The sequence below is a fragment of the Talpa europaea genome, assembly GCF_964194135.1.
Source record: "Talpa europaea genome assembly, chromosome: 3".
NCBI lineage: Eukaryota > Metazoa > Chordata > Mammalia > Eulipotyphla > Talpidae > Talpa > Talpa europaea.
This window is the reverse complement of record NC_140069.1, coordinates 9251558-9539915: the sequence shown is the minus strand read 5'-3', so window position 1 is coordinate 9539915 and position 288358 is coordinate 9251558.

Here is a 288358-nt window from a genome sequence, read left to right as displayed (position 1 = left end):
GAATTGATGTTTCTGTGTTCTTTGGGTAAATACCTAGGAGTGGAATTGCTGGATCCTGTGGAAGCTCTATGTTTAGTAGGTCCAGAAATCTCCACACTCTCCATAGTGGTTGGACCAGTTTGCACTCCCACCAACAATGCAGAAGAGTTCCTTTTTCTCCACAACCTCGCCAACATTTGTTGTTGCTAGTTTTTTTAATATGTGCCATTCTCACTGGTGTAAGATGGTATCTCATGGTAGTTTTGATTTGCATTTCCCTGATTGCAAGTGATGTTGAACATTTTTTCATATGCCTGTCGGCCATTTGCATTTCCTCTTCAGAGAAGTTTCTTTTTAGCTCCTCTATCCATTTTTTGACTGGATTATTTTCTTTGTTGTTGTTGAGTCTCATCAGCTCTTTGCAGATTTTTGTGATCAGTCCTTTATCATTAGTGTTGTGTGCAAAAATTTTCTCCCAGTTGGTGGGGTTTCTCTTTGTTTTTGTTATTGTCTCTTTTGCTGTGCAGAAGCTCTTTAATTTGATGTAGTCCCAGCTGTTGATCTTTGCCTTCACTATCACTGCTTTGGGTGATGTGTCTGTAAAGATGTCTTTGATATGCAAATCACGTAGTGTTTCGCCTATATTTCCTTCTATGTATTTTATGGTTTCAGGTCTTATGTCTAGTTCTTTAATCCATTTTGAGTTGATTTTTGTATATGGTGTGAGGTAGTGGTCAAGCTTCATTCTTTTGCATGTAGCGACCCAGTTTTCCCAGCACCATTTATTGAACAAACTTTCTTTGCTCCAATGCATGGTCTTTGCTCCTTTGTCAAATATTAGTTGACCATAAATCTGTGGGTTTATTTCTGGATTTTCTATTCGATTCCATTGGTCTGTATGTCTGTTCTTGTTCCAATACCATGCAGTTTTGATGATTATGGCTTTGTAGTAGTTTGAAGTCTGGGAGTGTGATGCCTCCATTCCCTTCTTTTTTTTTTTCAGGAGAGCTTTGGCTATTCGGGGTTTTTTGTGATTCCATATGAATTTCATCAATAATTGTTCTATTTCTTTGAAGAATGACATTGAAATTTTGATTGGAATAGCATTGAATCTGTATATTGCTTTTGGAAGGATGGCCATTTTAATAATGTTTATTCTCCCAATCCATGAGCAGGGGATGTTTTTCCATTTCTTTGTGTCTTCTTCTATTTCTTTTAACAGTGTTTTATAGTTTTCTTTGTATAGGTCCTTTACCTCTTTTGTTAGATTTATTCCCAAATATTTGATTTTTTTAAAATAAGGGTCTGAAATACATAAAAAGGAGAACTCCCCAAAGTTTCAGAACACAAAGGAAAATAAGAATTTGGAAGGAAATATCTTAAAATATTTATAGAATGTAAAACTCTTTAGGACATGGGATATCAGTGAGTTTTGTTTCCTTCCTTTTAATATTTTTATGTCCTTTTCAAATTGCATAAGACAAATTGTAATTGCTATAACTAGATTAAAGGATTGGTAAGATTTATCATATGCAAAATCTGAGACTATTATAGTCATGCATTTGAGCTATATCCTCTCCGTTAACTATATAACATTGTCAGTGTAGATACCTGCAGGGTAAGGAAAAATGTCAGGCTTTTCTGCCCTCCCGCCATCAGGATAGATGATGGATCCCCACGGGCCTGAATGCATGCCTGATGGCGGGCACCTGGAGTAAGGTGTGGGCATAGGTAGATGGGATTCACCTGGGCTAAGACTGTGCTTTTAAGGGCGGTGTCACGGGGACGCCAGCAGCAGCAGAAGCCAAAAGAGAAGCTGAGAGAGAGAAGCAAGAGAAGCAGAAGCTGAGAGAAGGCTGGAGAGCTGAGATAGAATGAAGACTTGCTGGGGGCTGGGAGGCCTGCCAGCCTCCCGGCCCCCCAGCACCCCTGTCTGTTGTGTACATGGTAATCCCAATAAAACCCTGCAAATAAACCACTGAGGACTCTGACTCCTCCTTTACCTGGTCTGCATGGGATCAGAAAACCTGCACTGTGTCATTCCTGCCCTTACAGTGCCTTCATGCCATTACATGTATGAGAAAATGGGTGCTGATACTCTTCATTTTCCATGTCCTGTCTTAGGTACTGTTTCCTCCAGAAAGCCCTCCTTGACCTTCCAATAATTCTGGTCAAGTGATTTGTTTTCTAAATTCCCATTGTCTTTCTGTTTTTTTGTTTTTTTGGTACAGATAGTGCTTGGCAAGTGTATGACACACTGAATGGGGGCTGAATTAGTGGATAAGGAAATGAATAACTTATCAAAGCTGGTGAGTGGTAGGGTCGGCCAGGTCAATCTAACTTCAAAGTCAATGTCATCACTGAATGATCCAGATAGATTGTAGACAAGACCAAAGTTCATCTTTCGGCACTTTTCCCAAAGTGCAGGACTTGTTGGAAAAGAATGGAGCCTGGTCTGGAAGTTATATATTTATCCATCTCTGAAGGCCTGAATGCCTTCAAAGAACAGCATGGATTTTTCTCTGTGAATCGTGAGCATTTCCGCAATGCTTAACACGGCAGCTGGTAATGATTATTACTCCTGTTTCCCTTTGAAATTTCATGTTCCTTTACTTAAGAGGGCATTACTAATATGGAGGAAGGGAGTGGGTGAAGAACCCCATTTGTAAAGAGGATAACAGGTTAATGAAAAGAAGCACAAGTATGTGTAGGTGATAGTGTTTCTACAGGGCTCTGTTCAATTGGGATGATTTAAGGGCAAGCTGTGGCTGGCTGGTTATAATAAGGGCCACATTATGGAGGGGATTTACGTGGCAATTACTGTGGTCCTTGCTAGTGGGTTGCAATGTTTTAGGGCTCCCTGGATACTTAAGAGTAATGTCTGAATCAGTAGTGTTATTGTTGTAAGATCTTGATGTGATGGGGAGCCATTTGAGACTGGAATTTTTATCCCTTATCAGAACATAAAATATCTCGTGGTTGCAAGACTACCAACACCTATGGTTTCCAGCTGCCCCCAAGTAGGTTAAGAATCACATTGATTGGGTGTTTTCTTGGCAGTTAAGATGCATAAATCAGTCTAGAGCTAGTTTTCTCATCCAGATAATAAGATTAAAATGGGAATTAGGTTCAATCACTCAGAGATGAGGACTAAAATCATCAACCTGAACAAGGCAAATGATAATAGAGAACCCTGATGGTAGATAGGGGCTGCAAATTTTCATGAACACCAGAGCAGACACACATGGTTTTATGTAAGCTCACTGTGCTGTTTTAAGTGTATTAATTGACAAAGGTGACCCTGAACCCCAAGCAAATTTGGGGAATTGATGAGCTAACTACCAAGTATACTGCTAACCAAGATCAATTTGGAGAATCAGCAATTTCCAGGAGTTTTATCAGGAAACCGCTAAGAGGACTCATTTGTTTCTCTATTACTGTGTTTCTTCACACTTGGATATCTGTGGGGTAAAAATGTTTAGTGGAGAAGTGGTAAATACCAAGAAGTTTTCCTCCAAGAAAGTAGCCAAATGATTAACACTTGTTAATAAATCATTTTGAGACTCAAATCATCCAGCCAAAGTATCAATGCCTTAAGCCCTCCACAGATTACATCTTAGCACCATCTCAGCAGAAATTAGATGAGACTGGACATGGAGAATGTGATTGTCTCATGACTTCCAAGCAATCAAAGAGAACCTTGAGAAATACCATTGAAATAAGAAGTCACTCTTGAGGGATTGGTGAAATTGTGATGCCAGTGCAGAATGATAGAATGTTTTCCCAGGAACATACAATTGTCTGAATTCTGTCCTTGTCGATGACTCATCCTTACAATTCCCATGACATCTCTGAAAGCTAAGGAAAATATACATTAGCTGGATTATTTGCCCCACACCACAACGTAGAACTCCAATAAAAAAAAAAAAAAGAAATGATGTCGGTTTTGGAGTTAGTGCAGGGCGCTTGGGTTCACTCTGGGAAAGGTTTCGCCAGAGCTCCTGTTTCAGCGGCACCTGGCAAGTTCCCCAGGCGAATGTCTCCATGAGACAGAGACCTTAGTTATATTTAAAGAACAGGTTTACTAGGGAAAGGGAAAGGGACAGGTTTTGCTGAGAGAGGCCTGCATGGTACAGGCAGGCGGCCTTCAGGAGAGCGGCCTCTGCTGAGGGAGGTCAGTGAGAAGTCCTGGCAGGTACAGGTCACAGGCAGGCAGGAGGCTGCTGCCTTGCAGAGGGAGAGAGTTGGTGAAAAGAGGCACCTGCATAGTCACAGGTGGGCAGTTGGAGTGCTGCCCCGAGTCTGTGTAGAGACTGCACAGATATAGTCCGCTTCTGTTTGGGGTCACTCCTTGTGAGCCTTCAGTTTGTTGCTGATTTTGGATAACCATGCAGAATTCAAAAGGGACGGGAGACACCAGGATGGGGAGTGGAGATTCCAGGATGGGCCCATCTCTATATCTTTACCCTCAGGCCTGTGCTCCACTCCCTGTAGCATCTGATCCTGCTTGGGTCTCAGGCCTGTGATAAGGCCCTGGTGCCTGAGGGTCACGACCTCTACAGCTGGGTTAATGGTCATGTTATTTCCCTCGACCCCCACCTCCTTGTGTGTTAGGTTCTGGTCTTGGGGCGCCTCCTGTCCAGTCTTTCTATTCTTGTCCTCCATCAGAACTACATAGAAAGCTCCTTTTGTTGCTAAGCAAAGAATTGTAAACAAGCCTCAAGTTAAAATAGATCAAAGTCTTATTCTCATTCTTGATGGGTTTTGACCTTTTTTTTTTCTAGAACTGGGGTACAGGCCAGAGGTGTGGGAATTGGTAAGAGGATTCACCAGAGACAGAGTGGGGAAGAGAACAGGCAGATTGACTGAAACACACTGCTGAGGGGAGCAGCAAGGAGACAGGAGAGGTCTGCTGCTGCTGTGTCTGGGTAGCTCCCTGGCTGAGGATCAAACTTGCGCTGCAGAGATTGTGGATAGCTTCTCAGTGCTGTGTTTAACCCTTTGAACCAGCGGGAGGCCCCACCTTTCTGTTTTTTTAAGGTCATACCCATACCTACCCAAAAAGATCTAAATCAATCCCTATTTAACTACTTCTTAAAAACTGCCCTGTTATCCTGAAATGCCCTAGTTAACCTTCCTCCCCATCTTAAGTGGAGGGAGTAGATTAGAGGAGCAGAAGGACAAGAGAGGTTTTGAGCATCTCCTAGAAACCAACATCATAAATTTAGAAGAAGACAAAGGCTGAAATACAGAGACACGCTGCCAGTCACTCTCTGTCACTCTCATTTACTCATTGATTCATTTTTCTCAGACAAATACTTGCTGATGGTCTCAGGCACCATTTTGGTGGTCAGGCAAGTACACAGCAGGAGTCTAAGCAGATGACAAGACAGACCAGAAGCCCCTTGGGAAGGATTTGAAGAGTATTATCCAGTTATCAGAGCACAGAGGAAAACAGAGAAGGTTAGAGGATCCCAAAGCGTCTTCACTTTCATCAAGAGGTAAGAAGTGGTCTGTGGAAAAGATACACAATGGAATACCATCAGCTGTGTCTAATGATGAGTTAGTGCCCTTGGGAACAAAATGGACGGCTCTTGTGGTGATTATGCTAAATAAAATACCAACATTAAATAATAAAAAACACCTGGTTATTTCTGAGGTAAGCTCCATGTGATGTCAAATATAAGAAAAATGTGTTGACAAAGAAAGAAAAAAATGTCTCAGAGAAACATTTGATATTTCTCTTCTTCTCATTCAATCAATTAATAATATTGAGCAACTCCTCTACATCAATTTGCATATTCTATAGTGTTTTTGAGTGAAAAAAAATAATTATAATTTATCTTGCTTTGTTTATAGGTTTATAAGCTATTTTAAAATTATTTTCTGAGATAAAGCAGGGGAAATAAATAAAAATGAAATAAAGCAGATATAAAGTATTATAATACCATGGTTCTTCACAGATAGAAAGTATCATTTATGAAGATAACTTTTTAACCTACCATTGTCACCTAATACAAATAGAAATCAAAATTTTCCCTTTATTTGAAAAACTTCATTTATAAAACAATTTATAAAACTTATAAAAATTATAAAACTTATAAAATTTATAAAACAATTTATAAAACAATTTATAAAACTTCATTTATAAAACAAACTTCATTTATAAAACAATAGATTCTATTGTGACTGTAAATAAAGAATAAAACTGAATTTTCCATCTCTTTCTCACATTTTTTTTTAACAGGAATGGCCATGAAATTGAATGAATACCATGTGCCTGACATTAAGTTAAATATGTTAATCCTCATAGCCTGCTGGGAAGTGGATACAATTAGCCCCATTTTAGAGATGAGCAAACTGAGGTCACAGCGCCTAGTCTTATAACTAGAAAAAGTAGGGGCTGCATCTGAACCCATCTGCTGAGAGGCTGTTCTCTTATTACATTTTCTTGCCTTCCAAGGGTAAATATAGTCACAGGATTCCTGGGGAATGCAAATACTTTGCTCTTTCTAACCAGGTCTACCACTCAGTAGCCGCTCTTGGTCACGAAAATGACTGGACATCGCCCATCAAGAGTGAGTTGCATTCCTAACAAGGGCTCATTCAAAAGCACCTGTATTTCACAAGAGGAAATGATGAGGCATTTTTCTGAGCTGTTGAAATTGTTCTGTCAGTCACCACCACCAAGAAAATATCTGTGAAAATTCCTCAAAGGTAAAAGGTAGCCTTTCTTCTCCTGAGGTCTAATATGGTCCCAAGAGGAAATAGAAGCTTGCCTAATTCAGGCTCCAGTGCTTTCTTCTTTCACTCTTAGTAACTGCAATTCCTTGCCACATTTTTCTTTACTAATTAGTTACATGCTTAAGTTCCTGAGTCACCGGGCTGTCTACTGGTTATAGCTTGTTTGAGCTCTTCCACCCTCAAATGGAACTTGGTAGGAATTAGGCACTCCAAAGATCCTGCATTCATGCCGTGATAACAAGCCAACAATGGAATCAATCACCGCCAAGAGGGATGGACAAGCACGAGCACTAATTCCCACTATTGCTGAGTCAGTGCCTTCAGATATGCTGCCAGTAGGAAGAGGAGGCGAGGATTCTGTTTTTCTTCATTTTTAAATGTATGCATTCTTGCCCTCAAAGGTGGAGATTTCAGCCCAGCCTGATCGTCTCCTCCTTCTTTCATTCAGGAACGTAGTTGTATTTAACCTGATGCTTGAAGATTCAGCTGATTTCTCTTCCCCATTGGTGGAGTCAACCATGGGGCCAACCATCCTGCCCTGAGTGGCTCATGTAGGCCATGATTAGCTAGAAGTTTGTCAGAGATGTGTGGTCTGAGAAAATCAACTCTATGCTCCTTGAGGTTTCATGTGACTTTAGCCATAAGTATGTATGACAGGATGTGGAAATTTGGCCTCTAGAAAAGTCATATCTGCAGTGTAGGTTTTTTCAATCCATACTCCTCAGTGTCAAGGGGGGCTCCTAATAGATGCTGCTTTAATAAAGCTTATGATGGGGCCTCCCTGGTGGCACAAGGTGTGAAACGCAGCACTATGCAGCTATCCGCAGCCACTTCAGCAGGAGTTCAATCCCTGGCCAAGGAGCTGACACACATGGCACAGCAGACCTCTCCTGACTCACCCCCTACTCCCCTCAGAAGTGTATTTCAGTCAGTCTGCCTGTTCTGTTCCCCATTCTGTCTCTGGTGAAACCTCTCACCCCTGTATCTCTGGCCTGTACCCCAGCTCTTGTATGCATAAATAAATAAATAAATCTTTGTAAATAAATAAATAAAGCACATGATGGAGCTATGAATAGCATCCCCCAACTCTAGCTATGATCCAGTCTTTTCACTATAAATAAATGAATGACCTTCCACTCATGGGCTCCAAAACATTTTTCCAATGCTTGTGTCCTCTTTCCCTATCAGCACAGTAGCCATGAGAAAACTCAGTGCTCTCCAGAAGCTCAATTCTCTCATGGTCTTCTAATGGATATTCTCCACTCTTTCCTGGCCCGTTATCTTCCTTAAAAAATTCAATGCTGATTATGCGGTTTACACAGGCACACATCCTGATCTCCACCTCTCTGTATAGAATGGTGTAGGGTAAGGTGAAGTATCAGGCTTTTCTGCCCTTCTGCCATTAGGATTGATGATGGAATCTCCGTGGTCCTGAATGCATGCCTGATGACAGGCACCTGGGGTAGGGTGTGGGCATGCATAGATGGGATTCACCTGGGCTGAGACTGGGCTTATAAGGGTGGTGTTATGGGGAGGCCAGAAGAAGCCAAGAAAAAGCAGAACCACAAGAGCAGAAGAGAAGCAGAGACCACCAGAGAAGGCCAGAGAGCCCAGAAAGAGTGAAGACTTGCTGGGGGCTGGGAGGTCTGCCAGCCTCCCGGCACCCCTTGCCAGTCATGTACCTGGTAAATCCTAGTAAAAGCCTGAAAAGCCACTGAGGGCGCCAGGACTCACTACTCCTTCACCAGTCTGCTCAGATCATAGAGAACCTGCCCTGTGTCCTCCTGCCATTACAAATGGTGTCCAGGTCCACTGACATGGAATAAAAGACACTCTCACTACAACTCCAACCTCCAGCCTCTCCACGACTGTCCTCTTCACCTTTACCCTTCCATGACTTTACCAGAAAATTATCCACAAGATACCAGGCCCAAACTCAATACCCTTATGCATCTCTTCCTGATGTTATCATCTCACTACATCTACCGTGCAAGCTCCTCACCCTTCATGAACTAGTAGAGCTATCCTCCTCTGAGAAGAAGCCCTTTCTTATGCCCCCAGATGGAGTCTATGTCTTCTCCCATGAGTAGTCAAGAAAAAGCAGCTCTACTCAAGTGTATAGTTCATGGCATTGTACTCTCTTACCTGCCTATCTAGCCATTAGCCTGTGTGTTTCCAGAAGGCAGATCATTTTTGAATTTTTTTTCTGATTCTCTGGTGCCTAACACAATGCATATCACCTAAGAGTTGCTTAGCACATATTTATAGAATAAATAATAAGCTCATTGAGTGACTTGGCATTTGCTAGGCAATGTTGGCAGTTCTGACAAGGCCCCATGTGATCATGTGGTCAGGCTCCCTGAATTGCTGCAAGTCCTTCATCAGCTTTATAAAATGGCCTCATCTCCCTCTGCATGTACTTGTCCAGCAAAAATAGCAAAATCTTAGGGAGCAGAAAACAGGAGGCATTTGCTCTAAGAGTCACTGGTCCCTCCTACTTGTTCAGGACAGTAGACACTAATGGGATGCTAATAGGAAGGAAAATCATCCTCTAGTTTCCCATACATGGTAGATCTGAGTGAAGAACTTTGCAAACCACCTGAAGTTGTTAAAGCTTGAGAACTCACTCCATAAAACATAATCATAGAATGTCAAGACTGAAGGGACCCCAACATCAAGCTCTGTATTGTAGAGACAAGAAAATGGAGACCTCAAGAGGGACATAAATGAGAACATGAATAAAAACATTAAATTAGCAGATATGCCACAGGTGAAGATAGGAAATCTCCCTTTATAGAAGAAAGCAAGCATCTGTTGAAGGTGCTAATTTTCGACTTGCCCAGGAAATACTCAGGCACAACCCTGAGCTCCTCTGCTTTGAGCAGATCCCAGATGCCCTTGATGGGACGGGCAGAGCTGGCACATTGCCACGGGCCTTGGCAGCCCTCACCCAGCCTGTGGAACATTGACATTTTTGTTAGGGGTGACTAAGAGAGAAGACATGCTTGGGTTAGAAATTAGTCAGATGGCATTTCCTTAGGATTGGCTTTCCCTATTCAGTGAAAGGTTGAAATGTATGAAGCATTGGGTTTTCTTGTCAGATTATTTCATTAATGATCTGTTGATATTACACAGTTTCCAGAAACCTAGAGCAGGAGAATATGATAATGAAGGATCTCCCCAAACACCCAGAGCTATGGGAGGAATGGAGCAGGGACTGACTGAGGGGAGCCTCAGGGGAGCTCATTATGGCAATTCCTGGGTCTTGCTCTTTTTACTCCTAAGCAGAGGGGTTTAGACCAGGTAAGCTCTGGGTCTCTTTCCTATTCTGAGATCCTTAAGGCCTCTGAGGCCACCCATGAATCCCCATGCACTGGGTGCATCTCTCTCTTGTATTTTGTGTGTTGGGCTCTGTGGTTGGCCCTGAGGACTGAAGGATGCCAAGATGGGCTTCATTCTTGTCATCATAGAACTTTACTTCTAATGGAGACCACAGATGGAAAACCATTGGAAAACATACATGACACATGGTTACCAATTGTCACAACTCTGGTAAAAGAAATAATGAGGGTCTCAGGTATTCAATTCCACAATAGACAGAAGGACATGGAGGAAGCTTCTCATTCTAGATCAAGGATCAGGAGTATCTTCTCTGGGGATAAGGCTTCTAAGCTGAGACTCAAAGGATAACAAAAGTCAGCTCTTCAAACAAGAAGAAGCAGGTTCATACATTCCAGGTAGGGGGAACAGAAAGTACATGAGACTGAAGTGGGGAAAAATTTGGCCTGTTTGAGAAACTGAAAGGGGACAAATGTGACTCGAGAACAGTGATTGGGGAAAGATGGGGGAAGCTCAAAATGAGGCAAGAAGACGTGGTAAGCATGGAAAGGTCAACATTTAGGCTTTAGTCTCACTATAAGGGCATTCATTTAGCAACTTGATTATATTTTAACTCCATTGTCCCAGTGGGTGTTTGGGAAAATGAGATGACTGGAGACCAACATAAAAAGAGAGATAATTTAGGAAGTTACTGAAGTAGATCCAGTAAGAGATAATGGTGGTGAGGACAACGTGGAAAGAGATAGAAGCATTTGATCAATATTTTGGAAAAGACATTGATTGGATCTCTTGATGGATTGGTATTTGGGTAACCATTTAGGAATAAGGCACAGAGTTAGGTCCTGGGCAGGATGAGTGGGCAGAAAGGAAAAGGACATCACACTTAGGAGCTCAGCATTCACATCATGTCATGGACCACAAAAGTGCAAGAGCTACAGTAGCAATTAATGCGTTAATATACACAAAGCATCAGAACAGTGCCTGGCATGTGTATTTCAGCCCACACTGGATCCATGACAGAGGAGGAAGAAGAAAATATCTCACAAAGTAGTAGGGCCAAGAAAGATGGATTCTTGTTGAAGAAGCAGAGAAGGGGGGAAGTGTTTAAAAGAATGGGAGCAGATCCAGTGTGGGCTGAAATACACACGCTGTGATTCAGGAGGCTGGTGTGGTGTTAGCAGGGGTCCAAGCAGGGAGTGTGCTTGGAAGACAAGGTTGAAAAAGTAGATTGAGGCCAGATTTTGATGGGTTTAGGCCCTTTTGAAGGGTCTGTGCTCTTGAACAATTACAGAGTGACATTATTAGTTCTAAAATTGGGAAGATAATTCTAAGGATAAAGCCTATTATGGTATAGGATTAGCTTAATCACTGAGTGCTTTGAGATTGGAATCGGTTACAGGTTATTCCAAACACTGTGAGTGAAGTGTGAGCAGCGAGCCAGCACATGACACCATTTTCCATGTTGTGCTCCAAAACAACTGAACAAGGAAACCAAAGGTAACATCAATGCTCAACACACATAAAGCATCTCCATCATGCCAGGCACTGTTCTGATGCTTTGTGTATATAAACGCATTAAGTCCTGACAGCACCAATTGGGAAGATAATAGAGTAGGGACTTGAATCTCAGCTGTTTGAGGTTACCTCCAGGTGTTCAATTCCAGTGTCTTTCTACCTCTGGACAAATGTGATGAGAATATTACCTCATTATAGAAAACATCACTTTGGAGAATGGGCTTATATTTGCAGCTGTATGGGCTTCCTAATCTAAACCTCAGAAGCAGACAATGTAGTCACCAGACATAGATAATGCTGGAAAACCCCAGGCTTCTCTGGAACTATTTCATAAAATGACTTACATGGGCAGGAAAAATGGCAAATGTGTGTGCTGTGTGGGCAGACCAGTTCTGGGCAGTGAGGGTTGGGGCTGAAGGAACTAGCTTCCATGAACATGACTCTTCTCATAAGTTCTCTCCTCTTCTGGGAAGAAATGATAAAGAGGATAGCATGGTGGAGCGGCTTAACCCCAGGCACAAGGAAGGTATGCTCCCCAATATCTGCCATCTAGAAATGTTGGTTCCTCTAAAGACTGACATGTAGTCTGAAGTAACAGAACATAATATATTTAGCACTAAAATTGCTGTTGGAAGATAATCAACATTGTGATGTGCTGTATTCACTCAGTGGATTTCCTGTCCCATCTCCAACATTATAATTATAGCTGCCTTCAAAATATGCATGTTTATTTTTTCTTTTTTTAAGATTTATTTATTTTTATACAAGAACCGGGGTATAGGCCAGAGGCGTGGGAGGGTGAGAGGATTCACCAGAGACAGAGCAGGGAGCAGAACAGGCAGACGGACTGAAAGCACTGCTGAGGGGAGCGGCGGGTGTGACAGGAGAGGTCTGCTGTGCCTACATGATTATTTTTACTATTGAAGTATAAACTTCACATTGGTCAGGTGTCCTAGATAATTTTAACTTAAAATTTATTATATCTAGAGATAATTTTGTTTTCTTTCTGTGGGGGTGTTTTTATCAGAAAATAGAGGAAATTCTAAAAATCAGAACTTAAGTGCTACTGGCTTCTTGAATATTGAAATCAACACATTTCAAAGGTGTCTGCCCTGAGTCTTGATGTTGTACCTGGCAGGTGTCAACTACTTCCTGGTTTGAATCCTTTGTAACGGAAGAGATAAATCCCAAATGGAAACAGATTTTCACTAAAAGATAAAGATGCGGACTGAGTTAGGTCAAAATGTATTAACATAGGCTCACAATACTGTAAGATGATTCCCCAAATTTATTTAAAATGAAGAAAATGAGATTGAGCAATGTTGGATCACTGCCAGTCAGGCAGTGTCATACAATGTTAGCATAGTATTATGTGATCTTTCGTGATAGACCAAAAAAATTGTATCTATGAAAAAAATTATTAAAAAATGGCAAATCATTTGGAGAGAGCTCCTTGTCAAAACTTTCCCTATTGAGGGAAAAAAATAACCACAATCAGCAATAAGTAAAGCCAAGTTTCATTTGGGGAGAACAGCAGAGTCCTTTAAGCTTGGTTCATGTCAGTTTCCTCATCTGCAAACTGAGAAGTTGTTGCAAATCAACTCTGACTTGCTTCCAGCTGAACATATTTGCATCTTATGTGCAATTCTAGAAATTCAACTCACACCTGTCAACTTCCTGCATAATCTGATGTGAAAAACAACAACTGTGGTTTATGGCATAGGTAGATTCTCCTCATCTATATAGCATATGTTAGTATAAGTGACCAGTATTAGTAGCATCAGTTGTTAATATAATAAAGTTTTTCACATACACATAGACTATTATATACTTATCTTAACGATCCCTCAGTGTGAAGGGAACACTGGAAAAAACATTTGTTTCCTTTCTTGAACACTTCTTGACCACATTATACATTAATGAAATATAATTAAATCACAAATAATATATCTAAATTGACCACATCCATTTCAACTAGCCACAGGGCAAGTCAGACATTTTTAAAGCATGTATCTGACTTTTATATATATATAAATCTTTATAATATATATATCTTTATAATATTTATAATAAAATATCTTATATAATATATAAATATATTATAAAGATATATAATATCTTTATAATATATAATCTTTATATTATTTATATTATATATATTATATATATATAATATTTTCAACTAGGTATCTAACAAACTGGAAGGATCAAGATAGAAAGATTCAGTCAATAATCTAAAATGTGCTGGTCAACTATAATATAAAACTTCAGATATTAAGGAAGCTTTAGGGTTTATTTTATATAATACTACATAATTCTTTCACCTTTGTGGTTGAAATCCTAATGTACCATGTCCTGTTATGGTGATGAGGAATTTTCAAAGAAAGATATCAAAAAGGTAACCTACGTCTTCGCAATAAAGAATTGAAAAAAGTGAAATAATATACAGAGATAAAAAAATCTCATGGATAAATCCTGCCACTTTCACTGGAAGACTTGGTGATCCTGATAGACAGCCTAAAAACAGGCCCTTTATTGAAATTAACATTGATTACAAAGATTATAAATACAGCTAAATGGGAATTATCATGTTCTTACCCAAGCAGTCCTCAACAATGTAATATTTGGCACAGAGCAATTAACAAATATTCCATGTGCCCTTGCTGCTGATATGAGATATTTAATATCAATCAGAATGAATATTTTTCAACAAAAAAAGAATGAAAATAAGCCTACAGTGGTAGGGTAAAGAGTGTAAGTCCAGCCAACATGCAACAAACAGAAAACACAGGTCAAGCATGCATGAGAGAGACAGAGGGCTGCAACTAAGATGACACCCTGTTCTGTTTCACCAGGATTGTGCAAGCACTGAAAAGCCCTGTCTCCAGAAACCCCTTACTTCTAGACCAGCTGGACAAGATGGTCTGTCAGCTACAGCAACATGCTGCCATTCTGTAACAAGCAAAGAGAAAGACTTGGTCATCTGTACTGCAAGCCATAAGAGCTAGAAACTGCTGGTTGATACAAATCCTGTAAATCAAGAGAACTGGCAGACCCTGAAAATTCCAGGTCCCTTAGCCACCATCTCACCCTTGGTTAAGGATTTCAGCAATTGTTTGGTAAAGAAGAACCAGAGACAAAACTGAGAACCAGTAGCATATTTGCCGATGTCCGATATGTATGTCTGTGGAGCCAAAATGATACAGGCCTTGTTCATGCGGCATCCCCCGTACATTCATCCAAGGATCGTTTCTGTTGATCCCTTGTTCAAAGACAGCATAGAATGTGCTCCAGCCAGGGCTCCAGATCTGCATTTCTCACATCTTATTGTACATTGGAATCTCCTGGGGAGCCGTTGGAAAGCAGATTTTCCTTATGCACTGGGTATTGACAGAGACCTGAGTGTCTATATTTCTAACAAGTTCCCAGGAGACCACCACAGACCAGACTTGACTGTCAAATTTATCAATCAGATTTGGGGGAAGCAAGGTAAAATCAATTTGACATGCCTGATCCATAATGATAATTTCTACCTCATAGAGTTACCCTGTAGATGCACTGTAATAAACCACATAAAGCTCCTAGCACGTTGGCTGGCACCTGAACTAGATAGTGTCCCCATGCCAAGTGGTGGGTTCAATCATTCATAACCAATTATCAAATAAATTCAATCTATTTTAAAGCTCCACAACATAGCTTGTAGAAATCTGTGGGAAAAGTAGCCTATATATACACACTGAGTTCTGATTTGCATAGAAGGCAAGACTTCTGCACCATGTGGTTTAGAAGTGATCCAGTCCAAGAAGGGCTTCCTGATACTGGCTGATCAGTAGAATCATATGCACAAAGTGTTCTGGATACAAATGCCAGAATCTCACCCCCACCCCATCAATTGAATATAGATTTCTGGGGGTGAGGTATAAGATTCCCAGAGTATATATAACTCCTAGGTTATTCCAAAGTATAATAAATGAAGGCAAAATGGAACCAAATCTGCCTTGGTTGAATCTCAGTCCTTCTTTGGCAAACTTTCTGCACCTCCTTTTCTGATTTACAAAGTAAGTGTTGCGAAGAACACTTGTTTCAAGGGTTAAACATTAATTTATACAAGGCCTTTGTGAGAGTAATATTCTTTGACTCTATTACATAGTTTTGTATCTATCTGAATGTGTAGTTGGTACATAACTGTGACAATCAAGATATAAGAGCTACTGATAAATAATCCTCATAGAATTCAATCACATGATAATATCATATGGTTTGTTTCTATCTAGGATGCTACATCTTACATAATTGTTCTTTTAGACATGAATATGACCTGTGTCTCTAAGCATATATTATTTATCAGACACCATACTGTAGGGGAGGTAAAGAGGTCTAATAGGAAACAGATTCAAATATAAATTGTTGATCTGCCATTTACTAAATCTGTGACCTTGAGCTACTTACTTTACTCATCTCCAACCTGTCCCCCTATCCACCAATGGGGATGATGCCAATACTTACTACTTAGGATTATTTCAACAAACGAATGAGATAATCAACATGTAGAATCTGCAACAGCACCTGGTACTCGATAGGGGCTAAATAAGTGTTATTCCCTCACCCTTCCCAAATGGTGGGGGTTGCGAGAATTACTAAGACATGTATCCCAGATTCCACAGTCTTTTTCAGGAGATAGGAAACAGATGCATTGCTATCACATGCAGCTCCTTTAAAATATGTGTGTAAGAAGCACACCATGATAAAGAGCTGGCATCTATTTATAGGAAGTTCATTATGTTTATGTGCTCAGTTCCTGGAGAGTGTACATCTGGGGAACTTCAGATTTTTCTGTGCATGGTTGGTCACTGTTTTGATTTTTGGTTTGTGGGGTTTGGTTGGTTTCATATTTTTATAGCTTTATAAGCAGACATGATTTGGCAGATGTTTAGAGTAGTAGGTGTGTGTTGATGCCTTTGAGAACACAGCATCCTTAGGGGCTGGGAGGATGTCTTTCTCTAGGGTGTATTCTTCAACTCCTAGCAATGCAGTTCATGAGCGTTAAGCAGTGACACTCCAAATTACGTAAGAGGCCATTCTGCAGGGAGCAGAATACGAACATGAAGGAAAAAAGAAAAAAATATGGCACATTCCACATGGACCTTACTCAATCCCACTCCATAAGGGAAAAAAGTAGTTGGGAGTTAATAGTAAACTCTTAAATGGATCTCATAGTCTACCTAGAGCTCAAAGGGAGCCTTAAACCTGAGTGTTCCCAGATGAAATGATGATGGTGATTTGAGGTTAACAGAGATAATTTCATGGGAAACAGATCGTCAGAACCAAGACTCAGGAGACATGGGTGAATTGCCATTGGCATTCTTAACTATCTCTTTCATGGCATTTCAACATCATTTAACATGTAAGTAAAACTATAATTGACAAAGACTATTTCCACCACCATCTCATTGATCTTCACATCACTCTTGGTAATAATACTATCCCACTTCACCAATGAACCAGTTAAGGCTCAGAGTTTGTATGTAATCAAGGCATAAGTGGACTCAGCTAGAACACAGAGCACCATCTATAAATCCCATCTATGTCATATCCAAAGACTATATTATTTATATTTTTAAAGATTTATTTATTTTTATACAAGAGCTGGGGTACAGTGCAGAGGTGCAGGAGGGTGAGAGGATTCACCAGAGACAGAGGGGAACAGAACAGGTAGACTGATGAAATACACTGCTGAGGGGAGCAGCGGGTGCAACAGGAGACATCTGATGCGCCATGTGGGATTCTCGACTGCCAGCCGGGATTGAACTCGCACTGCAGAGGCTGCTGACAGCTTCACAGCACAGCACTCAACCCGCTGTGCCACCAGGGAGGCCCCCAAAGACTATATTCTAACCACAAAATATTTGGCATACTCAGTATCAGGCAAGTCACTTTACCTGCGTGAACCTCCAGCTATTCATCTCCTGGTCTTCTTTACCCCACAGTGACAAATACAATAAAATTATAAGTTAACAGTGGAAAGGAGCTTTGAAAGCATAAAATCCTATATAAGCCTAGAGTAGTAGTATGATGTTTCAGGAAATGTGGAAGTGAACCAGGATGAGGCATGTTTATAAGCAAACCCACCACTTTCATTGAAGTCTACAAACCAGGCACTCTTAAGTCTTAATTATTTTTGGGTTAGCACTGCCTTTCTATAAACCTCCTGGAACATTTTACTTTCACTGGCCAATTTTTTTAATCCCTCTTGGACTGAGTCCAAACTTAAAGAAACTCATCTGAAAATGGATTTTTTTTTTTTTACTTTCATAAAGTTCAGAGCATAAAGTACTCTTTCACTGAGAACAAAAACAAAGTTTATAGTGGAAATCATGTCATAGACAGGGCACGAGGTTCTTTGCACCCCAGCCAATCAACCAGAGCTGGGTGATTGGAGGATGGAGTCTGGCCTCAGAGAAAAGTCTCGTAGGGTAGACCTACATTACACACACATTACACAGCTGCTGCTGTTAAGGGCATTGTGAATGTCCTGGACTTGTAATGAACTCAGAATACTGTGGAGCTTGATTCCACTTGACCATATAGTTTGGGAGGAGAACTGATAACTTCTCCTGTCATCCAAAGGAAACATGGGCTATGGATCCAGATTGGTCTAAACCAGCTGGACTATTAAACCTGGAATCCAGGGTTGTTAACAAGGTAGAGCAAGTGGGTCCCCTGCCAACTGGTTTTCAGCCCCAGGTAGACTCTAGTTAAACATATCTATCATGCATTCTTGTAGTCACCTCAGCCTTAAATATTTCTTAGCGAACTTGAAGCAAGTGACCCCACACCACAGTGATGACTTGAGACCCACCACTACCAGGCACACTGAAGGGAAGATTCCTTCTAGTTGCCTCCCCCTCACCTATATGCCCTGAATGTGCTGTGGCACCTACAGTTGTCCAAACATGGGGGCAGTTGCTTCCATGTCTGTCATGCCTCTAGACCTAAGAGCCTCTCTCTGGATTCCCATCTTCACTGCTCCATTACCATCATAACCCCTTTTCTTGATTCAGGTCAAGAACTTTCCTCCAGAAAGTTCTTCCTGATTCCCCAGACTATTCTGGGGGTTTCTGATTTGTGCTCTCAATGCACTCCATGTTTTTTTCATCTCAGCTGTTATTACCCCATTTTCTGCCTGTATTCCCCTGCATTCAATCAGTTGTGAACTCTAAATATCCTGACATATTCTGCTTTACAAGATTTAGATAAAGAATTATGTGCAGGCAAGTCATTTGGTATCTTTAAGGTAGAAGAAAACTACCAAGTTACAAAGTGCCTTCAATATGCTGGGAATTCAAGTGTCTGTCATCACCAATTTCATCATTCCCTGATGCTCAGGGAAGCTATGGAATTTAGAGAAACTCCCAAGATCATACAAAGAGAAAAATAATAAGAATTAACTGACAAGTCTTCAGATTCCAAATCTCAAGTCATTTTCTGTCAACATGCTTCTCCCTTAACTTCTAGAGAAGAATAACATTTTCATTTTTTCAGATTTATTGTTTTATGGTTTGAGTCAAATGTCAAGTGCATTTCCAAATTTCCTATAACAGAGACCTGTAGATTCTGTGGTATGTCACCCATAATCAAGGCATTCATTTTCTAGTTGCTGGGAATGTTGGTTGCTTGTGCAAATTGTCCTCTTTAGAAGATAGCCACTGCACCATTTTGACAACATGGCATACACTCCCTCTCCGGTCAATGTGATCCAATAACTGATTGACATAGAGGTACAAATGAAAGGACTCCTAGCTTCCATTCAGGAAAAATCTGCCTGGTCATCCCAGCTCCAAATCCCTAACAGGATGGACTAAAGCTTCAGTTGCACTTGCCTTACAATTCATAATCTCCCTCTGCAGATCCTGCTTCCTTTACATCAAACAAATATTCCTGAGAACATGACCCAAACAACTTCCTGTGTGCAAGTCTCCATCTCAGAGTCTGTTTCTTGAGAAAGTTAACCACAAAGATCAATAGGAATACCCAACTATAAGTTACTAATCAAAGCAAGAATTTGCATGCAAACTTTTGGCAATGGTGCAGGGAGATGGTGCATGATACAGACAGAGTGCCTGTCCCTCCAAATATACTCTCTGGCCTTGAAAATACCATTATGGAAAAGAACCTCACCCTGAGGGTCACTACTCTGGGCTTCCCTCTGTGACTTTCTATAGGTCTCACAGCTTTTCTCATCATTGGTTTTGCCTGGGACTCAACCATCATAGCATTGGTCAAGTTTTCAATGCGCATTCCAGCATTAGGGAGGCAGAGGCCATGAGTGTGAGCACCTCTCCAAAGTCAAACTAGCCCCTTCACTGAGATCATATCTCCTGTGGCAATATCTGCTTTAAGAAAAATGAAGACAGGCCACCCTTGTGGCACAAGATTAAAGACAATGCTATCAAGCTATCGCCAGCCACCGCATCATGGGTTCAATCCCCTGCCAGCCAGGAGGAACCCACACAGTGCAGCAGACCTCTCCTGTCTCACCTGCTGCTCCCCTCAGCAGTGCATTTTGTCAGTCTGCCTGTTCTGCTCCCTGCTCTGTCTCTGGTGAATCCTTTTACTCCCCACACCTCTGGTCTGCACCCCAGTTCTTGTATGCATAAATAAATCTTTAAAAAAAAAAAGGAAAATGAAGACCATTTTCGCAGTGGAATAAGCCACTACTGTGAATGCCAGACAAAACTGTAAATAGATATATTTTAAGTAGATATATCTTTATTTATATCAGATCAGAGTATTGAATGATATAACTGGGAACCCGAAATCATGGCATATGCCTATTCAGATATAACACATACCTTATTAGTGCTGGTGGCATATGTAGATCAAATATCTGACTCCCTCATCACTGTGAGGTTATATTGGAAAAGAATAAAGAATGTATGCCTAGAAGAGACAGGATTTCCCCCAAGAGAAGAAAAGGCTGATGGTAAGTAAGGACCATTGTAGCTACCTGTATGAAATTCTTACTCTGTCAGGCAAATGCCTGTTGTTACCCTTAACAAACACAATTATTTTTAATTATGAAGTTCTTTTTTAATGACACCAAATGCATTGGCATTTATTTCTCGGAAATAATATTGCTATATAAATTCTGAGCTTTATCTCTCAAAGCTCCTGCAGCATATACAACCTCCTCTATTTTATGGATGATAAAAATAAGGCTTCGGATGCTTAAATCCTACTCTAGGACAGTGTTTAAATCCTTCTCTAGGCCACACAGCTAGCAAATGACTGAGCCAAGTTGCAAATCCAGGTCTGTCAGAATCCAAAACCCTTGTTTTTAATCACTACACACACACACACACGTACACACACTACCTATATTACATAACTCTTTTTATCTCTCTGCTGGGATAGCATTTAAAGAGAGAGGTGAACTAATCACCCCCATTTCCTATTTATTAGCCCTAGGACAAATTAGAACTTAAAGTCAGATAGAAACTTAAAATTCAAACTCAGGGACAGACGGCTGGATATAGATGTTCAAACCTTATAGACAGGACTATGATTTCTCCTGCTGGATTCCTTCCAAGGTTAGACAAAGAGGGCCACCATGATCTAGAAGTCTAACAGCCCCAACAGAGAGAATATTTTCCCATTCCTGATTCCTCTAGAAAAATCCCAGGATTGATTCTGAATAGAGTAGTTGTGATCACATACCCACCTTTCAACCCATCACAATGAGTATGAGATGCTTTATAGTCATTGGCCAAGACTTGGTAAGTTGTAGAGTGTGAAGCTAAAAGGTCAATTAGGAGAAGATAGGATCAGCAACTCCAAAATTACATGGACTGAGACAAGGAAAGGGAGAATGATTGTCCTGAGGAGGCAAAAATGGCAGATGTTTTTTATAGCAAAGAATAGATTTTTTTATACCTTACTTTGTCAGAGTTCTACTTATATTTTCATGGTCTTACAAAGTCTGTGCCCAGGAGCCCAATCTACTGCCAGCACCATGTTCCTTTACTCAAGGCTGAAGACTGTTCTGAAATTCCGACCTATCAATTACATAGGAATTAACTCCTGTCAATAACATATTCAACAAATAATGTACAATGTGGTGTATAGCTAACCCAGCAACCTTATCCCTAAGGTTAAATGATGCTGAGGTTCCTAGAAGTCCCCAGTGGAATTAAGTCCCAGGTATCTGAAGCAGAAACTTAATTAAAAATATACCCTATATTCATTTCCTTGTCAATCCCTTATGTCAATTCTTCATGTTCCTACTGTATATACTGGGATAACCTCCCAAATAAACTAATTGCACTTGAATTCTCATCCCACACTCAAAAATAATGAAATAAGCTGTTTCATGAGGTAGAAAAATCCTCAGCAGTAGAAATACTCAGTCATGACTGTAAGAAGCCATCTGGGGGGACTGAGAAATAATATAGGTGATTGGATTGAAGTACCTACATGTAGACCTTTGTGTCCTTTCCAATGTTAAGGCAAATCCTTACTTGTTTGGTGTGCGAAAATTGAACCCTTACTGAGAAAGAGGGGGAGTGGGCCATGAAATAGGTGCTTGGGATTCTGAAGTTTATGAATAAGAATTTTTGTCTAGAGGTGGTTTGAATGTATGATGTCCCTCCTCCTCTTTGTATCATATTCATATAAAAAACCACCTTATCTGAGTCCTCTGTTCTTACATCAAGAAGGACTCAAGGTTACAAGAACATGTCATTTCTTTGGTCCTGACCAGTTTTAACTGTTGACATCACCTGTCACCCCAGCAGAGAAAGCGCCTTCACCAGAGAAGTTCTAAAACAAAGGATGCCCACAGCTGCCAGAAAGAAGTAGGTGAGAGGGTGTTTTCATCTCAAGTCTTTTTGCCCATTTGGGTGTGTGCCCAGTACACAAAAGTGTAAAGGAAGTGATTTCTCTCAAAATAAACATATCAATCAAAAAAAGAGATAAAGAAAATAGCTATATCGCCTTTTTGATGTGTGAAAGAATCCATATCAGAAGGAACTGAGTCCCTAGTGATGTTTTTATTTCCCCAGCAGCACTTTGCTCTGGCGCACTCATGAAAATACTAATAATAGACAAAATTTGTTGAGTGTTAACTATGTGCTGGGCACTAGGAAAGTTTCTTGCTATAAATGATTATGTTAAATCCTCCCAAGAAAGAGACAAATACAGATGGTGTTAATGTTTTAAGTTCACACGACAGTGAGATGCAGGCCTCTCTGTGTTAGGTGATATATTAATTAGTAATGACCGCTGCAAAAGGTAATGTTTAAAAAAATAAACATTCACATTACTCACAAGTCTATGAGTTATCAGGGCCATTTTCTGGCCTCAGATGGGCTCCTGAATGCCTCGCTGGCCAGCCGTGGGTTGGTAGACAGCTTCGCCAATCTTGTTCGGACTCAGATGATTGGGGTCCAGTGGCAACTGCCTGGTCTAGGATGTTCTTACTTGAGACAACTGGACTCTCCTTCAGCTGATCTCTCATCCTCCAGGAGAATAGACCAGGTTTGTTTTCATGCCAGGGAATGGTTCCAAAAGAGTAAGAAAGATAGATCTATGCCCCAAACCAACACAGAATCATTTCCATGACATCCTGTAAAAGAAAAAAGTCCTAGGTGCAGCCCCAATTCAAGAGGCAGGGAAACAGACCTTGTTTCTTAAGGAGAGAAACTGAGAAGTCAGATGGCCAGGACCCTGGGTACAGGGAGGGATAAGGGATGACCGTCACGGTAATTCAATATTTGCACCAGTCACTCTCATTTCTGCTGCCTTGTCCTTCCTTGTATTCTGTCGCCTCTCTTGGGAAGCAAATCTTCATCCTCTCTTCCATCTATCTTTGTCTGAATAAAGATCTAGAAGAGCATGCCCCAAAACTGTAAGTTTTGTGAGGGACTTTCAAGTCCTGTAATTTATCTTTTACCCAAAGTTAAATCTCTTCCAAATCCCCTGGAGTAAGCATCCATCCCTGCCAGTGCACTGCCAGTGATGGAGCGCTGGGTTGTTTTTAAGGCAACTTGGTTCATTGTTCTTCCTGATGTTGGACTGAAATATCCATCCCAGCACCTTCACTCTCTTCTTTCCTCTGCTCCCAGGAGGATCCTAGAGCAGGTCTGTGACTTGTCCAGCTGATCAGGTAGTGCAGTCGCTCAGGTATGACTTTCTCTAGTTCAAAGTTGATCAAACATTAAAACTGGTGCTGCTTCCAACCCCAATGCAGAGTTGTTGATTTGGTAGTTCAAAGGTGTGTCCACCAAATTTGCATTTTTCCAAGTTCTTAGTTGATGTTGAGGCTGTTGCTACTAGTGCTACACCACAGTTTGAGAATAACCCTAGACACCCAGAAGTTTGCTTCCTCTTATATCCTCTAAGATAAGAGTTCATAGCTATGTCAATTACGCATGTCTTTGTTTGCTGTGTGTCGTGAATGACGAGGTACACAAAAAGAACTAATGGGTGCAGGACTGTTGCTGCTTATTCTACAACATAACTATCGCTCTTTGTATCCCACTGAATGTGCAAAGAGGGTGTTGCAGTCCCACATTACAGAAGAAAGTTTCCATTCAGATAGGTGAAGTACCTTGAGGAACATCATCACTAACTGGTCGTAGAAATTATTGGCTGTACAAATTCCAGCCTTTTCATTCTAGGGCCAGTGGAATCTCAGCGACTCGACAGCTCTTTTCTAGGTTTAGAAATTGAATTTTGGTGATATTCTGGAAGGTTCTCCATGGAAAATCACCCCAAATTGAGGCAACTGGCAGGTTTCTGTTGTATTTTCGCTACTGGCTCTGGGCGGAGTCTATTGTCTTTATTTCCTTTGTTCTCTTTCTCTTTTCCCTCAGAAGCTTTATCAGCCGGCCTCATCGGAGCCGTTTGTTTTCTGTTCTTCCAAGTGGCGTGTCTTATGCCTGCTCAGACACATTTCCTAACTCTAATTTTCTAGTTAATTGGTCCCTGATTCTTCCTTCCAAGGAACCAGGGCCAGTAAACATGATGTGAGTTGAGATCTGTTCATGTGCTTGGACCTTTCTCTTTTGTAATGTTCCTTCTTCTCAGCAATGTATAACTGGCAAGCAGCAGACCAGGATTTGAAGCTGTGTACTTTGTCTCCAGGACCTATGCTCTCACCATTCCACACACTGCCCTGCTCAGAGCCCTCAACGGTCCTCCTCCTCTCTCAGAATCTTGCTAAATTCCTGAACATGACCCTGAGGGTGCTCTGCATACTCTCCCCACATGTCTGCATCTCCCGTGGGTCCTGCAAGGCCCACTCTCCAGGTAGAGGAGTTCCGGGTCATCCCACACACCTGCCATCCTCAAAGATGGCGCCACACTGGTGCCAGGCATCCCAGGTGTTCAAAACACATGCTTTGGGCCCAGAACACTCCAGTTAGCATTTCTCACCTCTTCTCTTACTTTGCAAACTTGAGCAAATCACTGACTTCTCTGAGCCATTTCTTCATCTGTAAAATGGGGACAATAATAGCAACCTTGCATAATCACTGTGGAATTCAGTGGATGTCTGCTTTGAGTAATGGATCACCAATTGGAGTTATTATTATTATATTATTATTATTATTATTACTGGTATCAGGATATTGCCCCCAAACGAGGATCCTCAATAAGTTCCTTTCTGCCCAAATGTCCAGAAGAGCCTGCCTCAATTTTTCCTCACATGTGAACACCCCAATGAGTCACGTACCTAGTTTCTATTATATTTTTAGGTGTCTCAGAATCTCAATTCACTGAATAGCAAGACTCCTTCTAATGTCATCTCCCAACCTACTGTGCCTCTTCACACAAAATATGACTTCACAGAGGCTCTGTTAGTGCATGATTGAAGGGCAACCCGGAACCCCCAAACTTGGACACTCTAAAGGGGTCTGGCCAACCATGAGCATAAAGATAAACCATATTCTTATCGTAAAGGAACTTTGATAGAGTTAGTGTGCATAAAGGGAGAAGAGCGCATAATGATTAAAACACCCAATAAAACACCCAAACAGGGGGTTACTCACCCCCTGGAGGGTAAATATTCAGCCCAGAGTCAGCCTGAAGCAGGACTGCTGGGGGCCCAAATCTTGTCACTAGCTTAAGACACCTCTGGCAAAGAGCTATAGGAAAGTGATGAAAGAGACCAGGCAGGCCTGAGACAAAAGGAGCAAAATCAATGTACAAGTCAAGATAGTGGCTGCCATTGTCAGCCTCCCCACGGGTCTCTACCCACGTTTCTTCCAAGTGTCTCCATGTGGTTCTCCTCCACATGTTTCCTTCTCAGCAGTACTGGGATACTAGTCAGGTCACAGGACAAGAGTTCTCCCCTCTGCTCCCAGAACCCACCTGCTTTCTGTATTACACAGCTCCAGCCCTCAAGGTGGGGCAGGGAACATGGTACCTCCCCTTTTATGGAGATGCCTCTGTAACAACTCCAATTTCTCATTCAATAAAAATAACAGCCACCGTTTTGGAGCATCTGATGTGTCATATATAACAAATTATGTTATGTAAATATCAGATCATATCATGTATATATAAGACTATTTACCCCCTAGGAGGGTAAATACCCAATAAGGTATGTCTTCTTCAGCACCCAAACCCCTAGACCTGCCATAGAAAGTTTAATGCCTTGTCTCTTTCTTCTTTTCTTTCTGTCAATAACACCAAACAAACCTTGCCAAATACAAGATGGTTCCTCATCTAGGTAGTTTGTTCACATGTGATTAAAAATAAAATTCATCTGAATAAACTTAGAGGTCTTAGTGGTTTCATTAAAGGGCTTGTGAGTCAGGCGGCATCCCCTCCAGCCAGCTGTCAGTTTCTGCACGGGGCTTGCACAAGAGGGAAGGTTCTTACAGTCTGAAAGAGGATAGGACAAGATTATTTGCAAAATAGAAGGTTATTAGCAAAGCCATCTTCCAGTGTGGAAGCCAGCAGGGTCTTATGCAGATGACCGCATGAGGCCAGACCTGAAAACTCCAAAACTTTTGGTTTAGAATTCCACTTTGGGAGAAATTGCCATTAGATCAGATATTAAGTCTTATCATGCTGGACACCAACAATTCCATCTGGACCCCTTGTTTCTTGTGTTAATGAGTCTTTCCTTCTCCTGTATCCCTTCTTCATAACTGGACAACCTTTTCACCTGTACTACCAAGTTCAGAAATGCCACCTCCTCTGAGTGTCTTCCCTGATTCTCCACTGGGGCTGGGTGAGAAGCTCCCAGGCGGAGCAGTCACACTGTGGTGTAATCTGTTTACACCAGACTCGAGCCCCGGGAGATCAGAATCTGGGGCTTTGCTCACTGGCATGTCTCCTAGGTTCTACACAGTTCCTGGCACACAGTAGCGCTCAGTAAGTGCTTAATGAATTAGTGTGTTGGTGAATAGCACCAGAATGCCTAACATAAGGGGCAGGGGGCACAGGCTGTTCTGCTTGCTGACTTGGTCTCAGTTATATAAGTTCTTGGTAGATCTCAGATGGAAATGACTTGACCCCAACCAGAGGCTGTGAGAGCTGACCCCAACTGAGGCAGCTTCTGGAAATTCCTGGTTCTTTCTATGGCGTCTCCTCAATTCTACATCCAGAGCTTTCTTTCTTCCATTCACACACTTGAGGTCTTCTGGGTGGAGATGAATAGTGTGTGGGTAGACCTAGCTTCTAGGTTATCACCCAAGTATGGCAGTGGAGTTGCTACAAGTCAAAGTATTTTACCGGAAAGTTTCTATTAATTTACATGACTTCCCATAAGGTGCAAACACACACCCAACTTTATCACTTCCAGACATCGTCCTTCCTTTCCAGTCATGCTCTGGAACATCCCCATCACACGCTTTGCCATCCTCAGTGCTCTCAGCCACCTCCGCTAGGAGTTGCCGGATAAAGCTCCAATAAACTCACACCTTGCAACCCAGGGAACTGGTTAGATCCAGCTCCCCGCCAGACCCACGAACACTAAAGCCCCGGCTGGACTTGAAATCTCCTTCCTCAAGTTCACATTTGCAAGCTCGATGCAGTTCTCCGGTGTTTCAGGAGGTGGGAAATCACACTTCATTCATTTCCATTCCAGTCAGTGCAGCAGCAGGCTGGCGACCGGGCTCTGCTCACCAGGCTGCTGGCTGGCACTGCCAGCGAATGACTAATTCCAGCACAGTACTCAGTGTTAGTTCACGGCAGGAGAAAGAGAAAAGGAATAGAAGCATCAGCAATTGTTTCATTGGGGAAAAAATGCTGTCTAGGACAATAGAGCAAATCAGAAGATGTTAATTCAATGTGATCCGATACGGAGGCCCTGGGGAAATCACACAGCGGCAGTGGAGGAGAGAAGGCAGGTGCCTGCTCTGCATTCTGGCTGGCTAAGCCCGCCTGAGCTTCAAAGAGCGCACTCACCACCCTCCACACCCTGGGGAAAGTGGACTTGGACTTGGGGGGGGGCGGGTCCTGCACTTTTACACTAAGTAATATCTCTCCCACTGCTTTCTCCCCTCTCCCCCATCCAGTGTTTTCAAGGATTTGATGCAAAAATAAGTGATGGTCTTGTAATCAGGGAGATGCAAATCAAAACTACCATGAGATACCATCTTACACCAGTGAGAATGGAGCATATTAAAAAAACTAGCAACAACAAATGTTGGCGAGGGTGTGGAGAAAAAGGAACTCTCCTGCACTGTTGGTGGGAGTGCAAACTGGTCCAACCACTGTGGAGAGCTGTGTGGAGATTTCTGGACCTACTAAACATAGAGCTTCCATAGGATCCAGCAATTCCACTCCTAGGGATTTACCCAAAGGACACAGAAACATCAATTCCAAAGAACACCTGCACCCCTATGTTTATAGCAGCACTGTTTACAATAGCTAAGCTTTGGAAACAACCCAAATGCCCAAAAATAGATGACTGGATCAAGAAGATGTGGTACATATACACCATGGAATATTACTCAGCATTCAAAAAAGATAAACACATGCAATTTGCAGCAACATGGATGGCGCTGGAAGGGATCATGCTCAGCGAAATAAGCCAGAAAGAAAAAGAAAAATACCGGATGGTCTCACTCATAGCAGGAATCTAGAGAACTTAAATAAGGGACCAGGAAAATGAATAACTATAAGAAAGTGAAAATCAAATTCAACAAAAAACTATGAACCAGAGACACTCTATGGAGGGTGGGAGGCAGGGAGGGGAGGGATTAGGGTCAAAATAAGGGGGTTGCAATTGTATGGGGAATATAAAAATAAAATTTATTTAAAATAAATAAATAAACAAAAAAATAAGTGATGGTGCTTTTCAATTAGTACTTCATTCATTTCTCTGGTTTTTCCATGACTGAAGATATGCAAATAACCAATCAAAACTTCTGATCAACAGAAATCAGACAGTAATTCCAGTTTGAAGCACAGCTTATTTAATATTTTAGCCAATTTAGAAAGGATTAACACAATTTAATGTGGGATCTCTTTTAGGTTTTTTTTAAATCGTGAGAAGTGCCTGTGCCCTCCGCCTCCTTCCATCCCCCCTCCCCCGACCCCCACTGCCAATGCTTCCTTTCCTGGTCCCTCAGGGTGCAGTCTGAATGAGGAGTGGGGACCTGGCATTTGTTCAGCAATTCGAGAGGTCTCCCTGGCTCAAATGGGTAAATGACTTTCGATTTCATAAACTTAAATTTCTGCATTACTTTATTAGCTGATTATAGGAGTTCTTCAAGGGTTACTAAAATTGGAATTACTTATGAAAATACATCCTGTATTGCCAACAATCACTCCGGGCTCAGGCTCAGCACTGGCATAAGATAGCTGTCACACGGTGCTTAGAAATGTGACAAAGCTCCTACTGTGAATGGCTTATTCAAACAACTCAGCAGAGAAAAATATCTTTCATATTTTAAATTTTATTTTAAAATTTTAAGTTAATCTAAAGTTAAAAGTACTTCACCATCAAAAAAAAAATCTGTAGATTGGATTATACCACTAAACACAAGAAATAAAACCTATTCAAGTTTACAAATCGCCATTGTTAAATCCAATCTTACTCTGTTGGGGAGAGAGCGAGAAAGAACCCAGTTCCAAAGTTTGCTTTGGGTCCCTGGATTTGGCCATGTATGAGCCCTGAATTTCTCTCACTGGCAATTAAATGGACCTATTACTTCCCTTTTATTTTTCCAGAACCTGCTCACAGTAGCTTCTGAAAGCCTTAAAAAAGTTACTAATACCCTTCCTACATGGTTCCAGTTCTGTGCAGACTACATGTCCACAGTTTAGGGTTGTGGATTGAATAAGATGGCCTCTGAAAGTTTTCAACACACAGTAGGTGCTCAGTAGCTAAGTCGATTGGCAAATCAGTTTGGAGAGACAGGAATCTCTTAATTTATCACGAATGCTGTATTTGTTGTAAAAGAAATGAAATAATGTCTTACAATTCTTGATAGCACTTCAGAGTTTCAAGATTCCTGCACAGCTATTATTTTACTTTATAAATACCTTTCCACCTATCCTAGCTATTTCCCAGATGATTAACCAAGTAGCTAAGCTGAAAGAGAATGAATCTGAGAAGGAAGTGCCTATGTAAGGGGGGGGGATTTCATTCCAAAGCCAGAGAGAGATGTTTATCTACCCAAAAATATTTACTGGTCCCTTCCCTGTGAGGCCCTGGCGTTACAGGGGTGAATAAGACAGGCAAAGTCATTAGTTTCATGGATGGAAGATGACCAGAACCAAGAAGTCAAGTTCATTCCACCCAGGGCTAGAGAGTGGCTGGCAATTGCCCTTCATCCACCTGTAAATGAACACATCAAGATCAGGTGAAATTAACAGGGGCCCAAGTTTGGAACAAACACCTTAAAGCTACTATTTATAGGATTTGGGTCATGATGTCATCTCACCTTTCTAAGCTTCTAGTGGGACCTCCCTCACAGGGTTACTGAGAAGATCCAGGAAGATAACACACATCACATCGTATCCCTGGCCACAGAGGTGTTTGATGATGGTGAGGACTTATATTTGAGGGGGACTGAGGAGTCCAGTGGTGTTTTTCAATGATAGCCATTTTGTGTTACATAAGCATTGCTGATGCACCACATAGAAATCTGTGTCAGTTCATCCATAATCCCCACAGCCTCCCATTTGCTGAGATCTTTTTTTTTTTTTTCACCTCTGACATCAGAGGAGCTTTCATCAGGGTGGAGTTACGGTTTCTGAATTTATCATTTTTGTTTCTGAATACAGCACAGGAAGCTTCCATGTTTATAAACTTTGTGTGTTATAACTATAGAACATTCTTTGGACATTTTTTGGTAAATATTTAGAGATTATGTATTTCAATCCATGGGGATTGCTATGAAGTATGAAGTGGTTGTAGAGGTAGAATTTTACTGCGGAGTATGACGTGGTTGTATTTGGGGGTGGGGTGGTGGGAGATATTTGGTGCTTAATAAGGAATGTGAATTTGTTATGGAGATTTCCCAAGGAGTAAGAAGCGATCTGGGGAGGATAAGATTGTAGTTTATTGTAGAGTATGAAAGAGCAAAGTGCTCTTAGGTTGGAGAAATGGATTTCCTATGGAGAATGAAGTAGCTGAAAGGAGGGTCAATTTTTGCTTAATGTGAAATATGAGCTGGCCATGTCAGGTCGGATGCTGGTTGCTGGAGTGGCTGTGGAGGCAAGACCAAGCTTAAGGCAGGATGCAACGTGATGGTGTCAATGTGAGGGTGTAGCTTACACTGGAGTGTGACATGAATTTCTGAGTTAGTTGGGGCCTATTTTTTGCTATCACTCCACAAACTATCTCCCAAATATGACTTGGGAAATAACTAAGAATCAACACGTATCCACCCATTCACCCACCCACTCATCCATCCATCCACCCATCCATCCACCCACCTACCCATCTACCCATGCACCCACCCATCCATCCATCACCCATCCTACTTCCTCCCTCCCTCCTTTCTGTCCTTTCTGCCAGGGTAAAATTCAGGACCTACAATGTACTTGGACAAGTTGGAAAGGAAGAGAACACTGTATAAAGAAGACTGTTTCTTCTCTCATGGAGCTCTCAGTCTGAAAGCAAATGAGAGGCTTGAACATAAAGGAAGCAAGACATTGAGTCTCAAGTCAACTCTAAACTCCCAACTCCAGAGAACGGTAAAATATAGAACAAGGTTTCCACTTCAGGTAACTGTTCCAGTTCTTCAGGATTAAATGCCAGCTGGCATTCAAGACGGACTTGTTCTTCTGGATAATAAATGTAAATCTGGGGGGCAACATTTCAGAGCCTGTGAGATGTCAAAGATCCACTTATCCTGACAGTGGTGAGCCCTGGGTCAAGAGCCTCAGGATCAAGGTGTTGAAGGGCACCATGAAGCAGAGTAGTAAAGAAAACAGACTATGGAGTTGGCTAGATCTGGGCTCTTGCCTCAGATTTACAGCTATGGTGGTTTGCTGTCATTTAGTCCACTGAGCCTCTTTCCACATTTGAGTGTGTAAGTTTTTCCTTTCACCAGAGTCCACCTTCCATGTTAAGAGCCAGCATGCAGAATAGGCTCTGTTATAAGACGGGTCTTGGAGGACATTTTGGGGACAATAAAGTGTGTTCATAGAGAAGAAGGATGCAGGGGATCCATTCTGCTGACACCAAGGTGTCACACAGTTCTGGAGTCATCCTCAGGTCGGGAGCAGCTCCTGGTTCACATGTCATTCTTGATGAAGGATGTGTGTGTTGGTTCTCTAACTATACTGCTCAGTGGGGTTAGAATCCTGAGATTTCAAAGCTACACTCTGGATCAATGATTTTGAGCCAGGAGGGCCATGTCATATAGGGATGAGGGGAAAGCAGATGAATATCACTGTGAAGGGATGTTGAAGAGATTTGAAAGAGCATAGTTAATATTACAAGTCCATGTCTGTCAAATAAAAATCAAAACCTTTTTTATAACAGAAACAAAATAGAAAAAGGAAGCTAATATTGTGTTAGTCAATGACAATGGGCAGAACTTGATGCAATTGCACAGCCAGCATATTACCACGCAGAGGCGCAAGCTCCTGTTGTGAGGACAGCATTGGGGTTTCAGTGGCATGATATTATCATGTCAAAGGACTATCACTTTTTATTGGGATATGCCATTTTTGATTCACTAAAGTATCCCCTCTTCAGAAATATGTGCTTTGACCCCCAAACTTAAATCTACACTCTACCACTTATTCTCTACTTTACCTTCACAACCCTTACCACAGGTTATACATTTTTTAATTGTATGAATTTTTATTGAAGTAATGTTGGTTTCACATTTCACTAAATCCCAATATTGTGTGTGATTTAGGGGTACAGTGCACATCTGCAGAGGTATGTTACCACAGCACACCCATCACCAAAGCACACATAATCTTCCACCATAGTCCATTGGGCCCACAGAGCATCATTTCTTATTTTTGCCTGTTGTTGTTTACGTTCCCCAGTAGACTAAATGTTCCATGAGCACAAAGATCATGTCTGCTTCATTGTCCTAATACATCTATCCCCTGGTGTTGGGGGAGGAAGTCATTTAGTCAGGATAAGACAAATTCTGCTGTGGGTAATGGGTGAATCTCCACAACTTGGTGGTTTGAAAAATTAAAGGTTATTTCTCTGTCTCTTTTTTCTAAATGATGTTTATTGAGGTAAAGTAGGTTTACGTCCTTGTATCTGCTCTGGGGGCTATAGGCTGAAACCACTAGAAATGTATACTCTCAACCTGTGGTCCCTGCCAGTGCCCTAACAATCCTCCACTTTCATCCACTGGGCCCCTCCCTCAACCCTACCCCATGACCCTCCCCCTTTGGTTGCCTCAGTTTGGTGGTCAAATGTTAAGAGTTTTGTAGGTTTGGTTTAGACTGACTCTTTGGTTGTTTCTCAATCACAGAGTCCTGTTCAATTTGGGCAGCCTTCCCTGGTCTTGTAGTCAGCCTATCTAGAACATAGCGCCTTCGGGGCTGCCAAGACAGAGAAAGAGAGGGACAGAAGAAGGTTTGAACTGATTCAGCTCACAAATGATACTCATCACTTCCAGTCACCTCTATTGTTCTGTCAAAATCACGTGACCCCAATCTAATAGCAGGGGAGACTGGGGAGTGTGAGTGAATAATACATGTAAAGAGAGTGTGTACTGGCTCTACCACAGCAATTATGCCCAAGTTTTCTGGTTTCCCTGAGGGGGGATTTACCTGACGGTCTCTCTCTACTCTCTCCATTGGCCCCACCACCGCCAATGGAAGGAAGAGTAACTTAGCAACTAGGTATACTTGGGAGAAAGAGTTAAGCTCATTGTTACAGCCTCCCTTTCTTTAATTCTCTGGGGTGTACCTGGTGGGGGATAGCATGTATTCTGAACTGGTCTCCCATGCTGCAAGTTCTGCTGAAGAAGGTCCCCCACCACATGCATGGGTGGGAGATGCTATGATGGGCCAGCAGTGCAGGAGAACAGATGAATCCATTTTTTCTGAGATTTAGTGCTGGGAAAGGCATTCCTCTGTCCCATATAGCCTTCTACCCTTAGTAGCATTTAAACATAATTGTGTGATATTCTAATCTCCATCTGTCTAACTTCAGTATCTTCCTCTTAGCTCATTCTCCCTCAGGCAGGAAACAAGAGGGTCTGGATTCTATAGACCAACGCCTATTTGTTCTGTCCTAATAGATGCTCAATAAACATACCATGAAGAAATGAACCCAAAGGACCCACCATCTAGCATAACTAGCTCTTACAGCAACCCAGGAGGTGACCTGACAGCTCAGAATTACTTATCTTGACAGCTGATCTCCAAATCGCTTCTCCGGATACAAACACTGCTAATTCTATACCCAGAAAGAATGCAAAGGAGTATCTGTTACAGAGTACATTCTCTCCATAATTTGAGAGATGTTTCTCCCAGGGAAGAGGAAGACTTAGAAAAAGAAAAGGATTAAACTTCTTTGAGTACATTATATACGGTTCTTTTCTAGGAGGCAGGGGGTAAATTCCTTCCCCTCTCCACAGCTGCCTCCTAAACTATTGAATACTTTGGGGTGAATCATTCCCAATCTGAACTGATAATCCCCACAACAACCTTTTCTTCCTAGGCCATAAAAACACAGGGCCTTGTTAATCACATAACTATTTAACCCCAGTCCCTCCCTAGTCCCTCAACTGAGCTCCAAGCCCATAACGTACAATCTACCCACCCACACATATTGAAATGAAAGTATTGTTCCCACAGAAAAGAACCCTACAGTTGCACAAGTCCTAACTTTGTTCCAGAGAGTGATAAAAAGGAAAAGGAAAAGCCCCGGAGTTGTTTGATAGGCTTCTAAGAAAGGCCGAGAAAGGATGAAAGATTACTCTCGGGGCATGGTGTGAAACGCTCCTGCAAACACCCAGAGGCTCCCACACCCTCCTGCAGCTCCCTAGCTCTTTGATCTAGAAGCCTTCATGCATTACTGATAGGGCAAGTGATGGTCAGAGTGAACTCACTTATCTCTGCCCAAAACCTAATAGCAGCCAGGGAGGAAGGATATCCGTGAAAAGACCACCTTGGTGGGAGAGAGATCAGGTTGAGGAAAAACTCAACATACCAGAGAGAGAATAGGCTGTGGGTCATGTAGATATAGAATACAGCCTCCAGCCTGCCCCTGTCTAACTGTGAGAGTCAAAACCCACTGCCTAATGGGGTCCTTCCCTTGGTTCTTGGTCATGACTGGCCCATGCATGGCTGTCCAGCGTTGCCCTAATGTCCATCACTGAAGGGTTTATCTCCTCCTAAAAGGAACCCTCCAGTGCTAGGATTATGATGCATTTGTGGGTTCCAATTGCTTTACATACAGACATAAGGTATTTTTAGATACACAGCACACTTTGAAATTTTAAATATTGTAATCTATACAAAGTATGGTATACCTTCCTTTTCTTTCTTGCACTTCAGTTTTGTATCTCTAAGTTTTTAAAATTTGCAAGTCTTTCATCATACAGATACCTTAATTAAGTATTCCACAACTGATAGATATTTACCATTTTTCCTTTTCCCATTACGTTCTCACATAAACCACTAGAATCCTGAAAGTAATCATCACACTCTTGTGTATAGTAAGATAAAAGCTCTGGATGTAGACTGCATTGATTAGCTGCGTGACTTTGACTAAGATATTTAACTCCTCTCAATCTCAGTCTTTTTACTCAAGCTGAAACTGATAATAGTAACCAGCAGAGTTGTTACAAAGAGTAAATGAATTAGTGTAAATATCGCTCACCAGAAGAGGCCCTGGCACATAGTAAGTGCTCTCTGAAAGTTTGCTATTGTTATTTATATTTACAGAGCTGTGTCCATAGGACTGGGAGACTCTTGAGGGCAATGACTTTGCCTCATTCACCCATGAATTCCAAGCCTTCACAGCTTGGCACTGAGAAGAAACTCTGTGCATATTTGCTAAATAAATAAGGAACACAAATGTGGAAATCAACCACTGACCGGGTAGTTGCCCAATATTCCACAGTGAGTGGTTCATTAGTTTGGATTAAATCTCTATCCCCAGACATAAATTGAGTGTAACCAGTCCTTTGCACCTTAGCTAGAATGAGTTTATTGAATATTTTCTAGAAGTGTGGATTGATAGAAAGAAGGGGAAAGACACATGAGGACTCCAGGGGCCTAGAGAGGGCACAACAGACATTGTCAGGCAGCAGAGGGCAAATGTCAGTTGCCTCCCATCCTGTCCATTGAGAGCGTGGGCTCTCACTTGGGGAATCACAGTACACGTAGGCTCCCATCATTTAATGGTGGCTAATCGCTTGCCCTTCCATCCTTAACTGGGAATGGGGGAGCAAACAGGAAAGAAGGGAGAGATTATTGTGCCTACTGTGCAACCAACTTTTTTATTTTTCTTTAAAGATTTATTTATTTATTTATACAAGCACTGGATACAGTCAGAAGCGCAGGAGGGTGAGAGAATTCACCAGAGCCAGAGCGGGGAACAGAACAGGCAGACTGATGAAATACACTGCTGAGGGGAGCAGCGGGCGCGGCAGTAGAGGTCTGCACACCATGTGGAACCCTCGCAGCGGCCGGGGATCGAACCGGCACTGCTGAGGCCGCGGGCAGCTTTGCAGCCCGGCGCTCAACCGCTGTGCCACCAGGGGAGGCCCTGTGCAACCAAGTTTTAAATGAAGATCTTACTTAAATTTCACAGCTGTCTGGGGAAGTCTATATCATTAGCCCCTTTTACAGAAGAGAAAGCTCTGACCTTTTATGTCCCTATTCTAACCCTGCTCTCTTTGTTTAAGCAAGGTCCAACTCAGGCTCATTCCCAAGGAGCAAAGTATTGCAAGTTTAGCCTTCTGGCTTCCTACACTGGGCAGGAAAGGAGACAGTACATTAACTTTAAATCTCATCCATAAAACTGTCAGAAAGCAAGCACCGTCATCTGCCTTTGTTTCTGCTTAGGTACCATGGTTAGAGATGGGAAGAAGCAAAGGTGTTGAAACAAGTCAAGGTAAACCAGCCCGATCGACAAGTGGGAACTTGCATCATTAGGGAATAGATACTGTTGAAATGTCTGTAACTGGAGGGAATCCAGCACAGCTGACTATCAAAGTCAGCATTCAAATTTCTTTAAATCACCAGCTTCCATCTTAGTTGGAAATAGAAGGAGAAAGAAAAGAAACAGAATTGTAGTCATAGTTTTCAATCTGGACTGGGTTCAAACAGTGATCTTAGTTGAAAAAGACTATAAATGATTCAATGTAACACCTATGAGGGTTTGGTATTTTCTGGATAAAAGTACAAATCTATTTGTAATCTATGCATTGCTTAGGCATATGAATCATTCATATCCTAGAGTAAAATCTTAGCTTTATTTTCAAAGTTGCTTCCAAGGATTTCATAACACAAGTCTTCTGTTATTACCTTATGTGCTATCATCTCTTAAGAGGAAAATAAAATGGAGACTGGAATTTATTTACCCACCTAGTTAGGTGGGAAATATGAGAAGCTAGGATAAAGTAACTCATCTAAGTATAGAAAAATAAAAGACACTTCTTAAAAAGAGAGCAAGCAAAGCCACTCATCTAGGAGCCTAAAGTCACAAATCTCAATGAGACCTTAATGGATTTCACATCTAGAGTTGCCACAACTATGTCACCAACAAGTCTCATCCTTAGTAGATCCCTGGGTGAAGGTCACCCAAACCCTTCCCCAACACATACCAAGAAGAGACAATGTTTTCCTTCTCAGCGGGATCCCATATTTCTAAGAAAATAGTCCACAGACATGAGCAGGCCCGGGGGTGCTGGGATGGAGCTGAAAGGCAGAGCTAATCCCAGGTGGTCACTAGGCGGTGACATGGCTAAGCTGAGGGCTTATTGAAGTCCTCAGGAATGGAATGTGGTTACTTCAAAAGCTGAGTCTAGACTTCACCCTTGCTCATGTTACAAATTCTTGATCTTTAATTTTCATCTCTTTTATACGGTTGATATTTACAACCTGAATTCCAAAGCTTGTGCTCACATAACCTGATAGTTACTCTGATGAAGGATCATTATCTCTATTTTATTGGTGAAAAAATTGATAGTTAAAAATTTGTGCCAATGAAGGAAACAGAACAAAAAAGTCATTGGTAGGAAGTGTTGCACTGAGGAGTTACTTTAGGATCTTTAGGAAGAAAACAGTATTTGCAGTTGGTGGAGGGTAGCCCACTGGCCGGGGTGATTTCTGACATGGGCCTTGAGGACGAGTGAAGGAGAGGAAGGCATCACAGACAACCAGAAGTCTATGAAGAAAAAGCATGGCCCTTAGAGGTAACTCACCTGACCTTTTTTACCTAGCTCTGCAGCCTTATACAGAGCAGTTACTGATATGTATTGACTGATTGCCTTCTTTGTGGTTCAGATATTTGACTTCACAGCACTTGTCCCTGTAGATAGGTCTCTATGTTCCCAAGTGTGTGGGATTAGTTCTAAAACCCACTTGATGTCATGTTGATAGGGATGGCATCAGCTAATCCCCAAGTGAGCAAGGAAGGAGTTTATTTCAAGAGCCCAGCATGGATGGATGGAATGCTCAGTCCTTCCAGATCCCTTCATAATAAATGGAAGATTTTCTTTTCTTCAGTGATACCGCTAATAAATTTTGACTTAAGGCAATACTGACTCTAGTCACCAAATGGCAACTGGCTGAGTATCAGCCCTCAGGGAATCATTCCTCTTTTAAAAAGAAAATTCTCATTTAAATAATTACACAGTGGCCTCTGGGTTAATGCAAATTGTAGGATGCACTACCAAGACTTTTGCTGAGAACACATGAGACATCATTTGTAATACTTAACACTTTATGCTTTAAGCTATTAACCCATTTTGAACTTCAATTAGGTCACTGTGGATCTAGAACATTCTTGGGAATTTGACCCCGGGATCAAATGAAAGAGAGGTAGAAACAGAGAAAAGCAGAACTGAGAAGTTCTTAGAAATGATCTCTAGAGATTTCAAACTTGTTTTTAGCAATGGAACCCTTTTTCAGATATTTTTAATTACCCCTGAGGTAAGCATCTGTTACTACTATTATGTTTCCTTCATGAGAAAATATATCTAAATTTTCTTTGAGAAAATAATCTGGCTGCATGTGTACTATGCAGGAATGACTCCAGCCCAGGTTCATTAGCAATTCTATGCTGAGGTCTAAAATGAAACAGGAAGCAGATCTCTGAGACAAATAAACAAACAAACAAAAAAAAAATGAGCCCCAAGGTAAATATAATTAACCTGCTGGATCAAACTGTACCTGAAGCCGATTGCCTCTAGATGTCTCAGTTACATAACTAAATAGATTATCTTTTATGTTTATACCAGTTTGAATAGGATTTTCTGCTACTTGCAAATGAAAGGATTAGACCTCAAACCCCAACAATATAAAAATAAATAAATAAAGCTGGGCTCCTCTGGTTGAAGTGAGGGTAAAAATTTTGAAGCCTCAGTCATAATGCCCAATCTTGATTAGGGAAAAGAAAAAGAAAAAAACTCTGTGGATGAACTCTGCCATCTCTTATTCTCTACAATTCTGGTATTTTATATATGGACAAAAAATGGGTCTAAGGAAAAAGTGAAAAACAGAAACAGCACACTTGAACAAAGTAAAACATGGTACAAGCTTTTCTTAATGTTCACTTTTAAGCAAATTTCAGAAAATTAACTGGATGAGTAACTGCTACTTAAAAATTAGAAAATGTTTTATTGGGGGAAGTCAAATTATATAAAGTATAAAATACTAAGTAAGCTATCAACAGCTATAACAAAATAACCCATACAATATAAGCTTGCCTCATACAAAATGTCTCTGCAAAACATTCATAGTTATTGCTCTGTGGGCAGTCGGTCAGTCTTCAAAATTGCATTGTAGCTTATGAAGTCCTGTTTGCTACCCTCACTGTGCTGCTTCTAAACTTGCCAGAGAAATTTCTGGTATGTTCTGATAAAAAAAAAAATGCACTTTGCCTTGGAAGTTGGCTTCATGTTATGCAATTCATCTTACCTCTTACTTCAGCATATTGTACACAGCTTCATATCCTGAAACCTCAGTTTTGTCTCTGAAGGACATAATTGTTGCCATATATAGACTTACGACAAAATAAAAGAAATTTTATGCAGGGTAAAATTTGGTAACACAGCATGAGGGGCACAGGTAGTTCATGTACCATGACAGACTAAATTATGATCTATAAAGGTCATCAAATGTGACAAAGTTCACAAGTCAAAGAGAAGAGAAAGTCAAATTGGCTATGTATACATAATTAATAAGTGAGTCATCACTCCTTTAGTTCAAATAAAGTTATCTACTTAGAAGGACTAATTCCACAAACCACACTGCCTCAACTCTCTTTTCGGTGAGTGCAAAAACAATTTAGTGGTTAGAATCTAAACCAAAATTTGAAAGAACATCATTTCCTTCTCTCTTATCTAAAGATGAATCATTATATGACCCCTTTCTGAAGTTTAAGAAGCATTTTATAGAGATGTGTATGATTAAGAGCTTGGGACTCAATTCAATGGAAAAACCTCTTTTAGCTTTCTGTTGATGGAATGGAAGTAGTGCTAGTGGTAGCTCATAAATTCTGGTTAAAAGAAATTTATTTTTGGGACATGACACATGTGAACACTGTTATTTTTTGTTTCTCGTTTTCTCATATAATTGAATAAAGGAGAGTTTAAAATATTTCATTTGCTGTTTGTGGCAAAGTAGTAGTATTTGAAAAACACTCAAGACTGGCAGTATGTGTGTGTGTATAAATTATTCATGAAAATCTCAGGACATTATCTTTATCCCATAGACAGATAATTTTGTTACTCAAATATGTTCATCACATTTGGGCTATCTTCGGTCTGTGGAAATATCCGTAACCAGAGACCAGAATTAAGAGGTATCAGAAATGCCAATTTAGGTGGATTTTAATAAAACTGTGGTTTTTCTGAGTCCAGAGAGAGGTTCTGTGTGATCTAATATATCACAATATGCTGCAGGGCTAATTGGCTTCTAACCTGCTTCTGCCACTTACTGATAGTGTGAAATTGAGCAAATTACTTAATCTTTCCTCAGATGACTTTCTCAGTTTTTCTATCTGTAAAATGGAGATATGTATAGTAATTATTCCATTGGGTTGTGGTAAAGATTAGATGTGTTAACACATGTATATTTCAGGCTCTTAATATGATTCCTGGCTGATGGTAATCACTCAATGTTGATCTTCATTAGCATAGATGCCTAGTGAAACTTAAATGAGCTGCCAATTTGTTTAATCAATGGCTTCACCTTGAGAAATGCTGATATAATAAATGTGGCCTCGCCAGCCAGACACATCAGAGGCTAGTCTCTCAGGTCAGCATGATTAACCCTGGTTGTGGTGGGCACAATCCTAAGATGGTGCCCAGATCCCTGTGACATCATGCCCTGAATGACCCCCTCCCCTCGCTGCAGACAGCACCTTGTCTGTGATGGGGACTCACTCCTGTGATTAGGTTACTGATCAGCTCATGTTGAGCTAACCACAAGGAAGGTAATCCAGGTGGGTCTGAACTTACCAGTCAAGATTTTAGAAGGACCAGAGCCCCTCGTGAACTTAAGAGAGTTGAGGTGCAAGAGGCCCATGGACAGAGCTACACGGCAAACGACTGAAGTGGAGTTTAGGAACTGGGATGCCCCTAACCCACTGCCCCTGACCCACTGCCAGCCACAAAATGGGGCATTTGTTCCAACACACACCGGACTAAAATCTGTCGACAACTACTTGAGTTTGGAGGTACCCCTCACTCCAGAGATCACAGTCACAGCTGGATCCATAATTTCACTGTGTGCCGCTCTGAACTGTGTGGACTCAGCCTACAGAGCTGAGACATAATAATTTCATGTTAGTTTAAGTCACGGCATTTGTGGAAATTTGTTATAAAGCAAAGGATAACCACTGCTCTGTTGATGACTGAGTTGCACCACATCTGCTTGGCAGGTAAGAGGCTAAGAGGCTGGGCAGGGAGAGTGTGCAGTTACCATGTTGCTTCTAACCTGCCCTTGAGGCAAGTGCATCCTAGGGAACTGCGTGGACCTGCCTCCTGCAGGTGTGCTACAATCACCCCCAAAATGCCTCCAGTCCAGTACCCAGAAAATCCCTTCCCCAGCTTCCTTTCAACTTCTGCAAAAGAGACATACAAAAAATATTAGCCCAACCCCTCAATCTATGTTAGCCTGCTCTCTGAGATGCCCCTGACGTCACAACCTACTTCCTGCACAGCACTAGTCTGTGATTATCTGGCCTGCGGTGAGGAATTTGAAAGTAAACAACACAAAGACGGGGACTTTCTCTGTCTTGGTCACCTGAACATCTCCAGAGCCTGGACACATGGTGGGCACCTGAGGAAGGTTTGTTGCATGAAAGAATGATAGAGAATTGCAGCCAGTGCCACCACAGCTAACACACGATGCTTTACGCCAAGCGAGCACTTGCTCATAGTCTTCCAGGATTTTTGACGGGTATATGAGATCCTGGAAGACAAAGACCATGTCTTCCTATATTTGCATCCTTAGTGCTAAACATAGTCATCATTGTAGGGTAGATATTCAATAAATGTTTGTGGAGTATAATGGAGTTGAAAATCAAATTATCCTCAATATAGCCATATATATGTATAGGTAGTCATATATGTGCTATTAAAATATGTTATATGTAGTTACATATATATGACATATATTGTATATGTTCTGTATGTGTTAAGCCACTGTGATTTTTAGTGTGGCAATGGAGAGCTAATGCAGGAGGATGGGGGGCAGAGCTACTGAGATGAACATCTCCTCTTTATAAAGGTCAATTGCATCGTTGCATGGCTAGGTCTATTTGCCAATGGCGGTGGGTCTGCCAAGTAAGGGGACCACGGTTGTTCCCTCTGGGAAAGCTTTTCCCCTCCACTCCCCGGCCTTCTCTCCACCCCTAAGCTTCTTCTGTGATTGGTAAAGAAGAACAAATCAGAAGATCATGAATTCAAGTATCAGCCCCATCATTTCTTGGTGGCATGTGTTGGGACAAGTAACTCCACTTTTTGTGGTTCTGTTTTTGCATCTCACTTTCTGTACTGTGACAGGAGAATGAAAGCAAACAAAGAGATCCTAACAAAGAAAATGAGGTGATGGTGGATAACCAAGGTGGCCTTCCGAGCACACGATGATGTGCTCACACTGGAGTGTTTATGTTCTTGACTCCCACGAAAGGCTGGGAGGCATGTGGGGAGCTAACTTCTATATCATGAAGGGGAAAGGTGGGGTGCCATCAGACCCATCCTTGAGTGCAGGGAAGGAGCAACAGACATGGGCCAGAACAGAAGAGGCTAGTGAGTGGCAGAAAGCAACAAGTCCCATAATGCAGGCTTCCTGGCACTTCCAAATCTTTAGGGAAAAAAACTTAAAGCTTCTAAATGACAGGCCTCACTGGTGTCACAAGGGGTTAAGCACCATACTATGAAGCAAACCGCAGCCCCTGCAGCATGAGTTTGATCCCCAGCTGGCCAGGGAGCAACTCACATGGCACAGCAGACCTCTCCTGTCTCGCCCGCTGCTCCCCTCAGCAGTGTGTTTCAGTCAGTCTGCCTGTTCTGTTCCCCACTCTGTCTCTGGTGAATCCTCTCATCCACCACATCTCTGGCCTGTACCCCAGCTCTTGTATGCATAAATAAATAAATCTTTAAAAAAAACTTCTAAATGAATGTATTATAAATCAAAATATATATTGCTATGTGAATGCATTTTTTAAGGAAACATATAAAAGATAATTCCTAGAGTCACATTGAGAGAAGTCAGAGTGTGATCATGAGGGTGACCAAAGGAAGACTGTGGACTCCACAGACCATGGAACTGAGAGTCGAGCCAGGCTTTCCAGCTCCCCAAGGGCCAGAGACAGGGCCCTGCTCACAACTCAAGATAGGAATGCCTGACACGTGACGGGCACAGGCAATGAGCTTCCATGTGTGCATGTTCTATACACTTTCTCCTGCCATTTAAAGCGCATTGCCTTCCCAGTTTGCTTAGAAATATAGGAAGCAGCTGATGAGCTGGACTACCAAGAAAATGGTGGGATAGGCAGGTGGTAATAGCAATCAAAAGGTCCACTCCACCTCCAGGGCCCAGTATTTATCCCTTTTCTTCCCTATCACCTTTCTGCCTCCTGCTGCAATCCTATTTGCTGGGGAAGACTTAACACAAGAGAGCAGGTGGCCTCACAGGTCTGTAATTTGGGTAATGAGTTAGAACCCCTACCTACAGCCAAGCCCAGGGAGCCTTCCAGCTGCTACTCACTGGAAGTTGACAGTCAGCAACGTGTGAGTGCCTTGAGAGGGAGGCTGAAACATCTGTGTAGTAACCCCCACATTCACAGCTGATTATTCTTTTCGCCCCTTTTTTTTTTTTTTTTTTTTGTAAACCATAACATTTCATGGGTCCCTTCATTCTTTTATGAGGTGTTGGAAAAAAAAAAAATCAAGCCTATCTTTAGGCAATCATCTACCTGGTCAAACAATTGGCTTTATGAATATGCTTCAGGGAAATCCTCATTGCTTCTTCTGAACTGCTGTGGGAAAAGATTGGAAGGTGATAGCCCAAGGCCAACAATACAGGGCGAGGCCCCTCGGCACCTTTCTGCTCAGGGAAGGTTAATGAATTGCGTTCTGGGGACAAAGAGAACTTTGACAATGAGAGTCTGACAGTTTTCATTAGGCAGGAAATGTGGCCATTATCAGCCTAGAGCTGAGTGTGCAAACACCGTCTATATGTTTATAAACCCCCTCCCAGCTTATGGACATTGTTTAAAAGGGAGCCGGAGAAAGTACAAGAAGGAAATCCTCTTCCTTTTGGCAAGACACAGGCAGAACTTCACATGTCCCATCTGTGTCTTTTGTTTCAAGAAGCAAGTGCCACCTCCCCTGTGTTGGATGTCACCCATAAACATCACCCATAAACATCACTCGTTCTATTTGCTGAGCTGGTTATTTATTGGATGGCCACTACCCGAAGAGGCAGAATCAGAACGAGGAACAAAAGTCCGTGTTCCTCCCTAACAGGCCTAGAGCTCCCGGTCTGGTCATTGCTGTGACTGTGCTTGTCACTGTCATCTCTACCATCACTGCCTTGCCTATTCTCTATTTAAAGGGTGATGTTGAAAATGTCAGGATGTTGTGAAGCACCAAGGGATAAAAAATAAATAAATAAAAATAAAAATAAAATCTTAAAAAAAAACGAAAGAATGAAAAATGGTGCCCGGGGAGTTCATGAAATTGCAGATTTCCAGGTGTCTCAGGCATGCTGTGGATGATGAGTCTTGCTGTGCCTCTCAGGACTCGACATTGTCACAGCAATCCCAAGGACCCTGATAGAGACTTTTCAGCACCCATATTTTGCAAGTACAGTGTTAAGTTATAGCATTTTATATGCTATTGCCACATTCACTGTGCGTGGAATGTCAGAATAGTCTAAATAAGTAGAGAGAAGGTGAACCATTTCCAACATATGGATGAAGAAAATGAATGTATTAAAATGTCCATTCAGCTTAATTCAACATCACTGATATCTAATTTGTTCAAGTTCTAGGTTAGAAGTTACAGAGAAGAATCAAGTGCTTGATGTGTTTGCATTAGATGCATGCAGAAGACAAGAACATACCAGGTGATTTACATGCTATATGACCTTAATTTACATGAATATATATCAATGTATATATATGTGTATTATGTTAGGTTTATTCTATACTTGAAGGTGATAAGTTTATTCATTCACTAATTTGTTCATTCACCCAATATTTATTGAGCACTCACTATATGTTGGCATTGTTTTAGATATTGCGGGTAGAGTCATAAGTAAAATACATGAAAGCATCAGCCTTCATGGAACTGACATTCTAGTGGGGGAAAGAGAGATTAGGAAAACCAACTATGATGTGATTTGTTCATATTTGAAGGGCCCTGTCCAGGAGCAGGAGATATGGCTGTTTGGAGTCTCACTGGTGATAAATGTTTACACAGTGGCAGAATTCTTGCTTTCTTCAAAGCATTCCAGAAGTAAGATTGTTGAAGAGCAGTTTCAGTCAGGACCCCCACTGGCCTCTAATTGTCCTGGGCCAATGTTGACCAAAATAATCTGGCATTTGTGAGCAGCCAAATTAATATGTCAATTTGTAATAGATTGTCTCATTTAATCTTTAACCACACTGCTACAATATCGATAACATTGTTATCTCCATTTTACAGATTAGGTATTGAGGCTTAAAAAGATGAAATAATTTCCCGATACTGAGTTATCAGCTAAAGTAGCAGAGCCAGCATTTAAACTGGTTTGTTTCCAAAGGCCAGGCTGTTTCTGTTTCCCCATCCTGGTCTAAGAAGACCCTGGTGTCTGAATTTTACATCAGCCCCTATCTCAATACTTCCCAATGGGCTGGGGTTCTGGTTCCAGTCATCTCTTTTCATGCTGGCAACTTTCTTCATATCCCTCTGCCTCTCTCCAACCTTCTATCTATAGAGAGGTTCCCAAACCAAAGAATTTTCCAAGACAGTTCCAAAGACAATTGTCACTTCTTACAATAGTTGGTATTAAATTCTATCTCCCTCAAGTAACTAACTAAAAATTTCCTTGAGATTAGGAATATTTTTCCTATACTTTTCTAATACCCCATAGCATCTTACATGATTCAATGCATATAGAAGTCATTCAATCTTTTTTGCTTCAATGGGTACAATTTAACAGTGCCATGTAGAACAGTGCCTAGCACAGAATACATGCTCAGTCAGTATTTGCTTTTGTCAATAGACTTTTCACAGGAAACTGGATAATACAATAGATGTCTCTTTTCATTTAAATGATCAGAAATATCAAATCAATGAGAATTCAGTTTTTAATTTGATTCTGAACTGCAATTACTTATTCTTTTTACTATAAGGCTTAGAGATATTGGAACAAGATGTTCATTTTCAATGTATAATATATGTATCTAGAAATCTGAGTCAGCAATGAGGTTAGCTGAGGCCAACCTAAGGAACTATTTGTAGAGGGAGGTCCTGGGTAGAGGAGGCAGGACTGACATGGGATACAGAATGTGGCAAAGGGAAAACATGCATCAGGCCGAGTTTTTTACATGTTTGGTTTTTCCCCTTTATATTATAAACAAGTTAGAGAAAGACATGACAGATGACACATATATAAAGCTAAAGGGGCTTATTTAAACCATCATCTATGGACATTGGAAACAGAATATATTTCACATCCTGTCACTTCTCAACATTGGATGGCGATTGAAATAGATTTGGCAACTATTGTTTAATTGTAGACATGTGATAGAATCATAACATTTAATCTATACATGTATGTATAAAAGCAATACATCCTTGGTTCCCCCACCCAACATTAAGATAAATAGTTCCACGGTGAATTTGATTAATTCATGGATTTCTTTAGTGTCATCACAAATTCATCACATTTGACACACATTGTATTTGAAAAGAATGAAATTATCTGAAATTTGGAGTGTTATCAATATGGGAAATTTGTGCATTCTGCAAAAAAATATGTGCAATATAATCACGAAAAACAACCACGTAAGCTTTGTATCAACTCATAGGGTCAAAGAAAATTATACCAATAAAGACATAATAAGAAGGAAATGCTTCTGTGACTTACACCCATGTATGCACACACACAAATACACACATTTTGAACTTCTAGGACAAGTGATTTCATAATGACAGCCTTTCGGCTGAATTCATTTATGCCTCTGAACTTCAGTTTTCTCCCATCTAAACATAACAATAATCCTAATTAGTCCTTTCCCAAGGAGATGTCAGAATTAATGAGATGGTATATTTGAAAATACCTAGCTCATGCAGTAAAGGTTATTTACTTCCTGCCTGCCTTCTTTCTTCTATTCTTACTCATCATTATGCTATTCCCTTTGGAGGAGTCAGAGGAAGTAGACAAATCATACCGGCTTTCAAGGACAATTTCCTTGGAGAACCAAAATTGTTAGCAAACAGATTAGAGCACTTTAGAAGAAAGGACACAGCCAAACACTCACTGATGTGCTCCATGCTTTATGTGTAGAAAGTAAAGGGTGGCAATTTTGAAATGTACTTGAGGCTTCCCCAAGCTTATCCTACTACACTATGGTCAGCAAGAATTAGAGACAAGTTCTCCAACTTGCCAGACAAATCAGAATCCAGGTCATGGCTACATGGAGAAATGTCATGCATTTAGGAAGTCCCCGAGGAACAATGGCAGAACAAGGAGGCAGGATTACCCGGTCAGGCAATCCAGACTGAAACTGTCAGCTGAGAAGACCCAGAAAACTCCAGCAGCAGGTGAGGAATCTTCCCTTTGAACCCAAGTTCCATGACCTACCTAAATCCCTGAAGCTCAGAGATGCTATCACACACCTGCTTGCCACCTCCGGGTGCCAGTGCCAGGGGCGGGGAGGGACTATGCCTGCCTCCAGAACACGGGCAGCGAGAGTCTGACCCAGTGGAGGAGCCACTGAACCAGCTGCCAGTAGACTCAGAATGGAGACCCCCCCACCCGTCGCTTCTCAGCTCTAAAACATTGAACAAATAAACTCCTTCAGTGCCCTCACTTGCAAAATGGTGATAATATTTGCTGGCTTTCAAAGGTCCTGTGAGATCCAAAAGAAACAAACAAGAAGCAGCACTGGTTGGTGGTCAAGGGCACAGCTGCCTGGATCCAAATATCAGATCCACCACTTACCTCAGCACAAGATCTCGGTGACTGAGGCTCTTCTTCAGAGTCCTCATCTAGAAAATGGGAAGAGACTTGTGGTGAAGTTAATGTCACAGCATTCCATATGAGGTGTTTACAACAAAGCCAAACATACAGGAACATTCTATAAATATAATGTGAACTCTCGCCATTAAAAGAGAATATGGTATTTGAACAATCATGTAGGAAGCATTAAAAAATTAACTTCGGAATCAGACAGACTTAAGCTCAAATTCAATCCCCTTCACTATGAGATAAGTGATTTGAAAGAATAAAACTAACTTCTTTTAACATCAATTTTTTAATGCATATGCTGGTAATAATTTTCTGTTCAAGGTATTCTTGTAAGATTTAAAATAGCCTATATCAAGCAACTGGAATGTGGTATATTTCCAATGAATGATAAATATTGTTTGTAATTACAGTTGACCCTGGATGATATGGATTTCAACTGGGCAGGTCTATTTATAAGCAGATTTGGTTCTTCTTCTTGTGGGTTTTGCATTCATGGATCCAACCAAGGTGAAATCTGAAAAAGTGAAACCTACAGATCATGAGGATCAACTATAATGTGTATATGAAGATTTTCTTTTTTTTATAAAGATTTATTTATGCATACAAGAGCTGGGGTACAGGCCAGAGGTGTGGAAGGTGAGAGGATTCACCAGAGACGGAGCGGGGAACAGAACAGGCAGACTGACTGAAATGCACCACTGAGGGGAGCAGCGGGAGAGACAGGAGAGGTCTGCTGAGACATATGGGTAGCTCCCTGGCTGGCTGGGGATCGAACTGATACTGTAGAGGCTGTGGATAGCTTCATAGTACGGTGCTTAACCCCTTGCGCCATCAGGGAGGCCCAATATATGAAGATTTTCAATGGAAAGGACTCCCCTAATCCCCACATTGTTAAAGTGTCAATTTTATGGTGGTAGACACATCAAGAAGATGTTTGTGTTCGAACTGAAATTACTGTCAAGTTCTTTCCTAAGCAAGACACAACTTCTCAGAGAAGTTGCTTATTCTTTTACAGAAAAGCTGATCAGGCAATTCCTCTATCCCCAGGGAGCTCCCCCCAACACACACCCCCGCCTCTCTGGTCCTGCTTATCTGTGGGAACAAAGGGAACAGAGAACCCAGACTGTCCTGGGAAAGCAGTGCCCCAGGTGGCGTGAGGACATGGGCCCTTTGTCCTGCATCCTCAGACCTGAACAGTGTCGCCACTGCCCTTCCCAGCAAGGCTAGAATGTGGACAAGGGCCAGCTGGACCCAGCTGCCACAAAGCAGACCAAAGCATTGCAAATGAGCCAGGGGGAAGGCTGGAAGATGGGTCTTGGAGAATGTGGCTGGCATTCTCACACCGCTCTTCAAAGTGCTGGACTCTTCTCAGCCCCAAGTGTGCCAAACGCCTGAAGGATCAAGCAGCATGCTTTTAGCTCTCAGGAGGTACCTCTGGCTCAGAGGATCCACTAAGAAGAAAATAGTCCAACAATGATTAAGTTACTTATGTATGGTGGTGCCTGGGACATTGACCCATAGAGTCCCCACAACACCTTTGTCAAATTCCAATTGTTATCTCATGACACACAGCCTGTGGCATTGTGAGTTTTTAACAAGCATTAGGTGGTATCATTGGTGTTGTCATCATTCTTGTTACAAATTAAGAAAATGAAGCACTATGGAATGTTTACATGAATTTATTTTTCTTTAAAAAAGTGCATTCATACACTATTTATCATTTTGTCCACACACCCACTCTTGCACCCAGCCCCACCATGGTCCTGGAACTAAGGAATGCCTAAATGAAATAGGACAGAATTTTTGTTTCAGCCTTTAATTCCAATGGGAGAGTCACAAAGGGAGAGATATCCTGACTAACACTTCATGAGTGTTTATTAAGTGCTATTCTGTGTATTTTGCCTTTATCCATTTACCTAATCCTTCCAATAACAGTATAAGGTAGATATCACTTCAATTTCATATTTCAAAAAGAAAAGAAAGTACAGGCACAAAACAGTTGCAAAACTAGCTGAAGGTGACACAGGTCTAAGAGATGGAGTCTGATTCTGAACCCAGTCGGCCTGGCTCCAACACCTTTGCTCCAGTCACCCACTGGGAGTTGCTCAATGGAAGTGGGGGACTGTGGCTTTCAATTGAAAGAAACACCTGCTCAGCTGGAGCAAAAAAGTAAACACACTATTATGTCAACATAAAGCTTTAAACCTAGCTGTTGAAAAAAAAAAAACAAAAACAAAACCAAAAACAATTAATAATACTTTAAAATATTGAGTGTAATCTACCTCCAGATAATTTTCTTCTCCCAAAGGAATCATCTTTCCTCCCTGAGCCATATGCTTCTCATTTCCAAGATGGCTAATAGCAACTCTCTCTACAAATGTGTAAATTAATCAGAGGACTTCCTTGGGGGTGACAATGTGCTCCCAAATCGGCCCCTCTTCCGTAATAAGCAGTCACAGTGGATAAAAACCTACCACATGATGACCATGTCTCTTGCATATTCTATATTTATTCAACAAATATTTTTAAGCACAGCTTTTGGATCAATTTTGAATTCACAGTCTTATTTCTAAAAAATACAAAATATCCAAAAACAGAAGTCTATTTTACTCAGAATTTCTCGAAAGAGATACCTAAGGAGGAGCAGTGCTGATGGATGAAGCCATATCCTCAAATATAAAACTATATATAACTCACATCTGTATCATGCTTTATAGGTTACAAAGTGCTTAATTTAAAATATTCTAATTAAAGAAACCTAAAATGGTAAGCATTAGCAATTGATAAACTCTAATTGTTGCCCCACCAAGGAAGAGAGTTTGAAAAAAAAAAAAAAAGGCTATCCATAATGCTTTCCCTGATTAAGAAGGAAGATAAAATGCTTAAGCTCTGCCGCTAACCACTTGGGTGAAGTCAGGTTAAGTCATTAAACGCTGTGTTTCAGTTTCATTATCAATAAAGTAAGCATTCAATCACATGCCAGCTTATCTCAGAGTGTTTGGGGGATCAATGATGAGTCACTCAGGTAGAGAAATTGTTCATCTTTTCATCACAGCAGCCTCCAGGCCTAGCACAATTCCAGGCGTATGTAGGGCATCCAAGGTCTATGTTGCACAGATGTTTGGCTGGCTCGATGGATGGATGGAGGTTTGAATGGATAGATGGATGGGTGGATGGATGAATGGATGGATGGATAGATGGATAGATGGATGAATGAATGGGAGAGTGTGGGGGTGGATGGATGGATAGATGGAACAGACAGATAAATTATTAAATAATGGTTTTAAAAATGCTTTCAAGGCTTTATGGCCATTTTCAATAGTTAATTACTTGTGAATTTTCTCTTGTTTTCTCTATAAAGATTTCTCCCATGAAAAGAGAATTTCCATTCTCTTAGGACCCTAATGCTACATTTTTAATATAAAGAAGCCAATTGTGGTTTCAATCACTATATCACTATTCTGATAGTCTGTGATACACAGGCAAGTTAAGTTTCCTACCTTGAGTTTGGAAACTATTGACTCATTAAGACAAAAAGATTCAAAGCTGCATCTGAAAATCAAAACATCAGCATCATTACTAAAACAACCAGTTAGAGGATGTGACACAGATACATCCTAACAATGGTCTACATTCCAGTTATCAACCGCTGCATAGCACCACCTCAAAATTGATGACTTAAAACAACATCATTTACTTCTGAATTTCCAGCATGGACAGGGATTAGTCATGGCAACTTGTCTCTTGCATGTGGCTTCAGCTGGCTAGACTAGAGTTGGGAGATCCATTTCAGAATGATTCACACACATGACTGACAGGCGGTCTGCCTATTGCCTGAGAACTCAACTAGCTGTCAGCTAGGTGTCTTGGAACCTCTCCATATCAGCCTCTCCACAGACTGCTTATGCTTCCTTACCACCAAGGGTTTGATTCCAAGAGCAAACATTGCAAGACAATCAGAAAGAAGTGCATGACATTTTATGTCTTGGTCTGGGCAGTCACATGTATAACTTTCATGTCAAAGCAGACACATACTCTATTGACCAGAACCAAGAGAGGAGACAGAGGCTCCATTTCTTGATGGAGAAGTGATAAGATTCTGAAGCATCTGCAGAATGGGAGATAGCCTTGGGACCACATTGGAAAATAAAATGTGCCACAGAAACTTCCTAGCATTAAGCCCTAGATTTAGAGAGAATGCCCACCTGTCACACACAGTTCTAGTAAATGCACCACTGATTTCCACCCCCCTAGAATTCAGGGAATGTAGGAGTTAACCAGAGAGGAAAGGTGTGCTGAGTTGAATTTACAACCCTATCAGAGCCCATGAAACACAAAGAAGCTTTTACTGGATTTTCTAGGAGAGAGAACACTCTCCTCTGTGGGATTTGATCATTGAGGTTGTGTCATAGTAGCTTCAACTATTTGCTAGCATTAGAAGAAATAAACAAGACATAAAGCCAGGAATCAAAGACAAAAGATGATCTTCATGGCATTATTGAGCTGCAGCTGGATAGAACCTTGGACTTGTCATTTACATTGAGCCAATAAATTCCCTGTTATTTGCACATCCTGTGAGATTGGATGGCATTCATTCTCTACCTGATCTATCAGAAGTGTGTCTTACTATGCTCTACATATCAGTAAAAGAGTGTCTCATAATGAACACTACAAATGATAATGATATATAAATTCAGTTCTTGAAATTCTTTCCCACATGTCCCGCTTTCAGTAATATATGTTTTAGAAACATTTCCCTGACCACTGCAGTTGGCACCTCTTTGAAGACCTTACCCCAGTGTACTCCATCTGTCCCCACCACTCAGCACAGCTTCTCACCAATACCCACATCTTCTCTGACCTGCTCATGCCTGAACTCATATCTTTACACTTCCACATTTCTCACTCTATTAAGTACTAAGTTCTCTTGTGTACTAAGCCTCTCATTCACCTTCCCAGCTTTAACTACTATGTACTTTATAATCCATCCAAACTATATGACTCAGTTCTCTGAAAACATGCACCTCTTTTCCCTAATTCCCTGGCTTTGGTCCTGCCATTCCCTGTATGATGTATTAAAGATGGCCACATGTACGTAGCTACATCTCCCACCAAGAGAGACAGTCAAACTTCAACGTAGGCTGATTGGTGACTTGATAGACCTTTAGGATAAGCAGAAGTGAATTTCTGAAATGCCCTGCTGAGGGAAGAAGCGGGCAAGACAGGAGAGGTCTGCCATGCCATGTGGGTATCTCTCTGGCCAGCCGGATATTGAACCCGTGCTGCAGAGATTTCAGACAGCTTCATTTTCCAAGGAAAAATGACAAGAAACTTTGCGATTTCAGCCTGGGCTTCTTAGAGTATATAATCTCGGGGTGCTTTTTCTTAAAATGTTCTCTCTTGAATCCCAGCCACCATGCTGCCAGGAAGCCCAAGCTGACCTCGTGAGGTAGATGCAAGAAGAAACAAATGCCCAGTCAGCCTCCACCTGTTCCAGCTGCCCCTGCCAAGATCCAGATAAGCAAAGGAGGCATCTCAGACCTTCCAGACAGCCCAGCCTCAAGCTGAGCACCACAGAGTGACCTCAGCTGGCCAGAAGTGAACTTCCAGTATCCCCTGAATTCCAGATACATAAAAATAGATATCATAAAACAGCTCCTTTTTTAACCTATTGAATTTTGGAGGTAATTTTAACCTGGCAATGCAGCCAAAGTTGGGTCCATTTCACCAGAGAAATTAAATGAGAAAATCCCTCCTCCTTCTGAACCAGAGATTTCAAATGTATGGATCAAAAGTTTTTGTTGATAGTAAATAGTGCTGGCTTAAGGAATATTTGAAGCATGACATCCCTTTATGAGGCCTGTGATAATTGAATGTATAGATATGCAAGAAGTGGGCAATATTAGAGTGGTGGTAATATGAAGAAAGAATGTTATTATATTAAAAATCCAACTGTGGGGCCTCCCCTGGTGGCGCAGTGGTTGAGCGCTGGGCTGCGAAGCTGCCCGCAGCCTCTGCAGTGCTGGTTCAATCCCTGGCCACCAGGCGAGGGTCCCACATGGCACACAGACCTCTCCTGCCGCGCCCGCTGCTCCCCTCAGCAGTATATTTCGTCAGTCTGCCTGTTCTGTTTCCCACTCTGGCTCTGGTGAATTCTCTCACCCTCCTGCGCTTCTGACTGTACCTGGTGCTTGCATAAATAAATAATCTTTAGAAAGTTTCCCAACATTTAAAAAAAAAAAAAAAAAACAACCAAGTATGAATAATCAAGCCTTGTACAGAGAAATTGTCTGCTTTCAAATGACCCCCCCACCACCACCTAAAAGCCTGTTTCACAAAATGTAAATTAGAATCGGTGCGGGTTATTTTTCATGGCAAATATTTTTAAGTTGCTTCTTCTAATAAAGGTAATCTGGCTCTTCACCCTAAATATGGAAGAGTAAGTGACTGCATGTTATTCTAAGTTGTTCTTTGCCTGCTGCTTTTAATTTAAAATTGATTACAGAATTTGGGGCCTCCCTGGTGGTGCAAGGGGTTAAGACACAACATATGAAGCTGTCTGCAGCCTCTGCAACGCAGGTTTGATTTCCAGGCAGCCAGGGAGATACCCACATGGTGAGGCAGACCTCTTCTGTCTCTCCCGCTGCTCCCCTCAGCAGTGTATTTCAGTCAGTCTGCCTGTTCTGTTCCCTGGTGAATCTGTCTCTGTTCCCTGGACACTCTGTCTCTGGTGAATCCTTTCACCCCCTGCACTTCTGGCCTGTACCCCAGCTCTTGTATGCATAAACAAATAAATCTTTAAAAAAATTGATTACAGAATTTTAATCATTTAAACAAAGAATAATTTTGTCATATTTGAAAGAGGGCCACGGTTACATTATTTATTTCTGTTACTATCATAAAAAAATCAACCAAAAGACAAAAGAGAAAGAGAAGAAAGAAAGGGGGAGAGGGAAGATTTTTTTTTAATTAATTAATTTTATTTTTATATTCCCCATACAATTGCAATCCCCCCATTCTGACCCCAATCCCTCCCCTCCCGCCCCCCACCCCTCAAAAAGTTTCTCTGGTTCATAGTTTTTGTTGATTTTGATTTTCACTTTCTTATAGTTATTCATTTTCCTGGTCCCTTATTTAGGTTTTCTAGATTCCTGCTGTGAGTGAGACCATCCGGTATTTTTCTTTTTCTTTCTGGCTTATTTCGCTGAGCATGATCCCTTCCAGCACCATCCATGTTGCTGCAAATTGCATGTGTTTATCTTTTTTGAATGCTGAGTAATATTCCATGGTATATATGTACCACATCTTCTTGATCCAGTCATCTATTTTTGGGCATTTGGGTTGTTTCCAAAGCTTAGCTATTGTAAACAGTGCTGCTATAAACATAGGGGTGCAGGTGTTCTTTGGAATTGATGTTTCTGTGTTCTTTGGGTAAATACCTAGGAGTGGAATTGCTGGATCCTGTGGAAGCTCTATATTTAGTAGGTCCAGAAATCTCCACACAGCTCTCCATAGTGGTTGGACCAGTTTGCACTCCCACTAAGAGTGCAGAAGAGTTCCTTTTTCTCTGCAACCTCGCCAACATTTGTTGTTGCTAGTTTTTTTAATATGTGCCATTCTCACTGGTGTAAGATGGTATCTCATGGTAGTTTTGATTTGCATTTCCCTAAATGTTTGTTTACAAATGCCATAAAAGTTTTTGCAGTTTTTCAAAACCTTATCTAGCAAATTAACCTTAACCCACATTAGCTTTTTCACTCCCTACCTTCTTAAGTGCAATACTATTGAGGTAAAACATGTGACACAAAACTAATTTTTATATAGACTGAGTGCAAAACAAAAACTAACCATGGTTTGACTACCGTTGTAGGAACAAGATACCAGAATCTAATGTCGTAATCCCCCTTGTCGTAATCCACAGTTTTGCTTTCAGTTACCCACAGTGCTGAGATATTAAATAAGATATTTTGATAGAGGAGACCACATTTGCATAACTTTTATTATAGCTTATTGCTATTTCATTATTAGTTGTTGTTATTAATTTCTTACTGTGCCTCATTCAGAAATTAAACCTTATCATAGGTGTGTATACTATAGCAAAAACAGTACATGTAGGGCTCATTACTACCCTGTGGATGAGGGAAGATGACACTACATACTCTCATGGATCCATGCACACACATGCACATGCATCTCAATATTTAGCATTGTTAAAAAATTTACTCATTCATTTATTCAGTTTTTAAATTCACTGTATAAATGTTGATCATCCTCTACATGCCAAGCCCTATATTGAATGCTGAAAATACCACGATGAACAGGTTAAGGACTAATCTTCCAGATATAAAAATCTAACAGGCAGGCAGACATTAAATAAATACTTAAGCAAATGTTTGTCATAATGATTGCTTCTATTTGGGTGTGATGTATCAAACATGTCCTCTACCTAGACACAGGGTGTAATAGAAAGAACACAAGAACCTTGCAGTGAGTCACAGTGTTGGCTACACAACAACCATCCATTTCTTCCCTCTTTCCACTTTGTCGAGGAGGCTGCAATGCAAGGTCACTGGGTGTTGCATTTGCAAGGTCCCTGGTCTGGGGTAGGGACCTATGCATTTAGGGGTAGCCTACATGCATATGTCTCAATTCTAACTACAGACACATCGAAGGGCCTTTTGTTGGAGCCTTGAGGGAAATATTTTCCCTCTCTGGTTACAGTCGAGAGGTCTAAGAAGAAAGGCCTCTATTCTGGCCTCCTCTATTCTGGCCTCCCCTTACTTGCTGACTTTGAATTCCCTGGGTCACAGGTGATTGCCATTTGCTACCAGGAACAAAAGTGAAGCATTCGTGGTGGCCAGAAGTCCTGGCATTCTTGAGCCTAGGACTAGACATTTTGCTATGAGAAATACCTCTGTCTTAATTGTTCTAGCTTATGATGGTATTATTTGGAGCTTAAATCCTTCCTAGCTTCCAGCTTCCCAGAAAGGTGACATTTCAGCTTACCCTCCTGAATTACTCCTGCAAATCTCTACCCTATTCTTTAAGGAAACCCAGCATCTCATTTACATCTCTTCTACAGCATGTTTTTCTCCATATCTAGTATCATTGTTATTTACACAACTTTCTAATCTCCTCTAATAGATTATTGTCCTCCCAGGAAAGAATCAAGGTAAATTCTTCTGGTTCTTTCCAGGGTCTACCAGAGCGACATACTGTACTTGGCACACAACTCAGAAAACAACTGCTGACCATGATGGTGTGGTTATTACTGGTGGTGGACATGATGCTGGTGCAGCCATGGGGGTAGTTGGTGGTGTTGGTGTCCCTGACGGTGGTGGTGGTGGTGGTGATACCAATGGCCCAGGTGTTGACACTGATGGTGGGATGGTGACAGAAATGGATGGTGGACGTGTGGCCAGGAGGCTGGTGATGGGGTCTGTAGCAATGCTGGCCATCATGGTAATAAAGATGACAGTGCTACTGAGCCTGGAGCAGAGGGAGGATGCTAACTCATCCAGGTATGATACCATGAAGATAATGAGGGAGAACTTGGTGACAAGTCTGATTTTCAGCCTCTGCCACAATTTGTAGTGGAAAGAAGTCTTTCTCTGATAAATTTTTGGATCTCATGGATGAACAAGCAGAGGCTACTGAGAGAAATTTTGTCAACCAACTTTCTGGAAAGCCCCTTCCAGCTAATTCCAAACTGCCTCTTTGCTCTAGACCCTAAGTTTTTGAAGAAATTAAGCAATGAATATGAAAGAAGAGGGATAAACAGTCACACCCAAAGTGACTTCCAACTCCTCATTGTCTTATGCAAAGAAAAGAAATTCAAGGAAGAAGATAGCTTCCAAAGAAAACATCCCCTGCACCCAGGCAGCCTGCTCCTGGATCCCCAGTAGCCAGCAGGCTGACTCACTGACATTCAGGCAGCTCCCCTGAGCCAATGAATGATAATGAGAACATTCCAGCCCATCAAATTACTGGGGCTGGAGGGAGTGGGGAAATGAAGGTTGCCCACATAGGTCACTTTCTAGAAAGCAGGTTCTGAGAAGATCTCTTTGTGCCCTGAGAATTGGATTTCACTCCTCCAACTGCCTATGTTCTGCCCGTATCACCCCTCAGTGGAGGGAATTAAAATGCAATGGGTTTCTTTGGAAGCTTAATGTCCTTAAGTCCATGAAAATTAGGTACTTTTCAAGCTTATTTACCCTGCACTGTATTTAAACCACCTCCCTCCCGCCTTAGTTCTGTAAATAACTATTCCCAAATCCAGGCTGCCTATCAAACAACAAACCAATGATTCAGTTAATAATTATAAACCCGAACAATTCAGAGCCCACACCCACATACAAAAGAACTAGATATCACTTGCCTGAAATATTTGACAATCATACAAGAAAGCAAATGGGGCTACTTGAAGGAAATGGTCATGTCAGGAGCTGTTAGGAAGGTGTAGGAGAGGGGTGGATTGTGTTTTGAATGAAGCTTTGCCTCAGCAATTCCAGTTGATTCTTTCCCACACTAGCTCAAATCTACATCTCACACAAGTATTCCATCCATTCACTTCCTGGTGCTTTGCTCCAAGAATTAGTGAGTCATGTTTTAAGCACAAATTCTTAACATAGGTGCTACCAGGAAACAAAAGAAAACAAAACGCCTCATTCTTTTATTCATCCTTTGAAAGGAAACTCTTGGTTGAAACATTTGTGTACCATTCCATTTATGTAACAGGAGGAAGATCAGCTGAAGGAAAGAACAGGGCACTGAGGAAGGGGAACATGCGTGTTTTCTTTTTACACGCTGCACAGACCCAGTGGGATCCGTTCACAGTGCCCTGACACACATCCCGGGTCAGAGAGGAAACGTGAGGCCCGTCGTGGGCAAAGCAGTGGACAGCAAACAGCACAGAGCCAGTCACTCAGCTGGTTAGGACATGGCGCAGCGGACTGTTGGAAAGCACAGGCCCCAAAGTCAAGCACTGCTCCTTCCTGACCATGGACCTAGACAAGTGGCTGAGAGGCTCAGGGGCCTAGCATGGCCACTGGCAAAAATGGCCCTAAACCCTACCTCCTACACAGGCATGTGAAACTGTGATGCATCAACTGCATTCACTCATGTCCCTGAGCCTATTCTGACTTTTCCTCTTGGGTTGGCCATTGGTTTTTCTTGGTTTCAGTTTCCCAACTGTAATTTTCTTTCTTCCCATTGTTAGCCTTTGGCTTTGTTTGGTCAAGTGCCCTGTACCGCCAGTGCTGGGGGACATGACTTCTGATTTCTCTTGCTCGGGCATGGACGTGTCTGCCTAGTGTCTGAGCCGCTGTGGCTGGGTACACATCCGGACACTCTTCTATTATGGAAGGTGTTGTTCTGAGCTGTGCTTTGCTCCAGGAGCCCATCTCTCACTGGTTCTCATACATTGGACAGAGAGAAAAATGACAGGAATGCTCAGTGGAAAGTCACTAGCACCCAAGCTAGCTCAGACAGGGCTCCTTGGTGTTTATCGGGTGGCAGCTGATTACATCCTGGGCACACAAGAGAAAGGCAGGGGAATGCAAGCCCTTTGAACTGCTTCTAGCCCCTGTACTTGGAAATGCTGGAAACCCTTTATTTGCCATCTTCAAGTCAGGTTATTTGGGATCCTTTCCTAGGGAATGATATATAATGGGTGCAGATAGTCAGAGTTTTAATGACAAATTTTGCAGTACGTGCCTTAGACAAGTGATGCTCTTTCCCCGTCAGCAGACTTGCCAGGACCCATTTTGTCCACTGGTCTTTCAAAGAACTAACTTTTATTCCTCTTCATCTTTCCTCCTGTGTTTTCAATATTATGAATTTCACCTTTTGGATTTGTCAATTTCCATGTCCTCCTTTGTGATTTACTTTGTAGTTTTTTTTCTAGATTCTTAGCTGGACTCTTTCAGTTATTTCTCAAAATAAAGCATTTTAGGTTATACTTTTTTTTTCTGATTATAGATTTGTATCAAACAGGTTTTGTTAATAAGCAATCCTCTTTAAACTGACTCCTAGATATGATTTAATTTCTATCTTTATTTCTTTGTTCCCAGGTCTCTATTGAAGAATAGTCTATAATTTCCCGATTGTTAAACTTTTGTTAACCTATTTGTTTTATTTTTCTATTTGTTGAGTATATGAATTTTGGTTCTTGATTCCTTGAATTTACTGAGTTAGGTAAACTTAAGTTTACTAAGTTATGGTAGGAAAATTGGATCTTTAAAAATCAAGTCTTTTTTATTGCAACCAAATACTGGCTAGATATGTACAACTAATACTTGAAGATAAGAGAACAGTTACTATCTTCTACTTATAGAAGCTATATATTAAATCAATTCTCTTTGAATCATTCAACTTATCTATAGCTTCCTGAAATTTTTGTCACATTCTGAAACATTTTTAGCAACTTTATTTTCTAGGATTCTTTCTATTTGAGCAAGATGGTTTATGATACATCTTCTTAAATTTCTCATGTTAATATTACATCATAAATCTCTGAACACTTGACTTTGAATTCATCTTTACCTGATTGACCTGGTCTCGAAGCTTCAATTTACTCATTCATAAAGTCAACTGCCATTCATAATTCTGCCAACTTTGCAGAGCTGTTGTGAAAATATACAATGAGACAAACACAGTGAAGTCACTGTGCACACCATTTTAGCTCACTTTAGTTCTTTCCCTTCCCTATGAGTCACCTATCTCTTGTTCAAAGAATAAAATCTTGGAAATGGAAAAAGTTGTCCTAATTTTTATTGAAGGTCTGAGAGACCACATCATTGGGATTCTTTATTTCTGACTACTGAGCTATGGATTTGAAAGAAGAGTCTAATAACATCATTCTAGACAGAGAATGGAAAAGTGGTATTCTTGGTTGGATCAAAGGGTGTTCCATGAAATAATGTACCCAAATATATTTTTTTAATTTATTTTATTTTATTTTTTATAGAGGCATGTTTTATTTATTTATTTGTTTGTTTGTTTTGTTTATACATGCACTGGGTACAGTCAGAAGTGCGGGAGGGTGAGAGAATTCACCAGAGCCAGAGCGGGGAGCAGAGCAGGCAGAAGGACCGAAGTACACTGCTGAGGGGAGCAGCGGGCAGCAGGAGAGGTCTGCACGCCATGTGGGACCCTCCTCCGGTGGCCGGGGAGCAGCTGGGGATCGAACCGGCGCCTCAGAGGCCGCGGGCATCTTCGCAACCCAGCGCTCAACCGCTGCGCCACCGGGGAGGCCCCCAAATATTTTTTTTAAGATTTATTTATTTATGCATACAAGAACTGGGGTACAGGCCAGAGGTGTGGAGGGGGTGAGAGGATTCACCAGAGACAGAGTGGGGAACAGAACAGGCAGATTGACTGAAATACACTGCCAAGGGGAGCAGTGGGTGAGTCAGGAGAGGTCTGCTGCACCATGTGGGTAGCTCCCTGGCCTGGGGATCAAACTTGTGCTGTAGTGGCTGCGGATTGCTTCATAGGTTGTGCCTTAATCCCTTGCGCCACCAGGGAGGCCCTGCACCCAAATCTCCAGCAGGTCATGTACTACCATCTCTGGGGTAGATGGGATTTCCCCCTCCCCACAGAAGAGAAGACTTGGGTTGAAATTCCAGGACCTTGATGATTCTTCTTTCCTACTGGTTTCTTCGAATTCTACCTGTACAGCCACCTGGCTCAGAACCCCGATGTTTTCTCAAGGCCTCCCCCTTAAACTTCCCAGCAGTTATGACTGTTCCAATAGAGGTGGAATCATTGTTCTGGAAAGTGAACTAAAACTACACATGGTGCTTATCAATACCAGAGACATTCTTCTGGGTGACTCATCCAACAAAACCTCCACATCTTCAATTATATACCCTTGCTCAGAAAATAAACACTTAGCTGCTTATTCTCTCTCCCATAACTGTTTGACAAAATGTTTCCTTTACCTTGTGACTTTTGTGACCATGTGATTTCAAATGGCTCTACAAAGTAAGGTCTTTTAAGAAAGAGGACTTTGTTAGTATAATAGGTAGGACATCTGTTAAACAGATCAGCTGGTGCATCACCTTGAGTTTGTACAAAAAAAAAAAAAAAAAAAGCCTGTGAGGAGATATCACAAGTCATTTTTCTCTAGACAAAACTGAGGGTCAGAAAATTAACTCACCATCGGTCTCACCTGGAAGATACAAGCATCTGAACCCCTTCTATTAGGCTCAATTGTACTGCCCTCCCAGGAAGCTCCTTGGACTTGACAGAGCAGTGCAGAGTAGATGTAGAGTGTTTGCCTAAGTTTCTTTGAGTCAGAGTGGGTCAACAAAACACTTTTCTAGCAGTATTAGAGAGGGAGGAACCCCATAAATCCTCAAATACCTTTTTAGACAGCCCCTGATGGCTTCAAACACTCAGTTAGTCCAAATGGCCATTTTGTGCTGTTTGCTGTAATGATAGATAGTCTTTAGAGGTGCCTTGTTTCGGATTCCCATACTCTATCTAGCACATTGGTTGAGGAGATGTGGCAGATACTCTCCAAAGATGATACTATCAACTCCTTTTCTCCCTAGATACACATATTCCTTTGCCTATGAAAACATGTAATCTGTGTCCTCTCCCCTTAAGAACATGTTGGCATATAATGGAAATGAATCTATATCAGTTCCAGGTTTTAGCCTTTAAGAAGCCTGGAAGCTTCTGCTTTATTCTTGAAACAAGCTACCACATAAGAAAATTGATTATCTTGAGATCACCATGCTTTCATGCAGTGAGAAAGCCCAAATTATCCACATGAAGAGATTGAGTGGAAGAGAACAAGAACCTGCACAGGTGAGTGATTTCTCCGATCTTTCAGCTCATCCCAGATACCAGCTGAGCAAGCCTAAGCAATCTACATAATTGTAAGAAACATTAAATCAATTTTGTTTAATTCATTAGGTTTGGGATATTTTATTACACAGCAATGATGAATTGAATGGATGGTTAAGTAAAGAATAGACAAAAGAAAACCTTGTTCCAATATCCCAGAGTAATTCACCAATGGTGAGGAGTTTGCAGCTCTGAGTATGCATCAGAATCACCTGATTCCACAGTATAGATGCTCAGGTCTAATGAAGGTTTTCAGAATGCAAAACTCATAGGCTTGTGCATGTGTATGTTTTTCAATTCCCCAAATATGTATAACAAGCAGTCGTTGTAGTAACCCACAAAATTAAAGACACATTTCCTTTAAGAAGTTCCTCTATTAACATTCAAATTCCTTCTGGGAGTGATAAATCAAGCAGATGGCCACAGAACTGCATCCCTAATCAGACTGTCTTCCTAACTCCTGGCTAGGATTAGCAGATATTGAATAGAGGAGAGCTAAACAGGGAGCATGCACCCACCTGAACAAGGAATGGGTCCAGTGGATACCCCAAAACCAGAAGACAGGCACAGAGAGGATGATGGAAAATTGAAAGCTGATCAGACATAATATGTGGAAAAGCATTAAAAATCAGGGGGTTACATTTGAAGCTTGTTACTTAGGAGCCTCAGATACAATTACGGAGGTTCCTACAAGTGACTCTGGTAAAGATCACCCCAGGTAATAATAACTGTGCACATCTGATCTCCCAGGAGGCACCGATATGAAGTCATCCTCTCCATTTATTCTAATTATAGAAAGGTAATGTGTCTACCCATAAATCCAGCAGAGCACAGGGTTCAGGACTGAAATTGGAGCTTAGAGGGGAGAAGGCGTGAGTTGTAAGCAGGTTAAATCGTGGAAGCTGCCTTGTCTCTTTTTCACTCCCTCCTTCCCTCAAGCTCACCTCAGCATCTTCCCTACAAAGCCTCACAGGTCAGCTGTTTTCCCCCAAGGGGTTGTTGGGCATCTCCCTTTGAGAGCTTTTCACTTTTACTATTTCCTCCCTCAGATCCTTCACGGACACACACCTGGGAGTTTCATGCACCCCAAAGAAAGGAAGTGAAAGGTACTGCTTTTCCAACACTGATAACTTTTCTGTTCTCTATGTAAAGAGAAAAAGAAACCTACGTAATTCCTAAAAGCACTTTGCTTCCTGTGTTGCTGAGTCAGTAACACAGGGGAGACTCATCGTGCATTAAGTTCCTACTGCATACTAATTGCATTACCTACATCATCATATTGAATCCCATGGCCTTGGAGTCTTCCTTCTTGAGATAGGTTTTATTACCCCAACTTAGAGATGAAAGCACTAAGGCAGAGTTTTGAGGCAACTTGCCTAAAATCACAAGGCTGGGAAGTGATGGATTCAGGGTTAGAGTCCAGGTGTGGTTGCCCTCAATCCTATTTTTCCAGCCAACAGACTACCCTTGCTAACAACGACATAAGTAAATAAATCCATTATTTTGGGGTTTGGGGTAAAATTTTTCTGCAGGTCATATTAGACTTCATCTACATGGGAAGCCAACAACTTGCTGTTTTGAAAGTTCCTGTCCAGCAGGTTCAACCTCACTGGAGTATTAACCAGGGCCCCTGGAGGGTGGGCCACTGGCTGGCTTTATTGACAGCATTTGGGAGCTTGTGAAAAACATAGCATCTCAGCAGTGTTATGAAACTGTCCGTAGTCTCTGCAGCACGAGTTCGATCCCCGGCTGGCCAGGGAGCTACCCACATGGTGCAGCAAACCTCTCCTGACTCACCTACTGCTCGCCTCAACAGTGTATTTCAGTTGATCTGCCTGTTCAGTTCCCCGCTCTGTTTCTGGTGAATCCTCTCACCTCCCACACTTTTGGCCTGTACCCTAGTTCTTGCATGCATAAAATAAATAAATCTTTAATAAAAAATAGCATCTCAGGGCTCCTCCACCCCCACCCCCCAGCCCTACTGAATTAGAACCTGCACATGGACCAGATCCCCTGGAAACTTAATATGCACATTAAAGTTTGAGAAGCACTGACCTGAATTACCAGGTTATTATTTGGACCTCCTGAACTTCAACCTCTTTCTAGAAAATTACTACTGAAATTCTTGAATTCTTTGAGCCACTGTATCTCCAAACAGAAGAACTTGAAATCCAAAGAAGCAAAAAGGCAAGATAGCTGATCTTAGGCATCCCAGGAAATCAGTGGCACAGTCAAAGGTAAAACACTTGCCTGGTTAAGTTGAGAATTGTTGAGGATTCCGGGGCCAAAGGAGCAATTAGTGTCCTCAGGGACCTCATGGTCCATTGTGGGAGACAGACACGCACCCAGATTGCAGGTATCAAATACCCAATTATAAAGCAATGTGGTACTTCAGTGACAGAAACATACAAGGTGTTGTGATGTCTCCAAGGTGAGACTCCTAAATATAGTCCCAAGGGCTTCCGAGTGCAAGCACTACAGGACAGGAAGCGACTTCATGATGAATTGGCTTTCCAGCTCCCTCCCTCATTTTCCTTCACTCCATCCTTTTTACCATTTTCCCTAGGAATGTGTCCCTCCTACCATTCAAATTCCTGTTTTCCTTCCAGACTTTTCCTTTCTATCCATTCTACTCCTCACATTCTCCTTTCTCAATATCCACAGTTTTTATTTACTAGCAATTCCCAAACCTAACTGTGCATTAAAATCACCTGAGGAGTTAAAGCAAAGCACCCCATCACCTGCTCTACACCAGAGTGTGCAGATGCTGCCAGGGCATCAGTACACCCCACATCGGTCCTCGTAACCCAGTGCACACTCACAGTTGAGATGAACAGTCCACAGTGGAGCTGAGAGCCTGCTCATAGAGCCCAGTTAGCACTGATCCTGGTCACACTTGCATTGCAGAGAAAGGTAGAATTGACAGAATGCCTCCACACCCATGACCCCGTTGGATCCCATGTCAGCCCCATAAAATAACAAGTGAGACACAGATGGTTCGCCCATTCCACAGATGGGGAAGCTGAGTCATTGAGAGGTAGGTTTCGTGTCTCTAGTGCAAGCACACCCTGGCCTGGCAGGTTCACTGTTGATTCAGGTAGATGGACAGAGGAATCTTGGAGGCCTCAGTAGAATTTTACAGGCCTTTAATGTTGAACCTAGGGAACCAGATACAACAGGCAGAGCAGTGGACAGGAAGGCCGGGCAGGGGGCCTGGGAGGCAGGCAGGCACCAGAGTCTCCCAAACCCCCAGAAATCTTTGAGCATTTTCTCTGGCCTCCCTCTGGCATCCTCAGTCTCCTGTCACCTGTGGTCCCTCCTCAGAGTGGTCCTCCTGGCTGTGATGCCCCTGCTTATGTCCCTCGCCTCTCGGCACAGGTGCCCACTCTTACACATGCACACGCCCACGGTCTCTGGGCCCAGGTGTCCATAATCACAGTGCGTGTGCCCCACTCCTATGCCTCTTAGTCCCAGGCAGCCACACTAGCGGCCGGGGGGTGGAAAAAAACCCTGATTTTTCATTTTCCCCGCAATGTCCCAGTTGCATAGATGTTAGGTTCATCCTGACTTTCCCTGTGCTGTTTTGAAAACAGAGATGCACAGTGGCCAGGATGGAGATGAAGCCAAGACCAGGCCTTTCCCCGAACGTCCCCCACCAATGAATGTAAATTGCTTAGCACAGGGCTGACTTGAGGGTTCCAATGACCATCAGTCGTTTCGGTCCATGATGTACCACACATAGAACCGTGGGGCGGTGGTCCCCTCGGGCTGGGCCATGGTGCCAAGGAGGGGCACGGGCTGAGCCACCTACGCAGGTGTGACTGCTCTATGACATTCATGCGGACACAAGATCACCTAAAGGTGCCTTTGTCACAGATCCCACCCATAGGTGACACACCTCTGTCCTCCTCAGGCCGTGTATCATGAAGGTTTCCATCTGAGAAAGAGGAACTGGGAGCCACTGTAAATCAGAAGCCCTATGTGCAGACACACTCGAGCAAACTGTGTGAGAAAAGGGAAGGATGCAAATAACCTGTGGTGTGGAACTTTCCTCAAAATCAATCAGGAGTCACGTTCTGATCAGAAAGGCTGATAACAGGATGATGAGGACTGAAACTTTCTCTGGCTTCCCACCTTCCCGCCCACCCAGCCACCACCTGCTCCTCTGGCTCCCCACAGCCCTTGTGAATGGGCCCTTCTTACCTGTCCTGCTTCAAAAGCAAACACGGAAATATTTGTTAAGCTCCTCTCTCTTTCTAAAAGCAGCCCAGGAAGTAGGGCTGACTGAAAGAGGCCTCAGCAAACAAGAACTTGGGCAGGAAGGGGTTTGGGAAATTTCTTTTCTTTCTTCTTCTTCTTTTTTTTTTTTTTTTTTCAATTTCTTCACTAGGTTTCCTCTGCTCTGCTCTGCTCTGGAGATGGACCAGCTGCTTGGGAATGTGCACCATGTGTATTCCTTTCCCCTCTTCTCAGGAATAATCTTCAGTTCTCAGAAAAGAGCAAGACAGGCACTGGGAAGGGGGCACTGGCTGCCCCCTGCTGTGACGAATGGGCTCCCTACAGGGGGCACAGGCGGCTGACATTACACAATCCCTTGGATCAGCATTTCTGGGGCAGCCAGAAGGTTATTCCTAAGAGGAGCATGTTTTTAAACCAGCAGAAAATAAATGCTGCTTCGAAAATAAGCAGCTCAGGCTGTGACTTTCCTGGGTCAAAAAAGCCTTGTTGTTATTTTTCCCAGCAAATGTAGACTGCGGCACTAACACACTTATTCCAGAAGGTGCTGGGGCCTCATTTCCATAAATAAATAAATCCTCATAGGTCTCTGGAATCTGATTATATTTGGAACAAAACTCCTAAATATAGGGCCATTATCTGAAACCATGTGACCAACCCCAGTCTTTTAACCTAATTTTGTCTAATGGGTAATGGCCTGCTGCCAGGGCTGCGATTAGGGCTGTGAGCTGGCTCTCCACAAATACTCTGGGTTCTTTTTGTGGGTTGGAGGGGAGAGTGCAGATAAATGACTTTCTCTTGATTAGACAAACCAATACTTCAACTTGCACCTTGAAATAATCCCTCTTCATTGCTGTTTCTCATTTTTCATGACGAGGACAATGGGCTGCTCTTGGAGAAATCCTAACACACATCGATCCTCTGCGTCACCTGCTGGTGGGAGCTTGGTTCTGAGGCTAAGAAACTAACCCACCCCCAGATCGACTATTTGAAATTGAGAAGTGAAGTCAGCTCTATTCTTGCACCAGATACTGATCTCGGAGCATGACCTAGTCCGACAAAGAACTTGGGCAATAGGATCGGTGTCTTGTTTGCCGTCAGATGTGTCTTCCGTAAGACAGATGTCTCATGAAGCTGTCAGCCTAATGGTTTGGGAGAGGTCGGTAAAAACACCCACTCTGTGTAAGCACCATTGTGTTGGGGTGAGTGCCTTGGAAAGGACTATGAGGACAGAGGTGGAGGTTCACGGTATAGTGTGGCCACGAGGGAGCAAATGATATTGCAAATGAGCATCAAAGGGGAAGAGCTTGTGAAGAGCAGCTCGGGGTGAGTGCTGTAGGCCCATGGGGATTATCAAGGCGAATCCCTGGATGAAGGCAGCCCTCTCCACTGTGTCCTACCAGACGCCAGAGGGGCCAGTGGTAATGCAAAGGGAATGCATGTGACATGTGAGGGGAGCACCAGGGAGAAGTACTGAGTCAACAAAATGTTCTGATGGAGCCACACCTGAGCCAGGGAAATGTAGGCAGGACGGAGCTTTATCCTGAAGAAGGAGAATGGGCAAGATCAGAGGGGACAGGCCGTGGGATATGAGAAAAACCATAAACAGCCCCTTGTTGCAGGAATGAAACAGGGAGCCTGAGAGCAGGGGTGTGTGACCGCCATGTGGAGAGGAGGAGGGTGCGGGGACCACCGAGACATCCGTGGGAAGGATGAGGACAAATGGGCATGTCCCAAGGATTTGAGGGGCAAAACTAGGGACAGCAAGTCCTGGTCAAAGGTTACCTTTGGGCCCCATCTCAGAGTTCTCTAGTTTTGAAAACAATACTTTCAAGGAAAGCTTTCTTTTCCTTTGAGATTTTTTTGGGTCCATATTTATCTGCATCATATTATAGCCTTAGGTCTTTTTTTTATTTTCGTTGAGGTAACACTGGTTTACATCATTGTTTGTGCAGGAAGTATAGGATGGCTCCACCCCAAGTGTTGATACCACATGGTACCCACCAAGACCCATAATTTAGCACCACAGTCTGCTTTAACTTTACATTTCTGCAAGCCCCTTTGCCCTCCTGCCAGTGGCATGTCCCAATGACAGAAAAGCTCTTTATTCCTCGTTGCTTGGTGGCTAACCTGCAAAGCGGTCGGGAGAAAGATGGACCCCAAGAGCTTTCTAGGAAACACCTGCAAATGCTAAGATACGAGAAAGGGAATTAAAGGGAAGAAGGGTCTGTCTTTTCAAATCCCAGCCCACCCCTGCCCTTGTGCCCAGCAGCTGAACACTTTTGGACAAAATCCAGAAGCCCAGCTGCCCAGCTCTGACACCTTCCCAGTCATGAAGCCAGCAGTGTGTCATCTTATCTCCGAGCGTTTCTCCCCATCCCAGTGTTTCTGTTGACAAGATTACCAGGAACTTTCCAGATTTCCCCAAGGTTCTTTCCAATGAATAGGCAGAAACACATTTTCAGACAATATTCTCAACAGGTCCTCACCACAAGCCTAGATCCAATCTCCCAGCCAAGTCTTTCAGACCTGACCCCAACTGCTTCCACATTCTCATCGTGCACTCAAATAAATCCCTGACTTTCCCACCTACCCTCCTTCTCTTGGGATACCGGTGCTTCTGCCATCAGATCCTGCCTCTATGTTCTCATCTCTGAACACTCCACCTGCTGCTGCTCATCTTGCCTGGAACCAACCCCCCCCCCCAATCCTTTCCTCCCCAGGTGTCTCTTTTTATGTAGAGAAGTCCTGCTCTCATGCAGTCACCTTCCTCGAATTCCTCCTGTCACCTTTAGGGGCTTCCTTCCCTGTGCTTTGTATGAACCTCCATGAGCGCGAAGTCACGTTGTAAGGGAATCAGGGGAAGACACACAGGGCATGGGATACAATTACAATTTTAGATGTCCTCTTTAAGGCAAAGAGCACACAGTTAGAATTACAAAATTGGGTGTATCTATTGACGTTAAACTACCTTACACTTGCAAATTTTACAAGAACATATAGACAGTGTGTACCTCTTAGTAGTAGGACTTTGAAAGGAGTGATGCAGGGGATGGGCTCACTGTCCATCTGCCCCTGGCAGTAAGTGCAGGTTATAAGGTCTGGCGCCCCAGGGATTGTGAGCACCCCAAGGTTAGGGGTCATGGCTTCTATCCTGGTGTTAATTACTTCTAAGAGGACAGCTTTATTCCAAGTTATATTTCATAACCTCCTATGTCCATTCTTTCTCTGAATTCTACATCAACTGAGAATTATATCTGATTAGGGCTAAATTTCAATTTTTCCTGAAAGTAAAACCTTCACAGGAGGGGCATGATGATTTTTCAGAGATTAACATATGATAGTGGGAAGAATGTGGAGGGCCTGGGGGAGAATCTAGAATGCCCATGGAAGAAAAAGGGAAAGGGAAACTGAGAAACTGTTGATGCTCTCAAGAAGAGAGCACATTACAGCCTGTCCCATCATAATGAGGCTCTAAGATATGACACCAGGCAGTCTGTACTTACTGTACTTCATGCCGAGTAAGACTCGCAAATATTCTGCACTCGTTCTGAGCTTAGGGCCCAGCAGCAGTTCACAGGGGGTATCACTCTCTTGAGTTATAATGACCGGTTTTCTCTAACAAGAGTCAGCAGACTTTCCCTAGAAAGGGCAAGAGAATAAACATTTTCTTTCTAACAATACACGAACAACTCAGCACAACTGTGTTCCAATAAAACTTTATTTACAAAAGCAGATCGCAATGGACTGGATTTGGCCTGCACGATGGAGCTTGCAGATCCCCTGCCCCCGATCACAAACTGGAAAGTCAGGAAAAGCATGTCCTGTGTAGCCATCCTGGTGCCATTCCCCTCTGGAGAGGATGCATTGGTGAAACCACATTGTTGACACCCCTGTCGATGAGGGTTGGTTTCCTGTGGTTAGGAAACACCATAAATCAGTCAACAACTATTTCGTGAGAGCCTCCTAAATGCCAGGTCCCACGCAGGGCCCTGCAGAATCTGAGAGAACAAGGGAGTTGGGCATCTTTCTGTTCACTCCAGAGGCAGTACATATTGACTGCACACCATGCACTGGACTCTGTGCGATGGGCTCCAGATTGAGTTCTGAACAAGACTGATGGCACATCTATCCCTCTCTCTACCCTCTAGAGACTGAACAAGACTTTGAGGAAGACATGACAAGAGATGTTGGCATTATTCATGTTGCATAATGTATCGGTCACCAGGCCATGGCTCTTTGCTGCAATTTGCTGACCTTCTAGGAAGGAGATATGACCTACAGGTCTTTATATCCAGGACCTGGGTGGGGAGAGAAATGTGCTGCAAGTAAAGTATACACAGAGGCTGTGGATGCTTGGGTAGAACAAGAACATTTCCAGCTGGAAGCCATCAGAATAGCCGACAAGCTGACATCTAGTTTCCTGTTAACCCTTGAAAGTTACATATGAGCCTATGCAAAGATTACAAGCAGATTCTGAGAAGACAATGCTCCCTTGTACATTTTACCAGCCCCCAGGTGCTGTCAGACAAGCCATACACACATTTTGTGAATTCTGAGTTCCTTGGATTGACTCTTTTCCCCTCCCATCAAAATTTCCTTACCATCTAGTTTGCCTATTTGCAAGGAATTTCCATATTGTCAACTCCCGAGCAGTGCGACAAACAAAATTGTTATTATGCAAGAGTAGAAAACAATCCTCACACTCTGTGCAGAGCGTTGTCGTAGCACTTGTGCAGATGGGAAAACTGAGGCCAAGTGGATTAAATAGCTAACCCAGCATTACAGAGGAGCAGGAAGCAAGGCTAGAATCCGGGGCTTTCGACTCTCATTTGGCTCTTTCATAAACTTGTTGGTTGTGAGTCTTCTGGTCAATAAGCAGCAGATCACTGTCACTCCTCTTGTGATCTTCTGTTCAGGTCCTCTCCCTGTTGATATTTCTGTCTCCACTACCATCTCCCAGCGGTGTCTTCTTCTGCTTCTTTCCCACAGCCACCGCCCCCAGCAGGCTCCACGACATCATTCATAGGGTCAACAAACATTTATTCCCTGACCGAAGGAAGCTCACATTCTGTTATTCAAGCCTTTAAATTGACCACCCCCTCTTTCTTACCACTTTCAAATCCAACACCCAGATGGCATTAATAAGCTACCTCCTTAGGTAACTTAAGATGCATTCACTAAATACCTACCTGTGCCAGGCACTGTTCTGGGTCCTAAAGAAGAAAAATGACAAATCAACAGATCTCATAATTTACAAGGTGTTTTACTTCGATTTCCTTAGATCACAAAGACTTCAGGACAAACAGCAAATATCAGTTGAATTGACCGAGGGAGTCCATTCCAGAGACAGGAAAAAAGAAAATGTGGGTTTTCTGCAGGACACCATTCACTGATCATTGAAGTAACTTCAATCAGCATTCATCACCTCCAGAACATGCTCCATCTGCCAGGCAACAGCAGGAAAGGAAAGAGAGAAGGAGCATCTCATTCCTAATTCCAGGGTGAGGAGAGAGATAACACAGTGACAGAAAGCCTTGAGTAGCTAAGGGGACAGAGCTGGCCTATGCTGGGGCCAGGAATTTCACCCCCTTGAGCAAGCTTTGTATACAGAGGCCAGTCAGCAAGGTGGTTAGTTAGGACAATTAAACTGTTTTTCAAAATAGGAGCAATTCCAAGAGGGCAGGTTGACCTTTGGGAAAATTTCTAGTAGCAATCACATGATGATTGATTAGAAATATCCACAAATATGCGTGTCCTGGGAGGTAAATGAGAACTGTGTGTTGTTGAGTTTTCCCTAATGAGTCTATTTGTCCTTGTGGAGCAGTGTAGGGGAGAATGGCCTTGAAGAGACATGACCTGGGGATCTTGGAAGCTCCATCTGCATAGGGATCTCATGGATCTAGGATTTGGGGCAGTGATGGGGGCGGGGAGTTGTTGCTGTGGGGTGGAATAGACAGAGCACAGAAAGAAAAGAATGAATAAATGCAAGAAATGATTTTAGGTCACTGAACTGATTTTTGGCAGAAAGACCGTCATGAAAAACAGAAACCAATGTTACCAAGTTTGAACTTTATCTTCCTAACAGCAGTGCCTCTGTGGGCAGAGTTCATGCGCTGGGGTGATGAATCATTATGACACCCCTTGGTGTTACCCCAGGGAAATTATCTGTTCTTTCATGGAGGTTTCAGCAGATTCGCTTTTGACATTCAGAGAGAAAACAAGAGGAGAGGGGAATACCCTTCCTTCCCTGTGACACTGTCAGACCAGAAACCCACCTTAGGGGCTGCAGTCTATGACAAATTCTTTCATGCAAATTCTGTGCTTGCTTTCGCGCTCCATTTCTTTGCCAACTATGTAGCTAAGCAAAAAGGAAAAAGAAATAGTGTCTTGGGAGAAATAAAATTGTTGGATTAGACAGAGGCCACCTTTATGTAAAGAAAAAGAAAGTTAAACTCTGGTGCTGCTGAAGAATCTCTGGTTATTTTAGAATTTGATGGGAGACTGATATTGCTGATTAAGGTGATGCTTCAGTATTATCATCTTGGCAATAAATATTTCTAGAGTTACAGGGAATGAGACAGTGTCGTGTGGAGGTCAGTAGATGGCTGGCTGGCAGGTTGTTTTTGTTTTCTTGTGTTTTTATGGCCCTTGAGCTAAGAATGGTTTGTACATTTTTAAATGGTTACATATTAATGGTTATATAAACACATACATAATGGCCTTGATTTTGCTTGCTGGCTCACAAAGTCTAAAATATCCACTGTCTGGCCCTTTAAAAGTTTGCTGAGCCCTGGCATATTCAATAAGATAAACAAGATCTTGGGTCAAAGAGATATGGATTTGAATTATGCCTAGACATAATTTAACAAATGCTTATTAAGCAGTTACTCTCCTTTCACTTGCCTTCTGAGATGCCTTCCTCTCTTAGTTCTCCTTTTACCTCACTCACCATTTCTTGAAATCTCCTTGGCCAGTTTTTCCTAATTTTCCTGAACTCCTAAGACCAGACTCAGAGATCAGGCCTTGGGTGCCTTTTTCTCCTGTACACTTATTGCACACTCGGAGTTCATTCTTCCCTACTGCAGGAACCCGCATGCTGATCACATCCCAGCTTAAAGTTCATCTAGATCTCTCCCCTAAATTCCATAGTCATAATGCAAACATTTTCCTTAACATTGCCACTTGACACTACAGATGTTTCAAACTCATCATGTACAAAATCAAGCACCAGATCATCCCCAAACCTGCTCTTCCTAGAATCTTCCTCATATTAGTTGTAAATGGTGATCCACTTCTCCAGTTATGTCAGGTCAGTCAAGTCACTTAACCTTTATGAATCTAAGGGTCTTAATTTGTAAAATGCCGTCACACAGATCTCAAAGCTGGTGTGACAATCAAATGAGATAGGGTGAAGTGAGTGCTTCTCACAGTACCTGCCACAGTTGACAGGCAATGAAAAGTGTGTGATTAAAATTTAATCTTTCAATTCCTCCCATCCTTCTTTCTCTCAGGTCCATCTTTTCTTTCTTCCCTCTTCCAGACCCTATTATCTTATCCCTACACCATGCTAAACTCTCTTAGCTGGTAACCTTGAATTAGCAGTAAAGTAGTAATCACAGATAATGCTATTCTCCCCATTTAAAGATGAGAGAATGACAAGCAGCCAGGTGTGACCTAGGCCCCACAGCTTAGCAAGCCCAAGTTAGGATCTAAACAAACCCAGCCCAAGTGAAAGGCCTGTGCCTTGTGTTCTCCAGGCTCATGCTCGCTGCCTTCATCCAGCCAACTCAAGGTGAAGAGCAGAAATGAAGGCACTTAAATGGCAATAACGAGGGCAGGTGAAGTGTGGACCCAGTGTGGACCCAGAGCGGGGTCCCTAAATCAAGCTGATACATCAGACTCCTCAGGACTTCTTTTTATTTTTTTTTAAGATTTATTTTATTTATTTATTATACAAGCACTGGGTACAGTCAGAAGCATGGGAGGGTGAGAGAATTCACCAGAGCCAGAGCGGGAGCAGAGCAGGCAGAAGGACCGAAGTACACTGCTGAGGGGAGCAGTGGGCGGCAGGAGAGGTCTGCGCGCCATGTGGGACTCTCCTCCGGTGGCCGGTGAGCAGCCGGGGATCCGAACCGGTGCTGCAGAGGCTGCGGACAGCTTCGCAACCCAGCGCTCAACCGCTGCGCCACCAGGGAGGCCCTCCTCAGGACTTCTTACATAGATTTCTGAGTCTTTCCCTAGAGTGACCAAATCAAACTTCCCATGGAGAGAACTCAAGAATATATATCTTTTTGAAATCTCCAAAAGCAGTTTTGAGCATTCAGATGTGAGTACTGTTCTCTTGATTCTGAAAGGCAGATTTCACAATATTAGGAGCCAATAAAATGATACCATGACCTAAACCTCCAAAGGAGAAGCCAAAAATCAGACACTCCTATATATATAAATGCACAAAGGGCATGAAAGGATCGTTCACAAGAGAGGAAGCAAAGCAGGTAATAGCAACATTTTAAGTTATCCATGTAGACTTTCAAAAATCAATGGCATGCCATGGTTTTGTACCTATCTAATTAGTTGAGTTTTTCTTTTACTGCAAATGCATAATGCCTGTAAGGATGTGATGAGATGAACACTTTCATAAAAATGGGAAAATAAATATTGGTATTATCACTTTGATCAGCAATTCAGCAGCATATATCAAAACCTTGGAAATCTTTAGTTGTCAGTGATCTTTAATTCAGACATCCCCCATATGTGAATATATATCTTTTAGACTAATTCATTCATGTGTGCAACTTGCCAAGATTTTAGGAAAGAGCCTATATTAAGATAATAGTCTTTAAAAGGCATCCTGAGTGACTGAGCACTCCCAATAGGCACCACGTGCTCACTCTCCTATCTAGGGAAATTTAAATATGTTCTTTCTACTTGTCACTCCCTACCTCACCTGTCCCGGATGGTGAACTCCTCACATTGCTCAATCCTTGAAGTCAAGCATCAGTTTTCTGCAAAGAATTTCCTTCTTCATATCTGCTGGTGACATCTCTGGATGGCCTTGTCTATGGCTACTGTGGTAAGCAGGATAATATTCTTTCAATGACGCCTTGTCCTGAGCCAGAGAACCTGCAAATCTGTTCCCTTATATGGCAAAAAGAGTTTGCAGGTGTGATTAATTAAGGATCTTGAGAAAGGGAGGTTATTCTAGATTATCCAAATGGACTGAATGCAATTACAGAGGTCTTTAAAGGGAAAGAGGGAGGCAAGAGAGAAAATTGGGAAGTAGAGCTGAGTGATCCTCTGAATACAGAGGAAGGAGATATACCGCAAGATGAGGAGCACAGCTGGTGTCCAGAAAGAAAAGGAAGAGAAGCTGATCACACCCTAGAGTCTCCAAAAGAAACACAGTTGAGCTCACACCTCAATTTTAGTCTAGTGAGATGACTTTCCATTCAGATTTCTGATCTCCAGGGCTATAAGATAATAAATTTATGTTATCTTAAACCAAATTCATGATAATTTGTTAAAGCAACATTAGAAAACTAACACAACCTCTAAAGGACCACTGTATGAATTTTTTCCATTACTACACTGTCAACTTGCCTGTAACTATCAAAATTGAGTAAAATAAGGGCTTAATAAATTAATGATGATAAGTAAATCAATTGCTAATTCATCAGCCAACCCTTGGGAGCACTTAAAGAAGGGTAGCTTGGCACAGTGACACAATCTGGTAGACAATCAGGGTCAGAATCCTGAATGACAGGTTTAGCTCCTCCACCAGCAGGGAGATAGATCACTGTATTACCTCTTCACACCTCAGCTTCTTTATCTCCTGAGAAAACCAAGACATTTTTTGGTCCCCAAAGTGACCATATGACAGGGAATTTTTGGAAGACATGACTGAACTAGGTCAGGGGTTGAACCGATGACCTTAGAAGTCTCTTTCAGCTGAAAGATTCCATGACACAGACACAGCAGGACACATCTTGTGTAGAAAGCAACTCCAAGACAACTGATTTTTCAGAGCCCCCTGTGGGAGGGGAAGTCCTCTGAGAGCAAACAAAGGCACCAGTAGCTTAGGGTCAAGCCCTGCTTCTGATTCAAGCCAAAGGCAGAGGGAACACCAGGAGAACATCAAAGGGCAGAATCTGGCCCTGGAACAAGAAGACGGATGGAGGGGAAGTCATGATCTGCAGTAAAACAAATAAATAACCTTTAAAATCACATCTGCAGGCAGCCTAACATCCTTAAATGCTTTCCAATAAGCTTCCCTGGTCACTGGCCACAAAGCCTGTCCAAGAGGATTTACAACAGATGGCCGGAGCAGTAGACCCATGCCCTACTAACCTTTTGGATGACCTTGGACACATCATTTCACCTCCCTGGCCTGTAAGTGTCTCATTTCAAGTGAAGTGACTGATTTAGATGACTTCTGACCTCCCCTTTGGCCTCAAAATCTTATCACTTCCGCCCAAGCTCTGAGCAAGGATCCTCAAAAGCAGTATGGTTCATTTTATACTAAATAAGCAGACATCACAGGATTCTGCAAGGAATTCCAATTTGCATTTAAATCCTAACCTGGGGGAGAGGGAAAGAGAGAGAAAGAACACAAGGAGGGCACAAAAAATGGGTTTTTTCTTCTCAAACAATTCCCTCCTTGTTTCCGTACCCTGTTGATACAACTGCTCAAATTCAGCTACCACCAGTGTCCTTTGAAATGACCCTGTTCTAACTAATGATGTGGAGGTCAGGCATAGAGCTGCTGCTATCTGTCCTTGCTCAGGCAGGGATGCAGTCTGGGGCCTCCCGGACACAAAACCCAAAGCCCAAGATAATGCTTAGGACACTTAATCCTATTTTGTCCTCAGTGTTCCAGTGTAGGAATCCAGCAGGAAGGAGCCCTGAGCTATCTCCCAGATTTCCCAATTTAGGGCAGGTCTAAAAATAGTTTATAATGTAACTGTTTCCACTGCATTTATTTCAAACCTTCTCCTTTCAAAGCCATGTTGTGGGAACAAGGACTTTTAGTAGATTAAGAAACGTCTAAATGAAAATCAAAAGGGGGAAGTGTTTACATAATGCAGTTGTTAACAGGTATTTTGAGGGCCTCCCCGGTGGTGCAGCAAGTTGAACACAGTGCTGTGAAGCTGTCTGCAGCCTCTGCAGCGCCTGTTCGATTCCTGGCCGGCCAGGGAGAATCCTACATGGCACAGCAGACCTCTCCTGTCTTGCCCGCTGCTCCCCTCAGCAGTGCTTTCAGTCCGTCTGCCTGTTCTGCTCACTGCTCTGTCTCTGGTGAATCCTCTCACACTCCCGCGACTCTGGCCTGTACCCCAGCTCTTGTATAAATAAAATAAATCTTTAAAAAAAAAAGGTGTTCTGAGTTTGAACTTCAATAAATTTATCATTTCGCCAAGACCTATTTTCCTCTGCTTCCCAATCACCCTACAGATACATAGCCAACTGAGTCCATAAGGCTGAGTTCCTAGACACCCAGATGTATTTCCTAGGGAAGAATGGAGGGAATTGTAAAGGAAAAGTATGTTCAAAGAGTTAATTATAAATAATTCTCTATTTTTGTGGGACATTTACAAACTGTTTTCTAAAGCAGAACATGGGTGATATGTTCACACTTCCTTGACTACTACTTGCTCTAAGAATCTAGTACCAGGGGGAAAACCAACGAAACTTACCATGCTGAAGGCATATTCCGTTGCCACCTCGCCTCAAAAATCTGCTCACTTCCAGGCCTCCTCGGTGGTGCAGCGGTTGAGCGCTGGGCTGCAAAGCTGCCTGCAGCCTCTGCAGCGCCGGTTCGATCCCTGGCCGCCAGGTGAGGGTCCCACATGGCGCGCAGACCTCTCCTGCCGCCCACTGCTCCCCTCAGCAGTGTATTTCGTAGGTCTGCCTGTTCTGCTCCCCGCTCTGGCTCTGGTGGATTCTCTCACCCTCCCGCGCTTCTGACTGTACCCAGTGCTTGTATAAATAAATAAATAAATCTTAAAAGAAAAAAATCTGCTCACTTCCAAACTGGTACCCTGGCCTACTCTGCTGAGCATCATCATAGCAACATCCATCCCTCAAAATCCATGACCACCTTTTATCAGCACCACTTTCCTTAATTCTTTCAACAACCCCTCACTTCCAAATTGACCTTATGTCTCCTCAATTTAATCAGCACTTCAGCCTTGACCCTTACATGACTTCCTTAAGTTAAACCTTCCTCTGAACACTTAGTTTATCTTCCAAAGTCTTAGCCTCTTCTTACCCATAATGCCTCATTCGGTCACTGAGTCATAAACCACAGACATCCCACCTCTCAGTTCTATCCCTTCCTTCCTGAATTGTCCCTTTTAAGTTGGGGGTTTTAGGTTGACCCTCCACCTGAGGTCTTTCTATCCCTTACTCTAAATCTTTTTTTCTTGAGAAGTACCCTTTCCTAAGGTCTTTATTTTGCATTTACATCTTGAATTAAGACATATCCCATATCTATTTTTTGATCCAATATGTTGAAAAACTGGTTCCCACACCCAACACACCCCTGTCTGCTCTTCCCTGGCATATACATTGAACAACTCTTTCTCCCTGGGCCACAAACCTTACATTTCTACGTTTTTCTATTTCCTTTCCATTATATCTCTATATAATTGAATCTGTTCAGAAAAACCAAGTAAGTTGACTTAAAGAAAAGCTATTTACTAGACACTAAATGATAGTTCAGTGATACGTGGGTGTGTATTATTACAATAAATGAATGACAATTTGACAAAGACTACCATAGAAATACAGGATTTTTTCCCCATGTTGTTTTCATTTGTCCTTGTGGCATCCCCAAACAGCAGGGAGAGTGAGAGTGATTAGCCTGCTGTTGAGATGAGGAAGCTAAGACTCAAGTTAGATGAATTATCCAAGGTCAGCAGCAAACAGTTGGTAGATTCAGGATTAAAAGAAGGATCTTCTGCCTTCAGGTTCTATGTTTTTTGTACATTCTGATGGTGACACTTTATCCTTCTACATGTTCTCAGTTATGATTCCTTCTTAATTCAAGATGTAAATGCAAAATAAAGACTTTAAGAAAGGCTACTTTCCAAGTAAAAAAAAATAAAAGAAATTAAAAGCAAAGAAAAAATATAACCTCCAAAGTTTTCTGGAATTGTGTCCTTTATGTTTATAATTTTTCTTAAATTACATCTGTTCAAAGTTATCTATGAGTTACATATAAGTTCTGTCAGTTCATTTGTATGTTTTTTTTAAAGATGTATTTATTTGTTTATTTGTTTGTTTGTTTGTTTGTTTGTTTGTTTATAAAAGCACTGGGTACAGTCAGAAGCACGGGAGGGCGAGAGAACTCATCAGAGCCAGAGCCAGGAACAGAACAGGCAGAAGGACCGAAGTACACTGCTGAGGGGAGCAGCGGACGGCAGGAGAGTTCTGCATGCCATGTGGGACCCTCGCTGGTGGCTGGGTATCAAACCGGCACTGCAGAGGCTGCCGGCAGCTGCCGGCAGCCCAGCGCTCAACAGCTGCGCCACCAGGGGAGGCCGTATGGGGTTTTGTTGTTATTGTTTGTTTTCTCTATAGTCCACATATGAGTGAAATCATCACTATATTTGTCTTTCTCCTTCTGATTTTTGCACTTAGTGTAATCCCCTCCAGCTTCTCTGTGTTGTCACAGATGGCAAGAGTTTATCCTTTTTTATAGCTGAGTAATATGCCATGGTGTATGTGTATAGATATACCACATCTTCTTAATCTACTACTTTGCCAATGGACATTTAGGTTGTTTCCATAACTTGACTATTATAAATAGTGCTGCAATGAACATAGAAGTACAAATATCCCTTTGCATTAGTGATCCATATTTTGGAATATGGGATATGTTTTAATATTTTGTATTCTGCAAGTAGATACCTAGGAGTAGAATTTTGGATCATATGGCAGCCCTATTTTTAGTATTTTGATGATCCTCTGTATTGTTTTCCATTCTACATTCCCACCAACAGTACATAAAGGCTGCTTTATCCCCATGCCCTCACCAACATTTCTTGTTTCTAGGTTTTTTTATAGAGGAGTGTAGTGTATCTCATTGTGGTTTTGGCTTGCATTTCCCTGATAATCCATGATACTGAACATCTTTCATGTCTCTGTTGATCCTTTGTGTATGTTCTTTAAAGAAGCATCTATTTAGCTTCTCTGTCTATTTTTTGATTGGGTTCTTTATTTTCTTTTTGTTGAATTGTATGGATCCTTTGTACATGTTGGATGCTAGCCTCTTGTAAGATGTCTGATGTGCAAATATCTTCTCCCATTCAGTCAGGTGTTTTTTGTTTTACTGGTAGTTTCTTTAACAAAGAGAAATTTTTAAAAATCAGATAGTTTGAACATGTGTCAAATTAAGAATCAGTCTTATCTATAACCAAGGGAAAGACTACACATCACTGAAATATAAATGAGTTTCCTTGTAGAATGTGGCAAAAATATAGAACACAAATATAACTCAAAGACAAAAACTTCCATGTTTTCTAGTATTTGATGTTGAAAAGCTACCAAGTGGTAGAAAATGCAAATCTCAAATGGAGACAATCCCTCAGGGTCTCCACACAATGAAACCAGTTTACTGTGTGAAACCAACATTGAGATATTGATTGCAGAGGAGGGGAGAAAGGAGATGAGCCAGATATTGGCTGGACTAGAAGAACTTCCCCAGCATTTGATTTGGATCCAGAGAAGGGTAAGTCATGAGAGGACATGACTTAGACAAAGCATGTATTAAACCTGAACTCCACAGAGTCTTCAGGGAATCATGATGAAGAGTAACATCAGAATTTTACATCTTTGAAGTTCAAGTTTACATCTCAGCCCTCTTACTTGCTTGCTGGGTGACATTAGAACATGACCAACATCTTTGTATCCCTTTTTTCAGCATTTAGGAAGATGACAACAATACCTGACTCGTGAACTGGTGTGAGGAAGATTTGGTATATACAGTCTTATGGTACACAATGGAATACTATTCAGCAATCAAAAAAGATAAACTCTTGCCATTCGCAGCAACATGGATGGAGCTAGAAGGAATTATGCTCAGTGAAATAAGCCGGAAGGAAAAAGAAAAATATTGCATGGTTTCACTTATAGCAGGAATATAGGAGAACCAAATAAGACATCAGTGTAAAAAAATAGTAACAGTAGAAAACACAATAAAGCAAAAACAGACAATTACAAATCAGAGACACACTGCAGGGGAGGAGGCGGGAGAGGGATCAGAGGGAGGGAGGGAGGAAGGAGCACAGGGGACTGAGGTGATGGTGCACGGGTGCCTTGGGGAAGGAAACTCTATGGGGACTACACCTGAGGGGTGGGGGGAAGCAAATAATTTTAAAAAAAAGAAAAATTAGCTACCAAAGGAAAAAAATAAAGAAAATATCCAGCTAGACGTTCCAGTGTGAATCTAAGTTTTTACTCTTTTTATACAACCCCAAAAAATTACAGTCAAGGAGTAAAAAAGTATATAAGCTTAGATGGATGAAGAGAACCAGAAAGGCAATGATATCAGATGAGAAATATCAGCGAATTTTATAAATATGGGAAGCAGGGGGATATTGATGAGCAACTAAGCGGAGCAGAGCAAGCTGAAACTGAAGACCATAATGGGGTTTGCTTGCCCAGGAAGTAAGCTACTTCATGTCAGAGAAGCTCAGGGCTTACTGGCACTCTATGTATTTGAAAGGAGGAAACAATGGGCCTCCCCTGTGGCGCAGCGGTTGAGCGCTGGGTTGCGAAGCTGCCCGCGGCCTCTTCAGCGCCGGTTCGATCCCCGGCTGCTCCCCGGCCACCGGAGGAGGGTCCCGCATGGCGCGCAGACCTCTCCTGCCGCCCGCTGCTCCCCTCAGCAGTGTACTTCGGTCCTTCTGCCTGCTCTGCTCCCCACTCTGGCTCTGGTGAATTCTCCCACCCTCCCGTGCTTCTGACTGTACCCAGTGCATGTATAGACAAAACAAACAAACAAATAAATAAATAAAAGCATGCCTCTATTAAAAAAAATTAAAAAAAAAAAAAGAAAGGAGGAAACAAGAGAGTTGGTTGAAAATATTTACAAGGAGTCCGAGCCATAGATTCACTGTCCAGTACCAATAGTCAAACAATTACTTCTTCCCAACCTGACCAAGCACAGAACATTTACTATCTATAGATGCTGTGTAAGAGGAGACTAGGAATTGAAGCCAACTGTCCCGGCTGAGGATGTGTCTGAAAAGCCAGACAGCTGTCTCAACCTGTAAAATCAAGAAATTAATATCAATGTGCTATTAGGCAATATGAAAGTAAATAGTATAAGAAATTTCCAAGGTATTTTAAAAAGAGTGGCCTCTATACCATCTTACACCAGTGAGAATGGCACATATTAAAAAAACTAGCAACAACAAATGCTGGCGAGGGTGTGGAGAAAAAGGAACTCTTCTGCACTGTTGGTGGGAGTGCAAACTGGTCCAACCACTATGGAGAGCTGTGTGGAGATTTCTGGACCTACTAAACATAGAGCTTCCACAGGATCCAGCAATTCCACTCCTAGGTATTTCCCCAAAGGACACAGAAACATCCATTCCAAAGAACACCTGCACCCCTATGTTTATAGCAGCACTGTTTACAATAGCTAAGCTTTGGAAACAGCCCAAATGCCCAAAAATAGATGACTGGATCAAGAAGATGTGGTACATATATACCATGGAATATCACTCAGCATTCAAAAAAGATAAACACATGCAATTTGCAGCAACATGGATGGCGCTGGAAGGGATCATGCTCAGTGAAATAAGCCAGAAAGAAAAAGAAAAATACCGGATGGTCTCACTCATAGCAGGAATCTAGAAAACTTAAATAAGGGACCAGGAAAATGAATAACTATAAGAAAGTGAAAATCAAAATCAACAAAAAACTATGAACCAGAGACACTTTTTGGGGGGTGGGGGGCGGGAGGGGAGGGATTGGGGTCAGAATGGGGGGCTGCAATTGTATGGGGAATATAACAATAAAATTTATAAAAAAAAAAAAAAAAAAAAAGAGTGGCCTCTAAGTTTTGTAATCAGTCTTAGAGCACCATGTAAATTTCTAAACTATAAGCATGCATTGATTAAATTATAAAAAGTAAGAAAATGGAAAATAGTGATTTAATAGAGTGGCACAGAGAAAATGCTCACTGAATATTAGCTGTTATTATAGTTACTTTTCCAAAGTCCCAGAACTAGCTGTGCACTGTAAGGTAAAATAGTAATCCAGAATCTAGCACCTAACAGGTCTTAGTAAATTATGAGAGGACAGGGGCTATGTCTCTCATACGGTTAACCACTGTCCACCCCTGCCCAATGTAGCAGAGAACCAGCACAACATAGGTATTCCATAGTCATCAAATGAAAGAATAAATGAATGCAAAATAGAATATTCAATTACTAATCTGGGATTCATTCAATGTACGGGCAAAGAAAATAAAGTTGGACATACTTAAAGGGATTCTGAGTGTTAATTGTGAACCTCAGCTCACTCGCTTAGAGACGAGAGTCAATCAATTTTAATTCTCATTCTATATCCCACCAGCTTATCTTCCACATCTCTCAAACAGAATCTTGAATTTCTAAAAGTTATGTTATGGAGACTTAGAATGGAACAATGACAAGGAGAGCGGGCAGGAAAAATATATATACACACATACACTATATATACACACACACACTATATGATATGATATGATATGGTATGCTATCATATTATATATAGAATATATTATATATAATGGTACAATAATATATTATGATATAATATATTATAATATATCATAATATATTATTGTACCATTATATATAATAGTATATATAATACAATCTATATATAATATGATATGATATGATATCATATATATCATATAGTGTGTGTATATTATATAATATAATATGTTATAATATATTATATAATATATACTATGATATATTATATATACTGCATACACTATTATAGATGCACACTACATTATATATATACACACTCACACTATGAGTATGTGTCTGTGTGTTCTCTAAAACTCACCAAAAAAGTGAAACACAACTTTAACTCTGAGGAATGCGTTGAACAGGGTCTGTCAGAGATTCCTAGGAATATCTCCCAAGGGAAAAGGACATGTGGACACTCTCAGTTCAACATGGACCGTTCTCTGTGTCAACAGCCGACAAACACAACTTCTAGAACTTTAATTGTCTAAAGAAATCATGACGAGACCAGGTAGGAGGTTTGGCAAAAACTAGCTGACTGAGGCACCTATTTTATAAAATTGGTATTTTCACCTATCCGGTTTTTCTGGCTTCCCCTTCAGTCATCCTTTCCACTTTTCCATCCTGCTCACCTGGCCAATATGGATGCAAGCTCCTCCCCACTTGGCTTCTGGTTGTGAGTCCCCGGGAAGAGTTAAAGGCAAGTAGAAGTGAGTTCAGGCTATTGATCCCAGCCTCCAGCGCCCCCACACTCACAGCACTGTCCTTCCACTGAGGCAAACTTCTCTATTCACATCCCCCTTCTGGCTCAGGTAACTGCATCTTCACTTTGCTTGCAGACCTAGGATTATTGATGGCTCCCTGTTTCTGCCAACCCATAGGATACTGTGCCCTTCTATGTCTCATCTCCAATTCTTTGTAGAAAGTCGTTTTTCAAAACTCTCCATTACCCAGGGTAAGTGTGGTGTCTGTCTCCTGTGTGATGGATGCACATTTAGTTGTCTCATGATTACGTATTTAGCAGAGGCTACCACGACTTAGCTGACTGAGGGGTAGTCAGTGATAGTCAGCAAGTACAGCTTTCTATGAATCCCCATTACTCTGGGAAGACTCGAGTTTGGAGTAGTAACATTCCATCAGTCCATAGCAAAGCCCTTTGGTACCAGCAAGCACCCTGTGAGATTCTCTTATGTCCCTAATTACTCCAAAGCTCCAGGGAGACAAACACTGTATATGATTTCCTATATTGTTGCATCACAAATGAACATGATATTATCAGTTTAGAACAACAACTATCTCTTAGCTCCCAGTGAATGTATGTCTGTAGATGACCTCCGTTCTGTGGGTCAGAGTTCTGTGGGTCAGGATCCACTAAGTAAAATCACAGTGTTGGCCAAGCTCACGCCTGCTTCACATGGAACTACAGCTTGGCTTCCAAGCTCACTTTGGTTTTGGAATAATTCTGTTCCTTGCTTCTGTTTTCAGGACTGAAGTTTCAATTTCTTTGTTGGCTGTTGCTGAGGGCCACTCTCAGCCACTAGACAACTCACTCCTTGCATGTGGCCCCTCTTTCTTAGAAAACAGCAACAGTCTCCATTGTTTTCAAATAAACTACATGCTGTGAATCTCTGACTTCCTCTGTCTCTGACCTCTACACTCAGATTGAATGGGCTCTTGTAATTAGGTCAAACCCACCTGAATTAATCTCTTTTGACTAATTCAATTGGTTACGGATCTTGATTGCATCAGTAAAATTCCTTTACGCTATGTTCCATTATATTCGTGGGTTCAGCTCATGTTCAACAGGCAGGGCTTATCAAAAGGTGTGTTCACCTTAGAATTCTCTCCATCACACATGGCTTTTAGCAAACCCTGACCCTTGCTTCCAACACCTACGAGGTGGGTCCCACACCATTAGTGCCATCTTGCCTTGTACGGAGGTTGAGTGTGCAGCACACATAAGCAGTCATGTGGCAACAAGTGTGTGATGATGGCCAGGCTGTGGACATTGACAATAGCTGAGTTTCCAGAGGGGCTGAGAAGGGCAGAAGAGGTTACAGCCCTCACTTCTGTTTTTCTTTATGGAGAATTTAGAGCAATGGTTTTCATGTATAGCCTCATCCTCAGGACAAACTTATTTAGTACTCAATATTACTACAGCCTTACGGATAAGGAACTGGAGCTCTAAATGATTGTTCCAAAGTCTATAATCTTCCAGAAGGAATTGCCAAACTAGGGTTCAAGTCTAAATATGGATCATTTCAAAGGCCCAGCTTTCATCAACTAAGTTGTAAGATCATTCAGATATTTCTGAGTTCTTGCACCCCCTTATGTATTGGCCTGCCTGCACCTGAGTTCTTTGAATTTCTCCTTAGGATGAACTATTTCCCAGAAATAGCTAGTGACTGATATTTTAAAAGTTGTTTTTTTTTTTTTTTTAAGATTTATTTATTTATGCATATACAGCTGGGTACAGGCCAGAGATGCAAGGGATGAGAGGATCCACCAGAGACAGAGTGGGGAACAGAACAGGCAGACTGACTGAAATACACTGCTGAGGGGAGCAGCGGGTGAGACAGGAGAGGTCTGCTTCACCATCTGGGTTCCTCCCTGGTGGGCTGGGATTGAACTCGTGTTGCAGAGGCTGTGGACTGCTTCACAGTGCGGTGCTTAACCCCTTGTGCCACCAGGGAGGCCCGTGACTAGTATTTTATGCAAATTCACCTCATGTTCTCCACTGATTGGGGAGGTGTGCATTCAAACACACGGACATTGCCTAGCAGAGTGGTTATCATAAATGAAACTTCTGGTTTTGCTCATCATTGCTGCCACACCAGAATGGAGTAATTTTACCTAATACTAAAAAACGGAAATGTAATTGGTATGTACAGCCTAATCATTGGTAAGTGTGTTGGGCTTTTGAACTATTGAAAATAATTCAAACCTCCCATTACTGCATTGACAAATGCTTAAAGACCAAAAGAACCATTTCTAGGAAACAACATTCTATTAAAGTTGATCATTTTTAATTCCAAATTGTCCCAATGGGAAACTTTGCTTGGAATTGAACTCCAAGGCCAAACCCCAGACTAGAGAAGCTTAATGATTTCTGGAAAATTACCACAAGGCCATAGATTCATGATAACATTATTTTTGATGAATTGTGAATATGTGAATTAAGTAGTAGACTAATGATAAGTCTGTCTTAAAAATAATAAGTGAGATACTCTTTACAACTGTGTGAGAAAAACCTAGGTGAACTGATTTTCAATCTCATCAGGTCAATTCCTCCCCAAAAGACTTCTTCATTACTCTTTCTTTTTTCATAAGTACATCATGATAAAAATATAATTTAAGGCATATGTTTTTCATAGTGTAATTGTTTAATGTAACAAAAATCATTTTTTTTCTGTTTATGGCATTTGCTTATTTTTTCTTTTACATTTTTACTGAGGAGTAATTGGCATACATCACTCATGCATTTAAGGCATGTAATATCAGGATTTAACGTATATACATTGAGAAATAATTTACTGCTTTTTCACTAGATAAAACTATATCCTTAGCAAGGACATAAAGTTACTCATAACCTAGCCCCTTCCTTGTTCTCCAATTTTGTCTGTTGTATTTTTTTTTGCATTCCATATTTTCATTCATTTGCTCCACAAATATTTATTAACTGCCTACCACAGGCTGGAGAGATAACAGTGAACAAGACGGCACAAGTGTTTCCTCCAGTGCCTTTCTGGAATACCATACTGCAATATCTAGAACATGCCTCCTTCTTCACACCTGTTTGCCTTCATATGCCTCCCTGAAAGGATCACCCCATTTCATTTCTACATTCACATCCTTCAGAAGAACATCTACATGTTCTTTCTGCCTCCACCTCCGCTTTGCTCTTTCTATAAAGCTTTCTTAAAGTCCACTCCTCCAGCTCCAGCAGCTGCCTCTTCATCAGTACTTCCTCCTCTTTCCATGCCTGTACTTAAGCATTTACCACATTTCTCTAGACTTTAGCACAAACTGACTGGGAGATTGCTTCATCAGAGAAAGAATTGTAACTAGAGAATGTTATGATCAGGAAGGATCCCAACACAAAGATGGCACAGTCCAATTAGGATAATTCTGGCAGTTTATTTTATAAAAGTAAGTTATAAAGAGGAAACTTCAAGGATGGTCTGATAACCCTCTGCTGTAATTGCAGTTTCTAAGATAGTAAGTACCATGACCCAACTCTCTTCCTCCAGTCTCTCACAGAGGTTGTACACTCACCAAATCCATCTAGAAGTCCAAGTGCACCAAACCCATAGATGCAGGGCCCAGGATGGAGAACCATCTAGAGGTGATTCAGAGAACCCAGAAGAAGACATCTAGTAGGGTAGCCTAAGCTCAAGTTAAGATCTTGATTTTGATTCATAAGAAAAATTATATTAAAGGATGCTTCTGTGCTAGTGGAATTGACCCCACAGAGAGGGGGAGGTTGACAGTGTTGGAAAGAAAGGGAATCATTGGAAGAATGAAGTACTTGAAATGTTAGAGAAGTGAATCTAAACAGCAAGAGCAATGGCTAGTCTTAGATACAGACATTCAATGGGTGGAGGAGGGTTTGGAGTCAATGAGGTTTCAGTAAAGTATAAAACTAAGACATTGACTAACGGGGGTAGATGTTGGAGACTAAAAGAGAAGATGTGCAATAGGCATGTCAGGGAATGAAAGTGAATTTACCAGGGAGTGCAGGATGATACTTATGTACAGCTGAACTCTATGATCACAAATTTGAAATAAGTCTTCCAAGCAGTGGAGCAACATTTCAATGTCTCAGAAGCTAGCTTAGACGGAGTGATTTTGTGAGCTTCTCCAGTGTTTTTCTAAGCAAGAATGACAAAAGGAAAGAAAAGAAAGGAAGATGAGGTTTTTTTTGGAAAGGAGTAATTCTAATGATGAACCTTAACATCTCAGCCAGATGATGATAGAAGTGAGAATGACAGGGGGTGGGAGGTAGGTAGCGAATGGATTTAAGATCAATGATGTCAGTCTCTGGAGGAAAAATGCTAGAGAAAATAAGTTAACAGGAGAGGAATGACGATACATAGTGGGATGTGTGAAATCAAGATTTTCAAAAGATGCAATTGCTGGAGATGACAAAGTCTAGAATATGGCCATGTAAGTAGGTGGCTGAGGTGGAGTCAAGGAGAAAATAATCAGTGCTAAGGAGGACAAAATTTGAAAGATAAGAGCCATATATGGTCCACCTTCACAGAAGCTGAAGCTGCCAAGAAGGACATTGAGAAGAGGAGTAGAAGAGCTACTCCAGATACACAGGCATTGATCAACAAATAGTACCATCAGCAAAGTAATAACAAACCTTATGGCCCTCTAGCATGGCGGTACCAAAGTACTTCAGATATATTGCCCTATTGAATCCTCACATCTACCCTATACCCACTTTAAAGATGAAGACATTGAGTTCCAAAGCCATTAATTAACCTACTCTAATCCCATAACTAGGAAATGGCAGATCCTGGATTTCACCCAGGCAATTTGATTCCAAAGTCTATGCTCTTAACTATGTGCTTCCCTGTCTGTTCTAAAAATAAATAAATATAACAAAACATATAATTAAAGCTTGAAAACATCTCCCCCTGTGCCAAGAACTTTTGCGTAATAAAATCTAGTGGGGTCTCTCAAAGAAGCTGTAAAGATACCATAGGGAAAAGGGAAAAACTCCCTTATCTTCCGACCCTAAGTTATCTGGAGTGTCAGAGATGAAACAGCAAGCAATGGCAGGCTTGAAGGGAAGCTGTTTCAGCTGGGGACAGCAGGACTTCATTTAGATCAAGGAGGTGATAGAACATTTCCGAGAGCACATTTGGAATACAGGGACCTTATTCATGGCTCACTGTAATTCCAGGGAAAAACAGAGACTTGGGGTATCTGGAAGGGATGGGGGTAGATTCAGATTTGAGATTTCTCTGTACTAGAATGCCTGTAAAGTCAGGAGTATAATTTATCTGCTTTGCCTTTATGCCCTAACAACTAAAACAGACAATGCAGTAAATATTAATTTTTTAAGTGAATTAATGACTTCAATAATATTTTTATTAAAATGCATTCAAAACTTTTGAGCACAAGAACCATGGTTTATCAGAAAAGCCCCTAAGTCATCCACTACCCTCTACAGCACAACAAGATCAAAATGACTTGGTGTCCCCACGCCTGTTCATCACACTGTATCTGCAGCTAAGTGTGTAGGTTCAGTGGCCGAAGCTGAATAGCTCTTGTGGGAAGTAAGCAAATATTTGGCAGGTTTATTTGCCAGTGATTAAAAAGCAATTAATTAATGGAATTAGGGGAAGAGAATGGTTTGCAGGTCCCTGGGATACCTTTTTGTGAATGGCTCGTGTGGTCCAGGGCAAGTCAGGACATAAAAGTAACAATAAACCGTGTGCACTGAAGTCCCATTGAGGCTTTGACAATGAAACAGATGACATGGCAGGTGATAAGGTGATCTGTCTGCAGAAGATTTTAAAGAGCGTGCCTTTGAACTTCAGAATGACCAGAGGAAGAGAAGGATTCTTAGAATTAAAAGAAAAAATAATACTAATTTTAAAAAATCCTTGCATTGGTTTAAAAAAAGAAAAGATTTATTGCATTAGGAAAACCAAAGAAAATCCATGCAAAGTACTGCCCTGGGATGAAGCAATTGAGATAAGCCCTTTCCAGCTCCGAATAGAGGGTATTAGTTTGAAAGCAAAGGGGGTTTTGCCTCTTCCATTTGGTACATTTGATATTTTATTTTCTAATCAACTGACTTTTCAGTCTTACTCAGCGATTTTTGACCTACTTGTGGCATAGGGGCCTGAAACTGTATCAAACAGAACTCATTTATCACATTGCTTAGCCACTGTGAAATGCCTTCACTTTTCCCCTATTTTGAATGTTTTTCCACTTCAAATAAACTGCACAAGTCTTTTCAGTTCATGTACAAACATTAGCTTATATTGTCTCGCTACCTTCCAAAATTAAAAAATGAGTTTAACAATCATCCAGATAGTTCCCAACTCTCCACCCATTCTATGGAAGAGCAAACTAAGTCTCAGGATGGTGAAGGGACTGATGCAAGAGCACAGTTCCCTAGTGACAACTTGCAGCAGAGTAGCTAAATGTCGAGTCCATTTGACTTCATCTCACTGTTCACCAAATTCTTAACAATGACCCTAGTTCTGTGTCTACAAAGACTATTTCTTCCTGGCTGCAGTATTCCTCATCTATCCTATGGTGAACAGCCCATAAAAATCACCAACCTCTATCATACACAAGAACTGTACTAGGACCTAGGGATTCGGTACAGAAACAATGCCGAATAGACTCATGGAGATTTTCACTCTCTCTCAACAAATGTGCAACTATGAGTATCTAATTTAGTTCAGATTCAGATATTCTGAGAAAGGAATTTGAAGGAGAAACAAAAGTGATTTCTTCCACCCACTGCTAAGCTCATAAAGGCTACGCCAAAAGGAGCAGTAGATTTGTCTGGATCGTGATCTGAGGCCTGCTGGAAAGGCCTTTAGCGCTCTCTCACCCATAATGTAACATTCCACCTATAGACTACTCTCTTGGGCCTTGGCATGTGATATTCTAGAACAGTGGCTTTTACTTAGTAGGGGTTTAACATAGATCTTCCAAGCTTTGTTCATGCCGTGGCACACAAAGGAAAATTCTTAGCACCGCATGGCCTAACACAGGAGTTGGCAAGCCCCTCTATGAAGGGTCAAAGTAGTAAACATGTTTGGTGTGTGGGGTGGTCATCTCTGTTGCAAATACTCAGCTCCTCCATGGTAGCTGAAAGGAACCATCGACACTGTAGAACTGGATGGATGTGGGGTATTCCAACAGAGATGGATTTGCAAAATCAGATCCTAATATGAACTTGGCTCACTGACTATAGTTTACCAACTCTGGGCCTAATCTCAATGAACACTCTAATTAATCATCCATTACATCTGCACGCATTTACTGAGCATTTTCTCTGAGCAAGGTTGCATCTAAGGTAAAGTGTTGAGTAAAACAACAGAGTTCTTATCATCATGGAGCTTACAGTCTTCTTTATAAAATATAATCCACAGGAAAGAAACAAATGTGAGATAAAGTTTTGAGATAAAGAATAGCCAGAATCCCAGGTTTCTGACATCAAAATTCAAGTAATCATGTTACTTTCAGCTACTTGGGAATGAGACGCAAACCTATTCCGTATTAAATCTCATTTCCAGGCACAGTCTGGGCACCCATGAATTACTTCTGGTAATGTGCTGATTTTAATATCACAATAAGGAATTTGGTTTGTCGTGGAGATGATAAAATAGCCCTACCTTTTCTCATTTCTATGACCTTTTTTCTCTTTGCAGATGTAGTAAGAATTGGCAGGATAATTGACATGACTAATTTTGCCTTTGGGCCCAAAGCCACCAGCAATAAATACTAAAACAACTTGTTCAAATCCCAAATCCCAAATGACCTTGAGAAAATTTGTGGATTAAAAGCAGAAAATCATCCCAAAGCCTTAACCTAAATGCCCCCTCTCCCTCCCCCACCACCACCATCAAGAAATGCAGACCAAGAACTGTAGAACCTGTACAAGGACTTGCAGGGAGTTTACTTTGGAGAAGTGATCCCAAGGAGCAGAAAAGGGGGAGAAGAGTGAAGGAGATAAAGAAAAATCTATGTAGGAGTGTCAGGCTGATCACCATTGTGAGCAGCTGGGGCACAATCCCATAGGTGACCTTCTGTGAAGTCTTCTAGAATGCACCACAGGACAAAGGAGGAGGTGTTTATGGACTGGTTTTCTTCTCCATGGGTCAAGGTCATTCCAGAAGAAATAACCTCCTCTCTCACATACCCACAGCACTAGATATGGCCCAAAGGTCTGAGCAGATTCCTGGAGGCACCTCACATCGGCCACAGCATAGGAGTCCCAGGGCAGAAAGCAAGAGTATGCATCTGAAGCCAGATGCTGTTAAAATTGACCTGCATGGTAGCTGGTCACAGAAGGACTGAGTAGAGTAGAAAATATGGGCCAGGAAGATAGAAAGTGGGGGAAAGAGATGTCCTGTCCAGCACATAAATGCACACACAATATAGCTGGCACACCAAGGAAGGTCTGTGCCTGCTACATGCCAACCTCACAGTCTCACTCCCAACGTTCCACCTGGTTACGGTATTGATAATAATTCACCTTCGTGTGTAACATTTATGGACATTTGATTCTCACAGAAATCTTGGGAAGTAGTTAAGGACTAAATCATGATTTTTCCCTTTCCTCCAAAAAAAAAAAACTAATCTCTGAGCTGAGGGAAACAGCCCATGCAGTGTCCACTGCAGGGCCGGGTAGTCACAGGCAGCTGCTGAGCCCTTGAAATAGCATCCACCTGGGAAAAGAACCAAATTTTTAGTTTTATTTCATTTTAATTAATTCTCATGTAAATTCCAATGGCTGCATGTGGTTAGTGCAGCCTTATTGGACAAAGCAACAATGGATAACTACAACCTATCTTTTTTATATGTAGCCAAAATCTTTTTCCCTGCTAAAGTGCAATGAAAGGGATGTCTTGACTTTTTGCATATTTCATCCTTGTTTACTTTTATATTTAGTTCTAAACTCTTTCACATGCATTCTTGCTCTTGCCTCATTGTTTTTCCAGTCTTTGCTGCAATCCAAAAAGGAGGAACACCCCAGAAATAGCCCTGGAGAGCTAATCCAAGTTGAAGCAGCAAGAATCAGGAACAGAACAAACACAAAAGGCAGCTCTCCCACCCCTTCTGCCTGCCCTGCATTCTTGCTTTCTCTGTGCATCTGGACACAAGACTGTTTTGGGCTTCTAGGCATAGAGAAAAAAATTCTGCACACCTAAAATAGAGTATCTGCCTTCAGGAACAATGCACCTAAAAGGTTATTTGTATAAGATGAGATTTGCATAAATTGGGGGCTCCTGTGACTACTAAGTAGGTCCTCTGAGCAACTCTCATTCACACATTCCAAGTTTTAGGTCCCAGACTTTTTCATTTCGTGTAGTACCTCTTCCTAATTCAAGTATGATAAGTATGTCAAACCCAAGTACATTCAATAAATGATTCATGAGCGACTAAGTTACAGTACAATTGTTATTTAAATATTTATGCGTTGTTTGGAGGGAAAGAGGCATTTTATATCTAAAGATAGTAGCAGATCATCCATCCTGAATTGTTGGAGAATGAGGAAACTCTCCTTCATGTATTTTTCAGAAAACCGAAGTTTACTATAACCTTTAATGACTAAGAATTTTAAAATCCTATCCACTTTTGCTGGAAATATTTCTGAATTTTCTCCTGCTTTTTTATACAGAATACTTCAAACATTTTCACTCTTTTATCCACTTACTTACGCATTCATTCTTTGAACAAATAGAAATATTTGCCATGGGCGAGCACAGCCGGGTTTTTCCATAGAAATAGAAATGTGAGATACTTCTCTAGAAGCCATGCTTCAAAAAAGTTAAGAAAAAGTGTTGAAACTGTTGGGTCCTCCCCGGTGGCGCAGGGGTTAAGTTTCAGCGCAGTGAAGCTATTGGCAGCCACTGCAGCAGGAGTTCGATCCCCAGCCTGGCCCAGAGAGAGAACTCACATGGCACAGCAAACCTCTCCTGTCTTGCTGTGCTCCCCTCAGCAATGTGTTTCAGCAGATCCCCCTGTTCTTCTCCCCACTCTGTCTCTGGTGAATCCTCTCACCGTGTCCCCAATCCCGGCCCCCCACCCGCTCCTCCGCACCTTTGGCCTACACCCCAGCTCTGATGCATAAATAAATACATCTTTTTTAAAAAAGAGTTGGAATTGTTTTTAACAACATATTTAACTTAATACATCCCATTAACATTTCAACATATTTCAATACTTAAAAGCCATTCGTGAAATGTTTGCAATCTTCTCCGTGCTTGTTCGTCAACGGGCCAGATACTCCTCTTGTAGACAGCTTGTCTCCATTCAGACTTTCCAGGCCCGGCTCGGCGACGCTAGGTGGCCATGTGGAGCCAGTGGCTTTTGTACTGGACAACAAAATTCTAGAGCTAATAAAGTCTTGCCCCTTCCTGAAAAGGAAGCGGGTATTTAAATACTGTCACTTCCTGTGTCTGCTTTTCTTGGTTCCCGTCTGTCCCCCTCAGTTTCAAACTGTCCATTTCCCTCCATTGTAAATATCCTTATCTCTAGCAAATGCTAGTGTCCTCCACTCCCCTCCCCAATATTCATTTATTTCTAATAATCTGACACAAGCTAGGAAAATTGATAGCAAACAGGGCTCTCTTAGTGATGGCTCTGAGAAAGCGCTGAAGAGTTAAAGTTTTGTTGAATAAAGCCTGTAAGTATAAGCGGATGAAATTTCCCACAAGTTTGACTTCCCAAGCGACATTTCACTTCCCTCTTTCCTCTTTTTTCTTGATCAGTGTTTCCCAAAGTGATTTCCTTGTGTTTCAGCATCACAGGCAGAGCTGCTAGAAAAGCAGAGCTGCTAGAAAGGCAGAGCCTTAGTCTGCACCCCAGACCTATTGTACCAGAAACTCTGGGAATAAGATCTCGCAACCTCTGCTTTAACACTCCTTGTAGGTGATTCTGATGCCTGCTGTAGTTCAAGAGCAGAAGTCCCCAGTGGGTCTCAGTGGGGGAGAAATCCCCACTGGAGATTTCAGGGGAACCCATTTCCTTGTTTTCCAGCTTCTAAAGGACACCCACATTCCCTGACTTGAGCCTCCACCTCACCTTTAGTGTCAAGGACATGGAGTTGACTCCCTGTGGGGTCACATTCTCTGTGGTTCTCCTTATTTTGCCTTCATCTTCCACTTTAAAGAGCCTTTGTGATTAAACACAGGGGCCACTTGGATAATCCAAGAGCATCTTCCCTAGCAAGTTCAGTTTATTTACAACATGCATTCCATTTGCAATGTTAATCCCCCCTTGACTTTAACCTAAAATATTCACAAATTCCCCGGATTAGGACATGGACATCTTTGAGGGTCATTATTCTGCCCAACACTCTGTGTGATTAATGAATTCTTGACATGCACTAATGCAATATTTTAAAAAATTATTTACCCCCTGAATATTTTTAAGTTGACATCTAGCATTTTTCATTAAGGTTGCAAAAGATGTAATTTCTTGCACTTGGCAAATCTCAATATTTACATCACTTTTAAAAGTACCTAAATGAATTTAAATGTGATAGTGATTTAATATAGCCATCATCCATTTAAAATTATTTTTAATATGTGTGTAACCTTCTTTCTGACAGTTGAAATTGTATCTCATTTGCTTCTCCTGGCAAGCATATTCCCATTCCCTTCGCCAAGAGTTAAGAAAGTTACATTAACCTAATTTCATACTTTACACTCTTTCTTTGATAGTCCCAACAAACATGTCTATAACAAAATTTTATAGTTAGATAGATAGATATGTATCTTTGTGTGCATTCAATTTCCAATGACCACCTAGACTTCATGAGTTTAAATTCTTCCTCTATATTGAGTTATCAAGCAACTAATATGCATATGCAATAGAGCTAAAACAAGTCTTCATTTTACAAACATTTTTAAACTGTGTTCGCTGGAGGGGCAAATAAATAAAGCTACCCACATTCTTTATGCCCTATGCAAGATTAAAATTTAGCATCTGGGCCTTCCTGGTGGCACAAGGGGTTAAACACCACACTATGAAGCAATCCACAGCCTCTGCAGCACAAGTTCAGTCCCCTGGCCCGCCAGGGAGCAACTCACATGGCGCAGCAGACCTCTCTTGTCTCACCCGCTGCTCCCTTCAGCAGTGGACTTCAGTCAGTCTGCCTGTAACCCACTCTGTCTCTGGTGAATCCTCTCACCACCCCCCACATCTCTGAACTGTACCCCAGCTGTTGTATGCATAAATAATCTTTATAAATATATATAAAAAATAAAATTAAATTAAATTAACATCTTTTCCTTTTGTCCATGAGAAAACTCTTTAAGCTGAAGCAAGGTGAATGCTGTAGGCAGAGCTCTACTGAAGAAAACCAGAGCAAACACCCCCTCTACCAATGTAGATAAGGTGGAAGATAGGCAGACTTGGGTTCCAATGCCAGTCTCCCCACTCCTTCCCACACTGTGAATCTGTACAAATACCCATTTTGTCTCCCGGGAAACTCTTTGCTATCTTGAGATGCTGGAATATAATTTTGTTCCTTAAGGATGAGACAAATTATGTAACTAAAATTATTTTCCTCTTTGCCCTGGCCATGAGGAAGCTCACAGTTCTGTCTAGAACTTAATGTAAATGATATAGGAGCCAATGATATCTACCTCAATTGCAACTTACCTTCTGGTTTCATCTCCCTACTCATATTTTGCATGATTCTGACTTTTTATATTTATGTTCAGAATTTCTCCTTTCATTAAATCAACATGCAAATATGTTTTAGTGCATCTTCATAAATCAAATATTAATCACTCTGCACTTTCATTTTCAGAGCCATGAGTGTGGGCATAAGCACCTACCAGATAGTATGATTTTTGAGGATGAAATGAGATAAATCACTAAAGTTTTGCGTATAGCCTTACATGTGGAAGTTCCTATCCAACTTGTGTATTCTTCCCTTGCTGAGATAGGCAGTTGGATGCCACATGTGGCCCTTAAAAATACTTTCCATGAGACATGTCAGCTCTGAGGAGTAAGTACATATAGCCAAGGTTGAAATACTCTAAGGGAAGAGGAGCAACCCCTAACCTATCCCAAATTTGGGTAAAGCATCTCAGAATTCCCTCACGTTGCAAAGTCACAAAGCTTAGAGCAGCATCGGAACTCAACAGGCCAATATCTGGGACAAGGTCTTCATTTCTCTGAGTCTCAGCGTACTCGGCAAGGAAATAAAAATAAGAATATTGCCTCTGTCTTTAGGCTCTAGGGATTATGTGAAAAGAAAAACACAGATTGTATAGATTCATGCTAAGTGCTCAATTAGACTTGGGTGTTCACTTTAAGTCCAATAATTAGTACTCTTGCTAGCCCTTGTATTTTGCATTATCCTATCTCCTCTCATCTCCCCAACTTAGCGAAGAAGCTGTCATTATCTCCATTTTGCAGATAGGGAAATTGAGGCTCAGAAATATTTCATAACATCCTCATCTTTAACGGTGATGGAGACAGGAAAGAGATTTTTGCATGTGAAGATTGTACAGTCACCTAAAGGTGTAGGATAAACATGGGAAATACCATTGGGGCCCATCCACACCAAATTTAAATTTTAATTCGTGTAGGTCCAGGATGGAATCTCCATCACTTACCATAATGCCAATCTCCTTGCAGGAATTCTACAACTGATTCTTTTTTTAAACAGCCTTACTAAAGAATAATGGTTCTTTTTTAAAAACTGCACTCATACAGTGTGTACAATTCGATGAGTTTGAGAATGTGCAAACAGGCATGATGCCACCACCACAACCAAGAGGACGGGTCCTCTCAGCGCCTCCCAGCTTTCTCATGTCCCTTTACTGTTGCCTCTCTTGTTGCTGCTGCTGTTGTTATGTGCTGTTGTTCTGTTCATACTTAGCATGAGATCTACTCTCTTACCAGATTGTGAGGTAGACAATACCTATTGTTCCCCACAGGCACCCTGCTGTACAGCAGATCTCTAGAACGTTTCAATCTACGTAACTGAAAACTTAGGCTCATTGAACTAGTCCCCGTCTCTGTTCTCCTTCCTGGGCAACCGCTATTCCTTTCTCTGCTTCTGTGAATTTGACAGCTAGCCACAGCTCATGTAAGTCGAATCCCGAGGTAGTCATCCTTCTGTGGCTGGCTTATTTCTTTAGCATTGTCTCCTCTGGGCTCATCCACGTTGTCACCAGTGGCAGACTTTCCTCCTATTTTAAAGCTGAATTATATACCATTGTGTACACACACCACATCTTATCTACCCATCTGTCACGGGCACTTTAATTGTTTCCATAACTTGGCTCTTGTGAATAACGTTGCGATGGATATGGGAGGACAGATATAAATGAAAGTTTCGATGCAAACGTGGAAACCATGAGTAAATGGAGAGTCACACTTGGGAAACAAACTAACCCATTTCAAGCTAAGGAGGACATTACACCCCCATCAGCTCCCTCCCGCCTCCCTGTCTGTTGTTCTTTGAAAGGTAAAGCATTGAGTATTTTTGGGATCGCTCCCCCTTGGAGGCTTGAAAGCCAAGATAGATCTGGGCTCAAATCCCAGATTCTGGCATTGTTAACATATTAAATATTTGTTATCCTAATGATCACCTACCACTAAGCTTAAAAAGGAGGTGAGCCAGCTACTCTAGTCGTAGACTTGAAGCTAAGTGAAATTCTGGGTCAAATAAAAAGATTTAGTCCTCAAAGAATCCAAGACATTTTTCTTTTTAACTCAAGATAATTTTTAAGTTAGGTACCATAGGATTAATTTTATTTATAGGGAGCAACGTGTAAGTGGGGGAAAGTTTATTGTTTCTGGACAAGAAAGGACTAGCTTGTTTTGTATCTATCATACTCATTTATATCATCCATTTGTATCAAACCACCATGTTTTTCCTTCTTAAAAACTATTCCACTTATTCCATGCAAAATGGGTTCTAATATGAGCTACCTTGTCACATCAGGGAGATATGGTAAGTGGTATATAAACTTCCCTTTCTGCACATTTTTCATAGGGATTCTCATATTTCCTACTCCTTGGAGATTTAGAAGATTTGCATTGCCTTCATGCACCCCCAAAACTCAGCATGATTTGTTCAAAATTTTACTAGTCAGCATTGAAATAAAAAAATGGTACATCATGCACAATGATAAACTACCCCATGTGGTTTGGATAAATTAAATACTTTAAGCTTTCACTCTCCCTAATGATTTGGAAATGAAACGGCTGTGATTTATGACTCTAGCTGATAGGCTAGATCTGAAGTTTACACTTTGAAAAATGCTGTATTTAAATTCCCCTATAAATAAAAAATCATATTGCTCTAAAAATTCAGGCTAAGATATGTATGTAATAAATTAGAGATCCTCGTGTTGGGTGGGGAAATCTCTAGGATAGATTTTTTTCTTCTTTTCCTGTCTTAAAAAAAAAGGGGTTGCACAAAGCAGACCCAGGTGTGTGTCTATTTACTGCTTCTCCCCACTATGGGTCACTGATATCAGTTATTATTACTGTTACTGCTGTTACTGTGATCATTTTTTCATTGAAGTAGCATTGCATGATAACATTAAGTAAGTTTCAGGTCTATATGGTTGAGATGCAGCATGGGTTTATAGTAAGTTAAGTTCACTGCTGAGAGATCCGTTCTATTATTTAGAGACCACTGCAATCATTGCTGACATTCTGGCATTGCTTCCCATCCCCTGCTAAACCCAAGGGCACTCAGCTCCGGTGTCTGAGATGCCCTCTGGTGCTCCAGCACCTCCTTTTGGCTTTTATTCAATGGTCCCACTTGACAGGTCCTGCTCACTTAGCCTTTCTTCCATTTTTTCCTACTTGGTTAGTGCAGAAATCCTCAGCTTCCTGAGAAGCGTTCTTGTCTCATTTATGATTCATAAGGTACTGAGTAGTATACAGATGGCATTATATAAATGTTTAATAATCACCATATGGTTTCCCCGGAAATTCTGTCACTCAACAAGGAATACAGACTGATGGCTCTTCTCATATGTGAAATAGATGAAAAGGCAGATCACTCCTCTCTTGCCTCCTCCTTCCCTATCACTGTTCCATAAAACTGAGGCAAACACTCAGGCACACACAGGCCTGGGAGGTGTCGAGAGACCTCCAAATTTAGGGGGGCTATAAAAAGTAAGTGCCTCCTATACTAGATATTACTGATATTACCCTTCTGTATCAGGGATAGCTCTATAGTTAGTTCTGTAAATTCCCAATGCCTACTTTAATTTTTCTTGAATCGGGCATTATTTTAAGTGCCAGGTAACCACGGTGCTTTCAAAGGGGTCCTCTTTCATCATGATCTCGTTTCTCCAGCTATTTTCTTAAAGGGGCTGGTGACAGCCACTTATTTGTGAGAGTCTGCAATTGTGGATGGAGTTGCATATGTAATGGGGGAGACAGCATATTTGACAAATGGGAATGTTGCTTGTCTGGTCTCCTGACAGTTGTTGATGTGTTCTCCTGACCTGTAAATGTTGCAGCTGACTGATTACAGTAATTGATTGAGAAAACATTTGTCAATAGCTTTCTAATGAAACAGAGAGGTGAGGAGGAGATATTGCTGGAGCAACGAGTTGCTGAATTTCACTTAACAGAAGGTGCATCGAACCATGTTATGGATAATCACTGAAGCCCTCATCCTCCCCTATAAAATGGAAGACAAATCATTTGGTCAACCTTTGTGGTGCACCTACTGTGTGTGAGGTCAGAGGTCAAAACTGGATGAGTTCCGAGAGGACTAGGACCTCAGACTTGGCATGTATGTCTTGCTTAGTTGATCTCTACCACCCTTTTGTGATGCTTAGAAACAAAGTTGTTAATACTTAAAATCAGGGATTCCACATTGAAATCTAGATTTCTAGTATCTCTTAGAAAAACATTTGGCAGCCTTGGGTCAGCACTTCTGCAAGTTGACATTTGTCTCGATTTGTATAGCTGCTGCCTCTTGGAAGTTAGGCCATGTGCTCCCCAGTTAGCCCCTGTCCCCATCACTTTCTCATTTCATCATTAATGTTAACTATCTGGACCTGGGCTGTGCCTAGTTTGAAATTCCTATTTTAGGTTCTAAAGAAGTAAATACAAAAGAAAAATGATTCTGGGTTCTTCCTTTAGAAGCACTCATTGTAGCATAATTGTTAACTACAGTAAAGAATAAATTTCTAGGAAAGGAAAATCAGGTTTTCTGATTAATTAGATATTCTAAAAACATCTCAAATCTATCATAATGGCTACCATGCAATAAATTATTTTTAAAGTATTTGCAATCCCCTGCCTCTGGTGGTAGCTGGGATTGGGCTCAGCAGAACTTTTAGGGTTGGTTTACAGTTGTAGCACCAGATTGCTGGGGACTTCAAGTGAGTTTTTCACTTCCCTAGGAATCCTGTTCCTTGAGATCCAACAGGGTAAGAGATTGGAAAATGTGCTGTAAAATGGAAGGCCCTTACTGCGGGCAGTACATTATGACCATCTGTTGTGGTAAATTAAGTTTTATTGAAAAATAGCCACATCCATTCCTGTGTGGCACGGCTATAGTTGTTTTCATCTTATGAGGGGCTAGAACAGAGACCATGTAGTCCACAAAACCTAAAATGTTTATGGTCTAGCACGTAAATTTTGCATATCCCTGATCAACATAGACATTATCTATAATAAAAATAATGCTATCATTCAACATGCTTTCCTCTGCCTTAAGAAGGAATTTCAGTTTTGCACAGCCTACAAATCCTTGCTCTGACCATCACTTCTCATCAGATTCCAGATACACTGAGATGTTTACTAAGCTTTAGGCTTTGATAAGGCCACATTTTCTTTCATTGGGAGAGTAAACACACCTAGGTCTCCAACAGTTGGACCGCAAAGCATGCACAACCTTAAAATGAAGCTTGTCTCTAGTCCCACTTCTGTTCCTGGAAATATTTTTAGGAGAGCTAGATTCTCATGGCACCCTCTGAGACACGAGGGAGTAGGAGACGAAAGAGGCCTTTTAAAAGAGAGATAGGACCTGTGCTTGTATGGAACGCTTCTGTAGAAGAGTAGAAATGGCAAAAAGTGAGGCCTTGTTGCTTCATGCTTAAGGGTGTAGATGTGGACAGCAGACCACAGAGTTCAAAGCATCTGCTACTTACTAGTTTTTGACATTGGACAAGTATTCAACCTTTTTGTGTCTCATTTTCCTTATCTGCTGAATGGGAAGAACATAAGGCCATTTCACAGAGTGCTATGCGTGTCCTACTGGGCAATGATCATAACTCAGCTAGCAGAGTTCATGGAGCAGATGTCCTGTGTGCACGTCAGTGCTGTCGGAGCTGGCATGATGTGGTCTGAGCCATTGCTGCAGAATACAAACCCCAGAGCAGCAATTTTCAAAGTAAGTCAACAGCCCCCTGGTTCAGAATCACTTGGACTTTGTTACAATATAGGTTTCAAAGGACCCCCTCACTTGCTAAAACAGAATTTGATACTGGGAGAAGGGCCCCACCTCTTGAACCCTAAAATTTAATAACTACTGCTCTGGGGAGAGCTGTCCCAGCTGTCCACACATTACACCACACTCAGATTCTGAAGGGGACAAGTACTATGAGACCAACACACTTTGTGACAGGCCTGACCAGAGCCAGGGCATAGATTATGGATCTCCTCTTGCCGGAGAAAGCCCTTCAGGCGAGAAAGACTTACTCTGGCTTTTAATGGGGTTGAGATAAACTAGGTAACCCAGAGAGTTCCTCCTCTGGACAGTTGCCTCATGAGATAGCTCTCAGGATCATGTCCTGCTTCAGTGCCTAGACCCACACTTCAGCTAATCGAGTCCAGATGGATTCCCACCCACTGTTCATTTCACAGAGGCATTCCAGTGGGTGTTCCCAGTGCAACTAGCTCCTACAGGTTCTCTTTGACTGGATGAGAACACATGTAATGTGAATACTGAACACACAGAACTTAATAGGATTTAGTCATAAAATTAATTTTGCTTTGTGGCTGTTGCTGTCCCTGATTGCCATCTTCAACTACTCTGTGGGGATAAGACTTCCCCTGCCTCCAAGAGAAGATTCAGGTCATACCATGGCTGGCTCATTCTTACAGGTCTCAAATGTAGTCTCCATTAAGAAATTAAAATATGTAGCCCAATACATTCACCAAAACTCCTATCTATATTCAAGGATAAGACTCTCCTTCCACCTGGTCCAGTACTACCTGTGACCTGCCATGGGGAAGGAGCTTTTCCCATCTTCTCATTTGCTGCTGGCTAAGTGTTGATGTTTATTGTCCCTTCCTTTACAAGGAGAGTAAAAGGCAAAGCGGGAGTAAGAAAGTCCTTCCTTAGCTGATATTGTTGTAAAACGGCTGTGCACTCGCTTGGCCTGACAGAGAAACCCTACTCTTCACAAGGCCAGTTCCAAAATGGCCTCAGACCTTTCTGAGACACCCCCCCCCCATAGCAACCTCAGTTTTATGGGACATGGATTCACCCAAACCCAGTGATAGAGCTCTGTACCTACTCCCACTCAACATATACAAAGCCAGGTTGCCCCATTGTACGTGGCAAAGGAACTTGAGGTCAACTCTCTCTTTCCTTCTGCCCACATGAGGTCCAGAGGACACTCATGCATTGTCTACTCTTGAAATATTGACTATCCAGAGATTTGGGGTCACCTGTCCATGCCAGCACCCCTGGAAAGAGTCAATCTTCAAGCCACTGCTCACCCCAAACCCAGGTAAATACTTTTAGCCATCTGGGGGGTCTCATGAGAGCCCACCTGTTGAAGTGCCCTGTAGAGAGGGACAGGCACTACCCACCTATCACCTAAGACTCAGTATTTTAACAGCTCTCAAATTCTCTCTCTCTGTTTTCTCCTTACAACTTCTATTCCACTTGGAGGAAAAAGGCTTTTAAAATTGATAAAATGGATTTGAATTCTCAGATATCTCTTTTGAAATTCTTCTGTGTTGAGATCTGGTATCTGCTGAATCATAATCTCATTAGTTGAAACTTCTAATACACTAATCTGTCGTTCTATCTCATTCCATCATGATGTCATTTTCAGGATAATTTTTCAGAAAAACATTTCCTCAAATAAAACATAGCTAGACAAATACCACACAAAAAACTGCTACTAACTACAAAATACTGTCATATAAAATATTGCTATTAAAAAAATATTGCTAGAGGATCTCATATTACACTCAAGCTCAGCAAAGTCTAGAAAGATTCCAGCATGTAAAAACAAATGGGTCACTCCATTATTTTCAACAGGCCAGCCCAATGGTGCGTGAAATGATGCCATGTCACCTCTAGCTTGCCTTTTACCATCTTACACTATGCTTACTGTCATTTCCCTATTGGACTGGGACTCCCTGAATACATACTGGTATCTTACTCCTCTTGACATCTCCAAATACAAGCAAAGATCCATTACTTAGAAGACACTAAATAAATGTTAATTCAGTGGAATAAAAATGTATTTCCCTTTCCAAAACTCACCTCTGACCAGCCCCCTCAGCCACACAAAGATTGATCAGAGCTGAAAGCACTGTATCTTCCAGGCACCCCTGTGAATATATCAAAACACAAAGAAAAGCTATACAGTTAATAGTTGAATATGAAAAGTCAGCCTTTCTTCTCTAAAATCATATCATATGTGGGTATATTAAAAAAGAATGTTACATCTTGCTGTACATGTAGTCTAGTCCATGCAGATATACCCTTAAAACACATTTATTACATGACCTGGCCAAAGATGTAGTTAAGACACATATTTCTTGTTATTTTAAGAGTGCCTCTTTCAGGTAACTTTTGTCTCTAATTCACATTGGTTGCTGTGCAGTGTAGATACAAGTCAAAGTAAGTGAGATAAGGAAAGGCTATCATTCTCCTATGAAAGATTTTATGGAAATTTCTAGAAGCTCCAGAAAGTAGCATCTACTTGTGAATACAGCTTCTCTTATCCTGAGTATCAAATTGCTTTATTGCACTATTCACCAAGACCTCCCCTTGCTCTGTGTTCTCATACTATTTTATGTATCCCTTTAGCAAAGCATTTATCATGCTCTGTCACACATAAGTAACAAATGTCTGTCCCTTCGAGACTCAGAACTCCTTCAGGGGGAGGAGTTTTGTGTTATTTGTCTCAGAAAGTTGAGTACTTAAAACACATGTTTTTTGTTAAATGGGTGGACATTGGTGTTTGTTAGATGGATGGAAATATGGATGGATGGGTAGGTGGGTGGGTGGGCGGATGGATGGATGGATGGATGGAGAGTAGATGAGTGGGTGGATGGATGGGTGGGTGGATGGATGTCGTGTGAATGAATGGGTGGCTAGATGGATGAATTAATTTGTCTCTTGCTTATTTACTATGGAAAAAATTAGAGTCACAGAGCATCTCTGGCTCTCCTCAAAGACAAGTGATGAGGTAATATCTGGATATGATACTATTCTACATCAGTATAGCTCACAGTCACATACCATTTTGATATATGCAATGTTGATGTGAATAGCTTTCCTACTATATTTCCTTTAAGTTTGGGATACTAATTATATAGGAAGTTATTTATCCACATGATAAAATATCTTTTAATTTTTGATAAAAAAAGTCCTTTAAATTTTTATTTAAAACTTTTATTTAGAAATCAGAGACATTCAGCAGGGGGGAGAGAAAGGAGAGGAATCAAAACAGGGAATGGATGAGTACAAGAGACTATGGCAACAATTCACGGGTGTCTTGGTGGTGGGAATTTTATGGGGATTACACCTGAGAAGAGAAATCAAGCTTGTAAAAAAATGAACAACAATGTAAAAACATGAATAAATTAAAATAAATAAATAAATAAAACCTTTATGTAGGTGATTTGACTGATGCAATTTGATTAGAGTGACTGTAGGTTTTGCTACCAAGCATTTAATTGACATTCTTCAGATAACCATGCTGTGACTATTCTGCAGGAAGGAAACCATGGCCCTACCGGTCTCTGCCCAGGTCTGTCAGGTGAGGTATACACATCAACCAAGTCAATCACAATATTTCTTTCCTTTGGTCCTAGAGATATATTCAAAGATGGATGCCTGATCCATTCAGAACCACTGCAATATAATGAGATTTTTGCTTAGACTTCTAGGAGATTCTAGCTCATTCTACTAAACTTGAGCCTGAGAGAATATAAAATCTGATTATTCAGCAATAACCTTGCTATGATGTGGAAAACAATACTTATCTGAGAATGATTTTAACATAAATGAAATGGTAAAAAGAAAGAATGACTAGATCATGGTAAACATTTGAGTCTCCAAATAATGCTCTATCTTAAGTCAGCTGTTCTTCCAGACTATATATACACATATATGTGTAGATGGATGAATGGATAGATAGATGGATGAATGGATGGAGGGATGGATAGATAGATAGATAGATAGATAGATAGATAGATAGATAGATAGATAGACACAAGTGTACAAAACTCATCTGATTCACTTATATTAAGGAAAAAAATTATGTGTGCACCCATACAGAAATGATTCATTGGTTCTAATGGATTCACTGATCTTTTCAGAAAATAAATCCTAGTATAAACTCAGATGTTTGCAACTCCAGTCAAACATATGGATGTCTATGATATTTTGAGAAGACAGTGCCTGGACTCAGATCTTTCGCAAACAATAATGCATGCCTATTCATCCAGGAACTGTGCCAGACCTTTGAAAGACAAATATCACATTCCTTTTCTCAAGAAGCACTCACTAGTAATACGGGTTTACAAAAAAATAACTATAATATATGTGAATGAACTATATAGGAGAATAGTTCAGAGAGAAAAGGAGCAGTTACTTCTGATTTGCAAATAATCTTCCTCATTTATAGTCACAAGATGAATTAGTAGAGTAAATGGATAGATGGGTAAGAAGGGTTTTATTTTCTCCATCATGGCTGTCTATTAGAATCATCTGGGATTTTTGTTTTGTTTTGTTTTGTTTAACTGATGCAGAAAGCCCCTTTCCACTCCAGAGCAAACTCTCTGGGAGGCAGGCCCCAAGCATTGCTGTTTTTCTGGAAAATCCAAGGGTGGTTCTTCTGTGCAGTCATGGTTCCAATCACATGTAGGACTGAAGCTCAACCTCTGTGGGTACCCAAATTTCCATGAGGAGCATGTGAAAGGTACTATGTTAGTGCTCCAGCCTTACATATTTTGATTCAACTAGCTTAGAGTGTAACTCAGCATGTTTTATTTATTTTTTTTTTTAATTTTTTTTTTTTTTTTTTTAATAGAGGCATGCTTTATTTATTTGTTTGCTGGTTTGTTTGTTTGTTTTTGTTTATACATGCACTAGGTACAGTCAGAAGCGCGGGAGGGTGAGAGAATTCACCAGAGCCAGAGCGGGGAGCAGAGCAGGCAGAAGGACCGAAGTACACTGCTGAGGGGAGCAGCGGGCGGCAGGAGAGGTCTGCACGCCATGTGGGACCCTCCTCTGGTGGCCGGGGAGCAGCCGGGGATCGAACCGGCGCCGCAGAGGCCGCGCGCAGTTTCGCAACCCAGCGCTCAACCGCTGCGCCACCGGGGAGGCCCAACTCAGCATGTTTTAAACCTTCCTGATAATTCTAATGTGCATCAAGGCTGAAAATCATTAATCTGGGGAACCCACCATTTTGGAGGTGACTACCAAGCACTAAGCATCATGATAGTCACGTCAATAAGGTTGATTTCCTTTGTTATTTACAAAAAGCTTCCAGTCTCTCAAGTCCAATAAGATTCACATTTTACAGATAAGGAAATAGACATTCTGAAAAATTAACTTGCCCAATGCTGCTTATATAAGTGTCAGAGGTAGAATCTTAACCCAGTTTTGTCTGCCTCCTAAGTCCAGTTGTTTCTTACCACAGCGTTCGTTCAATCATTTAGTCATTATCACTTGATCTTTTATCCTTTCAATAAATGTTTAGAAAAAGTGTAGGGATTAGCTGCTGAAACACAATGTGTTTGCAGCCTGAATAATATCACAGAGAGCACAGCCCTGAGGATCTGTGTAAATGACAAATCCCTGTGGGAGAAGCCACTGATTTGTACCTTAACCTGCAAATATAATAGTGGGTAGCAAACCTCTGTTCTGGACACTCCAATGTCCCTGGGGTTTCAATAAAGGAAAAGGCCCATCCCTCTGCTGTGAGAATTCAGTTCCAGCTCTCTGGCCCAGAGGGTGAGCTTTAAGCAAATGTACTCATCCCACTCCAGTCAAGGACATGGGATAAAGGGAAGCCTGCCTGAGAGACACTAGGGCACAGGCAGTCTTGGTGTGAGGAGGAAGATTTGCCTCTGGGACACCATGAAAGTGGTGTCTTTGTCTTGTTTTCTTAAGAACAACTCGCCCTTTGTGATGGAGCCTGCCAACCAGCAGTTCTTGTGAAGGCCTGGAGGAGCCTGTCAGCTCTCCTGGCCTGAGGTGATGCAGTCAGTGAAGGGCAAGAGAACAGCCTACTTCCCTTCCCCTCACGTAAATGGCCTCCCATTACAGGTGCCTCCCTGACACTCAGCATCACATGCTGTCCCACCATCTGGCCTCCGAATGTTCAGATTCAGGGATTTTACGTTCATCTAGCTGTCCACACACCAGACCCTTTGCCCAGCTTGGACATATTTGGTTCCAACCTACTTTTTCAACTCCATCACTTGCCTCTCTGTGCAGCTGATAACCCTTCCATGTAATCACAGCAGGCCCTCATCTGCCTGGAACGCTCGTCTCGCTCCTTTCTCTTAGAAAAGTTCTACAAGTTGTCAGCCTGATAAAAGATATCTCACTGCACCAGTCACTTTACGTGACTTTTAATGAAACGATTCTCTCCTTTTATGATTCTACTGAGATTGCCCTCATCTCAGGGCCTTAGAATTACATGCTTGTCTCAATGGGTACCTCCTCCAAGATGTCTTCCTGGTGTCCTCATTTTTCATCCTTAGCCTGAGTCAAGGTGGCATATCTTCCTCATGCTCCTATAATGCTACACCACTAGCTCTCCAATGTTAGCATGCATCGAAATAATATGCAGGGTTTCTTAAAATGAAATTTTCTGAGTCATCCCCAGATTTATTGCTATGGTAGGTCTCATGTGGGGCCCAAGATTTTCATCATATTAGGTATCCAATGATGCTGATTCAGCTGGCCTGAGGATCACACTTTGAGAGTCATCGGCCTATACTTTCCTCAAAAATTCTCTCATGGCATAGACAACACCTATTGTAATTTACGTGTGGATGATTCCATCTTCCCCACTCACTTAACCAGTCAATAGACAATATCAGATAGTGAAAAGCATCACAAAGTAAATAAATCACAGTACATTAGTTATCTTTTGTTGTATAAAAAATTACCTCAAAACTGAAGACAACAAACATCATCTCATAGCTTTGCAGGTCAGGCATCTGAAATAGCTTAACTAAATTATCCCAGCTGGATATCTCTCTCTTAAAGCTGCAGTCAAGCATCTGGGACTACAGCCTCATCTGAAAGCTCAACTGGGAGAGGATCCTATTCCAAGCTTACACATGAGGTTGGTGGCCGGTCTCAACTTCTCACTGGCTATTGCCAGATACTCCAGTTTCTCTCTACAGGATTCATTAATATCATCAGTACATGACAGCTGATGTCCCCCAGCAAAAAAAGATCCAAGAGATAGCATACATTCAAGGTTAAATCCATGGTCATCTAGAACCTAATCTTAAAAGTAAAAGTCCATCACTTTTACTAGATGCCATTGGTCACACAGCAATCACAGCTCATTATGGGGTGGGTGTGGTTCATTGGATGCTGGCTGCTCTTCAGGGAAATGGGAAGGAAAGGAGGTAATCCTGTTTAGGTAACATGTCTAAGGAAAAACTTTCTGTAGGGATTCTAAGAAAACTGAAGGCCAAATGGAAAGACACAATCAGCTGTGTAAAGACTTAGGGGTAAAGAGTTCCAGACAGAAAAAGATCAAAGGCACTGTGGGAGAGCTGAGCTTATTATATTGGAAGAAAAGAAAGTAAGCTAATATGGTCATAAGCAGAAACAGTGAGCAAAAACAGGGTAACCATTATTTTTAATATCAACGCCTATAACACATTATGAACATCTGCTATGCTCAGGGTCTTGTTGGCAATGGCAAAGGAGAGCATGCACCATCCTTAACCTCAAAGACCTAACCTTCCAACTAGAAACACTCAACATTTTTCAATTAGAAGAACAAGCAAGAGAGCCCAGATAATTCAGCATCAATACATCCCCATTATCACACCCACATTTCTTCCTATTTGACTTCCAATTATTTTAATCAACCTAGGGACAAGGATTTGAGAAAAAGATGTCAATAAATTGAGTGGTGCCAAAAACATGGATTATACCCATCAAATTGGAGAGTTTACAACCTACAGTCAAGACCAAGTTGGAAGAGACGTCACCTCAGACATCATTCCATCCTTATCTGTTCACCTCTGGCTGAATTTTTAAGGAAGAAGAAACTGAAACCATTGAGCTATGGAAACCAGCCTAGAGCTCACAGCTTGTCCAGTCCTCCACCCACTCATGGAATTAATGGACACAATGGAATCCCTTTCATGAGCAATGAGCTCAGAGAAGGAGCAGGGACAGAAATCTGGTGTCAGATTTTCTAGGTCTGGTTTCCAGGCGGGAAGAGGTCACCCAGGTGTGGGAGGAAACAAAAAGCGAAAGAGGCTTAGAAGCAGCTTTCAGGCTTCCCTCTGCTCCACCAGAGCAGTGACACTTCCTCTGCTACATGTGTAGGATTTATAGGTCTCCTGCTAAAGGAAGTTAGTACACCACTCCGTAGCTCATCCTTCCTTCTCTGACTCAACAGCCCAGAGGTCAGCAAACTCCTCTTTGGCCAGAACCATCCCACTGTCTGTTTTTGTGTGACCAGTGAGCCAAGAATGGTGTATGCTTTTTCAGATGATCAAAGTTAAAACATGGAAGGAAAAGTAACATTTTGTTATGGATGAAATTCAAATTTCAGTGTCCATTAATCAAATGTGAACACAATCACACCCATTCATTTAGATGTGGACTCTAGTGGGCATCATGCTAAAATGTGACTGAAACAAACCACGTAGCCCACACCCTTCAACACAAGCTCATCCTTTACTTAATTGCCCACTGAAGCCTGGAAGAGCCATGTGTCCCAGATATGGTTTCGTCTTCCTCTCCTTCCTTCCTTCTTTCTCTGTGTCTTCCCTCTCCTGCCAGCAAAACTTACTATCGGTTCGCATTCAGAATAGAGCGAGCTGGGCCTCATTGGTCTGCTTTTTGATGCGGGTGGATTTTGATTTCTGACTTCGGGACTCTTAATACTACGGTGTCAGGTTCTCGATTCAAACCACCTGTGCTCCCGTCTGCTTTTCTAATAACATCCTGTAGTCAGTGGAGCAGAAGAACTTGAGTGAATAACCCACTGCTCCCAATGAAAGCACATGCTAAATGATACGAGTTCCTCATTTCCTGTCCCTTGGGCCATGAAAGTCTGGGTTACAGAAAGAGCAGAGCTGAAGAGTAGAGACAGCTCGGTTGCCCACAGCTCCTTGGGCTCCCACAGAGCTCACTAGAAGGGCAGAGACAGCAAGAGGAGACAGAAGTGATGTGGGTAATTCTCCTTGTTGCAAGGACCAACCGCTAGTAAGGGTTCCTAGCTCGAAGGAACCCAGGACTGAGGCATCGACCCTCTAAGCAAATACAGCAAGAAGCAGTATTTGAAAGGTGTTTATTCTTACTACTAACTGAAGATAGGCAAACCGAGACTGTATTACTAAGGTATCAATTTTATACTCACTAAAAACATTGTAGAGAAAATTTTAAATTATACAAGTTTGGAGTGTATAAGACCATCGAGGGAGGAATAGAAGTATACTGTAAAAACCAGTTTAGAGATTCCATCGGTAAAACAAATTGAGCCAACAGTCATGGCTTTTGACAAAGGAATTCTGACAATTCCCCTGAAGGCACAACTGAAAAAAAGAAAGAAAAAAACTTCTACAAAGAAACTCATTGCAGCATATTTACAGTTTGTTATTTAAAGTAACAACAACAACAAAAAAAAAAAACCCAGGTTCTATAGCCTTAAACATCTGCTACGACATTTTGATTAATTAAATGATAGTACACTAACCCGCTGGACATCATTTTGCAGTTTTTAAAATGCAAAATGTAAAAATCTCCTTGAACAATAATATCGAAGTAGAAAAAAAAAAGTGGTTTATCTGTGCTTTAATTAATGTAAAAATATGCATGCATCTGACTCAAAGTTGGATTATGAAATTTCTGACAGTTCTTTACTTTCGGCATGAGGAAAATGAACGTGGGTGAATGTTGTTCTGTTTTAATTTCCAAGGAAGTTGTCTTAGGAAACCCTTTGTTTTAGTTTTGAGCCCACGTTGTAGAAGAAAAGACAAGGAAGATGAAGACCGAGGAATGACGTCTGTGACTTCTCCCACCACGACACTGAGTGACAGCAGGCCCTTGAGGAGAGCCGGATCATGGACCCCCGGGGTAATTCTCAAACCTGCGATACACTGACCGGGGTCTGCAGGGACACAAGCTGGGCTGTACCCACGAACTCTGGTTCCGTGGCACCAGCAGACAGAGAAGGATGCCCCTGATGGGAAGCAGCCCTGGGGGCCACTTGAGAAAGCGCCTCAGCGGGGCCAGATGGTATTTATTCGAGAGCTCATTTATTTGGATCAACTAATGTACAAAATAGCAGGGGTTCTGACAAGGACATGTGATACCTCATTTTCTTGAAGATTAAGAAGCTGCAAACATACTCCCTGTCCTCCAAAGAGAGCCTGAGGAAGGCAGAGGGAGGCTCAGAGGCGGCCAAGCCCTGAGCGGGGCCCAGTGCAGCGGCTCGGACAAGACAGAACAGTGTGTCTTGTGTTGTGGGGTGACTTCCATCCTACCCTCAACTTCCAGCAAAAGGAAAAGAAATGTTGAAGTTCTAAACCCCAGGACCTCAGAACGCCACTTTTTTTTGGCTATGGGGTGATGATAGATGCCATTAGTTAAGGTGAGGCCATGCTCCAGTACCTGGACCCTCATCCTGTGGGCTGGTGTCTTCAGAAGAGGTGACCTACTCAGAGAGAAGGCGCTTGGGAGGGAGGCGGAGAGAGCAATGCAGCTACAAGTCTAGCAAGGCCCCCGCCACCTGCTGCCCTGGACACTGGGGAGAGAGAAAGGATTCCCCTTCAGGATTCAGAACGAGCTTGACCCAGCAAACAACTTGATTTTGGAGTTTGAGCCTCCAGAACGATGAGACAATAAAATGCCTGTTGTTTAATTTGTGAGACTTTTTTTTTTTTTATTTTATTTATTTTCTTATAGAGGCATGTTTTATTTATTTATTTATTTATTTGTTTGTTTGTTTGTTTATACAAGCACTGGGTACAGTCAGAAGCGCGGGAGGGTGAGAGAATTCACCAGAGCCAGAGCGGGGAGCAGAACAGGCAGATTCACGAAATACACTGCTGAGGGGAGCAGCGGGCGGCAGGAGAGGTCTGCGCGCCATGTGGGACCCTCCTCCGGTGGCCGGGGAGCAGCCGGGGATCGAACCAGCACCGCAGAGGCCGCGGGCAGCTTCTCAAGCCAGCGCTCAACCGCTGCGCCACCGGGGAGGCCCTAATTTGTGAGACTGTTACAGCAGCCCCAGGTAGAAGAAATGCACCCGGAAACTACCTGGGGCTCTCTGAGTAGGTCTGAGCAGTCATCTTCCCATGGTTGTCCTCTGGATAGTTATGACTGGTCATCACTTGGGTCTCACGGGTACAGAGACACAGCAAAAATAACCTGGAGCTTATGGGCTGAGGGTAAAGCAGGTGGACGGAGGAGAAAGGTCAGCCACAAGCAGGCACCTTCCGCGCAGGGGAACGGAATGCTACGGTGGGAGCTGGGAGAGCACCATGCCCAGACAATATGGAGTGTGCAGTGTGCATACAGCTAAGCCAGTGGATTCAGCGTCCCAATGCCAAGCACCGCACTTAAAGAGTGGGGACACTTCGATACGTTACTTAACCCCCCGGGTCCTCACTTGCCTTATCTATAAGTGGAGCCAATAATAGTTGCTGCCCCACAGGGCTACCGTGAAAGGTAAGTGACCTAACACCTAAGAAGTGTTTGGAACTGCACCCAGCACGTAGTAAATAGCACCTCTGCATGCAAACTGTGCGTTTACTCTCTCTCAGCTATTCTACGACATAGATTTCACTAGGTTTATGAATAAACGAACCAAGGCTGAAGGTTAAAGAACATACTCAGTGTCACAGATGAAACAATATCAGCATGGTGGCTCGCAATACAACTGAGGCAAGAAGGGGCAAGGAAGGACAAAGCAGGGAAGAGAGACGTGGCAGGAACTTTCTGGAAAGTTAGCCAACCTGGGCACTGGGTCACCTGGGCACATGATCCTTCGCAGTACTGATGTCTGAAGTTCTGGTTGATCTGTTGCAAAGGTGCTACACAGCCTTCAGAAAATTACTTGAGTTTCTTAACCTACCCCACAGTTTATCACCCACAGCACTGGTGACTTTTCAGGCCAGATAATTCTTATGTGGGAAGCTGTCCCGTGCACTGTAGACTACTTGGTACCTTTCCTGGTCTCAACTCTCAACATGCCAGTAGGACTTGTCCCATCGAGATCACAAATGTCCTCAGCCATACCAAGTGTTCCCACGAGGCAAAATTGTCCTCAGTTGAGAAGAAGTGACATACACAACAGGGTTAAAGTACTTGTGAAGCTCTCCACTCAACCATTCTGAGGAGCAAATTTGATAAACGTGTTAAATCTTCATAAAGAAATCAAATGCAGGGGCTCCCTGGTGGCGCAAGGGGTTAAGTGCAGTGCTGTGAGGCTGTCCACAGCCTCTGCAGCAGGAGTTCGATCTCAGCCAGCCAGGGAGCTACCCACATGGTGCAGCAGACCTCTCCTGCCTCGCCCGCTACTCCCCTCAGCAGTGTATTTCAGTCACTCTACCTGTTCTGCTCCCCGCTCTGTCTCTGGTGAATCCTCTCACCTGCCCAAACCTCTGACCCATACCCCAGCACTTGTATGCATAAATAAATAAATCTTTAAAAAAAAAAGGAAATCAAATGCATTTGCTAATATTGGATATTATGAGGCAAATTTAATCATGGTCACTGGTTGTCACAGGGGCAAAAAAGAAGCATAGAATATTTCTTCCCTTCAAAAAAATTATGACCAAATCCAGGCACAGAAAGGTGAAAGGCGTTGAGGGTCATTCAGGTCAAAATGCCTCAGTCGAAAGCACCCGCAACTGAGGCAGTAAGTGGATTTCATAAAGGAAACAGGATAAAGCCATTTGTTAAAGGGTGGAAACAACTTCTGCAGACCAGGATGGAGTCTCCTGGTGAGGGATGGATGTGCCCAAATTCAGCGCAGAGAATCACATGAGGAAAAGCCCGGAGCTGAGCAGACTCCCATCCCCTAAAATAAGTTGTTTGCATATTTCCCTCTGCCTAGAAGGCCTCCCCAACACTTTGGTTCACAAAGCAGATCTCCATTCTCCCAGGCTCAGCTCAGATGCCACATCTTCTAAAAAGAATTACCCTCACTCCCAGATTTGGCATGATGCCCCTTCTCCTGTTCCTCTTTGCCCCCTAAATACCCCCCCACCATGAGGCCTATGAGGCTGCTGTTGGCATTTGAGATGTGTCTGCTCTTCACTGAGCAATCCGGCAGGACAGAGACCCGCACTTCCAGAAATTTAGCATCGCTGACTCCCACTCCTCGATATCCTAAAAGATTCTGTAATCGTTGCAACAATAAAACTCTCCACTGACTTTTCCCGAATACCTAAATGGGCAATACCTTAGTTAAAAACCACATCTTAGGACTCGTGTTTGGCCTGAAACCATGTGTCTGTTTCCTCCTGTCAAGCCCCTTTAGGGGAGGGGCCATTGATTTCATATCTGACCTGCAACGCTGCAGTCCAGCCCAATGCTTCGTTTTCAACTGGCCCTTAGCAAACTTTTGCTGAATTAATGAGAGCAGAAGGTTCATTCAGGGAAAAACTAGAAATTCAGAGTTGAGAGATAAAGTAGGATTCAATAGCAAAGGACTTTGCATACATCGAGGACTGTGGGCTTTATTATATTAGGTAAAATCATGTGACGTTGCCATTTCTGTGAGTCAATAATGGCCAATTATCAGCCATTTCACATGCTTCACACAGTGTAACTACTTTTTCTTTATGTTGAAATAGTTTCAGTTTAAATGATCTCATCTTGAGCACTAATATCAATCAAATAATGGGGTCAATGTACAGAATTTTCCTTAAAGCATTAAAACGACGATTCTGAACAGCTAACAGTCATCCATGGGTCACCCAACATCACCTCATGTGCCACAAGTAGACTCAGATCTTGCCGTCAAAACTGTACTCCAAGCAGTGGGAGGGCTGGGGAAGAGGTGAAGGTGGCTGTAGAGAAATGAGGAAGGGGATGGTTAAAGAAGGACCTACGTAGGAAGAAGAGGGGGGCAAGAGTTATCAAAAAGAAGGAACACATGGGAAAAATTAGTATTAAAAAGAGGAGAAGGGGGCCTCCCTGGTGGTGCAAGGGGTTAAGACCCAGCACTGTGATGCTATCCGCAGCAACCACAGCACGAGTTCTATCCCCGGCCAGGCAGCTACCCTCATGGCGCAGCAACCTCTTCTGACTCACCCGCTGCTCCCCTCAGCACTGTATTTCAGTCAGTCTGTCTCTTCTGCTCCCCACTCTGTCTCTGGTGAGTTCTCTGACCCCCTGTGCCTCTAGCCTGTACCCCAGTTCTTGTATGCATAAATAAATAAATCTTAAAAAAAAAAAAAAGAGGAGAAGGAGAAACAGAATGAAGAAGGAAGACAAAGAGCTTGGAGAAAGAAGAGGAAATGAGCATAAGAAGCTGAGGATTGTGGAAACAGCTGAGCCCAGAGCCATCACCCCCCCTCCAGCTTTTGTTCCCAGGCTCCACCCCCACGCTGCAGTACAATTAGTTCAGAGGCTGATTATCATGGCTGACACAGCGTAGCACCTGCCTATTTTTAGATGAAATTAATCATTTTCCTGGGTTATTTTTGGTGCAGATAATGGCTCCAGTACACAGCAGCATCTTCGTTAGCTGCCAGCAAGAATGTAAACAAGGTTGGATCTCAGCTTGGCAGGTTCCATATTCAGCTGTGCCATCGTGGAGCCCAGTTCCCCGGGAACGCTGGCTCTCACAGCCTGAGAGGGGCTGCCAAGGAGGCTCAACCAGTCCTCACAGTGACTGGATCCATGGAGATTGGAACCACTTGGACCCCAATACTTTCTTTGTTCAATCTCTCTTAAATCAGCGCGGCTGACACTGAGACCGGATCATTCTTTGTGGCGGGAGGCTGTCCTGTGCATTGTGGGGTGTTTAGCCCATGTCTGGCCCCCACCCACTAGATTCCAGTAGCACACTCTCCTCATCCCCACTGTGACAACCCAGATTATTTCAAACTTGGCCAAACATCCCTGGGGGCAAATTCACCCCCAGGCAAAAACCACTGGTTTAAATCAATGAATTGAAGCCATAGTGTCATAGTGTCATCGTGCTGGCGTAGACGCCCAGCCACCTTAAAGCCCACCGTTAGACTCTCCAAGCTGCGTGCTGTATGTGGAAGAGCAGCCTGCTCTTGTTTCTTTGTCCTTGTCCCCAGCTTGGTCCTCATGACCCATGTGGTCCAGCTGCTGCCCCAGGCATGGGCTCCACGGTCCCCAGTGTTGACCACTGCTGCCCTCCCTTCCTGAGAGACACTCCACTTAAAGTCCTTTGAATCGCAATGAAATTTGTGAAACTTGAAAAATTAAAAATCTGTTTCTCCACCCCTTTGGGGAAGCAAATCTGTCCTCCCTCTGATTTCTTTATCATTTCATCTATAACCCCCTCATGTTGACAAACACCTTCACAGCTGATTTGATCTCACGTAAAAACCATTATACCTGGAGATCCAATTACATAACTACTGATTCTTCTCATGAATCTAGATTTTAGCTCACCTGTTTCTGTCCCTGTTCACTTTGCCTAAACCCTGTCTGTTTGCCTATTTGAACATTTCCTTCTCCTCTCACCCAGCCTGATCATTTCTGCTTTGGACTCCATCCCTTTGTTACACTGCTATTTTCCATCTTAAAAAATTTCTCTCCTTTAACCAAACGCTGCCTCTCAACAACTGTTCCACCTTTTTCTCTTCACAAACTATTTAAGACTATCAAGTGTGCTGTCTCCACTTCTTCGCCTCCCTTCCCTTGTTAACTACTTTGATCAGGATGTTGTCTCCACGACCGCACTGAAACTGCTTTTGAAAAGCTCACCAAAATTCTCCACCTTACCCAATCCAATGGGTAATTCCCCACCTTCAGGTTACTAACTTCTAAGTGTCATTTGATACTAAATTATGCATACCTCCTATCTGAAACCCATTCTCACTTGGTTAGGTGAAAACACATTCTGCTGATTCTGCTCTTACCTACCTGGCTGCTCTTTCTGAATCTCCTTTTCTGCATCCTCCTTTGTTGGCAACTTTTAAAGACAGCGCATTGCTTGGCACTCCTCTCATCCTGTGCTCTCCCTGGGGAAACTCACCTATGGCTTTTTTTTTTTTAAGACTTATTTATTTATACAAGCACTGGGGTACAGGCCAGAGGCGCGGGAGGGTGAGAAGATTCACCAGAGACAGAGCAGGGAGCAGAACAGGCAGATTGACCGAAGTACACTGCTGAAGGGAGCAGCGGGCGAGACAGGAGAGGTCTGCCTCACCGTGTGGGAATCTTCCTGGCCAGCTGGGAATCGAATCGGCACCGCAGAGGCTGCGGACAGCTTCACAGCGCTGTGCTCAACCCGCTGCACTACTTACGGCTTGAAATAGAATGTGTACACTGACTACTCAAGTTCAGAGTTCTCTCTTGACCTTGGGCTTGTGTTTCCCACTATGCATCAACACCTTCATTAGCATGCCTACCAAGCTGGATGTTACCAGGGCCGAAACAGAACTTTCCCACCCCCTCTTCACACCTGCTTCTCTCTAATCTACCCCATCTCATTTAACAACACCACTATTCATCTAGTGCCTCCTGCGATCCTTTATTCATCTCTTTTTCTAACACACCACAAGTAAACCATCAGCAGTTCTGTTGATTCTTTCTCCAAGACGTGTCGTGAGTCGGACCATCTCCTTGCCACGCCCACTGCTACCGATCACTACCAACTCACTTCACGGCACCGCCAGATCTCACCTGGACCATTGCAAGAGCATCGTAATGGTCTGCCTGCTGCCACTCTCTCTCTTCTATCCATTCTCCAGACAGCAGTAAGAGTAGGTCTAGGTAGGGCCTCCCCGGTGGCACGCCAGTTGAGCGCTGGGTTGTGCGAAACTGCCCGCGGCCTCTGCAGCGCCGGTTCGATCCCCGGCTGCTCCCCGGCCACCGGAGTAGGGTCCCACATGGCGCGCAGACCTCTCCTGCCGCCCGCTGCTCCCCTCAGCAGTGTACTTCGGTCCTTCTGCCTGCTCTGCTCCCTGCTCTGGCTCTGGTGAATTCTCTCACCCTCCCGCGCTTCTGGCTGTACCCAGTGCATGTACAAATATAAATAAATAAACAAATAAAAAAAATAAAAAGAGTAGGTCTAGGTAAAACACATTCAGACCATTCCCCCTCCCCTGTTTTACGCCCCATGAGAACACCCCAGTATACTGTAAATTACACTCAAAATCCCCAGTACGGCACACATATCTTGCTTCCTCCTCCTTCTTCATCCTCGCTTCCCCCATTTTCTCTGTCATTGAAATGTCCTCAGCACACTTCTTGGTGTCCCTCCTCCACATCAACCTTACTCCCGTTTAGGGCCAATATTCTGAATGCCCCCCTCCCCCGCAACTAGTTCCTCACAAAGCTGTTTCCTTGTCATCCAAGTCTCCATTCAAATGTCATTTCTTAGGAACTGTTTCTAACAACCCTCCTCACAACAGCCACATTTATCTGGTCTCTGAGGCAACTCCTTTAACACACCCGGTAACTCTCCTGTACCTATGTTTTATTTCCTTTATAGAACTCTCCTGTAAATGATACCATTTGTTTATTTAAGTGTCTATTTCTTATCTCTCGTCACTTGAGTGTGAGCAGGTACCACATCTTTCTTTCTTTCTTTTTTTTTTTTTAAGATTTATTTATTTATTTAATTGTTTGTTTATTTATTTATTTATTATTTATTTATACAAGCACTGGGTACAGTCAGAAGTGCGGGAGGGTGAGAGAATCCACCAGAGCCAGAGTGGGGAGCAGAGCAGGCAAAAGGACCGAAGCACACTGCTGAGGGGAGCAGCGGGCGGCAGGAGAGGTCTGTGCGCCATGTGGGACCCTCCTCTGGTGGCCAGGGAGTGGCCGGGGAGCAGCCAGGGATGGAACAGGTGCTGCAGAGGCTGCGGGCAGCTTCGCAACCCAGCACTCAGCCGCTGCGCCACCAGGGAGGCCCTACCACATCTTTCTTATTCCCTTGATTTTGCCTCACTTGCTTTTTGAAAATTCTTGAACAATATCTGACAATAGTAAACCCTAAATAAACACTTATTGAATGCAAAAATAAACTTTTTTCTCACTTTTTTTTTGCAGTAGATGTTCAATAAGTGTAAGAGACATGTGTGAAATAGTGGCTAGAAGAGTGGATGGATGGATGAATATATAAAACAAACAATTTAATATCTCCTATTACTGGCAAATAGAAGGTAGCAACCATGTTCTATCAGTTATCTATTTCCTCATTCAAAAGCCCCACCCTTAAAACAAGAGTTAATTATCTCAAAATTCATGGAGTTACTTGGGTGGTTCTTCTGTTCACCTGCTACTGGTTAGAACTCTGGGGCAGTTGTCTGAGGGCTTGGAACATTCAAGATGGCTGGATCATGCGGCTGGTATCAGCTGAGAGTTCCTTTAGCACCTTTACTTGTCATTTCTATGCTACTTGGGTTTCTCCCAGCATGGCAACTGGGTCCTGAAGCATCCCAGGAGAGCATGTTTTTTTTTTTATTTTATTTTTATATTCCACATACAATTACCACCCCCTTATTTTGACCCCAAGCCCTCCTTTCCCCGCCCCCCCAACCCCCATAGAGTGTCTCTGGTTCATAGTTGTTTGTTGATTTTGATATTTTCTTTCTTATAGTTATTCATTTTCCTGGTCCCTTATTAAAGTTTTCCAGATTCCTGCTATGAGTGAGACCATCCGGTATTTTTCTTTTTCTTTCTGGCTTATTTCACTGAGCATGATCCCTTCCAGCACCATCCATGTTGCTGCAAATTGCATGTGTTTATCTTTTTTGAATGCTGAGTAATATTCCATGGTGTATATGTACCAGGAGAGAGTGTTTTAACAGATTTTTTTTTTTCAGGAGAAAGGGGTAAGCTTTCTTTGACATACCCTTAAAAGCCCTAGAATATTCTATTAGTTAAGTGCTGAGATCTAAGGTTAACCTCTTGAAGTTAGGAGCAGTATTGATGTCAACCACAGGGAGACGATCTATCATGCCTGTAAATAGGCAGCGTGTTGGGATCCACAGGGAAAACACATTGATTCTATCTGGATCCTTTTTCTTACATAAACCACTTTGGGCACATGCATCTGTGCTTTATTTTACATAGATCAGATCTTATGAATCATCGAGTAAAGTAAAAACTTTCACAAGTCAAGTCGTCATAATTCAGTGGCCACATAATTTTATCTAAATACTCTTGAGAATTCCTTGCCTCTCTTTTGTTTCACCAATCAAATCTTGTTTCACTTTCTTTAACCTCTTCTGTGGATTCTAACTAAGGCGCTCCTTTTTGTCTGTCTCTGTGTTCCTATCACCTGCGCTCCTTCCCCACGGCCCATCTCCTTGTCCTTAGCTCAGATAGACTCATATAGGAAGAAAACAGTTCTAAACTAAGCTAGAAAACTGGATCTGAAAAATCAAATTTGAATTACTAAATTAGTGATTATGTTCTGTTCAGTTTGGATGCCATAGCTTTCCTTCTAGTGGTTTTTAGTAACAACACATAAAAACCATACACACAGCTCAAACAAACCAAAAGGAATAAAGCCTTGAGCTTCACTCAGACTATGAATCAGAAGTCAAAGAAACATGGCTGACTGCCTACATTTTTCTAAAGATCCACGGGTGACTGATATTCTGTCAGCATGAACTACCCCCCTTAGGTCACAAGCCATCACGTTGAAAGGAAAACCTAGTTCTTTGCAATTAAGGTTTACCATATTATCACACACATTATTTTCCCATTGAAAAAGTGACTGAAAATATCAGCCAAGTTTCCCTGTGTGGTTTTATGTCCCAATTTCTGGATGAACATACCTGCAAATTTATAAGGAAACTTAATAAGAAGATAGCTTTCAATAGACTGAGATTCACTTTCCAGTCATCTTTTCAACATTGATCTTATTCTGTAAAAGACATTGACCTCACAAGAAACAGTTTCAGCCAGGTTCTCACTGTGCTGAATTTCCTCAAGTGCACCCAGTAAGTGGGCCACAGCTGCAGCCAGCAGATTTTGCATTTCTCTGGTTCCTGCTGAGGCTGAAATGTGCTGAAGCCAATAACCTGGTGAATAATTCATTCTCCCGAAGAACAATTTGTAAGTCTTAGAATTGCATCTTGCCCAAATGAAAAGCAAATTTAAAAGATAGTGATTCTTTCTACATGTTCATAAGCTTATAATTTTCTAATCATTCCCCTAACCATGAGGATGCTGACCATCGCTAATAAATCTGTGAAGGGGTTAGAGTCTGTCCAGTTTTGTGCTTAGCACGTCAACATACATCATCTCATTTCATTCCCCTAACACTCTTAGGTAGGTATTGTCATTTTTATTCCTCTTTTCCAGAAGAAGAAACAGACTTAAACAGTTAAGGAATTTTCAACAGGTCATCCAGCATTTGAATTTACATCATGGTCATCACGCTAGATTTCCTCTCATTGCCCTTTGACCCTGCACAGCCACAGATCTATCTATCCACTATAGTTCAACGGAAAGACTAACCAGTTGAGCTAGAGGTGAAGACAGGGACACCTGACAACCACAAAAACCCTTGCTGATCTACAGAATACAGTATGATGGTCTCCACTTTTCAATGAGAAAAAATTAGCTGCATAACTAAGACAACCTACCAAGGAAACACGGCTGGGAGGCAAGATCAGGTTCCTGACCCAGTCGTGAGGCAACACCAACAGGGTCAAAGGGATTTCTCTAAACGTTGCCTTGCAGCATTCAAAGGGGCTTGACAGGGTGGGATACAGCAGTGAGCTGAGTGGTATGCTAAAATGCTGACGTTTGCAGCCAAGAAGAGAGCTTTATCAAATCCCCATCAGCCCAAGACTAGATCGTACCAAGATTTTGCAATATGAACATACTGTTCCCTACTGTCCAGGATCTAATCATTTTCCATTGGGGAGCACACTTGCACACAATGGCTCCTAACTAATGGGGAACGAGATCCAACTCTTACCCCACACACCAGGACCTTTACTCCACGTTGGAGGCAACAGCCCTGAGGTTAAAGGGCAGTTCTATGTCTAACCACTGAAGTGCTTGCTTGAAGAAAGGTTTCCCAAAATGAACCCCCCAAGAAACTGAAAATGGCATGAATGTACATCCTGTTACTCAACACTCCCTGGGTTTCATAACATGAAGTCAGGAAGAAAAGGTGCCAACATTCCTGAATGTTATAATCATTAAGGAGCAAACCCTAATGTTCCCACACTTGAAAGTTAAAGAGATGGGATAATTCTCTCTCCTCACTTACGGAATCACTGCAAAACCATATGGGCTGAATTAGGCACCCGACGTGAATACTTCCTACCATTCCCTCTGGGGGGCTCATCTCAGGCAATAGGCTTTCAAGACAAGGATATCCTATTTGGAAACCTAATCATGAGGTCTGATATTAATGAGCACTTTCTAACTTCAAAGCCTTTTTTCTAACCATTACCCTAATTAAATTGCATCACCTTACAGAGAAGAGGCAGGCTCATCATGTCTACCTTCAAATGGAGAAACTGAGGCAAAGCCTTAGGGAATACAAGACCATGCTCTACCCCATCGCAGAACTACTGGAATATTTAAAGTGTTTTAAGGCGAACTTAAAATGTTAAATTTGGAATTTTTCTGTTACCATCTGCTGAGAACAGAAAAGGTATTTAAGACCATGCACGATGATGCAAAGCCCTGGACTCGGGTGTGTGGTCCTTGCTTAGGGATTTAACTTCTCTAAGCTGGAGGTGCCACATCTCAGAAATGGAAATAATAATTGAGCCTACCATAAACGTGTGTCGTTTAGATTAAATAAGGTAATGTCTGTGAAGGTGCTGGCGCAGAAATAAGCGTTCAATATATTTTAACAGTACTTGTTTAGCTGGCTCCTTCTCCTGTGGACACCCATTGATTCCTTCAGTGATTCACAAGTATTTCTTGAAGGTCTGTTGAGTATCAAGGACTTTGCCGTCCAGGCATAAACAGGACAGACAAGGTCATTCCGTACCAACGAGATGTACTTTATCTCTTACTATAAGTTAATTCACAACACGTGGGTCATTCTCTATTGCTGATCTTGGTCTGATTATACCATTCACGTGGCTAACAGGTCTCATTGCTTCTTCTCCCAACTGACTCACCACAGTTGCGCAGACAGGAAGTTTTGATTCAGCTCTGCTAGCAAAGGCTGGAGAATTTAAAGACAGTGGTCTGATCTTGACCTTTTAACCAAGGTGGCCAAACAGTCTAAGTCTCTTAGAACTTGACATTTACTTATTTTTTATTCCATATATGCAGTAGAGGAAATCTGTGTTGAGTTCCTGTTGTTTACAGGCACTGTCTTGGGCACTGAGATGGGACTGAGCAGGAAGGTGGTTCAGGCAATGCCTCGGGGTTGGTTATGCCCTGCAGCATCAGTCGTAATTTTTGAAAGGGCAGTGTCTGCAAGTAAGGGGGGTTGGTGCATAACAAACACATGGAGTTTCTGTTCTCTGGAGCTTCTTGCTTGAAAGCTTCAGTGGTATCTGCACTCACAATACTTCAATCCTTTTCTTTAAAAAAAATATATTTATTTATGCATTCAAGAACTGGGGCATAAGCCAGAGATGCAGGGGGTGAGAAGATTCACCAGAGAGAGTGAGGAGCAGAACAAACAGATCAACAGAAATACACTGCTGAGGGTCGCAGCGGGCGAGGCAGGAGAGGTATACTGTGCCATGTGGATTGTTCCCTGGCATGCCTGGGGAATCAAACTCATGCTAGAGTGGCTGGCGATAGCTTGATAGTGCTGTCTTTAACCCTTGCACCACCAGGGATTCCCTACTTCAATCCTTTTCTAACTACATTGATACATGTATATAACGTATGCATGTGTGTATATGTGCGCACACACACACACGACACATTTGTTTTCCAAAACAAGTGCCTGCTTAATAATAACTAAAGGAGATAGTACTGAGCTTTTATTCTTTTAGTCAAGGCCAGAGTGCTAATGGATGTTCTCATAGCTATTAACGCCAACTATTTATCCTGAGATTTCTATGAGACAAGTTTAATTAATTTTCTCATTTTAAAGAGTACAAAACTAATGTTTGGAGACATAAAAACTTGCTCATGTCTTATAAGTGACAGAGATGGAATTCAAAGGCAAGTGTGGCTCATCATATTCAAAAGCTCACTGGACCGCGAAGGGTGAAAGACCAGGAGGAAGGACAGGATATATAGGGAGGGAGGGACAGCAAAGGGGAGGAAAGAGGGAGAAAGAAGAGAGGAATAACTTAGGCACATTCCACAACTCTAGGGTGTGGCCAAAAGAAAGTGGACAACTCAGAGAGAAAACAGGGAGAAACCAACTGGAAGAAGGTGTGTGATGGAAGAAGTAGTGGAGGGGAGGAGAGAACCACAGCCCAGCCTTCCTGAGACTCATTGCAGGAGCTCAGCAGCCCAAGCTGCAGGGTGGTGACAGCGGAAATCATTTCCAGGCAAGGATGGCCCTGCCCTTGGTGCCCCTGAGCACACACACACTGCCTGAGCCCTCGCTCCAGGAGGAGGTTTAAGGTGTCAGTCCTAGCCACAGAGACATCTCTGCCAAATCTTGTCATCCTTCAAGACCTTGATTAAATTCCTCTTTCTCCAAGAAAGCATATGTGCTCTCCCTTGTCTGAAACCCTGTTGATTACCATGGATGGTAGCCAATGTTTACTGAGCATTTTCTGTGTGCCAGGCACTCTGCTAATCCATCTCTGTATTTTTATTATGTAGCCACCACATTTTGAATCATCACAAAGATCTTTGGAGGAAGTGGATTTTTATTCCCATTCGATGGGGGCCATCTTGGTTATTAAGTAATTTTTCAACAGCTGAATTCTTAAGTGACAGAACATGGTTACAAACCCAAAGCCCAGATTCTTTTCCCTATAATGCAGCCTTTCTAATAGTTGCATGCTAGAAGATTTAGCTGAGGTGTTCAAGAAGCATTGATGGGAGGTGCTGGTGAGCAGTCTGAGCCTAATCCAAAAGTGCATGAGAGTCTCTAAGAGAGGAAAGGTTGACAAACTCCATGAATAGAAGCTTGACCTGCTCTGGAAAGGACTCAGCTCTGTGTGACAAAAGGAATCAGAGATGCATATCCATGGGCAGAATCTAATCTCAATTCCAGGACATTGCATGTAATAGAGGGTTAGGCAACAATTATTCACTAATAGAAAATTAAAGGCATAAATTAATTCAAAGTTTAAACCAGTGAGGCAAAAATCACATGGACTTCAATTTCCTTCTGCTGCTTATTGCTGCCAATTTGAAAAGGAAAAATCACGAGATAGTAAAATATCAGCTCAATGGACCATGGTTGATGGACATCGATGCCTCTGATCCCACACATCCCCCTACACTTACATGAGCTCTTCCCCACCCAAAACCCAGGAGGGTTGCATGGATATTGAGAAAGAGGCCCCAGTCTTCGCCATAGGAATCTTTCCTGTGAATGAACTCCAACACTGAGTAAGTTCTGGTAAAAATGTCTCCATTTCCCTATACTCCTTATCCATCTACTTCTGCCAAAATACATTTCCTAAGTTTTCCAACTTTAAACTCTCCTTATCTCTCTCTCTATCTCTCTCTCTGCATTTTGAAAATATTAACTTTGCCCCTTTTCCAAAACTTGGTCTCCAATTAAGTCTTCCTTTTTGATAAGTAAGTGGTGACACAAGTCAGGTGAACATTGGTCTAAATTGGCTTTCTTGGGCACTTGTAAAACACTGGGTCAGATGTCAAATGCCATGGCTCATTACTTACACACCACTGTATAATGAGATCAATACTTCTTGTGACTTGCACCTCTGTATTCACTTGTCTCCTGTGAATTCTCCCCAACAAGTGTCTCTCAAATCTTTCTCCTCCTCTTCCTCTCTGCTGCCCCTCTTGACTGAATCATGGCAAAGCTGATCGTCTTTATTCCACACTTCATACAGTTGCAAGAATGTGTTTCCAATGGTTTTGAATCCATATATGTGATGATATTCTATCTTTGTTCAAGAAAATTAATGGGCTACCCATTGCCCACAAGAGAAACTCACCCTCCCTGGCCAGGCGTAGCTGCACCCTCATAAACTTTAACCTCCATAACCACTGACACCATTCATTCCTCTTTTTACTCATTCATTTAAGATCATGAAGTGCTTACTATGTACCAGCCACAGTTCTGGATGCTTAGTCATATTAAACTTCTTGCTCCCAAACACTGCATCACATCCATAGCTCCACTTTCTCACCACATTCTCTTTGCCTAGAAATCCTCCATCAAACCCTTATTCATCCTGCAGAGTCAGGTTTCCACAGTGTCTCCTCTGTGAAGCCTTACCTCAGAAACTTCTCTGCATGCAAATACATCCAGGCAGTTTCTTAGCTCTCTACCCTACTCCCTATCCCCCAGCGTTTGTTCACGGATTTAACCAAGATGTTCATCATGCTGGGGACTCAGCCTGTGCCCTTTACAAGATAGGTGCTACCAAAAATCAAGAGCAAGCAAACATTAAATTCTTTTCTGTATCCCTAATTCTTTGCCTGTCACATAGGAGTATCTACAAATGTTTGTTGATTGACACATACCTACATCAGCTCCCAAAGGAGCCACTTTGCCATTCCAAACTGCTTTGAGGAATGGGCAACATAAGAGGCAACCTGCACAATCACATTGAGAGGGTCTTACCAAGACAAAAGTTTACTGCCATCACCATGGGTTGCAATATTGATGTGCAGTCCTTACTGCACACCACTTTTTTCGTAATCTCTACAGCCCCATTTATTTTCTGAGCCTGTATCTTGTCATCCTTATAAGAATAGACTCAGGATATCACTCACCAGCTTCCACATAGTACTTGGGTGAAAGAACTTAGCTTCCAACTTGCCTTCATAAAATAAAGATCCTAATAAAATTTACCAGACAAGGTTGAGTGGAGTAAGGACGTTAATGTATAATGTGTTTAGAATAGTGACGGGCACACAGTAAGTATGCTATGGCTACAGTATTTGTTATCATTGTTGTTGTTGTTTTCTACTCAATCCCAAGGTCACCTTCTATACCACGATTTTCAAAGCCCTTGAATTCATCCTTCCTGTTCAGGCATCCCTGCTATTCTTCTGCCCTGAGAGCCCTTCTCTTGTGTTTATTCATTTTCCAATGTGGAGCTCATCGCCCTCATGTACCATCCCTTAGGACTCCTTACCCTGGCAGAGTGGACCCTGCTTATCTCACACTGAAGCCTGTGCAAGCCCTGATGCCAGTCTTTCCAACTCCAGTTCCTGTTCATTTCCCTATTAATCCAGAGTGATGTGACCCCAGGGACTGTGGCCGTGCAGCCAGCACAGCTTACTGAGGTCCTTCTGTGGACCAGGCATGAGGCAATTGCTTGGGATACCATGTAGCTCAAACACAGCCTTGCCCTCAAGATGTACATAAGAAAATTGCCTTAGTGTCTCTGGTAATCACCTGACACCTGTAAAAATGACCCCTATCAAAAAGACCAGAAACAACAAGTGTTGGTGAGAGAATGGAGAAACTCACACACTGTTGGTGGAATGTAGACTGGTCCAGCCCTTACGGAAAACAGTAGAGAGGTTTCTCAAAATAATAAAAGTAGATCTACCACGTGATCCAGGATTTCCGCTCTTAGGTATCTACAAAGAAAATACAAAACCATTAATTTGAAAGGATATCTACACTGCTATGTTCACTGCAGTACTGTTTACAAGAGACAAGTCAGAGCAACAACCTAAGTGCCCAAGGACAGAGGAGCGGAGTAGGAAGATGTGCTCTATATATACACAGTGGAATGCGACTCATACTCAGCTGTAAAATGGATGAAATCTTATCATCTGCAACAACATGGGGGAACCCGGATGGGGACTATACTAAACAAAATAAGTGGGAAAGAGAACTACTGCATGGTTCCATTTATATGTGGAATAGAGAGACGGTAAAAAGGCATTTCCAGACTAACCCAAAACTAGCCCTGCAAATCTGACAGTTGATCTGAATTCCCAGAGTGGGAAGGAGGAAGAGGGAGTCAAAAGTTTCCAGAGTGGTCGCTGTGCCATGGGGGGTGATTTTCACAGTGTGTAGATGTGGATCAATATCTTAAATTCATTTTATTACATATTTTAACATGTGTCATTAGTAAGTCTCCAGCCTGTCAAAACTGTCCTTCCATAGATTGTGTTACTTTGCTTAGAGTGAGCATAAGCTAAGCATGAGTGAGTGAAACTGGGGTGCCCTGATTTCAGGGTTCACCAAGGAAGGAGTTCCTGAAGACGAAATGTTTCATGCCAGCACCAATGAAAGGGAACAGCTAAAATCCAAGATGGCAGAAGCATAAGACCCATCTGGCCATCAACCTACCAGACCACTCCCTCCAATCCACCTGTCACTACACTGACAGTTAGAAAGGGCCTCTCCCCCAGACCTCAATGTCCTTACCCCAGTTCTCAACCCAATTCCTGGATGGAGAGATGGAGACCCACAGGACTGACATCATTGTTAATAATTGACAGGTATAAACTGACTGCAAAAAAGGCAGCCTGATCCAATGTGCCTATGAAATAAACTTTGTCATTCTCACCACAGTACATGTGTCAGAAAATAACTTATATGGGTAATTCTCTTCCAGCCCAAATCTCAAACCCCCAAAGAAACTCATTTGGACCCAGCATTTCCACATAAGCTACAGGAAGAGAAATGGTGCAATACCTTATTAATATCCTTCTTGGCAGGACATACTTTTAAAATATATATATCAAGTTATAGTTGTGATGGGATCACACCTCATTTCAAATTATACCCAGGGCTCTGCTACCTGTGGGGTGTTAGCCCTGGGAAACCAGCAGTTTCCAAAACGAAAAATGTCCAACCTGCTCATTATCTGACAAATAAATGACTTTGTTCTTCTCCCTCTTTTTCTCAGGCTTATTTTTCCCTCGGATTGTGCCAGACTTCCTGTACCCTGTTATTGTAGGATGTCGTCCTGACATGCTACGACAAAACGGAGCACAGTTCAGTGACTATTGACACAACCAGAGTGCCATCAGCGTGGTAAAACATGCTCAAGAAGAGCAAACTGAAAGCTCTCGATATTAATTGAGGTAGCAGAACAGCCCGAGGCCAGGCGGTGACGTATTTAATTAAGCATCAGCGGATCCGCGAATCCTGACCATCCATCCCAGCTGAGCCCTACAGCGGGGCGGAAACAGGACCACCTGTGAGCTCCAGGGGTCCCTGAGCAGCGTGCCCAGGTGGAATGTCAGCGAGATGGCTCACCTATTCCCGGCTCTCGCTAGGTGTCCCTGGACCTCGAGGCGCTGCCCAAACCATTACTGCAGTGAAGACAGGCAAGAGATATTTGTTGCTTGACTGAATTAACCTGTGAGTTTGTAACATGGCTCTCTTGGTCTTGAGTATAGAAATTGCTTTGTGCATCAATGAAGTTTCCTTTGGGACTAGCAGTGAAATTTTCTGCTCTGGATCTCACCCTTCAAATGCTTAGTTAACTCCTACTCTCGGTTCAAAAACACATCTTCAAGGAAGTCCTCCCTGACCACCTGGGCTAAGTCATGAGCTTGTCACCAGCTCTCATAAGCATCTCATCCCTTTCCTTCAAAACGAGCAATAATCAGAAGTGTAAGTATGTCCTGATTTGAGTGGACTGTGAATTATGTCCATTTGCTGGGTCCATCTGAAGCAGGATTTTTGTCAGCTTAGAATACACAGTGGTCCTCAAGTCATCATTTTAAAGTTTATGGGTGAATGAATGAATGAACCAAAGAAGAACCCCCAACATAGGCATCAGTGGTATCAGTGATCTGAGTTCAAAATAAAACTTCCCCTCTGCTCCTGGACGTGGAGCTGAATTGTGCTTCTCAGGTTTGCAGGCAAAATGTGACCACAGGACTTCCAGGCCATCATTTCCAGGTCTGGTCCAAAACAACCTTCAACACATGCTTCCCCAGATTCTTCCCCTGTGGCTGGCTAGGATGAAGCTCACCATGGCCACCGTAGAAGCTAGCATTCAGGGAAGTGTGTGTGGGAACCTGTGTCCTCCAGTAACCACATGACTGTATGTTCACCCACCTCCAAAACCGTTAAAACAAATAAGCTTCTGTGAACGTGAGCATTTATATATGTGGAGACAATTGGTTACAACTGGTCCACTCTCTCAAGTGATTTTTGACTGCAGAAGTCTTTAGAGGCCATTCTATTATTTTGTAGGAGAAAGGATAGTTGGAAAAATTTTCCCAAATGACTCCATCTCCATTCCCCCATTGTAATCCATGGTCTTCCCCCAAAATCAGGATTTTGAAGATAGGTGTGACTAGGTAAGAAGCTTTGCAGATGTGTGAAACACATACATTCACCCCTGTGTGTAGACATGGGAAGCAGTGATATTCACAATTACGGTTCATCACCAGCAGTATCAGCTGACATATTTGGACCCATTTCCATTCAAGATGACCAGATTGTAGTCCGTGGTCATCATCATACTTGGCTCTGTGGAGAAGAGATGTAGAAACCATGGCCATGCCCTCACAAGAGGCAGCACTGTGACGTAGAAAGAGCACAGAATTGTAGGGCAAAGGTTTGGCTTCCACATGACTCACCAAACAGTGAGATCCTGGCAAATAAACTTCACCTCTACCTTTCATTTGTTAAAAAGGAGTTCAAATGTGCCGCTCAACTCTATTGTAAAATCTGACCCAACGTAGATGGAAGGCCTAGTAAGGGAAGAGCGACAAGTTCATCGTGGATCATGGCCAGTGTCTTAGAAGCTGTGGTACAAGAACCATAGTCTGTGGAAGGTGAAGAATCAAAGGGGAAGGATACAGGGACCGTTCAGTAGGAAATGACTCCTAATTGCAGGAAAAATGTGGCATTTGAATTAGTAGACTCGAGTTGTTTTGAGATGAGTAGGTAGAATTTTCTGGATGCTCTAGGTCTTGAACTGAAAGGTGAAAGATGAACAAAATGCATAGAAAAGGGGAAAGTATGAGGCTATCAAATAATCATCAAACATTTGTACAACTAAATTGCTAGGTACTATAAACTTTGGAAAGCTGATATAGACATGAAGAGACTATCGCAGGGAAGTGGAAATCACCTTGGACTGAAAATCAAAAGACAAGATTCTAGATTCTCTGTAATTAACTACATATTTGACCTTGGAAAATCACATCAAATTACCAAGTCTCATCTCATCTGGGAAGTGAGGACATCAGCCAAATGATTTCAAATTTCTTTTCCTGATTTTTTTTGTTAATTGTATAAATTTTCAAATTGTATTAATTTTTATTGAGGTACCATTGGTTGATAACACTGTATATTATTTAGGGACACTGTTCACACCTCTGCAGCTATGTTATCACACCACACCCGTCACCAAAGATGATCTTAAGGTCTGATTTTATTCCCATGTTCCACCTTCATATTTTAATTAACTGCACCTCCTACTATTGCCTGCAGGGGCATGAGACTAGGAATTAAAAAAATCTCAGTTCCTGTTCTCTGCTCCACCCTTGACCAATTGGGTGACCCTAGTCAAATTGCTTAACCTCTCTATATCTCAGGTCTCCATACATAAAACAGAGGAACGAACAAACTCTCCACCTACCACTAAGGGGTGTAGCCAGAGTTAATGCCCTCACTGTCCTTTGAGCTCCTCAGATGAAAGGCACTGAAAAAAGTACAAAGAATTTTTATGTGCTATTGACTTTATTTTATTTTCTGTGGGGGAGGGAGTCTGCCCCAGCTAGGAGGCTGCTTTCTCTGAATCAAAGGCAGGAACCCAGCAAGTTTCTCAGGATCAGGACCTTAGACTGGGCTGTGTATACCAACAGTGCCAGCCAATACCCTCGTTCAGTTTCCTTTAACCTGGTGCTCCAGGCAATAACTGTGCAACGCTGCAATTTAACAATGCGTTCTTTGTCCCACAACTTCTCATTTCGCAACTGCCGGGTACTGTGTTTGAGCCTGTAGGAAGAGTCAAATAGTTAATGAGGGAAGGGTTTGGCATGCCCTACATAGGTGCTACCAGCAAGTCCCAACAGGAAGGCATTCTCTCTCTCCTGGCTTCCCACCTACCCCCAAAATGTGCAAGTGTCACTACCAGGAATGAGCACTCTTTCCCAGCAGGTTGTAATACCAGTTTGGCCTTTATCAATGCATCGGTGAGCTGTGTTTTGTTTATGGTTTTATGCCATTTATTTTCCCAGGGATATTAGGTTTTCTACAGAACCTTCGAGTTTGCATCAGCTTTAAAAGGCACCAGCACCTTTTCAGTTCTTATTAAGCCCATAATATGGTATGAATGGAGGAGCTATTAGACTAAAGAGCCATAATCACCCCCAAGGAAAACATCCATCACCAACCTTTATGTGGTCCCTGAACCTCTAAAAGGTGTCGTCTCTCTGGGGTGTATCTAGTGAGAGCGTTCTCTGGGAGATGCCAAGAAGTCAATGCATTAGCTGGGGCTTAGAAAGACATTTTCTAACCATTACAAATTGCCTAGTCTAGCATCTCAATTTCACCGACGTGATGAGCCTTAATTAAATTTGTTGGGGTTTGATCCTTTCTCCCCAGATGTGGCTCTGACAGAGATTGCTGCCGTAAATAATGTGTACCGCGGGGGCTTGCTGGGCTCCAGACTCAGCTGGGACAGCTGTGGCTTTTTAAATGTCATTCCCAAGATATCCTGGAGGTGTTCACCTTCTTTATATCTAACCTGGGGAGGGAGCTGTGGGCATCATCAGCCCAGATGACACTAATGCGTCCTGACAGTGTATTTCTGCGGGACAGGTGCGTTACCTGAAGGCGCCTCAGCGAGAAGGCAGACACTGTCCACAAGGCTGATCTCAACAAGCTCAGGGTTTTTTTTCTTTTTTTGCAGAAGTCTTGACAGTGATGATCTTGAAGAGAATTCCTTTAAAACTGCATGTGCTTGTGCATGTGCGCACAACACACACACACACACACACACACACACACACACACCCCAGAAAAAAACCACTATCTGGGTTTGGCTGATTTGACTATAATATTCCAGGAAAAGATCCAAGTAGCAAAATCTTCTCTTGTGGCTTCCTGGTTCCTCATTCCTGAGTTGCTCTCAGGAGCCAAGAGGAAGGCATTCTCACAGGAAGTTGTTAGCTCATTATGTTGCAGACTGATTTCAACTGGGTCTAGATGGGTTTTTACTCTGAGGATTGACTGGTTAAAGCCACAGTAAAGGCCCCGGCGAAGCACTCAGCACCCCTTGCTGGCTTCTGCCTCAACCCTGCCTGGAAACTAACTGACAACCCTACCTATTTGCTCAAAGAAACTTTCACTGCAGGCAACATCAATTCATGAAAACACAGACACTGGAGCGCCGCAGACCCCAGGCTGGCTTCTGGCTCTGGGACTTACCAGCCATGTGGCCTGGGACCTGCCGCTTATCTCTGAGCCTTGGATCCGTGTCCCTGCTCAGTGTGGGCCTGCTCACACCTCCCTCACAGGGCAGGGGAGGCTTGTGCAAATTCATAGTCTCTCTCTATCTCAAGTGACTCATTCTACAAAGACCAAAATGACTCCTGGCTGGTCTTTTTTGAAAGAAGATACCAGGAAATCTGAGTTTCCTGAGGAGCAAAAGAGAATTTTTTCAAGACAGTTTCCAAAATAAAAGATGAAATTCAAAAGGCATTATCATTTATTTTCTGGTAGAAATTCAGTTAAGGACAACTTGCCTTTCACCCCATAGGGTACTATTAAGTCCAAACCGGGACATGAACACTGGCCCAACGCTCTGTAGTTTGAAGGCCCATCACTGTGTGTGGTGTTCTCTGAAACCTTGGCTCTAAGCATAGGCCTGGAGGCAGCTCCACTCACCTCCAAGGCAACTGGAGCTCAAAGGGGTTAAACATTCATTCAGAGCTGACAGAGGTCTAAGTGGCTGATCAACAAATAATTGCATTCTGTGTCTGAGGACACAGGGCAGGACTGGAAACCATGAAAGGAGACAAGAGGAGTTAGACCAACCATCATCTGGAGCCTGTCCCCACCAGGGAACTTTCCACCGATGTTGGCTGGGAGTTGGGTTCCCAACACCAGAATTATAAGACTAAGAAGCAGCAACACGTGACAGTCATCGCCATGGATGGGGCGGTCAGTGTGAATGAGGAGGCACAGGTCCTGGAGACCACACTGGCCGAGAGAGAACGGAATAGTCTCCTATTCCATAGCAAGTTCCAAAATCAAGGAGTCTGGAGAACCACTCCACACCCCTGCTCCACAAGAGGTTCCCGGGGTGCTCTGCCTTGCTACCTGCCTCCCAGTTGCTCCTGGGGATCTGAGCAGCCTGGTCTGCTGCAGTCCAGAAGCACAGGTCCTCACCCAGGAAAAGGACAAGGTCTCAGGAACAAGAGGAAGCCTATAGGCTGACCATCGATCCACAGCTTGCAGAGAAGGGGGAGCTGGAGTGATGGACGCAGGATAGGGAGACATGGGGGGAGAATAGTGGAGAGGGGTCCGCATCTAAGGAGAACAATAGCTGTACAAAGCTTATCAACAATGTAACAAAATAAAAAAGAAAGAAAGAAGCACACCCTATGTCTCCAAATCTGCATTTCTCACATCCCTGGTCTATGGGCATTCAGGATATCCTTTACTTTGTTAAACGTTAAAAGGAAGTTTGACAAGTTAACAACTAACACAAAACAAACAACAATCCCAATACTAGAGTCTTCTAGTGCCAGGGTCCCATAGGAGATGCAAAGCCCTATGCAAACTGGCCCCGCCTGCTCTGTTAGTTCTTTCTCTTCCTTTTCACTTCCCTACCATGCTCCCCCCTCCAATGGACTCCAGCCTCTGGACACAGAGAGAGACAGGTCATTTTCCAGAGAGTCTGTGCTCCCTGGCTTCTCTGATTTCTCACACATGGGATTGCTCTGCCTGAATCACCCATCAGCCCTCTCGAGCTGACAGATCCCCATTCAGACTTCAGAGCAGAGCAGACATGAGATCAGGGTGGACCCAGATCCTCTGGCAAGGCTGGACAGGACAGTCAACAATTTTGAACCAAAAAATCCAGCTTGGCTAAGAACTCTTAATCTTGGCTGTGTGACTCAGGTAAGATTGCTTTACCTCTCTGAGAATGAGGGGGAAATCACACTGTCCCTCTGGCAGAGCTATGAAGATTGAACGAGAACATCTACAATGCAAGCAACATAGGATTTGCTACTCTGTAGAGATTCTCTGAGAAATACTACTCGTTTCCCCCTCCTTCCGGAGTCTTTTCTATTCCAGAGAATCCTAGTTGCCAATCACACTGTACTGCAAGAACTTGTATCTTTACCACTGAACAACTAGTAACCTCCTCAGAGACCTGAATGGTCATTTTTATCCCTTTCCCCAGCAATCAAGCATACAACAGGTGTGCAATATATAATGAAAGGAAGCGTACATGAATAGGAATTTACAAAGAAAATGTTTTTCTTTCTTTGTCCTGGAGAAAAGTATGTTATCTTTGCTTTCTCCGCTTCTTTAAACCAGTTTTCTCTGAATTATCTGAACTCCAGATATCATCAAAGATTAGTTCTGAACTGGATAGTTCAGGCCAGCATGGATATCTCCATCAAGATTTCCTTTCTGGGTTCTAAAACCTGCACCTGTATACATAAGACAGGCATCTGAAGAGTGTTCACCCTTCCTGCATCTTGCAACCTGGCACACATGGGTAGACCTGCTCTTCAACCTGGCTGGGACCATGCATTATAAAACTGACATGAAAATGGCGCTTGTCAGCTGGAGGAGAAATCAAGCCACAGGCCTCAGAGAAGCAGGAAATCGGAACCAAGAGACTACTCTCTGCCTCCCTTGCCCCTTCTTTTCCAACTTGTGAAAATTAATGTTCACGTGAGTTGATTATCTCCTTTCACTTCACATCTGTTTTCTCCTTGATTAAATGGGAGAATAATACATTCCACAATATAGGGGCGTTGGGTCGGAATGACCTCATACTACCGCATATCTCTTTGGATCGGGTTTCCTCTGTGCAAACCCAGCCTTGAGTTACAGCCACATTAACTGCAGAATAGTTCTAAGAACAATTCACAGGAAGATGGGGCAGAAGAGTTGATGTACCCCTTGTGTGCCGCCTTGAACAGAGCCGCTGCCAGCTGGACGTGTCTGATTTAAGGTTCCTACCCCACCATGCATGTTACATTCTGCCCAATCTCCCTTGTTAAGGGGGTCACAGAATTAAGACGGGCCCACCTTTTTGGTGACTGAATAGTACTGGAATTATGTCTAGGATTGCTGTCCCTTTCCAGGAACGTCCATCTGAGCTCTGGAAAACAGAGACTTGGGAACCCATGAGTTAATCCACTCAGGTCAATTTGGCAGGGGGGAGGATAACTCAGGGTGGAGGGAGTAGGGCTGACATCCAGAGAGAGACAGGTGCATGGAAGATAGCAATTCAATGGCTTTCTGAGGAGTCACCCATTTTTTAATGGGCTCCATGTTCCTCCCACTATCCAAAAGTAGAACATTCTTATTTGGTATGATCGGTGGGTATCTGGGGAGCTTGGGAGTGCTATTACCACCTATTTATATGGGCAAACATTGAGCATTCCCATACCCCCCCCCAAACTCCAAATCATGCCAAATGAGAACATTCTCCTTTCAGATAGTGAGGGAAACCTGCACTTAGTGACCATGGAAGCTCTGAGCGTTGCACCTACCAGGCAGCAGTTTCCAAACTGATGTGTCTCCACACCAGTAGAGTGATGTGATTCACTAAATATGTCAAAAAAGTATTTTGGGAAATGCTGCTGTAGTGGAATATTTGAGGATTTGTTCTATTACACTAACAGATTACAAAGGTCCACTGTGACTTAGAAAAAATTATAGCTTTAATATTCACGACTCTATAAACATCTGTGGTTTGGGGTTGACCTGGTTATACTATCCTTGTTCTGCCAGATAAGAAACCAGAAGAATCTCTTTGTTTATCCTACCTCACAAAGCTCCATGAAATGCATGTCCCTCACCATGAATGCCAGTAGCCTAGATAATTAGCTAGTCTCGGTGAAAAACAGATTTGAAAAATAAGATGATCTCTGCTATCAAACGAATGCTTATGTACCCCAAATTCATATGTGATGGTCTCAGGACGTGGGGAGTTGGGGAGATGATTAAGTCAGGAGGATAGAGCTCTCATGAATGGGGTTAGTGCCCTAGAAAAGAGACCCCAGAGAGCATCCTTGCTATTTCTTCCTACAAGGACACAGAGGATGGCCATCTGTGAGCCAGGAAGTGGGCCCACACCAGGCTCCAAAACTTTCCACACCTTGATCATAGACTTGTACACCCTCAATCTATAGCTCCAGACTCCAAATCTTTCCACACCTTGATCTTAGACTTGCCCACCCTCAATCTATAGCTCATATGCCATCTAGTCTATGGCATTACATATGGCACCCCAGACAGATTAGGCCAGTCTCTTTGCAGTATATTTAAGTTACATGTAGAAGCTCATAAACTTTCATTTCAGATATTTTTATAAGACTCTACATTCTTACTCAGCAAGTCCATCCATCATAAACATTTTCAAAACCCTCCCCTCTGGTCTCACACTGTGCTAACAACTGGTAAAGAGTGTTAGCCTTTGGGCTAGAGTGAACACAATATCAGGTAAGAGTGGAATTTAGAACCTAATGTAGAAACAATATAAACACCCAACAACAGGCTAATAGGAACCAATTGTGATGGATCGATTTGTATAAATACAGTAGAATATCATGCAGCCATAAAAGGGAAGAACCGGCTAGCACATGCTAGAACATGGGTGTTTTTCAAAAATAAATCAAGCGAAAGGAACCAGACACTAAAGTGCATGCTCTATGATTCAAGTTACACGGAGTTTAACCAGCAAAACTAATCTGTGTCGCTAGAAATCATAACATTAGTTGCATCCTTTGCGAAGACGGACCACGAAGGAATGGTGAAACTTCTGCGATGATGGAAATGCTCTAAAACGTGAACAGAGTTGTGGCCACAGGCTGCCCTGTGCCAACCCCTCTCCCCTCCCCTGCATAGGTGTATACAGCTGCGAAAAAATTATTTAAGTGGTATCTTGAAAAATTGTGCACAGTGTTTATAAAGTACAACCAAATTTTTTTAAATATACAGGGAATGTTCAGTGACATGTGCGTTTACAATATCCGGCCATTTCCCCTCCACATGGACTCCCTGAGAGCCTTCACACTTGTACTGGGAGCCCGACGCCAGGGTCATGAAGAGTATGGCCTTTGCTGGGTTACATGTCTATGTCCAAACCCCACTTCCTAGAAGTGTGACTTGGAGCAAGTCACATAACCTCTCTGATCCTGAGTTTTCTCATCTGCCAAATCAAGCTCCAACTCAGAGTGTTTTTGTGAAAAATAAGTGAGGAAATGAATTACAGACTTCTTGACATGTTGCAAATTCTTGGTAAATAAAGGTCATTGTCACCATCACTTGCTGGAGACGGCGCCCACCACTCCCCCTGGAGGGAGGTAAACTCAGCGGAGAGGAGAGGAAGGGGGGCAGGGGAGAGGAGAGAGGTTGGGACAGGGCAGCCTGTGAATTCTCTGTCTTTTAATTATTTATTTTTTGCCTCCCCACAGTCTCGTGGTCAGGTTTTAGGCTGTTGCAGTGGGGGGTCGTGCTGACTGGACATGCTAGACAGGCTGCAGGCAGGCTACAGGCATGCTCGGTGTGCAAGGCAGAGGCTGCACTGCTGTGCCCTTGTGCACGGACCTGCTGCCTTGGAGGTTTAGGGCTCTGGTGGGCTCATTAGAGCCTCCCTTACCACAGCCCCCTCAGCTCTGACCTGAGTTCTTCTCAGAGCCAGTGCGCCTAAAGGCAGGAGGTGAGGCCCCACGGTGGCCGCTGGCCTACTGCTTCCGTAATAGAATATTGATCTCCACCAGCAGTCGCAAGCCCTGCACGGCAGCGTTGTCTGTTAAAGGAAAGACCCTGCAGGTAGCAAATCCATCAGCCATCCTTTTGACATTAACAAGCCATTATAATGCAGTCCCTGCGTTACCCTCACTTAGGGATATCAGGGTGATTGTTTCGAGAAAGAAAAAACAAGAGAACAGAAAATGACAAACAAACAAAACCCCTTGAGTTTTCCAGAAGGTCCTCTGGAATCCTGTCTGATGACGGTGAGGCTCCAGGAGGTAGCAGAATGAGCTCTGGATCTGGAGTCGGGGAATAGGTGAGCCTGTGCCTAGTCTGGAGCCTTCTTTCCGGCCTCATCTCTGGAAGCAGAGGTTCCCGATCCTTCATGCGCACGAGAGTCACTTGGGGAGCTTTGCAAAGCCTAGAGCCAAGACCACACTCCGGAACAATTCCATCGGCAGCTTCAGGGATGGCTATAGATTTTAGGGTTCCCCAGGCTTCCCACAGAAAGCCAAAGTCAAAAATCTCAAGAAGATACAAGAGGTGACTGCAATTAGTGAGCTTTGGGGCAGTGATTCTCAGCCTTCCATTTGCAGGCAGATCCCCTGGGATCCTGTGAAATGTACATTCTGGTTCAGTGGCTGTCAGTTCACTTGAGAGACTGGATTTTCTTTTAATGAAATATCATTGTTTTACACCTTATTAATTTTCTGACAGTATAGGATTCCCCTCCTCGGATGTGGCCACCATAGTTCTCCCCCTACTGAAGCACCCCTAGTCCTCCACTACAGTCCATTGTGCTCTTCCCGCCACTCTGCATCCTCACATCTCCCCTCTCCCTCATGCTTCCCTCCTGGATGCATCAGATCTGTGATCAGCTTTCAAGGGCTGATTTTAAAGTTTGGCTTTATCTAAGTTTGGTTTTCCTATATTCAGGATATGAGTGAAATCATCTGGTATTTACCTTCCTCCTAGCTTATTTCACTTAGCATAATCCCTTCCGGCTCCATCCATATTCTTCAAATGGAAACATGAATGTTTATCTTTTTGATTGTTGAGTAGTATTCCATTGCACATATATCACATCATCTTGATCTATTCATCTGTATTTGGGCCTTTAATTTATTTCTGCATCTATGCTATTGTACATGGTGCTTTCACAAACATATTTTTAACAAGCAACCTGGTAATGTAGCTGTTGCTGGTCTTGGGATCATATTTTGAGTAAAGGACTATAAGATACTTTTTCTCTCAACCCTTTGCAAAGTTGATAGCAGCTCAGTTGCGTAGCACTTTCAGCAATGAGGGTCAAGTCTCTATGTGCCGCCCTCTGTGGCAAGGCGGCCAAGAGTGACTTTTAAGCATTTAAAATGTGACCAGTGCAACTGAGGAGCTCAATTTTTAATTTTATTTAATTTTAAATACAGTTTAAGTAGCTAATTTGTACTGTGAAATGAGAGGTTTTGAAATGTGGGCATATGGCAGGGCTAAGGGCGCTCACACCTCACGCTCATGGGCAGGAGCACACATACTCCCTGGAACAGATCCCCGTCCTGGTGAGACCTTCTCCTGACTCAAGCTGCACACATACCCTAAGTCAACATGGAGAGAATGTGCTGATTCTGGATATACCCTGGGAGGGAAACGACTAGAGGTGCAGATGAAGAGGTGATCATAGTCCGGCCTCCAAGGACAGGTGGGAGAGCTGGGCTTTATCCCAAGAGAAATGAAAAAAGTGAGACCAAGCTGTCATAGTGGCACAGCAGAGGGAACCACTGATCTCCCTGGAGCTAGTCTGGAAGGCAATAGAAAAGGGAACATTTGAGCTGAGCCTTTAAGGATGAGTAGGGGGGGGCCTCCCTGGTGGCGCAGGTGGTTGAGTGCTGCACTGTGAAGCTGTCCACAGCCTCTGCAGTGCGGGTTCAATCCGGCCAGCCAGCAAGAATCCCACATGGCTCAGCAGACCTCTCCTGTCTTGCCCGCTGCTCCCCTCAGCAGTGTATTTTGTCAGTCTGCCTGTTCTGTGCCCCGCTCTGTCTCTGGTGAATCCTCTCACCCTCCCACACATCCGGCCTGTACCCCGGTTCTTGTATAAACGAATAAAAAAAAAAATTTTTTTAAAGATGAGTAGAGGTTCACCAAGAAGCCAAATAGGGGAAGGAGAATTCCAGGAACAGGAAACATGTGCAAGAGAAGGCAAAAGTGAGAAAGGGAATTGCACTAAGAGAATGGCAGAGAGTAGGGACAGTGAGCCTCAAAGAGGCCTTGAGAAATCCAACCTCAATAAAGGACAACGGAAGACAAAATACGAGAGTGATTTTGCCTCTTTGATTTCAAAAGATAATCAGAATTAATACTGAGAAGACATTTTAAAAGGTGGTTCCCAAATAGGGCCATTGTACAGAGTTGGAGAAGTTGCACACTCTTTAACTTCAGGAGTAGCTGTTTACATAAATACAGCATGAATGGAATCATGAGTGTAGCATCTCTGCCCTTATTTCTTTCTTTTTCTAATATTTTCATTACAGTACTTTGGCCTCTGGGCAAGAAAACCCTATGAGCATTGAGCCTCAGACTGGCAGCATCAATAAAATGAGCCCAGAGTTATAGGGTCTTCCAGGGTGTTCAGTTTCCAGATACCAAAGGAGATGAAGAAGAATTGTTCTCCTAGAAGTGAGGTGCTAGTCTCATGCTTTAAGTTCATCATATCATCTCCTTCCCAGTGTTGCTAGGAGGAGGAGACTACTCCTGCATTTTCCCACAAAGACATGAAGCTGGGATAGGAAAATAGTTGGGTACAAACTGTTGGCAGCATACTCATAGTGGACATAAATCTTATGGCCATGCTCCGCCCACCACTTGATGATTCCTTAAAGGTGTTCAGGGAAGCGTTGGTTTGTTTCATGATTTACAGCCCTACAGAAAATTACTAATTTAGGTCACTACATTCAGATATCACAAGGCTTTGATGTGGTTGAAATGATATCAACTTACTATAGCAAACTAGCTATCTCGTCCTGATTAGAACCTCTAATCAGCAGTGACTGCCTGATATTCATTAGAAACAAAAAAAAAAAACAATTCTGAAAAATTTGTCTTTATTTGGCACCTTTTCAAAAATATAACCACCTATGAGCCACTGTGTTACCTGTAGAGTAACAAAGTGAATCCTTGGTGCCTAAAATCCCAATAATATGGTTGCACATTTGTTTACTGGCCTCAGGTGTCCCGCAGAATGCTTACCCAGCTTCTCTATGTCAATTCTCAATATCACCTTGGTCTCTCTGGACAATCTGACCCACCCCAATGGTTTTACACACCACATACATGATAGTTATGGCCAAGTCTTTATCTCCTTCCTTACTATCACGAGTTAGGACTGAACACATTTATCCAGCTGCCTACCAGACTCCTATACCATAACATCCCATCATCCCTGCTGATTAACATGCCCAAGACCAACTATATCCCCTCTTCTTACAAATCAGTGCTTTTACTGGCAAGTGTAAGAGCCTAGACTTGAACCATGGAAGTTATTTGGGACAAACTCAGCTTTATTGTATCTGCAAAATGGGTTCACAGGGTGACATACTGAACTCTGTAACTCACATGGCTGCCCTTTTCACTGTGTAAGAATTAGTCATCCACTGAATCAGCACTGTGTTTAATTTAGCCTAGAGCAATGATAATTTCTGGTGATACTATAGGATACTGTGTTAGATACTGGGATGCAGAGAAGTAAAAGGGGCTCTCTGGGTATAACTAAAGTAGAGAAAAATAAAACTCATTATAACATTTCATTTTGTCTCTGGTTAATGACTGACAGATAGCACTGGTCAGCTGGATGATAGACAGAGTCAAACATGTTAGTCAGCACACACTGTCGACAACACTGCAGAATGGCAGCCCTGGGGCTGTGACATTGATGAAATTCCTGATCAAACTATGGGATCATTATAGAGTCAATCTGCTTGAAATAAAACTATCATGGTAGAACAATTTTCTTGGTTCTGCTGTTTCATTAATCACCACTGTTTGGCTTCATTGTTGATATTAACATCAATTATTTATCATAATGCACATTTTCCTTCCTAGCCCTCTTTCCTGTCTGACATGTAGAATCTCTTGCTTTTACATTGAGGAGCAGGTGGAATCATTAGCCTTCTTACATGTTCTTTCTGAACTAAGATCTTTTTCAAGGGAGGCAGGCATATTGGAAAAAGCCATTCCAAGTTAGGTAAAGACAAATTTTCTTGCTCTGTACAAAATTTTCCAGGTGTTTAAGTTACACTGGGGTTGGGCCTAAGCTGGAACTTTGATAGTGGTAGTAGGCATGTGAAATTGAAAGCACACAGAAGCAACAACACTTAGGATGGCAGATATAATAATTTGTTGCTTCCCAAGACCTGTTTCCTTTCTACCGTGGCAACATGACCCCATTCCAATGGCTCCCAGAGGAAAGGCCGTATGTGCTAGTCTCCCACAGCACTAAAGCATGGCCAAGGAGAATTATTACGAATGTAATGTGAAATATGGGGAATACTAATTAAAGGAAGCTAAATTAGCTGAAAACCCCCTCTCACCCCACCCTGATGTCCACTTTCTTCTACAACACAGATATTATGGTAACACACCAGAAGCCTTTCACACTATGAGATGATGGTAGACGTTGCACCCCAAAGCTATGATACATAACTAATGCACCCATCTAACAGTCGAAACAGTCAAACTCAGTGATTAAAGAGAGGTGCAAACAGCACTCTTAAATCTTCATGTAGTGTTCTTTCTCCTCACTGTATCACAATGACCATCAATAGTAAAGAATCAGGCCAGGGAACTCTTTTGTATCAACCTTCTCTGCCTTGTGGTTGTCAATGGTAGAAGCATTTCCCCTCAATCTGCTAGAATCATTATTGGAAAGAAATAACCACCATTCTGTAGCATAAACCAGAAGAACACATATCTTGCAGGAAGAATCTTCTCTAAATCTTGATGTTCTCAAGATATGCAAAGTGAGAATAATTTCCAATTCACACAGTGATTTTAATGATCTTAAAACATCATTTACAAAGAGTGCCTAAAGCCATTCAACAAACATTTAATAATGCTTTAGGTCTGATGTTAATTACAGATGAGAATAGGACACAGAGAGACACCTTCCAGATCTTTCAGAGGAAATAAATAATACATATTTGAGTATGATAAAGAATATAGTAGGTACTCGGTACATATTTGACATTTCCTTCCTTTTATCTTCTCTTAGAGTCCCACTTAGTGGGTGATTGTGGTAATTTTTCCTTCAAGATTTTCCATTTTGTGGCGGGGGGGGGGGGTGGGTGCAGAACCTCATGACCACTGAAAGCATAGCCAACAGTCTCCCTTTATTTCTTGGCATGTTCCACAAAAATTTGAGCATTAAGCACTTTCCATGATCTTGATAATTTATTTTTGAAAGAATGTAATATTTAGCATCAAAATCACATGTAAGATTTATCATTAGAAACATCATTCAGGGCCTCCTGGGTGGCACAGCGGGTTGAGCGCCACGCTGTGAAGTTGTCTGCAGCCTCTTGCAGCGTGGGTTCAATTCCCAGCTGGCCAGGGAGAAACCCACATGATATGGCAGACCTCTCCTGCCTCGCCCCCTGCTCCCCTCAGCAGTGACTTGGGTCCATCTGCCTGTTCTGCTCCCGTTCTGTCTCTGGTGAATTCTCTCACCCTCCTGCACCTCTGACTGTACCCCAGTTCTTGTATAAATAAATAAATCTTTAAAAAAAGAAACATCATTCACAATGACTGATAAATCTAAGTCTGTAAAGTAATATTGGGCCTGAACCTAATATCCTGGATTGAAGGGCGTGTATTCATTCACTGCAGGCCTGCTACCTGGAAGGACATGGAAGGGACAGTGAAAAGCACTTCTTTCTAAATTCTCTCTCAAAAACCGAGACTCATTTTCCGAATGATGACTTACATGGCAACAGAATCCTCAAGCCATCCTGAAATCCAAAGGAGACGAATGAATAGGAACCCAGGGGCAATGAGGAGACTTGTTCCATTGTACAGGGCTCTGCAGATGGCATTTAAGTTAGAAGACCTGCATGCATTTCCTGCTCTCTTGCCTTTCTGCTCAGTAGCTCTTGGTATGGTCACAAAGTGAAGAGAAAAAATTCAATAAGACTTTTTTTTGTTTGTCTCTTCAGTAATTATTGTAGCACTCTTCCTTATGTACTCCTTGGTACTTTCTGTGCATTGTTTTTGTGATCTCTAAACAAATCCTGACGTAAGTGGCATGAGGATGTCCATTGCAAAGGCACAAAAGATTTGTTGAGTAACTGCCCCAAAGAGGCTGGGCTGGAGTTTGGACTCAGGTCTGTCTTGCTTTGATCTAAGTAGTTCTGGATTTCAGACCAACCAAATGGCAAGTTATTCCAGAAACACTCAGAAAAAGACTAATGTTGTCCCTCTGCTCAGCAGCACCAAATGGGAAGGAGGAAAGATTATGGGACTCAGCCATAGACGTCATACTCATTTCATGCAGGACCAGAAAATTGCACATGGAAAAAGATAAAAAGTACAAATATGCACTCAAAGGTATATTTCATTATTTTGTTTTCACCTCCCATCTTGCCACTGCAGAATCTTTGGGACTAGACTTGATAATTGTAGATTTCATTTTTCCTAGAGAAAAACATCATAATGCATAAAATTAAAGGGGCCTTTGAATATTTTAGAATCAGGCACCTTGTAAGCCCCATTTTTAACTTCAGTATAATCACAAGGTCAGGAACTCCACAGCATCTTAGAGATTTTAACTTTCCTACAAAAATTGACAAATATTTGATATGTGGCAAGCAAAATGTCCAGATTTCTGTACATGTAAATGTAATAGTCTACCTACTACCGAACAGTGAGACTGGTGCAATGAATCCCACTCTAGATGGGAAGGTAAGGTTCAGGGAAAGGAAAGGACTTTCTCAAGGGTACCCTGCAAGTAGGGGGCAGAGTAGGAATGAGAAACTAAGACGAGTAGATTTGCATTATTTCACCAAGCCTGTCTCACAAGGGTGCTAATCTCACATAGCCCACTCCTACTCCATTCATGAAAAGGTAACTTTAGCCACTAAAGCCAGAAGCAGATATGAGACATGAAGTGACAGAATGCAGGCAGCAACAGAGCACCTCAGCCATGGTTGTTGTCTGGGGTGGGGAGCAGAAAGTTCCTGGCAACATGACTCTGAAAATAATAATGTGTGTCTGACACTGAGAAGGAAGAATCTTCCAAGGACCCTGAAACCAGATATTTTCTCAAGCCCCACCTAGAACCAAAAGTAAATCATGAAAAAGACAAGTCGCCAACCTCCAGGAAACACCAGAGTTCTTGGAAAAATCTCCTGGTATTAGGGAGAACATCAATGTGTCTAGGAGATTAAAATGAACCAAACAGTGAAGATAATAACCCAAACAAAATCACTGAACACAATTTTTAAAAAACATGTCTGTGGACAGTAGCAAAGAGAAATATCAACAGTTGCATTGCATTTTATCCAGATTTTATATATATATATACCCCTTATATATATATACCTCTTATATATATATATATACCCCTTATATATATATATACCCCTTATATATATATATACCCCTTATATATATATATACCCCATATATATGTATATATATACCCCTTAAGTGTGTGTGTGTGTGTGTATATATATATATATATATATACCCCTTACATTTAGTACAGCCTCCACAAAGGAAAGGTTTAAGGTTCCCGATCCATAGATAAGGAAACCATGCTTGAAGTTCTTCTTTGCCCTTCCAGGTCTTTTCTCTACCCTTTGCACCTGGCCCACTCTATAGGAAACTGATCTATATGGATTACATGAATGAGTTCTCTGTCTTTTGGCTTCCAGTTGGGTGAGTCAGTGGGATTTGTCAGCAGGAGACTGGAAAGTAGGAGAATGACATCTGGATTATTATTACTCCAGCTCCTGGCTGCAATCTTCCACCGAACATTACAGTGCCCTCCCGGCAGCTCTTTCCCACAGCTGTAGCAAGTCTCTAGATCCTGAGGGCTTCCTCTCCTTGTCCTCAATCCCAGGCTCAGAACGACAGTGGCTCTCTGCTCTCCCTAACTCTGAGATGCTTCAACATCCCATGTGAGTGTCTATTAACTCTGCCTTCATCTTTGTAAATAGTTTTATCATTGAATTTCCTTCACTTTCCTTTTTTAAGTGTATAGGCTGGTTACTTTGGGAGGGGCCTGCCTAATACTAAACCTAAGATGTGGGATTAAATAGCAGACACAGATCACACAAATAGGATATTAGTTAAAGCAGTGCTCATTGCTATAACAAATAAGCCCTTAAATCTCAGTGACTTAAAGCAAGATGTATTAATTTCTCACTCATTCAACTCTAACTCAGAAGTTCCTGAGTAGCTGGTGGCTGTTCTGTAAGTGGTTCAAAAATCCAGATTACTTTGACCTTCTGACTTAACCATATTCAATATTTGATTCACAAGCTCACCCTGTATGTTGGTGCCAATCTGGAAGAAAGAAAGAGTAGGAGGCTTCAAACATGGAGAGTTGTGTGCCAAGCCCGGAAGTGACAGGTTTCTCTACCACTCATATTCTTGCATTTGTGCAAATGCAGGAGAGGTCCAGAAAAGACATGTCCAGAAAGATAAATAAAATAGTTTGGGGAAGAAATTGTCATTAATACTTCAAGGAGTGGGTGTGACAGTACAAGCTCCAATCCAGAGCTTCCCATTCAGGACAGACCATATTTAATAACAAGAACAATTATTAGGAGTTCAGGGTGGAGGGAAGAGAAAGTGAGAACAATTTGAATAATGTGGTAAATTCAACCCATGATTCCACCAAGACAGTATCTTCTCTGGAAATACCTCAAGATGAGAAATGCCAGCTTCTGCTGCCTGAGTCGGTCTCAGTGAGCATTTGTCCTTCATAATAGAAGCATCTCACTGCACACAATTCAATGCCAAAATAGAATTATTTGAACAAAAATGTGCACTTTATGATTCACAATCTGAAAAATTTCAAGAGCCACTTCTATTGCACACCCCGTTTGCCACTGATTTGGAATTGCCCTCCAGTATCATCAGTGTCCACTCTTCTGAAAAGCTTTCTTTCCACTTGCACCTCTGTGGATTTCTCTCTAATACATGTGAGTTTTATAGTATTAGCACACACCCTCTAAGAATACAGACAGTGGGACTTTTTGCATTGCTATGTAAATCTGCAGATTCACTGCTCAATAAGTATTGACCTGTTGACTTTGCCTTTTTTCCACCTTGTAAGCATTTCCAATGATCCAGGAATTCGGAGAAAGAACACGCTTCATGAAGGAACTGTTCCCTAAACTAGCAACCTGGGGACTCATGCAAAAATAGGCTGACGCAAATGTTCTTTCAAGATTTAAGAACAAGATTTTGAATCCTGCTTCAGTAAGTAAAAAGCTCATGCATTCTCAGCTTGCTGATCATCTCCACAGCACACTTTCTTATTATTGTGTGGCCCAGATGAAAATATGAGTGGATTAAAAAAAAAGAATCTCAAATGTTAGGGCATTGTCAGTTATGACTCCCCTGAGCTCATCCTTCACTCAGTATAAGACACTAGCCATAGTAGTGAAGTCCCATCTCTGACTTCAAGGATCATAACTGGTGTGGATAGGTGATGCATGCATTATCAAACAAAATAAACAAGAGGATTATTTACAACAATTTATGATGTAAGGACTCAATTCAGTTAGTATGTTGGAATGAATCTTGGGATGGAAGAGGGACAGTCAATCAGAAAAGGCCTCAATAGTGAAGAGTGGGTCAGATGAGGAGTGAGGGAATAGTATGCCAGACATGGAGATTAACCAGTCCAGAGCTTTGAGATCAGGATGATTTTGGAAAACCCAAACAATAACAGGAGCCTGCGGGCTGCAGTGGAGACGCTGTACTTGAGGTGGGAAGGTAGTCATATAGGCCATGGGTGTTTCCGTGGCTTGCCCTGGAGAATCTTTTGAGCAGGACATGGAGAGTTGGGGTTGTGTTCTAGAGTAACAGGAAAAAATGGGTGTGTTTTGAAGGGGTGGGGAAGGAACAAAGGAAATTGCTGATCTGTTTGGGGATTTTCTATTTGTTTAAGGTTGTGATAAGGATGCCCTACCAGTTTTATTCAGAATAGACTTTCTCTGGGTGGAGGGAGAGTGATAAAAGTAGAAACTAGGAGATACCAACTAGGAGATAAGAAATGAAGACTCCGGGGCCTCCTTGGTGGCATAATGGGTTAAGCACATCACTCTGAATTTATTAGCAGCCTCGGTAGCACAAGCTTGATCCCCGGCCAGCCAGGGAGCTACCCACAAGGCACAGCAGACCTCTCCTATCTTGCCCGCTGCTCCCCTCAGCAGTATATTTCAGTCAGTCTGCCTGTTCTGGTCCCCACTCTGTCTCTGGTGAATCCTCTTCCTCGCATATTTCTGGCCTGTACCCCAGTTCTTGTATGCATAAATAAATAAATCTTAAAAAAAAAAAAGAAATGATGACTTGGACTACAGAGGTAGACCAAGAGCAGTGGTCAGATTGAGGGCATATTTATAAATGAAGCTGTCAAGATGTGCTGATGGTTACAGCCCAGTCTACCAAAGAAAGTTAGGATTCAGGGATGACGCCCAGGTTTAGAGCTTTGGAAGGTCACTCTAGCTGAAATGGAGATGACTAGGAAATCAACCAGTAGTAGAAAATCCATGTATGGCACACCTGTCACTTTTAAAGTGTTGTGCTCTAGTCAACAGGCATTTAAGGAGTGCTTGTTGAAAAAAAAAAAATGGACCCTATCCTCAAAGAGTCTCTGGCTTCAGAAAGAAGTGTACATACAGACAGATCATCATCTGAGAGGAAGAAGACCCATAAGTCATCCTGGGAATAAAGGGAGAGACAAGTAACCTAGATTTCTGACTGGGAGGGCCTTTTGGAGATGCCATCTAACACTTGCAAGAGACAAATAAGTGTCAAGGAAGTTGGGAGGGGCAATCTGGCAGAACAAACACTATGAGCAAAGCACAGAGCTGGAACAGCATGACAACAAAGTTCTTAACTTTTCACCAGAACAAACTGTAAAAGCAAAAGCAGAGGGAGGCCAGGATGGAGCTAGAGATGTCAACAAGTCCCAATCATGAGTGGTGTCATACTGCCCCTTGTTCATCCTGGAAGCCTAAAAAGAGAGTCATTTAAGAGTTTAAGAAAGAAGTTCCTGCCAGGCCTAAAGGATTACAAACTCAATTTCTATGCATTCCAAATGTTCAAAAATGGTAAATGTCTATGTCAGTCAGTCAGACTGACTAAAACACACTGCTGAAGGGAGCAGCTGGTGAGACAGGCGAGGTCTGCTGTGCCATGTGGGTAGCTCCCTGGCCAGCTGGGGATCAAACTCATTTTGCCTTCAACTTCATTTCCCAGGGTTATCTCCATCATTGCATGTCTGCCATTTCTTGGTCTAGCAGGTGTGAAGTCTTATTCTTTATGAAATGCCTGCATTCTACAGAGACAAGATTGAGCATGGAATGTGGAATCTATAGTGTTCTCAGCTAGAATTTCAACATAGTATTCTCAGGATAAAAAGATCCACCCCCAAGCCCACCACCATGGTATACCCCAATGGTTATTTAGTATCAACTGTGTTTTCATCAATGGGAATGACTTACTAAGAAATCCAGTGATTGTTCAGTTATGAATGACTGGACATTAAATCAAGCACAATATTTAAAACTCTCCAAAATTCTAGTAGCCAGAATTGGTTGAGTTTTTATCTTTATCCCAGTTACACAACTAAGCAATTTTCTTGTTCTAACTCAGGATGTTCTCCAAACAATCCCAAGAGATATTTCATTGGATAAATGAGGAACTTTGTCATCATTAATTAACTTGCCCAGGATCATACAACTAACAAATACAAGAGCTAAGATTTAACTACAGGCAATTTTACCTTAGTGCTTACATACTTAATAAGTTTACCTTTTTGATCCTCCAATCTAGAACCTGCTTCCATCAGATTTAAGTCACCACTAAATTAAAAAAAAAATACTAACAAGAACCCCCTTTGTGTTCAGAGCTCCACTGATCTGCTGAGGACACTAGCTAAATTTTGTCCTTAACTCTAGTTCAAAAGGTCTCCATCTGCTGTTGACCATATGTTACATATTCTGCCTGTGCCTTTACTTGGGGATCCTTTTCCAAAAGAAATCTGTGAGCCCCATGAAGTTACATACAAATATTGAAACTATGCGTTCTTCTCTTCTGGAAATAATCCGTAACTTACTCTGAAGATCCATAAAAGATTTGAAGTATTCTTAAACAAACTCTTCTCTTACTGAAAACTTTCTAAATCCCAACATTTAAGTTCAATTATTCTGCCATAAATCTCTCCTGCCTATGGTCATCTTCCCAAACTGATCTCTGGGGCTTATGTATTCTACCCCAGATATTTCAATAATTCCAATGTGTGTGTTGATAGAAGCTAGAACTTATCCCTGAAGATGAAAATGAGTTTGTTTTATTTATTAACACTTTGCAAAAGCTATAGGGGTTCTCTTCTTTTGCAGTTTGTTAAGCATTCTGTCAGTGCAGCCACCACATGCATACATGCAAGCCCAGCACACATTACCATGCACACACGACACTACATACATATGTAAGCACACAAACAAGTCAGGCCAAAATAAATAGTAATTTTAAAAATCCCAGTAATTTATAATCCAAGGAAAATATGAATAAGTCATGTGGTACAATATTAGTTACAGCCAGGTGTGCATACACCAGGGTCAAGCCACATGCAATGTTGCCACCTGTGTGACCCAGGGAAAGTTAGTCAGCTGTGCCTCAGTTTGCCACATTTGTCATTACCTCAATTTACGTATAATGTTCTTGAGTAAAAGTCACACTTGAAGAAGATTCATTAGACCCTTGTACATTCATTCTGTACCCTATTTAATGCTTAAGTTCATCTTTTGCTCACTCTGACTTATAATTCATGTATTCTGCATGGTTTTGAGAATAAAGTATCTTGACCTGAAAAAAATATGTGACTCTATATCTCTAGAGCTAAGAATCTAAAACATACTGCCATCCCCCATTAGTTATAATCATAGAATTAGGCTGATATAACCCAAGCTCTTTTTACCCTGGAAAAACTAAGTAAAGCCCAGAGGAGTAATGTGCCTTGTCCAACATCACACTGTAAGTTCATGATAAAGCTAGGACGAGAACTCCAAACTTCCAATACCCAGCCCAGTCTTCTTAGCAAACACTAAGTGCCTATTATTGCTTCAGGGTCAGGTGGCTACAGAGATGATTAAAGCACAGCCACCACCCACACATATAACACAGTCTGACACATGGCATGGAAGCCAGCAGAGAGCCCATGGCAATGGCCCCTGTCTTGTTTGAGCCTAGGTCTGAATGGAAAGTAAATGATGTTGTTTTCCCAACCTGAGCTTTTGGCGAGTTGATTCCCAGTTACTCAGTACCCATAATCTAGAGAGCTTCTAATCCTTCACCAGTGCCAGTTCCCGGGGGAAATTTGCACATTCAAAGATGAGGATGCTTCTGAGGAGGAAAATGGTTGAAGAGAAACCAGACCAATGATTTAAATCTAAAGGAAAGATATTATGTATTTAGTAAAACGTCTGGAGGTGAGGGTTCCAGGACTTGCTCAATAGTCTTGTAATTTCAAACCATTTAGATCGATGTCTCTCACCTTCACTTTCATCTTTCCTTCATGTTCTCAGATCGGCTGCCCTATTTAAGTGTCACAATTTCACAAAACCATAGTTAAAGGCAAGAAGTAGGAAATGAAGATGGTATAAGGATAGGGGGTGAGGAGGCAATTCTGGAGGAGATGGTGGGGAGAGAGCTTGTGCCCATGTACTCTCCATTCTTGAAGAAGGAGAAATGTGCCCCAGGTATCGAGAAAACATCTCAGATGTCACTGGGCAGAAACAGGTCATATGACTGCCCTGTTGCCCTGAAGGATGACAGAATGTGAATTTGGTTCTGACTCTTTTAACATAATGATTAGGGGCAAGCAAGGAGAGACCAGCTTTGAGATGACTCTTGGTAGCCAGTCAAAAATGTCTGCCCCACCCAAATCATGTAAGTCTGTTCAGAAGACACACTGTCCTCTCCAGGAATTGAAACAGCTCTACTTACAGTCAACATCCAGGGATTTGCAAAATCTCTGGTCTCCAACCTAAGAACACTTCCCCAAACAAATCAACAGGGGAAAGCAACAAATCAGTTGGATTTCAGGGACACCTGCCAGTCTTCCAGGCATCACACTATCGGATTTCACATAGGTCCTCAGTGGCCTATAATCATGAAACCCTGTAACTCGCTGGGTTGTGGGATTTTGCCACATATTAGGGCTCAGAATTCTACCAACCAGGATGATGTATTTCCAGCTCTAGAAAATCTTTGATTTGGTCATCAGCCAGGCAGCAGAATCTTGTCATTCTCAGAATCTCAGTCCTATCCCCGTTATTTCTCAGAAATCAAGTGTTGGAAGAAACTTTCAAACACCCAAAAGAAGGGTCAAGCCAGTACATCAGTGTAGTCAGTTCCTATTAAATTGTCAGCTGCCAATCAGCCTCTCAGAATACCTATGACTGCAAAACTAAGCTCTCAAAGCCAAGTTTGGGTCCACCCATTGCTGACTCGGCCCCTCCTCCCCCAGTCCTCACTTGGGAATATTCCAAGAGTCTGTGCCATGCAACTCATCTTCCCTGGTATGAGTAATCGAGGGGAGAGAGAGGGGAGAGTCAGAAATGCCCTGACAGGAAAGCTTGGCTAACTGCCAGAGGAACCTTACACTCCTTTCCTCTCACTCGCCTCCTGTTTTTCCCTTTTCCTCCTAAAGGAATAAAATCCGAGGGTAGGTGTTCAGTGTAGTCACCCAGGTGAGCCGTTTTGACTTGTCGACAGTAACTACTGCTCCAGCCCAACTCCCCGTGACTGACACACAAGCGTGTTATTTCAACATCTCTCTCGGAAAGCGCCCTCCAGAAACCGCACCGCAGTATATTTGTCAATGTCCCTCTCGGCCCAGATGACACATTGTTGAGAAGTGAAAGTCCATAGCTCCAGAGTCCTTTAAACCCAGTTACATGCTTGACCTCTCTACTGGCCAAGTCAGTCACTGAGCTGCTCCTTCTTCTCTGTAAAATGAAAGGAAGGAGGCTAAAATCAGAATCACAGTACATTGTCCTATTGTCATGAGCATTTAAAAATATCAGGTCAACTATGGATGCTTTGGGGATGGGAGAGCTACAATGACTACACCCAAAGGGAGAATCCTCTATGATGAAAATACTAATAAGGCTGTAAAACAATGATACTTCATTAATAAAAAATTAATAATACATAGCAATATCAAGTCAGTAAAAGACTTAACTTACGGTGGTTCCTGGAACATGAGTAATTTAAAACAACCACTGACAATGAGGTCCGTATGTATGCTTACACATGTGCGTGTTTACATAATGGATGTGTGTGTACATACAAACGTGTGTACATGTACACACATGTATTTTCACTCCTTCATTCATTTATATATTCAACAAATACATCCTGCCTACCGAATGCCCAGATGTGACTTACGTGCTGGGTATGTAAACAGTAAACAAAATCGATGGAATTGTAACTCCTACATTGTAGAATGGAGACAGACAATAAATAAAGACTTAAGCTGTCACATGCCTATATAAGATTTAAAGAAAAATAAAACTGTAAGGGAGTAAGGAGAGTGGAGGGGTGAAGGTGCTAGTTTAGATAGAGGTAGTCTCTGGTGAGGGGGGATTTGAATGGAGACCTGAAAGACAGGAAGGAGGAAGCCAGGTGATGTCTGTGAAGGAGCCTTCCAAATGGAGGGAATAGCCCTTGTGTAGGCTGAGGGGAGGGGAACCACCTGGCCTGCTGAGGTTAGGGGAGAGGCCAGGAGAGCAGCAGAGAGAGCAAGAAGGACCTGATAGAAGGTGAGAGTCGTAACTGAAGAAAACTTCCATGGACATTGTAGGCCAGATAAGGAAACTTGTTAGGAAGATGGTGACCACTGGAGATAGTAGACAGAGTTGTGATGTTCTCTGAATTGTTTTTTCAAAGAATTACCCTGGCCAGCCTGTAAAGAAGAGGACCAGCTAGAAGTCTACAGTGACAATTCAGCTGGGAAATTATGGTGCTTGAACTAAAGTGGTAGTAAAAGAAGTCTTGAGAGGGTATTGATTAATGATTTTGATAAATGTTGAAGTGAGAGCTGACTTTGACATTGCTGATGGAAAAGATGTGGATGTAAAAGAAGTCAAGGATGACAGGTTTTTGAACTGAAAAACTTCTGGAATAGAATTAACACTCACTGTGACTGGAAGACTTTTGGGAGTGACCCTCACTCCTGGGCTCTCTCCAAACCCACCTGGTGCATTCCAGTCTTTCATCTCATCTTCTTTTGTGTGATTCTAAAATTTATTTTAGGTATTAGTGCTCATTTCCAAGCAAAACTACAAACTCCTTGAAGACAGGGATAAAGCCTTATTCTGCTTTTGTTTCCCCAACTAGACATATCACAATTCAAACTGTAACAGGGTGGTCCCCAGGAAAGGGGGAGGTTCCCTGCCCCACCCAAGGGAGGGTGGAGCTGAGCAGGAAGAGGAGAAGCTGCAGAAGGGACTGAGGAAGGAAGGAAGCAGGATGGAGCTAGGAGACCTGGAAGAGGCGCATGGAGCCTCGAGACACGTGAAGAAACTGCGCTTGTTTTTGGTCGTAGACTGGGTGACACAGATGTGGGTGAGACCCGTGGGGAGGTGACAATGGCAGCTTTTATCTGGATGTTGATTTTGCTCTTTTCCTTCCGGGCTTGTCCGGTTGTTTGTGACCCTTTTCTGTGGGTCCCCACTGGGAGATGCTTTAGACTTGTGGCAGGCTTTGGGGCCTTGCTCTGGGCCAATCCCATTTGGATGGACTTTTACCCACGAGGGGACGGGTAACTTTGGGTGCTTCATTTAGAAACTAGACTCTTTGCCTAACCTGTATTGTTTCCTAGTTTTATTAAAGATCCTTCCCATTAAAGTCTCATATGTTTTGTGTTGATGCGGCGGATGGCAGAACCCATTTAGAATAGGCAGGTTTGCGGGGTTTGGGCTGCCCCTCTCCCTGTCCTATGACAGATTATTGTAACAGGGTGGTCCCCAGGAAAGGGGGAGGTTCCCTGCCCCACCCAAGGGAGGGTGGAGCTGAGCAGGAAGAGGAGAAGCTGCAGAAGGGACTGAGGAAGGAAGGAAGCAGGATGGAGCTAGGAGACCTGGAAGAGGCGCATGGAGCCTAGAGACACGTGAAGAAACTGTGCTTGTCTTTTGGTCGTGGACTGGGTGACACAGATGTGGGTGAGACCCGTGGGGAGGTGACAATGGCAGCTTTTATCTGGATGTTGATTTTGCTCTTTTCCTTCCGGGCTTGTCCGGTTGTTTGTGACCCTTTTCTGTGGGTCCCCACTGGAAGATGCTTTAGACTTGTGGCAGGCTTTGGGGCCTTGTTCTGGGCCGATCCCATATGGATGGAGTTTTACCCACGAGGGGACGGGTAACTTTGGGTGCTTCATTTAGAAACTAGACTCTTTGCCTTTCCTGTATTGTTTCCTAGTTTTATTAAAGTTCCTTCCCATTAAAGTCTCCTATGTTTTGTGTTGATGCGGTGGATGGCCAAACCCATTTAGAATAGGCAGGTTTGCGGGGTTTGGGCTGCCCCTCTCCCTGTCCTATAACAAAACTGCTCAGAGCTTATGATGATTATGAGATTTGGGAGACTGAATTGAAAGCTTGGACATCATCTAAGGGAGAATGTTTGGAAAGAAATGCAACTTGTCAGTATCCAGAGCTCAGCCTGAACTCAGGCTACCCAATGTGCCCATGAAACCAAGAGGCATACCAGAAAGCACATTTATCCTGTTCTTGTGGGAAAAAGAAATAGACTGAAAAGTTCACGTTGTCATGTGGATTTGCTATGATTCTTTCCCTGGAACCAAAGCACGACAAGATGAGTCATGATTAGAAACCATTTGATTTGATTTTATTGCTGGGAGAAGTCATTTTTTTCAGGAACTAGACAATAATTGAGCTCCTCAGAACATAGTATAGTTTCTGGAAGAGGGATCATGGCAATACAAATTACCATTTATAAGTGTTGGAGTTATTTCTCCAACCTACATAACCTTATGACATTTCCCATGTATTTTATTGGGGCCAGATCTCTGCTTAAGTAGAATTGTTGTACCACCCACTAGAGCTTCTCAGGTTAGCCTTTCGGGGCTGAAAGATGCCCAGTTACCAGTGATGAACAGACACAGGGGGTTACTCCTGCATTATGCAGAGCCCAGAGGGGCAATTTAGGTTTTTCTTTTCTCTTAGGCATATTTTGGTAGAAAATCTGCCATTATGTGGATTTCTGACTGACGGAGAAATTGAGGATCCAAATATTCTAAGAACACCTAAGAAGAGAAAGCAAACATTGTACCAAAATGAACAATGATATAAAATATACATAAATAAATTATATTAAAATAAAAAAAACTTTTATATATAGATTACTATGTTTTGGATATCAGCTTCAGAGGCTACTAAAAATACCTATCACCAGTTTCATCTAGAAACACCAGAAGTATTTAGAAGACATGATGATTTCAAAAATGGTCACAAGAAATCTTGCAAAAATTCAACCCAAAAGGTATGTGTTGATTGTTTGGAATTGCTTGGTGTAAAAGAAAGAAATCAAGGATGACAGTGAGGTTTTCGAACTGAGAAACTCCTAACTGAAATTAACACTTACTGTGCCTGGAAGACTTTTGGGAGTGACCCTCACTCCTGGGCTCCTCTCCAAACCCATCCGGGTACATTCCAGTCATTCATCTTGTCTTCTTTTGTGTGATTCTAAAATTTATTTTAGGTATTAGTGCTCATTTCTGAGCAAAGCTGCAAACTCCTTGAAGACAGGGATAAAGCCTTGTTCTGCTTTTGTTTCCCCAACTAGACATATCACATAATTCTGCATTGTTCTTCACAGTTGAGAAGCACTTCCACAAAGACTTGGGAGGAAAAGAAAACTCGCCTTCCGGGGCCAATTCTACACTTAGGCTTTTACACATATTATGCTCCTTGCGATGACCTCTTATCTTTGTGCTTTGTGCCACAGATGAAGACACCAACACTCAGGAAGGCTACTGTCAACTGAGTCAGCAGTGGATGTCATAGTCAGGGCCTCTCTGACCACACTTCCCCCACAACCCCATTCTGCATCACGTCATGGGGACTGCCACTCAGGGATCTGGGTCCTTTGCTGTTGACATGGCTTCCAAATTGGTTGTACATCAAAATCACTTGTGAAGCTTCTCAGATGTCTAAGCCTCATCGCAGAGGTTCTGATTCCAAGGGTCCAGGGGTCTGAATTTTTGCTTCCTGCCAAGACCAGACCCAGGCCAGCTTCAGGGAGCTCTGGATATCAAAGAGCTTCATATGAAGCAACAGGTATGAAGTGCTCTGGGCCTTAGACCTACAGTGTGTATTTCAAAAGACTAGCACTTCGAGTGTTTGGCATACCCAGCCTTTTTTGACAGGTAGTCCATGAAATTGGGGTAATGGAAAACTCACTGACCTTGTCATTCACGTTAAGACTTGGACCTAGCTGCTAAACCTCCCAGAGCTTAGCAGTCTCCATCAGTTAAAGTGGGATTCTAGAAACCACTTTCTGGCATGGGTTTCTAGAGGGGATGTTATTATTGTTGGTAGCCAATGCTAATCAGATCCGGAGTTCAGAGGACATGTTCTGTAATCAGACTGCCTGTATTCATCTCCATTTTCTCTCACTGACTGTGATTTACTTCTAAGGGGAGTTACTTACATCTCTGTGCTTTAGTGCCATCTATAAAAGGGGAGTCAATAATACTAGTATCAACTCAGAGATGATTAAAAGAATCTAATGAATAAACATACAAAATTCAGGTCTAGGCTTAATATTAATAAAGGCTAACTAGTATGTAGTTAGGGTCTATATATTCTCATTGGTACACATCTTAATACTCACCAGCACCTTTGAGATAAGTACCATTAGTTTCCCCATTTTACTAATGACACAACTGAATCATACTACCTTGCTCCAGATCTTACAGCTAGCAAATGATAGAAATGAATCCAGATCTTGGAAACTCCCAGAATTGTTGCTCTTCAATAGGTCTCATGCTCTTGTTGGGATAGTAACTGTCAGTACACAGTCCTGTACCTCCCTCTGATTCTAGGAGAGGTCTCATTGAAATACCTCATCAAACCCCTTGCTTTTCCTATAGAGTATCACTCAGGTTGGCAGGCGAGCCCAAAACAGCTTGAAAGAGAGGGGGAACTTTGGCTTATAACATCATATAGGTTTCAGGTGTGCCCTCATATATCAACTTATGTTAGGTTTGCCACCATCGGCTAGTTACCTGATTTGCCCACCTCCCCTCCTCCTGCACTCTGGTAATCACTATTTAGATCTTACAGTCTGAAAGTTTGTTTTTGCTTTGTTTGTGTGTGCATTTGTTTTGTGATTTTTTTCCCTTATCTACCATCCATGAGTGAAATTATATAGTATTTGTCTTTTTCCATCTAACTTATTTCACTAAGCACCACTAGTACACATTTTTAAAATTCTGGAGACCTGGAGGAACTTTGACCAATCAGGACCCTGCATGTGCTCATTTCCTTGATTTTTGTTTTCTTTTCATCTCCAGCGTGAGCCTAAAAATACTTCCACTGTCCTCTGGCTTACACTCTGCTGCTGTAGGCTAGTAATTAATGCTACTCTCTCCAAAAGCAAGATCTTAATTCATACAAATGAGTCCCCAGGGCAGGAATGGTGATGCTTTGGTCCATTCTATAAGGTTCTTTTAGACTCAGAACATGCCACTTGCAGAAGGGACCTTATAGCAATAGAGGTCACAGAGTCCAACCCACTTTCGAGAAAGTGAAGCTCAGAGAGACTCCAAGATGACATAGGGGTCAACCCAACACTCCCCCGTCTCTGGACCTCCATCTCCAGGCTGCTGAATCTCAGGGAGTGTTGTTTCTCACACTGCCCTTTCACATCGTAGCACCTTTGCTGGCGCCATCAAAACTAGCTCTCCCATCGTCAGCCTTTACATTCTGATGTCCCCAGTGCAGAGAGATTTCTTGGAAATAGAGCCAACCCTTCCCGTAAGCATATTAACAGAACAGTGATTGCAGAGCGGGGCCTGGTGGAAACAAATCCCAGACATGTAAAATCTGACACCTTCACCGCCGTAAGTACCCACACTCCCTCTCAATTCCCACTCACTGCTCTTTCCAACCTTCAACATGTCCATAATTTTATTTGGGGGGAAACCACAACCAGCACTTACCACTAGGAGCCAAATACCCTGGCAGCAACTACGCTTTTAAAAAAGAGATGAAAAAATTGTCAAGACCTGTGGGGATTTCTAACACTTCCAGCGGGCCCCCCAAACTGGGTTACACCAAGCATAATATTTTATTTTTCTTTAAGAGCTTTCTTAATTGATTCCATATAAAAGACTTTGCAGGTAATGAGTTTTAAATAAATAATAATTATATTCCACCATCCTGTCTGGCCAAAAAACCAAGTGCCTTTTACCTTCCCCAGGTAAGCACGGGGATAGGAAAAAGGCTTGTGTGAAAATGTGGATCTCACTGCAAAAGGCAGGCCCTAGATTCTTACACTCAAACACACTCAACTCTAATGCAGACAGTCAATTTTGACTCAGTGGTTTGATGCCAACCATAGTGCTTGGTCTTGGTGGGATGGGGATGATGGGTTAAGAATGCTAAGAATAATTTAGATGACAAGTTCATCTGGGTCACTGCACTCCCCAGAATGAGGCTTTCTAGTTCTCCAGGTTTTCCACATGCAGGAGCACCCATCCATTCCCCCTATCCTAGAAATGGTCTTTTGGGCTTTTTGTCAGTTCTCTGATTCCCTTCCTCTGAGGAATATGGTAATAGCTCACCTCCCATTCACTTAAATTTAGTTTATATCCGTGGATTTTGATTTGGTCAATGAAATGCAGGTGAAAGCATTGTTTCTCCATTCAGGCAAATGTCAATGTTTACTTTCAGTTCACTCTTCTCGTTAATTTCCAGTTGGTAGAGGCGCCATCAGCTTGGATTCTGGGGTAAAAGAGGTACAAAATAAAATCCTTAAATTACTGGTGAGAGACATAGCATGAGAAAAAAATAACCTTAATCGACCTTAATAAACCTTCCAAGATCTGACAGTTGCTTGTTGTACAGCATAGCCTAGCCTAAGCTGTCTGATCAAGCCCCTTCCACCAATTTACTTGGCCAACTCAAATCATCCTTTGGACCTTTACTTCATGGTTACTTTTCAAGAGAAGACTTTAATGGCTACCCTCTCTCCCAAGCGAGTTCCCCCAGACACCAAAGCCTCCCAACATAACACTTACCACATTATCAAGACTGTTGGTTTATTGGCAGGCTGTGAACTTCCTTTTTTACATTTATTTATTTATGTATATTTTACATCATTGTTTATTTTTAAACAATGTTTGCTTTCTTTTCTCAAGTGTAGTCCCCATAGCATTTCCATCACCAATTCACCTGTGCTTCTCCCTCCCCCTCCCCTGCAGGATGTCTCTGGTTTATAATTGTCTGTTTTTGTTTTGTTGTGTTTTTTTTATTATTATTATTTTTCCCTGATGTCTTATTTGGCCCCCCTATATTCCTCCTATAAGTGAAACAATCTGATATTTTTCTTTTTCCTTCTGACTTATTTCACTGAGCATAATTCCTTCTAGCTCCATCCATGTTGCTGCAAATGGCACGAGTTTATCTTTTTTTTGATTGCTGAATAGTATTCCATTGTGCATAAATACCACATTGTCTTGATCCAGTCATCTATTTTGGGGCATTTGGGTTGTTTCCAGGTTTTACCTATTATAAATAGTGCTTCAATAAAATATTATTGCAGGTATTCTTTTGAATCAATGCTTTTGTGAACTTCTTAACAGAAAAGGCTATACCTCATCCACCATTTTATCCCTAGTGTCTAGTGTAATATCTGATATAAGGTAACTATATCTACACACCCATATATAACTAGATCCATAGCTATTTGCTTACTTCATCTTCTAACCACTTGTCAAGTCACTTGCTAATACCATTTACTTAATGCATATCAGAAGATCTAAAGCATACACGTGTACATTCTTACTTGTGTAAGCTATAAACAATAAAATGGATGCACTATTATTTCATAACTAAATGATAGAATAGTAGTTGATCTTAAGAGAAAATCTAGATAAAATTAGTTGGTCTTAATGTCATTTATAAATTTGGCTATTGAAAGAAAAGATCATCGGCTTTGATATCAAATGAGTCTCTGTTAAAGTCCCTGCTCCACCTACCTCTTATGGTTATTCCCAAAGGTTAAATAAGATGATGTGTATAATATGTGATGTGGACATCACTGGAATGAAAGAGATTATCAGCGTGATTATTATATTACTTATATGTTCACAGATTTTACTCTCTTGCTGCTAGATAAGAGGTAGCTAAGGGCACAGACTTTGACTTATTTACCTTGCCTCTCAGTTTCTAGACAGTACTTGGATTAGGCATGTGGAATGAGTAGATAAATGAATATGAGACTTGGAGTAAAAAAGAAAAAGGCGGTTCTCCTAGGTATCCATGACTTTACCAAGGCCAACGTAGTATAGAGAAATAAGATTTATACCATAAAAGTATGAATCGTAAGGGATTATTCCTTCATTTAGTCATATAACTATTTATTAAAGGGTTCAATATGCAATGCCTAATAACCAAAGCTATGCTTATAAGTGACAGACAACATTAGAAGTCCCGATGAAGAGATGTCATGACCAGCATATCATCTTCAGCTATTAGGTACTCTGTAAACATCAGTCACCTTTGCTTCCCCAAATCAGCACCTACTTTTTCTGCCTGTCAAACCTCTCTTGCTCCCTTCTTTTCTGTCTCTATCATTTCTATTTTGTAAAGATTGAGCAATCTGAGTTCAGATTCCTCATTCGCACTAAAATGTAAATGATTGATAGCAAAGAGGCCATTTGCAGAGATGTTTGAGATCAAAGAGATGAAGTTCTGATTATGAACTTATCACACCGGGAACATCAGAGTAAAAGGGAAAGATGGAATCTAAGAACAACCCACAAAGAATTATCCGGCCCCATGTCAATAGTTTCAAGACTGAGAAATCCTGCGAGTTTAAGTATGCTCCCAGCATGAATCATCAGGTAACCACCTCAAGAGCAATATGCCATCTCCATAACCTGCATGTCTACTTTTCTCCAGAAAGGGGGTTTGTGTAGCCATTCTCATCAGCCTCTCATCAGCAGACACCTTAACCACTGCGTCCCCCATGGGTGTGTGGTGCTTGCCACACACTCACTGAAAAATTCTCACCTTCGTGATACCCCTGGGGGTGAGAGGTCAGTCATTGTTACTTATACTCCACAGACTAGAAAAGAAGGAAGCAATCCACCAAGGTTATTCAGAGGAAGAATCATAATTCCCATTCAGATTTGCCCCAACTCCAGAAACTAAGTTCTACCTACTGCTTTCCATTTCAGTCAGGAGTGCAAGCTCCAAAGGTTTGAATTTTTTTTCTTTTTTTTTAAATAATAAATTTTATTTTTATATTCCCCCATACAACTGCACATGCCCCATTCTGACCCCAATCCCTCCCCTCCCGGCCCCCACCCCCCAAAAAGTGTCTCTGGTTCATAGTTTTTTGTTGATTTTGATTTTCACTTTCTTATAGTTATTCATTTTCCTGATCCCTTATTTAAGTTTTCTAGATTCCTGCTATGAGTGAGACCATCCGGTATTTTTCTTTTTCTTTTTGGCTTATTTCGCTGAGCATGATCCCTTCCAGCGCCATCCATGTTGCTGCAAATTGCATGTGTTTATCTTTTTTGAATGCTGAGTAATATTCCATGCTGTATATGTACCAGTCTTGATCCAGTCATCTATTTTGGGGCATTTGGGCTGTTTCCAAAGCTTAGCTATTGTAAATAGTGCTGCTATAAACATAGGGGTGCAGGTGTTCTTTGGAATTGATGTTTCTGTGTCCTTTGGGTAAATACCTAGGAGTGGAATTGCTGGATCCTATGGAAGCTCTATGTTTAGTAGGTCCAGAAATCTCCACACAGCTCTCCATAGTGGTTGGACCAGTTTGCATTCCCACCAACAGTGCAAAAGAGTTCCTTTTTCTCCACAACCTCGCCAACATTTGTTGTTGCTAGTTTTTTTTTTTAGTATTAATACATTACTAAGTTTTTTTTAAATAATAAATTTTATTTTTATATTCCCCCATACAATTGCAAACGCCCCATTCTGACCCCAATCCTTCCCCTCCCGCCCCCCACTCCCCAAAAAGTGTCTCTGGTTCATAGTTTTTTGTTGATTTTGATTTTCACTTTCTTATATTCATTTTCCTGGTCCCTTATTTAAGTTTTCTAGATTTTTAATATGTGCCATTCTCACTGGTGTAAGATGGTATCTCAAGGTAGTTTTGATTTGCATTTCCCTGATTACAAGTGATGTTGAACATTTTTTCATATGTCTGTTGGCCATTTGCATTTCCTCTTCAGAGAAGTTTCTTTTTAGCTCTTCTGCCCATTTTTTGACTGGATTATTTTCTTTGTTGTTGTTGAGTCTCATCAGCTCTTTGCAGATTTTTGTGATCAGTCCTTTATCATTAGTGTTGGGTGCAAAAATGTTCTCCCAGTTGGTGGGGTTTCTCTTTGTTTTTGTTATTGTCTCTTTTGCTGTGCAGAAGCTCTTTAATCTGATGTAGTCCCAGCTGTTTATCTTTGCCTTCACTATCACTGCTTTGGGTGATGTGTCTGTAAAGATGTCTTTGATGTGCAGATCACGTAGTGTTTCGCCTATATTTCCTTCTATATATTTTATGGTTTCAGGTCTTATGTCTAGTTCTTTAATCCATTTTGAGTTGATTTTTGTGTATGGTGTGAGGTAGTGGTCAAGCTTCATTCTTTTGCATGTAGCGACCCAGTTTTCCCAGCACCATTTATTGAACAAACTTTCTTTGCTCCAATGCATAGTCTTTGCTCCTTTGTCAAAGATTAGTTGACCATAAATCTGTGGGTTTATTTCTGGATTTTCTATTCTATTCCATTGGTCTGTATGTCTGTTCTTGTTCCAATACCATGCAGTTTTGATGATTATGGCTTTGTAGTATAGTTTGAAGTCTGGGAGTGTGATGCCTCCAAATTTTTAAGAAATATTCAGGGGCAGAGCAACAGTACAAATGCCACCAGTGTTGTTTGCAAAATGTCTGCATCCTGATGCCACATTTTAGGAACTAAAAAATTTCTACCTAGGCCAGGCTGGGTGGAAGGTAGAGTAACACATCCAAAGATGCCACTGTCTTATTCTTTTATTCTTTGTAAATATGTTACCTTAGATAGAAAAACCTGTATTGCTGGTGTGATTAAATTAAGCATCCTAGGGAGATGGAGCATAATTATCTGGGGGATTGGTGGTCAGGGAGGCAATCTATTTACACAGGTCTCCATAAGAAGGAGGGAGCAGGGTCAGGATCAGAGGATGTGATGATAGAAAGGCCATAGGAATATTGGACTGAAGTCAAGGAATGCAAATGGCCTCTGGAAGCTGGCAAGAGAAAGGAAAGAGATTTTCTCCTAGAGCCTTTAGAAGGAATATAGTCCCACAGAAACCTTGATTTTAGCCCAGTTTAACTGATTTCAGACATCAGACCTCCAGAGGTATAAAAGTAATAAATTATGTTGTTTTAAGCTACAGAGTTTATGGTAATTTGTGAAAAAAAATAGTAGGAAATTAATATGTAGAGTTTCTGTATAAAATATAGGGCACACAGTTAAATTTAAATTTCAGGCAAACAACAAATGATTTTTAACATAAATATGTCGATTCAGTGTTTTCTTGTCCTATGTCTTCACTGGCTAAATCTGGTAGCCTGGAGCAGTTTCTTCCCTTCCCACCTTGTCCCTGAGTCTCCATCATCCTCTTTTCCAACATGCTCAGTCAAATGGCATTATACCTGCCATTTTGGTGTTAGTCTATGTATGATTCAACAGAGAAAATTTGTTAAGACCTCAGACAAATAGCTCTGAGGGAAAGTTATTATTCTATATCATTGCCTATCAATTATTTATGGTTTATAATGCAATGCCATTTGTAATGGGTAATATGTTTTTCTATTCCATCATAATATCATCCAACTCATCAGAACAACCATTGGAGAGATGGATTGGTCTAGTGCAAACAGCAGAGTCTTTTTTAAAAATCTGTGTGCATTTTTGAACCTGAAAATTGTTGCTATTTTAGATAAGACACAAAATTTTTCTTGGAATCCAAAGGGGAGATTTACTCTCCCTGACAAATATCTCCTATGACACATGCTGGTGGTAGCTTGAAGGAAGTCTAATGCTTGAGGTACAAAATTTAAGAGACTTTCATGAATAGGTGCTGACCTGGCACTGGCATGACCTGGGGAATGAGTGCTGTCTTTAATTTTGCAATCTCTGTGTCTCATGTGCATCTCTATAGTGCTGGTCCTTCTAAGAAGACTCATGTCATAGCTAATCTGCACACAATCATGCCCTACAGGAACAGGCCCAAAAAGCTGCAAAATCATCAAGACCCACTTAGCTGAGTGACTGCAGTAGACCTTTATTTGCCATCTAGCAACTTCTGCACCTGTCCCTTAACAGGCTGCACCTCACTTCCAGTTCCAGGATCAGGCCACTAACCCTGGCTAGACTAAACAAATCAGTGACCACAGTGACTGGCCACTTAATTCAGGCCTTAGCCAGTCATCAGATGAGGTGGTCCTGGCTACCAGGTACAGACACACAGTAAAGTGAAGTTCATGCCTTTTGACCCAGGAGTAGGGAAAAAGAATTCCTTTAATCCAGAAGATGTTAAATACAAAATGAAAAGACTGGAGCCTCTGCAGCCATTTTATTACCGTGGGGAAAGCTAACCCGAGAATGAAGTTATCACATACACAAAGGTAAAGGTGACAGAATCATAAAAAGGAAGCCACAATCTTCATGAAATGTCACCTAAGAACTTCTGGACTATTCCACTATACACACAAAAATGAATTCAGATTAGTACTTTGGTTGTATCCAAGCAGGGAAAAGAGCTAGTGCAAATGCCCTGTGGTGGGTACGTGTTTGGTGTCTTCCAGGAGTGGCTGCAAGTAAAAGTAACAGACAATGATGTCCTAGGGCAGACATCAGATCGTGTGGACCTTGATGCCCGTAGTAGGTTGAACACAATCCCACCAAAATTCATATTCACACAGAACCTATAAAGGTAACCATATTTGGAAGCAGGGTCCTTGAAGATGTAATCAGGATAGGATGAAAGTCATATTGAATTAGGCCTGAGTCCAATATGACTGGTATAAGTAGAAGGAAATGTTCACACAGAGAGACAGACAAACAGCTAAGAAACACATGTGAAAACCAAGGTATAGTTTGGAGTGATGCAGCTGTAAGCCAAGGAATTCTCAGGATTGCCAGAAACTACCAAAAGCTAGGGAGACATGAAGAAGCATCCTCCACTAGAGCCTTTAACAAGAGCATGACCCGCCAGATTTCCAACCTCTAGAATTGAGGCGGGGGAATGAGCTTTCAAATCATCGAGTTTGTGTTACTCTGTCACTTTAGCCCTATGACTATGCTGCCATTTCCTTGAGGTTTTGTTCCTTGGGGTTTAGTAGTCTTAAGCAGGCAGTGATATGATTTACATTTTAAATGGACCAAGCTGGTTGCAGCATGGAGAGTAATCAGGATTTCAGAGGGGGCTTCAAGAAGACCAGTTTAACATGTTACTGAGGTGACCCAAGTCAAAATTAATAGTGGTGACAAAATCTGGGCTGTAGCAGTTGAGAGAGAGGAACATTATCAGATTGGGGAGAATTCTCTCAAAAGTCATTTGCTTTGGGCCTCCCCTGGTAGCGCAGGCGGTTGAGCATTGCACTGTGCAGCTGTCCACAGCCTCTGCAGTGCCGGTTCGATCCCGGCCAGCCAGCGAGGGTCCCAAATGGCACAGCCGACCTCTCCTGTCTCGCCCGCTGCTCCCCTCAGCAGTGTATTTCGTCAGTCTGCCTGTTCTGTTCCCCGCTCTGTCTCTGGCGAATCCTCTCAACCTCCCACGCATTTGGACTGTACCCCAGTTCTTGTCTAAATAAATAAATCTTAAAAAAAAAAGTAATTTGCTTCCCTTTGTTGTGTGTGTGTCTATGTGTGTGCCTCACATGCATATTTACTGTTTCATTGTTGCTTGTCTCACTTCTTGACTCATTTGAGCCCTGCCTAGATCAGATCCTGGGCTTCCTCCCCACACTACCCAACCAGCGCCCTACCCCACATCTTCAGATATCTTCCTTAAAGGATAAATATCCTTTGGACTGTCTAAGGAAGAACATGAATGCACTGTCCAGCAGTCTCTGTTCTTTCCCTCTGAATAAAGTTTCCTCCTAGCTGAGCCCACCGTCAGCATGGGATCAGACACGATCTAACAGACGCAAGCGCCTTCCCTCTCTGGGTCTGTCACTCATGTTTCATTGAAAGATCGTGCAGAATCATCTTTGGTGGCCCTTCCAATTCAAAACTTGATTACTGTAGCCTAAGATTTTGTAGAATAATAAGGAGAAGAAGCAGCAGGAGGAGGAGAAATGGAGGAGGAAGGGGTGAGAGGCAGAAGGAGGGAAAGAGAAGGGAGAGAAGAGGAGACAGCAGCTGGAGCAGCAGCAGCCACCTATTTATGAAGCCAAGATGAAAATTCTTCACCACCATAAACTCCAGTGTGTGAGGCTTTAGAAAGTGGGCGATGAAGAAATACCTCCATGGAAGCCCCCCAGAGAGTCCCAAGCTCAGAGCCGTGTTCTCTATGTCCCTGGCTTCTGATCCCCAGAACTGTCCCTAAAAGGGCAGCAAAGATGCTGCCTCACAAGCTGCAGTCTGAAGCCAGCTGTCTGTTCTGTTCTTGGCTAATCTGAGCATAGGCGAGCCCTCCAGGCCCTGTGGCCCAGTGTTCCTGTTTGCTGTCTCTTGAGGCACACTGGGAAGTAACCTCAGCTGTCCCCTTGGCCATCAGTGGAACCTCATGCATTTTAAGGAGCAGACCTGCGGCGGCCCAGGGCAGCCTGCCCTGCACCGGTGTCTTCACTCCCGGGGCCCAGCCTGAATAGCAATGAGCCACATCCCATTAGTGGCTTTCTGTTTCACTCATTACCATGAGTTTTTCATCTCTCCTGGTGTTCAGAAAAATATCATTTCCATTTTCAGGAGAAACAACCGACTCTGCCTTATACTTGAGAATTTGCGAGGCATTGATTTTTATCATTGCCGCAGTTTCTTTATTGTGCTACATTTTATTTAGACTTTTAAAAACTCTTTACTTATGCAACTTTTATTGGGGTTATTTTCTAGCTAAGGGGTGGGTAGAGAATCACAGAATATTCTAAATATCAAAAGGGGGTGTGCCATCTATTCCAATATGGGTATAGTTCTTAAAAGAAAGAGAGTTACCCAAAGAAAGAGTGGATGGAGAAGTGACTACAAATGAACAAACTCACCAAGAAGGAGAAATGATACCATGCAGATCTTTCTGGTTGAGCCCAAGGAATAAGGACATGGGCAGTAAGCAGACGGTCTCTCCCCCGGGCCACCAGCCTGGCTGCCTCTTAATCCACAGGAGATCCCCAATGAAGTCATGGGGAGATGGGAAATTAAATTCTGAACAAGCCTCAGGACAGGGCAGTGTAGATTGTAAAGAGAGAGACAACAGACCCACTGTCAGCCTCCCACGCACTATCCCAGGGAGCCTCCCATTTGCCCTCCAGGGTAAAGTTAGCAGCCTCATTTAGAATGTGGAAAGGGGCTGAGTACCAGCCCAGCCCCAAACTCAAAACTGTCAAGAAGACGACTCCATAATTTTCCCAGGGCTACTGTCTGATTAGGAAGTTTCCAAAGCCAAGTTCTCCATGCAGTCCATATATCTTCATAACAGGGATGATCACATTTTCCATGGGAGGAAATGAGTTGATGCCTTACAAACACTTGCACACTGATCTCATTTGATTGTCCCAACCTACTCACAAGGTAAATATTTCACCCCTGCCTTATTAATAAGGAAATTGAGATGGACATCCCAGGCATCATGTCTGGTGGCCCAGGACACACTGTTCTGTGGCCACTGTGGGGTTAAACCGCTTGAATTCAAGTATGGATGCTGTCACTTTCCAACCTGGTTACCTCAGGCAAGATGCATGTTCTTTCTACATCTCAGTTTCTACATCTGGGGATTGGATGAAAACAGCGCAGAGAAGCCTATTCATTCATTCTGTAAGTATTTATTCAATATCTACTATGCAGCAAGCTCTGAGCAAGAATCCCTGCCCAGGATACATGCTAGTGGAGTCAGGAGTGGAGGGACATAAAACTGACTATGGTTTGAAGGTAGTGAGTGCTCAGAGGAATAGAACAGGGAATCAGGAATATCAAGGGAAGGGATTCCATTCAAGGAAGATGTCTCTATGAAGCCACATATAGGGAAGACCTCAGAGGGAGTGAGCTTTGTAGATATCTGGAAGAACTGCTTTGCAGGCAGAGGAAACAGCAAGTGTGGAGGTCCAGTGGGGGGATGGGCCATGATCTAGGCTCAGAGAGGCCATGTGACTGCACTGAAGACAGGAGAGGAGAGGGAAAGAAGAGGAGAGATGAAAGATGTTACCAAGAGGTGCAAGGTGAGGCGTAAATTATATAATGTTCTGTGGGGTCATTACAAGGCGTAAATTATATAATGTTCTTGTGGGGTCATTACAAGCACCTTTTCTATGAGAACATTTGGGAGTCTTTGAGGGTTGCACAGAGAGGAGCCCTGTCGGGGATGACCCTACTTGGGCCTGTTGGGACTAGATTGATTTGGGATGGCCCTTTAGGCAGCTCCCTGTGTTATCCAAGACAAGAGGATGGAGGCTTGGACCATGTGATAGTAACAGAGATGCCAAAAATGATGGAACTCACAATTCAATTTGAGAAAGAGCCACAGCAATTTGCAGACAGATTGCTGTCTATAGTGTGTGAGAAAAGAGTCAAAGACGAGACTACGAGTTTTCCAGCCTGGGTATCTTAAAAGAAGGGGGGCCTCTCACTGAGAAGAGGGAGCTCTGGCAGGTAATTTGCAGGATGAATTGAGAAATGAACATACAGCGTCTCCAGGCATGGTTCCTGGCACAGAACTTGTGCTCCACAACAGCTGGATAGTACTATCAATAGTAGTGTATCTTGGCTACTTGGTTAAATATTTCTCCTCATTGTTGCTCTCCCTATGAGCTTTCTCAGAAGTAGGTTGTTTTTATTTTTCATCCTATAGAATTTTGATATCCCAGTGCTTTACACTGACCACCTAAGTCCCCCCAACCCATCAAGTGAGCCATGAGCTAACCACTGGTGCCTCTACACATTCTGCCCTCTCTCCACAACACCTGTCCTTCCTCCCAGTTTCTCCATTGAAGCTAAGAGATGGAGTATGGACAAAGATGTGAACCAGAAGTAAGTGCTGATTCAGGCTTTAGTTTTGTTCAGAGAACATCCATTAATGCTCAAAGAAAATCCAGCTCATGTTACAAAAGAGGAAACCAAGGCCTTTAATATACCAGGCTGCTTCCTATCTGTTGTAGCCACACTTTGAAGATGGCTCCAAATTCACACCGTTGTGTAATCCTTTCTGTGTGTAGGCTGAACCTAATGCCCTTCTTCCAAAGAACAGACAAGGCAAAGGTAATGTGAGGGACATCCAAGTTTAGTGTACAAAAGTCTATAACCTCTCTCTCTCTTTGTCTCTCTTGCATCTTCTCACTAGTTCATTCTAAAGAAACAAGCTACTATGTTGTGAGCTGCCAAGGTTAGGAGCTAAAATGCCCTCCCAATGGCTAATAAGGAACTGAGGCCCTCAGTCCAACAGCCTGGAACATGTGCCAACAACCATGTGCATGGACGCCAATCCATTCTCAATCCAGCCACAGATGGCTGCAACCTGGCCAAAAACCTTCACTGGAGCTGGGTACAAAGCCCTGAGCCAGAGGATCAGATAAGCCATGCCCAGATTCCTGACCTACATAAACCCTGAGAGAACAAACATGGATTGCTTTAAGCTGTGAAATTATGGAGTAATAAATAGCTGTGACGACAGCTCAGAGCATTGACTCTCATTGCCCCCTCACCTAGGAACTCTCTTTTCACCCAGATCCTTCTGTGACTTGTTCCATCATTCAGCCTCTCAAATCACACCACCCTTCTCAGAATTCCCACCTTGGTCTACCCCATACTTAGCCCATTACTCTATTGTTCTGCATTTATTTACATTTCACTGGTTGAAAAGATTTATGTGTCTATCTTTTCCATCAAAATGAAAATTCATGAGAAGAGAGACACACCTGATGTGTCCATAGTAGAATGTCAGTTCCTAAAGCAGAGTTTGGCATAAAGTACCCACTCGATAATTCAGTGCCCAGTAAAAGAATGAATGAGTGAGTGAATGAATGAATGAAAATGAGTTAGCAATGAAAGGAATGAAGCAGCTCGAAAACATAATTTTTAAAAAGCTGTTGGCCAACATGCCAACATTTGTTCTCATGATTCACCCCATCTGTCTGCTTGAGACATTTAAATTTTGAAGGACACCAGAGTTGTTTGCTTTTTTTCAAAGATCACACCATAATTTCAATTTCCCTGCTTGAGTTTTCTGCAGATTTCAGCTCAATTTCAAGGTGTCAAAAACCCACATCCTCTTCCTTCTGGCTTCTTCTCTCTCTTTTCCTGCTCTATAACCCACCAACCAGTTTCAACTCATCTACCCTTTTAAGCAAAGAGTACTTAAAAGATTGTAAAGCTTATTGAACTCTTACGACACCACATTTATATTCGTTAAGTGCCAATGACTCAAAAACAGATTAGTCTCTCCCGAAATTCATGTGGTTTTACAAATAAGGGAGAAAGTTCTAACTCATAGTAGATGGCCAAGTTGTAAAAACTTGTGATGCACTTCTTTAAGGCGGTTGTTTTTTTTTCATTCTACTCCCTTTTAGTTTGTAGCTTCAGCAGAGAAATGAACTACATTCCTACTGAAAATAGAGAATAAAAGATCTTCCCCTTTTTAAGGGGAATTTCAGAAAAAAATAAAAAGAAATCTTAGTCTTGAATGCAAATTATAAAGGAATATATACTTTAGTTAGACAGTAAAACATCCAAGCATGATCAGCAAAAGGTAAAGATGATCAATATGGGACGACAAAGCAAAATCTTTCCTCTGCTATTTTTAAATTGCATGCCTACAGCAAAATACAATCAAGGATTTTATGAAATAGTATTCATAGTAACAAAAAATGGATCAAAATGGCCAAAAGAGAATTAAATGCATTATATGTCTACAGAATAAATATAATAAATATGTCTACAGAATTAAATATTATGTCAACAGAATATTATATATCTAATAAAAATTATATTCTCAAAGAGTTAGAAAAGTACTAATACTTTAGTAAATTGAATTCATTCAAAGTAGCTCACATGAACAGTCTTATTTGATATACTTAACACCTTCTGGAGCGACTCTGCCTTCCCTTGCTCTCTTCACCATGAGCTCCTCTTTCTGTCTTCTCTGCTTCCTTGCTCCCCACTGTCTCCAGGAGTAACTCTATTCTTGCCAACCAGGATGTCTGGCATTTTAGTGAAACATGAACCTCTTTATAAGGCAGCAGAAGGATCTGACTTTGCTGTAGTTTGATTAAAAGGCCATGATTAGGGTTGGAAGTTCAGACATCCAGAGATGATGGGACTGCCTAGGGCGTACTTCCATGGCTTCTGTCCAGGGAGGCAGCATACACCCTGGAAAAGTCGTAGACTTGGGCATTGAAGTGAGGCAAGCCTGGATTTGAATCTCAGTCCAGCCACTTATTGACACTATGACCTTAGTCACATTCCTTAATCTTTTTGTGTGTTTCCTTGCTTCTACGTCAGTAATAAAATGTCCATCTCAACCAAGCAGCTATGAACAGCAATTGAGAAGTAATGTGGAGTCCTTTAAAGCACCTAGCAGAACTCTGAGAAGCACTAAGTGCTAAATAAGGTTTATCCACATCCCTGCCCTCGTCACTCCCACTTGCAGCACCCACCACACCCCACATCACTCTTTCACCCTTGTCCCTACCCCAACATTCTCAAGGCATGGGGCTGCGTGGAGGGGGGTGTCAGGAAGGGAACTGACTGAAAAGATCACTTTTTCATGGAAGAACTCACTTACCCCCAGATTTTCCCTTTTGTACATAGACAAAATCTAAGGGAAGGATCTGGAATCCAATCCATGTTCATGTGTCATTTTCTGAATTTAGTGTTTTTTTTAAGTTATCCAGTGCCTTGTTACTTTAGTTCTCACCTTGCATGTTCCAACAAGGATTCCAAAGCACAGATATGTCTTGGGATATACCCTTTATCAAAGAATCAAGGAATAATAATAAACAATGTGATACAATCTTTATAAGGTACCAGAAATGCCTCTAAGATTCTTACATATATTAACTTTTTAATCCTTCCAGCAATTCTTCTAAGTTGGTGCCATAATTATCCTCATTTTGCATATGAGAAAATCAAAGCACATAACCTGGCCAAGGTTATCCATCCAACCAATATCAGGACGAGATCGGAGTTCAGGTAAGCTATTCTAGACAGAGTGGCCAAGACAGACTTCAGGCCAAAGCTGACCTTCTGTAGTGTATGATTCACAGGTGGAAATATTTTTTTACATTTTAAATGAATATTTGTTAAATAATTATATAAATCTTTACATAAAGTCCTCAGTGTTGTCCCTTGTTCCAAACCCCACCCTCCCCACCATAGTAGTCCTAAAAGGACTACTACTATACAGTCTTTACAGAGAGCTTGCTGCTCTCTGCTCTAAAGAGTCTTAACTAGACCCCCCTGGTGGTGCAAGGGGTTAAGTTTCAGCACTATGAAGCTATTGGCAGCTACTGCAGCATGAGTTCAATCCCAAGCCAGGAAGCTGACCCACAAGGAGCAGCAGACCTCTCCTGTCTCGCCTGCTGCTCCTGTCAGCAGTGCATTTTAGTCAGTCCACCTGTTCTGCTCCCCACTCTGTCTCTAGTGAATCCTCTCATCACCACCCCCCTACACACACATACCTCTGGCCTACACCCTAGCTCTTGTATAATTATAAATAAATCTTTTAAAAAGAAGTCTTAACCACTGTCAATTATTCCCTCTGTAACTTTAAAATCATCACAGGTGATTGCAAAATTAATCTGCAACCTACAAAATTAAGATCATGTACTATCAAAACAACATCCCTAAGGTACTCTTCCATTGTTGCCTTAGTTCTAGGTGACACCGTACACACACACGGTTCATGCTACCCACTGAGTTGTAAAGGCCCTGGGCACTCAGAGGGAACCAACAACCAGGACATGGGCTGAGGCAAATGCAATGGCAGAAGCACCATCTTTACCATGGAGATTTACCTTCAAAATGTCCTGAAAGAGTACATTACAGCCTATGCAAGTTGTAAATGGACCAAGTCTTCAAGAAAAATATTTTCTGGTATATTATAAAGCCAACTCTATGGAAAAAGTCAGATCGACTCCTACTCTCTGTGTGATACGGAATAAGTTTTCACCTGCTCTCTGCCTCCATTTCTTCATCCATACAGTAGTGCTGGTGAGGGAATCGAGGTCATTGGATCATTGTAGGGTCTCACCGGCATCACGCCTGTAGAGGAGTTAGTCCCTGGCACATACTATGCTCCAGGAAATGGCGATATTAATGCTCTCATCTCCCCACAAATTCTTAACTTCAAAACAAAGGAACCCCTCTCTAGATGTGCATCTAAAAGTTCCTGAAACCCCTAAAAATGTGTGAAAATTTTGCTTGAAGATGCATTTTTTCTAGGGACAGTTTCTCTGGCTTATTTCAGATTTTCTAAGTGATCTGGGACTTAAAAATGTTCAGGACCACAGTTCCAAACTCTAAGAACATTTGCAAGATCCTGAAAACCTTCAGGGGACATTTGTAATCTCAGAAAACATTTTTGGTGTCATACCTGGGTTGCAACTGGCATTCAGTGGGTAGAGGCCACAGATGCTGCTGCCATACAGGACAGTCCCCACAGCAAAGAATTATCTGTTCCCAAATATCAACAGTGTTTAGGTTGAGAAGATTTGATTGACTATCTTGGTCAGATGCAACATTATCAACTGCTCCAATTTCCCCAGGTGTTCTTTCACATTATCCAGCATTAAAAAAAAAAAAAAAAAAACATAGTAGAAGATTGGAGTTTCCCATGTCTGTGAAATTTCTCACATCTTCCACATCCTCCCTTGCAACACTTGACCTTAGCCTCCCAATCCCATGCCCGCATGAGAGCTCCCTTGAAAAGCAAGTAAGATGAGAAAGCAGAGTCTTAATGGAAACCATCTTTTGGCTAGAGACAGCAGTGCTGGCTTGTTTTGAGTTGCTGAAGTGAGACTTCTGGCATCCTGAGTGCGGGGTGAGCTGTGGTCTCTAATGCATTCTCATGATCCACTCTGGATGTGGTCCTTGTCCATAGTGCCTCCAGGTTTGATGCTCTAACATCTTAGACACCCAGACAATTAAGTAATATTCCTTAAGAAGGTCTTGTCTCTCCCTGAGCCCATTAAAATGATTCTGTAGTCTGTTTGCTCTGTTCATCATGAACTGAGAAATGCTCATGGTCAATCTGTGCCATGAAGGGGGTGTATTTACACTAAGTTTGATCTCTATTGCCTTACATTAGTCATTTGAGGGGGTAAAAACCACCTTGGCTGCTAACATAGTGACACCCTATCATGCTCTGCTTAGAGAATAAAGGAAAAACATGTTGATTTAATAACATCTGAACAGAAAAAAAAAAAAAAGAAACCTTGTTCTCAGCCTATAAAGTAGCCAATGTATCCAACCAGCCAGGACTTTTCCCTGACTGTAAAAACAACCCATATTCTTGTGTGTCTTTTTGGCAAGCACAGACATAGAAAGAGTAAGCCCTCAACACAACATTTCATATCAAATTTAAAAAGAAGGGAGGGAAAGATAATGAAAGTATGTGTGAGGGAAAGAAAAGACCTTTGGAAAGATTTTAAAAGGCTGACTGCTTTTGAGTTACCTTGAAGTTTAGTTCAAATAGCCCATAACTCAGTCTTGCTGAGGCTCTGCCCTACCACAGGAAAGGTCGGTTTCCACTCAAGGAGGATGCACCACTTTCATTTCATTTTTGCTACTTTGAGGGAGAGCTGATATTCAAAACCTTCTGCTCACCAGTTGATCATTTACTGGGAGAGAATAAGAGTGGAATTCTGCTCACTGTCCATGCAGTAAATATCCACTAGTAAAATTGCAAGGAGGTGGTTGGTATCTGTAGAGTTACTCTAACAACAACAATCCAATCACCCCAGCAGCAGGCTCTAAAATCACAGTCATACTCAAAGCAATGGCTGCGACTGATTTTATGCCTTATATGTGCCAGATACTTGCCTTATATCACCTCTAATAATGAGTGGTAATTCTACAAGGCAGAAGGAGGCTGGGGTTCTCGAAGATATATGTGACTTGCCCAAGACCCCATAGCAATATCTCTGTAGAGTCTGTCTGAACTTAAAGCCAATTTATTATATTTTGCTATATGTCTACTACCCTCTCACCTCATCTTCCACACCATCTCCCTCACCCCCTGTGAGGGCCACACCACCTTTTCATTCAAAAGATCTAGACAGTCACCACTTCCCTTCATGCCCACAGTCACCGAAATGCTTTGAATAAAATGGAAGATCAGTAGAGCTCCTGTCAACTGAGACCTGGTTTATTGTCTTTGCCCAATACTATACAGACAACCAAATCAATGTATTGCTTATACATTCACTTCACCTTCTATGCCTTAATTTTCTCAGCCATAAGACAAAAATGTTGGAATAAACATTGTGAAGGGCTTTATCAAACAGTTTAACATTTGTCAGACAAAATGTTTTTAACTGATGCTGTTGATACATATTCCAAACACACACCTAAAGTAGCACATGCATGTTCATACACATAAACTTTACCTAATGGTTTTCCTGCCTCTGAAGAATTGGTATGAATATTCTGTAAACAACTGCACATAATGTCCTTTGCTTAATCATAAGCCAACTGTAGGAATTTAAAAGAAAAGGGAACTGTGATAAATCGCATTTGTATTTTTTCCCAAATTTTTATTCTCCCTTTCCTTTACTGTATATAAGAGGATTATCCATCCCCACCCATTGACATGTACCTGCATCGCTTCCCTGGGAGGCATAGACTTCCCTGTCCCACTGACAATGATCGGGTCATATGTCTTGCTTTGGCCAATAGAATGTGAACAGGCATAATTTTCCGTTCCTGAGCAAAAGGCATGAAATAGATTCCTAGTTCAAATCTATCTCTAAAATACATGCTCTGGATAGAAACTGAAATTGGTCCCAACCCCACAATGGGAAGACACTTGACGCAAGCTATAGTTGACCTGTAGTTGACATGGAATATGAATAAGAATAATTCTTATAAATACCAGCCATTGAAATTTGGGAGATGCTTGTTACTGCATCATAACCTCTCTGAAATAGACTGTATATTCCACCTACAGTCAATTCTTATTCATAGTAGTTATCTATCAAGGGATTCGTCCTTAAATCTGGTTAGGAACTTGAAGCTCACCCAGTCCAAACCTGCTATTTTCAGATTAGACCCAGAGAAGCTCATCCACTGGGCTCGTGCTAATGAGAGCTGGAGTCAAACTTGAACCCAGATCTACTGCTCATAGGACAATTATCCCTGGGATCGATTCCCTTTCCCTCCTACACCAAAAGCAATTACCTTCAACTTCAGAGCAAGCAAATGAAGTAGGGGAGGGACAGGAGGGCGACAAAGCCAAGCAATACTTCTTAACTGTGCTTTCAAATGATTTCAAAGGGATTGTAGGAAGGAGACAGAGCTGATGACTGTGTCTGCAGGTCAGGCAGCCTCCAACTTTCTAAAAGAATTTGACAAGCCACTGGAGAATAATAGCACACAGCTTCTGGTCTTTGAATTTATATCCCGCCTTTCATCTCTGAAGCTCAAGGCTCCTTCCAGACATTATCTCATTCTTCTTCTCAGAGCACCAGCAAAGAGGAGTTGCAAGCAGTATGCCCATTTTGCTGTCAGAAAAATTAAACCTCAAAGACAGTAAGGGGTTTTCTCAGAACCAGGTAAAGGAGGAGCATCACTTTGTAGAGCCAGAATCAAATCTTGGAAACAGAGCCCAAATTTAGTCCTTTCAAGTCACATGATGAGGCACATAAAGAATTCTAGAAATGAGACAGAAGTAACAGAAACTGAGGACATTTGTTGAAGACTCGGTATGTGTCAAGAGTCTTATATTAAAACTATCACTCATACATCATATCCTATGAAAAAGGAATTGCTATTCTCATTCCATAAAACAGGAAATTCAAACTAAGGAAGATAAAGTAAGAAGATGCTCAGCTTGGTAGGTAGCAGAGGCAGGAACTCAAAATCAGCATCATTTATGAGAACGCAGCACCTGATATTTGCAGAGCACTGCCTTAAGCGCAGAGGCTCTCCTTGAAGCCTGGGGTAAACACAGCAAGAACTTCTACGAACCAGGCCCCAGAGACACAAAGGTAACTAGGACACATCCTTCAGGAGCTCACACTCTATGTGAAGAGAGAAGTACATGAAGAATAACTCAGAAAACACTCTTTCACTCACTCAACAGCTTCACCTTGAGTGCCTCCCGTGTGCCAGGCACTGTACTCAATGCAGGGATTCTTGAAGAGTAAAAACCGCTCTTACCTTCTCAGGACTGCCACATGGAATTGCCAACAAAATTCAAAGAGCTGCACACTGCATGCCCACCAATTCAGGGCAGGCATGGGAGGAAGAAGAGGATTTTGACTTTGTGTGCTTTGTCATAAAATTGATGCAAATTTGAGGTCCTGCTCTGAAATGTATAGAGTTGCATTTTTATATTTTATAATTCAACAGTTAACTCTCTTGCCTTCCCCACCCCCCAAAAGCAGGGATTTGGGGGATGCTGTCCAGGTTGATCTAGAGTGTAGAAGAACTCAAGCACAGCACTGGCACAGCTGAGATGCCAGCCTTGTTTGAAAGTTCCTGGTCCACAGTCTTAGTCCAGTTCTGTCAAGACGACTGTGGTTGAGTCTTCCGTGTCTGTTATGTGCTAAGCTCTGTGCAAGTGCTGTAGGCACGCACACAAAAAAATGATATAGCGGAGAAGACAAATTCAAATTCTTTTCTTCAAAACTGTAAAAGTAGTGCCTCAAAACCCACAGGGGCCCAGGTTCATAAGCTCCAGGCTTCTTTCGTATTTGCACATTATAATCACAATAAAGATTTTGGCTGCTAGAGTCACGTCACTTTTGCCATAAGCTTGCAGAATATTTGTTCCTTGAAAAGCACATGAAGGCAGCCAGCCTCGCAGCTCCATGTGAAGACACAGACAGAGAACGTCTGTTCTCTGGATTCGGGCCTCTGACTAATTGTTTCTCTGCAGGCCAGCCCAATCTGCCGCCCCCCGCCCCCATCCTGGACCTGCCCTGAAGCAGCATCTTCAGGAGCGGGCTTCCTCCTGCTCCCTGGTGGGTGATGGATTTCTCTGTTCTTGAATTCTCTGGAAGTTAATCCTATTACCTTCTGTGCTGGACTGACAGCTGCCAAAGAAGGATTTCCTCACACACCCCACCCCCCGGGAAACAGATCCACTAGCTAGGGTTTCTTTCTCTGCTGCCATAGCCTGAACAATTTAAACACAACAAATGAATCATCATCACATTCTAGCTACATCCAAGTCCTTTATTTTTCCTTCCTGGTAATGAACTGTCCCAGAAACTTTGGGTCTCCCTGCAAGTTTTACTGTCTTGTATATTTGAGTTCAACTAACATTTTCTGAGAACCTGAGGTATGTCTCTCACATTACAAATATCATTTAATTATCCCCCTCACAGCGACTGGAAGTAGACTACTGTTGTCATTTCACAGATGAATTCCCTGGGACTTAAAGAAATTAAGTAACTATCCCAATTTCTAATCAAAAGTACACATTCCATCATTTCAATCTGTCTCAAAACTCCAAACTAGCACTTTTCTTTTTCAACGGTGTTGTCCAAAGTTTGGGATGACCTGGGAATATGGGTGGGTAGGTGGGTGGATGGATGGATGGATGCATGGATGCATGGATGCATGGATGGATGGATAAGACAGACAGAACAAACAGATAGGTAAGTGAATGGATAAATAGACATACAGAGATGGGTGGATGGATGGACGGATGGGAAAAAAGGAAGGAAGACAAAATAATTGTTTTTCCTTCCAGGACCCACCTGAAACTAATGAGTCAGAATCTCTAGGGATTCCTAGCCTGCTCGCCCAGCTATTTCTGCCAACTAAAAGTTATAAGCCACCACAGGACCACCACATGCAGGTCTGTCTGAAGCAAATTCTTTTTAAGCACACAGAATGATATGAGAAGGCACAGGAGGGAGGCCTTGGTAAATTTCTCTTTTCCTGGTTTCCAAGAGTGCCCTTTGCAAAGACATGCCACAGCAGGCAGAATGCCAGCCACCTCCACTGACAATTCAGTTTATTCAGCAGCCGCTCATCTATTCAGGCACACACCACACCTTGTTTTAGATAATGGGACGACTAAAGAAATAAGTTACAGTGCTATCATAAAAAAAATGTAAAAAAAAATAATAATAGCACTGCTATTAGAGAAGTGTCTCTGGTAAGATTTGTGAGTTACTGTTAGAGAGCAGGAGGCCTTGATAGAAAGAAATAGTGAGGTAGGTTCTGTCTTTGTTCTTCAGGCTGGGCCATAGAGGCACAAAGAGAAAATTTGAGTGGAAAGAAATTCAAGTGACACACCCATGAGTATGGCACATATTGAAAAGCCCCCCGACAATTAGTGCTGGAAAGGGTATGGAGATAAAGGAACCCCATTACTGTTGGTGGGAATGTGAACTGGTGAAACCATTATGCAAAGAAATGTGGATTTATCTTTAAAAATTAAAAATGGAAATACTGTTAGACCCAGCAATCCCACTCTAGGTTATATATCCAAAGACTATGAAACCATCAACAAAACAACCACAAAGAAAACAAAAACATATGTCCTACACTATTCATAGTGGCATTATTTCCAACAGACAGAGTTGGCACTTCACACTCATCCGATGGAGCATCAGTTCTGCTAGTCACAGTGATGAGCCCAGTCATTGTGCAGTTAAGATCTGTCTCTTCCCCATATTCAAGCTTCCTCGACTTTTGCTATGGGACTCACACCCTCCTCCAGCCACCACCAAGTGCCTGGTGCTTTCACCTTAAGCCCTAAATGTAGGCAGAACTCTGCTTCTAGAAACATCTTTTCACTTTGCCATCTGATCCTGCAGTTCCCCTTGCCACCCCACTCCACTCCCACCCCTGCCCTGGATGTTCACTCTTTCAGTCATTTCTCTAAAGAGCCATCTTGCTCCCCTTCAACCCATTCACCACCAGAGTTCTCATTCTAAAATGGAATCTTCCATTGACAGTCTTCCATTGACTTCCATGATATATTGTGTCAGCCTCCACCCCCCAAATGACACTTGGGCCATGCATCCGTCTCATCATTCTCATCAGGATACTTGGGGAACCCCTGGGCTTTATTTTCAGTTCTCCACGCTTTTTTCTGCCGTTCTCCTACCTGGAATGTCCTCCCCACCCACCCCATCCATTCCTACTGAACTCTAAGCTCCAGGGCTGGGCCTGCCTTATTTCAGCTATGTCCTAGGGCCCAGCTCTTTGCCTAGAAAACAAACAGATGTTCAGGAATATATGCGGAGTGAGTGAGTGAGCAAGTGAGAAAGGAAGTGAGGATGGAGACCCTGGAGGAGGATTCCTTCATTAGGAGACTTCTCCACATGCTCTCTTCTCTTATCCCTGCTGTCTCCTTCATCACCCCACATGTACCTGCATTGCTTCCCTGGGAAGCAATTGGACCCCAGACTTGTTGGGCACGGAATTGGTAGGATATTTCTGTATCAGCAGCACAAAAGAGGCATGCAACATGTAATCACTAACAGTCAAATGTGGGGGGCCCATCTGATTATCTATTTGTCTTACTTCCCCTCATCTCTTTCTATACCTTTGCCTGACTCCCCACATTTTGCCTTCTCTGTCTTACCCTCAGAAGAGTCCAAACCTCACTCCTTTACCCTGCATTACTGGCTGAAATGGCCTCCCTCAAACTTTTCTCTGCTTATTTAAATCTTATATTCAGGAATAGTCCTGCTGTGACTCCCAGCTCATATATAGGTCTTTTAGACAATGATTATTATAATATTTAGACAATATTATTATAATCATTGTGGCAACCACTTTTGAGGTCCAGAATAAATCACAAGTGTTCCTATGGTACATAAATATACACATTTATGCAATCTTGCTCGCACACACAATTTAGAAAGATCGGAAACTGAGATACAAGCGAGTTAATTATCTTTTTTAAAGCTGGGCAACTGGAAGACAGTAGAGGCGATATTGAACTTGGTCATTGTTCATTCATTCATCCACATATTCATTCACTCATTCACATTTATTCATTGAACAACTATTTATTGAGTGTATATAAGTATTATTTCATAATTTTGACACATTGGAATGGGGTTATTCATTTGGCAAACGTAACCGATTTCGCTATTTAGACAAACTGAAGGCAGACAAAAGAGGGAAACCAGAAGGGATTAGAGACTAATTGACTCAGAACCAAAGAAAGACAGGAAAAGGGAAGAGAGAGGAGACGTGTTTTAGTTTCAGGTGAGATCTTTGAAAAGAGAAAAGACTTAGGGAGTAGTTTCCCTCCTCCAGGCTCCAGGTTGAATGAATTCCCTGAGCTGAGGAACGAGTGTCCAGACTTGTTTTATTGGTATTTACAAAAGTAGGTTTTAAAGGATCAGCAATTTGCAGATTCCATTTGGATGTGTCACGCCCATCTTTCATTCATCACACTGTGGAGCAGGGGAAAGCGAAGGCATAGACTTTGAAAGCATAGATATTGTGAAAGCGGCTACCTATGGCCCAGTGCACATTTGTTCAGCAGTGAGGCGGTGGCAGCGCCCTGCACCCAGGTGTAGCTGCCCCCCATTTCCAGGCTGGTAGCACTTGTCAGTTAAGTCTTACAGGCTATGCTTGATCGGGGTGAGTGCTCAAGAAAGATCAGCTGCAGTTGGAGATATCTTTGTACCTGGAAAGCCTCTTCTTCTTCCGCGGGTTGCCAACTCTTCAAAGACAGGGCTGCTCTATTTGTTTTGCACCAGCTGCAGTGCCCAGCATGGCACATGGCACAAGCAAATAGAGTCCATTCCTGGGAAATGAGAGGGAGGGATGGAGAGAAGGGAGGGAAGGACAAATAAGGCAAAGGGTGGCTATTTGGTGGTTCATGAGGACGAATTAGGGAACACACTTGGCATGAAGAGTTTTCTAGGTTCAACAATGGCAGATCACTCAGCAATGAACTAAAAAATAAAGATGACATGGCAGTGGGCCTCCCCTGTGGCTCAGCGGTTGAGTGCTGGGTTGCGAAGCTGCCTGCAGCCTCTGCAGCACCAGTTCGATCCCCGGCTGCTCCCCGGCCACCAGAGGAGGGTCCCGCATGGTGCACAGACCTCTCCTGCCGCCCGCTGCTCCCCTCAGCAGTGTGTTTCGGTCCTTCTGCCTGCTCTGCTCCCCGCTCTGGCTGTTGTGAATTCTCTCACCCTCCTGTGCTTCTGACTGTACCCAGTGCTTGTATAAATAAATAAATAAATAAATCTTAAAAAAAAAAAAGATGACATGGCCGTTTGTATCCACATGGCTGGATCTAGAGAGTATTAGGCTTAATGAGCTAAGTTAGACAAGTTATGTATGATTTCACTCACATGGGGTTTCTTTTTGTTAAAGAAACAACACAAACAAATGAATGAAATAAAACAAGGTTAATCTTTTACACCGTAAGAGAAAATGAAGGGATATCAGAAGGGAAAGGGAGGAAAAGGGTAAAGAAATTGGGGGGAAAGTGTCAATTGTAGGGTGAAATTGGAATTTTAGTGGTGAACTGAATGTACTCCCCTATTTAAAGTCTCCTGATTTATAATGACACACATCTGAAATATTGCATGCTACTTCAATCAAAGACACTTTTTTTAAGAGATCTGGATTCAAATTCCAGTCCTGACAGCTAGGCACCACTGAGCAGGCCGCTGAGTCTCGGGAGCCAAGCAGTGCCTATTTCATCAGCTCATTGGGAGAATTCAGCAAGGTTATGTGCTGGCATTTGGGAAGCTGAAAGACAGTTTGTTAAGAATGACTCTTCAAGTCGCCAAGGAATTGCTCTCTGAAGTTGAACCTGAAGGCTCTTCTCTAGATGTTGCTGACTTCTAGGGGCCACGCTCCCTCTCCAGATAGTCAGGAGACCGGTAAACACATTCCCTCCAACGTTTGCTATTTAAATAAGGTGCACATGGATGTGGATAAGTGAGTAAAGATCCCAACAACCACTGTCAACAGCAGCACTGGTCGTGTTTTATGGAGTCAATGCTATCATTTCCACCAACAGTTATTAAACACTAAATGTGTAGAGAACCTTCTGAAACATACTGTTGAGGAACAGAAACAAAGATAATTAAGTCTCACCTCACCCCCATGACACCCAGTCTATGGTCTTCCCCAAGCCTCATCTCTCCAGGTGCTGAACAAGAGGCTTAGAAGAGTTTTCTCTTAGACACTAGCTCCCATGCTCTTTTACATTTCTAGAATTCTCTGACACCACACTTCAACGGGTAATGGTGACTACTTCCTTCTGGATGATACTTCTGAGATAAACCTCTCTGCTAAGATTCCCAAACTGATGTCACCCCAAAATAAAAGCACTTCTACAAATTTACAATTTACAAAGCAACCTCTAGCACATTTGCATAAGTCTTCCTCATGGTAGCCTTACAAACTGATATTCTTAGACCCACTTACAAAAGAAACAATGGAGTCTTAAAAAGACAAAATTACCTGCCCATGTCCCTGAGAAAGAAATTGGCTGAGCCAGGGCATAAACCAGAATTTCTATTCCTAAACAGAATTGCTTTCCATCCTTGCCACCCTGCAGCAGCCTCTTTGATCAAATGCTTGAGAAGCGTGGGCTCAGGGAAGCCGAGTGCAGCCCAGGAAGCCTGTCAGAACACTCCTGAAGGGCTCCTCCCTCCAGCACTCCAGAGCCTGGAGTGGGTTAAGTCCTCCCTGGCTCGGTCCCAACAGACATTAAATTCACCTGTGCTTGCTCTGAAATAAATCAGTGTCCCTTTCTGCTGCTGCTGTTGTCTGGAAATAATGCAAATGCAATGGGCCTGCACTGACATTGTGCTTCCCTGGAAGGGTACACATAATAAATTCTCCCTTAATACTGTTAAAGAGACATTTTCCTCTTACTCAGAGCTTCTGGGGTTGGACTGGCTACTCACCCAGTGAGGGGAGGAGAACATGGTACCTTGTCACTAGGACCAGATATTCATATGGCCACTCATTGTTCCTTCACTCACTGCCTTGCTAAATTCAAGGATGCAATTCCCAGCTCCCAGGTCGAGGAACAGAACTTGCTGGTAACCTAGATCGGCTTCCCCACTTGTGACTTGAATTTATTTTATTTCAAGCACTTGCATGTTTACTGATTTTGATGCTTGGAAGCTGAGGGAAACTGACACTCCTGGTCTATGCCATTCATCATTTGGAAGAATGCCAAGCTGTTTCCACAGAGGACAGAAGGCATTGGTCTCCCCTGCAGGAAGCCACTGCTGCTCCTTAATTGTTTGCTAGAGGAAGAATCAAGGATAAAATTTAAAGTAAATGGATGGCCGGGTTGCGCTAATTCATCAAAGCATGTTTCAAGTCAGTAGTCAGAGCATGCACCAGCCCCCGGCACCACCAGCTTATAGAGAGTGGAAGAGCCAGCAGACCTCCAAGCAGATGAAATCATTAGGAGCCATTCAGCAGTGCTTGAAAAGCAGAGAGAGGAGGCAGGGGTGTCTGTGCTCGCTCTCCTTTGCCACAGGGGGAGACACCAGTTGTCTGTGACCTAGTTATCTGGGAGAGGAAGTAGGGAAAAGAACCCCCACACTGTTCGCTACATGGGAACTCCACCCTTCAAGCCCCCTGCATGCTGAGAAAATAATTAGAGTTTTCTAGTTTGACTCTATTCTTTTTGCTAAGAGATTTTTTGATAGAAGCAAAGACAAACCGATTCCAGATAGCTTAAGAGAAGGGGGGTTTTACAGGGACACATCATGGACTGGAAATAAAAACCAGGTTCATTAAGATCAGAATTGGGAACTGGGAAACTAGAAAAAATTGTATCTCACCTCTCTCTCTCACCCTCCCTCTCCTCACACATGAGCCCTTGTCTGCACACTTCTCTCTCCTACTTCCCCAGGATGTCTCCATGCTTTTAAGCAGGTGGTCCTTGATTCTTTCAGTAAACATTGAATCCATGTGGCTGGCACTCTTCAGATGCTGGGAATACAATAATGAACAAAGCATAAAAAAAGCTCTGCCTTTGTGGGAAACCAGACACTAAATGAAATAAGTAGAAGGGAGAGTGTTCTAGAGAACAGTAAGTGCTTAGATCAAGAAATGGGAAATTAAATGTTAGAGAGGGACCTCCCTGGTGCCCTAGGGGTTAAGTCTCAGCCCTATCATGCTAGCACCACTGAGGCCTGAGTTTGATCCCCAGCCAGGGTGCTGACCCGCATGGCACAATAGACCTCTTCTGTCTCACCCACTGCTCCCCTCAGCGGTATATTTCAGTAGACCTGCCTGTTTTGCTCCCCATTCTGTCTCTGGTGAATCCTCTCATCCCCAGCACTTCTGGCCTATCCCCAAGTTCTTCTATGCAAAAAATAATTTTTAAAAAATGTTGGAAAGGCAGTTGAAATCTTGAATAAGATGGTCAAGGAAGACCCCCTCACCTGGCATGTGAAATGGTCCCACAAATGACAAAGCACACTGAGCAGATTCAAATGACCTGAAATGGTTGAAGGAGCGGTAAGTGGGCTGAGGAACAAGGGCATGAAAGAGGACTAAAGAGATGAGGTCATAGGTGTGGGGGTCAGATCACAAAAGGCCATGTAAGTCATAATAAGGACATTGGTTTTTAGTCTGAGTGAGATGGAAGATTCAGAAAGGCCACCACCACCTGAATAAACACAAGCCTGCCCAGCCTAGTGGATGGTTGTTTCTTACTCCTAACTTATTACAAAGTCAGAATATCTTTGTCTCCAATAGAGAGGCTCCCAGAGACAATGGTCCATGCCTAGTCTGCATCTACAGTCATCCTGAGTTTTTGTGGTGTCCCCAAATCAGTCCAGCTAACCAGGGACAGCTAGTGCATGTATACCAAAGTGTCATTTCTATTTATTTCAAGAATGTAGAGCAGTGCACATCTGCTGCCCAGAGATTGGGGATGTGAAGACCCAGCTATCTCTTCATATCTCTCTCTCTCTCTCTCCTAAACTCTCTCAAAATACTTGAGAACAGAAGATGCTATGGAAAGATACTTAGTTTCTCAGAGGAAGTGCCCATGCCCCCCACACACTGGGTCTCACAGAGTCTTTGTGGAAAGAATGAGTTGGTAGGTGCCAGTAAGAGTATCAGCATCTTAGGAAATAGAGATCCTTTTCAGCAATTCTGATTTCCAGAAAGGTTTTCATACAAAGACAAAATTAGGAGAGTGTCTCCTCAACAACCTCCTTTCCAGAGGGTCCTCAGAAGCAGCAGAAGGACCCACAGTGTTGTCATGAGTAGTCATGCGGGAGTGTCAGTCATGTTACTTTTAATAGGCGCCATATTGAAGTTGGACTCATTGTTGAATAAATTTGAATGAATTAAATATTAGCCCCAAATATCATTCTTCTCACTCTCTAGGATTCAAATGTACTTTCTTGAGTAGGAGAGAATGTGTAGAGCTATGGCTGTATAGTCAGAGTTGCACACAACATTGGGTGTGTCCACACACAAACACCTTCCCTCTTGTGACTCTTGGGGTGAAAGAGATTGAAAGCCACTTCTGTGGAGAACAAGACAGGTGCAGCAGGTACTTAACTGCAGAACAACTGTCATTTCTTTCTCAGATGCCTACCACAAGGACAGGCATGTTCCAGAACTTTCTTCTTCCAAGTTGTAAAGGTACTGAACCCATGGAATGGCCAAAAGGACAATGATCTTTTCCTAAGAACAATTTCTAAATGGTTTACTACGTTATTCTCATAATTATATGCAAGAAAGTTACCATCTGTAGTTCAGCCGTGGCGCCTCTTCACATGGAAGAGGAAATGACTAAATATATATTTACATAGCTCTCATGAATATGCATTTTGTAAATGCACAAATATGTACAATTACTTGATAGACTGTTTTGGTTCCTATCTTTCGAATATTTAATACAACCATAAATGTTTAATTCATATTTACTGGGATGATTGAACAGTTTCAAAATTATGCCAAGTCTTGCTAGAAACAAGATTGAATGTTTATAGCATATCCGTGCAGCAGGATTTGGCCGGCAGAATCCACACTGACTGGTTCAATGATGGTTTTCTTATAAAGTATATTGAATAAAGCTGCTGGTGAAAATTGACTTGCTGGCTATGGCTTAGAGGAACAGCACAAGATTCACACCTACAGTGGCCCGCAGTGTCACTTGAGACTTGCCCTCCTCATTACCTCACCACAGATCTTTCTACTCTGCCCACATCACTCAGCCCCAAACAACTCACCTTCTACTTTTGGGCCTCTGCACTGACTGTTCCCTGTGTCCAGAACTCTCTTAGCACAGATATCAAGACTTCCCTTTCATGTCACTTCCTCCACGAGATCCATCCTTACAAACTCATTTAAAATTGTGGTCACCACCAGCCCTAACTCTCCTCATGGCCCCTCATGCACCTCAACTTTTAGTTTTTATTAAAGCACTCAACCCCACATACAACGTCATTTACTGATGTTTATGATTCACGGTCTGTCTGTTTCCTGACTAGAGTATAAACATCACAAGAGCAGAAACCTACCTCTCGTTCATACAGGTTCCCAGAAGCCTCGCCCCAGAGCTGGCCTTTATAGGCACCACAGGAGAACAAGGATGGACTGGAGGTCAAGGGACCTAGGTTCAGATCCACTGGATGGAACGAGACAAGGGCAAAGCAGAAGAGAAGCATAGGTCTCCCTTGATACAGGTGAAGCCCACCTGGCCAACTCTCCCCACATCTTAGAGGACGACTCATAGCAGGCCTGGAGCTCATAGTATGTACGTGTCAAACAGGGGTGTAAGAGTCTCCCTGGATCTCAAAATTGGATGAGATAAAGGGAAATTGGATCCATATATTGGAGCAGTGAGGCAGTCAAAAGGGAGTTGAAGGCTTCTCACTAGTAGGGAACTATTTAAGGCAAGACTTACCCAACAATTGTTTGCATTCAGCCGAAAGCCAGAAGAGGCTGTAAAACATGGCCCCTCTCTGCAGGGTGGAGCTAAGTCTTCTTAAAATGCACCTATTCCTGCAGATGGATTTTGCAATGTGAGAATTAGGGAAAGACAGCCCCATGGGTAAACTGTTGCACACATCCAACGAAAGCAAATAGGAAAAGATATCCTTGCAATTATAGAAAAAGAGTAGATGAAAATACTAGATCCTAAAATGTGTATTTTGAGCAGTATGTGACAGGTTAAATCAGAGTTTTGACACAGTGAGAATTCATCTAGTATATCAAGCCAAACCAAAATCAAGAGAGCATTAAAATGTAGACTCAAAAGGTATATGCAATTGAAGGGGGTGAGAAGACAATGCAAGAACAGCAGAGAGGCAGAGGATAAAAATCAAAGGCGGGAGGCCCGCCCCAGAACCAGGACAGACATACCTCCCTAATTCTCCTGTCTACGGATGTCACCGATGTTCTGGTGAGGAAAATTGGTGGTAATTACTAGAACCACACACTCTAGTTATAAATGAATAGTATTTATAGCTTGTCATACGTGTGTGAATGTTTAAAGGGATGTTTAGTGAACTGTAAATAGCGTGGGTTCAGTTCTGCTCAACTAATCCTGTATGCCATAATTATAAAGCCTCGAGTAAATACAAACCCTTCAATTATCAGGAAGCGATATCCGAACCAAATGGAACCAATTGACAGGAGCAGTCAAAATGCTGTTGCCCACAAGGGTGTGGGTAAAGTAGTACTTTCATCTCCTCTTAAAAGCATTATTCACTGGTTAAAAGAAAGTACACTTCTGGGAAGTCATTTTGCAATTATTTCTCAAATGCTTTAAAAACGTTGGAGGCATGGAATCCACTGCTCCTCTCTAGCCACGCTTGCAATACAACTGAGAATGCAGTCTGCAGAGCTAATGCAAAGGCCCTGGGGAAGCAAGTTCTTTGCTCACAGGTATTTGAAATCACTGTTTAGAATAGTGAAAGCTGAAAAACAGGGCCTCCCTGGTGGCACAGCGGTTAAAACAGTGCTATCAAGCTACTGCCAGCCACTGCAGCATGAGTTCAATCCCCTGCCAGCCAGGGAGGTGACCCACATGGTACAGCAGACCTCTCCTGACTCGCCCGCTGCTCCCCTCAGCAGTGTATTTCAGTAGATCTGTCTGTCCTGCTCCCCACTCTGTCTCTGGTGAATCCTCTCACCCCCCACACCTCTGGCTTACACGGTAGTTCTTGTATGCATAAATAGATTTTAAAAATCTTAAAAAAAAAACAGCATAAATATTCAGTGATGATGAGTATGTTTGAGTATTTTATGATGCTTCCTTTTTGCTTTTATTAGCCTGGGTTCATGGAGGTAAACTTTACATGTAGTGTTACAAGTTTGAAAATATGTATACCATTGGCAACCAGCCAGTACCATTACAGACATATCAATAGAAGGTACCCATCTCCCCAAGTTTCTGATTTGTCACCCCCACCCCTAGGAATCCACTGATGTTCCGCTGATGTTGTTCTTTCCCGAGAAAGAACTTTTGCTTTCTCCTCATTGTACAGATGGAATCATAAGTGTATAAGCTTTTTTTAAAATACAATTATCTTTTTTTTAAGATTTATTTATTTATACAAGAACTGGGGTACAGGCAGAGGCTCAGGAAGGTGAGAGAATTCACCAGAAGTGTATAAGCTTTTGTGCACATTTCTTTCAATTACACTGCGTGAGAGATCGTCCAAGAGGTGTTGAGTAAGTGTTCCATCTTAAGCCTGCACCAAATGTATCCATTCAGCATTTCACTTTTTGTATTTCTTTATTTTGAAAAAACTACAGAATCACAATCTATCATCTTATGTGCATGAGAGATTTGAAAGACAGTGCAGAGAGGTCTCTCATCCCCCTCACCCCAATTCTCCCAATGGCTATTGACATCACCCTATTAAACTATCTCGGAAACAAGAAATTGACAGACCTGCAATGATGTCTGTGGATCTATGTTCTCTCATCTGACTTGCAGATTCCCGTAACATCGTTGCAAAGAAGTCACAGAACTACTTCATCGCTAGGAAAATGTCCCTTATGCATTTCCCCTTCGCAGTCACACACTCACACTTTCCCTCCCTTGAGTCTTCTCCCATCAAATATTTAATTTTAAACACTTCCTGCTTTCACATACTTTGATACACATGTCACACCATATTGCAATTTTTGCATCAACCATCAAACATCATTTAGAAGTTTCAGGAGAAAGAAAGAAATCTATTGTAATCACACATATTTTTACTCTTTCATTGTTCTTTCTTCTTCCTGGTGTTCCAAAATTCACTCTGTGGTCTTCAATTTTCGGTTTAGAGGAATTCCTACAGAGAATTTCCTTTGCTGGTGACAAATTCTCTTAGTTTTTCTTCACCTAAGAATATCTTTACTTCACTTCATTCTACAAGGATATTTTCTCTGAATATAGAATTCTGGATTAATAGTTCTTGTCTTTCAACACTTAAAAAACATTTACTGCCCCTTCTTACATCCGTGGTGTTTGATGAGAAACATATTATCATTCATGTTGTCTTTTCCCTTAAAGTAAATGTCACCTGTCTCTCACTGATTTCATGATTTGTTCTTTGTTTGGTTTTCAGGAGCTTTCTGATGATGTATCTTGGCGTGGATTTCTTTGGTTTTATCCCTGTTCAGGGTTCAGTCTACATCTTCAATCTATAGGTTTGCTTCTGTCAAATGTGGGAAACTCGACTGTTACTGCTTCAGATAGTGTTTCCACTGAAAACTCCCAGGCCTCTGCCAAAAGCACTCTGGTTGCGGGGGTACCTCACTTTACCCCCAAGGTGTCCAACATGAGGACAGATGTCCAGGATCCTCATGCACCTTTTGGTGAGCAGACTGATGGCATGGCGCTGCTTTTCCCTGTGCCATTTGTATCCCAACCTCTGAAAGTCTCTGTTCCTAATTGCCCTTTCCTGGCCCTCTGGCTAGAAAGCAAACCTTCCTTAGGACCCTTTTTGTCTGAACACATTGTCGTATCCAGGATGCCAGCTTCTCCAGCGCCCAATCTGGGATAATTGAGGCAAAAAAAAGATTCAGAAAACTCACGCCTTGCCATTCTCTGAGTTCTGAGTTACCTACCTAGTCTGTTATTTTTTTCTATGACTTTCAGATTTGCTTTTTCTTGTTGTCTAAGGTTTTGAGTCACTCTTTTCCAGAGAAATAGCTGAAATTGCCTACATACTTCATTTAAAAGGGCTTTTAATAATATGTTGGAGCACAAGAAAAATAAAAGTATAACACTCAGCATAGGAAAACTATATCAAATTTACTGCCTATTGTGATGACAGCTATTAAACCACAAGTGTGCATACGCACGCACACACACACACTCAAGACTGAAAAGAACTAGACCAAGTCTTAATGGGTATTGACTTAGTAAAACAGAGTGAGAAATGAAATTTTCATACTCTGCTTTCCAGTGTTTTATATGATAGCAATATTATATTAAAGATAAAAATTAAAAGAATAACAAGAATGATTCAGTCACTCAGACACGTAAATGAGAAGCTATTAGTAAATGGGACCTGCAAACAGCTCCACTGCAGGCTGGCTACGTGACACATTTATAAAGTTGTATGGTGAACCTCACAGCTTATGATGGTTATAAAGGCTGGATACGGTTATTGCTTTATGTTGAACATAATCCAGCATATTTGAATGAGGAGAGTAATACGGTCAGTGGGAAACACTTGCATGGAATCAGGAGAGAAAGAAGTGATGTTTTACGTTGAAGCGCAGATTCTCCAGCACAAGCTCACAATTAATTGGAATTGCCACCAACAGTTGACTCAAAAATAATCAACCGTAAATAGGCACGACATACGAGGTTCCCTGGACAGACCCACAGAGCCCGCTTTGCGAAGTTTCTGATAGCTCTTTAGAAGTCACCAGATGCAGTTCCAGCAAAATAACACAGTGAGGTACAAGTTAATTACATAGTTACCCACAAAATCACACACATTTTTTGCCATAATAATGTGGTAAATAAATACACGCTCACTTCATGGGCAATGCTGGCAATTATCAAGAGCACATGTTCACACCATCTATTGCTTACTGATAATTGTGCAATTAACCAATGGCAGCCTGCTAACGTGGAGATTTATGCTTCTCTGAGCTTTGCATGCTATGTGGGATGAATGCAAAAAGCACATGTGGGGAATTTCAAGAGTGAACTTCAAGTATGTAAGCATTTTTTGTGGTCACTTCTCATGTCCAAAGCCAGGAATGGGCCTTCTGCATTTAATAGTGTACATCTATTTTTAAGCAATTGCCTAGCATACAATTAGCACTTAATAAATTATTTGTAAAGAAATTAGCAAAAGGCAATAAAAGATTTGTGTGATATGAATAATCCAAGAGGAACTAATAAATCTGGAACATTGCATCTTCAGACTGGTGTTTCGAAAAGGACTAAATACCAGATCTACTGACTACTAATTAAGGAATTTCAAACAAATTACTTCCAGTCTTTGAATTTCAGTTTTCTCAGTTATTAAAGGGAAGTAAAGAGGTTTGTTACGTGGTTCAAATGAGATAATGTATAAATAAACACTTGTAAACAAAACAAACAATATGAACATAGAAAATTGTCTTGCCTGTGTGTTTTTACTTGAACAGGAGCAAATCCAGACCTATCTTCAAAGAAGTATATAGTATCTAAGGGGTTCTTATTGCTGGCAAGAGAAAGGGGGAAAAATCAGACAATTACTAGTCAGGAGGGCAAGGGAGCAACAGAAGAGGATTCCATATTGGGTGATCAGCTGAGTGAATGGTCCATAAACAAACCTATGGCGGGAAGTTCTACAAAATAAAAGCATTGGGATATTTGTAAAGTTCCAAATGTCTGAAGTACACATCAGCTCAAATAATCTATTTTTCTCATTTCACCTGACTCATTGGGTAAGCCAATACACTTCCCAAATAATAAGGATAGAGGAAAAATAAAACAATCTGGAGAGTTACTGCTTGCAAAACAGCCTCCACCTCTCTAAATTTCTGCTTTATGCCATCAGAGACAACACATTGATCTTTAGGTTAATTACATTCAGGAAAAATACACCATATCTAGAAGGACTTTTGCAAGTTAGAAAGAACTCAACAACTAGGGTTTTTTTTTATTTTTTTACAATTCACTGATAAAATGGAACCTTTCATTCGATATTAATGAACCCAACAGTTGATTGCTAGTTGAAAAAAATGTTAAGATGAGTAGACATGTTTTAGTTTAGTTCAAAATACATAAATGTTCACTTAGCCTCCAATATTTTAAAGTAAACATCTTTTACATGTTTTATTTACTAATTTTAGAGACCCAAATTCCCCTTTATAGGTCCAATGACTGGGGATAAAGTCTTGTTTCTTGAGTAAAATATACCCAGTACCCTTTGTCCATCAGTCCCAGGGAAAACCCTGGAGTGAGCAGTGACTTTAATACCTGAAAAAAAATAACTCTAAGTACTGATTCCATGTAGATTCCTGTGAATCTTTCCCAATCATTCTCATGTCTCAATCATACCTAACTCAATAATTTCTTTAAAAGCTTGTCTTCTTTATCAAGTCTTTCCATAACATGTACTTAAGTTTCATAGACACATTAACACTCTTTTGGACTCATAATTCATCAGATTATATAATAAGCAAATGTTAAAATTACAAAAAAAGTACAATTTACATGAACAAATTTATGAACAAATTCAACTAATGTACAGAATAATTCTGGGTCCAGACATCGCCACTCTGACAAGTACAGGAGAAATAGTGAGCATTTCTTAAACTCCAGTAAACTGAACTCAATTTTAAAAGTTCTTTCAATTTCCATTGCCCTCTACAGAAATGTTTTGCTCTATGTTTATTGCCACTGTCAGGGACAGAGTCTCTCTCCCTTTTCCATACAAAGTGTGTAAATTTAGCTTGTTTTTCTGACAGCTGTGTGATACTCTTTTTTTTTAAATAATAATTTTTATTTTTATATTCCCCATACAATTGCAGCCCCCCCATTCTGACCCCAATCCCTCCCCTCCCGCCCCCACCCCCCTAAAAGTGTCTCTGGTTCATAGTTTTTTGTTGATTTTGATTTTCACTTTCTTATAGTTATTCATTTTCCTGGTCCCTTATTTAAGTTTTCTAGATTCCTGCTATGAGTGAGACCATCCGGTATTTTTCTTTTTCTTTTTGGCTTATTTCGCTGAGCATGATGTGTGATACTCTTTTGACGTGCTTTTCTATTTGGCCACTATTTTTTAACTATATTTCTATTTTAGAGCAGCTTCAGATTTGCAGAAAAGTTGCAAATTCAGTGCAGAGTTCCCACATCCACAAAGCCGGGTTTCCCTTATCATTCGCAGCTGCTAACTTTGACATTGCAACATTTTCCTTGCAACAGAAGTCTCTCCAATTTTTTAGAAGTCATCCAAATGTTCAACACTTCTTTTTAAATTTCATCGTGACCTCTGGTATTTCTCACCCACTGATCCATGACTCTTGATACCAAAGGTGTTTATGTATTTATCATTTTGACTGCCCAGTGCGCTTTCCTTGTAATGGGGTACAAGCACCTGATTTCCACTTTGAGGAACCACCTCCATCCACTCTCACAATCCCTGCTATAAAGGCAGGGTGAGTCCTCAGTTGGACATGTGACCCAGGCCTGGCCAATCAGAGCATCCCTCACTGTGGCGATGGTGATGAAGGAGTCATTGGGGGAGATGGTTGCCATCCTGCTGGATTAGCCTGAGAAGGTCATCAAAGAGAGATAAAGAGAGACAGAGAAGAAGAAAGGGAGAGAAAGAGAGAGAGCAGAAATCCATTCTTTTTTTTTAATTAATAAATTTTATTTTTATATTCCTCATACAATTGCAATCCCCCCATTCTGAACCCAATCCCTCCCCTCCCGCCCCCCACCCCCCAAAAAGTGTCTCTGGTTCATAGTTTTTGTTGATTTTGATTTTCACTTTCTTATAGTTATTCATTTTCCTGGTCCCTTATTTAAGTTTTCTAGATCCCTGCTATGAGTGAGACCATCCGGTATTTTTCTTTTTCTTTTTGGCTTATTTCACTGAGCATGATCCCTTCCAGCGTCATCCATGTTACTGCAAATTGCATGTGTTTATCTTTTTTGAATGCTGAGTAATATTCCATGGTATATATGTACCACATCTTCTTGATCCAGTCATCTATTTTTGGGCATTTGGGCTGTTTCCAAAGCTTAGCTATTGTAAACAGTGCTGCTATAAACATAGGGGTGCCCGTTTGTTTGGGACTATCTCAGTTTAATTCTGTTATTCTGATGTGGAAATTTATGGAATTTTCTTTCACACTCAGAAGTAAATAATATAGGGCCTCCCCGGTGGCTCAGCGGTTGAGCACTGGGTTGCGAAGCTGCCCACGGCCTCTGCAGCGCTGTTTCAATCCCCGGTTGCTCCCAGGCCACTGGAGGAGGGTCCCGCATGGCGCGCAGACCTCTCCTGCTGCCCGCTGCTCCCCTCAGCAGTGTACTTTGGTCCTTCTGCCTGCTCTGCTCCCCACTCTGGCTCGGTGAATTCTCTCACCCTCCCGCACTTCTGACTGTACCCAGTGCGTGTTTAAACAAACAAAACAAAACAAACAAACAAATAAATAAATATATAAATAACAAATGCCTCTTAAAAAAAAAAAAAGAAGTAAATAATATAGTTGACTTCATGAAGGTCCTGTAATTATCTGTACGTGAGATCAGCTGCTTCCCTGGTTATCATAACCAGATATACATTTTGGAAGAAAGAAAAGAAAAAAGGTTGGCTTAAAACAGTTTGAAAAGCAAAGAGTGTCATCTGCTCATTCCTCACCACACATCCATGACTGCAATCACAGAGTCTTTCTAATCGACCATTTCAAGTTCCTCCATGCATTACCTGTGTGGGCACAGCTGGAGCCTCGCCTTAGAATGCATATTTGGAAGCAAGAGAGGGAGCACTATCTCTGGCACTAAGGGATATCGAGGATGCCAGTGAAGAAAGAAGAAGAACGAGGGGAAGTCATAAGGCAGGAAAAGTAAGCAGGGCACCAGCAGTTGCAGGGATGTGTATAGGAACTTGTAATTTATTCTAAGAACAGCAAAGATCCTGCAAAGGTCTCAAGGGAAGGTCATGATCACATATTCATTTTGGAAAGACCAATCTTCCTGCTTAGGGGAAATGGAAGGCAGTTCTGGAGGCAGGAAGCTGACCCAGGAAGTCATAGTGATGTTCTTGAGTCAGGGCCATGTATGGGGGGGATAGGAGGAAGTGGGGGTGTTGGATATGTATCTGTGTGGTACCCACATGTCAAACTTGGAGTCCTGTTGACAGAAATACTGACAGAGCCTGGTTTTCTTTTACTATTCAGACCAAACCAGCAGGGTCTGGAATACAGCCTTGCACAAACAAATATTGGTTCAATTAATGAATCTCAAAGGTTCTGCCATTGAGAAAAACTGGAGAATTGAGCCACCTCAAAGAAGCAAAGACATTTTGTCTGGGATCCCAAGGCTTATGTACTCCCAGATGAAGTAACCAGTCATATATATTTCAGTATGATTACTTAGTTTTCCTGGGCAAAAAGAGAAGTCAGACTACTAAGATTTCCAAGTCCTTTATTAAAAGTAAGTATTCATATTCTCTTGCCCTTCAAACAATACAGAATCTGTATTTTCTTGGTTCCGTTGATGCTAGATAGAGCTATTGACTTTCCTCCTCTTTTTATGGCCCTATAAAACATGTTGTACTGAAATAAAGGTTTACTTTGCAACTGAGAATTCATGGGCAAGACTTCCTGCTGACTTCTCAGAAACCTGGACCAGTGTGTCACTGCTTTTGTTGATGGAGGTATTTTTAGAGTCAATTCACTATCCTTTCCAGAGGCTCTTTGAATAATAATTAGCTGTGTGTGTGTGTGAATGTGTGTGTGGGAGTGTGTATGTGCACATGTGCATGGGTGTGAGTGTGTGTAAGAGCCTGTGGGAGTGTTTTGCAGTGTTCGTGTCTGCTCGCACATATATGCGCGCACATGCTGAGGGAGAGAGGGATCGTGTATCAAGCACACAGGAGTAATTAGGTTTCTGCTAAGTTAAAATTTTGCCCAAGTCACAGCCTGCACTTAGACAATCTGTTTCCATTCCTCTAACTTCTGCTCTAAGCAGCCGCTGACCATAAAACCATCTTGCATTCTTATTCCACAGAGACAAGGGACGCTTCCTTTCTTCTGGTGGAGGAAGGAATGTTTGCCAATTTTCCCTGTGCCTGAAAACTATAGACTGTAGCAGGAGCTTACCCCCCAAGAAAGACATTCAGAGAAGGAACTTTAGCACAAGACATGGATTGTGTGGGTCTTCACCCCACAGAGGAAGCGTGGAGCCTTTGAGGCGGGGGCCATGTGACATGAGGCACGAAGGGACCTTGTGCTAAGCTAGCAGAGAGGTGTCAGGACCAAGAGCCAGGCTCTGGACCCCAAGCTCTAGGCAAAAGGTGTATCAGGCTCACTTCCTGGCTGTGTGGTTGTAGGGTAAATTGGTTTTAGGCTTTTCTGCCCTCCCACCATTAAGATCACCCTGCCTGATGGGGCACCCTGTTACATTGTTGTAAGCTGTGGTGCTTACTTCTGTGGGCGATAGCTCAGTACTGATATATTCCCCAAGAGAAGCAGAGGTAAGAAGAGGCAGGAGAGAGAGAGAAGGAGAGAAAGAAAGCAGGAGAAGCCCAGGGTGAAGACTTGCTGGGGGCTTGGAGCCCTGCCGGCCTCCTGGCCCCTCTGCACCCCTACCTGCCATGTACCTGGTTGCTGTACTACGTGTAAAAGCTCAATAGAAGCCTGAGAAAGCCACCGAGGGCTCCAGGACTCTCCTTTACCTGGTCTGCTCAGATCATAGAACCAGCTCTGTGCCCATCCTGCCACTACACTGGTCTTGGACAATATGCTGTCTCCTTGAACCTCATTTTCTCATCTGTAAATGGGGTACAGGCAGGATTGAGGGTACTAGGGAAAACCTTCCGTGAACAGTAGCAAAAATCACATGAAATTGTGACATAAAGGGCCTCTGCAATGAGCCATCAAAATGCACGCTGTGTTGCTGCCCAGGCTTGCTCTCTTCAGTCCATAAGGGAGGGGGCTCTCCGAGGCCAACAGTCTGATGACTACCTAGAGTTCTGAGAGGTAGGTCAGGAAACCTTCACACCATGAAAGAGCTCCCACTGATGCAGTGTCCCTCCTTCAGGGCAACGTGGAATCTGTGTGTCCAACTCAAGCCAGTGGTCCAGCTGTTAACATGTAGACGGGAGGCCGTCACGTGTCCAGATGCACCATCTCAAGCTACATCAAATGGTTTAGGTACAGAATGGGAGGAACGTTACTTTACCTGAGTTACAGCCACCGCCATCCCACAGGTGACCCACACATTGCCATGGGCCTGAAATTTCACGGCTCACACTGAAAGTCCCCCATCTCAGAGCCTCCTCACCCCAGAAAACAGACGACCGAACTCAGTTCCCACATTTCACTGAAACTCTACGCAGTACCAGATACTTTTCTGAATTCTTTTTGCTTAATATTCTTATTCATTCAAAAAACAAAAAAATATGTGAGAGGGTATGATCGCCCCCATTTTCCAAGATGAGGAGAGGCAGTTCTGATTGATTGACTACTTGCCCGAGTCAGGCGCCAGCATGTGTTGGAGCTGGGACCCAGGGCGTTCGGAACACAGCCTCTGTTCCCACAGCACCTGATACCAAGTCCACACACCCAAAGGTCCTCAGGAAGAGGAGGGGCAGGGTGCTCTTAAACTGGATTATTTTATGATCAGCCAGTTGTAACGGTTCTAGACTTACTGGAAAACAATTCTAGCGTTTGAACTCGGGAGTCAGTACGTTAGTGAAAAGACCATAAAGGAGACAGAAGACCTCAATTTGAGTTTCCACCACCCTGCTTTCTGACTTCATCTCTTATAATTTTATTTTTCCTTATCATGTGCCATGGAGATAATAAAACCTATTTCCAAGTGATACTGTGAGATTCCAATCAAGCAAGTGTTATGAAAACATTTTGTAACGTGAAAACCTGACACATTAGCAAAAATGGATACATTTATTCACATTCATTTAAATACACCATGGAGGATTTACAGGGTGTCACTCTAGCAAAACTAATTACTGTTGTCTTCTGTTTTTCATTCATTTCCATAAATGTGTTCCCACTATTGATATCTTCCAAATCCCCCGCAGCAGACACCCGTGGTCACATATACAATAGGCATCCTTCCCTTCCTCATGCTAATAGACTCCTGCTTCCCAAACAAGACCATCCTCCTGTCCAATTTTCCATTATAGTCTTTAGCCAATGAGCGCATGAGCCAAACAGAGTCAATGAGACACTTGTTAGAGCTTCTGGGAAAGAGAAATTACTTTCTTCTTTCCTGGCAAATCTATCGTTTATCTACATGTGAACAAAGAAGTTGTAGCCTCCAAAGCTAATAGAGGTCTTGGAAGTATCAAGGAGAAGAGCCACACACCATGGAAGAAAAACCAGGCCGGGGAAAGGGAATTGGGGTGCGATGGGTCAACTCAACTTAATCTCAAATCAAGTCACATGCACAATTCCAGATCTGCCTCTGAATGGCCAGAAGTCCCTGGACATGGCCATTAACATCTCTGTCATTTTGTTTCCCCTTCTTTATGACAGTAATAACTGCGTACTCTTCACCATGTTGCGGTGCGTGTTGAATTAGATTACAATTGCCAAGTGCCTAGACCAGAGCCTGGGAAAGAGCGAGCACCAGATAACAAGAGCTTTCTCTCATTGCCTTGTCCCTCGAGGAGAGCCCTGGGCAGTGACACAGAGCTGAAAACCAGATTCTTGCTTGGAATTTGTTAGGAATTAAGGAACTTTGCTCACGTTACTTTGTGTAATATAACAGCTCTACAATGAGAAGGGGACAAGGCACGCTCAATAACTTCTTAGTATCTGATTTTCTCATATCTGTTTGTATAATTTAATGTGTATTTTCATTTGCATATTAATTCACTTTCCAAGAACAATCCTGGACCTAACTCAGATGCAGCATAATGTGTGTGCGTGGGTGTGCAGTGCATATGTGTGTGTGATACATACGGGTATGCATTTGGGGAGAGAGCAACTATATGGCCTGATAAACATAGGCCTAGAAGACTCAGTTCTCCCAGTTACAGTCAAGTGTGCCTCCTCTGTGACTCTATGACCACATACTGAGATCCTGTTCTCAGTGTGCCATTATCTAATCTTAATGTAAACATGGGGTGGTAGGGAGAGAAGCAGGGGAGGAGGGAGAGGAGAGAGAGAGGGAACTGGGGGAAGAGAAGGAGGGGGACAGAAAGAGAGAGAGAGAGAGAGAGAGAGAGATCTCCATTATTTAGGGAGACTAGGTCTTCGTTTGCTTTTCAGATATATATTGGAAACCCCACAGCCCAGCTGGCTAGTCCTCAACAGCAGTCAATAAGGAAGCAACATGTCTGACCCATTTGAACATCATCCAAAAGGAAATCCTCTCCCAGCCTGCAGGAAGCTCCAAGACTACATCTGGCAAGAGTACACAAGGAAGCAAGGAAGAGGAGGCAGCTACATTTGAGGGTGAGAGCACAATATCAGCACTTTACAGCCAGCTCTGCCCCTGCCGTGCACAGCCACAGTCCCAGCATATAAATGGACTGTCAAAAATGATGGGAGGGGCCTCCTTGGCAGCGCAGGCAGTTGAGCACTGCACTGTGAAGCTGTCTGCAGCCTCTGCAGCACGGGTTTGATCCCGGCCGGCCAAGGAGATACCCACAAGGCGTGGCAGACCTCTCCTGTCTCACCCGCTGCTCCCCTCAGCAGTGTATTTCTGTCAGTCTGCCTGTTCTGTTCCCTGCTCTGTCTCTGGTGAATCCTGTCACCTTCCCACTTACCTGGCCTATGCCCCACTTCTTGTATAAATAAATAAATCTTTAAAAAAATTAATCATGGGGAATAAGAAAGGACAACAATATCCAGTCTGCTGCTTCCAGACTAATCTTGCAAACAGTATGTCCTGGACCAATAGGACAACACCCCCTGCAGGAATGCAATAAACACACCATTTCTTTAAAAAAAAAAAAAAAAACTTCTTCACAATATCTTTTCTTCCCAATAAAATTCTAGTTATCTCCCAACTCGAAAGATGCCTCTTTGGGATGCCCCTACGACACCTAGGCAAACCCAGTCCTCTTCTCCCAGTGCCATAATGCTCTGCAAGTCCACAAGATCCTGAAAGATCCTGTTACATCTCTGTGTGAGGCCTGTCTGATACATGAGCTGCGTGAGAGTCCTTATTTTAATGTTGTCGACTTTTTACCCAGCCACTGAAAAGTCAAAATTGAAGCTGATGGGGAACCCACACTGGAGAAACTCAGTGCACAAAGGTAGAGAACGTAAAAAAAATTACAAAATATATCAAAATAGACATAAGGCACAGAAGTAGTATAGAGATGAAGGGGCTAGTTAGTTCTGTTGGGAAGGGTTAAGAGGTCCAGGGAGGTTCCCCAAAGAACGGCTACTTCAGGGAAGCGCTCTGACAGCATCTGGCACAATTGTTTTCCAGAAATGTTTGCTGAATGAAACAGCATCGCTGCCCAGTTTTTTCTATTTTCTGAATGTTCTTGACCGTAGAGAGAGACTAGAAATTTACTCACAGCCCTACTCATCTGCTTGCATTGTGAAAATCAACTTGGAACTCTGCAAATCTACACTGGCATCTGGCATTTTAGCTGAGAATGAGAGTGTCAGCCATGTGGCCAAGATCAAGTCTAATTCAATGTCACCCCTAAGGTTCATTAATTATTCAAGAATGTTTTTGCTTCACTCTCTAAGGGAGTTGGAACTCCCATCATCCATTCAAAGATTAGTGTTCAACTCTGCCCAACATTAATTCATAACATTGACTGGTTCAGCAAGAATGTATTGACCTCCCTACTAGGTGCTGGATCTAAATCTAGGGATGACTACGGGGAATAAGAAGACAAGGTCTCTAATCTCATCTAGTGGGGCTGAAAAGCCTTCCTTTACCCCTCTGCATGCCACAGAAATCCAGGGTTAGATCCTCCTGTTTATCAATCTATAATACTGATTGAAAGACATAGTTCCTTGCATACCTGAGGGAGCATCATATTTTTTTTTAAAGATTTATTTATTTGTTTGTTTTTGTTTATTTATTTATTTATACAAGCACTGGGTACAGTCAGAAGTGTGGGAGGGTGAGAGAACTCACCAGAGCCAGAGCGGGGAGCAGAGCAGGCAGAAGGACCAAAATACACTGCTGAGGGGAGCAGCGGGCGGCAGGAGAGGTCTGCGCGCCATGTGGGACCCTCTTCTGGTGGCCGGGGAGCAGCCAGGGATCAAACTGGCACTGCAGAGGCTGCGGGCAGCTTCGCAACCCAGCTCTCAACCGCTGAGCCACTGGGGAGGCCCAAGATTTATTTATTTTTATACAAGAACTGGGGTACAGACCAGATGTGCGGGAGGGTGAGAAAATTCACCAGAGACAGAGCAGGGAACAGAACAGGCAGCCTGACTGAAATACACTGCTGAGGGGAGCAGCGGGCGAGACAGGAGAGGTCTGTGCACCTTGTGGGATTCTCGCCAGCCAGCCCAGATCAAACCCGTGGTGCAGAGGATGCGACAGCTTCACAGTGTGGTGCTCAACCGCCTGCGCCACCTGGGAGGCCCATGGAGCTTCATATTTTATCCTTGTTATTTTAACTAAGTGCTGTTCCCATACCCTCATCTCACCACCTCTTCCTTCCTTTTTGTGTTTCCTCCAGATTCTAACAGAAATTCCATGAAAGCAAAGAACCTTACCTGATTTATTTTCTGCTCTGTCCCTGCTCCCAAACCTGGCTTGGTAAGGGTTTAATAAATATTTGTTGAGTCAATACAAGGGATGGTGTTGGATAGGATGAAATCACCTCCTTCTCCAGGAAGCCGTCTCTGATTCTAATCTGGGATTACAGACCACCACTGGCTGCTCCCCACCATCTCTTCCAGGTCTGGGCAAGCATAGTCTCTTTCTCCATTTCTTTCTGTCTCCACTGCTCAGTGGGGAAACCCCTAGGGGGAGTGGGGAGGCTGTGAATGTTTCCTCTCTAGCTCTCTGTCTCTGGCAGAGGGATACATGCCAGGATGTGTGCAGATGGCAAATAATGCTTAGAGTAAGTGGAAAGTCCTTGACTCCTAGATAATTCATTGAAGACTGGCCCCTGATCAACTGCCCAGGATGCACTCTGCCCCCTCAGAAGGCTCCCCCAAGTCCTGAAGAGCTTCTTGAAGCTCAAAGCATCATCTAGGGCACAGATAGGAAGCATGTGGGACCGACTGCCAGACACAACTCCATGAATGGGGGAAGGTATGAACTAAAGGTCTGTTATTAAAACTTGCGCTCTGACTCCATACACAGAAGAGTCCTGTGCCTGTTCCAGAACAGACATCGTCCAGCTACAGGAAGCACAGGAGCCAAGACCCACCACCATGGCTACAACACACAGATGTTGTTGTACTTCTCCCAGGGAGATTCCTCCTGGACGCTTCGTCTGCATTGCTGGCAGGTTTGATAGAGAAGATTTCCAAGGCAACAGAAGCCAATCTTGCCACTTGCATATCCTGGTGGTAAGACTCATCACCAACCTGACATCCTGTCCCTGCTTGAGAGCGCTGTGCCCAGTCTCCTCTGTCATGATGGCCATTTTGGTCTGGGGGGGACTGTGGATTTTGTCATGAGCACCCTTACTTCCTTCCCACAATTGCTACCATATCTCAATCCCTACTAACCACAGAAGCATACAATCCCAGCAGCTATTAATCTGCTGACATGTTATTCATCGACAATGTATTCCTAAGTGCACTGCAGAAGCTCACTGTTTCAGGGGTCCAGCCAGCCAGTGTCAAGCCTCATGAGTCCATCCCCAACCCTCTCCCTGAAACCATTCTTCACTGAGAAAGCCCATGGCAGCATGGACCTCCCTGGCAGTAATTCCTCACTCTGCTGGAGCCAGGGGCTCCCGGGGGAGCACAGGTGGACCTGAGTCCCTGCTCTTCCACAGCACGGGGACTCGCATCATGGAAGAGGGTGCTGCAGTCCCTGCTTCCAGCCTGTGAGCCCCAAACCCAAGATTGGTATCATGCCCCAAACATGTCTGGTTTCAGTTGGAGCCAGTTGTTTGATCTTGCTGTATCGTGATTCCCTCAGATATTAACGAGGAATGACCATTCCCACCACCTCCCAAAATCAGACAGAAGAAACATCAAATTCTGAACACATGATGTCTCCGTGGTGTCAGTCAATTAGCGGAACTGCTCATCTTCACAATGATCAGGGTAGAAAGGACAGCCCAGTGAGAGAAAATATTTTTGAGTGTTTAGCGACATCCCAGGGAATGTGCTAAACATTTCCTTGTGTTATTGCTTCTAATTTTCACAACACACCTAGGAGGTGGCTCTCATCCTCATCTCTGTTCTAGAAAAGAGGACACAGGTTGTTGAGTGAGATCCCCCAAGTTCCCATGGTGAATTACATAGTGGAGCCTGGGTTTGCATTTAAATGTGAGACTAGGCTCCAAATCAGTACTCTGGTTTTGAGTAAGGAGAAAACTAGTCGATATGTGAGTCAGAACATTCCAGATGAGAGGAAGCCTTGACATTGCAGGTGGGAAAGATTTTGAAACTGGAAGCTCCTGAAGGCTTAAACTGTGGTCAACCAACACCTTGGCCAGAATGATTTTATCCAAGTACATTGCAGTTCTGACAAATAAGATCTTAGATACTTGCATGGCACTTTCTACGTGGTGGTAGTTCAAAGAATAATTATTTAAAGAAAAAAAATGCTGGGCCTCCCCGGTGGTGCAGCGGTTGAATGCTGGACTGCAAAGCTGCCCACAGCCTCTGCAACGCCAGTTCGATCCCCAGCCACCGGCGAGGGTCCCACATGGCGCGCAGACCTCTCCTGCCACCCACTGCTCCCCTCAGCAGTGTGTTTCATCAGTCTGCCTGTTCTGCTCTCCACTCTGGCTCTGGTGAATTCTCTTACCCTCCGCGCTTCTGACTGTACCCAGTGCTTGTATAAATAAATGAATAAATCTTTAAAAAAAAAAAAAGAGCAACACATATTTAAAAGAAAGAAAGAAAGAAAGAAAGAAATAGAAAGAGAGAGAGAGGAGAGAGAGAGAGAGAGAGAGAGAGAGAGAGAGAGAGAGAGAGAGAGAAAGAAAGAAAGAAAGAAAGAAAGAAAGAAAGAAAGAAAGAAAGAAAGAAAGAAAGAAAGAAAGAAAGAAAGAAAGAAAGAAAGAAAGAAAGAAAGAAAGAAAGAAAGAAAGAAAGAAAGAAAGAAAGAAAGAAAGAAAGAAAGAAAGAAAGAAAGAAAGAAAGAAAGAAAGAAAGAAAGAAAGAAAGAAAGAAAGAAAGAAAGAAAGAAAGAAAGAAAGAAAGAAAATGCTGCCTTGGCTTAGAATGAGATATCTAGAAACGGAGATTCAGATCCATCATCACCACTGATACTGGTCCCGTTCTGTGGTTGTGTCTTCATTCATAAACGGAGCTCAGAGATTCCTGCTCAGTTTTAAGATGCCAAACAGGAGGCCAGATGAGCGCACTGATATAAGTTCCCACAACGCACTTTTGTCTAGATCTTAACAGCATTTTTAAAGGAAAAGAAGACCTTCATAAAAATAAAAACAATGAGGAAGGAACACATGAAGATGTTTCATTTTGTTGCCAGAAAGTTTCCTTGAGGCAAGAGACCACATTTCCCTGGTTAGTTCTGTATCTTCCATGGTTTCAGCCAAATGTGTGTTCAGAGTAGAAAGAAATATGTCCCCAGGAATGTTTAATATGATGACACAGGAATTGTGACACAAAGGTAGGTAAGGAAAGGCAGGACTAAAACTTGACATACAGGTTAAACTCAGCTCCATGAAAGTAGTGCAAAGGATGAAAAGTTTTTTGAGCCAGAAAGAAATAAGCAAAGTACAGAGGGATTTGCATAAATCACAGGATAAAGAGAAGCCATTTTTCTGCCCCATTCAGGTGGTTTCTGAATTTTCCAAATGTATCTGCAATGATTTATTGCTCACTGATAATCAGAAAATAAATAAAAAATTAAACACCTCACTTAATAACTCAGGCACTGGCATCATGAGGAGGCAACTGGAGTCTGAGCCAGTTGGCTGTGGAAACTCAGCTGTGACACAACCCCTTCCCCCCATCCCCCGCCACTTTGCACTATGAGAGCAGACCCTTAGTCCTTGAACTTGCTCCCAGGCATGTCATCAGCACGTGCAGGCACAAAATATGCACAACCTGAACCTGTCCTTGAGGAACTTGGATGCCAACAGGGGCAACCAGGAACAGGGGCAACCAGACAGAAAATGAGAAGTGAAGTGATACCCCAAAGTTAGGAGCAGAAAACTTGACAGCACAGAATGAGATGTGATTCCATCAGTCTTAGGTAGGCATCACCCCAAAAGTCACAGTCCCCAAACTTCTCATTGCACCCTGTACAGCCAGTTCCAGAATATTGGTGAGGGCACAACAATTATAGATGCAAGACTCAGATTCTAAGAAGACACATCTCTTAAGCCAAATACCCCCTGACTTCCTTTTGCTCTGAGCTCTAAATTCCTTCGATCTAGCTTAGTTTCCTAAACTCTCTTTGTCAGCCAAAGTTAGTTTACAGTGTGAAATAACTAACCATGTCAGGGCAGATGATAAAACAAACCAGGACTAATCTTGGCAAGTGGAAAGACTAAATCTTCTAAATTATTGTCTGGGTTACATGAATCGATTTATTGATCAACAGCCATTAATTGATTTCCCTGTATTGTATTAAAAGTTGGTTATATCCATTCATAAGTTACCTTCACTAGCCTGAATTTTGCTCTCTTGCCAAATCTTAAAGATTTAAAGTTTACTGTATCCTTAAATATTTATTTTATGTTAAATGACGTATCATTGGTTTACAATATTATAGGAGTTTCAGGAGTGTAATTTCAAACCTCAATATATAAATCATGCCTCACCCACCACCTAAGTCCTAGTATTATACACCACCATCACACTGACCCATTTACACCTCCACCCCCAATTTGGTTGTCAGTGTCAAAGAGCTATTTTTGTTATGTTTTGTTTGTTCACTTGCTTTGCTTGTTAATATGTCATCTAAAAGCAGAATCATTCTGTATATGTCTTTCTCTCTCTGGCTTACTTCACTTAGCATAACACCTCAAATTTATCCATATTGTTGCAAGATTTCTTCTTTTTATTTTTGCATCATTGACTATATCCCATTGAGTATACTCAATGGGATATAGTCAATGATATATATTCAATGGGAGATAGATAGATAGACAGACAGATAGATAGATAGATAGATAGATAGATAGATAGATAGATAGATAGATAGATAGATAGATATACAGAAACACACACACACACACACATGTTCTTTATCCATGCTTCTGTCCTTGGACATTTGGATTGTTCCCAAGCCTTGGCTATTGTAAATTGTGGTCCCATCAACATGGGGGAGCAGATGTATTTTTGAACTAATGTTTTAAGATTCTTTGCATAAATACATAGAAGTGGAATGGCTGGATTATATGGCAGTTCTAATTTAACTTTTTTAGAAAATGTCATACTGTTTTCTATAGAAGCTGCACAGCTAAACATTTTTAAATCCATCTTGATTACACAAAACACCTCCATGCCACCTTAAGAAGAAGATGTGATCATGATTTGATTTGACCTTAATGATACATCATTATAAACATTAATTTTCACACTACATTGAAATGCAGTGCAGAGTTTTCCTCCCTCAGAGCCCCCAGTCCCTGTGAGTTTGCATCTGCTGTTTCTGTGTTTGTCACTTTTCACACTGCTCATCTGTCAACTGTCACTCTTCCTGATGGTCCATGTACCTGCCACTAAAACCTGCTTCCCTCATTCTAATCATGCTGTTTCTAATCTAATAGTGTTTTGCATGAGATAAGCATGTTTACCAAAGTTCTTTATTAAAGGGAGACCAAATGTCCTGGAATTATCATTAACAGCTTCCTGTTTTACAAGTGTCGAGTCCTGCACAATAAAAATATGGTCACCCAGTCTATAAATAATCATTGCAGAGCAAAGAGAGGGAATGTAGTGAGAATCAACTCTCCCAAGTTCTTGTGATGTGGTCACAATCTGTTGCTCTTCTCAGCACCTTTTTGAGTTTTGCACTTATGCTATAAATAGTGAAGTTATAATAGAGATGAGCCGTGGTGACAAATAAAATGGTCCATAACAATTTTTATTACAGTATACACAAGTAAGGAGGAAGTTAGTGAGAGTCCAGTTTACCAACAGACTTGGAGATGAAATCTCATGTGCCTAACTCTTGTTTGAAGCAGGCCGACGTGAGCCCACACACCGAGATTAATCCACTCTCCCTGCCTGCAGGAGGTTTTTCCCTTGGTGTATTTCTTCTCACTCATGATTCATTTCATCTTCATCCTCTTGTTCTCCCTGGATTGGGGCCTTGCCAGGCCTTTAACTCTTCCTCTGAAGAGGTACAACCCACTTATCCAGGACTTTTAAAAGTTAATCCCAATTTCTGACAAGACAAGATATTTGCACAAACTTGGCTAGCCATCTGTTTTTATATCTGAAGCATTTCCAGTCTCATTCCTAGTGGCCCCTGGACCTGAACTTGCAGTTTGGTGTTTTTCAGGCAGTGGATTCAAAGCTGGCACTGGAGTCAGACAGCTTGAATTTCAAATTAAAACAACTTCACTCAATAGATTTGTGAACATGGGTAATTATGCTGCTTCTTTAAACCTCAACTTCCTAGGTTTCCTGCTGCTATTGCCACCTGGTAGGGATGTTTTGTCCACATTCCCAGCCTCCTTTGGGGTTCTTAGTCAAGGTACTGACCAACAGAGGTCTTGATTATATTCAAAGAGGACTCCTTGATGGAGTGAAGATTGCCATTGGAGACCACTAAAGGGAAGAAGACTTAGAAGAGCAAGCTAATTCCAGATGATTAAAGGAAGTTTATATCTCAGTGTTGGGAAGGCTAGATGTAAAATTCACCTTCAAGACTGAATTCAGTGTTGCAGAAACCAGCATGTGGAGTCCAGTGGAGGTGGGGTAGGGTGGGAACTGGCCAAAGAGCATCTCAAGTCATGGATAGAGATAATCTTGAAGAGTGCTGTGGTCTGAATGTTTGTGTTTCAAAAAATTCACATGCTGAAATCCCAGTGTCCAATGTGACAATGTTATTGGAGGTGGGACACTTGGGAGGTGATTAGGTCCTGATGGTGGAGTCTTCATGAATGGGATTAGTGCTCTTTTAACAGGTGAGACTCCAGCGAGATCCCTTGTCCTCATCTGCCATGTGAGGATGGACATAGTGAAAAGTGAGCAATCCAGAACTCAGAAGAAGGTTTTCACTAATAGCTGGGCAAATTCACACACTATTCTTAAACTTCTATTCTCCAGAACTGTGAAAATAAATTTCTGTGTTTAATAGCCACCTAGTCCATGGTGTCTTGTTATGGAAGCCATAATAGACTCAGAATAGACAAGAAATCTACCACTTTCCTTTATGGGTTTTTTACCCCTAATATATGCAAAGACAAGCAGCAGAATAGGCTGTGGTAAGGAAGAGAGCCACCCAATACCACTTTATCACTTTTTTTTTCTAGCCTCTTGGTTTCCCCCTGTGGCTTTCTAATCCATTACTCCTAATTACCTACATCCATCCCTTCTCCAGTTTCTGATTTGAGGTGGTGTCCAACATTTGACGCACCTTTCTCGCCAATCAACCAGGTAGACAGATAGACAGACTGGACCCAGAAATTCTTCTCTTTTCTATTATCTTTGGGAAATACTAAGTTACAAATCTACAATATACTTCTGTTTTAATAGAAAAAAAGTGCTCCCCTCTAATGTTACAAGGAAAAGGAGGTAACAAGGTCTACCACTAGTCATCCACTCATAGCTCACCAAGCATCATGCAGCTAACAAGAAAGAAACACAGAACCCAAGGACCACCAAAGAATTCCAACCAAGAAACCTCAGGGATCAGCCAAAGTTTAATATTCTTAGCAAGAATGAAACCAAGTCTCTTAAAGACTGCATTTCCTGCTCTAGGATTCCCTCGGGTTTGACCTCTCCCTATGGGAGGATAATCGTAAATTAAGCATTTGTAGCTCAGTTCTCCTGTGTGTACATGGGCAGAGTCAGACTATTCTGCATTAAACCCAAGGAAATTTAGAGAAGGATGAGCTCCACTGAGAGTCAGGTTACACTGGGAAGGCAGTGGAGCCCGATTCTGCATCTGTCATACATGTGTAGGAAATGGCCTCCATATCATCAGATAAACATAGTTTGGCAAAGAAAATTTCTGCCTTTGAGTAAGTTATTGTCTCTTTGGGGTTTGAAAGTCCATCCGGGCTAAAGAACTCAAGGGACTAGAAGATGCCACTGATATATACAGTGACCAAGGAGTTGGAGTTGGGGGCTGTGAAAAACCAGACAGCACAGAACTCATTTAAAGACCCTCAACTTTAGAAACCTTTTAAATACTGATTAGAAAATAAACACCCAAGGCGAGTGCATTTTTGTCACCTCACACAAATCTCCTTAGAACAGTTTCTTAACTTGGGCACTAGTGACAAAAGTACTTATTTGTTGCATGGGGCTATTCTGATCACCGTAGGATGTTTAGCAGCAACCCTGGACTCAACACACTAGATGCCAGAGGCACCCCATTGTTGTGACAATCAAAAATATCCCTAGATATTACCAAATATATCCTTGGGGACAAAATAGCCCTTTGCTCCCGTCACCTGAGAAAGAAGGAAAGGATGTCACAATAACAAAGAGCAATGCAAAAGGACAGCTTCGTGCTCAAAACAGCTGTACAAACACAATTCCATTTCATGCCCGAAGCCGTGGGAGGAGGAAGAATCATTACCCGTGATGAACGGATGAAGAAATGGAAGCAAAGCCAAATTACAGTGGATGCGGCAGGGCTGCGACTTAATCCCAGATTTTCCGACACCAAAGCCGTGTTTCAACCAACCTGACATTATGCCTCAAGCAGGCGATGTTTCAAAGGACTGCACAATTCAGCTGAGACTCGGAGAGAGATTTGGTCTTTATCGCTGGGTTTAGAACATGTTCCTTGCCATTCCTCTATCCATGGTCTCAAAGACGTGCTGGACAGAGGGTACAGGTGTGCGGGGGCTATGACAGTCATATTGATGATGAATAACAAAGGTGTGCACTTGAGCAATGGAAAGAGAAATGTAGAAGAAAATGGGGAAGATATTTTGAAGATTAAATTAGCGGAATCGGTGATGGGTTGAATGAGAAAGTCGAAAAGAGAGAGAGAACTCTGGAATGATCCAGCATTAGTCATGGTAATTAATATCAGTTGCTTTAACAAACCATCCAAACATCTCAGCAGCTTAACAAAGTAAAGATTGTTTCTCACATCAGAGTCCAATTGGGTATTTGCACAGAAGACTTTGATGTGGTGACTCATAAATCCCAGACCCCTACATCCTGGACAGAAAACCAAGGAGTGTAAGCCAAATTCAACCATTGCCTGTTTTTGTCAATAAAGTTTTATTGGAACGTAGTCATGCTCATCTGTTTATGTCATCCATGGCTGATTTTAGTGTGAGTAACTACAATACAGACCATATGGTCAACAGAACCTTAAATATTTACAAGTTGACTTTACAGGAAAAAGAGTCTCCTCAGAGCATCTACTGAATCCTCTTTAATCAATCAAGACTAAAAAGAGAAAGTAAGAAGAGTCACACAGGGGTTTTATGGCCACGTCTGGTATTGCCACAGACCATTCTGATGGCCATGGACCTCCCATTGGCCAGCTCCCAATCACATGACTGCCCTCACTGCAAAGGTGTCTGGGAGAGACGGAGGAGTCCATGGCTTAGATTGAGAATTACCAGTCCTGGCCACGCACCCATGGCTCTGGACAAACTTCCTTTGATTTGATTATCATCCTGTGGTTTCCTTAGCATGGAAAGCTCACATATTCTTGCAAAGTGCTGTAAACAACCACATCTCACTGAGACACATTAATGACCAACATAAACTGTGGAGCTCTGACTTTAAACAATCTCACTATGTTGGTTGATAATAGTAGAATAAACAAGACTCCAATTAATGAATTTTCTCAGAGTTACATATTCTTTATTAGTTCAGGCAGGGGCATAAATGGAAATGCAGCTTAACTCAATAACATGACATGCCTGCTTTATGCACAAGACAGTGCTAAGCCAAAAGGAAAGGAAAGGAAAGACGATTCTGATACCCGCTGGGACCTCATCCTATGCGTGAACTGCATGGATATAGAAATAACAAAGGGAGCATTATGTCTAAGTTCAAAAAAATTGGAGATTTATCTTTTCATCAGCTCAGAGAAAGAATATACCGTGTGGGATGGGGGTAGTTGAGATCCACTTCCTGGAGAAGAAAAATAAAAGCCATTGTGATTTATACCTGTTTTCAATAAAAATCAAAATAAGAGTGAAGGTTGATAAAATCTGCAAAGCGCTTTACAACTCAGAAGTCAGTCTCATTAGGTAACATTCTTCAGTTTCCATGCAAACCCTGTGAATTTGGTATCATCAGAACTAACTCGCTCTCTCAAAGAACCAGAAAAGGGGGGTAGCTTGCCCTGGGGCACACAGCTGTAAAGGGCATGGGGTGGGGGGTGCCTACAGCAGAGGAGAATTTTTCTTTTTTCCTTTTGTGCTTTATTTTCTCCTTTTCCTGATTTCTTGTTCACGACGATTTTCCACTCTACCACATTGTCACTAAATATAAAAGGGTGTCCTTGGATAGACTTACACTGAGCTAACCACAGGGGGCTGGCAGGTGCTCCAGGGCAAACCACAGCCTGGAGAAAGCGTCCCACACAAAGCAGTGGTGTTTCTGTTGACTCAGGACCGCCGGGGTGTGGAAGCCAACCACAGTCGGCCAGCTCACCTGTGATTGTTCCATCCAGGTTCTCAGGTCAGAGGCGGCTTTGAAGTCAGAACACAACTGTTCTCAGCAGGAAAGGAAGTAGAGCTGCAAGGCTTGTCAGTTCCATCCAGTTCAGCAAATGAGTTAGACACAGCAAAACCGACCAAGAATGGGGCCGGCCTTTATTGCTGGCTCTGAGGAGTTCTACTTCTGCCCGGGGTCACAGTCCCTGTCCTTCCGGGCCCCTCCCATTTGCCACCTGGACTCACAGGCAGCCGGGACAGTAGGCTCCTGAGTAACAGAGAGCATCTGAGTGTAGGACACGTGTCTGCGGTGCTCTGCCCACACCAGCAGCAGGCTTTCCCAGGAGGTCAGTGGTGCAGAGAAGTACCGTGTCCTGACAGAGACCCATCACTGCCACGTGAGCCATGCATTCCCATCAGGTGGACAGCAGCGGTCACCAGGACCAGACTGGCGAAGGATTTCTGTGAGACTGGACCTCCTGAGAACACAGACTATGTCGTTGAGTCCCCCCAAATGCCTGGCGTTTCGCTCAGGGCCAGGCACAGCGAGGGAAGTTTCAGCTCGCAAGCCCCTTACAATCAGGCAGCAGGCTGCTCGAAGATGGTGAAGAGAATGGAACTAAAGTGGAAAGTTCTGGTGCCAGAGCCCAGCACAAGGAGACCCACCCAGGTGACCCGAGGCAGCAGAGCCAGAGAAGGCTGAAGTCAATTCTATTAAAGGGAAGATTCAGGATCTTTGCTAGGAAGATGGGCTGAATCACCCATTTGAAAGATGTCAGTTGGAGAGTATTCCACTCTAAAGGCAAAGCTGAAAAACAAAGGGCCAGCAGGTCAGAAGAAGATCAAGGACACGTAGAACACAGTGTGAAGACTGAGCTGGGACAAAAGCTCCTAACCACAGAGACCCCTTGCTGGAGCCCCACTTTGTGTGTTGTCCAGCAGCAGCAACAGCCCAGGTGGTCCAACGACAACCTATGGGGTGGGCACCTGCTGAGTGCATATTTATAAAGAGGTAGAAGGAATGTAGGAAGGGAAGGATATAAAAGTCAGGAACATGCGGAGGCAAGAAAACTGAGGACTAAGGTGAAAGAAAAATGTGCACGACACTTTCAGGAATAGTTGACATCAGGGCTCTCAAGTCAAACGCAGCCCCTCCTGTCATGCCTGCAGCTGCCTTCACGCAACACCGACCAACCCACACACTTTCAGAGAGTAACCATTCAGCCATTATGGAGAAGGTTGGCCCTGTTTATGCCGAAGGAGAGCGCACGATGGCCGCCACATGGGCTAAAGACAAAGCTGAGGTTCTAGAGCCGGAGTCTAGAAAGCCTCAATGAAGAGTCGGACTGTTTTCCACCCACAGTGAGCACCCATCCAAAGTGACGAAGGCACTGGAGCTCTGCAGTCGCATCACCCCAAGATCTCAACTCTTGCTAGCGATGAGGCACCTGCAGGATGAGACCCGTCGGTGCGCTTGGTCAGCAGAGGCAGATCTGTTCTCACCTCGGTTTCCTGAGACTTGGGCCCCTGTCCCATTTTGACCATCACAACTGCTGTTCTCTGACCTCAACGGCTTGCCTGTCTAGTGAGGGAAGTAACCCCACCACGCGGCCATTGTAAAGAATAAAGTTAAAGAATTAGGGAGGGTGAGGGGAGAGAAGCGTGTTTAATAACTAACATGCCTCGCATTGTCAGGGATGATTTGACCATTCAACGAGCAGAGCTAAAGAAACTGTACTGAGGGCCTTTGTTGTGACAGGGGATTCAGAAAGAAGGGAGGGAGAGACCTCAGGCTAGAAGGCAGGTTGACTTACAAACAGTCCCCAAGCCCCTCAGGCGTTCGCAGACCTTGCCAAGGAGGAGAAGTAGCTCCTCTGGGGAGGAAGTGCACAGCAGGAAGGCTCAAGAGGAGGAGTGGTCTCTCACAAAGAGGAGATCACTTGGTGAGGGAAGAGAGAAAGCATGTGTGCAAGATCCAAGGGACTTTAAGAGAAGCAGCCCCTGGGAGATGATGGTAGGTGTAAACAGAAGTGAGATAGACTAGGAAGTAGGGAGGCTCCAAAGCTGGGCATCCAGGAAGGACCTGGTCACTTTAGAGGCATGAAGGACTCAAAGTTCAGGCTATTCCTTGAAACTCCAACTTTTCCTCCCCTACAAGAAAAGGGGATTGTGTTACAGCAATGGCCCATGGGAAAGGTGTCAGTAACCTCTTCCACCAAGAGAGCCAAGATTATCACTCACAGTCACTATTCTCAAGGCCTTTGGGGAAAAAGCAACTGGACCAGTGACAAGGATGACGGCACAAGAAAAACCCTGGAATATTAATCCCCTAACTTGATCCTTTGGCCCTGGGACACTTGTGCCTGCATCTGTGCCATGTCCCACATTCCAGCCTGGATTCCCTCCAAGCACGCGCTGTGCAGCCAGCAGACCCATCAAGTAGGAGCAGAGATAATGAAGTTATACAGGATGGAAAGAAAGATAACTTCCCGATTTGGGATCACACAGTGGCCTGGGGCTTTTGTTGCTCTTTCAGTTCCCAAAACTTCATTGTTATCTCTTCCACCTTAGAATGAAAGGGATTAGGAAGGTGTTGACATAGGAAGAATTGCATGGGAAGGATGCTCATGAGACAACACGAAAACCCCCTCTTCCTGATGGGCCCCTCTGCTAATGGCATCACTTCCCAAGGGGGTCAGTTTCCTATTTTTATTCCTGAAAACTTAAAGTGCCAGGACAGAAAGAACAGAATCAGGTTGTAGTCGAACACAAACACCAGCACTCACCACTACTCAGAGGCAGTCTCATGTACTAGGAAAGAGTTGTTCCTTCAGGAAGGCAGACACGGGCTCTAAGTCAGTTCACAAGTCCACTCCCGGTGGGACCTATGGCCACCTGCTTTCTAAGCCTCATTTTCTCATCTATAATATGAGGATCCCTGCAATTATCCCCACATTGTTATAATGTAAAATTAAGTAATATATTTTAAATGCTAGCTAGAGTATTTATCAATAGTATGTTTCCAATATACTGCATCTGTTATTACAATTCTACAGCTACCTGAGCACAGGTAAGTTCCAGATTCATAATTTAGACAGGTAGGATAAACTTGAACAAAAAAAAAAGTAAAAACACCGAGACATGAAAATCCATGTACTGAAAGAAATATTAAGGAGACAGTTGTCTTATAGCTATTGACATCTCCCCAGATTCCTTGATTAGTATGTTGTAAGTGGTCAGACACTTTTGCTGAATGAAAAGATAAATGATTTAGTCTATTAACTTAATCCATGATACAGGCCAATTCTAATAATAAAAGCCTGCATAAAAATCATCTTAATATATAAGAAGTTTACATAGATTCACAAGACAAGAAAAATAAAATGGCCAAAGGGTTGAAAGAACAATACAGAGAAGAGGAATTTGAATTTTTTGATAAGCATATGATCAAAATAATGTTCAACTAACCCATAATGAAATAAACATAGATGCAGACTACAGCACTAATCACTATCCAATTGAAGTGATTTTTAAACTGAGAAAATCCTATGGTGGCCTCAGCCTGATGAGAGGAGGCAATTCAGGCACAGGTGGCAGGAAAGTGCAGGTGTTAACCTTCTGGAATGTCCATTATCAGTTCTGTTAAAACTCTTTAAAATATCTGTACATTGTGACTGAGTACCTTGAAACCTAGAAATCTACACTACAGAAACACCACAGCCAGAGTTGAAGATTCCTCTGTGGGAATGGTTGTCACCTATCACTTATACCCTAGCAAAAGAAGAGGAGGAAGATGAAAAAGAAGAGATGAAAAAGAAGGAGATGAAAAAGAAGGAGGAGAAAGAGGAAAGCAAACTAACATTTGGAGTAGAGTTGGATCCAACAGAAAGAAGATTCAGGCAGCAAGAGCAAAGGAGTTGGTTGGGAAATAAAGTGCTAAGCATTCTTTATGTTATCTAAGGGTATAGTAAAGATACTAAATTTGGACTTTGCTAACACAGTATGACTGTTTGAAGACTTGGGTATTTACTAAAACTGTAAAACTAAAACACAAACTATCTGTTCCGTAGTCTCTGCAGAACAGATAACAACATGACTACAGAACAGATAGCTGTTAAACGAATGGAGAAAAAATGGAAAGAGAAGAAGAAAAATAACTGAATCTAGCACAGATGACTCAGTGAAAAGAAACGTAAAGACAGGAGAGTTGGAAAACACACCACCAAATGGGAAAAACACATGCAAATATTTCAATGTCTCAGTGAGCCTCAGCACCATGATACTGTGCCCCATAGAGGCTGAGCAACAGCAATGGATTTCATGCAGTTCTGGAGGCTGCAAGCTGGAGACCAGGGAGGATGCCAATGTGGTTGGATTATGATGAAAATTCTCTCCCTGCCTTGCAAACAGTTGCCTTCTTGCTGTGTGTCACATGGTCTTTCCTGGGAACACACTTGGAGGAGGGGGCGGAGGGGTGAGGGGTGGGGGTGGGCAGGGGAGAGGGAGCTGGAACCAGAGAAGGAGGGAAAGAGAAAGGGATCATGCTCAGGGATTTCTCTCTTCTTAGACGGTCACCAACCCTCCTGAAATTGGATCTCACCCTATGACTTCATTTAACTTTAATTGTCTCCTCAGTAACCCTATGCCGCCCCACAGGCGAAGTCCTTAGGGCTTCTGTGAATTAATTTGGGGAGAATATAGTCAGTTATGAAAGAAAATGCATCTTGTGTCTCCACAAGACACAATGCAAATTTGTCATTTACATACAAATATATTGATTTAAAATTAAATCATTCTTTATTGTGGAAAAGTTAAAGTTTTGGTTCAGGATTTATTGACCAAAAAAGAAGAGAGACTGAAAGACAAAAAAAAAAAAAAAAAAAAAACAGTGAAACATTTTTTTACAGAAAAATTATATAGAAAATATAATTTTAAAGAGATATATTTACAGAAGCATTGTAAAATGTAATGTACATGATCATTAACAAAAATGTGAGAGCCTTTTACAGATATTATAAAACTTAATGGAAAAACATTAAAGATAGTCTATGTAAATGGTGAACTATATAATATTCTAAGTAAGACTCATTAGCCTAAAGATGTAAATTCTCCCCAAATTGATGTACAGATTTAATGCTATTTCACCAAAATTCCTAACGCATTTTCTCATAAAACTGGATGAAATGATTCTAAAATTTGTATGAAAAAGCAGAAGTCCAAGACAGCCCAGATGCTACCGAGGGTATCATGCAAAGTAATGAGACTTCCCCTGTCGGAAATAAAGAATTATAAAGGTTCGTAATTAAGTCAAGGAGACACTGGGGCAGAAACTAACAAAAAGGCAAGAGAACTAACAAGAAGGAAGGACATTGTGAGCCCACAAAGAGACATACAGAAATGCAAACTTTTTAAATTGTGTTTATTGAGGTAACACTGGTTTACAACACGGAGTATGTTTTAGGGGCAAAGGTCCACACTTATGCAAGTGCAATGTCAAAATATCACAGAGTAATCACTGCAGATCAATGGGGAAAGGATAAACCATTAAGAAATTATATTGTAATGAGCGTTAATCATTAGCAGTGAAATGGTATTTGACCTCTCACCAAAAAATCAGTTGTCGCGGTGTGAAGATTATTTAGATGTAAACAACCAAAGTCTACAGCTTTAGAAGCAGCACAAGAGGATGTATTTACAGGTTGGAGGTAAGGGAGTATTTGGGGTAAGGAAGTATTATTAGTCACAAACTTTTAAAGAAAATATTGATAAATTTCACTGTATTATAGTGAAGTTAAGAATTTTGTTCATACATATGAAAAAATGTTCAACATCACTTGTAATCAGGGAAATGCAAATCAAAACTACCATGAGATACCATCTCACACCAGTGAGAATGGCACATATTAAAAAAACTAGCAACAACAAATGTTGGCGAGGGTGTGGAGAAAAAGGAACTCTTCTGCACTGCTGGTGGGAGTGCAAACTGGTCCAACCACTATGGAGAGCTGTGTGGAGATTTCTGGACCTACTAAACATAGAGCTTCCATATGATCCAGCAATTCCACTCCTAGGTATTTACCCAAAGGACACAGAAACATCAATTCCAAAGAGCACCTGCACCCCTATGTTTATAGCAGCACTGTTTACAATAGCTAAGCTTTGGAAACAACCCAAATGCCCAAAAATAGATGACTGGATCAAGAAGATGTGGTACATATACACCATGGAATATTACTCAGCATTCAAAAAAGATAAACACATGCAATTTGCAGCAACATGGATGGCGCTGGAAGGGATCATGCTCAGCGAAATAAACCAAAAAGAAAAAGAAAAATACCGGATGGTCTCACTCATAGCAGGAATCTAGAAAACTTAAATAAGGGACCAGGAAAATGAATATAAGAAATTGAAAATCAAAATCAACAAAAAACTATGAACCAGAGACACTTTTTGGGGGGTGGGGGGGGCGGGAGGGGAAGGATTGGGGTCAGAGTGGGGCGTTTGCAATTGTATGGGGGAATATAAAAATAAAATTTATTATTTAAAAAAAAAAGAATTTTGTTCATAAAAAGACACAATTAAGAAGTTAAAAGCATCAAGATAGATGAAGATTTTTGGAACAAACCAATAAAGAGAGCATCGAAAATATATGGGTATTTCCTACAAATCATAATTGTTTAAAATGTTAAACATTACCAGGATGAAAATTGGGAAAAAGTTAGAAACAAGCATCACACAGCAGAGGACACGCAAATGCTCCAATGTATGCCATGCTTCATCTCTTTGGTTGGGTGAAATTTTCATCAGGCAAATATAAATTAGACCCAGAATGCGTTTCCATTTTGTGTATTGCAAATTGGCGAAAATTTAAAAGGTTATAACAGCAACAGTTGGTAAAACTATGGTGCAACTGGAGCTCTAACCCACTGCTGCTGAGACATCACGTTGGCATAGTCATTTGGGAATGGTTTTGACTCTGAACAGTCAAGCTGAACAAGCTCTTAGCACCTCAGCAACTCTATTGACAGGTGTGCGTGCGTTGAAAAGAGGCCCTCTGTGGAGGTACTACATGATTCAGATACCTGAGCCCTTGGGCACAGTCTGGGGGAAACATATGCTTTCCCCCAGCCCCCCACAACCCAGACAAGCATACCTCAGGCATACTGTGTCCCCTCAGACACAGCAAATGGACATCTGGTGGTCACACTCTACTGGAATATGGTCAGCATGGACAAAGAGGACACTTGGCCATAGGGTCTGTGCCACAGGGACACTGTCCAGAGCCCAACATGGGGCTGCTGGCTGTAAGAGACAGAGTAAGTGTGTGAAGCTCCCAAGACGGTGTCACATCTCTCATTGTTCCTCCCAGATATCATGCACTTGGTCCATTTGCATCGGTGGTGCAAACCATCATTTTCTATGTGTTTCATGATTTAAGAAAGATTGGGGGGCCTCCCCTGGTGGTGCAGTGGTTGAGCGCTGGGCTGCAAAGCTGTCCGCAGCCTCTGCAGCCCTGGTTCGATCCCCAGCCACTGTCGAGGGTCCCACATGGTGCGCAGACCTCTCCTGCTGCCCGCTGCTCCCCTCAGTAGTGTATTTCGTCACTCTGCCTGTTCTGTTCCCTGCTCTAGCTCTGGTGAATTCTCTCACCTTCCCACACTTCTGACTGTACCCAGTGCTTATATGAATAAATAAATAAATCTTTAAAAAAAAAAAAGTATGTCAAAAAAAAAAAAGATTGGGAATCTGTTGGAAAGGAATGATTGCATGTATACACAAGAACTCACACTCTAACACGTTTTTGTTTTGGTTTTTTTTGTGGGACCCTCGCCTGCGGCCAGGGAATGAACCGGTGCTGCAGAGGCTGCGGGCAGCCTCGCAGCCCAGCGCTCAACCGCTGCACCACCAGGGGAGGCCCTCTAGCATGTTCTTAACACCATTATTCATGATAGCAAAAAACTGAAACTCACCCAAATAACCATCAGCAGCGGAACAATTGACAGCATATCCTGGAAAACTCTGGGATACTGTGCAACAGTCACAGGAATGAACTACAACTCTTTGCATTGATATGGATGCATTTTAAAAACAATGAAAGAAGTTGCAGAAGAATGTCCAGAGTTTGATCATGTTCATTAAAAGCCCCAAACAAACAAAGAAAAAACTAATCTTAAAATGGTAGGTAGCAAAGTTGTGAAGATTAACAAAGGAAGGACTAACACAAAGGGGAGGAGAGGCACCCAGTACGAGGGGGCGGCAGCTGCCCCCTGAAGAAGTTACCTGCCTTCTGGGATCTCATGGCTGGGTTGATTCAAATGAGGCTTTCCAACTCCTTCCCAAGGAGGCCATTTGAGTCTCCAGATTACACGGCTTGACACTGACAGCCTTGTTCTTGCCCCTTGGCCCAGGACTACATGACACTGATTTCATAGTGAGATTCCTTCTGCTGGTGACAGAAGCCCATTACATGGACTCATGGACTGTCTATAACTTTGAGCCTTAAAGACAAGCTTCCATAATATAAGCTGTTGGGGACAGAAGACTAGAATTATGCATGAATGGAGCACATCAAGCCACTCAGCAGATACATGTCTCTTTCGAGTTCAGGTATGCAGAGACACACTGCAGGGGAGGGGGAGGAAGTGTGTTGTTACACAAGGGACTATGGTGATGGTGCAAATGTGAATTGGTGGTTCCCTACATCAGTAGGAAGATAGAGATGGTACAGGTATTCTTTATTATTTAACTGTTTGTTTGATTTTATGATTAAACAAACAACTGCAGAAAATGCATTGATGCCTATTTTTACATTTGTTTTCAATTTGTCCAGTAAAAAGAGTCAAGGCTGGAGGAATGTGGGAGAGTAGTTGGCTGGTTGGGGGCAATGGAAAGGGAAAGTCGAATAGATGAGCACCTTCAAGTCCATGATTTTAGAGTGAATTCCCTAATTCCACCTCTACTGAGTTTGGCATAAGCTCTAATTACCTTCACCCTAGGTTCTGAATTTCAATTTACGTGTTGATAGTGACTCCTCAAAGTACACTCTTCTGAGAGGAAATTGCTATTCCCCCGATTCAGTCTGCACCAAGCCATCCAGACTCTCCAAGTGAGAGATGACCCTTCAGAGAGGACTCGGTGAAGAGATAAACTTCCAGGTGAAAAAGTGACTGTCCTAATGTGTCACTGACCCCCTTATAAGTGGTGTATTGAGCTACTTCTTTCTATTGCTCCACATTTCCATGATGTCTCTCATCATAGCACCGTGGCTATTAGACAGGAGGTATTAGACTGGGAGGAAGCAGTTAAATTAATGGTGCTTTGGAGAACCTAACAAAATGTACTTTTACACAATGGGCCCTCAGAGGGAATACTCTCCAGTTTAAGGAATGATTTATGTTAAGACCATGCAGGATTTTCCAGTGCTGGGTAAACTCATTTAATTCTGCATTTAATAGGTTAAATGTAGGTTAATAATTTCTGACATTTTACATGCTGACCATAGCATAATGCAGGGAAGAGAGAAGTGAATGCTGAGCTAAATACTATAATTTAGCAACTGTGTTACTTTGGGCAAACCATTAACCTAAACTCCTGGTGTAGAATCAAATAGAATGCCTGCCCCACTGGCCTATGAATTTGCGTGTGTATCAGATGGTCTGTTATAGGAAAAGGTGAACATGTAGCAAAAAGAAAAATTATCTGTCTAAATAGGCAATCATGCACACTTACATTCTGGAATCTCAAACCAAGATTTTAACACGGTTTCCTTTTCCCCTTGGAAAAACTAACAGATGTTCAAGGAATAAGGACTGAGAGTTTGTTGACTTATCCCCTCCCCAAACCAGATCAGATTCATACTAAGGCTAACGGCACGTCTAATTTCAATGAGCTCATACCCTTCTCTGATGAAATAGGAGAAAAGATGCCATCTACATTCCTGGTATGCCCAGTGCTACAACTCTCTCTAGAATAAAACCCACCATACAATGGAATAAAATCCAAAATACAGGGGGAAAGAATCTGCACACAGAAATGTTCACTGCAGAATGCCTTGTGAGGCCAAAGGAGGAAGAAGTGGTGTGAGTCCTGTGTACAGCAGATATGGACTGTGTAGACTCTAGGGTGGTGTCATAGGTGGGACCCACATGGTTCTGTAATGTGCTGGGTATCTTCTGTGTGCCTCCCACCTCTGCTGGCCCCCCTTCTCTGCCTGCTCTCTACCTGGGAGGCTGACCTGCATGGTCTCTCCCCATACTTCTGACTATCAGGTGACAAGAGATCAGAATGAGGGAGACAGTGAAGTTAGAGCTTGTGGTCAAGGGCTGGTTGTGTCCCCCAAGTCAAGGTCCTAGCTCCTGTCTATAGATGACCTCTCTGCTTGTCCTGGAGCCACTGTCAGGACTCAATCATTCAGGCCAAGGGTCACTGTCCCACTGACTCAGGGGACTGTACATGTGCGATCCACACACCCTTTTCACACATTATTTAAATACCCCCACTCTGGTTCTCATTTTTCTGTAACTTCTCAATTATACTGAGCCCTTATGTAACCCCTAAATGGTACAAGTAACAGGAAAATTCAAATAGTAAAAGGGCAGAGGTCAAGGCAGATCAAGGTGAGGTCAAGACAGTACCATGGGTCTCCCATGTGGTTCTTGTTCAGAGAATTCAATACTCTGTGGGCTTACTGATTCGGGATGCCCTGGTTGAAATTGTAAGCAGTGTATTGAGCTACCTCATCATGTAGCGCATCAGCTGTCACATCAGGAGTTGAAAGTCTTCTGGTAGAGACAGAGATGAATGACAGGACGTAGTCATGACAGTGATAAGAACAAAGCACCAAGGGACTCAACAAGGGATCCCTCTCTGAAAGAGGGAAGGATCCAATTCTTTCTTGCAGCAAAGATTTCAAAGAGGAGATGAAACATTTGAGGGTTGAGTAGATTCTGCAGGCAGAGAGTGGAAGGTATCTAACTATCAGGTAGCAACAAAAGTAGATTGCCACCTGGGATCTCATAGCTGGGTTGATTCAGATGAGGCTTTCCAACCCCTTCCCAAGGAGGCCATTTGAGTCTCCAGATTACACGGCTTGACACTGACAGCCTTGTTCTTGCCCCTTGGCCCAGAACTACATGACACTGATTTCACAGTGAGATTCCTTCTGCAGGTGACAGAGCCCATTACATGGACTGTCTATAACTTTGAGCCTTAAAGACAAGCTTCCATCACATAATCTGTTGGGGACAGAATACTAGAATTATGCATTAATGAGCACATCAAGCCACTCAGCAGATACATGTCTCTTTAAAGTTCAGATATGCAGAGACACCCTTCAGGGGAGTTGGGGGGAGAGGGATCAAAAAGTGGAGGGCGTGTGCTCTTACACAAGGACTATGGTGATGGTGCATGGGTGAATTGGTGGTGAGAATTTTGCAGGGACTACACCTCAAAGGAGAAAGTATGCATTGTACAAAAAGGAAGAATGATGTAAAATATATATAAAATTAAATGAAATTATAAAAAAATAAAGCTCAGATATGCACATTCCATGCAGAATAAATCATACTGTCCCCTCTCAAACACAACTGCAGATCACAAATAAAGACTAAAGCCAGCTCAGTCTTACAACATGATCATCTAATTCATCTTCTAACACAAAGACTTAGTTCATATTTGCCTCTTCTTTGCTACATAATGATGTACAGGCCAGCATGCTTCAAAGGCAGAGTGTCCAAAAGAAGGGAAGGCTATCTAAGTCTCCTAAGTGCCCAGCACACTGAACTTTTGGGTAGGATAAAAGTGGCTGCTGATTATGTGGCTGAGAAGTTCCAGAAGCTTCAGGAAATACTTAAGTCCAGTGACCTATTTCCCAGAGAGACAGAGCCTTCTATCCTTGGACTTCACAATGGTACAGATGCTACCATTTAGTTGCATTTAATCCCTTAATTTTTTGCCCCGGGAATGGTAATAATCTAATGAACACAGCAGGTGTTTGAGCCAAGAACAGGATTAGGGTACAAGGGTTTGGATGTAGCCCGGGAGTCCGGCAGATGTGGGCTGTACTGTCTGACTCACCAGCTGACCTTGGGCAAGCCACTTAACAAATCCATTCCTCAGTTTCTCCAGCCATAAAATGGGGATAATCATAGTTCCCACCAAAGATACTCTTTTTCAGGAGCTTTGATGTCCGTTTCCACAGACAAAGGGCTGTTATAATTACCCCAGGTGCAATAATGAGGAAGGCAAAAAGCCAGACCGATTTTTATAAGACTTTTCAAGTACCAGTTTCCGGCTGCTCCTGAGTCATGTTGGACTGTGGGTTCACTTGTTCATGCAGGAAGCACCCTCACTCTACTGGGGGTTGGGGGGACAGAGCAGAGTACTTGTGAGCTTCAGAGGCCGATTGAAGACAAACACAATCTTGAGAGCCCAACAGGAACACATTCACTTCTGTTGCACATATTCTCTGTGACCTGGATAAGGTGCTTAAACTTTCTGAGTCTGAGGTTTTTTTTTTTTTTTTAAAGACTTTATTTCTTTATTTTTGCATAGAAGAACTGGGGTACAGGCCAGAAGTGTGGGGGGCAAGAGGATTCACCAGAGACAGAGTGGGGAGCAGAAAAGGCAGATGTGTTGAAATACACTGCTGAGGGGAGCAGCGGGCGAGACGGGAGAGGTCTGCTGTGCCATGTGGGTCAGCTCCCTGGCCAGGATCAAACTCAGGCTGCAGCAGAGTTATTTTTCAGAATTCTCCCTGAGCCTGACTTTTTTAAGCTGATACTCCAAGCTGTTGGAAGGATCAATGAGAAAGTGTGAGCCAAATGGCCACCACAATGCTCCAAATACTGTCAGGCAAAGGGGGTGAATTTCTTCTTTGAAAATAAAGAGATTTTTTTTGAAGAGCAGTTTTAGGTTTACAGAAAAAATTGAAAGCAAACTACCAAGAGTTCCCATATACTCCCTAGAGGCACTTAACCCCAGCCTCTCCCACTATCAACTTCCCAGACCAGGGTGGTACATGTGTTAAAGCTGATGAGCCTACGAGGAAACATCATTATCACCCAGGTCCATATGTTACATTAGGGTTCACGTCTAGGGATTAGAAAATCTTAAATTGACATGACCAGTTTCACTCTCATCAAAATCCTCTGTGCTCCACCTGTTCATTCTTTCCCACTAACCCCTCGCAACCACTAATCTTTTTACTGTCTTCATAGCTTTGCCTTTTCCAACATATCATATGGTTGGAATTATATAGCAGGCAGCCTTTTCATATTGGCTTCTTCCATTAGCAATAGAATTTATGATTCCTGGGCCTCCCTAGTGGCGCAGAGATTGAGTGCTGGGCTGCAAAGCTGCCCGTAGCCTCTGCAGTGCTAGTTCGATCCCCAGCCACCGGCATGGCGCACAGACCTCTCCTGTTGTGCCCACTGCCCCCCTCAGCAGTGTATCTCTGTCCTTCTGCCTATTCTGCTCCCCGCTCTGGCTCTGGCGAATTCTCTCACCCTCCCACACTTCTGACTGTACCTAGTGTTTGTATAAATAAATAATCTTTAAAAAAAAAAGAAAGAATTTATGATTCCTCCATGTCATTTATTGGCTTGATAGTTAATTTCTTTTAAGTGCTAAATATCATACCATTGTATGGATATATACTATAGTCTATTTATCCCTTCACTCACCAGAGGAAAACCTATTTTCTAAGTTTGGCAATAATGAATAAATGTGCTCTGAACATCTGTGTTCAGGATTCTATAAGTGAACATAAGTTTTCAACTTTTTTTAAAAGATTTATTTATTTATTTATACAAGCACTGGGTACAGTCAGATGCACGGGAGGGTAAGAGAATTCACCAGAGCCAGAGCGGGGAGCAGAGCAGGCAGAAGGACCGAAGTACACTGCTGAGGGGAGCAGCAGGCAGCAGGAGAGGTCTGTCATGCCATGTGGGACCCTCGCCAGGGGCCGGAGATGGAACCTGTGCTGCAGAGGCTGTGGGCAGCTTTGCAGCCCAGCACTCAACCACTGCACCACCAGGGGAGGCCCAGTTTTCAACTTCTTTAGGCAAATACCAAGGAGCACAATTGTGGATTATGTAGGAAGAATATCTGTCTTTAATTAACTGCCGAACTCTCTTTCAAAATGGCTTTAGTAATGTGCATTCCCAATAGCAACAAACAAGGATTCCTATTGTCCACATCCTTGCCAGCACTTACTGGTAGTGTTTTGTAACTCCACTATTCTAAAAGGTGTGTATATTCTCTTTTGGGGGGGCTACAAGTATTAAGAGATAAATCTGAGAATCTCAAACAGACTTACATTAAATCAAGACATAGAAGGCACTAAGGCCCCCAGATATTAATAAACTCTCAATCTCTACATTTTATAAATTGTTTCCCTCCATTGTTCAACATATGACCAACTAGTATTTATCACACCTTCTATCCTGTGTTGAGAATCACTTCTAACCTTAGGATCCATGTCCAGTATCAGTTGGCACACTCTGACCATGCCCAGACCCCAAAGCAAAAAAAAATAAAGAAATAACAACAACAACAACAACAACAAAGATAGTCGGAACCAAACCTAACAAAACCAAGCCCAGATACCCTAATAACAAAATGATGGTTCCCAGAGGAGAAGGAAGAGGGGGAATAGAAAGATCAGTAGAGGGCTTTGTTGGATGGTGGTAAATGGCACCAGAACTTTGGTGATCTGGCATGTACATTCATCAAGGTGTGAAAATGCACTCCTGAAACTTATGTAGTATTGTAACACAATGGTACCTCCATGAAACAGAAGTGGAGATAAGTTTAGAATTATACAGCCACCTATTTTCCTTTTATTCTATAATGATTATTCAGTTCCTACCAGATTCTTGAAAGGCCTTAATAAAATGAGCAAATGTTTTTGCAGAGATGAGCACAGAGATCCTCAGGACAAGAGTCAGATTGGAATTGGTGAGAATAGCTCTGCTTTTGTAGAAAACCATATGAAGTCAAGGCCCCGAAAAAGCTTGCTTTTAAAGCAGGAAGATGAGGACACCAATATCCTAAATGTATGGGATGCAGCAAAAGCAGTAATAAGAGGAAAATATATAGCAATAGAAGCTCACATCAAGAAACAAGAAAGAACTCAAAGAAACAACCTAATCTCGAAGCTCAAAGATCTAGAAAAAGAACAACAAAAAACCCCAAAACCAGTAGAAGAAAAGAAATAATAAAAACCAAAGCAGAAATAAATGAAATTGAAACTAAAAAAACAATCCAAAAGATCAATGAAACCAAGAGCTGGTTCTTTGAAAAAATCAATAAAATAGACAAACCCCTAGCCAGGCTCACAAAGGAAAAAAGGGAGAAAGCACAAATAAACAGGATCATCAATGAAAGAGGAGAAATCACAACAGACACAGCAGAAATCAAAAGAATAATCAGTAACTACTATGAACAGTTATATGGAAACAAGTTTAATAATCTAGAGGAGATGGACAAATTCCTACAACTCTACAATCACCCAAAGCTAGATAAAGAAGAAATAGAACACCTAAACAGACCAATTACAATTAGCGAAATTGAAATGGTAATCAAAAACCTCCCCAAAAACAAAAGCCCAGGACCTGATGGATTTACAAATGAATTCTACCAAACATTCAGAGACGAATTAGTGCCTATCCTTCACAAACTCTTCCAAAAAGTTGAGAAGGAAGGGACAATACCAAACACGTTCTATGAAGCCAACATTACACTAATACCAAAACCGAACAAGGACAACACAAAAAAGGAAAACTACAGGCCAATCTCCCTAATGAACACTGATGCAAAAATCCTCAATAAAATTTTAGCCATCAGAATCCAACAATGTATCCATAAGATAATTCACCACGACCAAGTAGGATTCATTCCAGGGACACAAGGATGGTTTAACATCTGAAAATCAATCAACGTTATCCAACACATCAACAAAAAGAAATATAAAAACCATATGATAATATCAATAGATGCTGAGAAAGCTTTCGACAAAGTGCAACACCCATTCATGATAAAAGCCCTTGAAATTCTTGGGATACAAGGAACATACCTCAACATCATAAAGGCCATCTATGACAAGCCAACAGCCAGTATCATTCTCAATGGTGAAAAGCTGAAAGCAATTCCATTAAGATCTGGAACAAGACAAGGATGTCCACTCTCACCACTGCTTTTCAATATAATACTGGAAGTCCTAGCCAGGGCAATAAGACAAGAGAAAGACATCCAAGGAATCCAAATAGGCAAATAAGAAGTCAAACTATCACTATTTGCAGACGATATGATATTATACATAGAGAACCCCAAAAACTCCACAGAAAAGCTAATTCAACTCATCAATCAGTTCAGTAAAGTGGCAGGATACAAAATCAACACGCAAAAGTCAGTAGCCTTCCTATACACAAACAATAAATCTGAAGAAGAAGAAATCAAAAAAACCATCCCTTTTGTTATTGAAACAAAAAAAATCAAATATTTGGGAATAAATCTAACAAAAGAGGTAAAGGACCTATACAAAGAAAACTATAAAACACTGTTAAAAGAAATAGAAGAAGACACAAAGAAATGGAGAGACATCCCCTGCTCATGGATTGGAAGAATAAACATTATTAAAATGGCCATCCTTCCAAAAGCAATATACAGATTCAATGCTATTCCAATCAAAATTTCAATGTCATTCTTCAAAGAAATAGAACAATTATTGATGAAATTCATATGGAATCACAAAAAACCGTGAATAGCCAAAGCTCTCCTGAAAAAAAAGAAGGGAATGGAGGCATCATACTCCCAGACTTCAAACTATACTACAAAGCCATAATCATCAAAACTGCACGGTATTGGAACAAGAACAGACATACAGACCAATGGAATCGAATAGAAAATCCAGAAATAAACCCACAGATTTATGGGCAACTAATCTTTGACAAAGGAGCAAAGACTATGCATTGGAGCAAAGAAAGTTTGTTCAATAAATGGTGCTGGGAAAACTGGGTCGCTACATGCAAAAGAATGAAGCTTGACCACTACCTCACACCATACACAAAAATCAACTCAAAATGGATTAAAGAACTAGACATAAGACCTGAAACCATAAAATATATAGAAGGAAATATAGGCAAAACACTACGTGATTTGCACATCAAAGCCATCTTTACAGACACATCACCCAAAGCAGTGATAGTGAAGGCAAAGATAAACAGCTGGGACTACATCAAATTAAAGAGCTTCTGCACAGCAAAAGAGACGATAACAAAAACAAAGAGAAACCCCACCAACTGGGAGAACATTTTTGCACCCAACACTAATGATAAAGGACTGATCACAAAAATCTGCAAAGAGCTGATGAGACTCAACAACAACAAAGAAAATAATCCAGTCAAAAAATGGGCAGAAGAGCTAAAAAGAAACTTCTCTGAAGAGGAAATGCAAATGGCCAACAGGCATATGAAAAAATGTTCAACATCACTTGTCATCAGGGAAATGCAAATCAAAACTACCATGAGATACCATCTTACACCAGTGAGAATGGCACATATTAAAAAAAAACTAGCAACAACAAATGTTGGCGAGGGTGTGGAGAAAAAGGAACTCTTCTGCACTGTTGGTGGGAGTGCAAACTGGTCCAACCACTGTGGAAAGCTGTATGGAGATTTCTGGACCTACTAAACATAGAGCTTCCATAGGATCCAGCAATTCCACTCCTAGGTATTTACCCAAAGGACACAGAAACATCAATTCCAAAGAACACCTGCACCCCTATGTTTATAGCAGCACTGTTTACAATAGCTAAGCTTTGCAAACAACCCAAATGCCCAAAAATAGATGACTGGATCAAGAAGATGTGGTATATATACACCATGGAATATTACTCAGCATTCAAAAAAGATAAACACATGCAATTTGCAGCAACATGGATGGCGCTGGAAGGGATCATGCTCAGGGAAATAAGCCAAAAAGAAAAAGAAAAATACCGGATGGTCTCACTCATAGCAGGAATCTAGAAAACTTAAATAAGGGATCAGGAAAATGAGTAACTATAAGAAAGTGAAAATCAAAATCAACAAGAAACTATGAACCAGAGACACTTTTTGGGGGGTGGGGGCTGGGAGGGGAGGGATTGGGGTCAGAATGGGGCATGTGCAGTTGTATGAGGGAATATAAAAATAAAATTTATTAAAAAAATGTTCAATTAAAACAAAAAAAAAAATAAAGTCTCTGTGGAGCAGAGCTGCCATGTACTTGACTGTCCACCTCTGGATATTCCGCAAGTTAGAAAAATAAGTTTCTATCTCATTTAGACCATTGTTATTTTTGCATCCCTGAGCTGAAATGATCTCCCACATTTTATAGATGATGAAAGTGATTCTCAGAAAATGAAAGTATAGGTCAATAATGTCCACAATAATAAATGTTTGGGACAGAAGCATTCTGATTTTAGTAATAAGGCTCTTATCACTATTTCTTATTATTTCATGGGCTATAATTTTCCCCTATTCTACTTTAATTAAATTATGATTATCCAGAGCTGCCCTTCAACACAGTTTGACCCTGAAGTCCTTTAATGAGATGTGATTTAGCTATAATTTTCAGGAGATTGTTCTTGGGCTTCTTTACTTCAGAAATCAAGGAGCTGAAATATTGGTAGGGGATAGGATAAAAAAAAAATGTTCATTAGACACCATGACAGCATATTTGCTATCTTCATTTTATAGTGCAATCCATTGTTTATCCAATCATCTTTTAATTAATTAGCAATTAGGTTGCTAAGGATGTGAAGATGCCCATTAATATAACTTAGCAAATTACTCTCATGGTCTGAAGAGAGATGAACTTCAGTCATCTCTCTCCCTTTTCAAAAGCTAAAATCAGTTACCTTTCCTGTTATTGTCTATTGCTCATTTTTGCCAGCAATGCTCAAAATGGCAAATAACTTGGACAAAGATCATAAGACCCATGTCCTCATCCAAGCTGGAGGCCTTGAGTAATATGCTAATTTTAATTGCTAGTGAAAATGACACCCCAAATAACTGGTTAGTCATATGAGAAAAATATTTTGTCTTAGGACAAAATCATAAATGCATACAATAACAAGGACCTAAGAGCTTTTTCTCACCAATGTCCTCCTTTTGGAGAAATATAATGAGCAAATAAAAAACACAGAGAAAGAAAACCAGAGTGAATACCAAATAATCAACTTATTGGCCACCCATATTGACCTATCTTTTGGTTCAACTGCATAGCTCTAATTCTATTTTCCATCTTATTTAAATAGGCTGCAAATACATTCATCAGAGGCTAATGAAAGCAATGCACCATGACAAATGAGATTAAGGTGTCTTCCATGGGAAGTCAGCAGGTGGTGTTGACCATAGCTCAGTTTCTTCCTTCCTTTCTACCATCTTCAGTGAGCAATGTGGATCCCAATCCCATCACAGTATGACAGGCATAGTCCCATTCTGGTCTAGACAAGCTGGAGTCTTTGCCGGCCTTCTTTCTCATCTTCCTGCGTTATTTATTTATTTTTTTTATTAGATAATAAATTTTATTGTTATATTCCCCATACAATTGCAGCCCCCCCATTCTGACCCCAATCCCTCCCCTCCCGCCCCCGCCCCCTTAAAAGTGTCTCTGGTTCATAGTTTTTTGTTGATTTTGATTTTAAATAAAAGAAAACATAAAATCTCCGAAGACCATCCTACAGAGGCAGATAATATTCCAAACTGTAGACAAGTACCTATGTCCAAATTTAAAATATCTTTCCATTCTCAATATTAATTTTCCCCAAAAAAGAACATGTAGTGATTTTAGAAAGACTCATCTGAAACAATTGGAAAAGATCATGCCCAAAATGTGTGAAAGTAAGATTATATGAGACGAAAGAAAAAGCTTACATTTGAACATAAAACTGTCTCACTCTCAGATAACCACAGGGTGACTCTGACCCAAGCACTCATTTTATCTCAAGTGGTTTTGGTTTTTTTTTTTAATTTATTTATTTATGCATGCAAGAGCTGGGGCACAGGCCAGAGGTGTGGAGGGGTGAGAGGATTCACCAGAGACAGAGTGGGGAGCAGAACAGGCAGATGGACCTAAGTACACTGCTGAGGGGAGCAGTGGGCAAGACAGGAGAGATTTGCTGTGCCATGTGGGTTGCTCCCTGGCCAGCCAGGGACCAAACTTGTGCTGCAGAGGCTGCGGATTTCTTCATAGTGCGGTGCTTAACCCCTTGTGCCACCAGGGAGGTCCGTTCTCAAGTGGTTTTCATGAAAGCAGAGAATCCAAAAGAAGGGAGGTGATAATTGTGTGTTGTACTATACTCATCACAGCATTCCAGAAACAGTAGATTCAGTTCCAGGAATCACATTACAAGAGAGCAGTCAGAATGGGAAGAGCCAACAAACCAGGTCCAGTCCATTCTCTGATAATTCAAGAGACATTACTGAACACTTGTTATATTCCACGCATGCGGGTTCAGAGCCGGATAGGAGACTCCATTCTTTAGGAACTGACATTCTATTGAAAAGAGCAAATGTATATCCATGTCCCACTGCATAAAGGGCCACATTGACCTGCAGGGCTGTGCTGTATAACAAAGGGCCATGAGTGCTAAGAGGTGACTTCTGAGTTAGGAGTGTTGTGCTGTGCCGCTGTAGTTATATTTTAGAAAGACATGTCTGATAACAGAATAAAGCATGGAAATGAAGGAGTGAGGCTGAAAGTAAAAGAAAAGTTTGGGTCTCTTGCTGTAGACCTGGTGAAGAGGGGTAAGATCCTAAACTAAAGCCAACTTGATGGAAGTGGGGTAGAGGAGTTAGACTCACAAGACCTTTGGCAGCTGGGGGAAAGAAAGGCATCCAGATGCTATTTTAAAGTAGAAGAAAGGTTTGTGAAAACAAGAGAGTTTTTGCTTGGAAAGGAAGACTTCAGGGAAGTAAACTTTGTTTCCATGAATCAAAGATTATTCCCTGAAAAAAAAAAAAGTCATAGGTTTGTTTTGTACATGTAAAACTAGGACCAGGGTTGGAAGTTCAGAAACATTTTGTTTGAATGGAAGAATCTTTGGAGAGTCATTGCTATCCAAAAATCAACACACGTGTTCTGTAGAACGTGGTACACTCAAGATCACTACCAGGGAAATGTAGGACACTTGTGATAGGCAACATCTGAACTGCTGAATGCCTGTCTCTCCTCCAACTTCTTCCAGTAAAGTCCTGACTGTCTTAGGAGAACCTCTCCTCCCTCCTGGTCTATGTGATTCAGATAAGATGGCTTAATTCTCCTGCCCTGAAAACAATCTTGTGGTTCAGGTCCACATCGTGAAGAATCTCAAAGTGACTGAGATTGAGCTGATCATGTTCTCCAAGTCAGGCAAACAAGTGTCCTCACCAGGAGCTTTGCAGGGGTCATGGGGGAGGTTTGCTTTCATAGAGCAGTCGTGACAGAAGGTAAGCCTGGAGTTACCAGGAACATCCAGGGAAAGTGACTTTGTAAGGAGGCAACACACAGGAAGGTCAAGTTGGGGGTAGGGAGAAGGCAGTGAAAGAGAGAAAAGAGTGAAAGAGAGACTGACAGAGAAGCAAGGAGAGGAGACAGTTGAACAGGAAGAAAGAGATTGTGGGGATTCAGAGAGAGGAGGAGAGAGGAAGAAAGAGTGGAGAGAGAGAGAGAGATCCTTCAGATTGTTTGCAACCCAAAGTCCACCACTGTTTGAGACCTAAAAAAGATTTTCTCTTTAGTCAGCCATTTTGAGATAGAGTATTTTGCTCCCACCCACCCCAAAAATCCTTATCATGTACACTGTATATAGGAAACTCAAGCACAAAATGAGACATGACTCCTGACAAAAGACTGGTGTCAATGAAGCTTTGAGACCAATGCATTTGGATAACAATTGAATATCTTCAGGTTAAAAAAATCAAAAAGAATATTTGACATACTATCTTTATGATATAGAGATTCAAATAAACCTGGACAATAATAGCAACAGTTTCCTTTCCTGTAAAGTACTTAGAGAATTTACCAAGCACTGTCAAAAGCAACAAAGGAAGAGTACATTTCTCTACTGGTTCCAGTGATTATTTTTAAAAATTATAGAATTTCCTTTCAGGAACACACTCATAAAAGAAAAATCAGACAATAAAAGTTTCCAAACCTGGAACAACTGAGTTGGAAAAATGGACAAAAATCAAAAACAAGTTTTTAATTATAAATGCTTTGAACCTTTCAAGCATCTTAATCTTTCGATCCTTCCTCACTTAGGATGACTTTTAATACCTTTTAGCACCTCCTTCTAAGACCAATAGCATACTAAGTAGAATTGAAACATTCTTTATTACACCACTGGATCATGCTTTTAATAGGGGGATATAATCTCATTACAGGCTCTGGTAGTCATCCAGATTACAATCTTAATTGCCAGTGTAGGTAAAAGTGTAATAATATATGCTTATCCTTTTTGTGCGTAATGACATAATTAAAGAAGAGCAAGATATTTTTTTTTTCTGTAAGCAAGCCTTCTCAGCCTCAGGCTATGCAGACTTTTCCCTACTTTTAACTATGGCATTTAGTGGTATGCATCCTTGGGAAATCATACAATACTTTAAAGAGTGTCTTACATTTAAAAAAAAGAAAGAAAGAAAGAAAAATGATGTAAGAATTATATAAAATAAAATATTAATTAAAAAAGAGTGTCTTACATTTTAGGGAAATCATGAAATTTGTTATCCCTTCTCCTCCCAAAATACATCTCATCCTCTGCTTCAAATGTTTCCATATACTAAATGTTGAGAGCATGACTTAGGAGACAAAACATCTGTGATCGTGCCCTGAGTTTTCACCACTGCCTACTTCTGTTGACCTTGAATAAATCAATCTTCCTCATCCATGCTGTGCAACTAAATGTCTATGACCTAAGTGGACCAAATGAGAGAAAATGTGTAGGTGTCCTAAAACTAAATGTACAATTTTTAAATGATTTTCATTGAGTCTGTGTTGTCTCATCTTCATTCTTTTCATATAGATCCTCCGAGTTGGAAGGGAGCTAAGGACACCAAATTACCAGGTGCATTCCCTTGAGCTAACCAGCCATCACCTAGTTTTCTCTTTAAGACAGTCAAGTCACCATGGAGAAATGGATTTGAGTGTGGAGACGAAGTGACATATCCACAAACAGAGTCTTAGGGAGGAAGTTGAGTCTTAGACAGGAAGGTATTTTCAGGTGTATGTGAAGATCACGAGGGAAATCATGCATGAGTTAGTTATAGGAATCAGACCAAGACAGTTATTTATTTTTTTTTATTATTTTTTTAATTTTCTAGAGGCATGTCTTATTTATTTATTTATTATTTGTTTGTTTGTTTGGTTTATACATGCACTGGGTACAGTCAGAAGCGCGGGAGGGTGAGAGAATTCACCAGAGCCAGAGCGGGGAGCAGAGCAGGCAGAAGGACCGAAGGACACTGCTGAGGGGAGCAGCGGGCGGCAGGAGAGGTCTGTGCGCCATGTGGGACCCTCCTCCGGTGGCCGGGGAGCAGCCATGGATCGAACCGGCTGCAGAGGCTGCAGGCAGCTTCACAACCCAGCGCTCAAACGCTGCGCCACCGGGGAGGCCCAAGACAGTTATTTAAATGTATGCTCAATGTGGATTAACAGGGTAAGGACCCCGAGCTGAAATGGATCAGTAGCAGGGAATTAATGGAAAGACAATGGAAGAATCCAAATTTCTGAGAAGAATAATCAAGTCAGTGATTAGATAGAATAAAAGTTACAGATTCGGGTCACCACAAATGAGAACTTTGTACTCATAAATGAGGGTCCAGAAATTTGGAACATTGTCATTGATGATCATGAAGAGGTTTTGGCCTCACATGATGGGTTTGCTGCTTCCAGTGCTTGTCCATCCAAGCCCCCTGAGGTGTGGATCTTCTTTCCATCATTGGCTACTCTCAGTAGAAGGAATATGTGTTCACTTATTTATTTTTTTAGATTCCAAATGCTTTTTAGAGTACAATTTCTTTCATGAAAGATTTGAGGATACAAATGAGAAATACACAAAATAAAATTGTTAAATATAAATGTTAAAAACCAGGACTAGAAAAAATACAAATTAGTATAGTGGGGAATTACAGGAGATAAAGGAGTCAATAGATCTGGAAGGGAAAGAGAATGTAATGGTACTTAGAATATTTACCAAGCACTTTCAAGAGCAATGATGCACATTTCTCTACTGGTTCTAGTGATCACATCCTGCCTCTTTGTTCTAGTTAAGCTGAGATTTATGTTATGAGCTCCCAGGGGAACAGAAATTAAGGAAAAACACAATCAAAGCCTATATTTTCCATTATCAATGAAACAAAGACATGCAGAAACTTTCCTTGAATATATCTCTAGAAATTTATCCTGACACACCTCCAATAATAGATCCTAAGCCCTGGGTGAACAATGTTATATAGCATCTCCAGTGCTGAAGAAAAAAAGTGTATTTTATAAGATTGTTTCTTTCCCAGAACCTCCATTAGAAACACAAAAATCAACGTGGAAGGGAAGAGCAGGGCAACCTCTCCAGTTCCCACCACACCAATAGAGAGACTGACACTATCTCAGCTGATGGGACCCCAGCCCCTTCCTAGAGCTCTCCATGGTTCTGACGCCTACCAATCATCAATCATAACCATCTGGTCCAGCTTTAACCCACAATATACACTTCACCAATCTTGCCTTACTCAACATGGATCAACCTTGTTTTATACTATCCGGAATTTATGTTCATCTGTCCAAAGATAGTATTCTTCTGTCAAACAAAGAATTTTAGCAAGCTGGATATGCTCAAAAAGTGCCAATTCTTGCTTTCATATTTGTTTAATTCTCTTCTAGAATCTGCTTTAGCCAATGATGACATGCTGAAACATTCAATACACTTAACACTTAACAAATAATATAACATAATAATAATGTTACTATCACTTATATAGAGCTTATTATGTGTCAGAGGTGAGTGTTGTCTAATTAAAACCACACTAAAGCCCTCAAGGGAGGTGCCATTGTTATTACTGTTTTTACAGATATGGAAATTGAAACAGAGAGATTGGGTAACTTGCCCACACTTAATCAGATAGTGGTGGAACTTGGGAAATAGATATCAAATGAGTGAATAAGCAAACAGACAACATATGGTAGAATGACACTTGGTGAGAGACATGTTCATCTATGTGAGCAAGTGAAGTGCTCGCTGAGTGCCTTCTATGTAGACATTTATTGTTTTTTAAACACAGGACAGCTTTGTCCATCACACCTAACCCTGTGAGGGAGATACCTGCAAACTCAATGAAGGGTCTTAAACTTTATCTGGGAGCTCTGAAAGAACCAGGGATCATGAAAAGGCATGAGGCCCTATGAATCTGGATTAGAGGAAAGTTTTCAAGATTTGGTAAAGCTTTGAAACCTATTTGCATCATTAAATCTTGGGATTGAAGGCTCTTTGTGAGTAGACATAATTTCTCAGGGCCATTCCTACTTTCTGTCAATGCCTACCCCCTGAGGGAACCATGAGACTCAGACTCAACTTGAATGATTGCACAGATTTCATGGCATTGTCATGTATGCTACCTACCGTAGGAATTCAAATTTCTCTCCCTTTAACTACTGTGATTGTTCTTCCTGCCTTTTGACTATATTATCCATGCCCAATTGGCAGCCTGTGTTGAGAACAGCCTGCATCAAAGATTACTAATACACATTTAGATCTTTTATGTGCCAAGAACTGAACTTGAAATAGGAAACATGAAGCATTCTCTATTTGGTCCTACAAAGCCTCTACAACTTTTTTTTTTATAAAGTTATGTTGTGGGGGATTTGAATATTAAGCAATCCCAAAAGGACACCTCTGGATTGTCAAGATCCTGGTAGCTTAATGGCTAGGAAACTTGCCCGAGAAGTCCAGAGAGCTTTTACCAAATCCAGTCTGCATCCCTCTGGCTAGACCAGTCACAAAGAATGGATCTGATTACATTGACTGACTCAACAGATATTTATCAGGTGCCTACAAAGGTGCAGACAGTCTACTGAAACTTTCAATATAATGGCACTTAGTTTGCTTATGGCTCTGTCTACATCCTTTCAAGATGATGATTCTGTAACAAGATGGAAGGATCTGAGCTCTGGGGTACGTACTGTTTTGTCCCAATAGGACAATTGAGAAAACTGAGACTCAGAGGCAAAGTGAGCTGCCAAAGTTCCCATAACTAGGAATGGGGCTGGGGCACAAGCCATTCAGTGTGTCTCCAGAGCCACTGAGAACAAGTGTCTGGGGAAGGGGGTGAGGTTAATCCCCATGCATCTAGGCAATCTAGCACAGGGAGATAACAGAAGCATCTTTTCCCCTGTTTGGGGACCCCTACCTTTTGCTATGACTATTAGACCTGGAGCCCAAAGCCATCCTTTCAGGAATAAAAGGGGAATAAACCTTAATTCAAAACCCACCCAGTTCATGAAACAGGGCTTACTGATACAGTGACCTCTGGCAATGGAGAAAGAGCTGAAACAGCTTACATCTCACAGGATGCTCCTGAGAAACATCTGTGGCGGGGGAAGTTGACAGGGATTGACAGGAGCCCAGGCAGCAGCAACACAAGTAACACTGCTGAACAGGAGGCTGATGAATCTAGTGCTGGTCAGCTGTTGCAGAAATCAAATTCAAATCTGAAACATCTAGCCCATATTAACCTTTTATGTTTCCAAATTGCAGTCTTAATCTTTTCCATCAGCTTGCTTATAATTGCATTGGAGACCCCCACAAACCTGTCATTATTCCTCTCTGAGGCCCTAGGGCAAATCATTTGTGTGCTCTCTGATTGAGTGCCTTATTAGTTAAGTGGGGAGAAAGGAAAACCTTCCTCACCATGATGCAATGAGAAATTGCAAGATTCCTACACAACACATTTATCTGAAGATAATCATTTCTGCCAAAGGGAATTTGTCCCTTGATTTTTCAGGAAGTGCAGAGGGAAAAGCAAGGTATGTCACAGCTTGCTGATTTCCATCTCTCATTCATTCATTCAATACAATTCTTGAGTATTTATGTATGGCAAGCATTGTACCCCATTTGAGGAGGCAGGGGTGAGCAGGGTAGAGCTTCAGCCTGAGGGAGTAGGTGGAGTTTAGCACAGTGGTCCTCTCTACTGACTGCACCCCCAGAACACAAGAGACTCTAATAAATCCTCTGCAAGCCAAGTTAACCCAAGTAAATGAAGTTAGGACCCTGTAATTTTTATTTTTTAATCCCCACAAATGATTCAGATATGCAGAGAGAGTGGAGAACTACTAGTCTAGAATAAGTGAATGGTCTTCTCTCTGCCCTTGGTGCAGACTTTGTGAGAACATTTCATTATAATTATTGAAGACTCTTCAAACCTACAGAAGAGCCCCTTGTCATCCTGTGTGTATGAGAGCTAGGTGGTCATCCATAGCATCTCTGAGGCATGAGATGCAAATCTTGAATTGGAATCAGTTGGTGAACTACATTGGGGGACCCTTTGGTATTCACACATATTAAAGGGAGGAGTTAACATTGATCTCTGCATTCTCTTGGATAGTCAAGAAACTGATGCTTAGAGGATCATTAATAAATGATACTGGATATGTTTTTGTTTACCTGGATGCCTCGTTCCAGGAATCCCTCTCTATCACTTGAGGAACTGCTCCTTCCCTACCCCCATGGTTTCAGGTAAGACTGCCCCCAACCTCTCGGTTGTAAAAGTTGTCAGCATCCCTCAATCAAGCCTCAATACAAAATGGACAACATCATGTATTCCTTGCCTATGACCTACATCAGACCAATGAAAGTCCACTGTTAAGTTTTTGCAGCAACAATCTGCCATTATCCTTGCCCATGGTTGCCAAGTTAGCATATGATAAAATACATTTGCTTGTGGACTTCATGGCCATCAGCTGGGGAGACCCAGACTGAGAATAAGGTCAATGTAGATTCCTGATGATCTGGTTTGAATACCTGAATACAGCTTGCCTGAATATCTACCCTTGATCTTTCCATTGTGCGGGTTAATTATACACACACACCCTTTTTAACTCAAGCTTATTTGAATCAGATTTCATCCCCTGCGGTTGAAAGACTGGTCACTAAACAGTAGAAAAATGAATGAATTCTACAGTAGCTACTTTCAAGTAAGAAAACTTAAGCACACGAGCATGATTTATTCTCTTGCTTCCCTCCAAATTACTGAGATGGATATGGACACAACTGAAAGAACCGACCTGTTTGTTTAATTCCAATTTTCCCAAAATATGCTCCACAGAACATATTTTCCCATGTTCAAATAAGTTAAGGGTTAAAGTGCCAAAAGGTAACTTTAGTACAAAATTTCTCAAACCTTAAGTCTATCAATGAGAACGGTAAATCTTTCACAAGAGCTGAAGTATACTGCATTTTCTCAACCTATTTAAACACAGCTCTCTTTTTTGTCCTGCTTCTCCTGGGACTAGAGTTTTGGAGGAAATGTCATTCAAGCTGCAACTTAAAGAATGTTCTTCCCTCTGCCTGGAACACTCTTCCCACACGCTCATTCCCAAGCCTGTACAATTTCTACTCAATCATCATGCCTAAGCTTAAATTCTATTTTCTCCAGAAAGTCTTTAATAGAACCATTAATATTCCTCTCCCCCAACTTATCATTTGCTCCCTTAAACTCTATCATTCCTCTTTTATGATGTTTATCACACATTTATAATTATACATGTTTCTCACTAAAACCAAGTGGAGGGCATTCTACAATATGGTCCCCAATGATTCTCACCCACTGATTCATGCTCTTATGTAGCCACCTCCACACTGTTTCCCACTGGCCCAGGAAAATATGGCCAACAAGGACATATGTGACTCCCAAGATTATGCCGTAAAAGATATTGCAATGTCTGCCTTGGGTCCATGAATGACTCACTGCCAGGTATCCAGCTACCAGTTGTCACGCCATGAGGACACCCAAGCATCCTTGTGGACAGGCACTAAGTCCCCTGCCCAACAGCCAGCACCAACCTGTTAGCCCAGTGAAAGTGCCAACTTGGAAGTGGACCTTCCAACCTTTTTTAAACCTTCAGAAGAATGAGGTTCCTGCTCTGCTCTCCCCAGATCACTGATCCACAGAAACCATGAGACTATAAATTCCTGGGGGTCAAAACTGAAATGCTTGTTATTGAGCCCTAGCCTCCCCAAAACACATGCACGTGCACACACAGACTGCAAGAATCACACTATAGCACTTGAAACATAGAAGTCACTCAGCATTGATGACATGGATATGTAATATGTTAATGAATAAAATAAATTATAAATCTGTTTGCATATATATATTTATATATACATATAAATATTTGTAGTGAGATACAGGAATTGACTGATAATTTGGGTTATGAGCTAAGAAAGGAGAAACAGTCCTTCTAAGTTACTTAATACTTAAATCCTTAGAATACGCCCAAACAAAAATTCAAATTCCCCAAACTGGGAGATTTAGGACAACTGACATCACCATTGCAACTGCCCAGATTTAGGCAAGTCCCATAAAATCCCTGGACCTCAGCCTCCTGTGGTAGAAAGCAAAGAACTTTAACTAAGATATTTTCAAAGGCCATAGTCAGCATAACTTCTAGTGACTCCAAGAAGGCAAGTTGGGTGGAGGTCTCGCACCCAGAGCACAGGAATAGAGCATAACTCAGCTTGAATACACAGTGTCCTTTGGGCAGAACCAAGGAAGGAAGACCATATTGGATCCTTATGTTCTGTCTTCTTTCTTCCATCCTCTGCTGTTTTTAGTCTTGGGTTGGGAAGAGCCAATAAGGTCCCAGCCTACAAGAGGTTGGTGGAAGGTCCATTAGGACAATGGTCATCTCTTTGGAATACAGACATTTCCTGCCAGGAATTTTTGGGGTGGTGGAGGTCTTTGGCTGTGGAGATGGTGATGGTTGTCATCCACAGCCTTGGGTGTCCTAAGTCTCAGGATCAGTCCACAAAGAACAGTTCTTGCCAATAGTCTCTTATAGTCAACTCTTAACAGATACAACAGCTGCTTTCTAAGAACACAGTGTAGCTTTTAGGCAGTGTGCCTGGAAATTCTTTTCGGTGGAATTCCTGGAAGAGGCTGCTTGATTTTTCTCCACACCCAAGATGCAGAGGAGCCCAGAAGGCCAGAAAGCCAAGAACAGTCACACACTCCACCTGAGGAAATTCTGTCTTCAGGACCCAGGCGGGTGTGGAAGTAGACGGAGCTGTTTGCTAGGACTTCATGAACGCCAATAAAGGCAGGAGAGGCTACCATCCTGGTTTAATATAATGTTGCGGAGCACAATGAGAGGAAAATGTAATATTTACTGAATACTTGTCAGTGTCAGGTGCATCACATTCATTTCTCATTCTTGTAATGTCGACTCATCTAAGAATCCTGAAAGTTCCATTTTTTTTTTTACCCATTTTATCATTCACAGAACATGAATACACAGAAGGGAGTTGCCCTGGCTAAACCCTCCCTAACCACTAGGCTATCTTGCTTCCCAAGCAAAGTCACTGAAGGAATGAGTGCATGTGTGTGTGTGTGCACGTGGAATTATAGAAAGCTAGAAAACAAAATACAGTCAAGAGAAGGACTCTGTCATGGACCCATGGACCAAGCTCAGCTCAGCGTCTGTTTTGGTCATTAAGGTCCTACTGGACCTCTGCCAAATCCACTCATTTACATATTACCCACACCGCTTCCATGTTACCATATTTGAATGGATTAATCTGTAAAGCCTCAAATATTTACATCTTGCCCTTTAGGGAAAGAAGTGTGTCCGTCCCTGCTCTATGAGGCGTGGCAATGTCAGGCACCCTTTGAACTGCAGGGCCCAGAGGAAAAAGGCATCATTAAATTTTCTAATTAGCCTTGCTTAAATACAGAAAAGAATTTTAAAATTGACCAAATAATATTCATGATTCAATGTCCATGTGCAGGACCAACTGACCAACCTTGTTCTTGTATTCAAGTCACCACTCAAGCTAATGCTGGCGGTCCATGCAAGTGATGGCAGTGCCGTCCGGAGCTAAGCTAAGCTAACAGCATCTTCTGAAGGGGTCAGAGGCATCATTGGCTCAAGAGAATTGTCCCCCATGTGCATCTTGGAGGCAACAGAACCTGCCACTTGAACGAGAACGAACACTAATAAGACTGCAGGTGCAGTGAACTTCCCCACTGGCCCTGCCATTGCTCATTCCCACCTCCAGCTTCCAAACCCAGAGCTCAAAGCCTCCCTTTAGAATTCTTGAGACCGATGGGCAAATGGAGCAAGGTAGGTGATTCCCCCCAAAATGTTGAAATTACCAAAGGACCCCAAAAGCCCTCAGAGGGTGAGACTTCCCCAAGGGTGCATGGCTGAGATAGCGCAGAAATGAGACAGCCTCCAAAGCGCAGGGCAGAGCTTGCTCCCACGTGAATCTGAAGAGGGCTGTTCAGAGGCAAATGGAAACTTCCCTGCACTGGCACCCCAGTCTCAGCCATGAAAGAACAAGGGCCTGGATCCATGTTCCCAAATCAGACGTTTCTGAAGCCCCATTACAAGTCTGACTGGTCTGGACAGCACAGGCTCTCCTGGCCTGGGTATATTTAATTGAGTCATTTTATCTTAATTCACTGTATAGGGAAATGATGTCATTACCATAAATGGAAAATCAGCATCGGTTACCCTAAATAGAAAATATTATGGCAATATAACATAGTGGGTGGGTAATAGTAATGGTCCCAAACAATTTCTGAGCCATCGCTCTCTTTCTTTAGAAAGACTGGGACAAATATCAGAAAGGACTTAAGTAATAACACCAAAATAAGAACCTCTCCAGGATAGAAAGAGCATTTAAAAAGAAATAACTTTCTCAGAATCTCATGCCATTAGTAGTATTCTCCCCAGACCTTTGGGAAACACTGAAACCAGACAGTCTGATTTCATGAGAATTACAAAGTCAGCCAAAGAGTTGGGAAGAGGCAGTCGAAAATAAGAAAGAACGACTCCCTTCCTAAAATGGATTAAATCCCTCTAATCTCCTTGCTGGAGTCCTGCGCTGAGAAAACACTTGGTCAGCCTGGGCTGACCCCAAAGGAAAGGACAAGGTGAACCAGAGCTTGGACATCAGAGACAAACCAGAATTTGCATTGCCATTTTTTGATTGCATGACTGGGGACAGCTTCTATTTCCCCTCTGAGTTTATTTTTTTCATCTATTAAAAAGAACAGGCAGGAGGGACTTCGAGTAGCTACCATAACAGAACTAAACAGGCACTGTATGAAGAAGCACCTGCCATATAACTTGCACCCCCATAGGGACTTTTCTCTCCTTCTTCCTCGTGCTTTCACAGCCAGAATTAAGCCCTCTTGTTTCCGAGTTCCCTAGTACTACCTTGTTCTTAGAGCACTGACAAATGACACATGTTCTATTTTGAACATGCTTTTGTTATGTTGACAAGCGAGGGCATTCGGCACCTTCTCCTTCCCAAAAGTTGCACGAGCTGCTGGACTGTGGGTCTGGATTCTGTAGTGAGAGCCCCTGACAGCTTCAACCCACATGCCATGTCCACCTCCTTGGGATGATAAGGAGCTGGAAGAGCACCATATTTTATATCTTTAATCTAGACAAAGACTCTACGAGAGCCTCTAGATAGTCTATATCACTTAATATACAAGTTACCCTTTAAGGTTGAAACTTCATTCCCATTTTAGAGATGGAAAAACCAATTTCTGAACCATCTCTCTCTTCCTTTAGAAAGACTTATTCATGCTCATTATCACAGAGTTTACAAGTAGACAGAGTTTCACAGATGTGTTTTCGGTGCCACTTTCTTCTCTACCACTTAGATGACTTTTGTCTCCTTCATAATATCAATAGTCCTGCCAGAGATCAAACCCCTGCTTCCTGGCTAATGAGCATAATTGGTGTCTGTCCTGAACACATTCTTTCATGTGTTTGCTACAGTCTGAACGCCTCGCCCACCTCACCCTTCTACATCGACTCACCTGGTCCATCTTTCTCAACCTCCTCACATAAATCCATCTCCCGCAATGTTTTACCACTCTCTGCTACTCTTCTTTCAACTGGTTCCAATCCCTGGGCGTCTGCTCATTAAGTGGGGTGCACCGGACCAAAGAGAGTCTGCCAGGAGACCCTGAAGCCACACCGGCATTGAGTTGGAATAATTACCTGGTGCATCATGAAAAAGTTTCCAGCAATGGGAAATTCTGTGGGATTCCAGCAATGGTAAAAGTGTCTGCTAATGCTTAAGGGTCACAAGATAGAGCTGATGGGAAAACTTCAAGAAATCAAGAGCATAACACTCAAGTAAGCAGTGGCAAGATAAGTGGGTAGAGGTGAGCGGGCTTGGGCAGAAGTGCAAAAATGAACACAATCTATGCCACGATAGGGCTGAACTCTAAGAAGGTAGAAGGCATGTCCTGGACTCAGTCTAAACAGAGTGGAGATACAAAGAAGAGTGAAACTCAGATCCCTGCCTTTGAGGAGCCCATCCTCTCGCTCCCTAGTGACCTAGACGAGAGCTGCTTGTCCCAGTAGCTAATCGAAATGGCAATGTGCTGAATATGTCAAATACACACCCTATTTTGAAGACAGCATTTTAAAAAATGTGAAATAGCACTCTAATATTGTTTCATGTTGATTACCAGTTAAATTGATAATATTGCAAATCTATTAGACTAAACAAAATATGTTGCTGAAGTTAACTTCATCCATTTCTTTTTACTTAGTTTTGTATAAGATTACTAAGAAATCTGAAATTATAAATGTGGCCCACCTGATATTTCTCTCAGGCCACACTGGTCAACTCAGCAATATGGCATGGAGCTGACCTTCCAGTCTAGCCAAACTAAGAACAGGTCTTACTAGAACAATCCACACCATGGGAGGCCAGCCTTCCAAGTGGGGGAAACACAGCAGTCACTCCTTTATACAACTCTGATCTTTTTTAAAATAACTATTTGCTACCAAGTTTCTTTAAAACTCTTTTCTGACTATTTCCCTTAAGTATGCCTTGGTCAGAAAATGAATTTTTCATGTGTATCACCTCCCATTTTATATTCACCCACCACCACCTCCCTGAAGTTACAGTTCTAGGCACACATCAGGAACGCCCAGAGAAGCAGATGAATCCAACTGGTGTTTTTCCAGCAGATGAAGCCAACCCTACTTCCCATGAGCCATTTTCCATTGTGGACAATATCCAAATAGCAAAGCAAGGCCATGGGTGTGAGCGTGGAGACAAATAGAGACGGGAGTTCATTGAAGGGAAGGGCAGGAGCATTTATTGACTGCTCATTATGCAGTAGACTTTCAGCTGGATGCTTTATATATGATAGCTGACATCAGCTTTCAACAACGCTTTGAGAAACTTAGTCTTATCCTTTCTTGCAGATGGGGAAACTGAGGTCCCACAAGGCTGCACAGTTAACCTATTAATAGAGTTAATAAGAGGGCAAGGCTGGGAAGAGAGATTGTGTTTGTCTGACTTCAAAGTTCAGAGATTTTCTTTTGTGGGGCTCCCCCACACCAGGATTTAAGATTCTCCTTTAGATTCTGTTGCTGACTTTTGTACAAGTCATTTATTTGAGCACTTGGGGAAAGATGCCTTAAGTACCTATGTCCTTGCTATTGGAGGAAAACACAGCGATTCAGCAGCAGGATACCTCCCCTCTTGGCCCAAAGGCCCAAAGGTAGCCTGTCTCTGTACCTCCAAACTGTGTCTTATCCCACAGGTTCACCCTATTTAGACACTCAAACCCATAAACTATGACTCGGAAACCAGCCAGGGGAGACGAGAAGGGAGGACTATTTTGGCAATTACTGCAAGAACTTTCCAAGAGCTGTTCCTGGAGCTGGGGAGTGTTGACACCAGGCTGTCAAAGAGAGACCAGGCAAGGGCTCTAATTTGGAAACATTTTACAGTGTGTACTTGACAACATTCGCTTGGTGGCACAAAACTCTGACAGAGCCTCACACCGGGTAACTGAAATTGCGCTGGCTCGTTCGTGGCCTTATTGATAGAACGATGCCACTAACAAAAGGCAGTGAGGTCCAGTGATTGCTAGAGCTGCCCCTTCCTAGCCACATGACTTTGGAAAAATCAGGCAGTAATATGCCCTGTCTCATGGAGTCATTATGAGATTAACACAAGTTTATGCGTATAGCATACTTTTTTTTTTTTTTTAAAGATTTATTTATTTATTTATACAAGCACTGGGTACAGTCAGAAGCGCAGGAGGGTGAGAGAATTCACCAGAGCCAGAGCGGGGAGCAGAGCAGGCAGAAGGACTGAAGCACACTGCTGAGGGGAGCAGCAGGCACAGCAGGAGAGGTCTGCGCACCATGTGGGACCCTCACCAGTGGCCAGGGATCGAACTGGTGCTGCAGAGGCTACGGGCAGCTTCGCAGCCCAGCACTCAACCACTGCGCCACCAGGGGAGGCCCCAGCATATCGCATACTTTCAATGTGAAAGATTGCTGTTACTATTATCGTCATTTTCAGTGGGTTATCACATAAGATGGCTTGGTTCTGTTGGCTTCAAAAAGGAAGGTAAACCTAGTGTATTACCTTAGAGAGGGATAGGCAAATTGGGGTGAACTGCATGGTAATGGATAGAAACCAGCATTCTGGTGGTGAACAAAGTGTAGTATGTACAGATGTTGATTTATAAGATTGAAATCTACATAATGTTATAAACCAATTCAATTAAAAAAAAAACTAGGGTAGCACTGTTCAAAAAGATATTTCTTCCTACTAACATGTGGAAATGGTGGGATTCTCTTCTTTTGACACATTTAGAATATGAGGACAACGAACCAAAACCAGAGATTACAAATGAAGACAGGCGTCAGAAGGAGAACACACTTTATATCAGATGGGTTCTCATTGTCACAGTTAGACTGATCATGACCTTTGTCCATCTCTCTGACACAATTGTTTCTCCCCTATTTGCCATGCTTTGAAATGATGTCTCCAATAAGTCTTTATTATGTAATTACAGAGTCCCAAAACATGTTATTTGGTGAGGGACTGACTGGCCAACAGAACAGCCAAAAAGGTTGTTGACACCATGTTGGCCTGAGCTGATAGAATTCTATTCTGAGGCATAGTGTGGCAGTTTGGACTGCACGAAATCCTCCATGGCTGCTAAGTCTCCTTAAATCCATCATGACCGTCAGACTGAAATAAAGTGTCAGGAACTGCCCTGTCTGGCCATATCTATTTCTCTTTCCCTGATTTGTCACAAAGTTCTCAGACATAGAGCTCAGAGTAATTGCAGAGCCAGACAACAATTTTGAGATGAATGGTGTTTTGATCCTAAGTTGCAGCTTTATAACATGCAATATCTGCATTGAAGAGCTATTTTCTTATAAAATGACTTTATATTACCTGTCCCTTGTTTTTAGCACTTGGGAGAAAGATAAACAGAGGAAGGAATAAAAAAGAAATCACATTTTCATGATTATTACTTCCAAGTATGTTTAGCCTCTTCCGCGTGATTAGTGTTCAATAGCCAGATGGGAATTTCTCCAGTGAGACCCCAGCACCACCTCTCATCACGGTCTGGCCATAAAATGCTCGGTTCCACCATTTCTGAAATGAAGCTAAAAGCACTTACACTTGCTATGAGGTTTGTGGATGAAGCCTGGCTCTTCCTTTTGGGCTTATCCTTCCCTTCCTGAGAGCTGCAACTGAGCACAATAAGCAATTGTGGTTGAAGCATGGCGTTGCAGTCAGACTCTGAGGTCTGGATCCCAGCTTCATCATCTCGTGACCCTGTCTCCTTAGGGAAGCGGACTCTCCAGTCCTGTTTCTTCACCAATAAGGCAACACTCAGGCAAGTATCCACCTCGTTGTGCTGCCATGAGGACTGAAGGAGATGATGCAAGTTGATGTAAGATGATACACTCTGTTGGGCAGATGTAATTGGCATGTTGTCTGAAAAATAAGAGCAGTAAATTAGTGTCAACTATACTATCATCTTTTATTTGACGAATGAAGCTCTGAAAAGGCCAACGTGCCCTTATGGATGTCAGTAAAGAACTAAAGCTTCTGGGATCTTGTGTCCTAGGCCCCAAGAGCAGAAGCCCTTGACACAAATCCTTCCGCCTTGGAATGTGCTCATGGGTGCACTTTGTCTGCTCACTTTGAATGAACAGAGGAAGAAGAACATTAATTAGGGAAGGTTTTCTGGAGCCAGACTAGGAAGAAGCAGGATATTTGACAGGATGAGAAAGAACATTCCAGGCAAAAGGGGCCTAAAAAACAGCATGGAATTCTCCAAAAGACTGAAGCATGGAGAAACAGCATGCAGACACCACCCCTTAGAGATCTCAGCCCCCTGCTCTTCGGGGTGATTTATTTCCTGTGGGCACTGGGCTTCCACGGAAAGTTCTTTTTTTTTTTTTTAGATGAGTTTAACATTTATTTTTTTAATAAATTTTATTTTTATATTCCCCATACAATTGCAACCCCCTTATTTTGACCCCAATCCCTCCCCTCCCCGCCCCTCACCCCTCATAAAGTGTCTCTGGTTCATAGTTTTTGTTGATTTTGATTTTCACTTTCTTATAGTTATTCATTTTCCTGGTCCCTTATTTAGGTTTTCTAGATTCCTGCTATGAGTGAGACCATCTGGTATTTTTCTTTTTCTTTCTGGCTTATTTCACTGAGCATGATCCCTTCTAGCTCCGTCCATGTTGCTGAAAATTGCACGTGTTTATCTTTTTTGATTGCAGAGTAATATTCCATGGTGTATATGGACCACATCTTCTTGATCCAGTCATCTATTTTTGGGCTGTTTCCAAAGCTTAGCTATTGTAAACAGTGCTGCTATAAACATAGGGGTGCAGGTGTTCTTTGGAATTGATGTTTCTGTGTCCTTTGGGTAAATACCTAGGAGTGGAATTGCTGGATCATTCCATGGAAAGTTCTTGAGCATGGAACTGACATGACAGAACATGAGTTCTGGCAAAGCTTTAGTTCCAAACTTTGGAGCGGGGGTTGGAGAAGAGAGTCATGGATGAGGATTGAACTTGCCCCAGAAGCAACTGGAGGCAGGTTTGGCAGGATTTGTTGACCAATGGATGTGAAGGAACAGGAGGTTAGAGAGGCCACTGCAGTAGCAGGGTTCTGCTGTTTTACTGATTCCCAGAGGGAACAGGAAATGGGAACAGGTTTGGCGGGAAGCAGATCAATAACCTTAAGTTTGTGTGGCTTCGAGGCACTGGTGAGGCACCCTGAGGGAATTGTCCAGCAGAGAGTTGGACAAGAGAACAAGGTAAGCACTGGTCACATATCAGAAACGGCTCCAGAATGTTCTTAGACCTCATATACATCACCCCATTTCATCACAAGAATAATCCTTCAAGAAAGAGAAACCTCTCCTCTTCCCACACTTGCTCTCTCGGAACTGAGTCTGCTCTGCACTCATCTCGCCTCCTCCTTCCTCGTTTTTCTTACTCGTCACACTTTCTCTTCTCCCCTATTTCTGTCTCCTGCCTTCTCCCCACTGTTGCCTTCTCTCCTCTCTTACTAACTAGGAGAAAGAATCTTGGGCATGGAGTTTATATTAACCAAGTCAATGGCTGTTGCTGAGAATTAAGAGGCTCTTCACTGGTAGGTAGTAAAATCTCTTCAATCATTTTTGGACTCTTCATTCTCTGTTTCTCTCTGTGTCTCTCCATCTCTCTCTTTCCTCCACCTACCCCCACTCCCACAAGATCCCACCCTCCAAATTTTATTATTTCTAAGCCAGGACAACGCTCCTTCTCCAGGATCCATCAGAGCTAGTCAGGGCTGCTGTAGTTGCCAAAGCCCATGAGATGTGGGTTTTACTGTATCTTGCTTTTCTGCTCTGCCTCTTTGCAGATGGCCAGCACTGGCTCCTGAATAGTCCAGCCTCATGGCTAGGATTACAGGAGGTGACTCAGGTCCACACAATTGATGTTGTCAATATCCAGCCTGGAGGCAGTAAAGGCTGGCTCTTCTTATGTGCAACTCTAACAAATCACCCTGAATTTACTATCTAAAAGCTACACAAACTAATTATCTGACAATTCTAGAGGTTAGAATTCCAAATGGTTTTTACTAAGCTAAAAGCAAAGTGTTGTCAGGGCTGCGTCCCTTCTAGAAGCTCCAAGGAAAAATTGTTTTTGCTGCCTTGTCCATCCAGTTCCCAGAGGCTGCCTGCATTCCTTGGCCCATGGACTCACCCTCCATCTTCAAAACGAACAGAGAAGAGTTTTCCATTCTCTCTGTCCCTCCACTTCTGCTGTCACAAGGAGCCTGTCTCACTCTGACCTTCCTGTCTCCTCTTATAAAGACCCCATAATTACATCAGGCCCAACCTCAAATCCAGGCTCACATCCTCATCTCAAGAGCCTTATGTTAATTACACTCACAAACGCCCTTTCCACATCCAGTTACACCTGCTTGGGCTACAGAGATGAAGACGTGGATGTTATGGTGGGGGCTGTTCCTCTGCCTGTTACCATTGTTGATTACACTCCAGTAGGTAAGTGAGACCATCTGAGCAGAATCTTAGGCGCTAAAAGAGACTTGAGATGAAAACAGAGCTGAAAGGGACATCTGAATGGAGGAGCAATGGAGAAAGAAAAGACAGCTGCAGAAGGCTGGGGAGAAGAGCTAGGGAGGAGTCCCCCAGAAGCCTTAGAAGAGAGATTCTAAAGCTCTCGAACCACAAAGCGAAGAGCTCGGGACTTGGAAGAGGACAGAGAGCTGCCCAGTCACATGAGACACCCAGTGATCTCAGCCAGGGGATGGCTGCACAGGGGCGCCTGCACGGTGGAGCCACACGCACCATGTAGCTGGGAGAGCAGCCCCTCCCCAGCACTGCCTCCTGCCTCGGCTCATCTCGCCAGGTCGGGAACTCAGCTGACAGGGACACAGGGAGCATGCAGGTGTCACTTGAAAATAATTTGAAAAGTCAGGAGTTAGCCTTTGGAAAAGTTGCTTCAGACAGCAAGAATATTTTAGCTCAGAGAAAAATACATCCATCGCATGAAAGGGGTGGAGACCAGGGAAGCAAAGCTCCCTCGGTACCTTCCAGAGCTGCTGCATCTGTTCTATTTTATGTGGCGTCACTGTCACTCTCTGACACTAATGGCATGACTGTTGAATGAATATTTAATCACAGCAGGGTTCTCGTCTCTGTTGTGACTTCAGTCCCCTGGCTCAAGCCTTTCTAAAGTAATAATTCTGCTCATCACACAGCAGAAGCAGCACCTCCCGGCCTCCGTGCTGGGGCTGGGACATCGGCTTTAGTTTGGATTCTGAGTGACAGGCGGCTGGATGGACAGGAAGGACAGCTCCCATGGATCCCAACTGACAGAGGCCTAGATTACCCCAGGGAGGGTTTTTAAACCTCAGGAACCTTTGGCAGTTCTATCCGGGCACCTGTTCACAGAGACTGCTGCCAAGCCACTCGCTCAATTAGGCTCCTGCACAGGGATTTCTCCCCACTGCGCGCCCTGACGCCTGCCAATGTCAGGGAAGGGCGTGAGCTCCCCTGAGTGACGGCGGGAGGAGGGAGGTTGGAGACATGACTGGGGAGCTCTGTCCTCCATCTCCACATAGATGGCAGCGAGGAATCAATAAGATACCTCTCCTGAGAAGGCAGGAAATATCACCCACAACAGGCAGCTGGCATGGCTCTAGCCTGCCCCGCAGGGGGCCCCCTGCCACACCCAGCCCCTGACTCTGGGCTCCTCCTGTTTGCAGGCATGAGAAAGCAGTGGCTTAGGTAAGTTCCCAAGATCCTGAGGGTGATGAGTGGCAGCGCCCAGATTGAAGGCTCAAGTCTGCCTGACCCCACAGTTGGTGCGGGACCCAGCTCAGTACATTGCTTCTTGCAGATTCAGACCTCAAGAACCTTAACTATGAGGTCCCCCCTGGTAGCTTCGGTGTTAAGTCTCTGTGCTATCACCACCGTGGCCTGAGTTCGATCCCTGGCCAGGGAGGTGACCCACATGGCGCAGCAGACCTCTCCTGTCTCCCCGCTGCTCCCCTCAGCAGTGTATTTCAGTCCGTCTGCCTGTTCTGCTCCCAGCTCTGTCTCTGGTGAATCCTCTCACCCCTTCCCCCACACCTCTGGCCTGTACCCCAGCTCTTGTATGCATAAATAAATAAAATCTTTAAAAAATTGTAAAAAACAAACTTTAACCACGAGCCTTAGGGCTTCCCCACCCTGCTCGTCACTTACCCACCTGCCTTTCCACCCTCCCACGAGGCAAGGCACTCCCAGGACTGTGCACTCTGAACACCAGTGCTGTCGCCGGAATTGGTGGGAAAACACCACTGAACAGCTCCAGAAACACCATTCCGTCTCTGAAAGCAGACGAGGACCGCATATTCACGTGATGAGCGCTGAGTGGAGCACCGGCGATCAAGAAGTGGGTCAGACTCAACAAGGGGGGTGCACAGCAGCGCTGCTAGCCCTACTAAGTGCTATTACGCTGCTTGCTATTGAACTAATTGCTCTGCCTGCATTATCACATTCATCAGGGCGTGTGTGAGAGCGAGGGAGGAGCGGAGGGGAGTGTCCACTCCTGTCTGGGTAAACAGCAGGCGCGAAGGTACAGAGGTGGCAACATACAGTGTGCGCAGAGGGAACTGCATGAGCTCACAACATGCTTTCCGCACCACAGATGTGTCAGACACTGTGCTAGGCAGAGGCAGTGGAGTCCAGAAAGGAGTCTGATAACAAACACAAACATTGATAAGGTGATAAGTGATAAAATCACAACGCTGAGGAGAAGGGCACCGGATCATAAAGGTGCCCAGGGTTCCCCTTGTCTGGGAGCTTAGGGCAAGCTTCATGAGATAGAATTTGTGGGGACAACACTGAGTAGGAGAGTGGGATTTTCCCCTCCTGGGCACAGGCTAGATGTTCACTCAGCAGCATGCACTTCGCAGGGGCAGATCTCGGAATCAGGCCACCGGGCATGCTGGCGAGGAGGAGAAATTCAGGGTAAAATTAACAGAACTTCCTGAGGTTAGGTGAGGTTATGAGAAAACAGGTAAAGGATGACATTGAAACCTCTTACCTTACCTTGAGAGGTTTCTATCAAAACATGCACAGACACACATACACATGCGCTTACACACGCACACTAAAAAAGGCAAGAGAAATGGAACTATGTTAGCATATTAGCAAAGCTTATACTTGGCTAAGGGGAGCAATCAGAAGAAGGAAGTGGCCTGAAGCTTCCATGGCAGCCAGAGGATGTGCCGGCAATGACATGAGATTCAAAGAAAGCAGGAGCGGCCTGGAGATCGCAGGCAGAGGCCAAGCACACGGACCTCCCGGGACGGTGCCATCCGCAAGGGGGTGAGTTTCCAGACGCTTGAACTGCAACAGAAGTTTAACGTGAATTCTCTCACCTGGGCCTTACAACAAGCACAACAGCAGTGGGAGGCGCCAGAACTAGCCTCAGCTGCTCCAGAAGGTGCCTGCGGGCACCCAGCTCCTGGGATTACCGCGGGAAACCCCTTCCTCAACCCAGACCTCTGTGCACAGACAGTGGCATGCAGCAAGGCCAGACTGAGTCCCACCTGCTACTTATTTTGCAATTAATCACAACCACATGAAGAATACCTGCGCCGAGTTTACTTTTATTTTTCAAAGCACTTTCCTGTCCGCTCTCATGGGAGCCTCTCAATACTGTGGTTTCAAAAAACAAGAAAACTCAGATGTGTTGTTTACCCAAAGTCATGCAGGAAAAACAAATGGAGGGGTGAAATCACACGTTTAGGTGTTCTTGCGTAGGATCTTTTGCTCTCTTCACTACACCACACCATCAATTGATTCATTTATTGATCCATTTATTCTGGAGCAACTCCTGCATGCCAGATGCTGTTGCAGGGGTTAGAGGAATTCTTAGGAATTCACAGAGAACAAACAATATGTTTTCTAAGCTTGCCCTAACCAGGTGGGAGCAAAGTGCCAAGGGTTGGGGCATTCAGAGGAAGGGACAGCAAGGACTGAGTGGGGGTGGAGTGAACTGGGAAGGCTCCCTGGGAGAGAGCATGTGGGCTAAGACATGATGGAGGGTTGGAGTTTTCCAGACCAACCAAACAGGACTAATACTTGAGGCAGAAGGAACAGCATATATAAGGGCACAGGACACAGGAGGTAATCAAGACGAACACTTTCTGGGAATATGGCTAGAGGGGGCACAGGGGAGAGGTGAGAGAGGAAGCTGGAAGGGAAGGAGCTCGACTTGGTACAGAAGCAAAGGACAGCCACAGAGTGTTTTCAGGAAGGAGCTGGCACACCCTGCTTTGTGACTGTAGAAAACTGGCCGTGTCAGATTTAGATTTAAAAATGGAGAAAGAACCTGAAGACTAAAAATTCATGTAAATTATGAGAGTGACCATGTGTAAAAAGGGCTATTACCTCTGAGAGAAATTCAGGGTAAAATTAACAGAACTTCCTGAGGTTAGGTGAGGTTATGAGAAAACAGGTAAAGGATGACATTGAAACGTCTTACCTTGAGAGGTTTCTCTCAAAACATGCACATACACACACACACATGCGCTTGCACACGCACACTAAAAAAGGCAAGAGAAATGGAACTATGTTAGCATATTAGCAAAGCTTATACTTGAATAATAAAATAACTTTCTGGAATTTTCCAAATGTTCTAAAATGAGCACGTATCACAATCAGAAAAAAGTAATGTTATTTTTAAATGACTATAATGATAGTTAATTTTTGAACACTGCATCCTCACATTTTTATGAGGTAAAGATGACATTGTCCCAGCTTATAGAGGGGAAAAAGCACTGGCTCAGAGAAACAAAGAAAGCTTCTGGGTGACATACATCTCCTAAATGGCCCCTTTGTGATTTGAGCCTAGATCTGTTTGACTCCAGAGACTACACTTTGACTGAACACCCAACAGTACCATTAAAAGGACATAAAAATTGTTTATTTGTTTTGTTTTGTTTTTTTTTTTAGTTTGAAACATATAGGAGATGACTGGTGATGTCTTCTGGACACATTAAATTTTGGACCTGGTGGGGCTTGAGAAAACATTCTTGATTGGAGATGGGACTTTGGCTATCATCCCACATGAGTGACCCAACGAAAGATGGAAAAATGAGATCATCTGGGGATGCCATGTAGACTGAGGGGAAGGAAACTGTCAACAGCACTCTGGAAGGAGAGAGGAGAGGGTGACAGAGCAGCCTGGGGGCCAGAGCAGAGAATTTCCCCAAGCTAAGAGGGAATGGCCTTTGGGCAGAGTCTAGTGATGCACCTGACAAAGAATGTTTAATAGCATGAACCACACTGTGCTGAGTAAATGTGGAAAACATGGAAAGTCCTTTCAAGGGTTGACCAGGAATAGGTGAGGGAAACATTGGTAGTCACCAAAATGGTGGAGATGATAGAAGGTTCTTCCCTTGCAGAAAGCTTGGCTATGCTTATAGAGTGAATGGAAGAAGTAAACCAGAATGAAGATTCAGGAAAGAGAAGAGGCAAGCCAGGAGACAGAGTCCTTGAGGAAATAAGCAGGGGTGGATCCCCCTCAGAGGTGAGGGGTGGTTTAAAGGGCTTCTCAAACATGATTGCTTGATAGTCCAGTGATAGTTTCTATTGCTGCAGAACTAAGTACTCCCTGCTTGTATGGGTTAGGATTCTGACAGTGTTTGGGGTGATAGTTTGGACAACTCCATTAGCCTTGGGTAATTCAAATGAGGGGGGACTGGAATCACTTAAGAGCTTTACCACACAGGCGACTAGTTCTGGGCTGCCATGATACAGAGGCTGGGCTCAGCTGGACGGTTCATGGAGTAGCATATCTCCATGATCCTGGGCCTTGGCAGAGCACAGTTACCAGGTTCAAAGAGAGCCTGGTAATCCTCTGGGCAGCAACACTCCTGCTTTGCTGGGGAGGGAAAACACTAAGTGAACCTCAGAAAGGCTAAGTCACAGCATGATTTCTATTAATTTAAAAAATATATATTCTCAGGAACTATAGGAAAACGTCTGGAAAGGCACACTCAGATATCCAAGCAACTTCTTTGAATAATGAGATTTTTTTTATCTTCTACTAGATTATCTGTTTTACTTTTATTTTTCAACAATGATTCTGTATTTACCATGCATTGAAAGTTTTGCTTGTTTGTTTGTTTTTTTTTTTCAATCAGGCATTCTCAAGGAAGCTCCAGAACCCTGGGACATAGCTGTTTTTGGGACAACCCCAGGAATGGCATCTCCTGGATGGAAACACAAAGCAAACACCTGCCAGGCACATACTGAGGGTTTCAGTCTTGGCACCACCTTGTCTGAGACATGAGGTTCCCACACTGCTGGACCGAAGCAGACATTGCACGGACACTGGCTGAGGAGATCCTGTCCGTGCTGCCTCACAGCTGAGGGCGGAAAGAGACCAGGACACCATGAAATTTTTCTGGGTAGTTGAGCAAAAGCCCCAGGTCAAAACCCTGCCTGTTTCCCTTGACATAGCAATCTCCATTCTGGGCAAAATGCTCCTTTCTTGTTCTGAAACACCTCCAAGATTTTCATAAACCAACTCCTACTTCAAATATTCTAAGGTCATCTTAGAACATAACAGAATCTCCCAGGAAATCACATCTCTCACTTATACAGCTTTAAATTGAGTTTCTTTTTTTTTTTTTATTTGATGGAAATGGCAGGATTTGAATGTAATTTTGAAATGGCAGGTTTTGGACTTGCCTTAAGGATACATAAACAACAGGTAGGTTCAAGTTCAACTTGCCTTTCCTAAGAACGGTGCCTGGCGCTGTGCCTAGTTCTTCACTATAAACATGAACTTCAGACTTTCCAGCGCTCACTTGCTTTCCTCTATCAACCCATAACCAGGCGGGGCAAGCAAAGGTTGTCTGAACTCACCTGCCGAGGTCACCCCGGATCTGGCTGGCCGTGGCAGTGGGAGTGCTTGTGCCCGTGGTTGGTGATAAGTCAGGAGAGCAACTAGTTGAGTGGCTTTGGACAGACCCTCCCTTTTGCCCCCATGAGATGAGAAGAGGGTGAGGAGGCGGAGCAGGTTGGCTCTGAAACCCCTCAGCCCTGAAGTTCAGTGTGTCCTCCCATCACAGACGTCAACACATCTCGTTACATCAGAGCCGCCCTTCATCTGTCACCAGACAGTCACACACCCACAAATTAGGCACTGGGAGACACACAAACACACCTCCACACACACATCCTGAGCCCACACCCCTGCAGCAAGCAGCCTCTCCCAGGCTCACACCCCAGGTGAAGCCACATGCACCTGTGCCAGACCCTGCAGGCCCTCCCCTTGGCTCTCGAGGCAGTTTCAGGGATGTATTCCCCCCACCCCCGAAACTCCCTTGTCTGAAAAGAAGGTGTAAGCCCCTCCATTCTCGCCTTCTCACTCACTAGAGTCTAGCCCTGTTTATTGCAATTACGCTCAACGATACAGGTGAGTCTCACTGAATGTTTTTACAGTTACACTTTTTTTTTAATTGAAGTAACATTGCACAATAATGTTATATAAGTTTATGTTACATATGAATTTGGCATTTTATTAGACAAGTTTCAGGCACTCATCACCGAAAATCAACATGTGAATCTAATACATCAGAGAACTGATCCCCACTTGCCATATTGCCTATTTATCTATCTAGTCCACGGGCCTCAAACCCCATGAGGAAAAGATCTGTGTGCCTTTTCCCTGAGTATTTTATCTCCAGCAGCCAGCAACCACCATGCATTCCCTGAGGCCTCCCTCATCAAGAGGTGGGCTCTGTGTGCCCTGCCTTCCAGGCTGGGCAGGCAGATGCCATGCTTATCTTTCCTAGATTGCAGAGAGGAAATTGAGGTTCAGAGAGGTGAAGCAACTTGCTCAAGGTCACTCAGCCTCAAGCCTACTATCTGGTCTTCTAGGAAGTTTGCCAATACCTGTTCAGAACCAAGACAGATTTCTGGCATCCCGTCCAGGGCCCTAAGGTCTCATTTGTCTCTGAAGTCAGAAACAGGGTGACCCACTTGTTCCAGTTGGCCTGGAACTCACCTGTTTTTGTTTGTTTGTTTGTTTGTTTCCACAGAACCCCCCCCCCACCAGTCCTAGGTAAACTGGGATGATGGGTCACCCTGGTTAATGCAGCACAAACTCCAGGCCATGGTCAGTCCTACCCCACCTGGATGTGCACTAAGTGTAGTGTCCACTGATTCCAGACAGGGAATCCGATATCCCAGGCACAAGAGGCATCTTCCCCTCTCCTCTGCGGCAGAGCTGGTCCTAGACAAGGCTTCCCGGTTAATGGGCTTAACCGGACTTTGCAATTGGGTCAAGAGCTCACTGTTCCTGTCAATTCCCAGCCTTAGAGTGCCAGGCAAAGTTCCTAGAGGAAATGATAATGATGCCCAGTCCTAGTCTGGAAAGACACACTCAGCATCCTGCCTTCATGCACCCTGAACAGAAAGCAGGTAGTATCAGTGACAATTGACATGCCATGCCTTTAGATGTTGCATTTTAATACTGAAATAAGTCTTGGGTCTTTCTGGCTTTCTTTTTTAACCGTTTAACATTCACATTCTCAGGGTGTGGATGAGAGGCATGGGGTGGGTGTGACTCTGGATGATGTGTATATACACTGTCGATGCAAATTTGTTTTCAGAAACACAACTTTTAGAGGCTTAATAGTCAACCTCACAGTGCCCTCATCTTAGGGATTTGCTCTTGATGTACAGAGGACCTATGTAAATGCGATTGTCTGGACAAGCCATTTACTAGCAAAATTACCCAACATTTCTTCAGACGGCCAGGTGCAAGCTGAGATCCGAGGGCAGCAGCACCCAGTGTGCCTGTCCTTGTGCGGCGAGCCAGGGAGGCTGGGGCTGCATAAATGGAATCAAGAATAGGGCCTCTTGTCTTCGTCCAGCCTCCAGCCTCCAGCCTCCAGCCTCCGGTGCTGCGCTCTCAAGGCTAAGAATGCTCAAAATATGAGTTCAGCTCCCACAGTCCTAGGGATTGAACCCCAGTAATGAATAAAAGGCTACAGTCTATATATATATATATATATATATATATATATATATATATAGGCCGAATCTGACTCTCACCTATTTTGGGACAATCCACAAGGTAAGAATGTTTTTTGCATTGTTAAAAGGTTGGGAAAATTAAAAGAATAATAATATTTGTGGCATAAGAGTTTTGAATGTAAGTCCCCATTGGTAAAATGTTATTAGAATAGAGCCAAGCTCATTTGTTTTCTGCTTTGTCTATGGCTGCTTCCTCACTTTATAGATGAAGAAACTGGGGTCCAGAGAAATGAAATAGGTAAATGAACCCCACCCACATCACAGAGTTTGTAAGAGGCAAGGTTAAGATTTCAGCCCAGATTTACCTATAAAAAAAATGGACTGGCTCTAACCTGTCACCATCTTAAAAGAGGCAAAGAAGTGGGGTGTTGGATGAATGGCTGAGTCTGGGAAAAATTTGGCTGAACAATCCCAACACCGAGTGACACACAGATCACATTTCATGGGTGAGCAATAGCTGGTGAAGGCAGATGCACACACAGGAGAAAAGAACTTAATAGAAGCAGGATGAGATGGAGGATATGGGACAATCTACCCAAGATTGTCAGGCAGTCAGAGCAGGTTGTAGAAACCACCATAACATCAACCCCAAGAGACGAGAGCCGGGTTCCTCCCACAAGAGATGGGATCAGAGGGCTTTTCCCTGAAGGTCAGAAGCCCTGGCTGGTGGACTCCAGTCCCACGGTGGCCTTGGGCAATACTGAACCAGTCTATGAGTTGGAGACCAAACTGAGACTGAATGTACCACCGTTAACCTTCCCAAATTTCCAGAAGACAAAAAAAATTATAATTTAACCAATGAAATAATACATGGGAGACAAATGACAAGTGCAAAGGTGTGATCTACTTAAAAGGGAGAATAAAAGCCATGAGGACCCAAAGGTAGAGTCTGATGTTTGCAGAGAGGGTCCAAGTGCCCTGGACCAACTCCCTGGTGCTGCGGGTGCGTCTTCTGGGGCAGAGAATCAGAGATGGGAGCACTGAGGAGGACTGTGAGAAGCAGTCGTCAAACTGGGAGGGTGCACCCTCAGCGCTGACCCTGAGGATAGGCACGAGCTTCCCATTTCAGGGGCAGGGGCACGGTGTCCCGCTCTTGGAGGAAGGCTAAGTTGGGTAAACAAGGGGAGGGTTTCTTGCTCCCAGAACAACTGAGCTCCTGTGTGTCTGGCTGGCAGGGCCAAATCATGCCTCCCTGGCAGGATGTCCTCAGGACGCCTTGTCAAGCTCTGAAGGCTGAAGCCCAATGATTGGTGAGAAGCTGCTGCCTGGAAAAGTTTCCGCTCAACAGATGCAGATAAAAGGGCCATAATCACCATCAGATGGCCCGGAGTCTTCCCTGGGGTCAAATGCCATCAAACCTGTCTTTTTGATACGGTCTTGAAGAGCCGATAACGGGAGCCCTAACCTGTGGGCAGGGCACTTCCCAACTCTTCTAGGAGCCACAGTCATCTCAGGATGAAATGGGCCGCAGGGAAGGGCTTGCAGCTCGGGCAGAACTCCAAAAGGTTCCCGAAAGATAAGCCCACGCCTTGTGCAAACTTAGGGCAGGAAGCTCCACGGGGCCCTTGTGATAAGTTCTCCAAGCCCACGGCCAGGGGATGACAATTGTTTGGCAAAGGAGTGGTGTTCACTGCTTCAACTGTGACTTTGGACCAGAGTCATAACAGACGTATCGGGCCAGTGCACTCTTGGGGGTCAGGCCGGGCTGAGATTGCCACAGGAGGGAATGGATGCTGTAAACAGCCTGCTTGCTGTGAGTGACAGTCAAATGGCAGGTGACAACATTGGACATACCTCAAAGGAAGAGGGCACGCTGAGTGGGCCATAGGGGCATTTGTTGGAGGGGGTGGGAGTGTGAACCACTTTGGGCTCTATAACCAGACATCTGGTGGTCTTGATGCCCTGTGACCCCCGAACCTCTGGCCACATGTCCAATCATCTCAAAAAACACCTGGGCACACACTCACAGGACTGCCTGGAGACGTCTGTCTCCTCCCACCTCCCACATGGGGAAGGATTGCCACAAATCACCCCCATCGGACATAAGTGAAAGTCTTGCCTGTTTCCACAAGGTTCTCCTAGCCGATGTCAGCTCTGAGTCTGATGCTCCAAAGAGACTGAACTGCTAGGTGTGCACACACACGCACGTGTGCACACACACACAATGCAGTTTCTGCTCCCTGGGCCTTTGCACAGTTTGCACTCACTGCCCAAAATCCTGATCCCCACTCCGCCTTCCCAAGGAGGTGCTCCCTTGATGCAGTATGCACTCTGGGTTGGAGTACTGGAGTATCCCTTCCTACCTATCTTCTGCTCCTTCATAACTTGCCCTGGCACCATCTCTACACCAACCACTTATTGAACCCCCAGGGCAGTTTGTAATCCTCTTCTGGGCTCTCTGTCCTTTTCCTATGAACTAAACTGCTTGGAGTCAGTCTATCACCCTGGAAGCCCACCGAGAGCAGAGGCCTTATCTCTCCCACCTCGACGGCTGCCCACCCAGGCACTCGGCCACAGGAGGGATCAGGAAACGCTTACTGCAGCAAACAATGTGAATACATTAGCTGATGCTGCAGACCAGCTCCAAGTTGCCCCTGCAGGAGCTCTCCGCATTCATCTGTCCTACAAAGGTCTCTGCACACCTGTGTGTACCAGACCTAGTGACCTCATGACCCAGGAACAGGGCAGAGAGCAGAGGTGCCTGGCTCTGCCCCTGCAGAGTCTGTGTGGGTGTCCAGACAAGCCTGCACCACTAGTCACTCAATGGTGGTAAAACAGCGCCATGGAGGCACAGGGCCAGGGCTAGGACGAGGCAAGTGAGGCATGTGCCCTGGGTACAAAACAAAAAATGGAGCTTCCATATGACCTGGCAATTCCACCCCTAGGGATCTACCCAAGGACATAAAAACATTGATTTAAAAGACCACCTGTGCCCCTATGTTTATGGCAGCACTGTTTACAATAGGTAAAACCTGGAAACAACACAAATGCCCCCAAATAGATGACTGGATCAACAAGATGTGGTACATATACACAATGGAATATTATTTAGCAATCAAAAAGATAAACTCATGCCATTGGCAGCAACGTAGATGGAGCTAGAAGGAATTATGCTCAGTGAAATAAGCCAGAAGGAAAAAGAAAATTATCGGATGATTTCACTTATAGCAGGTATATAGGGGAACCCAATAAGACATCAGTGTAAAAAAATAATAACAGTACAAAACACAGCAAAGCAAAAACAGACAATTATAAATCCGAGACATCCTGCAGGGGAGGAGGCGGGAGAGGGATCAGAGGGAGGGAGGGATGGGCACAGGGGACTGAGGTGATGGTGCACGGGTGCCTTGGGGAAGGAAACTCTATGGGGACTACACCTGAGGGGGTGGGGTGAAGCAAATATTGTTTAAAAATAAACAGTGATGTAAAAAATAATAATAATAATAATTAAAAAAGAAAATAAATTTTAAAAATGAAAAAAATAAAATAAAACAAAGAGAACGAAAAAAAAATCTCAAAAAGGTAGAGACTTTAAGGCAATGCTTTTTTAATTGGATGTTTAGTGGTGAACTTCATGCGGTATAGACACATGTTGATTATCAATGGCACACAACTGAAACTTATATAATGTTACAAAGCAATGTTAATTCAATAAAAAAGATAATAAATTATTTTTTTAATATTCCAATTCAGAATATGTAAAAGTTCACTCAAAAAACTGCATTTTCCAGTTCAAAAGTTTGTCAAAATGAATGTGAAAACATTCCTGCTAAGCAAGATACCCGACACTCAAACAAAGACCAGGGTAATGCTAAGCCATATTGGAGCCTAAGGCAAAAGGAAAATGTGTCCCCTTAGATACATGCTTTTGCATATTTTAATGTCTTCTCCAGAACATGAAAGTAGGTAGAAAATACTGAAATATGTAAAAATAGATACATTAAAACTCACAGCATTATTTTATGTTTAAATGCTTTGTTCAAAATAGAATTTATTATCATTTTATTTCAGCATAGGTTCATTTCAAAAGCATTTAAGATTATCACCTGGTCACCAGAAATTGTACCCCATGTGATCCTGTCCTGTGCAAACAAGGTAAGAAGGAAGCAGCCTTGGACACATTCCTGAGAGTAGCCACAAGGGGAGGAGCACACATTTCCCATGTGCCTCAGAGGCCAACTGGGTTCAGCACAAAACAGGTCTCCACTTACAGACATGGAACTTTTTTGGCATTAATTTTCAGTGTTGCATCAAAATACTATTTATCTTGATGACTCAAGAGTTGGGAGACATCTACTTAAATGCTGTACCCTAAGAGAGGGCCTCACTTAGCCTAACCCCAGCCTTACAAAGAAGACCTAGTAGCCATCCTATGCTGGGGGTGAGGGAAAGCCTCTCAGGCACATGGTGGTGGCCTGAGAACCTGGGAGGTGGGGGGCAGGTGGAGAAAACCCAGCCAGGGTTAAGCTCTGGGCTGCGATGGAACTCATTAAAGTCAAACAATAAAAATGGCAAACATATAGAAGCCTAAATTGCCGAGAGACTAGAGTAAAACAAACACATTTCATCCTCACCACAAAGCTATGAGGCAGGTGTTATAATTCCAATTTTAAAGATTAAAAAGTAGGAGCTGGGGCCTCCCTGGTGGCCTAGGGGTTAAGTTTCAATGCTATCACCACTATGGGGAGATCGATCCCTGGCCAGGGAGCTGACCCACACATGGTGCAGCAGACCTCTCCTGTCCCACCCACTGCTCCCCTCAGCAGTGTATTTCAGAAGATCTGCTTGTTCTGCTCCCCACTCTCTCTCTGGTGAGTCTTCTCACCCCCTGCACCTCTGCACTACATCTCAGTTCTTGTATGCATAAATAAATAAAAATAAATCTTTGAAAAAAGTAGAAGCCAAGTTAAGCTACTTTTTCAAAGTAACACACTCTTAGATGATAAGCAATCAGATTAGGTAGGTAGGTATGTAGGTAGATAGATGATGGATGGATGGATGGATGGATGGATGGCTGGATGGATGGATGGATGGATGGATCAATCGATAGATAGATGATAGATAAAGAGGCAGAATGTGACCCCAAGAAACCTCACTCCCATTCCATTTGGAAACCCTGGAAACCTTTGTTTTCTTGCTTGGAGAGAAGTCACTTTGCCCGCAGTGGAGTGAGCCATCAGGAGGCCCAGCCCAGGGAAGAGCCGTGCATTGAGAAGCTCAGCCTTGTGAAAATCTCAGCAGGAACTTCGAAGCCCTGAAGGGGAGTGAAAGGTGTGTATTTCATCAGTCTGCCTGTTCTGTTCCCTGCTCTGTCTCTAGTGAATCCTCTTACCACCCCCCCCGCCCCCCATCTCTGGCCTGGATGTACCCCAGCTCTTGAATGCATAAATAAATAAAGAAATCTTTAAAAAGCAAATAAATAAAGCTCTGTTCACCTTGCCTCATAGCTCCCACCCCCATCCTCACACTCGCTCTGTCTCTTCATTTTTGAAGTCTGGAAGCCCTCTGCTCAGGTAGAAGAGGTGTCGTTATAATTTACTTTATAACTCAAATGCACCAGCCAAGCCACGGTGGATTCTGCACCCTGGTCATGGAAAACCTGCCCCTACGGCTGCTGGGACAATGGACTTTTCCAAACAGGGCCCGTCGTCACTGTGAACACAGGGTGATGCAGCGGCTCAGGCCTGGGACTCTGGCGTCAGGCCGTTCTCCATCTTGGCGCTGTGGCCTTGAACGAGTTTCCTCTATACCTCAGTTAGTTGTGGGTCGGGCACCCCTAGCAGTGTGCCCCACGTTCCCCCACCCATCGCTGCTCACAGCCATCACTGCGTCTCCCCCCACCCCTGCCTCCCCTGCCCGCCCTAGCTGGGAGCAGTTTAAGGAAGTATTTATGTGTCAGATACAAAGTGGGTTCCAGGCCTCTGAGTGCCTGCCTTATTTTTAGCAGTCCCCCACCATCCCGCACGCCCCTCCCGAGGCCCGTGGCTGCCAAGTCTTTCAAACGGGCACAGGGACGTGCCCAGATACAAGTGGGCTGCGTACTCGGAGTTCTGTTACCTACATATTTGCAGCACCCAGTCAGCAAATCCAGCCGACCCGTCTTCTAGGAGCTTGTTCTTTCTCCCCACCACTCAACCCCTTTCCTTTCCTGTTTTTGGTTCATTGCCAAGAACAATCCTTTCCATTCCCCTATAAACCAGCAGGGAGAAGCTCCCCCCTCCCCCAAATGCAGAGATACTAGAACAGGAGGGGCTGCAGAGCCATATTAGGCAATTGAGCTCAGCTGTTCTCCTGTCCGACAAGGCAAGACAAAGCGAGGAAACAGAGAGAGAATCTTAAAGATATCAATTTCCTAATAACTTAAGGGTAGGTTTTTATCAGTGGCCTCAATCCATACAGCTTGATGGTTCTGGCTGAATGCAGGGGGACAGAGAGCTGACATTGTTGAGCCCAAAATACAACAGCTACACCTGGGCTGCAGCCCACAGCACCTGGAGTAGGCGCTGGCTCCAGAGTGCTGCTGCACTTGCATGCAAGTCCTTGGTCAGGTGGCTCCACATTGCTCCCTCATCTTCAAAAGGGGATCGTGAAGTTGCCTTCCCCACAGGTTTCTGGAGAATTGCTACGAGGCCACGTAGGCACTGCCTCTCACACCATCAGCTCCCCGTCAGGTGCCCATGTTGCTATTTCTCTTTTTGACATCCACCTGCCTAGAGATCCTGCAGCTCACTCCAGGAAACGGGAGTCCCTGCAGGGGACGGCCAGCTTAGTTTCATTTCTCGTCAGTGGGGCAGCGCCAACATCACAGCGCCCAGCAGATAATAGCTGGAATGAACAGCAGCTCCTATTATCCTGTTTCATAGATCGTGACCGTCAGCTTCTGAGACTAAGGCAGCCCAGTGTGTCTGCCTACCTGTTCCTGAAGCCCAGGCTCTCCTGAGCTCCCGCCTTTACAGAAGCCATTTGAAAACCCAGGTAAAGTCAGCACAGGTACTAGTCTGAGAGGTGAGGAAGGATGCCTCTCCCCATAGCAGAACAAGTCCAGCCAGGTGCCTTGAGGTACCCTCTAGTCCTTTGGAATTTCTTGGCTGTTGGTTCATCTGTCCATCCATTCATTCACTGGTACCTCAATGTTTGATTGCAAACCTTGGCATTGGGAAGACAAAATATAAAAAGATATGAGCTCTGCCTTCTTGAGCATCCTGCAATAGTGTAGTGTTCAGTGTGGAATAATAGTATGTATTAAAAAATGCACATACCTGAATTAAAAAAGTACTTTATTGCTTAAAAATATACTAACTGTCATCTGAGCTATTGGAAAAAATGACGCCTACTGGATGTAGGATTGCTACAAACCTTCAATTTGTAAAAAGCACAGTATCTGCATAGTACAATAAAGAGAAGTGCAATAAAATGAGGTGTGTCTGTATATGTTATTCAGCCATAACAGGAAAGAAGTATCGATACATACTATAAAGTATATGAACCTTGAAAACATCAAGCTAAGATCAAAATCTATGCTCAGAATATAAAATCATTAACTCAAAGACTTACAGTAACCTGATGTTTATTGCAGCTCTATTCACCATAACTAAGATATGGAAACAACCTAAGTGCCCTGGTGACTGGATAAAGATGCCCGGTATAAACACAATGGAATACTTTTCAGCTGTTTTAAAAAAGGTGAGATTTTGCAATTGCAGGAAAATGGAAGGAACTTGAGGAGATGATGCAGAGTGAAATGTCACAAGGAGAAAGACAAATATTTGGAGATTTCACCTATATGTGAACTAGCAGGAAATAAAGCAGGTGCATGGAAAAAACAAAACAAAACAAAAATAAACCAGTGGACTTTGACATTAGAATTGAGGTTACTGGAGCGGAAGAGGTTGAGGGAGTGGGAATGACAGCGAAGACCGTTCAATGGTTCATGGCGTTTTAATTCAAAAAAAAAAAAAGGAAACATTAGGCTAAGAGAAACAAGCCAGACATAGAGATCATGTATTTCAGGACTCCACTCACATGAACTTTCCAGAATAGGTAAGTCCATAGACAAAGACAGAGGAGAGGTTACCAAGATGGGAGGTGAGGAATTAAAAGCAAAGGCTTGCTGGGCATAGGGTTTAATTTGGTGGGAGGCAAATGTTCTTTAGAGGCTGCACTACATAGTGAATCATTCATTTTCACTGAGTTCTTTCATATTAAGAGAATCACACCTCAATTTGTTTTAACCCAAGCTCCCCTGATGTTGGGCAGGTCATGATCATAAAGTTGTCTTGAAATTAGCCATAGAAACAAGTGTGCCAAACGGGAGACCAGGGGACTGGTGAATCCCCCCAGGTCCCAGTAGAAACCCAGGAGACAGTCACTACCCTGTGTAGCTAGACCACCCCGATGCTTCTAAGTTCTGGAACCAGGTCCCCTGGTAGGAATCCATGCTCACCAAGTGCAATCTGTGCAAATATTCAAAATCTCTAAGCCTCGTCAATGAAGCAGGAGGAATAGCAAGGCCAACCTCAGAGCTGAAGGAGATGCATTCATTTCCTCAGGCTGCAGCATCACATGCCCAGGCAGCATGGCTAAGCACAACAGGAATTCATTCCCTCATGTTTTTAGAGAGCAGAAGTCTGAGACCAAGGTATCAACATGGCTGTGCTCCTTACAAAAGCTAGAGGGGAATACCCTTCCTTGGCTCGGCCAGCTTCTGGGGGCTCCAGGTGCCCGTTAGCTTGTGGTAGCATCACTCCAACTTCTGTCTTCACATGACCTCTCCCTCCCCCGACCCCCCTCATCTCAAATTGTCTTTCTCTTTCCATGAACATTTGCCATTGGCTATAGTGCCAGACGGATAATCCAGGGTGATCTCTCAAGATCCTGACCTAATCACATCTGCAAAGACCCTTTTTCCAAATTAGGTCACATTCATAGTTCCAGGAATGATAAATGAGCATCTTCTGCAGCGGCCTCCATTCACCCTTCCAAGGGGGTAATCCAGGGAAAGCGTCCTGGAGCCTTCGGTAAACGTCAGGTATTTCATCATCACTGCCACTGTCGCCCCGTCATTATTACTACCTAAGCTGCAGCTCAGCCTCTCTCTAGGACAACAGCAGCATTTAATCGAAATCCAAAATTCACTGAGGATCCTTCCAGGCAACAAACACTCTGCCTCCATTGGAGAAGGCAGATCCCCCATTCCCTCGACCCCCACCTTCCTCATCGGGACCTCATGGGTTTCATACTCTTCCCCTCACCACCCCAACAATGTTCTGCCTCCCATCTGGGACCCACCCACCATTCCATCCTTACAGCTGGGTCCTGATCCTGCTTCATCCTGCACTGCCCAGGTTCCCCTAAAGAGCTGTCCCTCAGAGGCCCCACAGCCTCCTCTACCTCTTTCTCCCCTTGGGTTCCCACTTGCCCCTGGTTGCAGCTGAGGGAGCAGCAAGCCTCCAGACCTCCATGAGGAAGGCCCGGCTCTATCCCCAAGCCAATCCAATCTGAATTCCTTGGGAGCAGAACACAAGCATTGATCTTCCTTTCTGGTTTCCCGATATTCCAGGGGGCAGTCAAAATCAAGACTCCCTACCTGGGGCCCGAGTACGCCATTGTGGCCTTACTGTGTCCTGCGATTGGCTGTGATTCAATTCACCACGCATTTTAAGTAATGGAAAATCCTGAACCGGAAAGAGATATAACGAGGAAAACCAGGGTTTTGGTGACAGGCTCAGGATCAGCTCTTGCTACTTGCTAAGTTGTGTGTTCTTGACCATGTCCTTGAACCTCTCAGAAGCTCTGACTTCTTACGTTTCAAATAGAAATACTGAGACTTATTCATCTTGTGTGCGTATATAATGGATATTAACCGCTAGCAGAATAGCATCCTCTGGCATAATCAAAATGATCAAAAGCCCTTTTCCTTCCCCACCTCCTGGAATTTGCCATAAGTTCAAATCCAGACCAGACACCCTTGATATTTTCTACCAATGGCTTCTAGGACTTGAAAAAGGGTTGTTTGACTTAGATTAGGGAAAGTTCCGGAAATCCACTCCCGGATGATTAAAATAGGGTGGGGGAATCAGTGGGGCTGATTTGGCTATGGCTTCTAGCCACTTGGTGGTAATTTGGCTAAGTTAACACAGGCTGCGTAGCACAAAATTGGTAGTTGTCAAGGTTCCGGGTGGTGAGTTACTGGAGAAAATCCTCCATTTTCCTGCGAGATGGAAAATGAGGAGATTCTGGGGCCAAGCAGCTCAATCTTCCCAAGGAGGCCAGCGTCCCTGCTCCTCATCTTGCGGTGTTTCCTCTATTGTCTCCATGAGAAACCAGATGCCAGAGCCTGCCAGCCTGGGCAGCGCAGACGCCATCTCTGAAAGATCCCAGGACTGCCTCGCTGCGTTTGGCCTTCCCCAGGAACACCCCATGGCATCCCGCCTCCAAGCAAAACTCCCTTCTCTGCACTTTGCATCATTTCATTCTTATCACAGCAGTTTGCAAAACATCCCTCTGAGTTCTCCTCCCATGAGACAGTGAAGCAGAGGCAGCTTGATGATCCTTTCCCTGTCTCTCTTCCCCAGTGCCCAGCAAAGTCAGACTCATTCATCCTTTTGTTTATTCAATAAATATGCACTGAGCACGTGCTATGTGCCAGACACCGGGCTTCACCCTCACCACATGCACAGTGCCTAGCACATGGCAGACAACCCACCAAGTAATTGTTGCAGTGAATGTAATTTAATTAGGACCCGTCCACACTACACACCTGGTTTACAGAGACGATGTCAATAAATTCCTCTGAGCCATCATGGTCTTGACTGTCCTGAGCAAAGTGTAAAATCCCAGAGGGTAGTTCACATCAGTACCTTAAATCTTCACCATGAAAGCTTTCTTAGGGTTCACTTTCTACATCAGATCACAACTCCAGACCCCCCAGTGATTCTGCTATCCACAAGGTTGAAAACCACTCATCTAGTCCACCCTCTCACCCAAAAAAATGTTCCAACTATGTTCCCCCATTGCCTTTTAAATAAACTACCCAATGCCTTGCCACCATCTGCAATGCTCTACATGACATGGCGCTCGCCTGCCCTTATCCCGGCCCTTATCTCTCTATCCCCTGCCCCACCAGCCCAGTCACACTAGCCCCTCCTTCCCCGCCCACCCCCACTGTGGGAGTGCACCAACCTGGACTTGTGCTCTTGCTGGCCCTTCTGGTATCTCTCTAGACTTGCCTAAAGGTGATCTCTTTAGAGAGTCCTTCTCTGAAGAGACACACAATACAAAGTAAAATCCACTCCATGTAAACATGCATTCAATGCACATGTGAACACATGCAACACATGCCATATCGCATGTGTGTATGTATATGCAATGTGTGTGCATGTGTAGATGTAACACACATGCATGTGTGCAGAGCAGGTGGGTCACGCATACATGTGTTTGTACAGCATGCATGTACACACATCATGTGTATGTGTACATGTGACATGTGTACACACTGATAGGCACAGATTGCCTGCACAAGCATGCACAGTTATTCCTGTGCACCCTTCTCTGCTGTGCTTAAGAGCCCACCCCCGTCACTAGTTACAACTACCTTTGAGTCTAATTTGTTCTCTTCTCTCTTGACTGTCTCCACCAGTAAAATGGGAATGTCATGAAAGCAGAGATTTTGTCTTTTTCACCCGCCACAACCACAAGCCTCTCTGTAGAAGAAACATCACTACTAGTCCAGTGAACGTGTCCAGCTGGTGAAGGGAGCCCCGAGCTCCTGCTTGTAGAGACGGAAGGAAGTTTCTCTTCCATCCTGGGGAACTATTGCCATTGTTGGCCAGCTGAGACTCAGCAAACAGTTTTCCCAGTGCCAAGCTGACGCCTGCCCTCCAGCCTGCCACCACTGCAGCTGCCAAAAACAAGCCTGGCCTTCCTGCCACCTGACAGCCCTTCAAATATTTGAAGACTGTTAAGTCTCCTTGCGTCTTCCACTGTCCAGGTGAGCGGCCTCCGGGAGAAGTCATCTAGAAATATGGCCGTGTTTGTCTTTGCTGCCTACGCCCATAAAACACTTCAGTTTCCTGAACCTGTAAACAGTCTGTGTTTTTATTTTCTAGAACAGCTGTCGATGCACTTCCAGGGTGGGGCTGCTCTTTCCCCATCTCCGAGCTGTCACAGCGAAATCTCTACGTGTCCTATTTAAAGGCTCCCAAGGATTACGCTTCTGGCCATAGCAATTTCTGGGGGAGGGCCTTGGAAGCTTCTTAGAGAATAAAAGAGAGAGAGGTGGGGGGCAGGAAGTCCCTGCAGGAACCCACTGTGGTGTGTCATAAAAGGGACACATGGTGCGCAGACCTCTCCTGCTGCCCGCTGCTCCCCTCAGCAGTGTATTTCGTCGGTCTGCCTGTTCTGTTCCCCGCTCTGGCTCTGGTGAATCCTCTCACCCTCCGGCACCTCTGACTGTACCCAGTGCTCATATAAATAGATAAATAAATAAATAGATAGATAGATAGATAGATAGATAGATAGATAAATAAATAAATCTTTTAAAAAGAAAAGGGACACAGAATTTATTTCAAATGCAACCTCTGTCTCCTCCCCAGCCTCCCGTATCACCTTCCCTACGCAGCACACTCCTGACCACAACTTGGCATCCACCAGCTCTCTATCCACTTCTAGTGCTTTCTTTTCTTTACATTATGGGGCTCCATGTACCTCCTTAGTCACATGTTTGCTGTCCATGCCTCCCTCTAGAATGGATGCTCCATGGGGGCAGGAACCCGCCTGTCTTAGGAAGGGGCATGTGATCCCCCAAGCCTGTGTGGTGCCTTGCGCGAGGCCCGGGCTTGAATGAAGAGTGGATGAAAGATAGGTCATGGGGACAAACAGGCCTCATGTGACTCTGGGCCTATTTCTTCTGCAACAAGCAGGGGTCACCGACCCCTCGCCCCTGGCTATCCATCCTAAGGGCCGGGCTGTCGAAAGGACAATGTTGGCGGAAGCAGATGCCCAGCTGGCCTTCCATGCACTGTTCATGGAATTGTGCCCTACACAGACACAAGCCACTCCACGAGCAGAAAAAAGCAGAGGCTGCCCCTTAGGTGTGATTTGAAGGACCTGGTTACCTCCAAAGTGTCTCCCTTATTGTTCTACTGTCTGAAAATTCCACCGTTGAACGTTCCTTTCAGTAAAACAGGAACGTGCCCTTGGTTCACAGAGATAGCATAGAAGATAGCTCTTTCCCTTCATGTTGGCTGCTTTGCTTTCAGCTCCAAGTCTTGCTAATTTTTACCACACTTGAGAGGCCTGCGCCTGGATTACGTTCACTGCCAAATTTTGTTTCGATGGAGGGATGGACTTTGCTATCACAGGGCTATCTTCCTGGCCTGGCTAGGAAGGCTTTTTCCATCTCTCGGTTCCCTCCCAGCAACATCCCATAGGAGGGGAACCTCACTGCACAAGTGTTTCCTGCCTCAGTCTGGCCAAGAGAAATCTGGACACCAAAGACGAGACACAGGCGAGGCTTTGGCCCAGAGGGTCTGGCAGGATTATCACTGTCTGGAAGCAGAGGCGGGTGTCCCCTGTGCCTTTAGCAGTGACGGGAAGGAGTGAATGTGGGAGAGCATTGTACTCACTCCGCATGATGACCCCGACTCCGCAGCCTGCCCGCCCCCACGCTCCTGCCTGGAGCAGTCGATCCTCGAGACCCAGTCACTGATTTGACAAGCAAGGCTCAGTTCCTCCCCTGACCTGCAGGCAAATGATCACCGACCTCCAAGACCACAGGGCAGATGAGAGAAACTGAACAAAACCAGGTAGGGTGAAGAATGGCATCTAGACCCAGGGTACTGGGGTGCTTGGAGGAGGAGAATGAAGAGGACCATTCAGTAAGGTCTCGAGAGGTGAAGTGAGTGTTGAAGAACAAGTGTGAGTAGACCCAAGACAAAAGGGGAGAAGGGCTCTACAAACCAGGGAAGATGAGGGCCAGGCATCTTCTGAGACGTGAGGAGATTGGTTTGGCTGGACAGAAGAGGGACTGTAAGGCAATGGCCCAGAAGGGCCCAGAAAAGCAAAATGGGTCAGATAATGAAAGCATAGTCAACTGTGCTGAGAAGGGTAGGGCTTAGATAATAAAGCATCAGATCTCTTAAGCCTAAAAGGGAAGCCACTGAAGCAATTTAAAATGTCCAACTTCAGGCCTCCCTGTGGTGCAAGGGTTAAGATGCAACCTATGAAGCTGTCCACAGCCTCGGCAGCACGAGTTCGATTCCCAGCCAGCCAGGGAGCAACCCACATGGCACAGCAGACTGCTCCTGTCTTGCCCGCTGCTCCCCTCAGCAGTGTATTTCAGTCAGTCTGCCTGTTCTGTTCCCCACTCTGTCTCTGGTGAATCCACTCACCCTCATACCTCTGGCCTGTACCCCAGTTCTTGTATGCATAAATAAATAAATCTTAAAAAGAAGAAAAAAAAGAAAAAGAAAATGTCCAATTTCAACATGATCAAAGTTTCATTTAGATAAATTGCTGCAGCTGTAATTTGAAGGATGGAGTCTGGGAAAAGAGGTTTGACAGAGGAACATCGATTTAGGGGAAACAAATAAGTTCTTGGGAAACCCACCTAAACAACAATGACCCCCAGAATAAGGCAGTGGCGGCTGAGCCTTCTCACCACAGGGCACATGGGGTTCTAGGGCTTACAGGTCAGATGGACCTCGGTCCTTATCCGGGCAGTGTTCTGCCTGCTGATGTGGCCCGACCCAGCAACAAACTTTCAACCTAGTCACTTTATATGGGACGATGAAATACAAATACTAGTAATAAGAGGGCTTGAGCTACAAACGTCTGGTGCAGAGTCAGGCCCATGTAAGGCCTTGACCCACAGCACTTTCACGCTGACCCCTGTAATTGAAGAAAAGATGACCGAGGTAAGGGATAGCTGAGGGGCTACATCTGCATCTGCAAAGGCAAGTTCAGTGCTGGAGGCAGACTAGCAATGAAAAAATCTCCTCCTCAACAAGTGTGAACAACTCACCTATGAGGTGACTGTCTTTTTTTTTTTCAGAGCTGAAGACTTTTTTTAATATTTTATTTTATATAATCCTTACATGATTTTTCATTTTTGCACAATGTATGCATTTTCATTTTGGTTATATTCCCCATACAATTCCCATCCCCCTTATTTTGACCCTAATCCCTCCTCCTGCCTCCATAGTGTGTGTCTCTGGTTTATAGTTGCTTGTTGATTTTAATTTTTACTTTATTATATTTAGTCTTTTTCCTGATCTCTTATTTGGGTCTTCAAAATTCCTACTATGAGTGAGACCATCTGGTATTTTTCTTTTTCTTTCTGGCTTATTTCTCTGAGCATGATCCCTTCCAGCTCCATCCATGTTGCTGCAAATTGCATGAGTTTATCTTTTGATTGCTGAGTAATATTCCATTGTGTATCTGTACCACATCTTCTTGATCTTGTACCACATCTTTTTTTGGACATTTGGGTTATTTGCATCGCTTAGCTATTATAAATGACTGCTTAGAATTGAGGTGACTGTCTTAATAAAGAGAGACCCAACAAGAAGCAGAGCCCCAGGGTCTGCAGGGTTCTGGCAAAGGCCCTCTGCAGCCTACCCTGCATGAGAAACTGGAGACCCACAAGAGAACCCAAAGAGGGTTCTGTTGCTATTGCTCTTGTCCTCAAGAAGTTTCCCATCTGCTTGGGGGAATAAATCAGGGGCTGTGACACCAGGAAGAACAATGCTTCTTTTCAGACCTTATCTTAGGAGACTTCTTAATGGCCTTTGTCCCTGATGACCTGGCCCTCCCTTGTGAAACTGACTTTGCCTTTCCCTCCAGGCATTCCTCTCTGTGCTAGTGGATTTTTTTTTTTTCTTTTCCTGGTTCTTCTTCCATCTGCCTTGAACCATTGGAGCTCCTCAGGGCTCCTTGTTCCTCTGGTCATCTAACGCACACAGCTCCCAGTGCCTGGCCTCAGCTACCCACCTCTTGGTTGAGCTGCAGCTAAACTGCTGCCCCGCCATCCAGGCACCAACCCCTGGGCGCCACCATACGTGCCAGATGTAACATCTCCAAAGCCAAACAATGGTCTTTCCCTCACACCTGCTTCTTCTGCAGGCCCTGCCCTAGTTCATGGTGCTGCCATCCACTTAGCTGCCCGGGTTCCATAGCCAGGTGTGTAAAAGCACCTGGACCAGAACTGGGCTACCTGGGTCCAACCCGCAGCAAACCTCTTGATTTGCTTTGTGACCTGCAAGTTACTAAACATCTCTGTGCCTTCTTTTCCTCCCCTGAAAAGTGGCTGCTTTACTAGCACCTATGAGAAGAGTTAGTGCTTGTTCATTGTAAATGAGATATATAGGGGTTTGCAATTATAATTATTATTTTTTTAAAGATTTATTTTTAAAGATTTATTTATTCATGAATACAAGAACCAGGTAACAGGCCAGATGTGCGGGAGGGTGAGAGGATTCACCAGAGACAGGATTCACAGAGCAGGGAACAGAACAGGCAGACTGACGAAATACACTGCTGAGGGGAGCAGCGGGCGAGACAGGAGAGGTCTGCTGCATCATGTGGGACCCTCGCCAGCCGGGATTGAACCCACGCTGCAGAGGCTGCGGACAGTTTCACAGAGCTGCACTCAACCACCTGCGCCACCAGGGGAGGCCCTGCAATTATTATTATTATTATCAGCTCAGTTCCTCCTGCCCTCTTCACCCTCTGCAAAGGACTAGTCCTCGACTCTAGCAACCCAACCCTCTGTCCACTCTCCCTTCTCCATCCCATCTGCTGCTGTGTGTCAGGACCTCACTGTCCATGGCAAAGGCTCCCCAAGCAGCTGCACCTCACTCTCTGCCCACTACCCATGAAGGTCCCCAGGGGTTGGGGCCCAGGTGTCATCTGGGGATGCTCACGAAGCTAATGTCAAGAATCTCCAACTTGGGTTCCCTACCTCTGGCCAGCAAGGATTAGGAAGGGCCAGAAAGGGTTGCTGCCCCCAACACGACCCACCCTCCACAATCCCTCCCCCTTTCAGCACATTTCCTACTTTGCTTTGCTTCCTGCTGTCCCTCCCCTAATTCCTGGTCCCTTTCAGACTAAAGACAGGTGGGGAAAAGAACCTGGTCTTTTGACACCCACTTGCTCCACACAAGGGTCCCCTCCTTCTGCACTGATAAGGGTGAGAACATTCAGGCCAGATAAGACCTCAGCTTCCCAGCTCCTTCCCTCCACTCCCTCGGGCTCAGCTTTGAAGTTCCTCAATCCCTGCCTCCCTGACCTGATTGTGTTATCTTCATGCCAAGGTGAGGGAGCGAAGAATGGCTTTATGGTTTCCAGTAATCAGCCTTCCCCAAAGTCATGCTAAGGGGGGGGGGGGACTTGGGCGCGAGATGTGGGTGTCATGAGTCTAGAAGGTAAAGGGAGAGGCACAGAGCAGGTTCTCTCAGCTGGTGCTGCTCTTCTGGGAACACTGGGCAAGGTCTGGAGACCTTTCTAATTGCTACAGTTCGGGGGCATGGAGGGTTGGTGCTGCTAGTGTTGTAGAGCAACCCCGATACAAAACGGGGTGCCTGACTGTGGGTCCTCACCCGCGCGCTTAAAAGGACTTATCCATGCTCTACTGCAGGCACACGTGAAAGGTTAATAAAAGGTTTATTGACAAGGGAAGGGGAAATGAGGAAATGTACAGCTCTGGGAGAAAAGTGGGAGACAAAGTTTTAAATGAGTCCTACCCGATCCGCCGATCAGGAATCCCAAAATGGCGCTCTGAGAGCTGGCTGCCAGCCAGGAGCGGTGAAGCCGGGAGGCGAGCGATCGCGAGCCAGAGAGCCCAAGGCCCACGTGTTTGGTTTTTTATATCCAACCTGGCTGCCCAACTCCACCCTCAGGTCCCAGCCACCTTCCCTTTAGTGGTGACTTTAGTGGTAACGGGATTTGTCTTTCCCAATGTCCTGATGGCTTTGGTCTGGAGTGGGGGTGGGGTCCACAAAGCCTGCATGGGATTAACTCAGGACATCATTTACCCCTAACACTAGCATCTGCTGTGTAGAAACCCAGAGACTCCTAAACATCCTAAATGCACAGGGCAGCCCGCCTCACCAAAGGCAGATCTGGCCAAAATGCCAATAATGTTGAGGAGTAGAAGTGCTGCTTTCGAGACTGGAAATGAGAACAAGAAGGAAAGATAGAAAGTCACCTCTGTTAACACAACGGCGTGATGCCAGGATATAATTGTTCTGCGGCACCTCAGCCTGCAAGCATCTGCCCCTTGAGAGGTCTCCGGTCCCACCCTGATTCAAGAGAAGTCAGGTCAAACGAGACCTATTAGTTGCTTAGCCACAGGGGACACTCACATGGGGGGCTGGGCGGTGGGGAACAGATGCTCGTGGGGCTGAGACCTGAGTTGATCTCACTCCGCCTCTGACAACCAGCCGCCTCTGGGCAAATCATGGCAGTAGGCTTTTCTGCAAAAGAAGGGACCTGGCTCAGGACTCTTGGGACACGGAGTTGTCTAGTTCTGTGGCAAGTAGAGCTCCTAGTTGCAAGAGCAGAGCACCTCAAAGGGGCCCTGAGAGGGTGCCAAGCCTCAGGGGGAGGAGGCAGCTGAGCTGGGCCCAGGACAGGAGAGCACAGACATCACCTGACAAGCAAGGAGAGAACTGTGACTTCAGGGCAGACCTGAAGGGTTACCCACACACAGACCTGGAGCTGGGATGTGGCGTGTGCCCACCACACAGCCGTTACCCCTAACTGTGGCCACAGCCCCTTAGGAGACGCAAGGCGAGGAAATGGAGCTACAGAGATAGGGGTACTAGCCAGGTTACCTGGCAGATCACCTATGAGACCTCCCCTCCAGGTTTCAGTGACACCCCAGCATGGAGGAGCTGGGACCTGTCTTCAAGGCCATCTATTTTGTGACTCACATTCCCAGGGGTGAGAGCCCCTATCGACACAATTCCCTCATAATTTTACTCTTCTTTATATTGTCCATTTACTGGCACACTACAGCGAACATATTTTAAAACCTATGACATATAAATGAATTTGTGTTTTAGTCATCAGTGTCCATGTGCTTCCAACCCACATGGGGCAGCAGACCTCTCCTGTCTCGTCTGCTGCTCTCTTCAGCAGTGTATTTCATCAGTCTGCCTGTTCTGCTCCCGCTCTGTCTCTGGTGAATCCTCTCACCCTCCTGCACATCTGGCCTATATCCCGGTTCTTGCATAAATAAATAAATCTTAAAAAAATAAAAAAAGTCCTTCACTGACCACCGGCTTCCTTCTAGGTGTTGTACATTCTGCAGGTTTGGACAAATGTATACTGACCTGTATTCACCATCATCACATCATACAGAGTACATACACTGCCCTATAAATCCCCTGTGCTCTGCCTCTTCATCCCCTCTCCCCACAGCAGCCACTAATATTTCCTTTGTCTCCATCACTTTGCCTTTTTGAGAATGCCCTACCATTGGACTCATGCAGCTTGTAGCTTCCAGATTAGCCTCTTTGGTTTGATAATTTATTTGAGTTTCCTCCATGACTCTGCACGACTGGTACTCATCTACAGTGTCTTCATCTATTCACCACCTGAAGGCGATTGATGTTGCTTCCAGTTTGGGCAATGAGGAATGGAGTTGCTATGAATATCTGTGCACGTGTTTTTGGTGGATCTGTTGCCTTGCATTTTGAGAAAAGTCCCATAAGGCATCATGCATCAGGGTTTTCAGACAATGCTTGGAGGAAGAAAGAGAGGCTGGACATCCTGGAAAGACCCTGCAGCCCACCTAAGTTCTTTGCCCATAGTGGATGTTAATAAATGGTTAAATATATCATGTTGCAGATGAAACAGAAATTTCCAGGCTTCAAGAGGGATAGGGATATCTGGACACCCACACTTTTACAGACAGACTCCAAAAAGTAACCCATGGTTCCTGCCTCTACTCTCCTCCTTTGCTTTCAGAGACCTTTACCAAAAAGCCCCTCCCGAGATTCGTGGTCAATCGCAGACAATCAGAACCACCCATTGGTGGACTAGCTCTAGTCACACTATGCGGTGTGGTTAAGAAGAGTCACGTTCCTCCACCAGATGTCTCTAGAAGGACTTGCCAACTCTGAGTCAGTGGAGTAAAATGACACAGCCTGGGAGTCAGATTCGGTGCTTCACTTAACAGCACCTCAGAAGATCTGCCCATGCCAGACCCCATTCCAGCACGTCTGGAGCCAGCAGGGTCATTGATGACACCAGTTCTGGGCTGCCTCTTACAGGATCAGCAACCTTGCAATATGATATATCACTGAATCTCAGTTTCTCTTCATGTGTA